Raw genomic sequence first — 279820 nt, forward strand, 5'->3', positions numbered from 1 at the left:
CTTTCCCCTCATCTCTGAAGTCCGGACAGAACACTGACTGAGATGCTGACCCGCTTGGTGCTATTCTCGGTGTTGTGGGAACTACTGCTCTTCCCATCTTAGCACAAATCCCCATGGGGAGAGTGGGGGACCCAGCCTGGGACTCTGGGGGCAGGGGGAGCGGCCTCAGGCTGGGGCTCGGCCTCCACTAGCTCACATCCTTGCAGCTCCTGGACTTGCACAGGTGGGGAGGGCTGGGGGGTCCTGGGTGGAGACTGAGGCCAGGGGGCTATTGCAGGTGATTAAGAAGATGATCGCGGAGACCTCCAGCGGCGGGGTGACAGCCAACGACGTCGTTGTCCACATCAGCGTGCACTCGCTGCCCTACGGGGGTGTGGGTGAGTCTGGGGGCTGAGCTTGCTGCCTGCTGCCCCACCCCTGGGTGTCCCCCATCCCTGGGCTGAGTCTCAGACTCCCCCAACCCCTCCTTTGCCAGCACACCCAAAAGCCACATTGAACCTCGAGACTCTCACCTGGGCCCTGAGAGAGGCCACAGAGCCTCTCTTAGTGGCCGGTTGGGGTGAGACTCTTCAGGCCCAGGGCTGTAGGCACCGCGGCAGACACCCCAGGTCAGGGATTGGCCCAGGCAGAACCGGGGATTGGCCAGGGTGGGCGAATGGGAGAAGGGGCACAGGAGGAGCATCAGAGTCTCGGGCTACACTGAGCCGGTGCCCCCACAGGGGACAGCGGCATGGGGTCCTACCATGGCAGGAAGAGCTTCGAGACCTTCTCGCACCGCCGCTCCTGCCTGGTGAGGCCTCTGCTGAACGAAGAGACCCTCAAAGCCAGATACCCGCCGAGCCCGGCCAAGGTGAGAAGTGGGAGGTGGGGACGGGGGTGGGGTTGGGGAGCCGCCGGCCAGACAAGGGCCTCACTGCCCTTCGTGTCCCCCACAGATGCCTCGTCACTGAAGCGGTGCCCTGGCCTCACCGTACTGCACCCTTGGAGGGCTCCCCTGGTGCCCCGCTGCTCAAGTGCATCCTTCCCACCCAGCCCCGCCCCCACGCTACACTAAACATAGAGCAATAAAGCTTCGGACCAGCCCCGGACTCCGAGTCTCTGCACCCCGCCCCAACCCTCTCCAGTCCCACCCCGCCCCCGCCCTCTCCAGTCCCATCCCACCTCAACCCCCAGCCCCCACCCCTACAACCCCCACCCTCTCCAGTCCCACCCCACCTCCACCCCCCTTCCCCCACCCCCATCCCCTCATCCCCCCCACCCTCTCCAGTCCCACCCCACCTCCACCCCCCCTTCCCCATCCCCCATCCCCCGCCCCCCCGCCCTCTCCAGTCCCACCCCACCTCCACCCCCCTTCCCCTACCCCCCATCCCTCCCCCCGCCCTCTCCAGTCCCACCCCACCTCCACCCCCCTTCCCCTACCCCCCCATCCCCCATCCCCCCCCTACACCCTCTCCAGTCCCACCTCACTGTCAGCTGAGGAGAAGCAAAGTTCTCCTCAGAGCTTCCCTTTAGCCTCAGGGCCCTGGAACTTGGGGATGTCAGCTCCATTTCAGGGAGTCTAGCAGAGTGGGGACGAAGGAGGCGGGGGCAGGGGTCCCTGGGTGAGACCCGTGGTGGATGGTCCACGTGACCCCCTGGGTGACTCCAGCATGCTGCCTCTGGGGTGGGAGGACGGGGAGCTGGGGCAGCACTGGGACCCCACTGTGCAGTAGCTTCTGGGCCGGGGTCTGGCCTGAGGGGCCTGAGGACCCGGTTCAGGGTCCAGTGAGGACCATGGGAAGCAGGGCATCAGTCAGGCCGGCGGGTGAGGGGACCGCGGGGGAGACAAGCCAATCCTGGCCACTGGCTGTTACCTCATCCACTCCAGGAGGGCAGGGGAGAGGACGGGGTCACTGGATGTTCTGTGTGTGCCTGTTACTTATTTTGCAAATATCCAAATAACTGACTGAAAACAAAAGCAAAGTCTTCCCCAGATCACTTCCCTGAGTCACTGCCCCGTCCCCACTCTCCTCCCCTCCACCCCCCACCCGGCTGAACCATCATCGGCTGAACCATCATCGGCTGAACCATTGCCTGCTCTCTGCCCAAAAACACTTCGTCCCCATGGCAGCCCCCTGCCAGGACATCCCTCCTTCCAGCACTCTCCCTCTCACTCTGGTTTCCCAGGACCCCACACTTCAGTGCCCCCACCTCCCCCAGCTTCTCCTCCCAAATTAAAGTCTCCGGCCCCCTGGCCCTGAGCTCCAGACTCCCGCATCCAGTAAGGTTTAAGCCGAATTAACAGACAGCATCCTGCTCAAAAGCGACGTGTCCCTTGACCTCCCAGAACAGAGCCACCCCCAGGCCAGAGGAGGAGGAAGAAGGAAGGCTTGGCTGGATCCACTCCTCCCCACCCAGCCCCCACCACCAGCAGCTCTGTACGCCCTCCACAGAGGAGGAAGCCCAGACTCAGAAGGGGTGCAGCCTGGTCTCGCGGCACCATTCACAGGGTCTGCATCTCCCTGTCTCCTCCCTGACACCATGGAAGTGTCACCTGCAGGGATGTGTCCTCAAAACCCTTGGCTGAGACAGTGTCGAGAGAGCTGGAAACGCGCAGCTTGGAGAGGAGATGGTTCAGGGTCTCCAAACACCTGATCTGCATCGTTCTCTGTGCTCTGGGAAAAGTCACCGTCGCCCTCTTCTCCCTCCTCCTCCTCTTCCCACTCACCACCTCTGTTACAAGACTAACAGTCTAAGCTGTTGTATTGTGATGTCCTAAACCTGACCAACAGGACTAACCTGGACTGACCCTATTTCCTAATTAGATTTAAACTCAAATCTCACTATCGTGATCCCCTCTACTGTTTTTTTTTTCCTGGATTAAGGAATGTGCTGAAAAAATATTTGCACAATTGATTCAGCCTTTCTAAACAATTGCCATCGTCTAAAATGTAAATGACCAAGAACCATTCCAACTCACAGGTCACCGGTGAGAGGGGGTGACATTCTGGGTGGCTCCTCACAACCCCCATCACACTGGACAGAGGGCACGGAGGGCACCTTGACATCCCGGTTCTTAGCTGGGCAGCTGAAACCTTGGCAAAGCACCCTTTGGTTCCACTCTTTGGTGCTCCTAGTATTTAGACTCTCAGACAGAAAACAAGCAAGCAGTCTGCTGTGGTCACAGTCTCTTCTTTTGCTGTTGTTATAAAACAGAGGGGAGATTTCCTCCACTCATTTGTTGCTTCAGCAAAATTTTTTAAAATTATTTTTTACTTTTTTGGCCATGCCTCACTGCCTGTGGGATCTTAATTCTTGGACCGGGGATCAAACCCATGCCCCCTGCATTGGAAGTGCAGAGTCTTAACCACAAGAGAGAGAGAAAAAAAAAAAAAAAAAAACCAGCAATTTTTTGAGTGGACAGTCCTGGGTACTGGGGACATTGTGGAAAAAACACAGGGTCTGTGCTTCTCAGGAGGTTTGTTTGACTGGGGTGACTTAGGAAGGGGTTGATAGCTGCAGGAACAGGCTGACCTCAGAGTGGCCGTGGTGAATGCCACGGGAGGCTGGCAGGGCTCTGTTCCTGGAACTTCCCCCCGCCCCTGCTAACGGTGGTCTCCTGTTCAGAGCAGGCCTTGGGGGTTCACTGAGGCGGGGGTACAGATGCAGAGGCTCACACACGGGTCACCTCCACTCACATCCCGTCTCGCAGCACCCCTCTCCCAGCGGAAGGAGGAGCATCGCTGTTGTTGTTCAGTCATGTCTAACCCTTTGTGACCCCAAGGACTGTAGCTCGCCAGGCTCCTCTGTCCATGGGGTTTCCCAGGCCAGAATACTGGAGTCAGTTACCATTACCATCTTCAGGGGGTCTTCTCCACCCAGGGATTTAACCAAAGTCTCCTGCATTGGGAGGCAGATTCTTTACCACTGAGCCACGAAGGAAGCCCAGGAGCATCGATATTGGGCAGCAAGTGTTTGCTACTTGTATGGACCAGACAATAAGCACAGGAATAAACAGACACCTGTAAAAGCACCTGGAAGACGGGTGGTGCCTTGCAGATGATGGAGAATTGCCGGGGTCCAGCCCCAGCTGATCCAGGGTATTCGAAGTGGGGACGGCGTCGGCGAGGGTCAGGATACAATAGCTTCAATTAGATATTAATTAAAGATATAAAGAGTAATAGAATAAGGATAGCTCAGTAGGAAAATTCAGTGGAGAAAAGAGGCTGAGTGGCTTGGTTTACGCGGGAGACCAATAAAACTTCAAGACAAGAAGTTTGCACCACTTACATAGGCCACAGGCGTCCTTCCGTTCTCCCGAAGGAGAGGAGACACTGAGGCCTCCCCGGTCGGATCTTAGAAGCCCAGGCATAATTAGTAAGCATGGTGGGTTCCGCGCTCCACATGGAGACTCAGCCAGAGTGAGAGAGAGAGCGACATGGGGAGACCAGTATTTCGAGAAACTGATCCCAATTCTTTATTTTCCAGAGTCTGTTTTTATACACTGAGATGTTATACAAAAGTCACGTGGGGGACAGCAGTCCTGACTTTTATTAAAGTCAGGTGCTTCATACAAATGTATACAGAGGTCTTAGGGGTGTTACATCATCTTCTGGCCAGGGGGCCTGCTAACAAATTATGACCCTCTCCTTGTGACAGCGGTCAGTCAACCAGGACACTTATTTCTCCAGGGGTGATTATTCTTAAAACAGATGCCACCCAAATAAAGTTACATTCCTATAGGGTGAGGGTGTAGTGGGTTTCAGTTAAGGAAAGAATTTACTTAGCCTAAGGTCTAACATGATTAATATCAAAGGTTAATACTTATTTCTTCTATATATTCATTAATGTGTGTAAGGGCAGGGGATATGGAGACTTAGCAACAAACATTGCTCAACAAATGAAAAACCCTTCACCAATACAATTTCTAATCAGCCCATTATACTTATACTAATAGTTTTCTAACTTTTCTAAGGAACCTGTTTTTAGAAGGTTTAAAGCATCTCGTGCCTCTCACGGTTGGGAGGCTGTGAGCGATCACATGTGGCCGGACAAGCCTGTCAGGCAGGCTAGAGAACCTTCAGAGGAGTTTGTAGGTTAAAACACTCTTGTCACGCCCAGAAGTTTTTATTAACTGGAGCTCTAAGTTAACTCCTTCTCTGAAAGAGGTGGTGGGGGACAGCCCCCCGTAAAGTCAGAGGTGTAGGTGAGCACAAAGTAGTAAAGTAGGCAGGCTCTGGTTACGGGGGTAGATGCTCGAGGATTTCCAGGGGGAGTCCTGAGGCTCGATCCCGCCTTTGCGTATGCCGAGCCTCCTTCCTCATGACCTTTGCCATGGGCGGAGTACCTCACTCTGGCCCCCAACAGAGAATCTGCCCGCAGGCAGGGAGAACCATTTAGGAGCTGAGGAAAGGTAGGCCACCTTCCCTGGTCAGGGCCCCGAGAGCTCCCCTGCTCCCAGTGCCTCCTTGCCCACCCCCCAGCCACCCATCTCCCTGCACACATCGTTGTCAAGGATCCAGAGCCTTTAATTCTGTGTTCTGGAGAGGAAACTGCGCGTTAATACATTACATGTATGTATGTATTCATATATATATGTATATAGAAAGAACTTACAAAGTTATATTTATATATATACACACAAAATTTTAAAGTATATATATATTTTAAAGTTCTCTAGAAGAGTCTAATATTCTGCCAGGGTTGAGCGCCCCTGGCAGAAGCCAGTACTGAAGTGTATTTTTCCAGCCAGTGACTAGGTGAGGATGGGCATGCCACCCAGTGTGGGCAGTGGGATGTGAAGGGAAGTCGACTGGAGTTAGATTCTAGGACAGCTTCCTCCCTGATGAAAACAGAAGCACTAGAAGGGATGAGGGTCTGAGAAGGTGATGTGTCTGGATGGGTCACCTGGAACAGTGCAGCCATCTTGTGACCATGAGGACAGCTCCCTGAGTTCAGTAGACCCACTAAGAATGGGGCAGTTGGAGGATGAAAGCAACCTGGCTCGTGGAAGATGTTACTGAACTGCTGGCCCTGTTCTGTCTTTGGAATCTTTGTTATCCATGATGATAAAATGTCTTAAAAAAATTTTTTTTTGAAGTGTGTTTTCAGCTATTTATATTTGAAAGCATCTTATTGGATGGGCAGACTCGCCCTGCCCCCCATCCCATCCCCACCCATCCTCTGGCTGATGTCCTTCTCTCCTCCTCTTCCTCTTGGTCTCTCGGTATCCCAGCATCTTCCCAGCAGGACTGCTTGTTCTCTCTGGCAAGTCCTTCCTCCCTGGCTCCCTCCCTAATCCTGAAGCAGCTGCCGGCTGGCCTCCAGGTTCTAAAGTCCCATGCACACCAGCTCTTCCTTCCAGCCACTGCTGCCCACACACCCTGAGCTCCAAGCCAACGGGAGAGGCCAAGGGGGCATCTGGAGGAGGACTGCTTGGTGTCTACTCCAGGACCATATCAAGCATGTCAGAACAGAAAACGGAATCCTCTGCAGGTATTTTCAATAGTTGTTGTTCAGTTGGTAAGTCATGTCTGACTCTTTGCAACCCCATGGACTGCAGCACACCAGGCTCCTCTGTCCTTCACTATCTCCCAGAGTTTGCTCAAACTCACGTTCATTTTAGTCGATGATGCCTTTGAACCACCTCATTCTCTGTCATCCCCTTCTCCTTTTGTCTTAAATCTTAACCAGCATAAGAATATTTTCCAATAAATCAGCTCTTTGAATCAGGTGGCCAAAGTATTAGAGCTTCAGCTTCAGTCCTTCCAATGAATATTCAGGGATGATTTCTTTTAATTTTGACTGGTTTGATCTCACAAGCCTTGAGACACAGCCAAAAAGTAAATAAAAATATATAAATACATACTTACCTAAAGGGAATTAGGTCTCTACAAAAACACAGGAAAGTCTGGAGGAGCAGACACTGGGCAAGGCCTCCAGGAACAGCTCCCAGGACACATGAGAAGGGCTCACCAAGAGAGTTACCCTCTGCCTGGGGAATCAGAGCCACCTCTGAATTCACTGCTGTGGGCACCATGGCCTTGCTCATCAAACCCAGGAGCCAATCTGTGTGTAAGGACAGAACTCAGTGCTCAACCCGAGCCCAGGCTGCAAGGGAGTCTGGGAAAGGTGGGTTTTAGCAACACTAAAAGCTGCCAGCAGGAAGGGTAGTCGATGCTGAGGGCCAGTTGAGCTATTGCAAACCCCCAGACCTGCTTCTTGATCTCCGTGAATACATGCTTTCTAAAATGAACATGCGTTTGAGCCAACTCTGGGAGATAGTCATTGTGTCTGACTCTGCAACCCCATGGACTGTACCCTGCCAGGCTCCTCTGTCCATGGGATTCTCCAGACAAGAATACTGGAGTGGGTTGCCATGCCCTCCTCCAGGGGATCTTCCCAACACAGGGATTGAACCTGTGTCTCTTACATCTCCTGCACTGGCAGGCAGATTCTTTACCAGTAGCGCTACCTAGGAAGCCCTTCTTGATCTATAATGGGTACTAATTTCAGTGTTTACATCTGGCATTAGTTTGAGGATGAAATGGGAGAACTCGGGGGAAGCTCTTGGTTTGGAGCTGCACCAGGGCCTGGTTGGTGCTCGTTGCCACCGCTGAGACCTCCGCCCGTAGCAAACCTCACTCTGAAATGGGCTTGGAGTTCACTCTTTTGTGGAGAGTTCGCTTTAGAAAGTTTAGAACAAAGGGTTTTGATAGGGTGGCCCAACAACGGGCTCCTTCATCACCAGCCACCCCAGACATGTTGCCTTTGGGGCTCTGGTCAGCTGCTCAGCCAAGCCAGCCGTTGTTGACTTTCCAGCCAGGAGTGTTATATAAGCTGTATATTTATTTTGTTTATCAGAAATTCTGAAAATACCAACTGGGTGTGGGCTAAGCTGCTTAATTCCTAAAGGCAACAGAGATGGTTCCTGCAAGTGAGGCGGCCACGTGCAAAGCCAGCACCAGGCTCAGAGCCAGGCCCAGCGGACAGGGTGCTGGGCAGAGCTGCTGCTTCCAGGAAGATCCAGGAGGGGGCACCAGGGGAAGCCACGTGCTTTCGGGTGCAGGTCTGACCGTTCTCATAGCAGGGCCAAGCCCGCGGCCTCGGGGTCCCTGCCTGGCACTCAAGTTCTCTACCAAGAGGACAGCCTCCACCGGCCAGATCCTCACTCCAGGCTGCTTTCAGCTACACTTCAGGCTTTTAGCAAAGAGGATGGGGGCTGGTGGGAAGATGTTCTCAGCTCTCTGGTTTGACCTAAGTTTTTGAGTCAAGAGTGGGAGGGAGAGAGAGACAAACAGGTGGGGAGAAACCACACACCCTTTGTTCCCTAGTGCAACCACGAGGCCCTGGGGGTGTTCTGCTTCCCTAATGACTGCCGTGGCACCCAGGGAACGCTGCCTAGGCCTGGTTCCAGAGCACCAGACTCACAGAACAACTTTCCTTTGAACCAGGGCCAGACACGAGCTCATGAGTCCTTGTGTGACCTTCTGGGAAATCAGTGTTCAGACTGGCAGCTGTTTTGCTGGAGAAAGATGACAGTGCTCTGTTCCCCGAAGCCCATGTGCCTGGTAGGAATTTACAAGGTCGGGGGCTGGTAGAAATTTGAGTGACCCATCCTCTTTCCCGGGAAGACAGAGGCCAGGAGCCCAAGACAGAGGGGCCCAAGCCCAGCCAGACACCCTGGCAGGAGGAGCGTCTCCATCCCGAGGTCTTTTTCAGAGAATAGGCCAGCAGTTGCTAGGCAGACAGATAAACGTTTTCTTCCTCTTTTCCCCCCAAAACTGTGCTCACTGTGACACAGGTGGGAGAGGCAGCTGCAGAGCACAGGTGCGGTGTCTCCTCTACCCACGCCATGGCAGACATCCAGGGTTGACGCCAGCACAGGTCTGCTGAGCACCCTGCAAGATGACATCCACGTAGAGCTGGAGGGCTGGAGAAGAGCTTGCCACCCAGATGGATACAGACCAGCCCCATATTCTGGCCCCACCGCTTCATTTGGGCAGTCTATTTCCCTGAGCTTCGGTTCTCTCATTTGTAAAGGGAGATAAGCAAACACCTGAAAAGGTTGGGACTAGATGAAATATGACGTCGTGGCTAAAGCTGCCGGTCCAGTCAATACCTCTACACACGCTTCTATGCTCAACACACATCCCGCAGGAAATCTGCACGAAGGAAAATGCCGTGAGGCAAGCTCATTTTCTCTTGAATCCTTTTCTCCTCCTTTTCGTTCTCCTCCATCTTCAAACAGATCTGTTATGCAACAAAACTGTTATGCAGACTATCTCACCTACTTAAGGAAAGAAACCCAAGGACTTTTGCAGTGTTCATTAGCCTCTTATAAGTTAGTCTCATCTGGTTCATTCTTTTAGACCATCAGGAATCAAGGACCAGAGTTAAGGAAGAAAAAGAAAACAGACTCTAACACCCATTAAATGCCTATGTTGTTCCAGGCACTTCCATATATGTTATCTCATTTACTTGCATCAGTATTTTCTGTGTGGTTAAAAAAATTTTTTTTTTCACTTTTAATTGTGGTAAAATATACATAACCTAAAATTAAACATCTTAAACATTTTAAAGTGCATATATGGGAATTCCCGGGTGGTCCACTGGTTAGGACTCCGTGCTTCCACTGCACGGGGCACAGGTTCAATCCCTGATTACAGAACTAAGGTCCTGCAAGATGCACAGCATGGCCAAGAAAAACCCCCATTAAAAAAACTGTAAAGTGTATCAGCTCAGTGCTGTTAAGCACGTTCACATTGTCCTGCAACCAGTCCCCAGAAGTCTTTTCATTTTGCAAGACTAAAGCTCTACACTCACCAAACAGCTTCCCCTCTCCCTTCCCTGAGCCCTTGGCAACCAACATTTTGCTGTCTATGAATTTGATGACTCCAGGGACCTCGTGTAAGCACCTCCTAGAGTACTGCATCAGTGTTTGTCTTTTGGTGACTGGCTTATTTCACCTAAAATGAGGCCCTCTGTGTTGGTATTGTTTGATGTGTGGCATCCGTCAGGACTTCCTTACTTTTTCAGGATGAATAATAATAGTCCATTGACTGAATAGATAACAGTCTGTTTTTCTATTTCCTCAATGGACACTTGGGTTGCCTCCACCTTTTGGTTACTTGTTTTTGACTGGTTGTCCTTAGGTTTTTGTTTTTATGAGTTATTTCTTATTTAGCTTTTGACCACACTGGCTCTTCATTCCTATGGGAGGGCTTTCTCTAGCTGGGGGCTCAGGCTTCTCTTTGCAGTGGTATCTCCTGTTGCAGAGCCCAGGTTCTAGGGCGCACAGGGTTCAGTAGTTGTGGCTCATGAGTTTAGTTGCTCCACAGCACGTGTGATCTTCTCAGGCCAGGGATCCAACCACTACCCCTCGCACTGGCAGGCGGATTCTTATGCCATTGGATCACCAGGGCGTTCCCTGTGCTTAGGTTTTGACCTCCTCACCTAGAAGCATTTATAGACTTAGGTGTCGGTTTGCTTGCAGACCTCCTTCTTTAATTAATTTGATGCTCCCCTTGAGCAAACAGTTGGGTTTAGCAAACAGCCTCATGTGCAGGTGTGACAGAAAGTGTCGGGAGGGGATGTCCTCTTTGCTCCCTGGCTGGCTATGATCTGATGGATCTGGGAGCATCCCTGGCCCTTCACACCAGCACGTCTGCCTCCCTAGCAAGACCCACGTGAAGGACGAGAAGGACAGGGTTTGCTCAGTGGGGGTCACTACAAAGACATGATGCTGGGGTTGGGGAGAGAGCTGCAGGTTCAGGGGTCATGGGGTTGCAAGGGACTGACCTCCATTCATCATCTCAAGTAGAACGTGAGGATGGAAGGCAGGGGCATCGTCTGGTAGCGGGAAGGAACGGCCAGGCCATAAAATGATCAGACCTGGAAAAGACACTGAAAATGCCAAACCAGTGAAAAGAAGTGAATGATACTCTGGCCCTCTCCCTCACAGCGCACAGGGTCTCCCATCTCTGCCCCTCTGCCCACCGCTGCCCGTCTCCTCCCTTCCCACGTGGCTGCCTCTGCTGCCAGGCCCCCAGCCCTGGGTTTAGCTGGACTCCCTTCAGTCTTGCCCGGGCCTGGCCTAGTTCGCACAGAGCTGAGCCTCCAGCTCCGCCTTCTCCCGGTCGGGCTCCACGCCCACACCACCGAAGTCCGGGGAGAGAATCTGATTGGCCCAGCCCGGCCAAGGCGGCCAATAAACCTCAGCGGAGAGGCAGTCACGTGGCACAAGGACAGGCATGGTGGGCGGGGTCCCAGGGCCGGTTGCGTGGTGTACCGTGTGCTGCCCCCACGTGCTGCCAGTGTTCGCTTCCTGAGGGGCCCGGGGCACCCAGGCCTTAGTAATCCCTGCCCGCTGTGCACCACGCTGTTCTGAGTTGAGTCTCCTTCTCAGTCGAGGCCATTATCCCCCACTGGGCCTTCTGCAGCCTGGGCTCAGCTTCCTGCTTGCTCTCCCACGTAGGTCCCTGGCAGGCCCTGGAGATGGTGACGGTCTTGGCTGCCTTGACCTCGGTAAAGCCCGGTGTCTGGGGCCAGCCACTCCAAACCTGCCGACCACAGTGGCTCGAGCTCGAGGTTCGCACTCAGAGGGCTGCCTTCAGCTGGGCGCCCTGTCCCTCAGCCCAGCCCCCTGGATGGTACCCCGACTGTTGAGGCGGAGGAGTTTCCGTGGCCCGCTATGAGAAAGCAGCTGCCTCCTAACCATGCAGCCCCAGGATAAGGCCTCCTGAGCCGGGCTGCCCCCGCCCAGCAGGTGCATCCTAAAGCCTCCAGTTCAGGAGGGGAAATGGCATCCAGGGTGGGGAGGCAGTAGCAGGTTCCTGAGCCCTGACAGCCGTGGCAGTTTCTGGAAGGACCATCTCAGAGACAGCCAGGGTTAGTGGTGAACACCAGCAGTAGGCCCAGCTCAGGAGGCCCCTGCCACAGGGGACAGCCCTGGGAGAGGGGGCGCCGTGGGGACTTGTGTCTGTTAATTTAAGAAGTAACCGTTGAGCTTGGTGCCTCTGAAGCTCTTCATCTTTGTCAAGGGAAATAGTTGGGGGTAGGCTAGGGCCGTAGTGTGCTGCGCAAGGTGGTGGAGGTGTCCAGGCCAGTGTTCTGGACCCCAGCTGCTCTGGAGAAATCACCTGGGCGGATCTCAAAGAACGCCTGGCCAAGGAATCCCCTGGTGCTAAAACCAAGAGCATGGTTCTCCTCCATGGGGCACAGTGACTGAACACCATCCCCGGGCTCAGAGGAGGAGAGTAAAACTGTTTCCTCAGCAGACTGCTGGTTACTCAGGTGCATTTAATTTAAAAAGATTCATAGAGCCTTAGGCTTATGTGTGCTCTTCTGTATAAATGTTATACTTCAGTAAGAAGTTAAAGAAAAAGGGAAAAGAAGTTGCTGCCTGGGCCTTAATTAGGTCCGAACATCTGTGGTGGGACCTGGGTAGTGGTGTTTTGGGGAAAAGCTTCCCAGGTGATTCTAAAATGCAGTCACGGGTTAGAACTGCTAGTTTAACCCTGAATTTGGTGTCTCCATTCAGTACATTCTGGTAAACTTCTCCCCAGGCAGAAATTTAACTCGGAAGTTCCCCTAGGAGGGTCTCCGGTCACTGTTAAGGCTTGGCCAGCCGGCTGTGTCCCCCCCACCCTTGCCAACCTTGGGGTCCATCAGGACCCGAGCCCAGACATTCCAGTGAAGTCTGGCTGGAGCAGGGAAGGGCAGGGGTGTGGAGGGAAGAGATGTCAGGAGGGGCAGAGAGGGAAGAGGCCACCCAAATCTAGGAGGTGGGGTTGGAGGGCAGTCGGGGTGGCCTCAGGCATTCAGGAGATGTCAGTCTTGCTCAGCCATCCGTCCTTTGCCCTGAAGATGTGTGAAGCTGAGGGACCAGGCCAGAGTCTCTCACTCCCCAGAGGAGGGCTGAGGGTTTGGCGGTCACATGGCAGGGAGGAGGGGATCAGAGAGAGGGACTCTGGCCCCTGACTTGGGGGTGCACGGCGCAGGGCAGCCCCAGGGCAAATAAAATGGCTTCAGGCCTGGTGAGGTGTAACCAATTGAGGAGAGGCTTGCAGGGGCTGGCCCTGGCTGTGCCTGGCAGGTCACTGGGTCATCAGTTCCCGGAGGCGGGGGCTCATAGGCCAGGCCCACCCCCAGGGGGACTGTCTTCCTGCTGCTGCAGGATTTGCAGCCAGAGTTGGGGGTCCCCTTGTGATGGCTCTGTGCTGGTGCTGGCTACAGCTGGTCTGTGGTGAGAGGGACTCTTGAGCCCGCCCCTCCCCCCCCCGCCCCCGCCGAGATGGCTAGGCCAATTCGTCCAGGTCACTGGCTTCTGGCTTGCTTCCATATGTGCTTCCTCACTGAGCCTTTCTGGGCACATTCCAGCACCTCGTGGCACAATGAGGCTGCAGGGCACCGAAACTGACTCCAGCGGAGGCATCCTCTCCTTGGTTGGGCACCTTCCCAATCCCAGGGTGTGTTGGGGGCTTGCAGTGACTCTCCACCCTTTCCCTTCACCACCCCCACAAGTCCTGGGACCTGAGAGCTTTGGGTCTTTTTTCTCTGTGAGGGTCCTGGGCAGGTCTGAGCCCCTCCCTGCTCTGCCCTTGCTCAGAGTGGGGCGTGGGTGTTGGGCCGGAGGGGAGAGGATGGAGATGGGACCATGGAGGAGATGGGTCCCCAGGGTGCAGGGTCTCCAGCTCCTCCCATTAGGAGGTGGATGCTGCTTCCTTTCTCGAGCTTGGCCCAGGTGACCTTGGAACTTCCCACTGCCATCCTGGAATGTTCCCTTGTCAGGCCAGCTCTGAGCCATGAGATGCCAGGCTGCCCAGAGAGGCCCCGTGACGGAAGATGGAGCCCCAGGGAAGCACCTGCTGACCGCAGGCACCCATGGCAGACAATCCCACCTGGGTGAGCCTCGGGGCGAATACAGATAGTTATTCAGTTGCTCAGTCGTGTCTGACTCTTTGAGACCCCATGGGCTGTAGCACCCCCCAGCTCCTCTGTCCTCGGGGTTCTCTAGGCAAGAATACTGGAGTGGGTTGCCCCTTCCTTCTCCAGGGGACACAGAGACACAGGTGCAATAAAAACACCAGCCCAATGCTCCCAGCAGCCCACGTGAGTTTAGGGTACACAGGTGACACCATTGTCATCTGTTCAGCGTCTCATCCTTTGGAGGAACCAACCTGCCCCTCGGATGGTCCCCAGCACCCCCTATCCCACCCTCCCCTCCCTGTTGCCATCCCAGGTTGACTCTGCCCCAGTCTTCCAGAGATCTGGCTCTGAAGGTGAAGGTGTTCAGAGCTTAATCATCTCGTGGACTTGCCCTTAAAAACCCAGATTTTCTCATTCTAGTCACTCAGCTTCTTTCCAGATCACCTGCCAACGCTGACCCCCCACCCCCGCTCCACACTCTCTCTCCCCCTCCTGTTAATTAGTTTCTCCTGTTTCCACCAAAGAACCATGATTGACAAACGTTGCCAGCAGGGAGGAAGTGGTGGGGCATGCTCTCAGAGCCAGGGGATTGTGGGGCAAGTTCTCACCTGAGAAGGGAGAGAGTCCCAAAGTCCTGGGGTCTGTGGCCCTGTCCCTGAAAATTGAATTGCTGCTCCTCTCTTTTGTGGCGGGGTCTGAGACCAAGGACACAGGGCAGAGGCTGCACGGCCGCCCCTGATAGCGGGGGCTGTGGAGAGGGGCATCTTCACCTGGCCAGGGGATCCCGCGTGGGACTGGGTGACCACTCTGCTCCAAGCCTCTGTGCCAGTTCACATGGGCTGAAATCCTGGAAAACCAAACCTGGGCCCGAGCCTGCAGGCACTGAACGTGGTGCTGGCTGCATTTGCAGTCACCCCAACAATAGTGGGGTCTTCGTAGAAAAAGGCTGGAAGTGGAGTTTTGAAAGCACCTGGGCGGCCCCCACCCTGAGGGGAGCAGTCCCCACACAGGTGGAAGGGCAGGGATTCCTACACCCCCCACCACCTCACCTCACTTCCTTGCTCCTGTGAGCAGCAGGGGGCAGAGAGCATGGAGGGGGACGTGGAGGCAGTTGTGAGTTTTCATCATACAAATTCTGGGGGGTGTTTGCAGATCCTCAGCCAAGGACCCGTTCCCTGGACGGTGGGCTGACCCTGACCTGCTTAGCACCCTGGGGAGCACCAAGGAAACCCGGAAGCCTGTGGGCTAGACCACTGAGTACCCTCCATCTGTGGGGCGGACAGCCCTTCGTCAGAACTGACCCCGGACCCCTGCCCCCCAACCCCCCTCGGGACCCTGGCTTTGCCACCTGAGTGTGTCTCTCTTTTCACCTGGACAGAGAGTCTTTGGCCCCCTCAGCCCTGCCCCACACCTGCACTTCCTGGGCCTTTGCTGCCAACCCCCTGGAAGGGGGTCAGCCTGGTGACTCCGGGTCCCCAGACCTCTGTCCAGAGCTAGTGGGTCAGGCCACAGGGCTGGTGCGCACAGGGGGCAGGGCTGGTCCCATGGGTGGCAGTGGCCCCTCCTCCACCCCTTACTCATTAGCCAGGCTGTACACCCCTTACTCATTAGCCAGGCTGTACGGTTACCCTGGCCGGCTGGGTGAGGCTGGCCAAGAAGGTGCTCAGCCGTGCAGTGTGGCTGGGTGGCCTGGGCTTTGGAATGGACAGCCCCCAGGACACGGTCCCCCAAGGCCGAAGGAGCCGCTGCCCTGCCCTCCGCAGGCTAGTCCCTGTTGGCTTTGGAGCTGAGGCACGGACACTCTTCGTCCTTTCTGGACCCCTGGTAAGGAGGCGGGGGGCAGGGGCTGCTCCAGGCCTTCCCCAGGAATCACCCACAGTGACGGTGTCCAGGTGGCACCAGGGGCCACCACCCAGAACCTGGCGGGGTCTGACCTCTCTCAGCGGCGGGCAGCCCCCTCCCCCCACCATCAGAGGGACCAGGGGTGTCCTCCTTCAGGAACCCACAGGGAGGCTGGCCGAAAGGCCCGAGAGGCCAAGGGGAGCCCAGGCGTGCCTGCACGGGCATTTGCACTGGAAGAGGGGCCTTTGCCCATTTATTTTCAAAGGGAAAATGGCTCCAGGTACATTTTTTTTCTGACCATAAAGACTACTAAATATGTGCTCCTTGTAAGAGTTTGGATACCAGTAAAAGAAGACACTCCTTTCCAATCCCACCATGTGGACAGAGGCTTCTTAGGGTTTTGGTGTCTTTAACTCCACTCCTCTGTGTTTGCATGTGGCCTGACGAGATGGTTACAGTAACATCACCAGCTGTATCCACTCCAGCGCCCCCAGTGGGGAACCAGAGCTCAGGGGTTGATGCTGTTGCCCCATGGGATGGGGGCAGGACCCGGGCCTTCTGCCACCCAGCCTCAGCCACACTCTCGCTCCTCCATTGTGGGTGACTCGCCCTGTGGCCCAGAGGGGCTTCTTGAGGGTCAGGGCCTAGAGAGCCTCTTGCTGGGAGCTGGGCTGTGAGCAGGGCCCTTGACCTTGGCCCCGGCCTTCAGTTCCTCTTCCAGATGCTGAACTTCATGGTCTACGTCGTGAGCACGGTGTTCTGCGGACACCTGGGCACGGTGGAGCTGGCAGCAGTGACCCTCTCAGTGGCCGTGAGTACAGCCAGGACCTTCTCCCCTGGGCTTCTGGGAGAAGACACGGCCTGAGGGCACAGCTGGGCCTCCGGCCTCACCCGAGCACACCCCACTCACAGGCCTGGCCAGGAGGGGTTTCCTGCTGCTGGGCAGCCCCCTGGGTGCAGGGTCCCCCCTTGGTCTCCTCCTGAAAGCCTGCATTCTCTTCTGTGTGTGGCTCCAGTTTGTCAACGTCTGTGGAGTTTCCATCGGGTTTGGCTTGTCCTCCGCCTGTGACACCTTGATGTCCCAGGTAGGTGGGCCCCCGGGAGCCAGCAGGGCCGGAGCCAGTCCCACGGCTGCTGCAGAAAGCGTAGGGTTGGGCACCCACCCGAGGCCCCCCAGTGGCCCCTGCATCTGGGAACCTGTCAGGCAGGCCTTTGGGGGGCAGCTGTCCTTGTACACCCACCCCCAGGGACCACATGATCTAGGGACCAGACCCTCCCCTTGCTAGGGTGGCCGGGCGAGAGAGCACTGGAGTGAAAGACAGCCCTCTGACCTTCAGTCCTCTGACTTTGACCTTGAATCCTCTGGCCCTGTGTGCTGAGCGCACACTGAGGGGGCCTGCTGTCCTCAGAGGGCCCACCACCCGGAGGGGCTCAGCTCTGGGGTCCTGGGGCTCATGGTGGGCCTGGCTGCTGTGCACTCCCCAGGGAGACTCACATGTGCTGGTGCTTCAGGGATGGTGGGGGGTGGGCAGTGCCTCCTCTATCAGGAGTGGTCGGAGTACTGGGCACCGTGGGTGGACAGGGGCTGGAGTTCTGCAAACAGCTGCTGCCGTCACTCTGAGCTGCTGAGCCCCTCAGAGGAAGCCCCGGGTGGGATTGGGGAGTGGTGGAGGGCTGCCCAGCACACCCGCCACCCCCCTCAGCCGGCCAGCGGAGGGCAGGCGCGGGGCGGGCGTTACCCCTGTGTTCCAGAGCTTCGGAAGCCCCAACAAGAAGCACGTGGGCATCATCCTGCAGCGGGGCGTGCTGGTGCTGCTGCTCTGCTGTCTGCCCTGCTGGGCGCTCTTCCTCAACACCCAGCTCATCCTGCTGTTATGCAGGCAGGACCCGGCTGTGTCCAGGTGCGCCGGGGCGGGCAGGGCCAAGTCACCTTGGGAGGCCCACTCCAGCCCGTGCTGCCCTCTCTGGGTCTCCAGCCGTTCCATGGGGGCTTGGTCTGGGGACTCTCCCCCACAGCATGCTGCTCCAGCTGTGGTCAGCAGGGGGCAGACCGCAGCCCATTTTAATTGAGAAAAGGCATTTGTATGGGATTTGTTTTCGTCTGGTCCCAGCGTGGGCCCAAGCCCCGCAGAGGCTTCGGAAGCAGTGACATGTGCACACCCCACATCACAAACAGTGGGAACAGGACCGAACCCCATTTCTGAGGAATTACACACTGTGTTGTTAATGTAGGATATGTTTCCTTACCTCACTTGTTTCCTGTTAATGTGCACTTCATGTAGTTAATTCTTAACGTGATGGAACCTTGTTTTCCCCCTTACAAACCTCACATCTCCCCGAATTTAAGTTCCCCAGCCCTGAGACCCTGTGTTTGGGTCCTTGGGTTCTTGGGCCCCGTCTCCTGGCACCCCACCCCCACCGAGGTTCCAGATGTCTCTGGGGGTCTTGTTTTCGAGGTAAAGTCTGCCAAACCTTTCCCCACAACCAGGGCATAGGCTGCTCGGCTCAGAGCTTGGTTCTTTCTCCTGCAGGCTGGCCCAGGAGTATGTGCAGGTCTACATCCCAGGCCTGCCGGTGAGTTGTCTTATGGAGCTTGGATCCTGACCCCCTACTGGCCAGGCGCCCCTCAGCCCTCATGCTGGTGGCCAGAGGGGCCGGAGAAAACGTCACATTGCAGTCGGTGGTTGGTGCAGATTGAACTTTTAAAAAGTAGCACGACACCTTTTTCTGGTTATAAAACCATTTACAGGAGAGATTCTGGAAAGCCTGGGGAAGAAACATTTCAAATCTTCCATAATCCCAGAGAAAAGACAGGTTAATCTCTCTCTCCAGGGCTATTTCTCTTCATGAGTGTGTGTGTTACCAAACATAGAGACTCACCTGTAGTGTGAAGTGGGGCCAGTGTGTGTATGTTGTTTTGTAACCCACTTTTTCCCTTTCAAATATATCATTAGTCAGTCTCTGCTGCTGCTGCTAAGTCGCTTCAGTCGTGTCTGACTCTGTGCGACCCCATAGATGGCAGCCTACCAGGCTCCTCTGTCCATGGGATTTTCCAGGCAAGAGTACTGGAGTGGGGTGCCATTGCCTTCTCTAGATATGCTCAAATCACTGTCCATAATACCCATTTCAAAGGCCCCACAGTATCCGCCCCCTTTGCCATAACTTATTAACTAGTCCCCATGTGTTGGGTACTTAGGTTGTTTGCAGTGGTCACTCTTATAAATTAGGTTGTGATCAACATTCTTGTAGAAAAATCTTTGTGAATGTCTGTAATGATGCCTTATTGGAATTGGAGTTGCTCTGTTAGTGGCTTTCTTTACTGGTTTGTATCAATTCTACCCTCAAGAACAATATTCTCATCAGCACAGAGTATTATGAAAATGTTTTCTCCAATTAGACATAGGTTATTGTAACATGCACATTATTGCAAATGAATTTGAATGTTTTTTTCATATCTTTGATCATTTGTTTTCCTTCTGTGAATTGCCCACATCCTTTGCTTATTTTAGTGGATTAATCTCTTTCTAATTATTTTAACTCTTGTTAAATAATATCTCACTCCTTTGACATATGTGTCACAAACGTTTTTCAGTTGCCTTCTAATTTTTTGATACTTTTTTCTTAAAGAATTTTTAATGTGTGCATAACAGATCCATAAATCCCATCCTTTATGATGTCTGTCTTTGATGAGCTTAAGAACAGTCACCCCATTGCAGGATTATAGAAGCATTTGCCTTTATTTTATTTGAACTTTTTAATGGCTTCTACTTTTGTGTTTAGGACTGTAATCTTTAACAAATGTTGTCTAAGAGTTGTTATTGAATGTTCTTTTTCTATTAATTTATTGAATACTAAGTAAGCAGTCCATCCACACAGATAAGTTTCTGAGATTTGAGCCCCACCCAGTGGTCCATGTGGAGAAAGCGATGGCACCCCACTCCAGTACTCTTGCCTGGAAAATCCCATGGATGGAGGAGCCTGGTAGGCTGCAGTCTATGGGTGTCGCTAAGAGTTGGACACGACTGAGCGACTTCACTTTCACTTTTCACTTTCATGCATTGGAGAAGGAAATGGCAACCCACTCCAGTGTTCTTGCCTGGAGAATCCCAGGGACGGGGGAGCCTGGTGGGCTGCCGTCTATGGGGTTGCACAGAGTCGGACACAACTGAGGTGACTTAGCAGCAGCAGTGGTCCACGTGTCCACTCGGGACTCATGGCTGCACGGTGTGATTTGCTGTGGTTCAGTGGACGTGTCACCACGTGGCAGGCTGTCTCAGGGGAGTCCACCTTTCTGTCTCTGCCCCCCTCTATCCCCCCTCACACTGCCCCACTCTGTCTTCCCTCTCTGCCCCGCTGTCTTCCCTCACTGCCTCCCTCTGCTTTCCCTCACTCTGCCCACCCCCCATCCTCCTTGCTCTGCCCTCCTCTATCCTCCCAGCACCAGTGACAGAGCTCTTGAGGATGGGCCTGGGAAGGGAGAGGGTTGGGGTGAGCCCATAGGGGACACCAGGGCTGTCAGAGAGCCCCAGCCACACCCTCCCATCTGGAAGCCTAGTGCCATGACTTCTTTGGGGCTCCAGATTTCTCCTGTATCATGGAAACCACCTGAAAAGTCTGGTTTTTCTTCTCTAAACCTTTGGCTCTTTAGACCAAGTGAAGGTGTCTTGTCCAACAGGGCCCCTGGGGCTGGGTCAGGGGAAACTTCCAAGTTATCATTATGGTAGCCACTTTATCAAATCAACAAAACCCCTCCCTCCCAGACAAAGATGCTGCAGAACATAACTCCCTGTGGGGTGAGAAGCATCACGTGTCTTAGTCATGATGCTAACTCAACTCTTGGGACTCTTAAATGTGCCAAATGCTGTTTTGTAAGCACTTTTGCAATATCAGCATTGTGTATAAATGTATGTATAAATAGCAAGGATTCACACGCACAGTATTATCCCCTTTTTAGGTGAGGAAACCGAGGCACAGAGAGGTTAAGTAAGTGGCCTAAGGCCACACCGCTCACAGGAGGCACAGAGCCAGTACCTGAATCCAGTGGCACACTCTTGCTGACTGCAGTCCTGAAGAGAGGTGGAGGGCTGCAGGGAGGGTGGGCAGGGGCCATAGGCCTGGGCCAGGCTTTGACAGGGCAGGAAGCGCAGAGAAATGCCCCCAAGACACACACACACATGCAGGCCCCCTCTGTCCTCCGTGGACTCCTCTGAGGTCTTCACCCTGCTCTGCAGAGGCTGCTGGTGGCCTCCACCCTCCCTACCCCCACTCCCTCTGCCCAAGGCCCCTCCACCCAGAGTCTTGTCTCTGGCAGCCAGAGACAGGTCCTAGGGTAGCCCCGACCTGTGGGTTCTGGTGGCCCTTCTGTGAACAGGCCCAGTTGGCGGCCAGGGGCCCAGTCCCTCTTGTTCTTGCCGGAGCACTGGAGCCCCTCTCAGGTCCACCCTCCCGGCCCGCTGGCCCCATCCCGGCACCACCCCTCAGGCAGGGCGGGGGCACAGGCCAGCACGGCGCATATCTGTGGGTCGGTCGTGCTCTGGTGAAGCAGTGGCCCCACGCTCATCTCAGCAGTGTCTGTCCTTCTCCATGTGGAGGTGTTGCTTACTTGTGTCTGTGTGTGTTTATTTACACAGGCAAACTTTCTCTACAGCCTGCAGGCCAAGTACTTACAGAATCAGGTACAGGGCCCTAGCTGGAGCTGCCCCCTACCCTGTCCCGCGCTGCCCAGCAGGGGAGGAGTGCCTGGGGTCCCTGTTCTGACCTCCACACGGGTCTGTGGGGAGCTGCATGCCCCCAGCCTGTGCCCCCCCGGTGTCCCCCCACTCAGTGAGACCAGTTATCCCCTATTTCAGGGCATCGTTTGGCCCCAAGTCTTCAGCGGCATCGTGGGCAACTGTGTCAACGGCCTGGCCAACTATATCCTGGTTTCTGTGCTGGGCCAGGGGGTCAGGTGAGCAGGGGGCTGCAGGGCCTGGTTGCAGGGGTCAAGTGTTGGGGGGTTCAGGTGGGTAAGGCGTTCAGGGGCTGGTTGGGGGATCAGGTGGGCAGGGGCTGTGGTGGCCTGGTCCGGAGCCCTGGCTACCCCTGAGGGGGCAACCAGTCCCGTCATAACAAGGATTGTGGAGGCTGTCCACACTGTTCAGCCACAGAGGGGTCGTGGGGAACTGGGGATGAAGCAGGCCTGTCCCCGCCTTGCCCCCAGGGCTGGAGTTGGCCTTTGCTCCAGCCCAGCCTTCCCTCCTCTGTCAGGGGCTCCGCATTCGCCAACACAGTCTCCCAGTTCTCGCAGGCTGTCTTCCTCCTGTTCTACATCGTGCTGAAGAAGCTGCATCTGGAGACATGGGCAGGTGTGGAGGGGGCCCCCACCCAGGGAGGGGGTTGCTGAGGAGGTGCCGCCAGCACCAGCCCAGGGCCTTCATTTCATGGGCAGGGTGCCAGCTGGAGCCTTTGGAGGAGCCCTGCCCCAGGCCTGCCCCCACATCCCTCAGGGCCCACCCCCTCCCCACCCCCTATTTCTGCACCCTCTCTCCATCTCTGTACCTGCCTCTTGGCCTCTGCACCCCACCCCTAGAGGCCCGGTTTCCCAGTCCAGTGTGTCACGGGGCACAGCCCTGCTGGGGATGGGCCAGGAGCTTCCTGGCTCCTATTGGAGATTGAATGACAACTTGGACAGAATGCTGGGTGCCAGCAGCAGGGTGCACCCACATTGCTCGGATAAGCTTCACGACTCCTCATTAACTCCATTTTTATTTACATGGAGGAAGCTGGTGCCAAGAGAGTTTGTCATTCACCACAAATCACAGAAGTGGGCTTGAGCCTGCTCCTAGGCCTAGGTGCTGAGCTTTTAGCCCCTGAAAGCTGGCTGTGTGGACTGTGGGTCCCTCTCTGGCCCCCATGGCTGTACAACCCTGTCTGCCTTGTGAAACCTCCCGGCACCTTGGTGTCGTGCCACCCTCCCAGCAGCCCTTCAGGGAGATGGGGCAGAGATAAGAGCTAAAATTTCATCCTAGGAGGCAGGGCCTAGGAAGGGCCAGGCTGTCTGCCAGCCCAGGCTCCCACCCAGGGGTGCTGCCCAAGGTGTTAGCCGGTACCCTCCTCCCGTCCCCACCCTGCCTGGTGCCAAGTGCCTGGGCTTGCTGCTGCTGCTGCTAAGTCGCTTCAGTTGTGTCCTACTCTGTGCGACCCCATAGACAGCAGCCCACCAGGCTCCTCCATCCCTGGGATTCTCTAGGCAAGAACACTGGAGTGGGTTGCCATTTCCTCCTCCAATGCGTGAAAGTGAAAAGTGAAAGTGAAGTCGCTCAGTCATGTCCGACTCTTAGCGACCCCATGGACTGCAGCCTACCAGGCTCCTCCGTCCATGGGATTTTCCAGGCAAGAGGGCTTGCTGTGTGGAGCCAAAAGCTGTGGGCCCCGGTGGTGGGTGGGCTGGCTGGGCTGCAAGGCGGACGAGGGCTCAGCCAGCTGGCTTCTGCTCCTAGGCTGGTCCTGGGAGTGCCTGCAGGACTGGGGCCCCTTCTTCCGCTTGGCTATCCCCAGCATGCTGATGCTGTGCATCGAATGGTGGGCCTACGAGATCGGGAGCTTCCTCGTGGGTATGTGGGACGGCGGGATGTGGGGAGCCCCCTCCCCCGGATAGGTGGTTCACCTGCCCGGCCTGGCTCCCTGCCAGACTGTGAGCGTCCAGCAGGCAGGCCTAGGCCCAGCACTGCCCAGTCTAGGTCTGGCATGGAGTGGACACCCGGGCATGGTTTTCAGTCAGAGATGGAGTGAGATGGAACTGGTGCAACCGGCACATCTTGTGCTCATCAACCAACTCGGATCAGAGTCCAAACCACCAGGGCTGAAATGGCCCCAAGAGACCTTCCAGACTACCCCGGACCCCATTTATAGATGAGAAAATTGAGTCCTAAGAGTAAAAGAGGCTGTCCAGAGTCACCGCAACAGGGCCAAGAGCTGAACTCAGGCTTCTTGACCTTGGTCCAGTTTTCTTCCCTCCCTCATCACACCATGTACACAGGAGAGGGACCCTGACCCTGGCACACCCAGGCAGGGGTCTCCTGGAAGGCTGAATGCCAAGTAGAAATGTGGTTTTTGCTGTATCTGACCTTGGAAGCCACTGGCCCCTTGGCCCCAAGAGCAAGGGGCACTCTGTCAGCCCAGGGCTGTTGGTCAGCTGGCTGGGCACTCACTGTGTTCCCGCCGCGCCTCTGCAGGCCTGCTCAGCGTGCTCGACCTCTCTGCCCAAGCGGTCATCTACGAGGTGGCCACCGTCATCTACATGGTGAGGCTCATGGGGGGCACCTTTTGTTCTGCCCCCAGCCCAACCCCCTGACAGCCTGGGGGTGTCAGAGGGGGAGGGGCAGCTGTCCCCCCAGAGGCCATTTCTGTCTCCTGAGGGACCCTCCAGACCTCCTGTGTCCCCCAGACCCAGGCCCTAACAGGCACACGTGGCCCACAGCCATTCTGCCAAGGGTGATACAGAACTCTCCATGTTGGAATTGTTTTGAATTGATTGGAATCGTTTAAAATTGGGAGATTTCACGTCACTATCTGGATTTTTGCACTTTTTTGAAAAACAGGACATTCCCTTTGGCAGTGGGTCCATGTTCTTGCACACCCCTAGTGGTGGGCTCTGGGGAACAGAGCCCTCTGGGGGCCCTTCCGTGCCTCTGCCGGGGAAAGGACTCTCCACAGTTCCTTCCTCTTCAAGGACACGTGGGGTATCCCGTGTCGCTTGTGCAGCCTCTGCCAGCCTCCTGGGGTGCATACTCTGTGACCACAGCTTTAATCAAGGGAGTCGCAAAAACCTACCTGTACAAAACTGATTTATAAGGTGATTCTTATGTTGCAAGTGGTGTCGATGTTTTTCTCGCAGGGACCTTTTCTGACAGACTTATGACTACACTCGCCTCTTTATATCGTGTTTACTCATGAGGTTTTGGCTGTGTGTTGATTTTGGCTGCCTGTGGTGTCTGATGGCTCAGCCAGGGTGGGGCTTTGGCTGGCTTGCTTGGGGTACCCCCACCCCACCTGCCAGCTGCCAATCTCATGGCTGGTTACCAGCAGCCAGGAACACCCTGCTTCCCTCCCTCTTGGCCTGGGGTAGGAGGGGGGCTGACCGTACCTTCTTGTCTCTGAGCCCAGATCCCCATGGGGCTCAGCATCGCGGTCTGTGTCCGAGTGGGGACAGCCCTGGGAGCCGCAGACACCGTGCAAGCCAAGCGATCAGCCATCTCAGGCACCCTCTGCACAGGTGGGTGGGATCAGGCCTAGGCCAGGGGAGACTCTGAGAGCCACAGCTACCTTTCAAGCCTGTGTACCTGTTACGTGGCCCAGAGCAGCAAGCCTGCTGTGCCCCTTCCAGCCGCTTCCCCACCACTGGGGGTCTGGGCCGGCAGTTTCCATCACATAGTGCGACGCTGGGAAAGCCCTTCCTCACCAGGCTCCCAGCCCTCTAGGTCTTACTGTGAGCTCGGCCTCCTTGAGTGCCCAGGAGCTTGGGGCTTGCTCGTAGCGACCCTCAGAAGGACCCCTCTGCATCCATCCTGTCTCTGCTTTCTGCAGCTGCCAGGCTCAGATCAGCTCTTCATGGAGAGCGGTGGTTCTCAGGCTTTAGACCTAGGTTGGGGGTGGGGTAGGGGAGCAGGGTGTCAAAACCCGAACCTCCCCCCGCCCCCAGCAGTTTCTGACTCAGTCGGTCGGAGATGGGGGTCTGAGAATCTGCTTCCCTAGGCAGCTGCTTGTCCAGGGACCCCATTTTGAGAACCACGGGAGGAAGGGCATTTTGCATGTTGTCATCACGGGACCACAGATGAGGGTCTTCATCCAAGTGGACATGTGGCTGGGCTGGCTCAGGCTGAGGGGAGCCAGGCTCCTCCCTTGGCTGGGTCGGCCTCACCGCCTTCATCTCTTGCAGTCGGAACCTCGCTGGTTGTGGGCATCCTGTTGAGCCTCCTGAGAAACAAGCTGGGCCACATCTTCACCAATGATGAGTAGGTCTCGCCTTGCATTGGGGGCCTCAGCTGCTGCCCGTGCACAGACCAGGCGCCGACCGAAGGGCAGGGCAGAGCTGCCGGGGCTCCTTGGGGGGTTCGGATGTGTACCCCACTCACAGGGAGACTCAGGGACAGGAGCGGCCTAGCCTGGCCTGGAGCCACCACCTAGGCTCGCAGAAGGTGGGGGCAGGGCGGAATAGACAAGGCCAAGGTTGTGTCTCACAGTCCCCTGTCCCTGCAGGGAAGTCGTTGCCCTGGTCAACAAGGTCCTGCCGCTGTACATCTTCTTCCAGCTGTTTGATGCCCTCTGTGTGAGTTCCGCTCCGACCCCCATGTTCCCAACCCCTGCCCCGACCCCAGCAGCTCAGGGCTGTGAGCTTGAGCTGCCTGATTAGGGCTGACTACAAAGTGGCAGCTCTTGTTGGATCTATTATTATTCAAAATAACGCCTCCCCCTCTTTCTCTCCTGCAGTTCCGATTTACTGAGATGCACATAGATTAGCAAAATACTGACCACTCTTCAGTGCAGAATCATAAACCCTCTTCTTCCTTGTTCCCCAGGATCGGGTGGGGGATGGGGAGCAGGGCACAGCTCTGACCCAGGCCCCACCCGGCCAGGAGCGGCCACACTGGTTTCCAGAATAGAGGCACCCAGAGTACGGAGGGGTCCAACTTTCCGCTTGGATCACTGAAGAGCAGGTCCCATTGAGTGCAAGTCTGAATTCTGTGAATGTTTTAACAGCCTGGCATAGAGACAGCGAACACCAAAGTCTCATTTATTGAGCAGAATTTGAAGCCCTGGGTCGTCGTCTTCACGCCTTGGGCAATCTTGCAGGAAGCTCCAAGTCTCTGCCTGGAGCGTGTGCTTAGAGAGCAGCAAGGGGCAGGACGCAAGAACCCACATAGAGTCGTCATCAGCTCTCATAGGAAGCAAAGAAAGAACCGTTGGGAGAAAGTATATTCATGGAGAGTTTTCCCCAGAGCCCTGTCACTCTGGCCGGTTCCCCATACATTCCAGGGCTGGCCTTCGAATCTAGCTGGGCACAGGCTTGTAGCACATTTCTGACCTCATCAGGACTGCTTGCTTTGGGCTGGGTTTTGTCATCAAATTCACAGCTTTAATTGCAAAACATTAAAAGAAACCCTCTTCTGGGCTCTGTTATGGCTTCTGCAGGGACACTATAATTACTTCTTCTCTAGCTCCAAGGTGAGGCCACAGCTGAGAAACTCCTCCTGCAGGGTCAGGCCACAGAGGGCTCTGCATTCCTAAATGCTCCTAAGGCAGCACTGCCCACCAGGGAACCCGCAGCAGATTCACAGCTCACAACTGCTGGGGTCTTGCAGTGTGCATCGCTGTATCTACTATCTTTACTCCCGGTTATATCTATCTATCTATTTGTCTATATTTTTTTTCATTAAAAAATTTTATTTTTTGGCTGCACCACGCGGGATGCGGGATCTTCATTCTCTGACCAGAGATGGAGCTGGTGCTGCCTGCAGTACAAGCTCCACTGGATTGCCAGAGAACTGCATTGGCAAACCCCTGGATTGCCAGAGAACTGCATTGGCAAACCCCTGGATTGCCAGAGAACTCCTTGCCGCCGCCGCTGCTGCTGCTAAGTCGCTTCAGTCATGTCCGACTCTGTGCAACCCCATAGACAGCAGCCCACCAGGCTCCCCCGTCCCTGGGATTCTCCAGGGAAGAACACTGGAGTGGGTTGCCATTTCCTTCTCCGGTTCATGAAAGTGAAAAGCGAAAGTGAAGTCGCTCAGTCATGTCCGACTCTTAGCGACCTCATGGACTGCAGCCTACCAGGCTCCTCCGTCCATGGGATTTTCCAGGCAAGAGTACTGGAGTGGGGTGCCATTGCCTTCTCTGAGAGAACTCCTTAGATCTGTGTTGTTCTTTTTTTTTTTTTTTTTTTTAATAATTTTATTTATTTTTGGCTGTGCTGGGTCTTCGTTACTTGCTCAGGTTTTTCTCTAGTTGTAGGAATGGGGGCTACTCTCTAGTGGCGGTGCTCAGGCTTCTCTTGCTGTGGAGCTCTTCGGTGCAGGGGCTCAGTCATTGCGGTTCTAGGGCACTAGGACCCAATAGTGTGGTGCACGGGTTTAGTTGCTCTAAAGCATGTGGGACCATCCCAGACAGGATCAAACCCGTGACTCCATTGACAAGTGGATTCTTTACCACTGAGCCACCAGAGAAGCCCTATATTATTCTTAATTTAAGTTTTCCATGGACCTAGTTTTTATTTTATATTTTTTATGCCTTTCTTGAGTTATAATTTACATACCAAAAATTCATGCGTTTTACATGCATAAGTCAAACCTTTAAGTAAGTGTCTACTTGTGGAACCAGCGCTGTAATCCAGTGTGGACTGTTTTCGTCACCCCCACAGAATTCCTGGGGCCTGCTTTGAAGTCACTGCCGGCTCCCACGGGCAGCCCCTGGCAATGCACTGACCCACTTTCTGTCTGTGCGTACTTGCCTTTTCTGATTATTTTATAGACATGCAATTACAGAGTATGTGGTCTTTCGTGCCTGGTTTCGTTCACTTCTTGAAATGTTTCTGAGGTTCGTCCATGGCGTAGCGTTTTTCAGGACTTCATTCCTTGTTGTGACTGAATAATAGTCCACTCTGTGGCTGTAACATGTTTGTTTACCCATTCATCAGGTGATGGACATTTGGGTTGTTTTGAGTGTGGCCTGCTGTGACTAAGGCTGCTGGGAACATTCAAGTATGAGTCATTGTGTGGACGTATGTTTTCCTGCCCCTTAGTAGAGTCTTAAGGAGTTGAAATGTTAGGTTGAAGCGTAAGTTTACCTTTAAGTTTGTAAGAAACCATTAAGCTGTTTTCCAAAACAACTGTATCGTTTTACATTCCCACCAGCAATGTACCAGGATTCCAGTTCCTCCCCTGTGTTGCTAATTCTTGGTATTATTGTTTGTCTTGAAATTGGAAAAAGTAGATTAAGAGCAGTTTTAGGTTTACAAAAAAATTGAGCAAATACAGAGTTCCCATAAGCCCCTCCCCTGGTTCCCCCTTTTATTTACATCATGTGTAAGTACAGGACATTTGTTTACTTGATGAAGAATATTGATACATTAAGTCCACAGTTCATGGTTGGTATGCGTTCTATGGGTTTTGACAAATGTTTAAGGACATGTACCCAACATTGTGGAATCATACAGGATTCACACTGCTATCTGAAACAGGTGAACAACAAGGTCCTGCTGTATAGCACAGGGAACTATATTCAGTATCCTGTAATAAACCATAATAGAAAAGAATATGAAAAAGACTATATATGTATGTAGAACTGATCACTTTACAGCAGAAACTAACTTTTTTATATTATTGCTCATTTTTATTAGAGCCATCCTCATGAGTCTATACAGGTATCTCAATGTAGTTTTAATGTACATTTATTTATTTATTTATTTGGCCATGCCACACGGCACGTGGGATCTTAGTTCCCCAACCGGGGATCAAACCGAGGCTCCCTGCAGTGCGGGCACAGAGCCCTAACCACTGGACCACCCGGGAGTCCCTGATGTGCGTTTCCTGAATGACTAACGCCGAGCCCCTTCCATCTGCATGTCTCCTCGGGTGAAGTGTCCGCTTGTGTCTTTGTCCACTGTAGACATCGGGTTCTTGTTGTCTGAGCCTGCCAGGGCTGCCCTGACAAAGCACGCAAAGCCAAGTGACCTAACATACTAGAAATGGATTGTCTCGAAGTTCTGGAGACCAGAGGTCCTAGATCCAAGGCACCAGGGGAGGATCTACTCCAGGCTCTGCTGAGCTTCTGGAACCCTCAGGAGCCCCTAAGCATGTAGGAGGCATTGTTTCCCCATGTCTATTTACACTGTCTTCCCCCTCTGCACGTCTGTGTTCCAGTTTCTCCTTTTCACAAGGACACCCGTCTTCTCGGGGTAGGGTCCACCCTGATGACCTCATCTCAACTTGGTCTTCTGCAGAGATGCCATTTCCAATTAAGGTCATATTTGGAGGTCCTGGGGTCGGGACTTCAGCATCTTTGGCGGGGGTGGGGGGGGCACAAGCCAACCCATAGTAATTATCTTTTTATTCAGTGCAGTCGCTCAGTCATGTCTGACTCTTTGCAACCCCATGAATTGCAGCATGCCAGGCCTCCCTGTCCATCACCAACTCCCGGAGTTCACTCAAACTCATGTGCATCAAGTCAGTGATGCCATCCAGCCATCTCATCCTCTGTTGTCCCCTTCTCCTCCTGCCCCCAATCCCTTCCAGCATCAGAGTCTTTTCCAATGAGTCAACTCTTCACATGAGGTGGCCAAAGTACTAATGTTCTTTTTTTCATTGTAGAATAGTTGATTTATAATGTGTTAATTTCTACTGTATAGCAAAGTGATTCAGTTATACATATATGTATTGTTGTTCAGTTGCTAATTCGTGTCTGACTCTTTTCTACCACATGGAGAGCAGCCAGGCCTCCCTGCCCCTCACTATCTCCCGGAGTTTGCCCAAGTTCATGTCCGTTGAGTTGGTGTACATTTTAAAAAATATTCTTTCCATAGTGGTTTATCATAGCATATTGAACGCAGTTCCCTGTGCTCTATATTCGGACCTTGTTTATCCATCATGTATGTAATAGTCTGCATCCGCTCACCCCAAACTCCCAGTCCACCCCTCCCACTGTATCTGAAACGCAGCAGCCTTGTGTGACCCTGGGCAGGTCCCTCCATGAAGGAAGGGGGACGAGGGCCCCTCCTAGCCCATGTTGTGGACTTAAACAAGGCTGAGGCCTGTAGATTCCTGAGGAAGCCCCACTGCTAAGACCCACCGTCGCCTCAGCATCACCAACCCCCAGCCCTTCTGCCTTCTTCAGTGTCTCTACGCTGGGGTCCTGCGTGGGACCGGCAGGCAGGCCTTCGGGGCCGTGGTGAATGCCGTCATGTACTACGCCATCGGCCTCCCGCTGGGTGTCGTGCTGACCTTCCTGGTCGGGATGGGGATCATGGGTACGTGGTGTGGGGGGAGGGGGGAAGGCCTAGTGATCGTCGATGTCCTCACTCGCCCCCGTATCCTGCAGGCCTCTGGCTGGGCATGCTGGTCTGTGTCATGCTGGCCACCGCTGCCTTCGTCACTTACACGGCCCGGATGGACTGGAAGCGGGCTGCAGAGGAGGTGAGTGCCCTTCCCGTTACCAGAGAAACCATGCCAGACACCATCCTCAGCGCCCCCCACCCCCACCCCGTTCAAACTCAAGCAGAGGGCTCCCGATGACCCCGAGGGTGAGCTGTGACCTTGGAAAAGGTACCTACAGCACCCTGTCTGCTGTCCTCTTGGGAGCACTTCTGAAACAGGCAGCCTGGCGTTTGCTTCTATGGCTCAGACCCTGAAACCCAGAGGGTGTGGGTTCGCCTTTGTATGAGGATCCAGTCCTCCTGGCATCTGAGACAATGGATCAACTCATATCTAAAAGAGCGCCACTTAGTTTCCCAGACCATGGCCATGGCAGGTCTGGCCTCACCGCACTTTGGGCATTGTGGTTTCTGCAGGCTGAAGATCTGGTGCTACCCTACGTTGAGCAAGGCAGTCAGTCGGCAGGCACCACCTTCACAACAGCATTTGTTTGCTTTGTGTCTCTGGGTCACACTTTGCTCATAATTCTCATCATATTTCAAATCTTCTCATTTATGGTGAGGGGTGATCACTGAATTCTGATGTCACCATCGCAAAAATATGACCTGCTTAAGGCTCAGGTGATGGTATTTTCCAGCCAGGAAGTATCATTTAAACTGCGGTATGGACAAGGTGTCTTGCACACTTAGCAGACTTCAGTGTTGTGCAAACATTACTTTTATGTGCACCAGGAACCCAGAAAAGCCCTCTGCCTGCATTATTCGCCTTATTGCAGTGGTCTGGAGGCCCCGAGGTGTGGCTGTGTGTGACCGTGTGTATCCTGCTCAGCCTGCAGGGCTCAGCTGAGGCCGGGTGGATGGGCAGCTGGCAGGCTGACCTGGCGACTCTCTCTCCTTCAGGCACAGAAACATGCAGGACTGCCGCCATTGGGGAGCACTGACAGCATGGCCCTCGGACCCAGGCCCGGGCCTGAGAAAGCGGTTGTGTCTTCAGGTAACACTGCCCTGTGTGCTTGGGTGGCCAGGAACCACAAGCACCCAGGCTGCTTCTCTTCCTCAATGTGACAGTGACATCTGTTCTGACACCAGGAGGGGACACTGATGTCCCGGGAAGCAGGCCCTGTCTGTCCTGGCCTGGGAGGCTATGACCCTTGGTCCTGTCATCAGACAAGGGTGTGGGTTGGGTGCTTGGATCTCCTCCCTGTTGTCCTGCAGCTAGCTGCTAAATTAGGGGACGAGGTCTGAGCACCATCTGATCTCAGGGCGCATTGTCACCACCCAGCTCCAATGTGGGCAGGAGGCCTGCAGCCAAGGGTTGGGCAGGTCAGCCTGGCTTGATAACCAGTGTGGGGGGCCCTTCCCGCCCACCCCTCCACACCCTGTCAGACTGGAGCTCTGCTGCCCCGCCTCTGGCCTGAGCCCAGGGCTGTGTGTCCACAGACCATAGCCTGGTTATCTCTACAGCCTCACCTTGTTCATCCTGGGCTGTGCCTTGATTGGGGTGGGCATGGGGAGCAGGCACAGGCTTTGGGGACTTCAGTGTTGCCAGAGAGTGGGGGAGGCAGCGTGACAGAGCATGTCACATGCTGAGGTCTCTGGTGAAGGATACGCACCTCCACGTCGTCTGACCCCATCTGATCTCAGCCTTGTCTGCACATCAGGTCTACAGGATGCTGTCCCACGTGTTTCCAGCTGTGAGGCAGGGGGTCAATCCTGTGGCTCCACAGCCCCCCACCCAGGGCTGAGCCGGCTTCTGTTTGCCTTGCAGTGGCCACAGGCAGCTCCCCTGGCGTGATCCTGACGACCTACTTGAGGCCCGGGGGCCAGCCGGACCTCCACAGGACTCCAGAAGCAGTCCACGTCCTACCCACCCCTGCCGGCCGGCTGTCAGCCAAGCAGCTGGCTCTCCGCCGGGGGGCTGCTCTGGGGGTGGCAGTGGGCTCGTTGATAGTGGGGCTCATCCTGAGGGTCCTCACCGCCAGGCCCTAGCAAGACAGCTTGAGATGAAAAGGAAGCTGAGAGCAGCTGCCTACCCCAAATTCAGTGCAGGGGGACGCCCCTGACCGCTCCTCAAGAACATTCACAGGACTTCCCTGGTGATCCAGTGGTTGAGATCCTGTCCACCGAGTGGGTTTCCCCCTCCTCCCCCTGCAACCCCACCCCCACCAACCCCCACCAGTTGGGGAGTTGGGATCCCACTTGCTGCGCAGTGTGGCCAGAAAATAAACATATTTTCAGCTGGTGCTGCATGTCACACGGCGGGTCTGAGTGGAGGTTAAATTGCCTCCTCTCAGCTGGACTGCTCTTGATAAGTGCTCAGCCGACCAGAAGATGAGATTCCTGGGGTTGGTCCCGTTATTCAATAAATGGCTTCAGGTTGGAGATTTCAAATCAAGACCAAATAGAAAATGCCACTGTCACATTAAAAAGTAGGCAGAGTCTGCCACCTAGGTCTGTTCACAAAGCCTTTGTGAAACTCTGGAAGGGGTGGTCAGTGGGCCCCGCGCACACGGTCCACCTTGCTGAGACCCGTCTGCTTCCTGCTCTGGAGCCTCCTGCAGGTAGAGGAAGCTGGTCACCTTTCCCTCAGTCCTCTCAGGGCATCAGCATTTTCACTTGAGAAATGCCTTTCTCATAGTAGCGACAGGATATAACTAAGGGCAGTAAGTAAAGAGTCTGCTTACAATGCAGGGGGCCTGGGTTCGATCCCTGAGTTGGAAAGATCCCCCGGAGAAGGAAATGGCAACCCACTCCAGTATTCTTGTCTGGAGTATTCCATGGACAGGGGAGACTGGTGGGTTACAGTCCCTGGGGTAGCAAAGAGTCGGACACGACTAACACTTCGACAGACAGTAAAGCCTAGATCACTGGGCCAGGGAGGCTCGGGACAGAACTGGAGGCTAACCCAGTCCCAGGGTGCTTTGAGGCCTGGGACTGGGGACATGTTTGGGCTCCAGGCTGCACATGGGGCCCTGGGGGCTCAGCCTGGCCTTCAACATCCGCCCCTTTAATGTGGGTAGCTACATCCACAGACACAGTGGATGCACTAATCAAGGTCACTAGGGAAAAAGGATGCAGAGTGCAAACACTCGACTCCACAGAAAGGGAGGAGCCAGTGTCATCTGTGACCTGAAGACTCGGTGAGCTTCCGCACCCAGACAGAACGAACAGGTATGGAACAGAAAGGCTGTGCTGTGTGTCCTAGGATTTCGTAAGTGAAAGGAAGGTGTTAAGTTGCTAAGTGTCTGACTCTTTGCGACCCCATGGACCAGAGCCCTCCAGGCTTCTCTGTCCATGGGATTTTCCAGGCAAGAATCCTGGAGTGGGTTGCCATACCCTCCTCCAGGGGCTCTTCCCAACCCAGGGATCAAACTGGGGTCTCCTGCATTGCAGACAGATTTCTTTACCACCTGAGCCATCAGACTGCAAGGCACTGAGGAAAGAGGACTGCAAGCCAAATCTGGGAAACAGCACACCTGCACAAGCCCCTGCTAGACAGAACGGACGCAGAGCCAGTTTCTGTGCAGAGGCTTAGGGGACTGGGATCTCCTGAATGTGCTTACAGAAATGTTATACTTGTTTTAGGTCAGCAATGGGTAAAGATATAGTTAGAAAGAAACCTGTTTATATAGATGGTTTTTAAAAACAATGCACAAGTGGCAAAGTAAAACTTGAGAAAATCCAAAAATTGAGAAATTAAAATGAGAAAGTGGATCAACACTACCTTTGATAAAGGCAAAAAATGGATTTCTAGTTGGAGAAAACTTATGTTTGAAGAATTGTCTTCATCAGGGCATATCTGAAAACTGTTATTAAAATTCATGCCAATTTCATCAAATATAATGTATCTACTTTGAAGCAGAATATACCAGTAGACAAGCAAATAATTTTAATTAGAAAGTAAAATGCACAATATACCAAATGAAAATTCCATTGTCTGATATTTTATGGCTGATTATTCTGATAAAGCCCCAGCGTAAGCAGGTATGTCCTAAGCCAGCCTAGTGATTGGTTGTTGACCCCCGTGTTCTGTGTTGAAGGCGTAACGCTCTGCAGTCAGCCACAAGGAGCAGGTTCATTCAATGCTGAATCACATATGCTGTGAAGTGAGGTACATTCTCTCACTGAGTGTGGGGGCATGGAGGACCCCCAGGGCTCTTCCTGAGACCTTCTGTTTGGCTGAAGGGCTGGGTCTGGTCCTGACTGTGCTTGGGAGGTCCCCTTCAGTGTGCTGTCCTGGTCACGGAGAGCCCTCTTCCAGATGCCCCTCACCAGCCCCTGGGGCTTGCAGGCTGCAAGTCGTGAACACCCAAGGCCTCTTGTCCAGGACAGAAACTGGTCCCCACCTTAAGTTCTGGACAGAATCTGTTCAGCAATGCCCCTCGAAGGTTTCCAAAAGTGAAAGTGAAAGTTGCTCAGTTGTGTCCAACTGTTTGCGACCCCATGGACTATACAGTCCATGGAATTCTCCAGGCCAGAATACTGGAGTGGGTAGCCATTCCCTTCTCCAGGGGATCTTCCCAACCCAGGTCTCCCATATTGCAGGCAGATTCTTTACCAGCTAGCTGAGCCACAAGGGAGGCCAAGGGGATGCTTACTGGCCTCGTGGTACAGAAGCAGGAAACTTGAAGATTCGTCCCTCAAGAGCCACTGACTTGCCATGTGCAGCCTCTGATCAAGGGTGGGTATTGTCTGAGTACCATGACAACAGCAGTGAAACAGGCCAGTGGCTTTGTAAGACGCACACAGTCTACGAATGACAGATGATTCTTGCACCAAACTGGCAGCTGCCTTCCAGGAGCCCGAGGATTTACCACGTGTGGACATCACAAATGACCATCACAAGCCGAGCTCAGGACAGGACAGAGAGTGGTGAGAAAGGAGGGCTGCCTCCTGGAGCTGTCTTCTGGTCCCAGGATTGGGGACAGGGACCCCCCCCACACCCCCAGTTCTAGTGCCCTGAACCCTGAGGACTCTGGGAGATCTCGCCTCACCTTTCTAGACTGAGACCTGGAAACATGTGCAGGACAGTCTCTGGAAGGCTTCAGGGGGTGCTGCTTGAAGATGGGGGTGGGGGTGGCAAGCCCCATGTCCCTGGTAAAGAGTCACTGAGCAGGTCTGGGAACGTGGGCTCACCCAGTGCGCTCCCTGTCCCTGCCCAGAGCTCTAGGGATGCAGGTTCTCCGACTGAGCATGCTCAGTCCTAGGGGGCCGGGGGCGGAGGAGGTAAGTGGGGGACTTTGGCTGAAGCGGTGAGTTTTATTAATGGTTAATGGCGAGGATGGTGCGTTTGCATATCTTCTTAAAAAGTTCTGGTACGATTTAAAAATGATTGGTTGGTTAGCCACTGAGTAGAATAATTCAGCAGAGACGATGAGGAGGTGGCTGGGGTCCATCAGTAGTATCCAGCCTGTGGCGGGGAGAAGGGATCCAGGTTACCGCCAGTTTGACCCCTCAGCCCTGCAACATGGGCCCAGGGTCAGAACCCCAACCAGCACCTCCCATCCTGAAGCCTCTCCTCCAGTGACAGCAGGGCCCACAGGTGTCTAAGGACAAGAGGTCATGCTCTCCCCGACAAACGATGACAGGATGGTGGTGTTGGTGGCGGTACTCTGTCCAACATGGAGGAGACACGACAACGAGCAAAGACATAAGTCGTAAGAAGGAAGCAGACTGTCCATGTGAACTCTGAAAACTGGTGAGCGATTCTGCTTCTCAAATTCCAGAGAGTAATTAATTCCATCAACACCCACTGAGGCTTAAAGCACAGCCACAGAGTTCAAACGATGCATTTAATCCTCAAGATCCTGATGACATCAATCGATTTTAACCTTTTATTTTCTTCAGCTTTTAAAAACCCCTGCAATGCTTTCCATAGCTTAGGCTAGCCTTTACTGGAACCCTGTGTAAAAAGGATGTGGAAAATGCCCCCACCCTGAGATTCTAATGTGCTCCCCTTAGACTAATAACTGTGGCTTTCAGTTTCCCATTTTAAAATGCTCCAAATGCATTCTAATCCTAGTAAACTGAATTATTAGAATCAATCAGAGCTACGAAGTGCAAAAAAGCAATTTCAGAAAAATGTTTGCAGTGACCACCAACAAAGATTCCTCAAGAAAATGGCCAATTTAGGCACAGAATCCTTTGCTGAAAGTAAAAGGTGATTTTATAAAAAGAGGGTATAAGCATAGAGAAGCAGCAAAGGGAGAAGAGCCCCCAAATCTTTACCCAGTCTCACACTGGATCCAAAACAATTGGAACACCTCAGTTCCCAGTGAGGACAGCAAGAGGCGGGGCTGCCCGCACCCTGTGGGCTCAGAAGAGGCCTCTCCCAAAGCCATAATTAAATCAATCTCCAGGCCAAGCTAAGTAGACGTTTTTACAACACTGATGCATCTCTAGAACCTACCAGACAAAGGCTTGCCTGCCAGACCCTTTTGGGAACTTTGCGCGGCATTGCCAGCCCATCTGGCAGGGGGCACTGCCCCCTAAGAGGGGGCACGCCTGTGGGGATCAGTTTGCCTGCACCTCCAGATTCTCCACCAGGCTGAGCAACTCCACTGCAAGCAAGGAAGTACTGGTCAGGCTGGGGACCCACGACCTGGGAGAGGGCAGGCAGACAGGGACTGGAGACCAAACAGTGCCACCGGCCTCAGCAAGACGCAGAACAGCACTGAGCCCACAGCAAGCTCTGATCCACCAGGTCTGCTGCCTAAGTGCTGAAGTTAAGCTTTAAGGAAAGAAAAACCATTCAAAAATGAAACAAAAAGTGACTTTGAGCTTTTTGAGATGCTGCTCAGACTCTGAAGCTAGGTCTGAGTGGCTCCACGGGTACATCCTTGGGGCAGCTGAGTGCACATGGCTGTGGTTTTCTGGGAGCGATGGTTGCTTCGTCCGAACCCTCTAGAGTCCAGCCCTGGACTGCACTGTGGCTGTCAGGTTTAACACTCTGCTGCTCCAGGCTAAAGTCCAAAGTGCCTGGAGACAAATAAATTGCACATTCTTTTTCTGGTAACACATGAACCTCTGAGTGTAGAAAAACACATGACCGGAAGAGCACACACCCCATGCTGGCCCGAGTTACAGAAAGGAAGAAACGGCCCTACCTCCTCTCAACACAGAGTGGGTTCTGAGACTGGCTCACGGGATGGCACGTCTGTGAACTGCCAGAAAAATCAACAGGGCCTTTGTCCTCAGCACAGCCTGGTACCTCTGAGGAAACCCAAATGAATTCAGATGCGGCTGGTGTCTCCAGCTCTATCAACACCCTCTCAACACTTAAACCAAACACAGACACGAACACAGCTGTTCACGTTAAATTTGGCTTTGCCTCGGGAAGCTGCCTGGCATTGGCTCTCCTAGCACGTCCACGTCTGCGATGACTAATCACCAGAGACACACGCTTCAGTCAGCCTCACGGCCAAGCCACCTCCACCAGCAGCCTGTCACCAGAGGCCTGTCCTCCACCTCCACGCGCCAGGTCCATGCACGTCCAGGAACCAGTTGGCCCCAAGGCACCAAGAGCGAGAGGATCAAGGGTTAGGCAGCTCAGCTTCTGCAAGCGAGCTCTCCAGAGCTTTAACCTCAGACCAGAGGCAGCTCATGGCTCCTGTGAGGACAGGCCTGTGGATTGGACAGTCTCTGCCGCTGGAGCCCAGAAGCAGCCAGAGATGCTCAGAGAATCAGGGGCTGCCCACAGGCCACAGCTCCCTAGCCCTTAGTTTTAGGCTGAATGTTAATAGGATGAGACAGCACTGATTTAATAAGATCGGAGGCGCTCCCAAGACAGAGCCACCCCAGGCAGCCATTGGGGACCCACCTTGATGAGCACGGCGGCCAGGACGCCCAGGAGAGTGAGCAGCAGGAGGCAGAGTCTCTCTTTGTTGAACCGCTTCAGCATGAAAAATTTCGCCCAGTCCACCTTCGACTGGCTGTTGGGAGGGTACCGGAGTTGGTTCATGCCTTCCCGCTTGAGAGTTTTTAATAAACAGGGACGTTGATGGGAGAAAGTATCGAAACTGTGTTTTCCGTGATATGCTCCCATCCCGCTGGACCCTGAAGTCAAGGGCAGATGAGACAGGCCAATGTAGGTAACGGTGCTCCTCCTGCGCACAGGCAGGCCCCCTGCCCATCAGCCTGGAGGGCTGTGTTCCAGGAGGTCCTAGGCCCCCTGCCATTGGCATGGGGGGAGCACCTTGTTTCAGGTCCTCCCAGTGGCCCCCACACAGTGGACCCGGCCCAGGACATGTTGCGGGTGCTCCTGGGACAGGCTCACACTACCACAACCCCACTTCCGAGAGGGAACACGGCAGGTAGAGCCTTAGTGTGGCCCTGAGGGTCTGACTCTGGGAGCCCAGGGCTGAGCTGTGCTTCCTCCAGGCTCTCGGGAGGTCATGTGGTGGTGCTAACAAGCTGGTGGACACCTCTGCCCTTTCAGAGCTGTGCTCATTTGTCTGCTCGGTCACGTAAGCCAGGCAGACACACGTGTGGCTAGGGTAACCAGGGCCCAGGGCATGATTTGGGTGAAGCTAAAGCTGCAGGGTGGAGAAGGCTATGGCACCCCACTCCAGTACTCTTGCCTAGAAAATCCCATGGACGGAGGACCCTGGTGGGCTGCAGTCCATGGGGTCACTAAGAGTTGAACACAACTGAGTGACTTCACTTTCACTTTTCACTTTTATGCACTGGGGAAGGAAATGGCAACCCACTCCAGTGTTCTTGCCTGGAGAATCCCAGGGACGGGGGAGCCTGGTGGGCTGCCGTCTGTGGGGTCGCACAGAGTCGGACACGACTGAAGCGACTTAGCAGCAGCAGCAGAAGCTGCAGGGGGATTCTATAAGATGTATCAAAAGGTGTGCCTTTTAAAGAAAAAGTATAAATTACAAAATATTAAGTGTTTATGTCTCGGAGGTCATTAAATTTTCCCTCACAACTTTCCATCGTATTCTATTTTTGTGCCTTTTCCCTAAAAATGCAAATTGACATCCAGGTCCTCGGCTGCTGTCTGCCCTGCCCATGGCCCCATCCCCCGCCTGTCCATGGGCCCATCCCTCACTTGCCCATGGCCTGTCCCTCACCACCTCATTCATAAAGGACATAGGGCAAGCCTCAGTTCATCTGAGACCTGATTCTTGGCCCAAGACATGCCCTGCATCTGATGAAGAACTGCAGACCAGGGAAGCAGCAAACTGTAAACCATTACAGACTGGGAAGCGCCCCTGAGGGTGGAGGGTGGGGACGGGGCCAGAAGGAGACTCTGGGCAGCGGCTGGGAGGGGCCTCACCCACGCCTCCGAAGGGCAGAGAGCTGAGCGTGAAGTGCATGATGACGTCATTGCCTGTGACACCACCACTGGACGTCCCGTCGATCATCCGCTTGATGAGCTGAGGGGAACAGCAGAGGCCCCAGGTCAGCTGCGGCCAGCCCAGGACACGTCCTCCTCGAGGTCAGACCCCACGAGCAAGCACGGTACAGGTCAGCTCTCAGCTGCACATCGAGTCCTCCAGGGAAGCAACGCAGAGGTGGCTGAACACCCGTCAAACCATTGTTCGACCCCTGAGCCCGCAGCCAGGGCCTCTCTTATCAGGGACTGTTCAGGCTCTATTCCAGGTCTTAAGAATCGTTAATGTTTCTTCTTTATGATCTGCCGGGAGCCAGCGAGAGGCACTCCACTCATGGCAAAGGTCATGAGAAAGGAGGCTCGGCATATGCAAAGGCGGGATCGAGCCTCAGGAGTCCCCCTGGATATTCTCGAGCATCTACCCCCAAAAAACCAGAGTCTGCCTACTTTATTGCTTTGTGCTCTCACCTCTGACTTTACTGGGGGCTGTTCCCCACCACCATCTCGCTCTCTCTGACAAAGAGTTAACTTACAGCTCCAATTAATAAAGTTCCTGGGCATTAGGAGTGTTTAAATCCAAACCCCTCAGATAGCTCTCTAACTCGCCTGACAAGTTTACCTGGACTCCTACAGCTATGCATACGATTGTTTACAGTCTCCCAGCCTGAGAGGCACGGGAAGCTTAAGATATTCAAATAGCTTAGAGCCTCTCAGAGAGTTAGAAACCGTCAGAATAAAACTAGTAAAAGATTTCATTGATGAGCCAATGCTTGCTGCCAAGTTTCCACATCCCCTGTATTGTATCCTTGAATGTGTATTAATTAATATAGTTGGTATGTAGAAAAAATAAGTAGTGGCCTTGGTGTTAGCAACTTTAGACCCTTAAGGTAATAAATTCTTTCCTTTGTTGTAAACCTACTACACATCTGCCCTATAGGAATGCAACTTTATCTAACACCTTCGGAGGATGGCACCAAACCTTAAAATAATTACTCTTAGATAAAATAAGTCTTACAGTTGACAAACCTTTGTCAAGAGTCATAAAATGTTAATAGGCCTTCTGGCCAGAAGATGACGTAAATCACCTAAACCATCTGTATATGATAAATTTGCAGGAAAGAAACCCTGGTTTTTGATAAGGATCAAAGACTGCTGACTTTGCATGATTTTACATCCCCTATTATCATCTATGTGTAACTTAGGGTATAAAAGCCCCTGTTGAAAATAAAGCTACGGGCCTTGCTCACCAAAGCTTGGTCTCCCCATGTCATTCTTTCTTTTCACATTCTGGCTGAGTCTCCATCTGGAGTGTGGAGGTCCTCTGCGACCATTTATTTGCCTGGGCTTCTAAGACCACTCGAGAAGGTGTCTAAGGTGGGGCACCTTCCGCTATTCGAGAGGGCGCCTGCGGCCTCCGTGGTCAGAGCTAACCTGGTGTCACAGGTTATATTGATTTTTTGCATAAACCAAGCTATTCAGCCTCTTTTCTCCACTGAATTTTCCTACTGAGCTATCCTCATTCTATTATTCTTTATATCTCTAATTAATATTTAAATAAATCGCTGACGCCGCCTCTCCTTCAAATACCCTGGATCAGCCAGGGCTGGACCTCGGCAATGATCTACTTTACAGCCTGTGATTTACAGATATTTCATTTCTATGACATGCAAAAACCATTCAAATGTCCTACTTTTGAAGGAGATCGCTGGTTGGCTCACCCGGGACCCAAATGAGCAGTGACGCTTGACTGGTAAACGTTGCCTCCCTGCTGCCGACCAGCCCAGTCCTCTGTACCGAAGGTCATCACTGACCACAGGACAGACCCTGACCTGCCACCCTCCACCCAGGCCACAGACCTCAGCTTCCGCTCTGTGCTCCACTGCCTGTGATCATTTCGGCTGTAGACCGTTGTGTGCCGCTAACCTGAGCCTCACTGAGCCCTGCACGCTCGGTCTCCCTGGATGGTGGACAGAGATCAGCCCCTCGACAGCTTGGCCAGCTCTGGAAGCGGCCCCATGACCACCTGTACAGCCGGGCAGAGGCTCCACAGGGGGCTCCTGCTCTGGGAACTCCTCAGCCTGGCCTGGCTGCACATTCTCCTCTGACTTTTCCCTTTTCCTCAGAGGCTCCTGGCCTACTGGCCCACCTTGAGGTTACTGTTCCTCGGCAGCCAGTCACCTTTGCGGCGTAGATGGACAGGCTCGAGAGTGGTGGCAGGGCTGCCAGGCCTGGGGTGACAAGGCGTGGGTAGCCAGCCTGACTAGGACTGTGAAACCGCTCCAACCACAAGGTTGCATCACTGGAAAAACCCAAGTCCATGGTTTCCCAGCAACTCCCTAAGCAGTGCCAGAGACCTGCCCTAGTCTGCTCCACAGCCCCCACCTGCATGGCCTTGGGGTCCTCGGGCACCCAGGGTTAACAGCGGGAGAGCTGCCAACACTGGTACCTGAAGTCTCCCAATTAGATGGGAGGTGTTTGTGAGTCAACAGACAGTCACTCCGAAGATGGAGCTCTGACCCCAGGGAGTGAGGGGAAGGTTACAGTGATAACCCCAGGGCCTCACTACCCAAGAGACAGCCAGCTGTGAGCAAAGCCTCACTGGGGACTCAGGCATAATAATCCCTGTCTGCTTTAGAGCAGGGAAGGTTCAGGAGCACAGATCATGACAGCACGCCGTGTGCTGTGAAGATTACCTTACTGTTGTGAGAAAACACGTAGAAAGCCAGGGGCTTTTCACGTTCATTTATGAACTGTATGGCTTCATCTGCATTCTTCACAGGCACTATTGGAAGAATTGGCCCAAAAATTTCTTCCTGCATCACCTTGGTGCCAGGATCCACATCAGTGAGTATTGTTGGGGCTGAGAAAGAAAATCAAAGGTGAAAAGGCTGCAGCTGAGCCAGAAACATCCAACTCTCACTGCACGCTGTGCTCAGGGCTCCCTCACCCCGCCAAGTGTCACCTCATGAAACGAGCCCCAAGTGCATGCGTGAACCGTGCAAATACTCAATGTCTCCAGGCATGTGCATCAGGGATCCTTGTGCCACCAAGGGGGCAGACAGGCTGGAGTAAATCCTGTGTTTACCTAACCGTGTTCAGCACGGCACACCTGTGTCCTTCCCTGGACAGGCCTTCCTGGGAGCACAGATGGTCTGGTCCCTCCAAGGACCAGACCAGCACCACTTCTTAACTCAAGTGCATTCCTGCCCTGATCTCTCTGACCTTGACTACAACTGAGTGAGGTTAGAGAATGTCATAAAGTGGTAGCATCCCCCAGGCCTTGGCTCAGGCTCTGCCTGCCCTGGACACATGGGAGGACACAGGAAGAGACGCCGTGGACTCTGAGGCACAAACCAGGTGGGTCCCCTTACCTATGTAGCGCGTGGCCTCATCCATCTCCCCACCAAAAGCTATCTTCTGTCCTTCCAGCAGACTCTGTATCCTCTTAAAATGACGAAGATTGACGATCCTCTCATAGTCGGGAGATTCTTTTACATTTTCTCCATAAAATCCCTGTGTCAGACAACAGTATCTAGTCATCACCAAAGACCCACGTTTTAATTTAATAATTATAAAGTTCACTTGTGTCCCCAGATCTGGCTTTACACCCTCACAGAATCCCATGCCCCCCCTCCCCCTCAGCCCCTGAGGACTTTGACAGCAGTGAGGTTAAGCTCTCTGTCAGGCTGAGGGCAGCAGGAGTTTACACACACACATGTCTCCCATTTCCCAGTTTCTGGGGTTAGCATGGGTCCTTCCTGGGGTGGATGCAGAGTGGGTACTGCAAGTCACGCCCCGTATCAGGGCCCATGTGCATCCCTGTTGACTCTGGCTGCTCCGCTCCCGTGAGGAGCTTAGTAGTGGCCTGCAGAGTCTGGAGCACGGCCTGTGCAGCCCTTCACAGAAAGAGTCTGCCGAGCTTCGTGCTGCTTCCTCCTGGCCTGGAACCTCCACCAGCCACAGACAGTTGGGAAACCACTCGGAAGCTCAAAGCACAGTCCGGGTAAACCAATCTCAATGGCTCACAGTCAGCCCCATAGGCGTGCTCCATCTCCCCTGACCACTGTCCAGTCCCCGCATCAACCTTGAGCTGGCTGGTAAGAACATCCCGGGCAGCCTGTGGAAACACAGGGTCTCAGGTCCCCACACTGGGGCCACAGGAGTGGCTGTCAGTGCCGGCTGCACCTCAGTGTCACCTGGAGACCCCAGACCTCCTGTGGATGGGAGGACAGGAAACTTCTCCTAAATCACGCCTAGCAGGGCAGTGAGAGGAGAAACGCCTCCAGGAAGACAGGGACTGTCACTCCCAGGAAACCTGGCTCGTCACCACGCACCCCCAGCACAACTTCTCCAGCCGCAGTGTCTCCCTGGAGTCTGGCCAAGGCCCCTCTCATGCTGTCTTTGTCCGGCCCCACCACAGTCTCACCACTACATCCACATCAAGACCCTCGGCCCCTCGCTGCTCACACTGTCTCTCCTGATTGTCCATGAGCCACCTCTCAGGGCTCGGTCAGCACCCAGGGAGTGAACCGTGGTTGTTCCAGCAACTTCTTCACCCAGGAGGCCCATGACTCAGTGCCATCACTGAGCTGTCAAAGCTCCATCCCATCCTTCCTCCAGTCTAAGTCCCTCGTTTCTCCTGGCTCATCTGGGGCCTTCCTTGATCCCCGCCCTAGACTGCCACTTGAAACACCCTCAAAAATTGAGGACTGCGTTAAGAGTAGTTAATTCACTCACTCCACGAAATAGCTGGCTTTGCTAAACCGCCTACAAACTGAAGATCAGATGACCTTGACAGGCAGTGGCCACACGTCAGGGGCCCTCGACTGTGCTGCAGAAGCCTGACAGTCTTCTCCCCAGACCATAGAATCACAGCTGAACTGTTTTTTCTAAAGCCTGTGCTGCACCTAGGAGTTAACATCAACAAATCAGCTGGATGGTTTTTGGTGTGCATACCACCAGCCTCACCATGCTCTCAGCAAATGTTCTCCGAAAATGTTTTCTCATTAGCCAGGAAGTTCAGTCACAGCTGCTACTTGCACCCTGACGCAGCCAGTGCAACCAGAGGCGGTAAACACGCACCTTCACGGCCTCCTGCACCTTCTGCACGATCAGGTCCTGGAGGGACGGCTCACAGAGCACGTAGTCGGGGGCGATGCAGGTCTGACCGCAGTTCATGAACTTGCCCCAGGCGATGCGTCTGGGAAAAGCACCAGCAGCCGCATTCAGTCCCTGCACCTGCCACCCACACTGTGCTCTTTACCAACAATGCTCACAAACGTTCTCATGAATGTTGACTGAACAATGTTTTAATGACTCATCTCTGTAGCACTTTCAGTTGATGCAGAATATTCTAGGGAGCAGGGAAAGCGTTGTGCCTGCTCATCAAAAACAGTGCTTTAAATGCAGAGACACCCCTGCCTGCAGCAGGAAAGGACAGAGTACGGTTTCCTGACACTCCCTCCCTCTCCCAACTCCGGCTAGGAGGACGTCTGGGAGGACGGGGTCACCTGGCTCTGGGAAGCTGTGCCTGAGCTCTGACAGAAATCCACGCACTGGGGTCTCCTGTTCGGGCACACACCTACCTACAGAGCCCACCCAACCCTGCCCAATGCCCCCACCCACGCCTCTCTGAGGGGAGGGGAGCCATGCCGCTCTAGCACTGTCGACTGTGGGTCTGAGCACTTGCTGTGAGCCAAACTGATTCAGCCCAGACACCTCCAAACCCTTCACTTTCTAATTCTCAGATGCAAGATGCTCTTCTCAGTTAAAAGATGAGCGGTATCGGTTATCAACAAAGGAACTTAGGAGATCAGCGTAGGGAGTCTAAAGACTTTGCATTATCTACTGTACTTTCTGGATCAGCTACCAGTGGAACAGAAAGATTTCCTGCCTGATCTATTATCTTGAGAACAGAAAGAACTTGTTTTTCATTCCTAAGGATGGCCGTGTGATGTCAAGGCTTCGTATTCACCACTTCTGGCTGTGGCACTAAGAGGGAGTGTGTGAAAGTTCTACGCTACCCTGTGGCCCCAACCCAGGACATCAACCCCCAAGACTCAGCAAGGTCTCTTGGAGCCAGGAGGCACAGGGGACATGCCAGCAGGCTCTCGGCCGAGCTGGGAAAATCCAGGAAACCAGAGAGCCAGACTCACCGGCAGGCGACGTCCAAGTCGCAGTCTCGGTCCACATAGCACGGGCTCTTCCCTCCCAGTTCAAGGGTCACAGGGGTCAGATGCTTGGCAGCAGCCTGCATGACGATTTTTCCAACAGTGGTGTTTCCCGTGTAGAGAATGTGGTCAAATCGCTGCTTCAGAAGCTCCGTGGTCTCCTCGACACCACCAGTGACAACAGCGTATAGGTCCTGAAGGAAAGAGACAGACGCGAGTATCATCGACCTCATCCTGTCGTCCGATGTAAACACCTAACTGTCCATAAAACCAGGAACAGGTGGAAACCGGCCCTGGTAAGGATGGGTGGGGGAGTCCGATGGCACCTGAGAATCTCGACCTGTGGCAGAACTGGCCAGAGAGACTAGCATTTCCATCTCAGCCTCACAAGGCCACAAAGGAGAGGAAGGATCCCCCCTGGGACACGCAGAGCCGGGGGAAGGGCGAACGGAGGGTGGTAGGGACGCAGCTGCTGTGGGTGAGCACAGGACAGGCCCTGGGCACGTCTACCTGGACATCCTTCCTGAACTCAGCTCAGTGCAGGGGGAGACCGAGGGACGTCTGAGTCTGAACATGTGTGAAACCCAGTGAGGGCCAACAAGGTCGGGCCAGCTGCTCCCTACCGCATTGCCACCAGCTCCTATGCCCGCTGGCTGGGGGCCTCATAGTTGCCTCCCTGACAGTCCCTGAAGACCCCCTCCCCACAGAGCTAAATGGCATCACAACATTCTCTGCCCTGCACCAGACCCCTGATGGTTTTCTCTACACAGCTTCTGACACTCTTCACTGCCAGGACTTTAACCCAGAGTGAAGGGCCAGGTCTGGGTCAGCAGGCCGTTTCTTTCTGTGGTTTTCAGCCCACAAACTTGTCCATTTAAGCCTGGACATGCTCTCATACATGCTCGCTAGGAGCACCTGGCTCAGCTCCAGCCCCTCGTCAAACAACCCACTAAGCGGATACACCTAAGATCGCAGCAGATCCAGTATCAGGTTAACTCAGAACACCACACAGCAGGGGACGCTCTCTGAGAAGTAGAGGTGCTGATAAGGCCAAGGGCCTGAACAGTCTGTAACCACAGCAGCTGAATGATTCCAGTTTGTCTTGGACTTCACTTCTCTTGTCAGGCCAGTTGCGGGAGGCTTAGGGAAATGGGGCATGGAGACCTGACCACCAAACAATGGCAGTGGGAAGAGCGGGTACCTGTTCCCCACAACCAACAGACAGACATGCGTGCCAAGGAGGGGCACTCTCACCTGGTCCAAGTACTGAGGGAGGAGCTTAGCCAAGAGCTTGGCTGTATTCTCACTTACTTCGGAAGGCTTGATAATCACAGCATTTCCTAAACAGAGCAGAAAGCAAGACAGCATTGTCGAATACCTGAGTGACTAACAGCCCCCCAGATGGCGCTCATGTGCGGAGCACAGGCTAAGCGTCACTCCTCCATCTGTGCTCGGCCTTGTTCACCGCAGACCCCAGAGTCACCCCACTGCCTCCTTCCCAGAGGCTGACGCCTCCATTCTCACCCTTCAGGTCCCATCAGCCTCCCTACACGGCCTCCAGTGTTCCCACATTCCTCTCACTTCCACTCTTGGGTTTTCCTGTCTGGCCTGGGATTACTGCACAAATATGAGCCTTGTCAACATGAAGCTGTTGATGTGGATCCTGAAGAACTGAGAAATTAATCCCTTGGCACTTGCTGCGGGCCACGGAGCATGACTCCCACAGCCCTTATCTGAATGTAGAAACTGGTCAGACAGACTGATTCATCCAAAGCCAGAGGTGGTGACTGAAACCACCTGGGAACATGGATGTCAAGTGCGCCTCTCCACCCTCAGAGGTTCCCTCTCCAGGGCTCCAGAAAGCAGTGGCCACACAAACCTCTGGAGCCCACTAAACAAGTAAGAATAACGCTGCTGGCTTACACTAAGGCAAGCCACTATAGCAAATGCATGTAACTAGGCACCCTCCTTAACGTGCAACAATGGAACGGGGACACAAGCTGACCCCAGACCTGCAGCGATGGCTCCTATCAGGGGCTGGATGGTGAGGGCAAAGGGGTAGTTCCAAGCTCCGATAATCAGTACGACCCCCAGGGGCTCTGGCTGGATGTAGGCCTCATCCAGCATGGTGAGCAGGTTCCTCTGAGCTGGTTTAGCAGCAGCCCATTCCGGAAGCTTCTCCAGCATGAGATCAATTTCTCCAAGCACAGTAATGACTTCTTGACTGTATGCGTTGAATTCGCTCTGTCACAAGAGGATACAGTTAACCTTCATGGGTATGACATACTCAGGCAAGGGAATCCCCTGGTGGTCGAGTGGTTAGGACTCTGCTCTTCCACTGGGGCATGGGTTCGATCCCTGGCCCAGGAACTAAGATCCCACAAACCATACAGCGATGTACAAAGAAACCAAAGTGTTGGGCTAGGCACACCTGTCAGATGGGCTGGTTTGCTGTGTAGATTTCTCTGCACCCTTCAAGCCCACAGTGCATGCCTGCTAAGTCATTTCAGTTGTCTCCGACTCTGCAGTCGTCCAGGTTCCTCTGTCCATGGGATTCTCCAGGCAAAAATACTGGAGTGGGTTGCCATGCCCTGCTCCAGGGGAATCTTCCTGACCCAGGGATCGAACTTGCCTCTCTTAAGTCAACTGCACCGGCAGGCAGGTTCTTTACCACTAGCGCCACCTAAAGCCCATAGTATGCATTCATTAACTCCCTAGTATATTCAGTCTCTCTAAATCTTTCTTTACTGATCCAAGACATCTAAACTCAGGCTTAAATGGTCCTTAGTTAATAATGGTGTGCCCTAATCTCACTTTACAAGCCACAGTAATTATGCTTTCACCCATATCTTAATATTTCACCCTGAACACACTGCCTTACAACTGTAGTTTAACTTTGGGCATGTTTTGTTTCTGGACCAAATTTAACTCCCTCAAGGGCAAGGAATTTACTGTACTTCTTTCACTTTTTTTTTTTTAAGTCATGTCTGACTCTTTGCAACCCCATGGACTGTATGGTCCAAGGAATTCTCTAGGCCAGAATACTGGAGTGGCTAGCCTTTCCCTTCTCCAGGGGATCTTCCCAACCCAGGAATCGAACCCAGGTCTCCCACATTGCAGGTGGATTCTCTACCAGCTGAGCCACAAAGGAAGCCCTGTACTTTCATAATCCTTAAGACACACACTCAGAAATGCTGGTAGAGGGAACGATTCAGACATCTTGCTTCAGGCTACTTAAATCCGCCTTCTGTGACACAGTGCTTCTCCATCATAAGTAAATATTATAGCTATGTTGTTACTACTGGTGGTGGTGGTGGTGTTCAGTCACTAAGTCGTTTCCGACTCTTGTGACCCCACGGTCCATGGGATTTCCCAGGTAAGAATCCTGGAGTGGGTTGCCATTTCTTTCTCCAGGGGACCTTCCCAACTCAGGGATCGGATCTTGATCTGCACTGCAGGTGGATTCCTTACCACTGAGCCACCAGGGAAGCCTACACTTCTGTTTCTACTCCTCAAAAAAATCTTTAGGGGGAAGTGAGGGATGGAGCCTCACAAAGCCAGAGCAAGGCCTTGCTCTGGCTTTGCTACCCCTAGAATAAAGAGCGGGGGGTGGGGGGTGGGGGGACCAAAACAGAATAGTAACAACAGTATTACAGAATACAGGGGACTGTATTTAAACCCTGAACACTCTCCCAAAACCTTGCTACTGAAAGTATGGTTCCAGAATAAGGCAGCGGGGTTATCATACGGGGGCTTGTTACAAACTCGTGCTCTCAGAGTCCCCCCAAACCCCACCCGACCCACGGAAGCATCGTCCGGGACCTCCCGGGTAACTCGCGGGTGCACAGATCTGAAACCTAAAGTCGTGGTGGAAAATCCGAGCGAGACCATCAGCCACAAAATTGAAAGACAGTAATCCGGCCCGCAAGTTGCTAGAACGACCCAATCCCGGTAGAGTGGGTAGGGGTGGGGTCAGGTCCGGGCGCACCTTGCTCAGGTCCGCACCGATGGCCGCCAGGATGTCCTTCTCGCGCTCCTGCACCATCACGCGCAGGGCCTCGAGCTGCCGCCGCCGGAACGTCAAGGGCCGAGAGCGGCCGGAGCCAAAAGCCGCGCGAACCCGCTGGACCTCGCGCTCCATGGCCGGTCCTGCGGGGACAGGGGAGATCCGGCGCCATAGGCGGCGGGCGGGCAGGACGCGGGGCCGCGGGGCAGTCCCGCCCCATCCCCGCCCTCCACCCGGTCCCGGGCCCACGGCTCCCGGCCCACGCCGAACCTCGATCCCCGACGCGCCGACTCAGCGGACGCCAACTGCCCGGCCGACGCCCAGCCTGCAGGGCTCAGCCCTGAGTCGCGCGCCGATTGGCCGGCGCGGCCCACGTGACCCCCGCAGGCCGGACACTGTGCGGGCCCCGCCCCAGCCTTCGGCGGGCGCGCGGGGGAGGGCGACGCGTGGGAGCTAGGGGTGGAGGGGACCTCGGCTGCGCCTGCGCCTGCGCCTGGGCCGCGCGGTTCAGACCTTGCAGACCTGGTCCCGCGCCAAGCGGCCCCGGAGGCGGCGCTTGACCGCCCGCACCGCTCCTTCCGGGCACCGAGTCTCTCGGACTGCTCACGCAAGTTAGTGCCCTGCGGCATCTCTTCTTCCTTTACCTGCCGCTCTCCGCCGCTTCCACCCTCCGGTCGCTGGCCCCTCCCTTCCCCCACCCCAGGTCCCTGTCCCTCTCCCCCACCCCGAGTCCCTCTCCCCCTTCACCCCGAGTCCCTGTCCCCCTTCCCTCCACCTCCCCGAGTCCCTGTCCCCCTTCCCCTCCCCGAGTCCCTGTCTCCCTCCCCCACACCCATCCTGAGTCTCTGTCCCCCTGCGCCTCCCCAAGTCTCTGACCCCTTGCCCCCAGAGGGCCCGGGCTCCGGCTCCCCCTGCACCCACCGTGACAGAGCCCCCTGCTGGTGGGTTCTCACCTCACTCTCCTCACCTGTGCTGGTTGGAGGAACCTTCTGGCTAGTTCCTGACTTCACTGGGACTTTATATGCCTGTCACGTGATTGCTTATCATTTCCCTGTGCTTTGACTCCTCAGGGAGAGAACCTGTTAATCCGGAGGTGAAGGACTCTGCCTCAGGATGGGGAAGTCTGCCCCTTTCCCGGGATGCGCCGCTGATGCTTCCCCAGAGGTGAGCTTCCCTCCCGGCCGCGGGGTCTCCCGTGAAACCTTCAAGGGCCCTGTCGCGTCTTGTGTTTTCTGACAATATACAAAACTGTTCGGAAAACCGAGCTTCTGCACAGCGCTTTCCTCCATGTGGGGATTGCCCACCTGGGCTACAGCCCTCCGGTTTGGCGCGGAAAAAAACAACTCTCTTGTAGTTTTATGAGCAAACTCCTTGGAAAAGACCCCAGTGTTGGGAAAGATTGAGGGCAGGAGGAGAAGGGGACAACAGACAATGAAATGGTTGGATGGCATCACCGACTCAATGGACATGAGTCTGAGCAAACTCCTGGAGATAGTGAAGGACAGGGAAGCTTGGTGTGCTGCAATCCATGGGGTCGCAAAGAGTCAGACATGACTTAGCAACTGAGTGACAACAACACAATCTTGTGAGAGAGGTTGTTGACTGATCACTTGCCTCCACACGAAGCTGCAGCTGATCATTGCCATCTCCTGGAGGCCGGCTTTGCTCATTTGCCTGTTTGTGTTCAGCTTTGCTTGTTTGTGTTCTTCTGGTTTTCCTTTCTTTCCCTCACAGAGTCCTTTGGGTCTTTCTTTGCCGGATCTCTTCTTCCAGGCCTCCTGAAGTTCTGGTGCCTGAGGACTCAGTCCTTGGGCCTCTTCTCTTTCCTCAGTCACGACCTCATCTAATCTGGTGGACAGTGTTGGAGAAGGTTTTCAATTCCATCTGGTCCCACCCTTTTCTTTGAACTCCAATAGGCATGTTCAACTCCATCCCTTTCATACTGGCATTCATAATAGGTGGGTTAAAGGTGACCATGGATACAATTGCTGGTTTATTTTAATCCACCAAATACACTACAGAGCTCCTCCAGTGTCCCCAGTCTCAGTAAAGGGTACCATCCTTTATCCTTCTTATTCAGGCCAAACTCCTTAGATTATCCTGATTCTTTGGCCTAGCTTGTTGATCCAAGCACTTCTGCCCTAGTTTAAGCCATGATAATTCTTACCTGCACCTTATGGAACCTCCCACTGGGTTCCCTGCTTCTGCTGCTGACTCTGGGAAATTGTCATTTCTTGTCCTCCACTTGCCCTTTTGTAACCTGCCCCACAGACTCCCAACATGTCTGAACTGTACTTTGCCAGGTTCCCACAGCTGCTGGCTTCCAGTGGGCTCTGCCTCTGGAGGCACGAGCAAGAGTGAGCAGGGTGAGGAGGAAGGCAACCTTATGCTTCTGGGTTCTTCAGTGTGGTGGTTGCTGGCCATTCCTGTAGTGGAAGTGGAGCAAGGATGGTTCCTCCCTTGGCCAAGGGGGCTGTGTCTAGTAGACGCAGGGTGACAGTGACAGCCTCTCCGGGTGGCACAGGTGCTGGTGCAGCCCCCCGGGTCCCTTCCAGGGGTATTCTCAGCAGCTTCACATCTGTCCTATAGTCTCTTACTGTGTAGATTCCCTCCGCCTGCCGTAGGCTGAGTGCTTTCTCTTTTCACATCTGGATTCTGACTTTGCTGCAGCCTTTCTCTACCCAGCTGTCAGTCATCAAGACCCTTGATCCTGTTAGTTCCCTGCTCAAAGCTTTCCATCTGCTTCCTGTAATATTTAGAGTAAAATCCAAAACCCACACCGTGTGTCCTGCCTGCAGCCTCCTCTCCAGCCTTGTTCCAGGTGATCTTCCCACTGAGTGGAGTGCTTGCCTCGTTGCTCACAGAACGGGAAGCACATCCCCACTCAGGGGCTTTACTCCCGGCTTTATCCTCGGCCTGGAGTGCTCAGCTCACTTAACTTCATCTCTGGTTAAATGTAACATCCTTAAAGAAAACTTCTCTTAAAAAAGAAAAGAAAAAAAAAAAAAAAGCTGTAGTCTCCAGTACATACCAATGTCTTAAGCCAACTCCATCCCTGAGGGTTGCCTGTGCCTAGCAGGATTACAGTCTCAGGTCAGTGAAGAATCCTCCCGCTTTCCCAGGGCAGGGCATTCCCGGGAGACCATCCCAAAGGAGACGGAGGAAAGCCGAGAAGCATTTAAAATGCTGAATCTGTTTTCTTAATTTTATTTTTGGCATATAATCGCTTTAGAATGTTGTGTTAGTTTCTGCTGTACAACAAAGTGAGCCAGCCATGTGTATACACAGTGAAAATCCTCTTTGGATTTTTTTCCGTCAGCAAAGACAGTCAGTTCAGTTCAGTCACCCAGTCGTGTCCTACTCTTTGTGACCCCATGGACTGCAGCACGCCAGGCTTCCCTGTCCTTCAGCATTTCCTGGAGCTTACTCAGATTCATGTCCTTCGGGTCATTGATGCCACCCAACCATCTCATCCTCTGTTGTCCTCTTCTCCTCCTGCCTTCAATCTTTCCCAGCATCAGGGTCTTTTCCAAAGAATCAGTTCTTTGTATCATGTGGCCAAAGGATAGGAGCTTCAGCATCAGTCCTTCCAATGGATATTCAGGACTGATTTCCTTTAGGATTGACTGGTTGGATCTCCTTGCAGTCTAAGGGACTCTCAAGAGTCTTCTTCAACACCACAGTTCACAAGCATCAATCCTTTGGTGCTCAGCTTTCTTTATAGTCTTAACTCTCACATCCATATGTGACTACTGTAAAAAAAAAAAAAAAAAAAAAAAACCCATAGCTTTGACTAGACAGACCTTTGTTGGCAAAGTAATGTTTCTGCTTTTTAATATGCTGTCTAGGTTGGTCAAAGCTTTTCTTCCAAGCAGCAAGCATCTTAATTTCATGGCTACAGTCACCATCTGCAGTGATTTTGGAGCCCAAGAAAATAAAGTCTGTCCCTGTTTCCATTGTTTTCCCATCTATTTGCCATGAAGTGATGGGACCAGATGCCATGATCTTCATTATTTTTTGAATGTTGAGTTTTAAGCCAGGTTTTTCACTCTTCTCTTTCACTTTCATCAAGAGGCTCTTTAGTTCCTCTTCACTTTTTGCCATAAGGGTGGTGGTGTCATCTGCATGTCTAAGGTTGTTGATATTTCTCCTGGCAGTCTTGATCCAGCTTGTCCTTCATCCAGCCTGGCATTTCACATGATGTACTCTGCATACAAATTAAATAAACTTGACAATATACAGCCTTGACAGGAGAAGGCAATGGCACCCCACTCCAGTACTCTTGCCTGGAAAATCCCCTGGATGGAGGAGCCTGGTAGGCTGTAGTCCATGGGGTCGCTAAGAGTCTGACACGACTGAGCGACTTCATTTTCACTTTTCATTTCCATGCATTGGAGAAGGAAATGGCAACCCACTCCAGTGTTCTTGCCTGGAGAATCCCAGGGATGAGGGAGCCTGGTGGGCTGCCATCTGTGGGGTCGCACAGAGCTGGACACGACTGAGGCGACTTAGCAGCAGCAGCAGCCTTGACATACTCCTTTTGCAGTTGGGAACCAGTCTGTGTTTCCATGTCCAGTTCTAACTGTTGCTTCTTGACCTGCATACAGATTTCTTAGGAGGCAGGTAAGGTGGCCTAGTATTCCCATCTCTTGAAGAATTTTCCACAGTTTGTTGTGATCCACGCAGTTAAAGGATTTGGCGTAGTCAGTAAGGCAAAAGTAGATGTTTTCCTGGAACTCTTGCCTTTTCTGTTATCCAACGGATGTTGGAATTTGATCTCTGGTCCTTCTGCCTTTTCTAAATCCAGCTTGAACATCTGCAGGTTCTCGGTTCACGTATTGCTGAAACCTCACTTGGAAAATTTTGAGCATTACTTTGCTAGCGTTTGAGATGAGTGGAATTGTGCGGTAGTTTGATTGTTCTTTGGTGTTGCCAGCAAAGACAAGTGCCCACATGGGCCTTTAGTGACAGTACAGTGATGTCAGACAAACTTTCAAAGTGTGGGCAAAACCTGCTTCTAGAACTGTTGCAATGTCACATTGGCTCAGAGTTCACCACAGATCACCCTGTTTGATCTGACACGGGTAGACATTTTAAACTTTGAGCCAATATAAATGTTACATAAGGAACTCGGTAAACTGGCCTATGAGTCTCACCACAGTTTTTTAAACATAAACAATGAGCAGAATACCAACATGAAAACAGAACAGGAACCAGTGTCATCTAAGGTAGGTTAACCCCTGAGCAGCCAAGGGCTGCTTCTCTTGCCTGAAGGGTTAGACCTTAGGATCTTGAGAAGAATCTATTGTGATTCTAATATTAGGCAACATCACTGAGGTTTGACTCCTCGCCCACTCTTGAACATTTTTTTTTTTTATTAGTCGGAGAAATCAGTTGATGGCATTTTGTTAGGCATATTTTAAAACTGTTCAAATTCTTCTTTGTGTGGTTTTCTAAAATTGAAGTATAGTAGATTTACAATATGTTGTTAATTTCTGTTGCACAGCAAGGTGATTCAGTTTTGTGTATATATACATTATATATATAATGTATATTATATATATATATATTTTTTTTTTTTTTTTTTTTTTTGCTGTGTGTCTTGTGGGATTTTAGTTCCCTGACCAGGGATTAAACCCAGGCCCTTGGCAGTGAAAGCACAGATGCCTAACCACTGGACCACCAGGGAATTCCCTGCATATATTCTTTTTTTTTTTTTTTTTAATATTCTTTTCCATTATGATTTCTTACAGGATATTGAGTATAATTCCTTGTGCTATACAGTAGGACATTGTCCATCCATTCTATGAGTAATACTTTGTAGCTCTTAATTCCTACCTCCCACTGCATCCCTCCCATCTTCAACTCCCATCTTCTCAGTTCTATAAGCCAATCAATTTTTAAATGTCAGGGACCCAGCGTTTGAATTGAATTTTTTGCCACTGGCTACTAAGAGACCTGAACGTGATAGAGAGACTTGCCACATTTCAGTTAATTCTGTTATCCAGGTCCTTAGGTCAAATCCATTGTGGGGAGAAAGGAGTTAAGAGATGTTAACAGTTTTAAAAACTCGTCCGTGGTCAGTACGCTCCTTGCAGTGGGGTGTAAGTCGTTTGCTTTCCACCAAGCCAGACTAGGGCCTGAAGGTGGAGGACTGGGAACACTACACAGGGGGCAGTCTGTGCCCCCTGAGGCTGAGAGAACTCAGGGGTCTATTGCCCCCGTCCCTTTAGGAGTCCAGCCCTCCCTGCCAGCCCCTGAGGAGGTCTTGCGTATTGCCTTATGTATTTCCTTGTAATAAGGATTACGTTTTTATTGGAGATGACATAGATACAAGAGTTGATGAATGATAAACATATGCAGTGAACTATGACAAATGTAACCCACCTATTTAACTGCCACCTGGAATGTTACCAGCACCCCTGTATGTCCATATCCGGTCACTGGTACAGAATTCCCAGGTGAAAGCAAATATGTGTGTAACTGTAGTAGTCAGCTTTGCAGTGTGCTCTTGCCTGTCCGTAGTCCGCGCGCGTGTGTGTCTGACAGTCTGCTAGCTCCACAGCCTCGTCGGCACTTGACAGTGTCACCTAAGGGAAGTTAACTATTCTGGTGGCTGTTTCTCGGTGTGACTTATTTTTAATTTGATCGGCTGTGCCAGGTCTCAGTTGCAGCACACAGCATCTTCAGTCTTCACGGTGGCACGTGGACTCTTTCGTTATGGCATGTGGGATCTAGTTCCCTGACCAGGGATGGAACCTGGGCCCCCTGCATTGGGAGCGCAGTCTTAGCCACTGCCAGACTACAAGTGGGGGCAGCTTATAAAGGCAAAAAGCAGAAAGTTGCTTAAGCTGTTTGTCACGAGTTAGGTTTGGTGCTGGCGAAAAATAAGGGGGCTGGTTAAGCAGGGGTTGGTTGGGGTTCAATGGTTGCCTAGTTACAAGGGGGGACCTTGAGACCTTAAAGGCTGCAGCTGGCAGAGATTGTTTTGAGAACAGCTGTTGGTGTCCTTGAGCTTGATACAGTGCAGAAAATTCACCTTATCAGTAATGCAGGATTATGTCTGAAACCACATCCACCAAGGCTACCAGCTCCACACCTGAACCATGGGTGCTCCTTCTTGACTTCTAAATGATCTTAAACATGCCATCAAAACATACATCAGTGTACTCATAAAGAAGCATCTTCTTAAAAATCATGCTCAGAAAGTATCCGTGGAGTCTGCTTTATTGAATGTTCCAATGAGAATGGTTGAGGATTTTGCCAGATGACTCTACTGTGCCCGTGGAGATGGTCCTATGACTGACTGTTCTCGTTAGATCTGCTCTGATGATAAATGGCATTACTTGGTCTCCTCATATAGAACAGTCTTGACTGTTAGGTGCTACTTTCCTTGGGAGCTGCCAGACTCTGCTAATATTTTATGTGAGAATTTTTCAGTGACAGTTATAAGGAAGATTGGTCTGTAGCTGTATTTTGTGTGTAATCTTTCTGCCGGGGACCAGCCCCAGCTGATCCAGGGTATTCGAAGGAGAGACGGCCTAGGCGACTATTTATATGCTAATGAGAGATATAAAGAATAATAGAATGAGGATAGCTCAGTAGGAAAATTCAGTGGAGAAAAGAGGCTGAGTAGCTTGGTTTACACGGGAGACCAATAAAACTTCAAGACAAGAAGTTGGCACCACTTACGTAGGCCGCAGGCGCCCTCTCAAATAGCGGAAGGTGCCTCACCCTAGACACCTTCTCGAGTGGGTCTTAGAAGCCCAGGCATAATTAGTAAGCGTGGTGGGTTCTGCGCTCCAGATGGAGACTCAGCTGGAAGTTAAAGGGAAGAATGACATGGGGAGACCAAGCGTTGGTGGGCAAGGCCCATAGCTTTATTTTCAACAGGGGCTTATATACCCTAAGTTACACATAGAGGATAATAGGGGATGCAAAGTCAGCAGTCTTTGATTCTTATCAAAAACCAGGGTTTCTTTCCTGCAAATTTATTGTATACAAATGGTTTAGGTGATTTACATCATCTTCTGGCCAGAAGGCCTATTAACATTTTATGACTCTTGACAAGGACTTATCAACAAAGACTTATTTTCTCTAAGAGTAATTATTTTAAGGTTTGGCGCCATCTTCCAAAGATAAAATTGCATTCCTATAGGGCGGATGTGTAATGGATTTACAACAAAGAAAAGAATTTATTACTTTAAGGGTCTAAAGTTGCTAACACCAAGGCCACTACTTATTTTTTCTATATACCAACTATTAATTAATACATATTCAAGGATACAATTTAGGGGATGTGAAAACTTGGCAACAAACATTGACTCATCAATGAAATCCTTTACTAGTTTATTCTGACAGTTTCTAACTCTCTGAGAGGCTCTAAGCTATTTGAATATCTTAAGCTTCCCATGCCTCTCGAGGCTGGGAGACTGTAAACAATCGTATGCATAGCTGCAGGAGTCCAGGTAAACTTGTCAGGCGAGTTAGAGAGCCATCTGAGTGAGGGGTTTGGATTTAAACACTCCTAATTGCCCAGGAACTTTATTAATTGGAGCTGTAAGTTAACTCTTTGACAGAGAGAGCGAGATGGTGGTAGGGGACAGCCCCCAGTAAAGTCAGAGGTGAGAGCACAAAGCAATCAAGTAGGCAGACTCTGGTTTTTTTGGGGGGTAGATGCTCGAGAATATCCAGGGGGACTCCTGAGGCTCGATCCTGCCTTTGCGTATGCCAAGCCTCCTTCCTCATGACCTTTGTCACGAGTGGAATGCCTCACTGGCTCCCGGCATCTTTCTAAACATTGACATTAATAGCATTAATGTTACACTGATAACATTAAGAGAATTGAAATTATTTCCTTTTTGAATGCCCTGAAACAGTTTACAAGGTGTAGGTATGATCTGTGTTATAAAGGTTTGGTGGAATTCTGTGAAATGTCATGCCTGGTGCTTTGGAAGAGTGTATTGTTACAACTTTCACAATTTCTTTCTGAAACCAGTGTGTGTAGACTTTCTTTTTTTGGGTCAGTTTGACAAATTATATTTTCAGAAATTTATTATATCAAGATTCTAAATGTATAGAATGGTGCAAAACAGTGTCATGTGCTTTGGGGTAAGTTGTTCTGTGTGTGTTCTGCCTGTGCGCCCACCCCTGCAGTCTCTCTGGATTTCCTCAGTAACAGTGAGCTGTACTTTCTGCAGAAATAGTCTGATTTGAGAACTGGCCACATGCTGTAGTATGTGTTCGGGCAGCCCCTCTAGTTCTGTGTCAACCAGTCTGTTTTTACCATGCAAACAATGTTGAACCTGTCCCCAAGGCTCTGTGAAAGTTTAATCCTGCAGCTCTTGTAGAACCTTCTGTGTCCACACAAACAGAAGGGCTTAGCTTCTTACCATGACTTTTTGGAAATGTCATTTGATGGTTAATAAGTAACTGTCCTCAGCTTTGTGTCTGTTTTGATGAGTGGTTGATGCTGGGGCCTGTGGGCTGCTTGATCAGCGGCAAGCAGGACTTTGTCATTCTCTGTTTGGGACGCAAAAGTGCCAGATACTTACTTTGGTCTCGTCTCCACCAAGCACTGTCCTTGACACCCTGGGAAATACCGTCTCACCAACCCCCAGAGCCTCTGCCTGTACTCAGCTTTACTTTAAAAAAGCAAAAAACATAAAATCTCTCCTCTGTTAGACTCCGAGCTCCTTTAGAGTAAGAACATGTCAGATTTTCCTCTTTGCATCATGAAGTGCTTCTTGCTCTTGTCCTTATTTAGCAGGTACTCAGATTGGCTAAATATGTTACAACTGTTAAAGCTGTAATTAACAATGTGGATATTTTGTGAAAATACATAAAAATATAACAATGAAAATTAAAATTATCTATAGATCACTCCTTAAATATAAATCCTGAGGCATTTCAATATATTTTATCCCAGCATTTAAAGATTATTTTTGTCCCAGTATTTTTTCTCTATTCACAAATGTGTTGTTGTTCAGTCACTCAGTTGAAGTACTGATTATGTAATTTCCCCGACCACGTGTTAAACTCATGGTTTTTAGTAATTCTCTATTATTTCTTTGTATCATTTATTTCAGTTCAGTTCAGTCACTCAGTCGTATCTGACTCTTTGCGACCCCATGGATCGTTTATTTAATGCTTCCCTAATAATGGACATTTAAATTGCTCTTTTTTGAAATTTTTAAAGTAAACTATACTTGATTTAGTGTTATGTTAATTTTCCTGTACAGTTATGCATATATATATTGAGTTGGCCAGAAAGTTCATTCAGGTTTTTCCACACCATCTTATAGGAAAACCCGAACTAACTTTTGAGCCAATCCAATACATTCTTTTTAGTGTTCTTTTCCATGATGGTTTCTCCCCGGATATGGGATACGGATCCCCACGCTGTGCAGTAGAGCCTTGTTGTTTATCCGTCCTATACGTAACAGTTTACCTCTGCCAGTCCCAAGCTCCCAGCCTGTCCCTCCCCCACCTGCCTCGTCAACCACTGATGTGTTCTCTACGTCTGTGCTGCTTATGCACAGATAAGTTCGTGTCATATTTTAGATTCCACATACAAGTGATATCATTTGCTCTTTGCCTTTCTCCCTCTGGCTTGCTTCACTCAGTATGTTAATCTTTAGCTGCATCCATGCTGCTGCAAATGGCATTATTGCGTTCTTCTTAGAGGCTGAGTCGTATTCCATTGTATATGTGTACCACACCTTCTTTATCCATTCCTCTGTTGATGGACCTTTAGGTTGTTTCAGTAGCTTGGCTGTTGTGAATAGTGCTGCTTTGGACATAGGGTTGCATGTGTCTTTGTGAATTAGAATTTTGCCCAGGAATGGGATTGCTGGATCATATGGCAACTCTAGTTTTTTGAAGAATCTCCTTAGACTCTTCTGCAGTGACTGCACTAATTTAGATGCCCACCAGCAGTGCTGGAGGGTTCCCTTCTCTCCACACCCTCTCCAGCATTTGTTATTTGTAGACTTTTTAATGATGGCCATCCTGATCGGTGTGAGGTGGTACCTCAGTGTCCTTTTGATTTGCTTTTCTCTAATAATTAGTGACGTTGTAAGTTTCCCCTCTCTTAAATAGCGTTGTGATGAGCATCCAAGGTATATGAATTACTAATGACATTTCTGAATCTCTCCTTAGGATGTACTCCTAGGAATAGACTTAGTCCATCAAAGGATATAAACTGTCTGTCCATCTGCTTCTGTCCATGCCCTGACCGCCTCGAGGCTCCAGGGCCTCAGGACTGCTCATAGGGACAGGTCACGTGTTCCCTCCTTTCATTGTGGTCCATAGAGACAGGATGTTAAGTTGGACCATAACCACCCCTCCGGTGATTGTACCATTTATCTTCAGACTTTAATCCTTTTATCTGGATTTAGGAACAGTAAAGGGCAGTGCAAAAAATACGTTAAGTTTGCAAATATGACAGGTAATTTTCCATTATGGAATCGCTTAAGCTGTTGATGTACTTTTAACATAAATTTTAATAAGAGTTTTCAAAGACTGTAACTAAAATAGAAGACTCGTGATCAGGCTACAAACTGGAAATGATAATCTTATACCGTTTTATGAAGCATGTTAACTAACCTTGTTATGGTTTTCTGTCAACTGCGGGTGGATAAATATTAGTAATGTTTTCTAAGTTATTTGAAAGGTCTATAGTATCCTATTGGTGATCAAGAAAGGAGCTACAGTTTTAAGTAAAAATTTCTCCAGGATGATACTTCATCATGGGTTGTAAATGTATAAATCTGATCATGGGTGTTCTTACCTTCTTATATTGAATATTTCTTCTTCTATGGCAGTAGGTCATTTTCCTATGAGATATTAATTGCTGATCTAGTTTTGTTTGTATTGACTATTTCTCTGTCAGTGGATTTAATCTTACCGTTATGTATTTAAAGGGCCTTTTCAAGCTCTATAACTGGTAATGTCATACCAGCTTTTCTGTTACTCAGTTTCTATGGTGGTAAAATACACACAACATGAAAATAACCCTCATCACCATTTTTCATGTGCAGTTCAATGGATTAAATATGTTGATAATGTGCCACACCCCACCGTCCACCCCCACCACACAGTCAGCATGTACATCTGGAGCTCTGTCCCCATCACACATTCTCTCAGTCCCCCTCCTTCCAGCCCCTGAAGTCTGCTTTCCCTGCTTCTGGTTCTTACTGCTCTAAGTACCTCATACAAGTGCAATCATACAGTATTTGTGTTTTTGTGACCAGATGATTTTACTTAGTGTAATATCCTCAAGGTTCATCCAGGTAGCATGTGTCAAGATGTCCTTCCTTTTTTAAGGCTGAATAGTATTCCAGTGTGAATACTTGCCGCATCTTGCTTTTCTGTTCATCTGTGGGCAGAGACTTAGGTGGCTCTCACATTTTAGCTGTTTTGAATAATGTTTCTGTGAACATGAGTTCTACAGATAGAGTTCATGCTTTTCATTCCTTTCAGTACGTGCCCAGAATTGGAACTGGTAGGCCATCTGGTAATCTGTTTGTAATTTTTTGAGGAACCACTATACTGTTTCCCATAGTGGGTGTACCATTTTACATTCTAACCAGCCTTGCACAGGAGACCATTTTTTCCACAATTTTTCTGAGTTTTGTTTTGTGTAATTGTAGCCTACCTAATTAATGGGTGTGAGGTAATTTCTCAATATAGTTTTGATTTGCATTTTCTTAATGGTCACTTGTGTTTAGTATCTCTTCTGTACTTCTTGACCATTTGTGTGTATTCCTTGGAGATGTACCTGTTCAAGTCCTGTTTTCATTTTTTTTTTAAACAATGGTCTTTGGTTTTGTTTTTAGTATTTATTTATTTGTCTGCACTGGGTCATAGTTGCATGTGGACTCTAGTTGCCTAAGCAGGGATTGAACCCTGGCCCCTGCACTGGGAGCTTTCATCTTAGCCACGGGGCCACCAGGGAAGTCCCCCTTGTACATTTTTTAGTCAGGTTGTTGTTGTTAAGTTTTTGGAGTTCTTTATATAGTCTGGGCAGTAGTCCCTTATCAGAAAAATAATTTAGAAATATTTTCTTCCATTCTGTGGGTTGCCTTTTTACTCTTGGATATTATCTTTTAATAAACAAAAGTTTTGAATTTTCTTGAAGTCTAATTTATCTATTTTTTTCTTTTATTGGTTGTACCTTTGGTGTCACATCCAAAAAGTCATTCCCAAATCCAGTGCCATAGAGGTTTTGCCTTATGTTTTCTTCTAAGAGGTTTATAGTTTTACGTCTTACGTTTAGGCTTAATCTACTTGGAGTTAATTTTTGTATGTGGTGTTAGGTAAGGGTCTAGCTTCATTGTTTGGCATGCAAATATCCAGTTTTTTCCAGAAACATTTGTTAAAAAGATGGTTCTTTCCCCACTGAATAATCTTGGATCCTTATCAAAAATCATTTGACCACATATGCAAGGGTATTTTTTATTCAGGGGCCTTCTGTTATATTCCATTTTTCTATATATCTGTCTTTACACCAGTACCAAACTGTTATGGTTAGCTTTGCAGTAAGTTTTAAAATCATAAAGTATGATTCTCTAGCTTTGTTTTTCTTTTCCACAGTTGTTTTGGCTATACCAGGCCCGTTGAGATTCCATGTGAATTGTAAGGTGGATTTTTCTGTTTCTGCAAATAATGTCATTGAGATTTTTATAAGGATTGGCATTGAGTCTGTGGGTTGTTTTAAGTAGTGTTGCCATCTTAACAGTAAAAGGGCATCCAGTCCTTGAACATGAGATGTAATTCCATTTATTTATGTCTTTAATTTTTCTCTGCAGTATTTTGAAGTTTCCATTGTACTAGTTTTTTACCTCCTTGGCTAAATAAGTTAATTTCTAAATATTTATTCCTTTTGATGCTATTGTAAATGGGATTGTTTCATAATTTCCTTTTCAGATCGTTCGTTGTTACTGTATAGAATAGAAGTACAGCTTTTTGGTGTGTAGACATTCTATCCTGCCACAGTACTAAATTCCTTTATTAGCTCTAACAGTTTCTTTGTGGAATTATTAGGGTCTACTATATATAAGATATATTGTCTTTGAACAGAGATAATTCTTCATGTCCAATTTTATACCTTTTATTTTTCTTTTTCTTCCCTAACTGCTCTGGCTAGAACTCCCAGGACTTTGTTAAATAGAAGTGGTTAATCTGAGCATCCTTGCCTTGCTCCTGAACTTAGAGGAAAAGCTTCCGGTCCTTCACCATTGAGTATTATGTTAGCTGTAGGTTTCTCATAGATGGGCTCTTATCACATGATGTACTATCCTTCTGTTTTTATTTTGTTAAGTGTTTTTGCCATGAAAGGGTGTTGTGTTTTGTCAGACGCTTTTTTTGCATCGGTTGAGATGATCATGGGGTTTTTTCCCCTTTATTTGTAACGTTGTCAATGTCAATTACATTGACCTGTTTTCCTATGTTGAACCATCCTTGCACTTCTATAAATCCCACTCGGTCATAGTGTATAAACTTTTTGTATGCTGCTGAGTATTTTTTTTTTTTAAGATTGATTTATTTAGTTTTTGGCTGCACTGGGTCTTTGTTGCTGTGCCTGGGCTTTTTCTAGCTGCAGCGAGCAGGGCCTACTCCTGATCGCAGTGCGCAGGCTCCAGGGTGCATGGTCTTCAGTCGTTGCAGCACGTGGGCTCAGTAGTTGTGGTGGATGAGCTCAGTTGTCCCGCAGAACATGGAATCTTCCCAGGCTGGGCATCAAACCTGTGGTGCCTGCGTGGACGTCTAAGCACTGGACCACCAGGGATGTCCTGTGCTGGTGAGTTTGATTTGCTAGCATTTTGGTGAAGATTTTATCATCAGTGTTCACAGGGGATATCAGTCTGTAGTTTTGTTTTCTCCCAGTGTCTTTGTCTAGCTCTGGTGTCAGGTTCATGCTGGTTCCATAGAATGAATTAGAAAGTCCTCCTTCCTCAATTTTTGGGACAAGTATGTAAAGATTTGTTCCTCTTTATGTATGTGCTATATTGAGTTGCTGCACAAAAAGTTTTTTATTTTGATGAAACCCACCTTATCTATTTTTGTTACTGCTGGGCTTTTGATGTTATCTGAGAACCCATTCCCAAACTGTGAAAAAAAAATAAGTGGTGTTCGAATATAAAAATGCTATGGAAGGACTAATAATAATAAACTAAATAGAAGACTTGAGTTTTCAATCTGAAAACTGTAAGTAGCCCAGGAGTTATCATACCTGTAGGGGGAGGCAGAATTTTCCCTTCCCCTCTTAGGGTTTTTCAGCTGGACCTAATACAGGTTCACAGGTGAAAACATACGAACTTAATGTAAGGTCTGTGCGACATCAGAGCCCTCATAAGGAAATGAAGATGCAAAAATGTGGCAAAATCTACATGCTTTTCTACTAGTTTGAACAAAGAGGCAGTTGTAGAAAAGTAACTAAGCTCTGTAGAGAGGCTGAAGGAAGATGAGAGTTATTTTAACCAGGTCTGTGTAGAATCATTCACTTAGCTTTGACTCCTTTCCTGGAACAGGGATGGCATCTTTCACATGTGAATTTTTATGTCCTCTTTTCAAAAAGAGGAGCAGAGATTAAACTGCTCTTCAGTGCCTTTCTGACAAAAACATCTGCTGTTTTTTTCAGGTACCTTTAGTTCTGAATGATTCTTACGCCAAAGTCGCATATGCAGGGGTGGCATGTTCCGCCACCCTTCATTCCCCTTCAACTCACTTGGAAACTCCCCCAGCAGGTTTCACAGTCCTGAACTGAGTTGGTGGATTGCTTCACAGCTCACTAAACTAGTCTCCTAGTTTTGAGAACTAAGTCAGTGCAGTTAAACTCTTGTGTCTGTTTCAGGAGGCAGTGGTGCAGGTGGGAGTCCCTGTCCTAAGTTAGGTCTGTGTGTGGTGTGAGCAATCAGGCATTTATGAAAGGAGTGTCTGTGGAAACAAAAGAAAAAGATTCAGAGTTGGAAACCTAGTTTCTGAGTTCAGAGGGATCCAGTCAAGATTTCTCAATTTGAGCTTGAAGCAGCTTCAGATGGTGGAGTGAGGATGGCAGTTGTCATTAGGCTAATTTCCTGGTTTGCAGTTTGAATGGCTCTGTTTGTGAAATTGAGTATCCTGTGAATTTCCTTAGCAGCCTGGAGAAGAGCAGGTGAGAAGGTTGTCCACACATGACCTGTTGTGGCAATTCCTCTGAAGCTGACACCATGTCATGCAGCTTTAGCTTATGGTACTTCAGGGAGAGGATAGTTCTCATTCTCAGTGATTCCAAGTTAGAATGGTGGGACAGAAATTGCTGTTGTTAGTTTGAGTAGTTGTAGCTAGATATTGGAGGAGACTAAAATAATCAGGATCCAGTCCAGTTTACAGGTAGGTAATCTTGTTCATTTTCTTTGAAGTTTTGTTTTCTTATAATAACCAGGGGGGGTGTGTGGTCATTTTCCACTGAAACCTAATTTTCTCTCTGTATTTACTCTGTTTTTCTCAAATATCATTATAGTAAGACTTGTTTATAAAATAAGTTTAGTCTTATCCTGACCTGATTGTTTATATAAATGCAGCAAGAATGGTGATTTTTCATTGGAATTATGACTGATTTATATAGAGTGAAAGTCACTCAGTCGTGTCTGACTCTTTGCGACCCCATGGACTATACAGTCCATAGAATTCTCCAGGCCAGAATACTGGAGTGGGTAGCCTTTCCCTTCTCCTGAGGATCTTCCCAATCCAGGGATCAAACCCAGGTCTCTCACATTGCAGGTGGATTCTTTACCAACTGAGCCACGAGGGAAGCCCAAGGACATTGCCAAATTGATCATTGAACTTCATTAAAAATTAAAAACTTCTGCTCTGCAATAAAAAACACTGTTAATAGAATGAAAAGATAAAATAGGGACTAGGGGGACTGCCCTGGCCGTCCAGTGGTTAATGCTTGCAATGCAGGGAGTATGGGTTTGATCCCTGGTCAGGGAACTAAGGTCCCACATGCTTCACGCAGTGTGGCCAAAAAAAAATAGGGACTAGGAAAAAAATCTTTGTAAAAACATATCTGAAAGAGGACTGGTCTCCAAAGTGTACAGTAGAAAGAACAGTTTAAATTCAATAATAGGAAAATAACCCAGTTTAAAAACTGGGCAAAAGATCTAAGTAGACCTTGTCAAAGTATATACAGATGGCAAAGAAGCATATGAAGAGATGCTCAACACCATGAGTCATCTGGAGATTGCAGATTAAAACAACAATGAGCTCCCTTTACACACCTGTTAGAATGGCTAAAATCTGGAATGCTAACAACATCCAGTGTTAGCAAAGATGTGGAACAACAGGAATGTTCATACATTGTTGTTAGGAACCCGAAGTAGTAGAGCCACTTGGGGGAGTTTGACAGTTTCTTACAAAGCTAAGCGTAGGCTTGCTTCCTTGGTAGTTCAGATGGTAAAGAATCTGCCTGCAGTGAAGGCGACTTGGGTTCGATCCTTGGATTGGGAAGATCCCCTGGAGGAGGGCATGGCAACCCGCTCCAGTATTCTTGCCTGGAGAATCCCATGGACAGAGGAGCCTGGTGGGCCACAGTCCATGGGGTCGCAAAGAGTCGGACATGACTGAGTGACTAAGCACACACCCCCGAGTATAGGCTTACCATATTGTCCAGTGTTTGTGGTGCAGTTATTTACCCAAATGATTTGAAAACTTACACCTACACAGAAAACTGGAACACACATGTTAATGGCAGCTTTATTCTTTTTACTTGAGTTATTAACTTTGGCTGCATCGGGTCTTTGTTGCTGTGCAGGCTTTTCTGTAGTTGTGGAGTACAGACTGTACATTGTGGGCCCAGTGCTCATGGCACATGGGCTTCCCACAGCATGTGGGATCTTCCCAGATCAGGGATCGAACCGGTGTCCCCTGCATTGGGAAACAGATTCTTAACCACTAGACCAGCAGGGAAGTCCAGCAGCTTTAATTGCCTAAACTTGGAAGTAGCCAAGAAAGTAGCCACTGATTGTTTATCAGTCAGTGACTAGATAAACAATCCCTTCTACATCCATACAGTGGAATTTTACTAGGTGGTGAAAAGAAGACATGGAGGAGCCTTAGTGCATATGGCTAAGAGAGAGCAGCCTGTCTGAAAAGACTGCATAGTGTATGATTCCAGCTTTATGACATGCTGGAGTTGGCAAAACTGTGGAAGGTTTATACAGATCAGTGGCTGCCAGGATCTTGGGTGTGGGGAGAGGTTAGTTCCTGAAGCAGAAGGCGTTTTTTTGGCAGTGAAGCCAACTCTGTGATACTGTCATGATAGGTTCATGAAATACATCTGTCAGAGGAACCCATGGCTAACTGGGTGATAGCAAGAGTCAACCCCAGTGTGAACTATGGACTTTGGTTAATAATAATGTAGCAGTGGAAAATCACATGGACAGAGGAGCCTGGTAGGCTGCAGTCCACGGGGTCGCTAAGAGTCAGGCACAACTGAGCGACTTCACTTCCACTTTTCACTTTCATGCATTGGAGAAGGAAATGGCAACCCACTCCAGTGTTCTTGCCTGGAGAATCCCAGGGACGGGGGAGCCTGGTGGGCTGCCGTCTATGGGGTCGCACAGAGTCGGACACGACTGAGGCAACTTAGCAGCAGCAGCAGCAGTGTTTATTCATCAGTTGCAACAAATTCATTAGTGCACAGTGTTAATAACAGGAGAAATTGTGTGGATGTGTAAGGAGCAGCATTTATGAGAACTCTGTACTTTCTGTGAAATTTTTCTCTAAACCCAAAACTGCTCTAAAAATTAAGTCAATTGTTTTAAATGGACAAAGGGTCTATTATACAGTTAAAAATAACATAAAAATGGACAATAAGCACTTAAAGCTGCTCATATATTACTCTGTAGACTCATACAAATGAAAACACAGGCAGTACTGTGGGGAGCGAGCTCTGCCCGTGGCAAAGGTCATGAGGAAGGAGGCTTGGCATACAGTACCACATGCACTTGGTGGCAGTAATAAAAAGCAGATGACAAGTGTTGGCACAGGTTTGGAGAGATGTGCAGCCATCGTGGAAAACAATGTCACAGTTTCTCAGAGTGAGACCGAGTCATCACATGACTCAGCAGTTGTACTTTGAGAATGTACCCGAGAGAATTGAAAACGCATGTCCACACAGAAACGTCTACATGAATACTCCTAGAAGCACTATTCAGAGTAGCCGAAAACTGCTTATTTTTGTCAGATCACTAGGTGACCACTCAATGTCCATACACAATAAAGAATACTGTTTTAACAACAATAAAAAAAAAAGTTTTAAAAAGTAAACAAACAACAGCAAAAACCCGGCAGTGGGAGTAGAACATATCTGACTCCAGAATTGCTGGACTGTAATAGTCAAAATTCCCAATTTTCAATACAAAGTTACTAGGCATGCAAGAATCAAAAATGTATGGCCCCCTCACAGGAGGAAAAGATAGTGAGCTTCCCTGAGAAACACTTTATTACATTTTAGAATGTCTGTGTATATATTTATTTGATTGTACCAGGTCTTAGTGTGGCAGGATCTTCCAACTTCAGTGAACGTGGGGTTCTAGTTCCCTAATCAAGCCTTGAACCCAGGGGCCCCAGTGTTGGGGGCATGGAGTCTTAGCCACTGGACCACCAAGGAAGTCCGCTCTGAGAAGTACTTTACATTAACAGACTCAGATATGCTGCTGCTGCTAAGGCGCCTCAGTCGTGTCCGACTCTGTGCGACCCCATAGACGGCAGCCCACCAGGCTCCCCCGTCCCTGGGATTCTCCAGGCAAGAACACTGGAGTGGGTTGCCATTTCCTTCTCCAATGCATGAAAGTGAAAAGTGAAAGGGAAGTCGCTCAGTCGTGTCTGAATCTTAGCGACCCCATGGACTGCAGCCTACCTGGCTCCTCCGTCCATGGGATTTTCCAGGCAAGAGTACTGGAGTGGGGTGCCATTGCCTTCTCCGACTCAAATATGCACAGAGAGCTAAAGGAAACCAAGAGCCTGATATCTCAACAAGTAGAGAATTCTAGCAAACAAATGGGAAGTATAGGAACCAAGTAGAATTCCTAGGGGATCTGACACCAGCTGGGTGTCCACAACTCAGTTCTGCAGTTCTAATACCAGCTAACTGGAGTCAGCATCAGATGCCACCTGCTGGAGGGCAGTGTCCTCCACAGACTGTACTTCCTTCAGATGCCAGCCCACATGGGGGTTCCCAGGATACCCACACTTCCTGCCCAGGAGACTAGAAATTCATTTCCTGCAGTCCCCTCCCTTCTGTACTTGGCTGGAATGCATCACAGAACACACTGAAAATGCTACATTTATGACTGTGAATTTATGAAAGACACAACCCAGGAACTGCCAGATAAAGGACATACTTAAGACAGGGTCTGGGGGCCAGAGAGGATGCAGAGCTTCCGGGCCATCTCCTCTCGGAATCTGGGCCCATTGCCCTCCCAGCATATCAAGTGCTTACCAACCAGGAAGCTCCCTTGGGTTTTATAGTCCAGAGTTTTACATGGAGTTTTATTACATAGATATTATGATTGATTACACCATGAGCCACACGATCGACCGTGGTCTCTAGCCTCTCTCAGGGGGATCAGAGAGGTGAGGTTGAAATTTCCAGCCCTTTCTGTATGTGGTTGGTTTTTATAGTGACGGGCTCTTGTGCTGTAGCTGTCTACAGGCCCCTCCACGTGTCACCTCAGGGTACAAACACGCTTATCACTCAGGAAAGTCCAAGGGTTTTTAAAGTTCTGTGCCAGAAACTGGGGCCAAAGCCCAGGTTTACTGTCTTTATTCTGTCAGAGCAGATCAGTTGAGATTATCCAGCATGAGGAGCAGAAAGGAAAAAAGGATTGAGGATAAATAAGCAGAGACTAGAAGACCTGTAAGACAGCATCAAGCAGAGCAACATATCCATAGTGGGAGATATGGAGAGAGTAACATGGAAACATACTACCATATGTAAAATAGATAGCCAATGGGAATTTGCTGTATGACTCAGGGAACTCAAATTGGGGGTGTGGTAACAACCTAGAGGGGTGAGATGAGGAGAGAGGTAGAAGGGATGTTCAAGTGGGAAGGGACATAGGTAAACCTATGGCCGATTTGTGTTGGTATTTGGCAGAAACCAACACAATACTGTAAAGCAATTATCCATCAATTAAAAATAAATTTTAAAAAATCAATTAAAAAGAACTTGGAAAGCTTAGGAAATGCCTGGAAACCCAACCTTTCCAAGGTTGTCGTTTTGAGATTAAGAACCACTAAGTAAAGGGAGAGAGTCTCTGGGGGGAAAAAAAAAAAATATATATATATATATATATATATATATATATAAATTGTATAACAAATACACAAATACACCCCACACATTAGTAGAATGAAGGGGTAAAAAGCCACACGAGCATCTCCACTGATGCAGAAAAGAAATTTGACAAAGTTCAATATCTTTTAATGATGAAAACATTAAACAGGGGCTTCCTTGGTGGCTCAGTGGTAAAGAATCCGCTGGGTTTGATCCCTGGTACAGAAGATCCCACATGCTGTGGGGCGACTAAGGTCGTGTGCCATGACTGCTAAGCCTGTGCTCTAGAGCCCATGGGCTGCAACTGAAGCTCACATGCCCTAGAGCCTGTGCTCCTCAACGAGAGAAGCCACCCCAATGAGAAACCAGCACACCGCAACTAGAGTAGCCCCCACTTGCCACTATTGGAGGAGACCGTGCACAACCATAAATGAGCAAATAAATCTTAACAAACAAGGAGCAGAAGGAAACGTCTTGATATGTTTCCCACCCTCAGGAATTCCCCCTACTTTGTTGTTGTTCAGTCTTTGCAACCCCATGGACTGCAGCCCGCCAGGCTCCTCTGTCCTTGGGATTTCCCAGGCAAGTGGGTTGCTATTTCCTTCTCCATGAGAGCTTCCCCACCCAGGGATCGAACCCCCATCTCCTGCATTGGCAGGTGAATTCTTTACTGCTGAGCCACCAGGGAATGCATTTTGGGTATTCAGTCTTTGAAATCTTATAGCACATGTCCTGAGTTAACCAAATTTGCTGACATATTGAAGGCAGCACTTTAACAGCTTTATCTTTTAGGATTTTAAATAGCTCAGCTGGAATTCCATCACCTCCACTAGTTTTGTTTGTAGTGATGCTTCCTAAGGCCCACTTGACTTCCCACTCCAGGGTGTCTGGCTCTTTGCTCTCCTATAGAACTAGTGATCACAGACAGCTGCCCAAGCTCTGGGGGTGTGGGTGTGCATTTTGCCCTTTCTGCCCCAGGGACACCAGACTTCAAACATTTGTCCATTAAAAAAAAAACAAAACATTTTTAATAATGACCAAAATAATCATTGCTAACATTGATTTCTGCTTTGTGGTAAATAAGCCTTTTGCTAAAGAGCTTTCTATGACCGTCTCATGTAATAGAGGCAGGGAATATGTTGTCCATATGTCACAGTTGGGCAGACTGAGGGCAGTGACTACCTTGTTTAAAGACGCAGAGTTAGATGGATGCTGGGGACCAGCCCCAGCTGATCCAGGGTACTCGAAGGGGAGACAGCGTCGGCGACCTATTCAAATGGTAATTAGAGATATAAAGAGTAATAGAATGAGGATAGCTCAGTAGGAAAATTCAGTGGAGAAAAGAGGCTGAGTAGCTTGGTTTACGGGGAAAATCAATATAACCCGTGACACCAGGTTAGCTCTGACCACGGAGGCCGCAGGCGCCCTCTCGAATAGCGGAAGGTGCCCCACCTTAGACACCTTCTCGAGTGGGTCTTAGAAGCCCAGGCAAATAAGTGGTCGCAGAGGATATCCACGCTCCAGATGGAGACTTCAGCCGGAAGTTAAAGGAAAGAATGACATGGGGAGAGACCAAGCATTGGTGAGCAAGGCCCATAGCTTTATTTTTAACAGGGGCTTTTATACCCTAAGTTACACATAGGGGATAATAGGGGATGCAAAGTCAGCAGTCTTTGATTCTTATCAAAAACCAGGGTTTCTTTCCTGCAAATTTATTGTATACAAATGGTTTAGGTGATTTACATCATCTTCTGGCCAGAAGGCCTATTAACATTTTATGACTCTTGACAAGGACTTATCAACAAAGACTTATTTTCTCTAAGAGTAATTATTTTAAGGTTTGGCGCCATCTTCCGAAGATAAAATTGCATTCCTATAGGGCGGATGTGTAATGGGTTTACAGCAAAGAAAAGAATTTATTACCTTAAGGGTCTAAAGTTACTAACACCAAGGCCACTACTTATTTTTTCTACATACCAACTATTAATACATATTCAAGGATACAATTCAGGGGATGTGAAAACTTGGCAACAAGCATTGACTCATCAATGAAATCCTTTACTAGTTTATTCTGACAGTTTCTAACTCTCTGAGAGGCTCTAAGCTATTTGAATATCTTAAGCTTCCCATGCCTCTCGAGGCTGGGAGACTGTAAACAATCGTATGCATAGCTGCAGGAGTCCGGGTACACTTGTCAGGCGAGTTAGAGAGCCATCTGAGTGAGGGGTTTGGATTTAAACACTCCTAATTGCCCAGGAACTTTATTAATTGGAGCTGTAAGTTAACTCTTTGACAGAGAGAGCGAGATGGTGGTAGGGGACAGCCCCCAGTAAAGTCAGAGGTGAGAGCACAAAGCAATAAAGTAGGCAGACTCTGGTTTTTTGGGGGAAGATACTCGAGAATATCCGGGGAGACTCCTGAGGCTTGATCCCACCTTTGTGTATGCCGAGCCTCCTTCCTCATGACCTTTGTCACGAGCGGAATGTCTCTCGCCGGCTCCCGGCAGATGGAGTCAGTATTCTGAATCTTTGTGCAAGTTCCTAGTTCAGGATAAATCTTACTGTTTACTAAGTGACTATACTAGCTGAGATAAAATAGAAAGGTGGGTGAGAGGAAGCTAACTCTTCAGGTAATTCTGCGCAGGCTATGAAATTAGAATATCAATACTTCTAATTCTGGAACAGCCGCTAAGACTAATCGAAACAAACATTTTCAGTAATTTTTCAAAAATCTATTTCTGGCTCTGTCGGGATCAGCTGTTTTCCTAAGAGCTTGCTTCAGCCCCAGTGGTGGGATTCGGTGTCTTCTGTGATGCTTGCATCAGTCAGGGTTCAGGCAGAGCAAAGCAGCAGTAGCTCATTTACCCTGGGGGGCTGGCTGGCACAGCTTGGCCACACAGCCCACGAGGTGTGACTGCACCTGCCGGGGAGCCCCAAGTGTGCAGGGCAGCTGTCAGAGAAGGAGACAGAAGGCAGGTTGGGGAGGAACGAGAACACATTTGACCCTGGGACAGAGAGCTGAGCACACACGCCTGGCTGTGGAGTCAGGGCCCCGGAGGCGGAGCCAAGGAAACGTGGGCAGCCGCCCCCTCCCGGGAGAGGAGGGCACAGCATCCACAAACGTGTCTTCTCGCGGATTTTACCTGCCAGGCCTTATTGGAGTTTGATTTTCTGTGGGTGTGTTTGTCTTCGCTGTTTTGAATGTGATCTTTAACCAGTTTCTACTTGGTAATTGATGACATATAGGAAAGCTGATGGTTTTTGAAAGCTGACCTCGTCTCTTAGGAGTTTTCTGAAACCTCTGATCTGCTCTAGTAATTTCTCAGCTTTTCTGTATTTTCTGGGTTGGTGATCTTGCCACCTGTAAACCATGGGGCTCTTGTTTCTTTCTTTCAACACGTGCACCTCACATTTCTTGCTTGTCTGACTGCACCGGAGAGGCTGGCAACTTTGGCTCCTGCTCCATTCATGCTATTACTCATTTAAATACTTTTTTCTTCCATTTGTTTCTTTTCCGAAGAACAACAGTATGTATATATTAGCATTAATTTTTCTGCCTTTCATATTTTCAATGTACTACAATATATATAGCATAAAATGTCATTTTAGTAATTTTTAGTAGATTTCATTGGCATTAGATATGTTCAAAATGTTGTCTGGTTATCACCACTACCCATCTCCACATCTTTTTCATCCCAAACAGAAACCCTGTGCCCATTAAATAACAACTTGTATTTCCCCCTCCCCCAGCCCTGGTAGCTTTTATTCTACATCCTGTCTATGAATTTTCCTATTCCAGGAACCTCTTGAAAGTATAATTCTACAAATTTTGTCCTCTTGTATCTGGGTTGTTTCACTCAGCATAATGTTCTGAAGATCCATCCATGTTGTAGCAGGTGTCAGAATTTCATTCCTTTTTATAGCTAAATAATATTCCTTTGTATGAATATAAATCCGTTTTTCTCTGATGGACACTTGTGTTATTTCAGTCACCAATGGTGAGTGATGCTGTGACGAACACAGATGTACAGGCGTTTGTTTTTTAAGTTTCTGCTTTTAATTCTTCGGGGTATAATCTAGTGGAATTGCTGAATAATGTGGTATTTCTGCATTTCAGTTTTTGAGGAACTGCCAAACTTTTCCACTGTAGCTGCACCACTTTACCTTCTTAGCAGCAGTGTGCAGGAGTTCCAGGTATCTCCGCGTCCTCACCAACACTTACTCTGAAAACATTTATCTCTGATTACAGCCACGGTGACAGGTGTGAGGTAGTATCTCATCGCGGTGTTCGTGTGCATTTCCTAAATGTCTGCTCACGCTGGGCATCTGAAGGGTCTTCTTCTAGACGAGGTTCTCACCTGTGGGGTAGGATGTTGACTCCCGTCAGCGTCAGACAGCTGCACTGAGCTGTGAATGCCCAGGTGGCTGCAGGTCCACTGGCTTCCTCCTGCTGCTCCCCTCTGCTGCCATGACGCTTCCATTTCCGGTAGCGTGCTGTTCGGCGCCAGGCTTCCTTCTTGCTTCCTGTACTTTGTTTCTGTGTTGACATTTTCTCTTTGTTGAGACGTCATGCCCTTTGGTCCCTTTACTTCTCTGGCCCTTGTCTGGGCACATTCGGGGATAATTTCTGTTATCTTTTCTTCCTGGTATACGGCCATACATTCTCAAGCCTTTGCATGAATAATTTTGTATTGAAAACTGGGGCATTTTGAATATTATAGTTTGCTCCTACAGTTTTTGGCTATTCTGAACATTCACGTAGAAGCTTCTGGGTGGACATGTGTGTTCGGTTCTCTGGGCCCACACCCAGGAGTGCAGTTGCTGAGTCACGTGGTAACTGTCTCACCTTCGGTGGTGGCTGCCCTGTTGAGGTTCCTCCCGCTAATGTCAGAGGGTCCAGTTTCTCCCTGTCTGCAGCAGTGCTTGTGTGTTTATTACAGCCGCCAAGCACACGCATACTCGTATCTCCTCGGGGTTTTCTTCTCCATTTGTGTAATGGTTGAAACAAGTGGAGAAGTAGACTGTACTTTGTAGAGCAGTTTGGGTTCAGGGTTTATGCTAATAAAGTGACTCTTGAGGGTAGCTACCCTAGGTAGCTTTAGGAGGGTGGGTGGTCATCAGAAAGACCACCAGAGCACCATCACCTCTGTACCTGCCCTATGCACTGCTTCCATGGAGCATATATTCCTAAGCCCTGTAAGCTGTTCCAGCCAACTGAAGGCAGGGGTCGCTGGAGGGGTGGTCACAGAAACCCCCTATTTATAGATGGTCTGTCAGGAGTATAGGTGGCCTGGACCTGCAGTGGCTTCTAAGTGGGGGCAGTCTTATGGGCCTGAGCCCTTGACCTGTGGGCCTGACACAAACCCCACGTAGTGTCGGAGTCGAGTGGCTGGACGCCCCACTGGTGTGGGAAGGTCTAGGGCATCATTTGCGGTGTGTGTGAGCCCCGCACGTTTGGCGCCAGAAGAGACATGAATCCCGCTGCTCTTGTTTGAGGACAAGGTGATGCCTGCCAAGCTCCTTAAATGTCACACTAGAAACACAGAGTCTCTTACTCTTAAATTTCTTCTATTATATTCTATATTCCAACAGCACTTAAATCTTTTTCTGACAGCATGGCAATGGATTTTTAGATATGACAGCAAAAAGTGGAAGCAAGAAAAAATTAGGCTTCATCAAAATTAAAAACTTTTGTGCAAAGAGTAGACACTGTCAAGAAAGTGCATAGAAAGCTGGCAGAATTGGGAGATGGGGAGAATACTGCAAACCATACATCTGATAGGGGCCCAGTACCCAGAGGGTATGTCCCACAGCAGAAAGACAAGCCCATAGATGAATGGGCACATGTCTCCAAACCATCAGAGCCGGGCAGTAACCCTGCGAGAAGCTGAGGGATGTCATTAGTGACGTGCAGTGAAACTGTAATAAAGTAGCAGTGAGATACTGCACACTGTACTGGGTGGCATAATAATAAAGACCACAGACGCACTGGCTAATGTCGCTGAATTATACACGTGAAGGTTACTTTCCTGTTATGTGAATTTGACCTCAGAACTTTGTCTGTCCTGCTGCGTCATAGTCTGCAGCCTGCAGGTGACGTATCGGGGTTCTCCTGCCTCTCTCCTCCGGTGGGGTGAGGGGGGCAGGTGCGTGGCCCCGGGGAGGACTGCTCTCTAGGTCAGCAGTGGGCTTCATGCTGGGGAAGTGCCAGTGTCAGTCATTTTTAGGACTTTCTGTTTGGTTGGTCAGATTCCCTATTAAAGGCTCTAAAAACCTCCAGCAGGCGCCGGGGCCATACCTGCCAGCACCTGGGAGCTCAGCAGCAGGACAGAACACAAGAGTCATCTTTTAATTAATACAAAAGTTTAACAAATTTCTTAAAAGGCAGTAAGCTACAAGTTAGCACTTAGAAATAGTCTGAGCACATATTTTAAAATGTTTATTTTATAAAAGCTTGCATGGCACTGCCCAAGACAGGACTTCATGCACACTCACACACGAGGCTGGATGCACAAGAGGGCCACAAACACACCGTGGCCAGCAGTTACTGTTGGAGGACCTGCTCTCCTGGAAGACAGAAGGTATTAAATGTAAGGTGGGATAAGGAACACAGCCAGCCAGGACACCAAATGTGCAGACTTAAAAACCACGGTAAGAGTTAACGTTTGGGAGAAAAGTGCACATAAAATTGTAACGCTTTTCTTGATGTCCAGAACGATAGTGTGAATCCTCAAAGTAAGAACATGAAGCTGGCATCCTCTCCCTGCTTGTCTGGGGCCGAAGCCACGGTCCAGGCAAAGAGCTCGCCTCCCATGCTGCACGTGTGGCATAGCGTTCTCACTGGTAGTTTGGGGCTGGGATGATTCCATTTCAGCCACGGTCAGTGAAGAGTCTTATTAAAATTCCCACTGCGAGGATAGCAACGGCCAAAACTGCAGCAGCCCTGCCCTACACAATCAGCTGGGTCCCCGTCAGGACGTCATGGCAGGGGCCGCTCTGATCAGCTGCGCAGTCTGGCTCTTGGGTGGGATGAGGTCCAGCAGGATGGCCCCAGCCGGTGCTTCTTTCTCCAGGATGGACAGATCTGTTTGTGGAGAACAGGGAGATGATATTTACTTAGGTGGGAGTCTGAGTGAAGGCGTTCCTGGGTGTGACATGAGCCCGTGTGGTGGTTGGTCACTGGCTGTTAACACATGGGCCACAGTAGCCACACCCCATCGCGGGCCTGGAGCCCATCTCCTGGTCAGAGGGCAGGACGAGCCACATGGGCAGGCAGCAGGGGCTCCTGCACCAGCGACTCTGAGCTCCAGGTAGGAAAGACAAGTGAGAATACTGGAGGACACCCCCTCACCTATGGCACTGGATATGGCCTCTGTCCCCTCACATCCTGGCTCAAACCTGTGTCAGAGGTAAACGAAATACAGCCATGCTGGCCGGTTCCGTGGTCAGACTGTGGTTATGCTTCTGCGGGAGCTACGCCAGAAGTTTCTGCTCCGAGCACAGTCTTGCTCAGTCCTGACAGTGAACATGACACTAGAGACCACTGTCATCCTCCCCAACATCAGCTCACAAAAATAACAACGCCCTCTACACTCACTGCCTCCGTGGACCACACCGAAGGGAGGGAGCACATGGCCTGTCCCCATGAGCAGTCACGAGGGCCCTGGCGGTGGTCAGGGCGTGGACAGTGGTGGTCTGCGCCCCTCGGCTCCTCCTCATGTCCCCGTATCCGTGACATCTCTCCCCTCAGCCGACCTCCCACCATCTCACCCTGAACCTGACACAGTCGGCAGGGCTCACCCTTCAACCCAGAGACACCCCGAGTGTCAGGATCCCAGTCCTCCACCTGCAGGACAGGCTCTGCCCCCACAGACCTCCCTGACCACAGACACTTAGCATCTGCTTCTCAGGAAACCATGGACCAAAGATCCTTGAGACACTAGAACTAGACAGCAGATCAGGAAAAACGGGAAGCACTACTGTTCTCCCAAGAGGACCTTACACACTAGTTTCTAAGCTAACTCTCTGGCTGTGCCTGCTTAGCAGAGAAGTTAGCTCCGTATTAAGAGGACACAGGTTTCCTTTGGCCCTCACTCTCACGTCCGATGCCTCTTCACGAGTCACAATGCGTCCTGCTGCCCATGGGCTTCTTACCATCCTCACCCTGGAAGAGTCCTCGCCTGCCCTGGAATCACAGCACGCACACACATGCACACTCCCCTCCTCCAGTGGCCCCTGCGCTGGTACCTGCGCTGCCACACGGTTCCAGTCGATGCTCCAGATGTACACCAGGTAGAGGAGGGTTTAGAAGACCATCAGCCCAGACCAGAGACCTGCGGGTGGGAATGAGCAGCCCATTTAGCTGTTCTGCACTTCTCCCTGCCACCATCAACATCCTTCTGTATCCACGATGGAAACTGCAGTTAATATAACTTCCCAAAAGTGAAAGTCACTCAGTTATGTCCAACTCTGTGACCCCGTGGACTATACAGTCCATGGAATTCTCCAGGCCAGAATACTGGAGTAGGTAGCCTATCCCTTCTCCAGCAGATCTTCCCGACCCAGGAATCAAACCGGAGTCTCTTGCATTGCTGGTGGAATTCTTTACCAACTGAGCTACCAGGGAAGCCCTTATAACGTCCCTAAAGTTTTAGATAATTACAGAACAGGATCAGACTCAGGCTTCCCACTGACCTGTCAATGGCATTCAGTCCATCAATAAACACCCCCAGAACTGTTGGCTACTTTACATGGGGATTTAACCAATATTTCCTGGCTTTGTTTGCCTCAGGTAGTGTATGAAGTGCTAGAAACAAAGAACTGAATTGACCACTGTTTGACATAAAGTGTAGCAATTTTTTTGGTCCAGCTCCTAAAACAAATAAAAGCAAAAAATAAACAAATGGGGTCTAATGAAACTTAAGAGCTTTCACACAGCCAAGGAAATTATCAACAAAATGTAAAGGAAAACCTACTGAATGGGAGACAATATTTACAAATGATGTGACTGATACAGGGTTAACATCCAACATATATAAATAGTTCATACAATTCAACATCAAAAAATGGGCAGAAATGAACAGAAATTTTTCCAGAGACGATCTGCAGATGGCCAACAGGCACAGAAAATAGGCTCAACATCTTTAACCATCAGGGAAACGCAAATCAAAACCACAATGAGATATCACCCATACCTATTAGGATGGCCATCATCAAAAAGAATTTAAGTGTTGGCGAGGATATGGAGAAAGGGAGCCCTCCTGCACTGTTGGGAATGTGAGTGAGTGCAGCTACTGTGGAAAGCAGTACAGAGGTTCCTCAGAAAAACTGAAAATAAGATTGCCCAGTGATCCTGCAATTCCACTGCTGGATATGTATTTGAACAAAACAAAAACATTAATTCAGTAGGATCCATGCACGCCAGTGTTCACAGCAGCAGCATTTACAACTGCCAAGATAAGGAAGCACCTAAGTATTGATCAAAAGATGAATAAAGGTTTGTGTATATATATATAATAGAATATTCCTCAGTGATAAAAAAATGAAGAAATTCTGCCATTTGCAGCAAAGTGGACGGACTTAGAGGGCATTACACTAAGTGAAGTAGAGCATTCAGAGAAAGACATACTATGTGATATTACTTATATGTTGAATCTAAAAAATATAGGCAGTGAATATAACAAAAAAGAAACTGGCTTACAGATAGAACAAACTAGTAGTTAACCCGTGGGGAGAGAAGTGGGGGGGGGGGGGCAAGATAGGAGTAGGGGATTAAGAGGTACAAATTATTACATATAAAATAAGCTACAAGGATATATTGTACAACACAGAGAATATAGTAAATACTTAGTGTTCCATTTACAGCTATTATAATCTTTAAAAGTTGTGAACTACTATATTATACACCTGTAACACAATATTATACATCATCTACATACATTATATATCACCTAACAAGTAAAAAATTTTAAGAAATAAAAAAGGACTATTAGAGGAAAATATAGAAAAAAATGTTAAAATCCTATTGTAGACATTCTTGCCAGAGAAATGAGGCATAAAAATTAGGAAAGAGTAAAACCATTTCTATTTACATGACATGTAATACATTTGACAAAATGCTCAACCATTTTTGTTGGAAACTTTCAATAAAGCAGACTCCATGGATATTTCCTGAGCATCATTAAGAAGACATGCATACATGGATTTATTAATACGTGTTTACACTGTATGTGTGTTGTTGTTTAGTTGCTAAGTCATGTCCAACTCTTTGCAACCTATGGACTATAGCCCGCCAGGCTCCTCTGTCCATGGGATTTCCCAGGCAAGAATACTGGAGTGGGTTGCCATTTCTCCTCCAGGGGTTCTTCCCGTGTATATGTGTGTGTCAGGCCAAAATCCAGCATGCTACTTAGAACTAGGGCTTCTGATATTTCTCTACTAAAGTCCTGAACAAGACAAGCATTTCTACTAACACCACAACAATTTATTCTACTACAGGCATTAGGCAAGAAAAGAAATGCGTGGTATAACCTTTGATAAGGGGAATATAAAAGTATTATATGATTGTTTGCCTCAGTGGGGCTTCCCTGGCAGCTCAGTGGTAAGAATCCGCCTGTCAATGCAGGAGACACAGGTTCAATCCTTGGGTCTTTGATCCCTGGAAAAGGAAATGGCAACCCACTCCAGTGGGAAATCCCATGGACAGAGGAGCCTAGCCAGGCTGTAATCCATGGAGTCGCAAAGAGTCAGACAGGATTTAGCAACTAAACAACAATGCCTGTAATACCCAGGAGTCAACTGAAAACTACTTGAGTTCAGGATTTTAACAAGCTACATTCACATACAGTAGTTAACAGGCCTCATACATACAAACAACCGCCACTTAGATTATGTAATGGAAGGGAAGGCCTCCGTCTGCAATGACAACAAAAGGATTATATGTCTGGGCGTAAACAAGAAAAAGGAAGATGATGAAAAGTACACTGAGCAGAGCCTAACATTTCCATAATGCTCGTCAAATATTTTAAGAGCTGAGGTTGTCAGAGGGGCGGGGCGCCCATTTTATAAGAACACAGGTGTCTTCCAGGCCAAGGATCGCCGGGCAGCTGGACTTAGAGATCTCCTGGTGCTATCCTGAGATGAAACCCAGGAGGGGAGAATTTCCCTAAGGAAGAAATGAAGTGTCCGGAAAACAGAATCTGCCTCAAGCACCTCCCCTCTGCAGTCCCCCAACAGGAAACTGGGTACTGAGCAAGACCCCCTTAATGAGTGTAATGCATAGCACCTGAGTGGGTGCTGTGGTTACTGCAGATGACAAACGCTAAGGTAAATGCCACAGCCCTTACAAACTCTCACCTCCTTGCCTCTGAAAGTGCGATGAGATCTCACAGTCAGAGCTGGCTAAGACTTGGCAGCCTGACCTGGGCAGAGTTCCCCCCTGGGGGCCTGAACTAAGACGTCAGTGAGACCACCTGCGGACATCTGGGCAGCCAGGAGCTTAGGTACCAGTTCTCACCTGGGGGTCTGAACTAAGACACCAGTGAGACCGCCTGCGAACATCTGGGCAGCCAGGAGCTTAGGTACCAAGTCGGGTCCAGAGCTGAGAGCCCCGGGCACCAGGCTGAACCCCACACCTTCCGAGGAGGAGAGTAGGGACAGGACAACAAGAGGATCATCTCAGCCCTCAGGGAATGCCTGCACCCTAAGAGCACAAGGTGGGGAAAGTGCCGAAGAACAGAGGAGTAAACACCAAGAGCCTGGGGTGAGCTCAGAGCAGACGGGGATCCTGCCTGCTTATCTTTGTGTTCCCTGGGTTCCAGCACTGCCCAGGCCGCCATGCACAGGTGTCAGTGAGTCTGCGGGGTGAATGAGGGACTCAAACCTCAGGGAGACCACGCACACCATGGTAACTAGAGCGGCTCTAGGGGCAACTGTCTGGGCTCAAATCTTGTCTCCTCACCTGCTGTCTGTGAGAAACTGCTTCACCTGTTCAGGCGCCAGCTTTTCCAGGTGTCAGATGGCACAAACGGGAGATGGTATCTGATATCTTCATAAATTTCATAAACAACATAATGTACATAAACAGCGTATTTCTGCAAAGGCCCTTCAGGAAAAATTATCTCACATCCTGTAAATTATAGCTGTACTTTTTTTTTTTTTTTTTTTTTACTGCACCACATGGCATGTGGGAATCTTAGTTCCCTGACTGGGGATCAAACTGGCACCCCCTGCATTGGAAAAGCAGTGTCTTACACTGGACCACCAGGGAAGTCCCATTTTTTAATTAAAAATTAAAGTACTGCTGTGTAATGACCTATTGCAAAAAAAGAATATGTATGTGTGTAACTGATTCACTTTGCTGTACAGCAGAAGTCAACACAACATTGTAAATCAACTGCACTCCAATAAAAACTTTTTAAAAATAAGTAAATGAAACTGAAAATTAAAAATGTTAAAATCCTATTTTAGAACAATAAGGCTAGAAAAAATAAAGGGCATTGAAATTGGTAAAGAAGGAGTAAAACTATTTGTATGTGACATGACTGTATACATAGAAAATCCTGAAGAATTAATACACACAAAAATACTAGGACTAATTAATGAATTCAGCAAACTTACAAGATCAACAACAAAAATCACCTGTGTTTTAATACACCAGCAAAGAACAATTTGAAAATGAAATTAAGAAAATTTTAGGAGCATCCAAAAGAATAAAATATCTAGGAATAAATTTAACCAGGGAAGTCAAAGACATGTACATTGAAAACTACAAAACATTGATGTAAGAAAGGCCTAAATAAATGGAAAGACAGTCTCTGTTCATGGGTTGGAAGACTTAACATGGCAGTATTCTCTCCAAAGCAAACCAACAGATTCAATGCAATCCTAATAAAAACTTCAAAATTCTCCACAAAGCCATCTGAAGATTCAGTGCAACCCTGATAAAAATTCTAGAATTACCTGGAGGTCCAATGGGTAAGAAGGACTTGGCACTTTGACTGCTAAGGGTCCAGGTTCGATCCCTGGTTGGGGAACTAAGATCCCACAAGCTGTACGGCACAACCGAAAAAACAAACCAAAACCTTCCAGTGGTCTTTCAGGGAAAATGGAAAAGCTGATCTCGTATGGAACTGCAAGGGGCCCCGAATGGCCACAACAAAAAACTGAGAACAGATTGGGAAGATTGGAAGACTTCACTTTCTGATTTCAAAACTTACTGCCTAGGAATCTTAAATATGACAAAAGTGAAAGTGAAGTTGCTCAGTCATGTCCGACTCTGTGACCCCATGGAATGTAGCCAATCAGGCTCCTCTGTCCATGGGATTTTCCAGGCAAGAGTACTGGCATGGGTTGCCTTTTCCTTCTCCAGGGGATCTTCCCAACCCAGGGATCGAACCCTGGTCTCCTGCACTGTAAGCAGACGCTTTACCGTCTGAGCCACCAGGGAAGCTCCATGACACAAAAGAACTTTCCTACAAAACAGGAACAGAGACATAAAGAAGAGAGTTGGGGTTCCTAGGGGTGGGGGCCTCGGGAGTTTGGGATTAGCAGATGCGAACTATCACATACAGGATGGATGAACAACAAGGACCTATTGTATAGCACAGGCGACTATATCCAATATCCTGGGATAAATCATCATGGAAAAGAAAATGAAAAAGAATGTATATGTTTGTATAACTGAGTCACTCTGCTGTAGAGCAGAAATCACAGCATTGTAAATTAACTCTACTTCAATAAAAATTTTCATAGAAGCAACTTGCACAGCTACAGTAATCGAGTGTTGTACTGGCATGAGCCAGACAGAGACAAATAGAGCACAACAGAGGCCAGAAATAAACCCTCACATCTCTGGCCCACTGATTTTTGACAAGGGTGCCAAGACCATTCAACAGAGAATCTTTTCCAACAAATGGGGCTCACCTTGTCTAGTGATTCTAGACATGTCCTAGATCTGAGCTACTGAGTCATGACTGAGGGAGTTGTTCCCAGCCAGCTCCCTCCAGCCCATCACAGGTGCTCACAGTGTTCACATCACTTAACCCAAATGGAGTAAGTGTGTGATTACTTACTAGATCCTGGTCTCGTCCTGAGGGCAGGGTCATGTTTATTTTCCTCAAGTGGACATTTCTAGTGTTTTTGTGTGCTTAATACACAAACTGTTCTTGTATACCAAATATACAAAGTGTAAATGCTATATGCAAAATATTTAGGGAGGAAATAATTTTTCCTATTCCACACGGGTCACTTTGCAGATGACTGCTTTGTATCTCAGTTTACCTTAACGTGACAAGCAGGATCCGAGGCAAGTCACCTTGGACTCTGACGCATACCTGTCATCCCACGATTAGCAGCAGACATCAGAGATGTTCCAGGGAGAGAACCACACACATAGTAACCAGTGGCACTCAGGAAAGCACCCTGCTCCTCTCAGGACTCCACCAGAGGTGCCCCAAAGGGAAGGAAAACAGCTGATGTTGCAATCATTCATGTGTCACCAGGTCAAGTCAGAACACCACCTGGCACTTCACGCTCTGAGTACAGTCACACATCCTATCTCAAAACAGGGCCCCGCCTTAGAGACAAAGGAGAACATGTGCTTCTAAAGTTACATTATCAACAACTACAGCAGCTTTCATCAGAAGTCCGCCAGATAACAGCATTTAAATCTCTATAAATATAGTTCCTAAAGGGAACTCCCTGACAGTCTAGTGGTTAGGACTCTGCACTTTCACGACCAACAGCCAAGGTTCAATTCCTGGTCAGAGAACTAAGATCCCGTGAACCTCATGGTTTGGTCAAAGAATAACCTATCAATTGACCAATTTAAAAAAACATAAGAATAGTTCATAAGTGTTTAAAAAATGTAGAGGTTTCATGGATGGAACTCTCAGCAAAAACTAGTCTGATATCATAGCTGGAAAATATTAATGCAGTTGGGCTTCTAGAACGCCCACAGCCAGTGGGATGATGACTATCTCACTCTGTCACATTCTTGCCGTAGCCAGTGTCCAGTCACGGGCACCAGGTCTCCAGAGTGACTGAGACACAGCAGAAAGATGGCAAGTGGACCCAGAAATCATGTCATGAGGACCCATTGGTAAACCAGGAATAAGCTTCACAGGATGACTCTAGGGTTCAGCAGAAGGGTCTTCAAATACCCCTAAGCCTACAGAAGATCAGGCGGGAGAAGGATCTTCTCATTGTCAGGACTGACTCCAAGGTAGCACGGCCTGCCTTGGAGGTGTCACCACATGGCCAGAGTTACAGAGTGTCCAGGCCCAGACACAGTAGGGGAGGCCGGCTAGCCCGGGACTCTCCTACCCCAGATGCCACACATCACATCACCCACCTGTCCCTCCAGTGGCTCCAACCATGTGAAGCTAGAGCTCCCTCTTTTTGAAAATTAAATCATAGGCATTTAATTAAAAACCAGAAACACAAAGTGTGCTAGTGTGGCAGACAGTAAAACCACCAGTACTCAGAGCAAGTGCATCAAATAGATGAAAAGCAGCAAAGATCAGCATTACCTGGCTCACTAGGGAAATAATGTCCCTGTTGGAGGAAAAGAAAGTAGTTGTGACCGGAAACCCATGGCTCTGTGCAGTCGTGGTTACCTGGCAGAGTGGCCAGTCCACCCAGGCCAAACACTTCTTTCCTATTTGAGAAAATGAGGGCATCATAAAACCTCACTGGGCTTCCCTCCCAGTCAAGTGGTTAAGAATCCGCCTTGCGATGCAGGGGACACGGGTTCAATCCCTGGTCCAGGGTGATGGCACATGCCTTGGGACAACTAAGGCCATGTGCTGCTACTGCTGAAGCCTGAGGGCCCCAGGGGCTGCTCTCCAAGACAAGCACCGCAGTGAGAAGCCGGCCCACACACCACAACTAGAGCAAGCCCCTGGCGCGCATCAACAAAGACAGCACAGCCAAAACAAACAGACACGGTAATAGTTCAGCCAAAGTCCATCAGGTAGGACGAGGCACAGTGGACACAGTCCTGCTCTAAGTGGAGCTGCGAGCACTGCCTCCAGGTCTGTATGAACTCAAGATGGTGGAGGCCCAAAATCACACAGCTTCCCCAACTCCCAGCTCCATTTCCTCAGCCCAAGCACATTCCCCCGTCTGCACTTTGTCCTGGAAACCGCTCCCCTGTGGTAAGCCAGGCAGCCACGGGCTCCCCTCCCTGCTGCGCCTTAGATCCACGTGTGCCGCCTGTGGTCCAGAGTCTGAGAGCCATTTTTTACAAAATAGATTTTGTCTAGATTTTTAGCTGCTTAGGAGGGTAAATCTAGTTTCTGCTCCTCCAGCTGACCACCTCCTTAGTCCTGAGATTCTACGTTTTAAGCTCTGGTCTAAAATCAGTGACACGAGATGAGCACACTTTACAGCAGTAAAGCCAGATTTCTTCAAAAGCATAATCTGGGGCAACTGTGAAAATTACTGAGGTGTTTTCATCAAGATTTGGTTTATTCAGGACACTTATTAGTAACTATCTAAATAACTATGCAAACACATCATCACAGAAAATGTCGTGAAATTCAACCTAAGATTGAGTCAGTGGTCTGCGCAAACACCACCCAGGTGATTCAGGAGGGCTTGCTGTCACAGCGTGCCCTGGACAGGAAACTGCCTGTCTGGGGGTGAGGTTTTTCCACACTCTGAGCACAAGAGAAACCCCACTTTGGTTTGATAAATGATTGATTGGAGGGATGGAGGGGGTTTCCTCAGGCTTCCTTCATTCAAACCTGTTCCAAGTTTAGCTCTGGTTCTCAGTCCTGGCTGCACTACAGATTTTCCTGTAGAGTGAAATGCCACTCACCTCTCAGAGTGAGAAAAGTACAGTGAAGAAAGCAGGCATAAAATCTACACTGTAGAAGATGTATGTACATCCAGAAGATGTACATACCTGTCCTTGTAAATGCAGAGGCAACCACATCCTTTAAAGCAGCAAGTAAGATCCCATTACAAGGGCACAGACACCTGGAAGATACTGAAGAACCAACAGGAAGTAAAAGTAATCCTAGTACTGACTTCTCACGGGACACCTCTGTCAATGACTTAAGAAATCTAAGTGTTTCTTCTGACTGTCCAGGAAAAGGCAGCTAAAGTAACCTTTAAATCACCTAAAATCACTGAAGTGATTCTAACTCCTTTTTCTCATAGAAAAGATGCTCAGTAAGATGACATCTTCTCTAATTGCTCAGACTCCAGAACATTCAGACTGCCCAGGGGTCGAAGTGCAGGGACCTGGAGGGCTGGGCACACATGCTCGTCAGAAAGGAGCCTGCACATGGTCACAACTGCCTTTGCAGTGATTCCCTTTAGGGCCCAGGAGAACAGTATTTAGTTGGCACCTGATAACAGAAAATCATAATCAGGAGTTTTATTTAACTGAGTAAACTGGAGACAACATGAATAAAATTTCAGTTGAGTTTACATATGTAAGCCAATTCCTGGAGAACTCGTGATACACAAATTTAACTCAGATAAAACTCAGAAGGCAGCCTCGAGCCGCATCACACTTACCATGCACGGGAGGGTGGTGACGCAGGAGTGTCGCTCCTGCACTTTGTTTCCCACCCCCAGGGCATTGCCCACCTGGACACTGGCCGCCACACTGAGGCCAGGGGGCACCTGGGAACGAACAACCACAAGTCACGAGAAGTCAGGTCTGAAAGTCAGAATACCAGCGCACTAGGGTCCACCTGCATGGAAACCTGAGGTGGAGTCAGAGGTCTGGGATCCAGACCTGGTCCAGTGTGTCCTTGCTGTGTGATGTAAACAAGCGGTTTGGCCTCACTGGCTGTTACAGGCAGGTAACAGGCAGTGCCCAGACCACTCCCCCGTCAAAGGCAGCCACGTAGGGGCTTCCCTGGTGATCCAGTGGTGGAATCCACCTTGCAGTGCAAGGGACACTGGTTTGATCTCTGGTCCAGGAAGATCCCACCTGCTGTGGAGCAACTAAGCCCCTGCACCACAGCAATTGAGCCCCTGTGCTGCAACTACGAAGCCCGTGCACCTACAGCCTGTGCTCTGCAACAAGAGAAGCCATAGCAGTGAGAAGCCCGAGCATTCAACAAAGGGTAGCCCTTGCTCGCTGCAACTAGAGAATGCCCTCATACAGCAAGACCTACTACAGCCAAAAAATAATTAAAAAAAAAAAAAAAAACGGGCAGCAGAATAGGAACGTCTTAAAGATGCTGGGTATGAGGGCAAAGCACCTCCCTTATTAGCTAAACACAGACTCTGAAAAGTCCATTCAACCTTGCTACATTCTACAAGATTTAGTGAACTGTAAATATAGAAATAATATGTAAAAATTAAATGAACCAGGAGTTCCCTCAAGTCCAGTGGTTAAGAATCTGCCTGCCAATGCAGGGAACACAGGTTTTATCCCTGGTCTGGCAAGATTCCACATGCTGTGGGGCAACTAAGTGCTACAGATGCTAAGCCCACACGCTGTAGAGGCTGTGCTCTGCAGGAAAAGAGCCGCTACAAGGAGAAGCCCAGGGACCACAGCTAGAGAACAGGCCCTGCTCACTGTAGGTGGAAAAAGTCTGTGTGCAGCAACAAAGACCTAGCACAGCCAAAAATAATTTTTTTAAAAAGAGGTTCAGTCCAGTTACTCAGTCATGTCTGACTCTCTGCAACCCCATGGACTGCAGCACGCCAGGCTTCCCTGTCCATCAGCAACTCCTGGAGCTTACTCAAACTCAAGTCCATCAAGTCAGTAATGCCATCCAACCATCTCATCCTTTGTTGTCCCCTTCTCCTGCCTTCAGTCTTCCCCAGGATCAGGGTCTTTGCCAGTGAGTCAGTTCTTCATATCACGTGGCCACAGTATTGGAGCTTCAGAAAAAGAAGTAAAGCCTTTTAAAAAATTAAATGACCCATGTGAAACAAGCACTCAGAACAAACCTGGCACTCTAGGAACATCACAAAAGCTGATGAAATCTGACCCCATCACACATTATGTGTCCAGCATTCCTTGTGTCTAACTACCCACTAAACTGAAGTATGGCCCTTCAGATGCCAAAATTTTTAATTGGTTATAGAAATCTGAAGCTCTAAGCTTGCCTGCTTTTTAAATAGACCATTACTCAACCTGCAGGATTATCTCTGTTGTCATTCCTGTGATATGGTTGCTGCCCTCAGGGGCTGTTAGTGAAACATGGATGGTAGAATAAACTGGCTTTAATCTCATGTCAGAGTTTTGCCAAGAGAACACACTGGTCATAACAAACACCTTCTTCCAACAACACAAGACTCTACACATGGACGTCACCAGATGGTCAATACCAAAATCATACTCATTATATTCTTTGCAGCCAAAGATGGAGAAGCTCTATACAGTCAGCAAAAACAAGATCAGGAGCTGAATGTGGCTCAGATCATGAACTCCTTATTGTCAAATTCAGACTGAAATTGAAGAAAGCAGGGGAAACCACTGGACCATTCCGGTATGACCTAAATCAAACCCCTTATGACTATACAGTGGAAGTCACAAATATATTCAAGGGGTTAGATCTGATAGACAGAGTGCCTGAAGAACTATGGATGGAGGTTTGTGACATTGTACAGGAGGCAGTGATCAAGACATTCCCCAAGAAAAACAAATGCAAAAAGGCAAAATGGTCATCTGAGGAGGCCTTACAAACAGCTGTGAAAAGAAGAGAAGTGAAAGGCAAAAGAGAGAAGGAAAGATACACCCATTTGAATGCAGAGTTCCAAAGAATAACGAGAGAAAAGAAAGCCTTCCTCAGTGATCAATGCAAAGAAATAAGAGGAAAACAATAGAATGAGAGACTAGAGATCTCTTCAAGAAAATTAGAGATACCAAGGGAACTTTTCATGCAAAGATGGGCACGATAAAGAACAAAAATGGTATGGACCTAACAGAAGCAGAAAATATTAAGAGATGGCAAGAATACACAGAAAAACTCTACAAAAAAGATCTTCACAACCCAGATAATCACGAGGATGTGATCACTCACTTAGAGCCAGACATCCTGGAATGCGAAGTCAAGTGGGTCTTAGGAAGCATCACTGCAAACAAAGCTAGTGGAGGTGATGGAATTCCAGTTGAGCCATTTCAAATCCAAAAAGATGATGCTGTGAAAGTGCTGCACTCAATATGCCAGCAAATTTGGAAAACTCAGCAGTGGCCACAGGACTGGAAAAGGTCAGTTTTCATTCCAACCCCAAAGAAAGGCAATGCCAAAGAATGTTCAAACTACCACACAACTGCACTCATCTCACATGCTAGCAAAGTAACGCTCAAAATTCTCCAGGCCAGGCTTCAACAGTATGTGAACCATGAACTTCCAGATATTCAAGCTGGATTTAGAAAAGGCAGAGGAGCCAGAGATCAAATTGCCAATATCTGTTGGATTGTTGAAAAAGCAAGAGAGTTCCAGAAAAACATCTGCTTTACTGACTATGCCAAAGCCTTTGACTGGATCACAACAAACTGGGAAATTCTTCAAGAGATGGGAATACCAGACTACTTTACCTGCCTCCTCAGAAACCTGTATGAAGGTCAAGAAGCAACAGTTAGAACTGGACATGAAACAACAGACTGGTTCCAAATTGGAAAGGAGTACATCAAGGCTGTATATTGTCACCCTGCTTATTTAACTTATATGCAGAGTACATCATGAGAAATGCTGGACTGGATGAAGCATAGGCTGGATCTAGATTGCTGGGAGAAATATCAATAACCTCAGATATGCAGATGGCACCACCCTTATGGCAGAAAAGTGAAGAAGAACTAAAGAGCCTTTTGTTGAAAGTTAAAGAGGAGAGTGAAAAGTTGGCTTAAAACTCAACATTCAGAAAACTAAGATCATGGCATCTGGTCCCATCACTTCATGGCAAATAGATGGGGAAACAGTGGAAACAGAGACTTTATTTTCTTGGGCTCCAAAATCCCTGCAGATGGTGACTGCAGCCATGAAATTAAAAGACGCTTACTCCTTGGAAGAAAAGCTATGACCAACCTAGACAGCTTATTTAAAAGCAGAGACACTACTTTGCCATCTAGTCAAAGCTATGGTTTTTCCAGTAGCCATGTATGGATTTGAGGGTTGGAAAGAAAGCTGAGCGCCAAAGAATTGATGCTTGTGAACTGTGATGTTGGAGAAGACTTTTGAGAGTCCCTTGGACTGCAAGGAGATCCAACCAGTCCACCCTAAAGGAAATCAGTTCTGAATATTCATTGGAAGGACTGATGCTGAAGCTGAAACTCTAATACTTTGGCCATCTGATGCAAAGAACTGACTCACTGGAAAAGACCCTGATGCTGGAAAAGATTGAAGGCAGGAGGAGAAGGGGACGACAGAGGATGAGATGGTGGGATGGCATCACTGACTCAATGGACATGAGTCTGAATAAACTCCGGGAGTTGGTGATGGACAGGGAGGCCTGGCGTGCTGCAGTCCATGGGGTTGCAAAGAGTCGGACACGACTGAGTGACTGAACTGAACTGAATCTCATGTCTGCTTGTAATTATTTACATGTCAGCTTTAACTTCTTGTTCCTACTAGAAGCAGCATCCTCCAAAGAACCGTCTAATTTGTTGCTATTGGAGAGCCAACTCAAGTGAAGTTGATAAAAACATATGTATTAAAAATCATTAAGAATCTGAGAAACAATGGACCTCATTATATAGAAATTTACAAGACTTGTGGGTCCAAAGTATATGTATTGGCTTCAGCTCATGATGAACGGCCAGCTCACATGCTTATCCCCCTTCCTTCCCAAAATGCCACAAAAATGTCAGTAAAGGTACTTAACAGAAACGAAATCCATTAACAACACTGAACATAAGTGAGCAGCCAAGCTTTAGCAAGAGGGAAGGACCACAGAAAAGAAGGCTAGGTCCCACCAGTCCTTCCCAGGGGAGCCCCAGGAGGCAGTGGTAGGTGGTGCTGGGGACTCACTTCTGGGTCACAGGCAGTTCAGCCAGACCTCACTGCTGACCACCCCTCCCTTGAGGTCACTGCACAGAGACTGGGCAAACAAAAGCAAAGTGCCAGAGCTCTCTGGTTCTGTGAGCACCTCAGAGCTAAGCCCTTCTCTTCTCAGGGGATAGGAGGTGGGGTGAGCTGGAGGGGGAGGGCAGGGCTGCTGCTCTCTGCCACCCTGCCCCCCACCTAAACCCTAAAGTAAAGATGTCATGGGACCAAGCCCATCTCTGTACTGAGCTGCCCACTGAGCCTTCCTATGTAGTGGAGAGGTCCGCTGGAGAAAAATCCACAAATAGGACAGGAAAGCCATGTCAGCCATTCAGTTTCTAAATCAACACATTTTCCTTTTCTTGCCTAATTGCACAGGTTAGAATCGCTAATACAGTGTTATTATTGCTGAATATAATATCATTACTATCACTTCAGTCTTCTTCTGGTCTCATCAGTGCCTGAATTCTGCATCCCCACCAGTAGAACCTCTCCCTGTGGAATTCCTAGTATATGTAAAACAGGTCTCCATCTTTCACATATTCCAGTTCTACTACTTCTCATTTGTATTTATTGTGGCAAAATACATGTAATGTGAAACTCACCATGTTAGCCATTTCTCCGCTTCTTACTCCAGTCGTGACTATGTGGTGTATTGTTTTAACATCATAACCATTTTAAAGTTCACACTTCAAGACTTCCCTGGTAGCCCAGTGGCTAAGACGCCACACTCCCAATGCGGTGGGTGGGAGGTTCACAGTGTCAGGGCAAAAGCTCCGAGACACCTCTGCCTTCCAGGAAGAGAGAAAGATGAAGCATGTCAATCTCTCAGAGAGTTTTATATTGAATAAAAAGTCACACGTGAACCTTTTTTGGAAGTATTTTTTGTGTGTGTGTGAATGTTTAGTGGTTTATTTGTAATTATCCAAAACAACCAATGTCCCTCAGCTGTAAACAAGCTTATAGTTATTAAAAAGGAACAGGTTACTGATACATGCAAAACAGATCATCTCAAAGGCATCATGCTAAGTAAAGAAACCAGATTCAAAGGCTACATATGGTTATCAATTCAGGTATGTGACACTGCTAAAAATCGAAACGGGGAAAGAATATAGGTCAGTAGTTACCAAGAATAAGAGGTAGAGAAGAGTGATTGACCATACAGGGACGTGGGGAATTTGGGAAGGGGAAAAGTGACGGAAATATTCTATACCATGATTGTGGTAAATAAACTGTTTTTTGGTAAACTTTATCAAAACTTGCAAAATGCTTTTTACAGGGGAAATTTTAATGATAAGTTGTAAGAACTTTAAAATATTCCGCTAACTTTTCTATTATTGCTTACTTGAAATATTAACATGCTCTTTGTTGTCACTGAGCACTCAAGGCTTGGTGATCCATGGACCTGCTGAAGGTTGTCCAAGGTATATGACAAACTCACTAATCTCACTCATTTCTATTAACAGCAGGACTATGTAGCATAACCTGTTTAGAAAAGAAACCCATATGATCCTTTCCAAGTTTTCCATTGGATCAGAGGTCAATGACCTCTCAGAAGCCATGTGGCAGTTTCCAAAGTTTTTTCTAAATCACTATCACCTGAGCAAGCAATGCAACTTCAATTGTGATTTTAACTAGTCTAGGAAGTTCCCAGAGGCCTGCAAACAGAGGACTCTGATGCCACCTGGGTGAGAGAACCTCTAAGTTTGGAAGAAAAAAGGACAGAAGTCATGAAAACCAAAACCAGATCAGGAAAAGTTTCAGGAACGTTGCAAATAAAGGAAGATACATTTCATTCCACCTTCTCATATGGAAGAGCTTGCTCTTCTCATCACAAGATTGAGAACTCATGCTGCTCATTCCTTTTAAGATACAAGGGAATAACTAATATACCTTTAATAATTCCCAAGTGACTATACATCATCTTGCGCATTTCACAAGGACATCTAACACCTATCAACAGAAAACATAAAGGGACATCTTGACACACAAGTTTTCATCCCTTTTCTAGAGCTGCCCATTTCAATAATTGTATATAGAGCCAGAAACAGCCTGTTTTTGGCAGGAGCTCAGTGCTCAACCTAACAAAAGGTAACCAAGGTAAATACATTTTAATAAAAATATCTATAGTCCTGTCCTGGTATTTATATACCCCATTCTGCAAATTACTAATAATCAAGCTCTTTAGTATATGCAATCTGCTTTTGGGCAGACCAGAACCCAACCACATGAATTGCTCATGCTCTTGAAAAAACCCCTGAAGCATAGTTAATCTGGCCAAAACTCAACTATACTGCCTATTCTGGGAATAGGATTAAGAATCATTTTTTCAGAAATCATACTGCCTCTCATATTCTGAAACCACACAAGAATTCCTGGGGCCAAGTTTCAACAAGATTCCATTTCAACAGCTAGGCAATTTTAAAAATGGGGTTTAAGGTCAAGCACCAGTTTGTTTTATAAATCTTTTCAGTCAGTTCATATTCAGAAAGCAACTGTATAAAAAACTGAGCAAAACATTCATCCTGAATCTAGAAATTCATGTTTTAAACTAGTCTGTAGTGACCACCAGTAGGTGGCGCTCACAGCAATTCTGTACAGACAAATCTATGGCTCCAAGCATGCCAACTGTCCTGCTCTCCTTAAACTTCCACTTAAAAGCTATTTTCTGCAATGAAACCTTCCTTGTGAAGACAAGTCTTCACCAGCTATTTACTAGCTAGCAATCTTTATTCATATCTCCTTTAATCAGTTAACACCATATCTGTCAAAACATTAAGGAACAAGCTAGGGACCAAATCCTTTGTCATTTTAGAGTCCCTACCAATGGCCATATAAATTATTTTTATCCTGGAAGTATTTTTATAAACCAGCTCAAATGCTTTGTGGAACAAGGTGGGTATATAGAAATGTTCTCTTAAAACCAAATACTCTTGTGAATCCTGTCATAATATATTCAGAATTTTCTCACAAGGTAAAAAAATAAAAAATGTTAACTGTGTCTGGCTTTCATAAATAGTTTTCTCAAAATGAGCCTACTTTCTCCCTAGCAATTCGCTATCTTGCCACTCATACAGAAACCCCTTATCTGAGACTGTGTCCACAGAAACGCCTGCCTTTGCAACATACCTGCTTCCCACATGCTCTTCTCAGGCCTATCTGTATAATTTTAGGTTTGTATTTATTGCATTACTGAGATGTAGTGTAGACTCTCTGGCAAGGGATGTAAGAGGACAGAGGCTAGAGAGGAGTGGACAAGAGACAAGTTTTTACAGAAAATGAGACCTGGATACCTTTATCATAATTCAGCAGGACTAGTTAAAGGGAAGGGGCTGGAGGAGAGAGGACAGTTCTGTGCCCAGGTGGCAGGCTGGTCTCAAAGAGGAGAGCGATGGTCCAGGTGGCAGTTCTTAAGGAAGAGGAAGGAGGGGTGGTCAGGCAATGACTGGCCCTGGGTTCTGGGAGGGGACCAAGCAGGGGGCTGCAGAGGAAAGAAGGGTGAAGGGATCAGGGCACAGAAGACCCCACGAGGGCAGAGGCCAGGAGACACAGGTATGAGGACTAGACAGGGCTCCAGGGATAAAAGGAGGTGAGTGGAGATGTAAAGTTCAAAGCTTCTACTGTGGGTGCAAGTGGAAGGCTGGGAATGTGCAGGGTGGGGGACCCAAACTGGATTCGGGGGTTCTGGAAGCCGGTGAAATGGAGAGAGGTGAACCAACACAGCCAAGGAGACAGGCACTCGGGTCCTGAGGGTGTCAGTGAACATAGAAGAGGCCACCCAGAGATCATCAATGAGGAAAAGTATAGGATGGTGCACTGGATGGACTGTCCAAAAATGGACACTGGGAAAGGGGAGTCCACGTGCAAAAGAATGAAACTGGACCCCTATGTCACACCACACACACAATCAACTTAAAATGGGTGAAAGAGCTGAAGCCATAAAACTGGAAGAAAACTTGGGCAGTAAGTTTTTTGGGATCTGACATCAAAATCAAAGGCACCAAGTAAAAGTAACCGAGACTCCATAAAACTAAAAGCTTCTGCACACCAAAGGAAACCATCAAAAAATGAAAAGGCAGCCCACCAAATGGGTTCACAATAACAGACGTGAAAAGAAGACGTCTGAGTCCATGTGCCAAGGTCGTCATGATTTAGGGCTGTACATCCATCTAGGTGGGGACAGAAGGGACATTTTCTGAGACTGGGAAAGACCACCTGCCATCACCAGCAGGAGTTTCTCACCTTTGAAGGCCTTGATGAAATGCAGGAGACAGGCAGCTGTCCACGACTTCACCAATAAAAAAGCAGGGATGTCATGGTGGTTTCTTGGTTTTGGCCATGCCACTTAGCTTGTGAGATTTTAGTTCCCCAACCAGGGATTGAACCCATGCTTCTGTAGTGAAAGGGCAGAGTCCTAATCACTGGACCATTAGGGAATTCTCCAAAATGCAGGTCTTCAAAGAAGGTATAATTTCAATCCATGGTGGATGGGAGACACTTTACTATGAGGCTGAAATAGGGACAACAGAGGATGAGATGGTTGGATGGCTTCACCGACTCAATGCACATGAGTTTGGGTAAACTCTGGGAGTTGGTGATGGACAGGGAGGCCTGGCATGCTGTGGTTCATGGGGTCTCAAAGAGTCCCACACGACTGAGTGACTGAACTGAGTAAACTAATTCTAACTAATGGCAGCCAGTCTAGATGTAGATAAGTTACCTAGTTTAACTTCATAATAAAGGGGGAAATGTAGTTCTTCATGTTCTACCTGCAGAGTTGTCTCATGGCTACAAATTTCTTGCGTAATTAGAGGTGGGGCCTCTTGGCAACCCACTCCAGGACTCTTGCCTGGAAAATTCCATGGACTGAGGAGCCTGGTGGGCTACAGTCCCTGGGGTCACAAAGAGTGGGACACGACTGAGCGACTTCACTTTCACCTTCCCCTGGGGCTGGTTTGAGAGTAAGGAAAACACCTTTCCTATGTAGGTAGGAACCCTATAGGATAAGGGAACCCTTGGGGCAAGCTCTGACCCCATAAAGGTGCAAGTGCCAGACAAGACCATTTAAATTCCAGGTTTTTCCTTCTTCTCAGTCCTAATGAAAGGAATGTAAAAACCTACCGAGACAGCTCGACCTTGCCCAGGTATCCGCAGAACACTGCACTCGCTGTGCGGCTCGGGGAACTGGTGGGCGAGGGCGGAGGCAGCGCGTTACACCGACCCCCGGGCCCAGACGGAGCCGGACACTGTCCACGGGCCGGACAACGGGGGCGGGAGGACATGGGGGTGCCGCGGGGGACAAGGGGTGTCCGCGGGGAGGGGCCATGGGACGAAGGACCACGTGTGACCGCGGAATAAGGGACAGCGGGGGACACAGGGTGAGCGCGAAGAGGGGAACCGCGGGGGTGGGGGCGGGCTGCACACTCACCACCGGCCCGGAGCGCCGCCAGCCCCGCCGTCTGGACCCCAAGTCGGGCGGCAGAGGTCCTTGCAGAGCCTGTAGGTGTTCGCGCCAGCGGGGGGCCGCAGGGGTCTGGGTGGCAGAGGGGGCAGGGGTGACCATGCTGGCGCCAGAGGAGCCTGAGCTCAGGCGCCTTCGTTAGCCCAGGGAGCACGTGGGAGGCGGGGCGGGGCAGGGGGTCGGGTGAGGAGGGGGCTCCACTTCCCGCCGCCCCCCCCCCCCGCCCCGCCGCTGCCGACTGGGGCGGGGGGACCCCTCGCAGTTCCGTGACCCCCTGGGCTTGGTGGAGGGGTGGCCTTCGTGGGGGCGCGTGGGAAAAGTACTGGAAGAGGGGAGGCCTGGAGTCAGCATTCCCCCGCCCCGCACCGAGTCAAAGCATTTTCTCCTGGGCTTGCCCTCCCCAGGTGCCAGCAGTTTGCAGATCGTTGGACTTGGCGCCCGTGAGAAACCTCAGCGGCTAGGGTGCGGGGTGGGGAGGGCACGACAAACCGGGACGGGGACATCGCTGGGGCCCCATCGCGAGGGCCCCCTTGGGTGCAGCCTTCGTCTGGAAGATGGCCTTCCACTTACTGACCCAAGAGGAATGAGGGCCTTAATAAGAGAACTCCTCCACCCCACACCAACACACACCGAAAACCTGCCCCGCGGTGTCTTCACTCAAGAGGCGCTCACTTTTCTCCTTTCCTGGTTACCTGGTCTTTCCCAGCAAAGGCCAGGTCTGGTTGTTGGTCCCCACCCCGCAGGCAGCGAACTTAGTAGGTCCTGATGCTCGCTTGGCTGACAGCACACCTTCCCCCACCCCAACCCCAGGCTGCATCCAAGCTTCACCCCTTAATCCAAGGCCTCTGTCTGTCCTCCTGCCCACTAAGAGTTAGGAGTAATGGGGTTTTCATGACTCCAAGACTTTCCCAACGATCCCCAAAGTTAAGGAGAAGGGCATGTTCATTAGAATCTCATCTTTTTGAGATGGGTCCACCCGGAATCTTCTGGATATATGCAAGTAAGTGTTAGTTGCCCAGTCTTCCCTGACTCTTTGCTACCCCATGGACTGCAGCCCACCAGACTCTTCTGTCCATGAGATTTTCCAGGCAAGAGTACTGGAGTGGGTTGCCATTTCCTTCTCCAGACAATCTTCCCGACCCAGGGATCGAACCCAGGTTTCCTGCACTGCAGGCAGATTCTTTACCGACTGAGCTACAAGGGAAGCCAGCCAATAAAAGCCTGTGCCTTTTCTAAGATGAGAACCACCCAAACAAGATGAATAGGGCCTGTCCAAGATGTAGTGTAGTCACGTAGTCCTGTCAAACTCTTTGAGACCCCATGGGCTGTAGCCTGCCACGCTCCTCCGTCCATGGAATTCTTTAGGCAAGAATACTGGAGTGGGATTGCCATTTCCTTCTCCAAGGAATCAAACCCAGGTCTCCTGCATTTCGGACAGAGTCTTTACTGTCTGAGCCACAAAGGAAGCCCTCCTGGGATGTAACCTTCCCCTCTCCTGAACACTCTTCATTTTTGCTGCTTTTCAGCTTTTTCAGCCCTTCTTTCTGTCAACATAGGAAAAGGCCTGATTTCTCCCTCCAGTTTGCCTGAATTAGCTCTTTGAACCCTGTATTTCTGTCGATTGTCCACCATTTTAGAAAAACCAAGTGCTGGGACTACCCTGGTGGTCCAGTGGTTAAGAACCTACCTGCCAATGCAGGGGACACGGGTTCAATCCCTGGTCTGAGAGGACCCCACATGCCTTGGGGCAACTAACCCCAAGTACCTCAACTACTGAAGTCTGTGTGCCCTAGAGCCAGTGCTCCACAACAAGAGAAACTGGCGCAATGAGAGTAGCCCCGCAACTAGAGTAGCCCCCGTTCACTGCAGCTAAGCCTGAGCAGCAACGAAGACCCAGCACAGCTAATAAATAAATTAAAAAACACAGTACAGGTCCTTCATTTCCCTCCCTGCTGCCTTCCCCCACCCCCACCACAACATATTGGTCTAAACCAATGATCAGACAGGCCCTGAATACGAGGCAAGCTAACTGATGCCACCTGACTCCTTTCTTCTTGGTAATCTGTCTTCTCCCCTAGAAGTTTCTTAAGCACATCCACCACCCTCGGTACCTGAGATCTGGAATCCAAAGGAATGTTAACAAATATCGTTTTCTGCTGAATAATAATCTAAGGCATGAGGAAGACATATTGTAAAATATATTTTAAGTAATTCAAATAGTAAGAATCTTTAAGTGCTCAGTATATGGGTTTGTGGCTTAAAAAACAGTAAGCAGAAGAAACATCAAAGCCCTACATGATGCAGCCAGTACACAGTGGTCCTTGGTGGAAAGGATGGTGGATGTAATCTCCCAAATGTTGTCTTGGACTTGCACATACTTTTTACCTTCGTTCGTTTTCTTCATCAGAAATGTATTTTGGAACTCAGTTCTTGACATCCATGAGCACAGCTTAGTAACATTTGGGCCAATGAATTTCTGTTCGTTTAAGCTCAGAAGCATCCCTTGGCCTGACTTTCTCTCTCTCTTGCCATATCACGGAACTCTGACATAGACTTTCACTAAAATCCCCACCAGTAAGATGACAAGGACCGCCAGGAGCAGGAGCCCCCGCCGCAGCACCAGCTGTCTCCCGGACAACCTCCATGCGGCCCTGGGATGGACTTCGAGACACTCTTCTTGGCGCATCTGCTGATCCGACTGAGTCTCCTCTTTCTGTCCAACATCTCTTATCAACATTCCTCCACGGTTTTCAGGGCCCACTGGAGGGGAAAGTGAACTCAGCACTTTAAAAGGATATTTTTCATCTGTATAAAAGGAAAAGCACGTATGCAGTACCTGCTGGGAGAATGATAATTCAGGAAGCAGTTGCTTCCTGACCACGAATAAAGAAAATCCTGACTCAGGTGTTGTCCATGAATCCACAGACACTGACTAGATCCTGGTGGGGTCAGCATGGGCTCTGCCCCATTGTGTACAAAGCCAAGTAAGGTAGCTCTTTAGGTTAACAGTTTTGTTGTTTAGCTGCTAAGTCGTGTCTGGCTCTTTGCAACCCCATGGACTATAGCCTGCCAGGCTCCTCTGTCCATGGGATTTTCCAGGCAAGAATACTGGAGTGGGTTGCCATTTCCACCTCCAGGGTATCTTCCCAACCCAGGGATCAAACCTGCGTCTCCTGCACCAGCAGGTGGATTCTTTACCACTGAGCCACCAGGGAAGCCCTAGTTTAACAGGCTTAGGGGAAATGTTCAAGGGGGCCAGCACCACCAATTAGCATCTCAGAAAGAAAATAAGGTCAGTGGAGGAAAGGATGACCTAAGAGGTGATTCAAGAGCGTTCACAGCACGTTGGCAGGGGAGATGCAAGCCTTCCCGTTAGAGGACCCTCTAAAAACCGGGCAGGATAGTGACCCAGACCTAGGTTTAGTCTCATGGTACTTCAGAAGAGGAACAGTAAGGAAAACACCCTAAATGCTTGCACCTGTACTGAATTGATCACCTGCAACTCTTAATCATCTATGGCAGCATGTCTGAGTCAGCAATTAAAGCAAACAAACTTCAGCTGTTGACCTGAAGCTGGATGCTCCCTATCGTTTGTTTCGGAGGCATTATTTCCCTATTTAAATGGGAGCTCAGCACAGCAAATCTAGTTGTGAACACCTAGAGGGGCCTTTCCAAGAGCAGGGGCAGATGTATCATACCTGGGCAAAATGGGTCCTGAGGGAGCGTGGCCATCCCATTGCCGGCCATTCTTCGCTTCAGATTGGCGTGTTCCTGAGCCTAGGAGAGGGGATGCATCAGTCCATAGGCTCCATCACAGTGCAGCCACACACCTGGCCGTACCCTTGCTGAGGAAAAACCCAGCCATTTTCTCTCACTGACAGGTAACACAGGAGCCTCTCCAGTTAACAAGCATGGAATCCTCTTTTCTAATGATTGACGTGAGGCCAGTGCATGGGAAAGGTTGGCTGTAAAAAAGACGAGGAAAGTTGGGGACCAACCGTAGGATTCTCCCTTCCTCTTCCTTCATTCATTTTCTCTGTCACCTACTTAACACACTGCCCTGACCCTAGAAAGTTCATAAAGAAAGATGCCCACAGGTATCTTAATGAAACTTTGTTGTTCGGTGGGTAAGTCATGTCTGACTTTGCAACCCCGTGAACTGCAGCCAGGCAAACAGGATATAGTTGCTGGCATCCCACCTTTCTCTCCACTTCTAAATCTTGTCCTGAAATGGGCTGTTCAGGAGCAAGGCAGACGTCTAACATAGGACCCAGGGGGGAAAAGACCTTCTGTTCTACTGAATGAATAAACAAAGGGGAACAGATGTCCTTCACACCTGAGTTAATAAGCCCAGTTAAAACAGCAATGATATATACTCAATATTTTGTATTAGGGAAAAGAATCTGAAAAAGAAAAGGGTCTTCCTTGGCGGTCATGGTTAGGATGTTGCACTTCCACTGCACAGGGTATGGGTTCAATCCCTGGTCAGGGAACTAAGATCCCACATGCCACGTGGTGCGGCCAAAAAATAAAAATATTTTTAAGATTTAAAGAGTATATATATATATATATATATCTGTGTGTGTATAAATGAGTCACTGTGCTGTACACCTGAAACTCACATGACATTGTAAATCAATTACACATCAATAAAATAAAACAATGATAAAAAAGGTAGCATTTATAATAATAATAATAATAAACCTTCCAAAATAAGGCAAAGAAAGGCAAAGCTGGTTCTGTGTGTTTTCCAGGGCAGGACGGCAGTGTCCATAGTTACCTGCTGGCAGGCTTTTTTCCAGTTTAGCCGGGCAATGAAGCCGAGGAAACACGCAGCCTGAGAGATGGTACAGATGGTGATTCCTGACCACAGACCTGGAGGTGGGGATAATTAACAGAAGTTAACTCGGTGGAAAGCCAGCTGCCCTGGGGAGTGTGTTTCTCCTAAATCACTTCTGAGAATCTGTTCTTATAGCAAAGGAGGGGCCCACAGTGAGCCAGAAACCTCCACCCTGCTCACTCTTGGTTTCCAGGAGGTTCCAGGGAGCCCAGAACCCTGAGGCCACTCTTGGGTTTGTGGATCTCAGAACAAATATCTGCAGGCTGTTTTTGGCCTTTGCAACCATAATGCTTGGCTATTAGGAAAAGTGAATATTCCAGGACAAACTGCTTTCTAGCAGCACCTGCAGACTCCCAATACCTTGTATCATCTTCCTCAACCAAGCAGACTCTACAAACTCTGCCACTCTACAAACGCAGACGTCGAGAATTCCCTGGCAGTTCAGGTGCTAAGACTCCACACTTTGACCTAAAAACCCTGCCCCAGACACTCACACAGGACCCAGAGGGGGACCTGAGTGACGAGGGTTCTGCCCAAGAGTGAACCCACAGCAGAGTCAGAAACTCCAAACTGAGAGACTGAATATCCAAGCTGACAGTAGTCTCAGTTGTCAGGTCTTACACAAAAATAGACCTCTGACCCACAATCTAAAGCAACCTGTCTAGGAAGCCAATCCCTTACCTGTAACTGACAGGCGAGAAGCCAGTCTGCTTCACATCAGACTCCTGAGAGGCCAGATCATTCTTTAGGGATAAGCTAAACAATTTCTGCAATAACTGATGCAAAATGTCCAAGCTTTGACTTGTAACTGACAGCCTCCCTAATTTCTGTCCTGGTTTCCCACTTAAGACCACCCAGAGAAAAGCAAACGTGCCCCCTGACCAGGCACACAGGATGCCCCACTTCTGGGCCTCCCCTTTGTCCCACCGTGGCTCCCTCCCCTGCCCCTGCCATGTAGCCGGCTAGATCTGGGTAAGGTGACAGGGGCTGGATGGGACTCATGCTTTAAGGCTTGGGTGGCCAGATCTCATGCACATTTTTCAACTCTGCTCCTTGGTACCCATCAGCCCATATTGTACTTTACAGGTGTGATCAGCCTGATCTTTAGAACAGTCAACCTGTCACTCCTACAGTGGACCCAGTGAAAGCAAAGCCTTCCTCTTCTGAAAATTCCCATTACACAGAAACCACAAGCTCCTCCACCCATCTTAAACATCAGATAACCACCTACGTGTGTGTGTGCATGCTAAGTCGCTTCTGACTGTGTGACTCCATGGACTGTAGCCCACCAGGCTCCTCTGTCCATGGGATTCTTCAGGCAAGAATACTGGAGTGGGTTGTCATGCCCTCCTCGAGGGGATCTTCCTGACCCAGGGACTGAACTCGTTTCTCTTGCATCTCCTGCTTTGGCAGGTGGGTTCTTTACCACCAACATTACCTGGGAAGCCCATAACCAGCTACCTCCAGCTGTATTTTGAAAGCTAGGAGTTAAATTTCCAAGGATTTCACTATACTATTGAAAAGATACCTGTTTGACTCAAGGAGGAATGCTGAAACGGGATGGTTATCAGGATTCCCTGGACAGGACCCAAAAAATCAATGTTGGGAAAGCCTCAGGGATTTAGGATGGCCATTGTGATTTTCTGGCCTTGCCCGTGAGAACCTGTAGCTCCTGACACTTCTCAGGGCTCCTGGTGTAGGTGGACAGCACGTCCTGCCAGAAGGGATACGAGTTTCAACACCAGTTGGTACAGGGAGTGTCCACTGTCTTCTCACAGAGCCCTCACTTCCTCAGAGTCCCCAGCTTTTTTTAAAAAAATTATTAATTTTTATTTGGCTACACTGGGTCTTAATTGCAGCATGTGGGATCTAGTTCCCCAACCAGAAATCAAACCCAGGCCCCCTGCATTGGGAGCAAGGAGTCCTATCCACTGGACCCCCAGGGAAGTTCCCCCCAACATCTTTTATATATGAATCAATATATAACATTATATTATTTCCAGTGTATAACACCATGATTCAATATCTGTGAAATGACCACCTCCATAAATTCAGTTAACACCCATCACCTCACATAGCTACACAATTTTTTTTGCTTATGATGAGAACTTTTAAGATCTACTCTCAGCAATTTTCAAATATACAATATGGTATTATTAACTACAGGCTTCCCAGGTGGCACAGTGGTGAAGAATCCACCAGCAAAGCAGGAGACGCAGGTTCAATCCCTGGGTTGGGAAGATCCCCTGGAGGAGGAAATAGCAACCCACCCAGTATTCTTGCCTGGGAAATCCCATGGACAGAGGAGCCTGGTGGGCTGCAGTCCATGGGGTTGCAGAGAGTTGGACAAGAGAGTGATGGAGCGGCTGTCACCATGCTGTAGATCACACCCCCACACCCCCAGGACTTATTTTCCAACTGCAAGTTTGCACCCTAACATTTTTTTAAGGTGATCCTTACCTCTGCCTATGCTGTACACTCTGTAGGTGAGCTTTTGTTAAACAGCAGAGCGGGCCTAGTACAGCTCTTGGGACATAGATCTATACTTCAAAGTGAATTTCTATAATATTAATATTTTCCTTAGCTATGTCACTGGCAAACCCCAAAATATGAATAATGCCAGGAATTCTCTGGAGGTCCAGTGATTAGCACTTGGCACTTTGACTGCCAAGAACCCAGGTTCAATCCCTGGTCAGGAAACTAAGATCTCACAAACTGCCAGAAAATAAGATTTAAAATGACTTTCAAAAATATGAATAAGGCCAGAAACTCAGAATAAATAATTTTCCACACCAATGAAGTTTGCCTTGGCAACTCCATTCTTTGGACATCTCCCATATTTTTCATTAAAATATTATTGAACGAGAAAAATGTGCAACATACAAGACACATTGATCTGAAAGCTGAGTCTCCTTATCAGATGATGCCTCTGCCTCTGAGCTAGCCAAGAGCTGAGGGATACAGATGAGCACTGTCTCCACTGAACCCAGCTAGTGTGCTCAGGTTTTAATGTAATCACGTATTAACGCTGATGTACACCCAAGTATTATTTTAGAAATCAAAGCTGGGCAGTCACCCGTTTCTCTGTTCTTTTAAAGCGGCGTCTCAAAATCTGTCTCCGAGCTCTGACAGCCACCTCCCAGGCCGTGATCCCGGCTCTTCCTGCTCTGGGGGAGGCTTACCCAGCAGTCCAAGCCCAGCAGCAAACATGAGGGAGATCCCGATGGGAAGACCGAGCACGTAGTACCCGACAGCGTTGATGATGGCGCCCGCCTTCTGGTTCCCGGTGCCTCGCAGGATGCCTCCACAGGTGCACTGCAGGCAGACGCCAGTCCTGTGAACACGGCTCATGCTGCCCCACGACGCCCACCCCGGCACCCCCCACCTCAGGGGACTCTGCCTCAAGTCCAGGGCCTCGTGAAGTGGACGTGAGAGGAATATCCCACCTCCCCGCCGCTCTTCTCTGTTAAAATCTACCATCGTCAGCAGAAACTCGTGGATCGTAAAGGCGGCTGAGGTGGTACCACCGCTCAGTACTCACAGCCAGCCCTTCGAAGAGATGCGAAACCGCGTAAATCGGGACCACCTGGGCCACCAGGGAGACGATCTCTCTGTCAGGAGAACAAAGCAGAGCATGACTGGGAGGCGGACGTGGGCAGAGAGCAGGGCAGTGTGGCTCCTGGTGACCGTATTCTGACCGCCAGGCAGGGCTCCGCGTCTGTGTGGAGCCAACAGGCTCAGGTGTCCCGCCAACAACCTTTTCAGGGACAGTCCTACCTTGTTTTGGTCTGCAGTGGAAACTACTGTATCTCAAGACTTTTAGAAAACATATAGTCCCTGTGGTCAACATAAACAGTTCAGCCATATGATTTCACTAAAAAAGAATGCATATAATGTATACATGTAGCTGATTCACTTAGCTGTACACCTGAAATTTAACACAACACTACAAATCAACTAGACTCCCAATAAAGTTAAAATGAAAGTCAATCAAATGATTCTGTACTCCTCTCCTGCACCCCCCAAAATAAAATGGGGGTTATAGAGCCATCCTCCTTTTCACACAATTCCATGCACGTCCCCTCCAAGTGTCTGAGTGACGCACAACAGGATCAGGGTCAGGCTCCCTCCAGGGAACCAGGCTGGCAAGTTCTAAAGGCCACAGATAGAGTTTACAGAGCTGGCCTTGACCCTCACCTCTACAGCTAGAGACAGAAAGACACTGCCAGGGGCCGAAACGGCCGAGTATTCCCAATTCCTTCAAGTGGTTAACGAAGAAATGGCTGTCTGGCAGTAAATGTTGGTTGAATGAATAAATAATTAAGACATCCAGCACAGAACAGGATGGTCCCCCCTCCCTGCCAAACAAGGACAGAAGTACAGTTCTTTTATTCAAATGTTATTTTGCTTTTAATAGGTAACATATGCCAATGGTTAAAAGAAATTAAACAACATGAAAAGCATATGGAGGAAAATCTTATTTCCATTCCTTCCCCACTCCTCCCGTGACCTGCCCCCAAACCAAGGAACAGTTCTGGGCACTGTCTTTGTCCAGTGTTCATGAAAATAAAAGCAAGCACAAATATATATTCTTCTTTCCCCTTCTGGACCTGGTGTATGATTTCATGTTCTGACATTCTCTTCATGATGTTCTGTACCTTGACTTTTCTGCCTCGTGTATTACATTCACTTTTTAAAAATCTTATATATTTATTTTTGGCTGTGCTGTGTCTTCGTTGCTGTGTGGTATTTTCTCTAGTTGTGGTGAGCAGGGGCTACCCTTCCTTACAATGGGGGAGCTTCTCATTGCAGTGGCTTCTGTTGCAGAGCACGGGCTCTAGGTCTCGTGGGCTGGTAGTCGTGGCTCCCGGGCTCCAGAGCACAGGCTCAGTAATCGTGGTGCATGGGCTTACTTGCTCCATGGCAAGTGGGATCTTCCCGGACCAGGGTTCAAACTTGTGTCTCCTGATGTGGCAGATGGACTTTCCACCACTGAGCCACTAGGGAAGCCCCTATATTCACATTCCATCAGGATATATTATTATGCTGCTGAATCCTATCTACTCATATTTTATTTTGGATTTTAAAATTGACATTAATTAGGAAGATTGGCCTGTGGATTGCTTTCTTTTTTTATGTGAATACTTTGTCAGCTTCGGTACCGACATACTTGCTTCCTAAACAGAATGAGGAAATTTTCTTTTTTCTGGAACAGTTAAGGCAGCATTGGGATTATCTACGTCTTAAAGATTTCATAGAATTCTCCTTTGAAACGCTCCGGAGCTGGTGCTTTTATTTTCATTTTTGGCGGTACTGCGAGGCATGTGGGATCTAGTTCCCCAACCAGGGACTGAACCCGGGACCCTTTCAGTGGAAGCACAGTCGTAACCACTGGACCACCAGGGAAGCCGCTGGAGTTGGTGTTTTTTAATACATATGTATATATATTTTTTATTTGGCTGCACTGGGTCTTAGTTGTGGCATTCGGGATCTCTTAGTCACAGCATGTGAGATCTAGTTCCCTGACCAGGGATAGCACTCAGGCCCCCTGCATTGGGAGCTTGGAGTCTTAGCCACCGGACTACCAGGGAAGTCCCCTGGTACTTTAAAAATAACTATTTCTTATTTCATCTAAACAAATTGATCTATTTAGACCTATGTTTTCTAGAATAATTTTTTAATTAAAAATTTTTTGTAATTTGTATTGAAGCAAAGTTGATTTACAATGTGTTAGTTTTAGGTGTTAGCACAGGGATTCAGTTATACAGATACATGTGCATATACTTTTTCAGTATATACTGAAAAAGTCTTTGTTGGTAGCATAAGTTTTGAGAAGTTATTTCCCCACGTTTTAAATGTACTTGCAAAAGTTGTGCAAACTAGTCTCTTCCACTTTAAGAAAACTACGGTTTTTCAGTCATTTCCCCGTTTCTGACTGCATAGAGGTGCACACTGCCTTTCTGCCCTTTGTTTGGGTCAGGCATCTGTGTCATCCTCAGAATGTGTCATTAGTTCTGCCAGTTTCAGCTGAGCTTGGCCGTATCACAAATAATTTGATTTTGTGAGTTTTCTATGTCTCCTAATTCCATAAAAAATCCCATTGGTGGGACTCTTGTTTTTCACTCTATTCCCTGCTCTATTTGATTTTCCAAAAGTGCACAGATTGAGAATCAAACTTCCTACCAGGTTCTGCTGAAGCCATCCTGCAAGACAGACTTCTGATCAAGTGAAGAAGCTGAGCATGATCTCTGGCTACATCTGACTCACTCTGATGTGAGGGATATTCAAACATTTCACAGCAAAACGGCAAAGGCTGAAAGGTGACAACCCACCACCAGAAGTCAAAAGACAGATTCCCGAGGCATAGTCTGAGGGTCAGTTCCATCCACACCACCTGCTTTGTGAATCTAGGAGGGACAAGTCAATTCTGCATTTTGTAACTGCTGACGAATCCCAGTTACGGACTTCCCCGGTGGTCCAGTGGTTAAGACTCTGCACTCCCAATGCAGGGGGCGTGGGTTCGATCCCAGGTTGGGGAACTAAGATCCCACATGTCACATGGTTCAGCAAAAATAAATAAATAAATAAAAAGAAGCCCAAGGAAGGGGTAACAGCACAATATAGCTACCGAGTCAGCATACACTGTGGCCTCGTGGATGAAAGCTATCAAACCAACCTAACGGGATCTGCAGAGCACGGGGGACTTTGCTGGTGCAAGAATTCTTCAGTGATTGATCGATAATGTGATGTGTGGAGACAGCTCAGGGGTGAGAGTTCCACTTCAGTTCAGATGGACAAACACATTACAAGACTACTGCCAGCCAGGCACTTGGGCAGCTTCTGGGCCACCAAGATGACTCATGTTGTTGGGAAGGAAGTACTTTAGTGAAGATGGAGGCAGTGGTACCCAAAAGGAGTTACCATCTTTAAAAGATGTGAGTACTCCACTAGCAGAAACATACACCCACCACCCATGCCCACTGAGTCGGCTTCTAGATTATAAATTAGTTCCTACATCCTATCCGTTCTTGCCAGGTAACAACTGCATCTCTGATCTTGGAGGTGACTCAGGCTCCCCACCAAGATGCAACCATCCAGGAGGCCCAGTGTGAAAGCAGCTCCCACCGACCAGATTTACATCCCAGGAAAACCTCCACACTCACTGGTCCTTGGTGAAAACGTAGCCCACGACATCCTTGCAGCCTAACAACAGGACACAAAAGATGACAGCAAAGAGCCCTGGAGATCAGATGGCAGGAGAAGCACACGGTGAGAGAGGGGGTCTGCAGGGAAGGGCGTGGGGGCTGTGGGCGCATCCCCGAGTCTAGGCACCTGTGACCAGCAGGGCGACGGCGGAGGACGTCTTGGCCTGCTCGATGTCCCTGGCCCCCAGTGCATTCCCCACCCGGACGCTGGCGGCCACGCTGAAGCCTGTGGGGACCTGAAATGAGGACGGTGATGCTGAGACTCAGTCCTCCAGTTAGTCCTACATGCACATGCACACCTGTGCGTACCCTGGTCCTTCCCACACCACAGGCCCTTCTGTTCCCACGTCCCAGGTGCATTTCTAAGGCGACACTTGGGGAGGACAAAGCCCTTCAGAATATCCAGCTGATGCTTTCAGTAAAAGAGAGTCAAAGGGAAGCCTTTGATGACCAGGGTTCTCCTCCAGAGCTTCAGCACCCTCTTCCTTCCTCTAGCTGAACAACATCCTGCCCACGCATGGGGTCCACTCAGCCATCCTCGGGCACGTGCCTGGGCACGTGGGACACTGCCATCTCTTGGCAGTCGTGAGCAGCGCTGCTAGGAACTTCAGTACAAACATCTGTTTTCATGCCTTGGGGGTCTAACCTACAAATGTCACCGAGTATCCACAGGCAACAGAGACAGGCGGGAGTGGAGCTCAGCCCTGCCTGCAGCACCGTCAGCTTTATCCCCCACCTGTCCCCACCGCATCTGTGTCATGAAACAGGAAAAGAGTTGGCATGTTTGACAAGCGTGTCATCAAACCGAGTCCTTCGGATTGGGGCCGCGTTAGGAGTCAGAGGACCGGGAGCAACCCAGTCCTCTGGACCGTCTCCCCAAAGCCCTCCAGCTCACAGGGAACACCGCCTGCCATACCAAAAGGACCCTCCCAGGATCCAGGGTGAAATGTGCCCTTCAGGAATCATTTTACAACCTGTACGCGCTGACCGCCTGTGCTCAGCAGTCTTTGGAGGGAAGCACACAGCCCCGCCCCAGGATGGGCTCATACACTCACCATGTACACGATGACGGCCAGCTCATACGCAATGGACTGGGCTCCCAGCTCAACCATGCCAAGGACACCTGTGGGAGAGGGGTGGGTGACTGCGTGCTTCCCACGGGCCCTGGCTGTCCCCCAGCCGCCACCAGCCGGCCCCATGCTGACCGCTCAGGAAGCTCCCGATCTCGTAGGCCCACCACTCGATGCACAGCATCAGCATGCTGGGGACGGCCAGGCGGAAGAAGGGGCCCCAGTCCTGCAGGCACTCCCAGGACCAGCCTGCAGGCGGGACACAGATGCGGTCGGTTGCGACATGAATGGCCACCGGGCAGGGGCTCGAGCCGAGACAGGAGTCGTGTCCAGGCAGGAGAAAGGCGGCCTTTACCTCCCCAGGTGTCCTGGTGCAGCCTCTTGGCGAGGATGTACAGGAAGAGGAGGAGAGCCAGGGTGAACTGGGAGACCGTGTTCGCCAGCGCCGAGCCCCTGGGCAGAAGAGAACATGCTGACGGGTACCCCACCTCTCCTGCTGGTGACACAGCAGCCCCGGTCACCTCCTCCAGAGCAGCATCCCCCCGCAGGGTCCAGAGCGGCCCAAGGAGGAGGGTCAGCGTGGACACCCCACCCCGCCCTGGAAATCCACAGGAGGCCACCCTGCTCCCTGACCCAGGACTCCCTGGGACTCACATAACCCCAAGATGCATCTGATAGAGGAACAGGTAGTTGGCGAGGGCGTTGACCAGGTTGGCAGCCACACCGGTCACCATCTGGGGCAGAATGATTCCCTGAAACGAGAGGCCGTGCTGGAGACCCATAGGGACCGCGACTGCCACCCAAACAGGCGCCCTCATGGCCAGCAGGGTGGCTGCCGCTCCCGTCCACTGGGCATTCCCTCCTCTGGGTCGGCCGGAAGGGCATCTTTCTGGCCACGGACACGCGGCAGGAGAGAGGGAAGCGGCAGAGAGGGAGGACGAGAGGTGGCTCGTGCACAGGAGCAGCGTGAGCACATCACCTTCCCCGGACACCTGGACCAATGCTGAAGGTCGGGAACTAAGGGGACGCTATGACCCTGGGATGGGCGACAGACCCGAGCAGGTCCAGGCCTCCCACATTTCTGACCGACTGAAGGCATGAGAGTGAAGCGACATGGGACCAGGGCTGACGTCTCTCCTTGCAGCATCAGGACAGAAAATGGACGCAGAGAAAGCCGGCTGTGATGAAGGCAGAAGCACTGCTTCCCCCGACTGGAAGGGGCTGCCCACCGCAAGGGGGTCACCTCACTGTACAACGTCACCTTTCAGATGAGCAGAGAGAGAAGATGTGGTGTGTATATACAATGGACGATGACTCGGCCATGGAAAAGAATGACATTTTGCCATTTGCAGTGCACGTGGAAGGCATTATGCTCAGTGAATTAAGTCAGAGAAAGACAAATACTATATGCTTTCACTTATGTATGGAATTTTAAAAATAAAACAGACTCACAAGCCCAGAGACCAAACCAGTGGTTACCAGTGGGAAGAGGGAAGGGGGAGGGGCAATATAGGAGGAGGGAATTAGGAGGTAGAACCCGCTATTAATATGTGAGTTAAATAATCTACAAGGACATACTGCACAACACAGGGAATGTAGCCAGTATGTTATAACAACGATACATGGGAATTAAAAATTATGAATCACTATATTGTATATCTGTAACTTATAGAATATTGTACATCAACTATACCCCAATTTTTAAAAAGTGCTACCTCCTTGTAAAGCATCATGCCCAAAATCATAGGCTGTTTGAAATTCTGCTCTTTGAAACCACAGTATAAATCAAACATCTTAGGACTCCCCTGGTGGTCCAGTGGTTAAGTATCCGCCTGTCAATGCAGGGCACACAAGTTCAATCCCTGGTCTCGGAAGATCCCACATGCTGCAGGTTAACTGAGCCCGGCCACCACAGCTGCTGAGCCTGGGTGCTAGGGCCCCCTCCCCACAACTAGAGGAAGCCCTCGAGCAGCAATGAAGACCCAGTGCAGCCTTCATTCATTAATTAATTTTAAAAAGCAGTCTGGATTTCCCACAGGAGCCACAGTGTCTCTGGACACAGCAATTGGGGAGGGAGGGCTTGGTCACTCTGCAGGGCAGGCGGACACTGGCCGCTTGCTTACGGCTCCTCTGCTCCGCCCTCCCTTCACACCGTCCTTCAGATCTCCCACCCCACCTCCACCCCCGCTCTGTGCCTGAGACCCATGCTCCCCTGGCTGCTCTGCATCCTGCGGGCTCATGGCTGCAGGCTCAGAGGCCAGACCAGGACCTTGCCAAGCACTCTGTTTACCGGGAGCCCTGGTCTGTTTCAGCAGGAGAGGCAGGTGACCCGATGGTTAGGTAGAGGCTGTGGGACCACCTGGCAGAGGGGGCCTGGGTGGGATCCCACTGAGGGAAAAGAGGAGAAACAGCGGAGGCACTGAGGAGGGACTGAGGCTAAGGCCCGTTGCACAGCTCCCTCTGCATCCCCACAAGCCTGCCCCTCACCTTTCTGCATCCTCCGCCCTTTAGTGACCCCAGTAACCTGTCCTCCACGTGTCACATAGGCAGCGGCTCCATCCTTTCCTTTTCTCCTGCATCTAGTCAGCCTGGGCAACCCCCTTCCATGTCCAGGCTCCCACTGCACCCCCCCAGTCTGGGTTGCACCCCCCTCTCCTTCCCACCTTGGGAAACTCACGTGTTCTCCACCACTCGAGTCCCCTTCCTGACCCCATGGCTCAGGACTCCTTCTTCTAGGTCGTCTCCCCTGCCTCAGGGCCTTCAGGGAGGGGTCCTCATACCCACTCCTCACTCAAGCACTAAGGAGCCCCACGTTTGTTGGGGGGCTGACAGGGCAAAGGCCCTCAAACAGGGTAACAAACTATGAGGGGACAGCCCAGAGTCCAGGGCACACGCTGGTTTCTGCCTCTTTACAGGCATTTCAAGTATACAATTCTGATACTAATAAAAACGTGGAACTTGTGGAAATCTTGTTCTGTTACGAGGATAGCACCTTAACTTTAAGGATGTTAAATAGGTAAAAAGCTTCCTTCTCCATCATCCTGCCCCTGTCACACAAGCCCGGGAGAGCCTGCCCTCATGGGCTGGTACCCTACCACCACCTGGCACCCTATTTATCTGGTCCTTCTGGAAGGAAGTCGACGGTCCCACACATGACTCCACACCTACAGAGCCAGGCTCTGGCCACTGCTGTTAGTCACCCACCAAGAGTCCTGATGACAGGAGGCACTTTCATGGGGAAGCGGGTGCTTTCACATCCCCAGATGGCGGGAGCTGAAAGGTCGCCCCCAACCCCTCTGGAGCCAGGTGATGGTGCAGGGCCAAGAATCCTCCCTGCTGGCCCACCAATAACAATATTTCCAAATGGGAACCGGATCCAACTTTTCCAGTGCCAATAACAACCTATCCTTTCCTTGACTCCTCAGCCCTGCGAGCACCCCTCGGGGAAACACCCCACAGGGGCTCCGGATAGGCGAGCCTCTCCACCCGGTCTCCCTGACCCCTGAAAGGAGAGATGTGCTCACCCCCACAGGACAGGAGAGTCGAGTTACCTGGTTGAGCAGGTACTTCACTTGTAACGTGTAGAGGAAGGTCGCCTGCAAGACAACATGGGACAGAGGTCAGCACCCTGGCCAGCCTCACAGTGGAGAGCTGGGACCTCGGCCGGCCTGCCCTCTGCTCTCACAGGAGGCCCAGGCTGGGGCCCTCTTGGGAGGCTCGGGGGCAGGACAGGAACCCCAAGTCCGGACATCTCTCTTATGGGTGAACATGATCTAAGCACCCCTGGGGGAGCTGGGAGAGTGGTTTCCTTGGGTGCTTGGTTGGGACTCTCCTGGGGGCACTGGGCTTTGCAGGAGGCCCATGCAAACTCTGGATGGGTGCCCCCTTCTATAGATTAGGCTGCAGTCCTATTTGGTGGAATAAACTCAAGAATATTCAGTTCAGGGACTTCCCTGGTAGTTCAGTGGTTAAGACTTCACCTTCCAATGTATGGGGTGCCAGCTTGGTCCCTGGTCAGAGTGCTACAATCCCACATGTCTCAGGGTACCCCCCTCCAAAAAAAAAAAAAAACCCAAAACATAAAACAGAAGCAATACTGTAACAAATTCAATAAAGATGTTAAGTAAAAATCTTAGAATATTCAGTTTAAAAGGAAAAAATAAAGACCACGATCTCAATTATGAGGGCAAATGAGTGCTTCTGAGGTCTGAATTACATCCCCTCCCAGTTCATATGCTGAAGCCCTCATGCCCAATGTGACCATATTTGATAAAGTCTTTAAAAGTGAAAATGTTAGTCGTTTCTGACTCTTTGCAACCCCATGGACTGTAGCCTGCCAGGCTCCTCTATCCATGGAATTCTTCAGGCAAGAATATTGGAGTGGCTTGCCATTTCCTTCTCCAGGAGATCGTCCCAACCCAGGGATTGAACCTAGGTTTGGTCCTCCAATCTACATTGGAGGCAGATTCTTTACCATCTGAGCCACCAGGGAAGCCCAAAGTCAATTAAGTTTAAATGAGGCCACTGGGGGGGCCCTGATCCAGCAGGACTGGTGCCCTTTCTGGGCAGACAAGCAACACTGGGGGTGGGCCTCCATGCCAAGGAGAGAGGCCTTGGAGGAAACCAGCCCCGACACCTTGACCTTGGACCTGCCAGCCCCCGAGACTGAGAAATCGGTTTCTGTTGTCTAAGCCTGTGATATTTTGTTACAGCAGCTCAGCAAACTAATCCAGCCACGTGTTTAACTGAATGAAATAGCTGTGCTTATTCACCAAGCAGGTAGGCCCCCCCCGCCCCGAACACTAACACACGTGGGTTCCATGCCTCAGGCTTAGCAAGCAAGAGCCTCAAAGTTCCGGGCGGGGCCCCTGGGGGTCCGTGGTGGCAAGGATTCACCGTCTACAGGAGAAGTCTGAGCTCCTCCCCGCGGGTGAGCAGAGGCCCCTTCTGCTACAGGAGCGGGGACCCCGGCCTCTGCAGCCCTCTTGACCCTGGTGTTTCTTGAGGGATAAAGGTTTGTGTCTTTCCTGAGTGTGATGAAAACTACGCTTCCTTGAAGGAGCCAACTCCTCATGTGGGCATCATCGCAGGGCTGAACCAGATCCCTGAGCTCAAGGCATCTCCGCTGCCTTTTTACCCATGAACCTCAAGGAGGGACCCCCTTACCCCGTGGACACTTACAGGAAGAGCTGGAATGAAGATCATGACGTAGGTCTGGGTAAGCCTGTACAAGGAAGAGGGAAAAGTGACAGAGTGCTCCGTTTCCAGGGGAAGGTAGGCAGGACACAGCAACACTACCTTCACGTGCTTGGCTCTTCCTAAACGTACAGGCTGAAGCTGCTGGAGCACTGTCAGAATCTACACAGAACATGTCATCCTATGACCCGAGTGGCCATTCTTGGTTCTCCCAAGTCTCTCCAGGTCCAGGACACGGGGTTCAAACTGGGCACCCTGGCTGGGTAATTCTTGCCGTGGAGGCAGTCCTGTGTATCCCAAGATGGAGCATCTCTGGTTTCTACCAGCAGCGACACCCCCATACCAGTTCTGACGTCCAGAAACGTCTTGTAACATTCCAAGTGTCCCCTGGGTTCAGAGCCACTGGTTGAGCAGAAAGTCATAAAAGGTCTTTATCAACTAAACCAGCGGCTCTCAAACCTTGCGTCACATTTTAGAATCATCTAGGAGAGCTTTGAAAGACATGGACACCCAGGCTGCACCTCAGGCCAATTAAACCAGAATGCTAGGGACTTCCTGGTGATCCAGTAGCTAAGACTCTGTGTTCCCAATGCAGGGGGCCCAGGTTCGATCCCTGGTCAGGGAACTAGATGCTGCAACTAAAGATCCCGCAACTAAAGATCCCACAGGTGGCAACCAAGATCAAAGATCTCGTATGCAGCCAAATAACTAAATATTTTAACAAACAAATGAAAAGAACAACATGCTGGGGGAGGGCACCAGAGGAGGGGAGGGCGTTGTTTTTTTGTTTTTCTGCCACACCATGCTGCTGCTCCTGTTAAGTCACGTCAGTCGTGTCCGACTCTGTGTGACCCCACAGACGACAGCCCACCAAGCTCCCCCATCCCTGGGATTCTCCAGGCAAGAATACTGGAGTGGGTTGCCATTTCCTTCTCCAATGCCACACCATGCGGCTTTCAGGATCTCAGTTCCCCAACCAGGAATCGAACCTGGGCCCTTGGCAGTGAAAGCACAGAGTCCTAACTGCTGCACCACCAGGGAATTCCCCAGCGGTGGGCTTTAAAAGCATTCAGGTGATTTTAATATTGACCAGGGCCAAGAATCACAGAACCGGGAATCAACACCATGAACCACCATTTCATGTGGAGGGTGTTTGCAGATCATATTTCACCCAGAACTATTTACCTGAAAGTTACCCAAATGAGGACCAGGTATGTTATCCCATGGGCCAGGTATGGAGAGTCAGCTGAGGACAGCTTAACCTGCTCCTCATGCATGGCCTGTCCCTGGCCTTGGGAACCCCCAGAGTCTGAACCTGGCTGGCACCATCTTTCTGCCGGGATGGACCCATCCTGCCAGGGGGTGGCCCATCTCACCTGGACACGGCCGGGTCCTGCCTGAAGAGCAGCAAGATGAGCTGGGTGTTGAGGAAGAGCGCCCAGCAGGGCAGACAGCAGAGCAGCAGCACCAGCACGCCTCGCTGCAGGATGACGCCCACGTGCTTCTTGTTCTGGCTCCCAAACGTCTGCGTGCACAGTCAAACCAACACATTAACACAGAAACGGCACCCTCACTGTCCCCCAGAGGCCTCCAATCACGCCCCACAGAGAGACAGATGGCCCCAGAAACTGCTACATTTTAGGTATCAGTGGTTCTCAAACGTCGCTGCTCATCAGAATCACCTAAGGAACATTTCTTATATCTCTGATATTTCATTGTTAGGGTATAGAAACACAACAGGTTTCTGCATATTAATTTTGTGTCCTAGAACTTTACCAAATTCATTGATGAGCTCCAGGTGCTTTCTGGTGGCGTCTTTAGGATTTTCTATAGCATCATGTCATCTGTAAACAGTGACAGTTTTACTTCTTCCTTTCCAATTGGGATTTCTTGTATTTCTTTTTCTTCTCTGATTTCTATGGCTGAGACTTCCAATACTATGTTGAATAAAAGTGGAGCAAGAGGGCATCCTTGTCTGATTCCTGATCTTAGAGGAAAAGGTTTCAGCTTTTCACCATTGAGTATGTTAGCTGTGACCTAATCATTGTTTGGTCACTCGGTCATGTCTGACTCTCTGCAACCCCATGGACTGCAGCACACCAGGCTTTCCTGTCCTTCACCATCTCCTGGAGTTTGTGCAAACTCATGCCATTGAGTCAGTGATGTTATCTAACCATCTCATCCTCTGCTGCCCCCTTCTCTTGACTTTAATCTTTCCCAGCACCAGGGTCTTTTTCTGTATGGTCTTTATTATATTGAGGTACGTTCTTTCTGTGCCTATTTTCTGAAGAGTTTTTATCATAAATGGATGTTTAATTTGGGGAACATTTTTAAATCATTGATGACAGGGGCTTGATAAAGATAAGTCTGGACTTAACTGGTCCACAGTAGGTCCCAGACACCAATAATTTGTAAAATCTCCCCATGTTCATGTAATCCTAATGTGCAGTCAGGGTGGCCTCACCTGGAAACTGATTAGAAATATGATGTCCTGGGCCTCCCCCTCCCCAGACCTACTGATGCAGAAACTTGGGGATGGGGGGGGCACTGGAGCCAGCCCCTATTGCTTACAAAACCCACCATGCACAGCCCTCCCCAGCCAGCTCAGTGACATCTTGGGCAGCTTGAAATTAGCCACTGGGACCGGCATACACAACCAGTCAGGACATTCCCCACCCCAAACCCAAGACCTGGTTCTTCAGGCTTATGGTTGGTGGGGGGCCCCCAAGTGACTCTGACACACATGCCCGTTTGAGGACCCCTGGACATACCAAGCTCCACAATGTTGGAAGTGATAAAAGGGACTTTTACAAAACATCCCCTATCTGTCAAGACGTAGCAGTAGGGCAGTCATGCAGAAAAACGCCACTTCCCAGAACAGAGAGACCTGTGGCCACACTTTGGAGCCAGCAGGAGAGCTGAGAAATGTGGCAAGGGTTTGCCCTGGGGGACTCCACCCTCCAACTGGTGCGGGGCGGGGGAGTGACCTGACCTGGGGCTGCCACTCACCTGGGAGATGAGAGTGTCACAAGCAGAAGACAAGCCGAACCCCACTGAGACACCAGTAACGTTGACCACCTGGGAACAAACCAGGGAGGAGGCTGGGGGCAGGTTCCCCCTCTGCCCGTCAGAGCCCCGGAGCCCTCAGCACTCCGCCCAGAGCCTGTGCACAGACCTCCCCGTGCCCTGAATTAAAGGACAGACACAGTGTTGGGAGGAAAGGACATTCAAGGCCGTGGTGACAACACTGCATTAGTCTTTCTTAGACATTTGTTCCCCAGGTCTTGGGCACCTTTTTCCGAGGTTCCGAGGACCATGAACCCTTCTTAAGGGGCCTGCGGCATGGCACAGAGCAGTCCTGGGTGAGCCCACTTGCTAGTGACCAAGGATGACCCACACAACGCCCTGAAGGACTCTGCGAGAGCAGGAACAAGTCTCAGAGCCAAGACTCATGCCTTCCAGCATCCACAGCATCCCCAAACCAGGGAAGTCTGAGGCCCTGCCTGCCTCCACCCGCTGCCCCCTGAGTCTGCAGGAAGCACCAGGGACAGCAGTCCCCGCCAGGCCCAGCCCGGAAGCACCAGCTTTCCTGCACTTCCGTGGCCAAGAAGGATCTGTGGGAAGCTTGCTGAGTTCCCCAAATATCCAAACATCAGAGACCAAAAAGGATAATTAAACCAGGGTTGTCCACGCTGCTCCCTGAAAGCAAAGCAATCCACGAGCCCCTGGGGATGGTTCAGAGCACCTTGCAGGCTCAGAGGTGGCAAGTTCAAATGCCCGATGGACCAGGTGTGGGAGGCCGATGCGGGCATTTCAGAGGACACACCTGAGGCAAGAACTTGAGCGAAACATCTGCTGGCCCAAGTGAACAGGCTGGCAGGGCCCCCAAGCCAGCAACCACGGCTGAGGGCAATGACACCTCTCTGTGGCTGTGGGGCTCACGTCTGGGGTACAGAGAGGACTGGTGCCTCCTGATTTTTTTAATTTTTATTATTTAAATTTTTTAAAGTTTTATTATTATTTGGGGTTGGGGGGGGGCGCGGTAGGCTGAGCTGGGTCTTTGTTGTGGAACAACAAGGGATCCCCACCAGGGATCCAGCCCATGTCCCCTGCCCTGAAAGGCAGATTCTTAACCACTGGACTACCAGGGAAGTCCCTCCTCCCAGTTTCAGGTTTGGACCCGGGCACCCAGGGTTTCATATTCTGGCATCTCGGGATAAGAGACAAATCCAGAGCTGGGGGAGGGGGGAGGGTTTCTACTGGTGAACAATTCCCTACTTCCAGATGTGGGGTCAGGGTGGGAGCCAGAGCTCCAGGGATGGCAGACTAGCTGGCGTGGCAGACAGAATTCTGGCCCTCCAAAGACGCCCCCTCCGGAGCCTGGCACCTGAGGAGACACATACCTGGGGCGGCTCCCTGGGGAAGGAGAGGTAGGCTGAGGACGGAAACACGGTCCCAGCCCTGCCCACACCTGGAGGTTAGTCCAGTGAAACCCCTTTCAGACCAGTGGCCTCCAACAGTGAGAGATTCAGGCACGTATGTGTCTTCCCTGAAGCCCCAAAACTCTGATCATCTGTAAGAGCCACAGGAGCAAATGAACACACAGACGGCTTCCTATCTCTCAGCTGGCCAGCCCTGTACGTACAGCAATTGCCAGTGTGACAGCGTCCAGCTCCAGCTTCCCCAGGTGCCCGCAGAACACAGAGCTCACAAAACCGATGAGGAACACCATCAACTGGGCCAGGAACTGGGAAGAGACAGAAAACACGAAGCTGCAGGTGAGGGCCGCCATGGCAGTGGAAGGAAGGCGGCGGGGGGTGGGGGCTCCCAGGTGACCCCGCCCTCCCCGGTGGGCTTGGACCAGAGGTAAGGAGGTCTGGCTTGCACGGAGCCTCCGCCAGCTCTCACAGGCAAACGAGCAGCCTCGGGTGGACTTCTTGAAAAATATGCAAGTTCATTTGCTGCCTCCAGTATCATGTTTCTGAGAACTTCCAACTTTTAAAATTTATTTTTCACTGTAGATTCTCATACCGTAGACTGCATGCCTATTTTCCCTGAAATTTCTAGAGGCTGCCTCCTGGGATGACCCCGTTGTTATTTCAGATTCCTCCTGAGGGCTGAAGAGAACAGCTTTCAACGGCCAGCAGAACAGTCCACGGAGAGGAACTCCTGAGGCGGACCTGAGGCTACCTCAATGGAAGGCCAGTGGGGTCTGGAACGATGGAGTGAATCATCACCAGTCTGCCAAGCATCTCAGATTCCACAAAGCCTCCAATATGAGGGCAAATGCAGCTTGAGGAACACGGACTCATTCTCCCTCACCATTCCAGAACTTCCAGCCTCACCTCTGGACACTGACTTATCTCCTCAGGTTAATTTAAAACCACCTTCTGTGACCTGCCAGACCCGGGAGGTGCAGGACTTCCCGGGAAGCCCATCGGCCCCACACGCCCCTCTCAAAGTGCACACCCGGGGCTCAGGGAGCTTGTGCAGGTCCAGCCAGCACTGCTGCCGTTCAGTCCTTCGAGGGCGAAAGCTCCTCCGGTGATCTCAGGCGAGGCTCCCAGTGACCCTCGTCCTCACCTCTGTCGACCCACACTGCCATCGGCTAGCGCCGCAACCACCCAAGATTGCCATGTGGGCATCAGACCTGGCCCTGCTGGTGACGGTACAGGTGACCGCCTGCTTTCCCTCCCTGCACCTGGAGACAGACAGGTACATCTCCACAGGTGGACCCAGATCGACAGACCTTGAGAGGCCTGCTCTCAGCCGTGTGTGCACGTGTGCATGCGTGTGCGGCGGCGAGGGTGCATACATCTCCACATCGAATTCCAAACCTCGACCCAGTTCCTGCTTCCCCCACTGCAGAGACCAAAGTTTCACACTGCAACTAGAGAGAAGCCCCCACCCAGAATGCTAGAGAAAAGCCCACACAGCAATGAAGACCCAGCACAGCCAAAAATAAATAGAAATTTTGAAAAAGGTTGATATGAAAACCCCAATTCTGTAGACCCTAAAGTCAGAACCAGGGGCCCCCGTAGGCCTGTTCCCAGGAAGTGGCCATGACTAAATGCTGTCCCCACCCCACAGATATTCTGTGGTTTCATTCACAGAGTTGGTGTCTCTTTGATTGTGAATTTATATTAACTTTAAAGGGCACAGGGCCCTTATTTGGGTATATTCAGCATCACTATCAATCTTTTCAGTTTTTTTTAAGCCTTTTTGTGCATAAACTACATCTACTTCTGCTTTATTGACTATGCCAAAGCCTTTGACTGTGTGGATCACCACAAACTGTGGAAAATTCTTCGAGAGATGGGAATACTAGACCACCTTACCTGCCTCCTGAGAAATCTATATGCAGGTCAAGAAGCAACAGTTAGAACTGGACATGGAAAAATGGACTGGTTGCAAATCGCGAAAGGAGTATGTCAAGGCTGTATACAGTCACTTGCTTATTTAACTTCTATGCAGAGTACATCATGAGAAATGCTGGACTGGATGAAGCACAAGCTGGAATCAAGATTGCCAGGAGAAATATCAATAACCTCAAATATTCAGATGACACCACCCTTATGGCAGAAAGTGAAGAGGAACTAAAAAGCCTCTTGATTAAAGTGAAAGAGGAGAGTGAAAAAGTTGGCTTAAAGCTCAACATTCAGAAAACTAAGATCATAGCATCTGGTCCCATCACTTCATGGCAAATAGATGGGGAAACAATAGAAATAGTGAGAAACTTTATTTTGGGGGGCTCCAAAATCACTACAGATGGTGACTGCAGCCATGAAATTAAAGGACACTTGCTCCTTGAAAGAAAAGCTATGACCAACCTAAACAGCATATTAAAAAGCAGAGACATTACTTTGCCAACAAAGGTCCATCTAGTCAAAGCTATGGTTTTTCCAGTAGTCATGCATGGATGTGAGAGTTGGACCATAAAGAAAGCTGAGCGCTGAAGAACTGATGCTTTTGAACCGTGGTTGGAGAAGACTCTTGAGAGTCCCTTGGACAGCAAGGAGATCAAACCAGTCCATCCTAAAGGAAATCAGTCCTGAATATTCATTGGAAGGACTGATGCTGAAGCTGACACTCCAATCCTTTGGCCACCTGATGTGAAGAACTGACTCATTGGAAAATACCCTGATGCTGGGAAAGATTGAAGGAGGGAGGAAGGGGACAACAGAGGATGAGATGGTGGGATGGCATCACTGACTCAACAATGGACAGGAGTTTGAGCAAGCTCTGGGAGTTGGTGATGGACAGGGAAGCCTGGCGTGCTGGGGTCACAAAGAGTTCATGGGGTCGCAAAGAGTCGGACACGACTGAGTGACTGAACTGAACTGAACTGTCATAAACTGTTGCAAATGATAGTCATAGATCTGTTTTCCCCTTTTTCATCAGACTTCAATATTTCCGTAACACAATGTCCGGTCACTCCGCAGGCCACATGTAAGCTGTTTCTGTGGCTTCACAGGAAAATGCACTTGCCTCCTCCATGGTCAGGTCTCTGGGCTGCTTCCCAGGTTTTGCTGATACAAATCACACTGCACAGAATGTCTTTCTTACTTGGGTGGGGCCAGACATTTTCTTAGGGTGAATGCCTAGTGCACGGGTGGGATCTCTCAGAGCAGAGGCTGGGAAATCTAGCTGAGATAATCCATGAGTGCATGTGTGTGTGTCTGTGCGTGTATGTGTGTGTGTGTGTGCTCAGTAGTGTCTGACTCTTTGTGATCCTATAGACTGTAGCCTGCCAGGCTCCTCTGTCCATGGGATTTCCCAGGCAAGAATACTGGAATGCGTTGCCATTTCCTCCTCTAGGGGATCTTCCTGACCCAGGAATCAAACCCACGTCTTGTGCAGAGCTAATCCACTCAACCGTTGGGTTGAAGGTGGGTCATCCCAGTGGTGCAGTCCTTGGATGGCCAGACTTGCCACACCCCAGCCTCAGGGGCGGAGGGGGTCCTGGCTCCAGAGTTCACGTTTGCTAACCACACACCTGAGATCACCCAAGGGTCTTGGTCAGAAGACTCATGCCCAGTCCCACTTCAAGCGACAGAGTCCAGATGTCCATGGGCTGAGGGATCTGTTTTTCAGCATACTCCCCCCCGCACCCCACTATACTTGTCCAATCAAGTGGGGGCCGTCAAGGACCAGACCTACAGAACCTACAGGGCTTGCTTTTGGGCCCACAGGTTGTTCCCCCAGCACCTCAAGGACTCCTGCCTGGGGTTCAGACAGGGGTAAGTGGACAACAGAGATGGCCGGGCTGTCTGTGCATGTCTCTGCCTCCTGTCATGGAGACCCTCGTTTTCTGGCCAGGAGGCTTTGGGAGAGTGCCCTCTGGGGCTGGATGCCAGAAGGACAGAGGGTGTGAGCCTGCCTGGTGTGCTGTACCAGCCCAGTCCCCAAGGGTCCATCCTCGCCCCATCCAGAGATGCCAGGAAGGTCAGCATCAGCAGCAAAGGTCAGCCTGGCAGGATGCCAGGTCACTGGGTGCACATACCTGAGGTAAGTGCAGGCAGGGGGGCAAGCTGGACACCCAGCCCTCAGTCACGCAGCCAGGTCAGAAGCGCAGTCAGGACCCAATCACCTGACTCTCAGAAGGTCGATTCTCCAGTATAGTGAAAATGAGTATACTACCCAAAGCAATCTATAGATTTAATGCACTCCCTATCAAGCTACCAATGGTATTTTTCACAGAGCTAGAACAAATACTTTCACAATTTGTATGGAAATACAAAAAAAAAAATCTTGAATAACCAAAGCAATCTTGAGAAAGAAGAATGGAACTGGAGGAATCATCCTGCCTGACTTCAGGCTCTACTACAAAGCCACAGTCATCAAGACAGTATGGTACTGGCACAAAGACAGAAATATAGATCAACGGAACAAAATAGAAAGCCCAGAGATAAATCCATGCACCTATGGACACCTTATCTTTGACAAAAGAGGCAAGAATATACAATGGAGAAAAGACAATCTCTTTAACAAGTGGTGCTGGGAAAACTGGTCAACCACTTGTAAAAGAATGAAACTAGAACACTTTCTAACACCATACACAAAAATAAACTCAAAATGGATTAAAGATCTAAACATAAGACTAGAAACTATAAAACTCCTAGAGGAGAACATAGGCAAAACACTCTCCAACATAAACCACAGCAGGATCCTCTATGACCCACCTCCCAGAATACTGGAAATAAAAGCAAAATTAAACAAACAAATTAAAATTAAAAGCTTCTGCACAACAAAGGAAACTATTAGCAAGGTGAAAAGACAGCCTTCAAAATGGGAGAAAATAATAGCAAACAAAGCAACTGACAAAGAATTAATCTCAAAAATATACAAGCAACTCCTACAGCTCAATTCCAGAAAAATAAACTACCCAATCAAAAAATGGGCTAAAGAACTAAACAAAGAAGACATACAGATGGCTAACAAACACATGAAAAGATGTTCAACATCACTCATTATCAGAGAAATGCAAATCAAAACTACAATGAGGTACCATCTCATGCCAGTCAGAATGGCTGCTATCCAAAAGTCTACAAGCAATAAATGCTGGAGAGGGCGTGGAGAAAAGGGAACCCTCTTACACTGTTGGTGGGAATGCAAACTAGTACAGCCACTATGGAGAACAGTGTGGAGATTCCTTAAAAAACTGGAAATAGAACTGCCATACGACCCAGAAATCCCACTGCTGGGCATACACACTGAGGAAACCAGAATTGAAAGAGACACGTGTACCCCCATGTTCATCGCAGCACTGTTTATAGTAGCCAGGACATGGAAGCAACCTAGATGTCCATCAGCAGACAAATGGGTAAGAAAGCTGTGGTACATATACACAAGAGAGTATTATTCAGCCATTAAGAAGAATACATTTGAATCAGTTCTAATGAGGTGGATGAAACTGGAGCCTACTATACAGAGTGAAGCCAGAAAGAAAAATACCAATACAGTATAATACATATATATGGAATTTAGAAAGATGGTAACGATAACCCTGTATGCGAGACAGCAAAAGAGACACAGATGTATAGAACAGTCTTTTGGACTCTGTGGGAGAGGGAGAGGGTGGGATGATTTGGGAGAATGGCATTGAAACATGTATATTATCATATGTGAAACGAATCGCCAGTCCAGATTCGATGCATGATACAGGGTGCTCGGGGCTGGTGCACTGCGATGACCCAGAGGGATGGGATGGGGAGGGAGGTGGGAGGGGGGTTCAGGATGGGGAACACATGTACACCCGTGGTGGATTCATGTTGATGTATGGCAAAACCAATACAATATTGTAAAGCAATTAGCCTCCAATTAAAATTAATAAATTTATATTAAATAAATTTGAAATTGAAAAAAAAAAGAAGGTCAATTCTTGTCCACTCCTTCGGAGCACAGAGTACAGGCCAAGCACGGGAGCATGGATCTGAGTAAGGGGAACACCATGGCTCCAGCCCCACCCCAGGGAACCCAGGGCATCACAGGGAAAGATGTTCAACACGGAGCAACACAGAGGATCACACAAGACGGGCACTGCAGACAACACAGGAACCCAGGAGTCACAGAAGTTTCTGCCGCAACCTGGCTGGTGAGCGGGCAAGTGAAGGGGGCCTGTCTGGGAGAACGTTCCAGGCAGGATGGGGTGGGGTGTGAGGGATGGCTGGGGCTGGGAAAAGGTGAGGGCAGGAGGCAGTTGGATTTGTGGGATCTTAGTTCCCTGACCAGGGACTGAAACTGGGCCCTTGGCAGTGAAAGCTCAGAGTCCTAACCACTGGACTGCCCAGGAGCTACCACCTTCGGCCAAGGTTATTTTCTGCCTCCAGCAAGTCTGGTCCTGCGACATCTTACATAAGGTCACTGAACACCCCTGGCTCCTCATTCCCCACCTACAGGGTAACAGTCAGAGATCAGCCTGCAGGTTCGTGGGCAGGAAGCCAGTCTCTCAGATGCCCTTCTGCTTGGGGGGCGTTGTCACTAGTCTTTGTCCTTCAGCCTTAGACCCTCTCAACTCTCTCCTGGGTGAGCCTGTTTCCATGGAGATGGAAACCAGTGCCCTCTGTCTGGACCTGGCTACCGCAGATCTTTTCTATCCTCACCAATGCACTGCACAGCCTGTGTCCCTGAGGAGCACGCAATCCCTCTTTGAGATTATTCTTCAGGACTGACAGTTCAGTCTGGTGAAGAGAAGCTAATGACGAGGAGAAAGTTCAGCTGAAATGCCTAAGGCCAGGTAACTTCAACAACTGCCTTCCTGCCCCAACAAACGCACAGTTTACCTAAATCTTTAAAGGAAAATGTGGCCCAGCCTCTGTTCAGATGTGCACAGCTCATCTCACATGCTTGCCTTTGTGTTCTGCATTATTCTCTCTTTACAGCCCTCATTTAAAGCTCACTGCAGGTGTGGTAAATCCTAATCCCTCAACCTGATTCCTACATTGGATCCTCATGGGTCAGTGTTGATATGAGAGGCCTGGAAGGGATAGGGTGAACGGGAGATAGAAAAGCAGAGAGAGGAACCTCAGACCAAGGTCCTACCTAATGGATGGTGGACCCTCAGAAAGCGAAGAGGGGGACCCTGAGCAGGCAATGAGGGGCACCTCTCCCCTCCCTCATGCCCCCAGGAAACAGAAAACCCAGAGGAGAGGGGAACAGAGACAGAGAGGGACCAAGAGGGGCCCATATACAACCCATGACCAATTAAACAGGTGTCAGAACTCTATGACCCGACTGCATAAAGTAGTCAAACAGAAACTCCCACAAACGGCTGCAAGGAACATTTCCCAACTCTCCGGTTATCTCAGATCATTTCAGAGATTTTTCCTTTCATTTGTCTCGGTTTTATTTTTTCTACAAGGAACATAGATTACGCTTATAATTAACATCATCACAGGCACACACACACAGGTGTACAGAGAGAAAGGGCGGGCGGCTGCATGTCAGCCATGTGCTAACCATCCCTGCAGACCGACAGGTCCATCAAGGGGACTGGGTGATTCTGGGGGCCAGCAGAGACAGGGGCCTGCCCTGGGAGGGCTGCATCTCAGAGGCTACCTTGTTTAGTTATTCATTTTGGGGGGGCTTCCCAGGTGGTGTTAGTGATAAAGAACTCACCTGCCAATGTAGGAGACATAAGAGATAAGGTTTCGATCCCTGGTCAGGAAGATCCTCTGGGGAAGGAAATGGCAACCCACTCCAGTGTTCTTGCCTGGGAAATCCCGGGGACAGAGGAGCCTGGCAGCCTATGGTCCATGGGGTGGCAAGCTGGACACAACTGAAGTGACTTAGCAGAGCAATAGCAGCTTTGCATGTTTAGTTGCTCAAGTCATGTCCTATTCTGTGACCTCATGGACCCAGGCTCCTCTGTCCATGGGATTTCCCAGGCAAGAATACTGGAGTGGCTTGCCATTTCCTCCTCTAGGGAATCTTCCCAACCCAGGGATTGAACCCACGTCTCCTGCATTGGCAGGCAGATTCTTTACTGCTGAGCCACTTGGGAAGCCTTACAGAGACCTTTCTCACAGTAACCTGTGAGATAATGTTGGGCCAAGCATGGTATTATTATCCGCATTTTATGGATGGATTAACAGAAGCTAGAAGAGGTTACCAGACGACTCAGGTTCACATAGCCGTTTCCTAACCTCCCTTCTGAGGCCAAAGCAGAGAACTGGACCCACAAGAAAGATTCCTAACCAGGTGTTCTTTTCCCTCTGGCTGCCAACAGCTCCCCGCTACATGGATTTTCAAGCCATGGCTTTCTCCCGGTCTCATCCATGCCACCCGGTACAACACAATGGGCATCTCAGGATCCCACAAACAGCAGGGTCACCATCAGGTCACTCCTGTCTGCCTCAGCCTCTGCAGGTGCAGAATGTCTCATCACCCCAGAGCCCAACAGCTTGTGTGTTAGTTGCTCAGTTGTGTCTGACTCTCTGTGACCCTGTGGACTGTAGCCCACCAGGCTCCTCTGTCCATGGGAATCTCCAGGCAATAATACTGGAGTGGGGAACCATTCCCTTCTCCAGTCCAAAAGCTTATTCTCCCCTTAGAACCATCCCAGGTTCTTCTTGTCTGAAGAAAGGGCTCCCCTACCCTGTTGATTTGAAAATCACCCAAACTGGCAGAACAATGATGAGATTCTGTTTTGTGGGTGTTGTGGTTTCAAAATTCTAATTACCTTTAAATAGAAAACACAGAAAGAGTCCTAAACTGACAATGATAATGGAGAAAAAAAAAACCTCAGCCCCAAAGAGAACCACATCAAAAACGTTTTAAGCACAAGAATTGGGGGAGGGCGTGTGGGGCAGGATGCCGCTAGTTTCCTTGGGCAGAGGCTGATTTATGCAACGAAGAAATGGTCCTGAAGATGTGGGTCTAAAAGACACCGCTCCCCACCTGGAGTTACTCCAGAGACGCACGTTCACGGCCAGAATCGACGGCTAGTTTTCGGTGTTCTCCGCAGTGTTTTGCGGTTCTGGTGGCTTCTGCCTGTTCCTCGGGAGCCCTCATCCAGAGAAGGCTCCGGAGCGGGAGATTGGACGCGGCCGGTTCCGTTCCCTAGCTGTCCAGCCGCGCAGGGCGGCCAGCGCGGCCCGGGCGCACGCGGAGGCGCCGGGACCTGCCCGCCTCCAGGCTCCCAGGACCGTGGCCCCGCGCGCGCCCGCCCGCCGCCTCCCGCTAGCTCTGCCCCCGGGGACCCCCGCCCCCGGGACCAGCCCCCGGTGAGGCCCCCTACTCACCGCGGGGCCCGCCAGGAACAGGAGCGCCCGTAGCTCCCGCCGGAGGTCGGCCAGCCGCAGACAGCGCGGCGCGCGGCGCTCCGGGCTGAGCGCCCGGGCTCCCGGCCCGGGTGTAAGCTCTTCGGACGCCTCCATGTACCGGGCGCCGGCCACGGGGAGCGCGCAGGAAGCCGAGGGGAGGCCCGGCCGGGCCAGCCGCGCTCCAGTCCCCGCCCCGGGCCGCCCGCCGCCCACCTTGGACGCGCCCCCGCCGCCCGGCCCAGGTCGCCCGCTTAGCTGGCCAAGGCCTGCCAACTCCGGGACTCCGAATACACAGTTGAAGGAAGCTCCGGAAAGAAGCAGAAAGTGGAAAGCGCGGCGGGGGCTGGGTCCTCCGGCCCTCGCCGGCTCCACACCTCCCAGGGCTGGGGGTCTGAAAGCCGCGTGGAAGCGCTGGCGGGCTGGCCACTGAGAGCCCGCGCCCGCAGCCAGAAACCTCCGGCTCCCGGAGCGCCTGCTCTGCACGCAGGCTGGGAGACCGCACAGGACTTGACTGTGCGGACGCTCTTCTTCCCGCCCCACCCAGCCCGCGTGCGCCCGTTCTTTAATTTAGACTCTGCCAGGATAGCGCACGAGGCCACATTTTCAAGCGTCAGGACTCAGGTTCTCTGGTCTTGGATGTTTATCCAACAGCTGGATAAGGGTATTGATTTTTAAAATGCTCCGTGAGAGAGTTGTGAGTTAAGTTTTAGTGTGGGCAAAATGAGGACTATAGCCTGGAAGGTGACATTTCAGAGAGCTCTGAGGAACTGCTCCGAAAATGGGAGTGGGGGTAGAGGGGGGTCAGTATTATGCACTATTTTAGTGAAGGGGGCAGTGTGCAGTCAAGCACACTCTTTAGCAAAGGTTTCCTGCTGGTCAGGAGCAGATGTCCCCCTTCATGATTTTAGTGTTTTTCTAGACATGAGGAGATGCAAGAATTAGGCTCATAAAATCTTCTCCTGAGAATATCTTCTGCAGGCTTGTTCTGCCAGGATTTTCCCAGAGCAGACAGCCTCATTCCTGATCTCCACTCTGAAATCCTTTCAGGGTGTGATGAAGGTTGGGGCTGCAGTGGCCAGTGACTGCATCCTGGTAGAGGCAGATGGCCAGTGCCAAGTGTTTGTTGGCAAAGGGACCAAGAGGCTGTGTGTCAGCAAACCTGGGCTCAGGAGACACCACCAGGGTCTATGGGGAGAGCGCCAGCAACTTGCTGGTCCCTCAGAGCCTCAGTTTTCCCATCTGTGAACTCGAAACCATATCTACAGCTGCCCTTTGTGGTGAGGATTAAATGAGATGGTGTGGTCCAGTGGTTGGAACTCTGCACTTTCGCTGCCAGTGACAAGGGTTCAGTCCTCCCCTGGGGAACTAACGTCCCTCAAGTCAGGTGGCCAAAAGAAAGAACGTTGAGATGGACTAAGAGCTCTCAGCCTGGTTGGTATAGGGTAATTGCCTAAGAAAAGTTAGCCACCAAGACGAGAGTGATTTCAGTAACAGTCAAAGTTCCCTTTGTTTTAAGAGGCCCAATTCTAGAAAAAGGAAAACATAAATCCTGAGAGGGTCACACAGCTAGAAGTCTGGCTTCAGGGATTTACAACAAGGTCATGAGTGTTCTGCCTCCCCATCTGTCTTCCCCACCCTCTTCTCTCAACCATTTAAAAAATTAATTAATTAAATTTAATTTTATTGGGTGTATGGAGTCTTGCCTTCATTGAGGCATGTGGGATCTTAGTTCCACGAGTCTTTCATCATGGTGTGGAGGCTTCTCTCTAGTTACAGAGCTCGGCTTAGTTGCCCGGCAGTGGCATGCGGTATCTTAGTTCCCCCACCAGGGATCGAACCTGAGTCCCTTGCACTGGAAGGCAGATTCTTAACCTGGACCACTACGGAAGTCCCCTCCCCACTATTTGCTCTTCACTCCTCAGCCTCGTCTTTCTCTGTAGGCAGCCCCTCTTTGCTTATTCGGGAGGCTAGCCTCCCCTAATCCTCATTCCCATCTTTCCTACCTTGTGATCCAGATAATAAGACCCTCCCCACTTCTCTTCAGGACCAAACAAACCAAAAACGGAGAAAATTGGTTGGCCCTGTTTACGTTTCCTGCCTGCCTTTGCCACCCTGGCCGGGGAAATAGGGTCTTGTTTGGCTGGACCCAAAACCTTTGGCTCAACTCTATACCAGAAAGGTTGGGTGCTGTCTGTCACTGGCAAGAGTCCCACCAGAGTTACACAGAGGGAGGGTCCCGCCAGACAAAAATGCTAGGATCTATGCTACATCTCCAAGCCCAGCTCTTTAATGGTCTTCTGGTATCCTGGCCAACGTTAGAAGTCATGAAACAGACATGTGATGTATGACTACTGAGAAGATACCAAAACATTGTTCATGGTTATAATTCCAAATGGCCCAAAGAAATTACATGGGGATAAAGCTAATAGGATTAATTAAAGGAATTTAAAAGTTGCTACACTTAAGTCCTTCAACATATATGATCAGTCCTTTATCTTGGTAACAACATATATGAGAATACTGGAAGGAGAAAAGCCTCTTTCACGATTGTTGTTGTTTAGTTGCTTAGTTGTATCCGACTCTTTGTGACCCCATGGACTGCAGCATGCCAGGCTTCCCTGACCTTCACCATCTCCTGGAGTTTGCTCAAACTCATGTCCATTGAGTCGGTGATGCCATCCAACCATCTCATCCTCTGTCATCCCCTTCTCCTCCCGCCTTCAATCTTTCCCAGCATCAGGGTCTTTTCCAATGACTCAGTTCTTCACATCAGGTGCCCAAAGTATTGGAACTTCAGCTTCAGCATCAGTCCTTCCAATGAATATTCAGAGTTGATTTCCTTTAGGATGGACTGGTTTGATCTCCTTGCTGTCCAAAGGACTCTCACGAGCCTTCAAATAAACCCTCCTGTGACATGGAGCATTCCCAACTCTTTAAAGGACTGTGGGGACTTCCCTGGTGGTCCACTGGTTAAGAATCCTCCTGCCAACCCAGGAGACACAGGTTCAATCCCTGGTCTGGGACATTTCCACATGTAGCAGAGCAACCGAGCCCACTCACCACAGCTACCGAGCTCTCACTCTAGAGCCCGGGAGCCACAGCAACAAAGATCCAGGGCAGGCAAAAATTAATTAGTCAGTTAATTTTTAAAAATAAAGTGCAACGGGACTGTGTCCAGGGACTTCCTTCCAAAGAGCACACCATGGAAGGGTGTGTGTGTGGAGGGGGAGACAGTGACTTAAGAGCAGAGAAACCTGGCAAAGATGACCTCAGCCCCATGACCAAGGTTAACATCAACAGTGATAAATCAGGCTCATAGTATGTGCTTAAGTATGTATCTAGGGGTGCTGTAGCTGGTGGCTTAACCCAACAGCAGTGTATTCTCTCATAGTGCTGAAGGCCAGAAGTCTAAAATGCAGGAGCTGACAGGGCTGGTTCCTTCTCTGGGGCTCGGGGAGCATCTGCTCCAGGGCTCTCTCCTGGCTTCTGGAGTTGTTGGCATCTCTCGGCCTCTGGCAGCATAATTCCAACCTCTGCCTCTGTGTCTGTTTTCTCTCCTTAAAGGACACCAGTCACTGGATCAGAGCCCACCCTAACCCATGTGACCTCATATTAACCTCATCACATCTGCAAAGACCCCAGTTCCAAATCAGGTCACATCCTGAGGTTCTGGGGGACAGGGATTTGGGGGGAGGAGGGCATCTTGATAGGATGTAATGAAAATGGCACTTTATCTCTATGGTCTTCCTCCCCAAAACCCATAACCCTCCAGTCTAATCATCTGAAAAACATCAGGCAAATCCCAATGGAGAAATATTCTATGAAAACACCTGATAAGCACTCTTCAAATCTGTCAATGTCAACCCAAACAAGAACATTCAGAGAAACTGTCACAGCCAAGGGGAGCCTAAGATAAACGAGGACAGAATGCGCCCTGGTGATTGAGTGGGACCCTGGAACAGAAAAGGGACCTTAAGCAAGAACTAAGGAATCTGAGTTAAGTATGGACTTTGGTTAGTAATAATATATCCATAGCAATTCAGCTCCCGGAAGCTATTGTTTACACAGACCCATAGCAACCCCCCACTGCTAGAGCCAATACCTAGAAAACACCCTCCAAAGACTCACCTCTGACAGCAGGTAAAACCACTGTGTAGTTGTGGGGGATTTGGGGAACACTTTGAAGTTGTCTACTTGCAAAGCCACCCTTGTAGCTTTCACCTGTCTTCTGTGGGTTACATTTCATAGGGAATAACATGCCTACAAAACTGTTTACCTGTCTCTGTCTTGGTGTCTTCCATTTTTCATCCACTGGGATTAAAAGAATCAAAGTGAAAGGCTCTCTGGCCAGAGCACAGGCATTTCCGTGCTGTGTGTGCATGCGTGCTAAGTCACTTCAGTTGTGCTGTGGCAGAGCTTCAGAAACAATGTCTGAAGGCTTCCCTGCCGGTTCAGAGGTTAAGAATCTACCAGCCAATGCATGGGACACGGGTTCAGTCCCCGGTCCGGGAAGGTTCTGTGTGCCCAAGAAGCAACTGAACCCCTGTGCCACAGAGCCCTCGAGCCACACCCACTGAAACGTGTGCTCTACAGGAGAAGCCACTGCGATGAGAATCCCATGCACGGCAACTAGAGAGTAGCCCCTGCTCACTGAAATTAGAGAAAGACCACATGCAGCAACAAAGATCCAGTGCACCTAAAAATAAATAAATACATATCTGTTTTAATTCATAACAAGAATCTTATCATGAAATATGCCGTGCCGAGTCGCTTCAGTTGTATCCGACTTTTTGTGACCCCGTGGACTGTAGCCCGCCAGACTCCTCTGTCCATGGGATTCTCAAGGCAAGAATACTGGAGTGGGTTGCCATTTCCTTCTCCAGGGGATATTCCCAATGCAGGAATTGAACCTGAGTCTCCCGCATTGTGGGCAGATTCTTTACCATCTGAACCACCAGAGAAGCTCTAGGAGAGGAGGTAATTTGGAGGTAATTAACGTGCCATGAGGTCACGAGGGTGGAACCTGACGAGAGTGGTGGCTCTAACAGGGGAAGAGAGATCTCCGGGCCCACGCGCGACCGAGAAAGGCCCTGCAAGGACTCAGCAAAATGGCGGCTATCCACACACCAGGAAGAGAGTCCTCACCGGGAACTGGGTCAGCTGGCACCTTCTCTGCAAATTTCAGCCTCCAGAACCACGACAATGGTAATTTCTGTTAAGACACTTCGTCTTTGATGTGTTTTGTAATGGCAGCCCAAGCTGACTAATACAACAGCCATAAGCACGTCACACCACTGCCTGTGGTTTTATGTAACAACGTTCTCTTTCCATCACATCGCCAACCCCCACCTTAATCCAGGACTCTGGCAAGTGCATTCCTCTGGGAGTTCATAATCCTCGAAACAACCCTGGATGGATCACTAACCTATTTCTTCGGGGTAGTTTACAGAGTCTGTCAGCTGAGCGACTTGCCCAGGGCTAAGTGGCTAATGTGGCAGAGAGGAGTCTGCAAATTACTTCTGCCTGGTTCCAGAGAAGGTGGAATAAAAGCTCATAATTTTACATCAGGTGATGAGGAGATAGGACTATCCAACTCTGCTCATCTGCTCACCTGTCACCCAGAAAATGGGTTGTGAGTATCTGTTGTTTCTAGGAACAAAACATTGAACTTGAAGAAATTCCATGGAGTCAGATGAGAGAAATGGCTCAGAAATGAAGACGTCGTTTCTCTACTGCCAGGGGGCATCCTAGCCCCCCGAGTCTATAAAATGTATGTATTTATATTCATGTGGGTTGTTTCATTCTTCCCTCTGAGGAGCCTCAAGTTTATGTAGGAGAGCATCTGCAGATCACCAGGAGATGTTTTTAAAAAGCATCTCACATGTACAGATGTGAGAGTTGGATCACAAAGAAGGCTGAGTGCTGAAGAATCAGTGCTTTCGAACTGTGGTGCTGAAGAAGGCTCCTGAGAATCCCTTGGACAGCAAGGAGATCAAACCAGTCAATCCTAAAGGAAATCAGTCCTGAATATTCATTGGAAGGACTGACGCTGAAGCTGAAGCTCTACTACTTTGGCTACCTGATGCAAAGAGCTGACATATTGGAAAAGACCCTGATGCTGGGAAAGATTGAGGGCAGGAGGAGAAGTGGGTGACAGAATGAGATGACTGGATAGCATCATCGAATCAATGGACATGAGTCTAAGCAACAAACTCCACGAGATAGTGAAGGACAGGGAAGCCCGACGTGTTGCAGTCCCTGGGGTCACAGAGAGTCAAACACAACTGAATGATGAACAAGGGGTCAGTGGCACTGGGGTGGGGTCTGGGTCTGCATTTCTCCTCCCAGGCAGTCTCTGCTGCAGGTTTTAGGACAACACTCAGAGTAACAAGGCTGAAGAGAAGACTAGAGTGTTAATGCTGGATGGGCCTTAAAGAGTATCCATTGTGTCCTATTTATTTATTTGGTTGTGCCGGGTCTTAGTTGTGGCATGTGCGATCTAGTTCCCTGACAAGGAATGGAATCCAGGCCCCCTGCATTGGGAACCCAAAGTCCTAGCTACTGGACCCCCAGGAAGTCCCTGATATTGAAACAGGAGGGAAGGAGCAGGGCACAACCTAGACCACTCAGAGGCCTAGACCTTGATCCTCAGTATACGCTCACTGTAACACATCAGCAAGCTAAATGACACACCCAGAGGCACCATGAGAGTTCTAAAGTCAACCAGCAAAGATCAAAAAGTCTGTGTATGAAGCAGGGGACCCAAAGCCGGTGCTCTGGGACAACCTAGAGGGACAGAGTAGAAAGGAAGGTGGGAGGGGGGTTCAGGATTGGGGGGGCACATATATACCTATGGCCGGTTTGTGTTGATGCATGGCAGAAAACAATCACAATATTGCCGAGTATCCTCCAATTAAAATAAATAAATAAATTTAATTATTTTTAAAAAAACAGAATAGTGAAGAACTTAGGGAAAAAAACAAAAACAAAAAGTGAGCAGTAGGCCAATCCCTGGAAATCTCTGCCCCTTCCTCAGAACAATTGGAATAATCTTCCCCTAATTAGCCTGTGGTTTAGCCTGTGAAACCACGCAGCCCTTGAAAGCTCACCACACGACATCTCAAGGCCATACTCACCCTCTGACACAGTCCATACTCTGTGGAGTGTGTTTCTGTCTGAAGAAATCCACTTCTTATCTATCATTTTGTCTCTCACTGAATGCTTTCTGCGATGAGACATCAAGGACCTGAGCTCCATTAGATCCTGAAACCAGGTCTGTGATCTTAGTTGGAAGACCGTGGGTTTTGGCCGAGTTCAAGTCCCTATCTGAGGTAAATGGTTTCAACATTAAACTGTACTTGATTTTCTCGTGTTACTCTGTCTCTCTTAGACCAGCCAGAAGAACTTAGAAGGGCAGAGGAAAACATTTTTCTCCCTGACAGAGTCTTTTGTCAAGAAAAAGCCACTTCTCACCCAGCCATCTCCTCCCTAGAGATGCCATCCCAGCGTGTAAACACTTCTGAAGTGCCAAAGAGACAATTCGTTAACACAACTTTGTTAATCAGCTATACTCTGGTATAAAATTTAAGATTTGTTTAAAGAGGCAATTTGATCATTTCTAATTTTACTATCAAAACTCATATTTGTACAGTTTGTATCAGTACTATGCTAACATTATTATACTGTTAATTCAATTCCAAAGAAAAATGAACACTTCAGATCTCTAAGGTCTCAGGAAATAAGATATTTTTTTAAGTTTTTCAGCCTTGCTGTGCGGCCCATGGGATCTTAATTCCCTAACCACGGATTAAACCCACAGTCCCTCAATTGGAAGTGCAGAGTCTTAACCAGTGAACCACCAGGGAAGCCCAACACATTTTAATTTTATGAAATTATGTTTTATAATTTATATTTGCATCTTGGTAGAGAGAAGTATACTTTTTAAAGTATATCATGTTATTATAAATTTATGGCAGGAGGGGACTGAAAATACAAAGAGAAAGAGGAAACATGCAAACTGTCTAATAAAGAAGAGCTTGTTCTTATATTTTTTAATTCATCCTAGTATCAAATCCTGACGGTATTAATATTTCCTGGGTTATAGTTAAACTAATGATGTAGCCCTTTCATTTTAACACGTTACTATTTACAATATGCCAACCCCTGCAACGATCACATAACGGCGAAAGTGTTAGATGACTACTTGAAAAGAGGCGAGGCTCACGTCGCTTTCCAGAAATTCTCCCAGAGGCGCTCTAACAGGAAGGCTCCGCGTTCGCTTCGCTGGAGGGAAAAAGATGCTCTCGGTTAACGGCCCGCTTCGGCGGGGTTCGCCTCTGGCGCCCTCTGTTGGCCGATGCAGTCCTGCTTCCTCCTTGATTGGTTCCCACCTGTGGTCGGAATCCCCACCTGGGGGCCAGTTGGGAGGCCCAGGTGGGGGACCTCCGGCAGGGTTTTGCAGGGCCCTGTCCCAGCACATAGCGCACAGAGTGTCTGGGTCAGAGGGGAGGCAGGACACACTGTGGTTCCGCTGATGCAATCCTCTTACTGAGAAGAGGGTTTGGCCTTGGAAATAGCAATAACCTTAGAAAAGTCATTCTGATCACAGCAGGAGGGTCTGTAGTGTCTGAAGCTCCCTGCGTAAATCCACCCCCTCAGTTCTCTCGTTCGTCCTCCGAGCCAGGAGCCCTGGTGGCTCCCACTTTACAGACAAGGACATCAGGCACTGAGTGTCTGTGTTAGTTGCTTAGTCGTGTCTGACTCTTTGTGACCCCATGGCCTGTGGCCTGCCAGGCTCCTCTGTCCATGGAATTCTCTAGGCAAGAATACTGGATTGGGTAGCCATTTCCTTCTCCAAGGGATCTTCCCAACCCAGGGATTGAACCCGAGTCTTGTGTCTTCTGCATTGCAGGCAGATTCTTTACTGCCTGCACCAGGCACTGAGAGGTGGCAGTAATTGTCCAGGTCATACTGAGGCAGGGCCAGGCTCCAGACTGGCATAGTGAATTCCAGATTCTTTACTGTTGATGAAAAGTGAGAAAATGCAGGCAAATATCTCACCACCCTAGAGAAGCAGTGCTGACAATCCAGTGTGTTCTTCTCCAGCCTTGTGGAGCAGGGTGTGTTTTGTACAAATGAGATCTCCTTCTGCTGTCTGCTCAGGGCACTTGAAGGTATGTCCAGGTTTCCCTTGGCCGCTTTCATCTCCCTTCTCCGCCACGGTCAGTTCAGTGTGTCCCCTGGAGCACAGAGTCGGCAGACCTCACGCTGTTTCTTTCAGCTTTCTAGAGTCGTCTTCACAAAGGGCAGCTCTAGTGAGCCGGGTCTCAGGTACCCCTCTGTCCTGGTCGTGTCTCCCAGGGCTGAGGTCACCCCTTGAGCCAGGCTGCCCCCCACAAGGTGGGGAGTGGCACTGACACCTGAAGATTGGGGTAACGAGTTTCAAGTTCAAGTGGGCATGGGGAGGAAAGAGGAAGCAGGTCAAAGACCTTGGTTTGTGCTGCTAAGACCTTGCAGGGCCTTCCTGGAACAGACCCCCTCCCCCTCTGCTGTGAAGTTCCCAGATCACAGCATCTCAGGAATACTTCTTGAGTTTGCAGATGTTAAAACCACCACCAAATGGGAGAAACTCACACATGATTGATTGCCCCAGATCTACAGGGCCTAAGGACTGATACTGTGAACCCCTGTGACCCCACCTTGTGACCTCACCATCAACCAATCAGAGAATTGCAAACGAGCTGACCACAGACCACAGACCCTGGGAATGCCCTCCCTCCCTGGGCCTTTCAAAATGCTTTGCTGGGACTTCCCTGATGGTCCAGTGGCTAAGACTCCATGCTCCCAACGCAGGGGGCCTTGGTTCATTTCCTGGTCAGGGAACTAGATCCCCCATGCTGCAACTGCAACTTAAGATCACGCATACCGCAGTGAAGATTCCGCAGGTCCTGCATGCCACCACTAAGACATGGTACTGCTAAATAAATGAATTTTTTTTAAGATGTTTGCTGAAACCCTTCAGGGAGTTCAGTGTTTGAGGCCGACACAAGCCACACATCCCCGTGGCTCAATCCTGCAATAAACCTTTCTCTGCCCCAAATGCCTACATTTTAGTTTGTTTGGCCTCGGGCACACAGACTCACACGACTTATGCTCAGCCTACTTACTGGGGGGCAGGTTCTGATGCCCAAAACCATTGCATCTCCTGCAGCCAAGGATGCCAGGGAGCATCCCGAGTCCTCTGGAGAGTGCCAGTCTCCTGAGTCCAGCAGCAGCGGCCCCCAGGGACTCATCCTTCCCAGGAGCCCCAGACCTGGAGTCCTGAACAGCACAGTCGCCTGAGGCTGGGAGAAGTGGGGTGCCTTGTCCACCCTGGGTGTGCAGATCTGAGGGAAAGCGTGGGTCCCAGCACTTGGGGACAGAGAGGGCCTGTGGCAGGATCATTCCACAGGAACCATGGACATTTGTCCAGGCCGAGGTTTCCAGGGACCCTGCAGGGAGACAGCTGGGGAATAAACACCCTCTGAGAGACTGAATATACACACAGATAATAGCCAAACCAGTATAAAAACAGAGCCCTACTCACAGTGGGCAAGCAGCACGCCCAGGAAACCAACCTCTTATCGACAGTGACCAGCCCAGGAAGGCAACCTGTCGTCTCCTATAAAAACCTGGAAGCTAAACAACCCCAGTAACTGGGTCTCAAACACCCCACCTTTGATCAGTAACTGGCAGCTTTTCCAACTTTTGTCCCTGTTGCCAACTCAGGACAAGCCAGTGGTTACCGCTCTCCCAGAGCTGGTGTGTCTCCCACCCACAGTCCTACATGTTAACATACAGAGTATGTGTTTACATATTTTGTGTGTTTAAAGTTTTTGTGCAACTTGCTTTATTTTTCCAGAAAGAAAAAATTTTTTCTTTGACTTAGTAATTCATTTTCTGATGTTTTTCATTTATGAAAATTTTTAAACAAAATAAATACAATATTGCTGCATATATTTGATATTCTATTAAAATTTAGGTCATGTTAATTCTATTAAAGTTAATTAAAATCTATTAATTCTGTTTCATGTACATCTCCTTTACTCAAACTGTACAGTAAAAACATACATAAATTTCACCGACAATATGCAAGAAGAGTTATTCAAAGTGGTATAAAAAGCCATTTTTGAGAATCACCTTCACCGTGTGTTCTGGTAATGTCCACAGATTATTAGCTCCTGCGACCAGGTCATTCTGTCTGTCTTTCCATGTTCCTTTCTCTTCTGGTCATGAGGGTAAGGGAAACTGAACAGCTGTAGGTGAAGTGTGGGTCCTGTGGGTTTTATTCTTTTGTCAGGAACCCAGAGGAGTCTTTTTACACTGTCATTCGTGAAAATAAGGGCTACTCCCTTTGGATCTAATCTCTCAATTCTTCCAACCAGGTGCACAAGCTGCCCTGAACCCAGGCACGGGGAAATCTCCCCTGTACTCCCTTGGTCCCTCATCATCTCCTGTGAAGAACCCCTTGACATGTTTTTCCTTTCCACGTGTGATGTGCAGATGTACAGATGTGCTCCTGGTGGCCTGCAAGACTACCAGCCTTGTGCTTGCCTAGTTTCAAGGCAGAAGAGAGAGCCAGAGTCAGCAACAGAGACATGGATGATTGAACATGGAGGAACTTTCGCCTCTGAAGAAAGTCCTGGAGCTACAGCCCACCGTGTGCAGTGGACAGAGAGGTGGACAGGACGGCTGCCTTCTCCCTGGGAAGGGGAGACTGCAGTTATAGGGGAAACTGACCTCACGTGGGCTCATTAGTTACCAGGGAGACCAGCAGAGGGCAGCCCTTCACTGCCCCTGTGATAAGCTGGGTCCTGGGGCCACTAGGTAGGAAGGTCAGTCCTGAGCGTAGAGTGTAGGGGAAGCGGGCCCTGGTCCAGCAGCGGATGGACAGAGAGTAAGAGAACAGCCACCCTGAGCTGCCTGAGCCTACAGCTCCTCAGGCCCTGCAGCTCTGCACCCGTCTGCAGGCACAGATCTAATCCTGGGGATATTTTCGTCATTTGAGATTTGAAACGCTGGCTCTTTATGGCTGGTTTTCCGCCCACTCCAGGGCAGGGCCAGTCCTGGTCTCCCTCAGGATCGCGCTCGCCACCCGCTAGCGGGTCCCAGCACCTCCGTGGAAGCCGGGCTCCACCTGCCCGGGCATCTCCGGGCATCCGAGCTGCGCAGAGTTCGGCCGTCAGTCCCCAGGTCCGGGGCGGGGGGGTTGGGAGGCGGGTGCGTAGAGGGGAGCACGAGCAGCCCCCGCCGCGGGTTCCAAGGCCACCAGACCTGCGGACTGGACCTTCCAGCCGAGCCCGCTGAGGGATCAGACACCTGCGGAGTCCGGGGGGACACCTCCCGCCGGGAGACCCTCCGGGTAGCCGGGTTGGGGAGGGGAGACGTGAGTCGGGCGGGAGGGGCTGACTTCGGGAAGGGGTGACTCAAGAGGCCCGGCGCGCAGCCCACGGCGGGTCCCGGGAGGGACCGTGAGCATCAGCTCTGTCTTCGCGACGAGAGGAAAAACGGTCGACGAGCCGTCAGGCGGGTATGGTAATACACCTGCGCGAGGTCAAATCTCTTAAGATGGAACTCGACTCCACTCCTTCTGCCGCCCCTGTACTTTGGGAGGAAAAAAAGCCAACCTGACCCCGACGTGACTTGAACACGCAACCTTCTGATCTGGAGTCAGACGCGCTACCATTGCGCCACGAGGTCACAGAAAACGGGAGCTGCCCGGGAGTTAAAGGCCTCGCTGAGGCTGCGCCTCCGCACGGCAGAACATTGGCGCTTCGTTCATCCCGCCCCCACTCAGGGGGCGGAGCCGAGTCCGTGCGCATGCGCGTTCCGGGGACGCGGTGCCGCGAGCGAGTCCCGGGCGGAGCGAATTTCTGGAGGGCGGGGCTCCTTTCAGAGACACCCCCGCCACCCCCCGCCCCCTCCGACTCCAAACAAGGAAAGAAAGCGGGTGGGTAGCCTGAGAGTCAGAACTTGATAAACGAGCTTGAAAAGCGCAACAACTTTACTATTATTTTTTACTTTGCAAGTTAGTTCATTGAATTTGCCAATTTTTAATTGAAGTACAATTGGTTTTAGAGTTTTGCTGGTGGCTGGCTTAGCGGTCAAGAACCCGCTTCCCAACGCAGGAGACCGAGGTTCGATTCCTGGGTGGGGAAAATCCCCTGGAGGAGGACCGGGCAACCTGCTCCGGTATTCTTGCCTGGGAAATCTCATGGCCAGAGGAGCCTGGAGGGATACAAGTCCATGGGGTCACAAAAGAGTTGGACACGACTTAACAGTTAAACAACAACATAGTTGATATATAATTATTGTTTCTAAACCATAGAAGTAAACTTTGAGGAAAATCAGAACAGTGCCTGGAAGAAAATTGGAGTCTCTGACCATCCACCACCCAGAGGTATTGATTGGGGTTTTTTTGCAGATTTTTATCAGCTACCTCTACTTCCCAAATCCGTTATTGAACTTTCCAGTAATGAGTCGTATACACCCAGAAGGGCTTCCCTGATGGCTGAGTGGGTAAAGAATCCGCCTGCAATGCAAGAGACACAGGTTCAATCCCTGGGTCAGGGAAGATCCCCTGGAGAAGGAAATGGCAACCCACTCCAGTATTCTCGCCTGAAAAATCCCTTGGACAGAGGAGCCTGATAGGCTTATACAGTCCAAAGGGTCGCAAAGAGTTCAACAAGACTGAGCAACTAACACACACCCGGAAAAGCAACTGTGAATTTTCACAAAGCCAGCAGCAGCAGCAAACATGCTTCTAAGTTAAAAAGGTAGAAGTAAGAAAGAACGCTCTCCTGGCCTGATGAAGAACAAGCTGCTGCTGCTGCTAAGTCACTTCAGTCGTGTCCGACTCTGTGTGACCCCATAGCCCACTAGGCTCCTCTGTCCCTGGGATTCTCCAGACAAGAACACTGGAGTGGGTTGCCATTTCCTTCTCCAATGCATGAAAGTGAAAAGTGAAAGTAAAGTCCCTCAGTCGTGCCCTTAGCGACCCCATGGACTGCAGCCTACCAGGCTCCTCGGTCCATGAGATTTTCCAGGCAAGAGTACTGGAGTGGGTTGCCATTGCCTTCTCCGGATTAAGAACAAGAGGCATCAGTTAATTCAATAACTAGGACATCCGAAGGTCCTGGCATTCTTTAGAGAAGGAGAGGGGAAGCCTTTGTGGGAGGAAGGAAAACTGTGTCTGGTGCTCCCGGGTGAAGCTGGGGGTGGGGGGTGGGGGGCAGTGTGAGTTGGAGGGAGCAGCTGAGACCACCAGAGCTTCTACTTGTCAATGGAAAGGGATTGCAGCAGTCTCTGTGTTTGTGGCCACGTATGACATTGGAAGCATTTGGGGTGGACCCAAGGCCATCAGGGCATCAGAGACTGGAGGCTCTGTTCCCGATCTTCCAGGAAAAAGGCCTGCTAGCCCGCAGCACCGTTGCTGGTTCCGTGTCCAGATGCCAGGGAGCCAGAGCCCCGAGTCACCTCCTTATCGATTTTGATGGCCCAGGGGTGAAGTGTACCCTGCTTGGGGTCGTGGGGGGATGGGGGGCCGAGAGAAGGGAGGGAGTGAAGGAGATCTGGTCGCAGCTTCGGGCTGGTCACTCCCTCGCGGCCCTCCTCCCCGCAAGCCTCCAACCCTGGCTGCACAGCAAGGTCACTGTGAGGAGGAGCCAGTGCCTTTCCCACGGATGTCGAGGGCCCAGAATCTCCTGGAAAGAATGCCTCAACACAAGGAAAGGTCAGAGACATTCTTGAAACCCGGCTCAGAGTTCTGGATACTCAGGCCCCTCCTCCTGGGATGTGGACGCAAACCTGAAGTGTGATTGTGCTGTGCGTGCGCCCCTACAGGCCAGTGCGGTGATGCACTCGCATGGAGGGATGGCCGAGGTTTGTACGGATGGCATCCGGGGGCCCTTTTAAAAGTGAGCGCCGTCTCCGCCAGGGCAGACCAGAGCGAAGGAGTGAGGCAGGCGTGCAGTTGTGCAGCATCGGTCAGGTCCTCTTTTACCCCTGGTCCCGCCTGGGGGTTATCGGACCCACGCCCGCTGCAATGGGAGCACGGAGCCTTAACCACTGGCGGGCTAGGGAAATCCTCCAGGGTCAACTCCTCTTAAAACTTTGCTTGTTTGTTCATCATGGGTTTTTTGCATCTATTGGTATTTTTTGACCACGCCTGAGGCATGGGGGATCTTAATTCCCCCACTAGGGATTGAACTCGCAGCCCATGCTGTGGAGGCTGAGGGGCTTAGCCCCTGGACCCCCAGGGAAGTCCAACAATTTTTATTTTTCAAAAGACTGCATTTTTAAAATTTATCTTATTTAAAAACATTTTTTAAACTTAAAAAATTTAACTGTGGAGATAAGCCCTCACCCCTCGGAGAATGCCTCACTTGCCTCACCCTAGTTCCAGCCCTGCTGTTCACCAAAATTCTGCTGATGCCCAGAAATCAAAAAGAACTGCTTCCTTATTTTAGAACTAAACTCTATTATGCTGAAAAAAAAAAAAAAAAAGAGAGAGAGAGAGAACAACAACAACAACAAAAAAAAACTCCTGCAAAATATAGAAATTTTCAAAATGACAAAACAGTCAATGTCCAATAAAATTCAAAAAAAAGGGATAACTGCCATCAGTGACAAAGGTGTGTGGGGAAATAGATATTCTCACTCAGGACTGGAAAAGAACATGAACCAGCTGTTTGGATTGTAACGTGGCACATGTTTTAAAAATGCTTCTGTCCAAACATCTGCTCTTCTAGAGAATCGGTACTAAAGAACCAGTTAAGGATGGATGCAAAGATGTACCGTCCAGATTGTTCTCATCAGAGCTGTGTTGGTGACAGTGAAACTCAAGATCCACAGCTCAGTCTAATTTCCAAGGGAGTGAGCACAATGGCTGGCCTTGGCAAATGCTTGTGTTTATGAGCTCCCTGAATAAAGAGACATTGTATTGAGACTCCAGGGGTAACTGTTATGGAGGAAGAATGCAGGGATGGGACATTTGATTGTTCATTACAAGGACTTCCCTGGCAACCCAGTGGTTAAACTTTGCCTTCTAATGCAGCGTGTTGTTCTGCCAAAAGTTTTAACTTTCATCTCAGGTTCAAGGGGTTTGTTAACAAAATTAATCACTTGTTGCAAACAAATGAACAATACCCGTATTTGTTAGAGAATTATCTAGCTTACCCTCAATATATTAACATTAAAAGAGAAATAGAAACAGCAGAGGATACATCATCAGACTGGGTTTTAACCAACATCCAGACTTAAACAGCACTGGGAAATCCCATGTCACAGCAAGTCCAGAGTCTGAACTGGGAAAATGTCCCAGGCAGTGAGCCCACTTTGTGGATGAGGCTTCAAAACTTCAGTTCTGAGATTCCCACTTAAAATCTCAGGCCACAAATTGATATAGCCATCAATCTGTGAGCAAACTTCAGCTCTGGTTTCATGTTAATGCTGTCTGTTTTATCTTATGAGCACTGATACACTCCAGGCCTGGGAGACTGGTTGGATCTCCAGGGCTCAGGAGAATTCCAAGACTGACTCCCTATCTTATCTATGATGCTGCCCAGCTAGCTGGTAAAAGTCAGTGCAAGTGCAGGCAGGCATGTAGCCAGGGTGGCATCCAGGCAGATTAGGGACAAGTCAGAAGCCTGCTCTGCTTTCTTTGTCTCTGAAGCCTTAACAAGACTTCAATCTTAATTCCCCTAACAGTGGTGCAGGTTCGATCCCTGGTCCAGGAGCTAAGATCCCAGGTGCCTTGCAGCCAAAAAAACCAAAACATAAAACAACAGAAGCAATGTTGTAACAAATTCAAGAAAGGCTTTTACAATGGTCAAAAAAAAAAAAACCTTAAAAAAATTTTCATTAGAAATATTAGAAACCAATGTTGGGTAATCTGGAGGCCCAGGCCAAGGACAGGACTTCTCCAAGCTATGGCCTCCTGATTAATTGAGAAGAAAAGCCATTACATCCCATGATGGGAGAGGGATGCCTCTGGCCATGGCACAGAGGTAAAAAAAAAAAAAAAATTAAAGTTTTAAAAATGCAGATTTGGGGAGGAAGAAGTTTTCACATACTGAGGTATGAGAAAGTCATTCTGGTTTATACAGGAGTTAACTTGAATTTGATGCTAACCAGAACAGCCTGTTTATGGCCTATCAAATGTACATTGTACATCTGCTTTGATCATTAATGGGTTCACAGACCAGAAGCAAAGAATGCCCATGTTAAAAATATATAAATATTAAAAGACTCCCCGCCTGGGACGTGTGTTGGTTTCTCCTTCTGTGGTAAGACTCCCTTCCCAGGCACCGAGGCCGTTCTGACTCGCTGTATATTGGCTCATCTGTTTTTTGAAACCTTGAAGGAATGTACCCCAGACTTGTTTGATGTCCTTTGTTCTGACAAGATATAAAACTGAGCTGAAAACCATGCTTCTCCGAAGCAGCTCCTCCGAGGCTGTCTCCCAGGCTACAGTCCTGTTTGACTCAAATAAAACTCTTGTCATTCCTGTTATACTCTGGTTATTATTTGTGTTGACAGGGAGTCTTGAATTTCAGGCATTTCTATTTTCATGATGACTTTGTATTATGCCAGGTTTTCCTTCTTTGCTCTGTGCCTCGAAAACCTTGGTTAGGAAAAAAAAGCCCTCCCTCAGCACAGGAAAATTCAAGAGGATTATAGGTGAAACCAGTCTGCACCTCCCTGCCTGTCCTTTCCGTTTAAAGTTTCTGTGACCCTCTTAGGTTTTGGTTTTGCTGAGGATGTGGTTCTGTATAAACCCAAGTAAGTCTGGCTGATCTGTCAGGGCTCAAACGTCTTCACGGATCTAATGAGAAGGTTGCCATGCTTGTTTGTGGTCAGGGGAGACTGGGGCAGTGTGGATGTCCTTTACCTTGGAGACGGAGAGCTGAAAGCACAAAGTTCTGTCTATGGGTCATCAGTCGTGGGTACAGCTAGTGAGGACCACGGTCCTGTCCAGTTACTCCATGTGACAGTAAGTGTGACTTTCTCAACTTTGCCCCATGTGACAGTGCTGACTGTACTTGTTTCTGGAGATGTTCTTCAGTCTGGAGATCTTTTTTTTTTTTTTTAATTTATTTGGTTTTAGTTGTGGCGTTTGGGATCATCAATCTTCTACTACTACTTAAAAATTTTTTTAAGTAATTTATTTATTTTGTCTGTGCTGGGTCTTCATTGCTGCCTGGACTTTTCTCTAGTTGAAGCAAGTGGGGGCTGCTCTCTAGCTGTGATGCATGGGCTTCTCATTGTGGGGATTTCTCTTGTCGTGGAGCACAGGCTCTAGGGTACATGGGCTCAGTAGTTATGGATCCCAGACCGGGGATTGAACCTGTGTTGGCAGGTGGATTCTTTGCCACTGAGCCACCAGGGAAGCCCTTCTTTTCCTTTAAAAAAAATATATTTATTTGTTTATTTGGCTGCATCGGTCTTAGTTGTGGAATGTGGGATCTAGTTCCCCAAGCAGGAATCAAACACAGGGCCCCCTGCATTGGGAGGGCAAAGTCTTAGCCACTGGATTACCAGGGAAGTCCCCAGCCTAGAGAGAGCCTTGGCATTTTACTAAATCAAAGATCCTCCTGGCTGTCACTCAGCAGATGCAGCTGATGGCAACTGGGTGCTGCACACACAGAGAGGCCTTGATGACAGACAGGGCCCTGAAATTCCATCAGCAGTCAAATGGAGACAGTGCCATCCTCTGGGAACTAAAACACCTGTCTTCCAACATGGAAGAACGATAAAAGGAAGAGCCTGTCCCTATTCATCAGGATTTAAATCTGGGTTTAAACTTAGACAAAGAACATCACTGTGGAAGGTTCCCTCTACCAAGGGGATGGCAAGTGTACCAGTCCTGTCTTTGCCACCTACTATCTGTGTGACACCAGACAAGTCACCCAACTTTTCTTTGCCATGGAGTCCTCAATTCTAAGAGCTTCCCAGATGGCTTAGTGGTAAAGAACCTGCCTACCAATGCAAGAAACACAGGAGATGCAGGTTCCATCCCTGGGTCTGGAAGATTCCCTGGAGGAGGAAACGGCAACCCACTCCCAGTATTCTTGCCTGGGAAATCCCATGGACAGAGGAGCCTGGCGGGCTACATACAGTCCATGTGTTGCAACATGCCTCAATCTAAACTGTGATATAACCGGAGTAAAAGGATTGTAAGCCAAGTAATGCTTTGAAAATGAGCTCCAAAGAGCACAATGTTTCTAAAAAAATTTTTTTTAGTTGCAGCAGGGGGATATCTAGTTTCCTGACCAGAGATCGAATCTGTTCATCCCACCCCCTGTATTGGGAGCTCAGAGTCAACCTACAGGACCACCGGGACATCCCTGTTTCCTGCTTCTTGGCGTGTCTACTAGGCTTCCACGGACTTGTCAGAGCTCATGACTGTGGGGCTGTCAGGACTGCCCAGGGCTGTGGGGCAAGATGTGATTTAACCTAATGCTGGGCTCTCTCCAAGCACAAGCAGTAAGCAAGCCTGCTGTCAGTACTTACTCAGAGTCATGTAAGCTGGAAGATGGCTACCGCACAGCCCCTATTCCACCTTACATTCTTGTGTTATTTCTCTCCCTCTCAAAAATGTATTGTTCTTCTCTGATTAGGCATTAATGGAGTCCAACCAAATCACCCTATTTGGGTCCCCAGGATAGCCAGTGACCTTGTATCATCTGACGGATATGTAAATCAGGGAATCATCATCACAAAATGATTCATAAACCTACTCTGAGTCATCTGGAAACTCAGATCTTTGCAATTTTATCACTTTTATGAGGACCTACCACGTCCCTGGCACCATGGTACACATTTTACTCTTTGGCTGCATTGGGTCTTTATTGTGGCTGGTAGGCTTCTCTCGTTGTGGAGCATGGGCTTAGCTGCCCTGTGGCAATGTGGGATCTTAGTTCTGGGACCAGAGATTCAACCCTCTCCCCTGCGTTTCAAGGGCGAAATGTTAACCCCTGGAGCACCAGGGAGGTCCCAGTAGGTATTTTATATGTTACCTCATTTTGTCTTCACAACCAATACGCTCCTGAATTCTTCATGGAACTCTGCCTTTTCCTATGGTTGTATGGTCTGTCGGTCCCCATAAATGGCTGCTCTCTTGCTCTTGGTACATCCCATGCCCCACTGGCCCTGCCTCACCCTTATGCTATGCAAAAGATTGCTTCCCGTCTATTTTTTTAATATTTATTTATTTAGCTGCAGCATACAGGCTCTTCATTTCACACAGGGACTCTATCTGTGGCTCATGGGCTTAGTTGCTTCGTGGCATGTGGGCTCTTAGGTCCCTGACCATAGATCGCACCCGAGTCCCCTGCATTCTTAACAACTGGACTACCAGGGAAGTCCCTGCATCCCCGTCTTAATCTGCAAGTTTAATCAGGAATCGCCAGCATGATCAGCCTGTGTGTGTGTAAGTCTCTCAGTCGTGTCCGACTCTGCAACCCCATGGACTGTAGCTTGCCAGGTTCTGCTGTCCATGGGATTCTCCAGGCAAGAATACTGGAGTGGGTTGCCACCGCCTTCTCCAGTGATCAGCCTGACCCCCAGCTAAAATTTGTTCCAGCCCAAGGACCAGAATGGCTCCATTATGTTTGGTCATCATCAGGAGACATCAGCCTTCATTACTGTTGCTAACCCAGAGCTGTGTGGGAGCCCCCCTGTTGACCAAGGGGGCTTCTAACATCACGCCCCCTACAACTGAGAGCAGCCCCCTCCAATGAAGATTGCTGCCATGTCCTGCTTGCCCTCCCCTGTACTCAGTGGGGTGTTGCTCCAGGACCTTTGCCTCTGACCTGTTAAGGTGCCCATCCAAAAAACACTGATGCCTCTGTCACTGTCTACAGGCTCTTTCTTCCATCTCACTGCTGGGCAGTTACAAGTACTGCAGGACTGAAGGATACAGGTTAGCAATAGTCTTTCTGCATTTTCCTCCATTCATTTTCATGTGAAATAACTCCCCTGGAAGAGCCTTGTGCTACTTTTTAACTTTCCCAGAAAGATTTTTCTGCTTTGGGCTTCCATTTATATTGTCACAGTATAAGGACTCTGCCATTTTTACAGAGATATTTTTGAATGTTTAATCTGTTGTTCAGTCTATTTATACCTTCTCTATCTGAAGGGAAGTGTTCCTAAGAATAAAACAGGAGTAACTGTAGGCTCCCAAAATGCTTCCAAAAATTCCAGCCCAGGACTGAGGGCCTCAACCTACTCCAGAAAAAAACACCAGTAACCCAATCCCAGGGTTCCTCGCGAAAGAACTGCACTCTCCACACTTTTGGGAGCTGAGAGTTCTAACTCTACATTTTAAAATATTTATTTTTGGCGGCATCCAGTCTCAGTAGTGGCACTCCGGCTTCTCCCCACTATGGGGCACATGCCCAGGAGTTGCAGCCCACAGGGTTAGCTGCCCCACAGTACGGTGTATCTAGATCCCCGGGGTAGGGGTAGGGGTTAGGGTTAGGGATGGAACACGCACCCCCTGCACTGGAAAGTGGATTTTTAACCACTGGACCACCCAGTTCCTACACTCTTAACACAATCTCTTTATGGGTGTTTCCAGAGGCTCAGTGCGCTCCAGGCTCAATTTGTCCCCAGGCTGTAGAGCCGTCCCGCGGGCCATCAGTGTCCTCTTTGTGCCTACGCCGCCCGGCCCAGCCGAGCCGAGGGCAACTCTCCTCTGGACCGCGCCCCCGTCCCGCTCCCTGGGAGGGAGGCGGCAGAAGGTGCGGAGGCGCAGGTGGGCGCGCAGGACTCACATGCCACGCCCAGGCCTGGCGGGCGGTGGGAGGCAGGCGAGGCCGGGCCTCAACCCCGGGGCGCGAGACCCTCGACCGCAAGGAGGGCGCACGCAGGCGATGAGCTCGGCCTCTAGCGCCCGCCGCACCTGCCGGCAGCCAATCCCGCCGCGGCTCCGCGAACGCCTGGATGGGGCGCGGTGACGTCATGCACACTCGTGCCCACCCCATAAGTCCGCCAACCTTTCCTGCCCCCTCCCGGCTCCATCCCCAGGAGTCAGCGTGTGTCCTGTACGGCGACGTCCCCAGTTTATTGTTCACTTCATCGTAGACCGTATCAAGGCCAGTTGCCCGACGACGCAGATGAGCTGGCTTAGGAGGAAAGCTGGGAGGGGAATCTGAGGGCGCAGAAAATGAGGCGCTGTGCGTCCAGATCAGGTCTAATTGGCTGCGAGTGTGAATTCTGTGAGTCTGCTCCTCGCAGCTCCCAGAGGAGAGTGAACACCGTACCCGCCGAGTAATTAAGACTGGGTGAGAATTGCAAATGTTGTCCCTGAGAACCCTAACCTTCTCTGTGTTCCCAACGGGAAGTCCACGAAGGGGCTCTGAGTAGTGAGCTGGGAGAGAGATGCAAGGTTTCCTGACGCCCCGGGACTGACCTGCTGCTCCTTCCCTCCACAGTCCATCTGAAGTCACTGTGCTGGAGGACGGGCTACTGCCCACATTCTGAGAGTGTAATCGAATGGCTTTGAAGCTGGGCTGCCTGGGTGGAGTCCCCACCGGTCACTGGCCCTCGCGTGGGTCTAAGGTGTGTCTTAAACTCCCTCACTCTCACTTCTAGGTATAAAGAGGACCGACAGCGGGAGCCTCACTCAGGGCTACTGTGAGGTTAGCATAGGAACCAATAACGTACTCTGAACATACCTGTGCTGTCAGTTTTTTCATAATTTACTCAAATTCTTTTTTTATTATTTATTTGTTGGTCACACTGTGAGGCAGGTGGGATCTTACTTCCCTGACCAGGAATTGAACCCGTGACCCCTGCAGTGGAAGCAGTCTTAAGGAACCACCAGAAAAGTCTCAATTCAGAGATTTTTGAATCAGGCAGCATTTATTTCATCCAGCACATGAGAAGGAGATTAGAGGAGCTGTACAGAATGAAGGCTTTTACAGGCAAAAGGGGACTAGGAAAAAAAGGCAGTTACTAACAGAGTGGATTGCTTTAGGCAGGGTCACCTTCCTTTGGCGGGGAGAGGGGGGTTCTATCATGCAGATACCTCACTAATTCCTGTTGACTGGTTAAAGGGTCACATTCTTGGGAGACACTGCGGTTAGATAGTGTTAGATAGTAAGTATTCGTTTGCAGGTGACTCCATTTTGGGACCTGTAGTTCTTTTTTTTTTAAACAGACCTGACTCCCTTCTCAAGATCTGTGGTGGGATCGGGAATAGAAGTTACAACTCTTTGATTGGGAAGTTAGATCCTATATTAGATCCCTAGGGCTGCTGGAATGAAGAACCGCAAACTGGGAGCTTAAAACTCCAGAAGTTTATTCTCTCCCAGTCTGGAGGCCAGTGGTCTGAAGCCAAGGTGGCAGCAGGGTTAGTTCTCTAGGAGGCTCTGGGGGAGCATATGTTTCATGCCTCTTTCCTGGCTGCTGGGGTTGCTGGTAGAACTTGGCTTGTAGCTACCTCTCATGAAGATGTCTTCATGAGACATCTTCAGTTCTGTGTCCCTGTCTCTGCTTTCCCCCTCCTTCCTCTTAGGAGGACTTCAGTCAATGGAACTGTGACCTACTTTAAATCCAGGACGATCTTGAGACCCTTAACTGGATTATATCTGCAAAGACTCTATAATAATTTCCAAATAAGGTCACAACTGAAGTTTATGGTGGGCATGCCTTTTTGGGTGACACTATTCAACCCACTGCAGACCCATCTCTTGCTTGCAGCTGGCCTTGGACTTTGAGCATTTCTGATCTTTAGTTTCCTTACTAATTAAAGGAGATGGGGTCTTTGTCTGGTCTGTGTCACTCATTCAGCCTCTCATTCAAAGTCTGTGTTAAGCACCTTTTAGACAACTGGGCTCTATACATCCTGGGCTTCCCTGGTGGCTCAGATGGTAAAAAGTCTGCCTTCAATACAAGAGATGCGGGTTCAATCCCTGGGTCAGGAAGATCCCCTGGAGAAGGGAATGGTTACCCACTCCAGTATTCTTGCCTGGAGAATTCCACAGACAGAGGAGCTTGGTGGACTACTGTCCATGGGGTTGCAAAAAGCCAGCCACAACTAAGTGACTGACATGCTCTATATGTCTTGACACCTCATGTGATCTCATGGTGATGAACAGAAGACTCAGGGTGGTGCCAGCAAGATGGCAGAATAGGAAGGCTCAGCCCTCATCCCCAACAGAGACACCAAATTAACCCTAGAAACACCAAAATACCTTTAGGAGAACTTCAGAAACCAGCTAACAAGTTGCAGTGCTGTGCTTAGTTGCTGTGTCTGACTCTTTATGACTCTTTGGACTGTAGCCCACTAAGCTTCTTCATCCACGGGACTCTCCAGGCTAGAACACTGGAGTGGGGGGGCCATTTCCAAGAAGTTGTAGTCCCCCAGGCAAATGCAGAGTCAACAACAGCTCCATGGAGAAGTGTAAGAAGACCCTTTCATTTCTTCTGTGACTGCCCACCCCCTGGCTGGCACGGCTCGTCCCAGGGGGGTGGGGAAGAGAACATAAGACGTGGGCCAATACTACAGGCTTTCAGAGGGCTACTCGAGGGACTGGTGTCTGTCTCTCCTGACTCCAGGGCTAACAGAACCAACGCAGTTTGGAGGTCTGGAGGTTGCCTAAAGCTAGAAGGAGTGAGGGCAGTGTTCAGCAGCATCAGCACCAGGGGGCCCATGGTGCGGCACACGGAGGCCAGGGCAGCTTGGTGCAATCAGGAGAAGACACCTGACTCAATAGCACCAGGAGAGAGAGAGAAGAGCATAGCATGAATCTAGCCAGCATTCTGAGGACTGGTATCTATCTCCCAGGCTCTGGGGAGCTAACGGACAGCTGGCATACTTCAGATGCCTAGGGGTTGCAGAGAACAGAGAGCCAGGGAACATGCAGTCCCACAGACACACGCTGGAGGGAGCAAAGGCTTACGTGCTCCGGGAGAAGAACCCGGCAAACCTAACTGGGAAGTCCTGTGGGAGAAGCTGCAGGCAGGCCCACAAAAGGTTTCATAGACACCAGAGTCTCTAGCTGGGCTAATTGGTGAGTGCATTCCCTTGTTGAAAGCCTGGGAGAGGTGACTTTTCTCAAAGCATAAAATTCAGCAAATAGGTCGGGAGTGGGGGTCCAAACCCACTGTCCCCTGTGAGATGTAGGGGAGGCGGGTGGCGGTGCTCAGTGGAGGTGGCCACGGCGCCAGTGGCCCAGGGTGTGGTGGGGGTGACCCCTGATTCCCAGACCGCAGGCTGTTTGAACCCCACTGGGCCTGCTAGGGAGGAAGGGTGAACTGGGGGAAAACATAAGGAAGTGAAATCGCAGGTGGCTGTTGAGCTGTCCTTAGCTTCAGGTGCCATGTGGGTCTGGTCGGGAGAGCAAGCCTGGTGGATCCTTTTCTGAAGGAAGAAGAAGAATGTTTATTCCTTAAAGTATGGAGGGTGCTTGCACTTGGGGTCCAAAATTGAGGTGCACAGGAGTATAAGAATTTAAGCCTTCTCTCAGAAGTGTATTGGTAGAGTTAAAGAAGAAGACAACCAACCAAACGTCATCTGAAATTGTGACTGGCTGATAATCCCTGGACAAAATCAGAGATCACTGCTCAAGCATAAGGCCTCCACGAAGACGTTTGACTTAAAGGGTTGGGCTGAGTATGCTGTGGAATGGGCTGCAAAGGACCCATAGGGCTTCCTTAGTTATTTTGGCTCTGACTCCATCTTTTCTGAGCAAGTGCTGTGCTGTCTTGGAAATTGGCCAAGATGATTGAGACCAGGGAAAAGGAGCAAAAGAAGAATCAAAAACATCAAGAAAATATCGCAAAAGCTAAATGACTAAAAAATGATTGAAAGAATGAACAGGCTGTGCATCCAGAGAAAAACTGTTTGGAAAATTATGCATCCTTGAAAGGACCCATTAACGTTTCCTTTCAGATCTTATGACAGTATTACTAATCGAAGTCTGAGTCTATGGAAGAATCATGTAGTTCTCACTTGTACTGTAGCAACTTTTCGGGTTTGGAATAGAAGTCTGTTGACAGTTACTGTAAATTGGCATTTATTATGCTACAAATTCTTAGAACTTTCATTTGCCTTTTTGCAGCTTATGTATGAATACTAAAATGAAAACATCCTATGAAGAAAGTGGCTTTAGTTTATGAACTCTATTCAAATAATGGCTTAAAATGGGGTCCTGTTCTGGACAAAGGAGATTAAGAATGTAGAAATCAAAGTTGTTCTGAGCAGAAACACGTGCTTTGGCTTAAAAGATATATGGTGTATTAATTACATCTCTTATCATTATTACTTATTTCTTGGAATAGAATAGTTTCTGGTTTCCTCAAAGCAAAATAATATTATTCAATGAGTACTTCTCTATTTTCTGTAATTTTCTCATTTTAGCTTTTGAGATACTGGTAATTACCAAATATTCTGCATTTTTAAAAATCTAATTTTATAAAGAATTTTCCTGTTATCTTGACTATGTAGAATACCACCTACTGGATATAATAATTTTTGTACTTATGAACACTGCCATTTCTTAGAGATGACTTGAGTAGAGTAACACTATGATTTAAAGCTTAAGAGTGGAAATGCCAAACCTCGTAGTATACATTCAGTTCAGTTCGGTTCATTCGCTCAGTAGTGTCCGACTCTTTGCAACCCCATGAATCGCAGCACGCCAGGCCTCCCTGTCCATCACCAACTCCCGGAGTTCACTCAAACTCACATCCATCGAGTCGGTGATGCCATCCAGCTATCTCATCCTCTGTCGTCCCCTTCTCCTCCTGCCCCCAATCCTTCCCAGCATCAGAGTCTTTTCCAATGAGTCAACTCTTTGCATGAGGTGGCCAAAGTACTTGAGTTTCAGCTTTAGTATCATTCCTTCCAAAGAACACCCAGGACTGATCTCCTTCAGAATGGACTGGTTGGATCTCCTTGCAGTCCAAGGGACTCTCAAGAGTCTTCTCCAACACCACAGTTCAAAAGCATCATTCTTCAGTGCTCAGCTTTCTTCACAGTCCAACTCTCGCATCCATACATGACCACTGGAAAAACCATAGCCTTGACTAGATGGACCTTTGTTGGCAAAGTAATGTCTCTGCTTTTCAATATGCTATCTAGATTGGTCATAACTTTTCTTCCAAGGAGTAAGCATCTTTTAATTTCATGGCTGCAGTCACCATCTGCAGTGATTTTGGAGCCCAAAAAGATAAAGTCTGACACTGTTTCCACTGTTTCCCCATCTATTTCTTATGAAGTGATGGGACCAGATGCCATGATCTTCGTTTTCTGAATGTTGAGCTTTAAGCTAACTTTTTCACTCTCCTCTTTCACTTTCATCAAGAGGCTTTTTAGTTCCTCTTCACTTTCTGCCTTAAGGGTGGTGTCATCTGTATATCTGAGGTTATTGATATTTCACCTGGCAATCTTGATTCCTACTTGTGCTTCTTCCAGCCCAGCGTTTCTCATGATGTACTCTGCATATAAGTTAAATAAGCAGGGTGACAGTATACAGCCTTGACGTACTCCTTTTCCTATTTGGAACCAGTCTGTTGTTCCATGTCCAGTTCTAACTGTTGCCTCCTGACCTGCATATAGGTTTCTAAAGAGGCAGGTCAAGTGGTCTGGTATTCCCATCTCTTTCATAATTTTCCACAGTTTATTGTGATCCACACAAAGGCTTTGGCATAGTCAATAAAGCAGAAATAGATGTTTTTCTGGAACTCTCTTGCTTTTTCGATGATCCAGCGGATGTTGGCAATTTGATCTCTGATAGTATACCTTAGAACCAGTTTATTCTCACTTGTGCCAAGTAGAAATGTGAAGTAGTTAAAATGTCTTATCAGATAATTTGCTGATTATATAGATACCACTTTTGTTTTTAATTCCATTCTTTGTTTTAATTCATGTGGTAGTGATGTCTTTAATTTTTGATCAGACAGGTTCACGGTGAAAATTAAAATTTCAACTTTCTTTTAAGGAACTTTTAGAGAGTTACAATTATGTCATATGTTGTAAATGGTAAAGAAAGTCTTAACATTTGGAAAAATTTTGTTTGCGTTGTATTCATTGGGTGAAAAAGGGGTAAATTATGTCAAAATGAGAATGTTATAACTAGAAATAAAGAGGTAAAGGATATTTCCTTTGAATTGTATAGTTGAATAGTATAATTGGAACTTTTTACTCTTTAACATGGCTTTTTAAAATACATGGTTGATAATTTTATTTGTTGTCAATAACTAATAGCTTATTAATGTTTTCCTCACCTCTATTAATGACTTTTAAATTGCAAAAATTGTCCAATAGCTTTAATTAAAAAATGAAACTAGATATTGAAATAAATTTGATACTTAAAAAAAAATTCAGCAAACCATCACAAGGCACATGAACAAACCAGGAAAGATGCCCTAATCAAAGGAACAAAATCGATGTCCAGAAACCAAACCAAAAAAAGGGAGATCTCTGAATTACTTGTCAAATAAGTCAAAATAATTGTGTTAAAGAAGTTTAATGATCTACAGGAGAACACAGATAGACAACTAAACAAAGTCAGGAAAGTGATGAACAAAACGAGTATCAAAAAAGAAATTATTACAAAAAGAGAACTGAGCAAATTCTGAATTGCAAATACAATAACTGAATTTAAAAATTCACTAGAGGGCTTCACTGGCCAACTGGGTCAAGCAAAAGAAAGAATCGGGAAACTCAAAGACAGATCATCCGAAACCACTGCGCTGGAGGAACGAAAAGAAGAATGAGGAAGAGTGAAGAAGGCCACAGGAACTTATAGAACACTTTGAAGTTGACAGTAGAGACATTATGAGAGTTCCAGAATGAGGAGACACAGAGAGAAAGGGACAGAAAACCGTGGAAGATATAATGGCCAAATTCTGAGGAACAGAAGGAGCATCCAAATTTAAGAAGCTCAAAGGACTCCAACTAGGATAAGGGCCTACACTGAGACACATTTTAATCAAACTGTCAAAAGAAAAAGAGAGAATCCTGTAAGCAGCAAGAGAAAAGCAGCCTGTCCTATTCAAGGGAGCTCCCATTAGATGATTAGCAGAAACATTACAAACCAGAAGGGACCAGACTGTAAAATTGCTATGGACCTATCCTCAAGTTCACAAATTCTTTCTTCTGCCAGTTCAAATACACTGCCAAGCTCCCCTAGTTAATTTTTTCTTTTATTTCAGCTATTGTCCTTTCAATTACAGAATATCCATTTGATTCGTTTTTGAAAACAATTTCAGTCTCTTTGTTTTTATCCTCTGTTGAATGTGGCACCATCATCGTGTCTTCCTTGACTTACTGAAAGTATTTATAATGGCTACTCTGAAGGCTTTGTCTGTGAAAACCAACATCTGGTCTCACTCACTGTCAGTTTCTATGCCTGCTTCCCCCTGCCCCCAACTTCTGTCCTGGTGAATGGGTCATACTTCCCAGCTTCTTTGCATGTTTCATAATTCTTCTTGGACCCTGAACGTTCTGGATAATACATGACAGCAACTCCGGTACTGGTCCTCTCCCTGGGGTTTGTTATCACTTCTTTTTTATTTGTTTAGTGACTGGTTGGATCATTTCAGTAGAGTCTGTTCGCATCCTTGCAGTGTTGAGCATGGAAGGTCCTTGAGGGCACAGCCTTGGATGTGCGGTGCTCACCTTGGAATGACACTGGTTTTGGCAGGGCTCTCTCTGTCTCTTTCCCTGAGTACATTCAGCTGTTAAACCTCACTTATAACATGCTGTTTCCTCCATTGTCTGCAGCAGTCCCCTGGGGGTGTAACTTGCCCCACAACCCGAACCCATCAAGTTCCCACTCATTTGAAGAGATATCTGTAGAGGTCAGGGTTTGAGATGTGTTCTCACCCCAAGTGGTCTCCTCCCAGCTCTCTCCCTTCCTGGTTTTGGGGCAAACCAACCAGGCTGCAGTTAGCTTGTGTGTCCAGTGATCCCACCAACCTCCCTCCAACCGCCTTTCACCACATCCTCCACCCCCGAGAACACCCTCGGGCTTGAACGTCTCCAATGCGTGCTGAGTTGCGTCAGTGTTTTCCAACTCTTTGCAACCCCATTCAGAGGCTTTAACAATTGTGCTTTTATAATTTTCACCAGATTCGCCGGCAAGCAGATCCACATTGTCCCTCACATTGCATATCTATCACCTGGCTCTTCTTGTACATGTCCTCCTTTCTTTTTTGGCGGGGGGAGTGTCTTATACTGCATACCCCTTGCTTTCATAACCCTACACAAGTAGCCCCCACTCCCCGGGTGTCTGTGTCAGTTGCCCACAGGTTGGCAGTAGGGACAATCTGAGCCCTGTAATCCTGGAAAACAGTGATCTGTACAAATTTTAGGGTCAGATTTTCCATTTTTGCACAAAAATGCTGATGGAGTTTTGAGAGAGTTGGTCTTGAATCAGTAAGTCCCCAGGGAATAACACATCTTACCAATATTAAGCATTCCAATCCATGGACACAGGATGTCTTTTCATTTATTTAGGTCTTTCAGTTCAGTTCAGTTCAGTTTAGTCGCTCAGTAGTGTCCGACTCTTTGAGACCCCATGAATCGCAGCACGCCAGGCCTCCCTGTCCATCACCAACCCCCGGAGTTCACTCAGACACATGTCCGTTGAGTCAGTGATGCCATCCAGCCATCTCATCCTCTGTCGTCCCCTTCTCCTCCTGCCCCCAATCCCTTCCAGCATCAGAGTCTTTTCCAATGAGTCAACTCTTTGCATGAGGTGGCCAAAGTACTGGAGTTTCAGCTTTAGCATCATTCCTTCCAAAGAAATCCCAGGGCTGATCTCCTTCAGAATGGACTGGCTGGACCTCCTTGCAGTCCAAAATTTAGGTCTTTAAATTCCCAGTTGTGGATGTGACTGGTGATGGAAGTAAAGTCTGATGCTATAAAGAACAATATTGCATAGGAACCTGGAATGTTAGGTCCATGAATCAAGGCAAATTGGAAGTGGTCAAACAGGAGATGGCAAGAGTGAACATTGACATTTTAGGAATCGGTGAACTAAAATGGACTGGAATGGGTGAATTTAACTCAGGTGACCTTTATATCCACTAGTGTGGGCAAGAATCCCTTAGAAGAAATGGAGTAGCCCTCATAGTCAACAAAAGAGTCCAAAATGCAATACTTGGATACAGTCTCAAAAACAATAGAATGATCTCTGCTCATTTCCAAGGCAAACCATTCAATATCACAGTAATCCAAGTCTATGCCCCAACCAGTAACGCTGAAGAAGCTGAAGTTGAACGGTTGTATGAAGACCTTGTAGAAGGTATGTATGAAGGTCTTGTAGAGACGTTCTAGAACTAACACCCAAAAAAGATGTCCTTTTCATTATAGGGGCCTGGAATGCAAAAGTTGGAAGTCAAGAGATACCTGGAGTAACAGGTAAATTTGGCCTGAGTACAAAATGGAGCAGGGCAAAGGCTAATAGAGTTTTGCCAAGAGAGCACACTGATCATACCAAACACCCCCTTCCAACAACACAAGAGAAGACTCTACACATGGATATCACCAGATGGTCAATACTGAAATCAGATTTTTTATATTCTTTGCAGCCAAAGATGGAGAAGCTCTATACAGTCAGCAAAAACAAGACCAGGAACTGACTATGGCTCAGATTATGAACTCCTTATTGCAAATTCAGACTGAAATTGAAGGAAGCAGGGAAAACCACTAGACCATTCAGGTATGATCTAAATCAAATCCCTTATGATCATACAGTGGAAGTGGGAAAAAGATTCAAGGGATTAGATCTGATAGACAGAGTGCCTGAAGAACTACGGGTGGAGATTCGTGACATTGTGCAGGAGGCAAGATCAAGACCATCCTGAAGAAAAAAAAATGCAAAAAGGCAAAATGGCTGTCAGAGGAGGCCTTACAAATAGCTGAGAAAAGAAGAAAAGCTAAAGGCAAAGGAGAAAAGGAAAGATACACCCATTTGAATGCAGAGCTCTGAAGAATAGCAAGGAGAGATAAGAAAGTCTTCCTCAGTGATCAGTGCAAATAAATATAGGAAAACAATAGAATGGGAAAGACTAGAGATCTCTTCAAGAAAATTAGAGATACCAAGGGGACATTTCAGCAAAGATGGGCATAATAAAGGACAGAAATGGTATGGACCTAACAGAAGCAGAAGATATTAAGAAGAGGTGGCAAGAATACACAGAAGAACTGTACAAAAAAGATCTTAAAGACCCAGATAACCACGATGGTGTGATCACTCACCTAGAGTCAGATATCCTGGAATGCAAAATCAAGTGGGCCTTAGGAAGCATCACTATGAACAAAGCTAGTGGAGGTGATGGAATTCCAGTTGAGCTATTTCAATCCTAAAAGATGATGCTGTGAAAGTGCTGTACTCAATATGCCAGCAAATTTGGAAAACTCAGCAGTGGCCACAGGACTGGAAAAGGTCAGTTTTCATTCCAATCCCAAAGAAAGGCAATGCCAAAGAATGTTCAAACTACCTCACAATTGCACTCATCTCACATGCTAGCAAAGTAATGCTTAAAATTCTCCAAGCCAGGCTTCAACAGTATGTGAACCATGAACTTCCAGATGTTCAAGCTGGATTTAGAAAAGGTGGAGAAACCAGAGATCAAATTGCCAACATCTGTTGGATCATCAAAAAAGCAAGAATTCCCCCAAAAACATCTACTTCTGCTTTATTGACTACACCAAAGACTCTGACTGTGTGGATCACAACAGACTGGAAAATTCTTAGAGATGAGAATACCAGACTACCTTACTGGCCTCTGAGAAACCTGTATGCAGGTCAAGAAGCAACAGTTAGAACTGAACATAGAACAACAAACTGGTTTCAAATTGGGAAAGGAATACGTCAAGGCTGTATATTGTCACCCTGCTTATTTAACTTATATGCAAAGTACATCATGTGAAACGCTGGGCTGGAAGAAGCACAAGCTGGAATCAAGATTGCCAGGAGAAATATCAATAACCTTAGATATGCAGATGACACCACCCTTATGGCAGAAAGCAAAGAGAAACTAAAGAGCCTCTTGATGAAAGTGAAAGAGGAGAGTGGAAAAAGTAGGCTTAAAACTCAACATTCAGAAAACTAAGAACATGGCATCTGGTCTCATCACTTCATGGCAAATAAATGGGGGACCAATGGAAACAGTGACAGACTTTATTTGGGGGGGCTCCAAAATCCCTGCAGATGGTGACTGCAGCCATGAAATTAAAAGATGCTTGCTCCTTGGAAGAGAAGTATGACCAAACTAGATAGCATATTAAAAAGCAGACATTACTTTGCTGACAAAGGTCCATCTAGTCAAGGCTATGGTTTTTCCAGTAGTCATGTATGGATATGAGAGTTGGACTATAAAGAAAGCTGAGTACCTGAGGTACCATTTCACACCAGTCAGAATGGCTGCGATCCAAAAGTCTACAAATAATAAATGCTGGAGAGGGTGTGGAGAAAAGGGAACCCTCTTACACTGTTGGTGGGAATGCAAACTAGTACAGCCACTATGGAGAACAGTGTGGAGATTCCTTAAAAAACTGGAAATAGAACTGCCTTATGATCCAGCAATCCCACTGCTGGGCATACACACTGAGGAAATCAGAAGGGAAAGAGACACGTGTACCCCAATGTTCATCGCAGCACTGTTTATAATAGCCAGGACGTGGAAGCAACCTAGATGTCCATCAGCAGATGAATGGATAAGAAAGCTGTGGTACATATACACAATGGAGTATTACTCAGCCATTAAAAAGAATACATTTGAATCAGTTCTAATGAGGTGGATGAAACTGGAGCCTATTATTCAGGGTGAAGTAAGCCAGAAGGAAAAACATAAATACAGTATACTAACGCATATATATGGAATTTAGAAAGATGGTAACGATAACCCTGTATACGAGACAGCAGAAGAGACACTGATGTATAGAACAGTCTTATGGACTCTGTGGGAGAGGGAGAGGGTGGGAAGATTTGGGAGAATGGCATTGAAACATGTGAAATGTCATGTATGAAACGAGATGCCAGTCCAGGTTCAGTGCACGATGCTGGATGCTTGGGGCTGGTGCGCTGGGACGGCCCAGGGGGATGGTATGGGGAGGGGGGAGGGAGGAGGGTTCAGGATGGGGAGCACGTGTATACCTGAAATTTAAAAAAAAAAAAAATTAAAAAATTAAAAAAATTAAATAAAATAAAATAAAACAACTGTCATAAAAAAAAAAAAAAAAAAGAAAGCTGAGTACCGAAGAATTGATGCTTTTGAACTGTGGTGTTGGAGAAGACTCTTGAGAGTCTCTTGGACTGCAAGGAGACCAAATCAGCCAATCCTAAAGAAAATCAGTCATGAATATTTATTGGAAGGACTGATGATGAAGCTGAAACTTCAATCCTTTGGCCACCTGATGCAAAGAACTGACTCATTTGAAAAGACCCTGATGCTGGGAAAGATTGAAGGAGGGAGGAAGGGGACGACAGAGGATGAGATGGATAGATGGCATCACCAACTCAATGGACATGAGTCTGAGCAAGCTCTGGTAGTTGGTTAAGGACAGGGAAGCCTGGCGTGCTGCAGTCCATGGGGTTACAAAGAATCGGACGGTACTGAACAACTGAACTTAAATTCTTTCAACAATGTTTATACTTTTTACAATATGAGTATTACACTTTTTAGATTGACCCCATCTCTTTCATGTGGATGCTATTTTATGTGCAATTGTTCTCTTAATTTCCTTTTTGGGTTGCTCATTGTTATCATCTAGAAATATAACTAGGGACTTCCCTGGTGGTCCAGTGGTTAGGAATTCACCTGCCAACGCAGGGGACACGGGTTAGATTCTTGGTCTGGGAAGATCCCACATGCCACAGGGCAACTAAGCCCATGGGCCACAACTACTGAGCCTGTGCTCTAGAGCTGGGTAGCCCCAACGAGAGCAGCCGCCACAATGAGAAGCCTGCGTACTGCAATGAAGAGGAACCCCTGCTGACTGCAACTAGAGAACGAGCGCAGCAAGAAGACCCAGCACAGCGAAAAATAGATAAATTAATTAATTTAAACAAAAAAAGAAGTTGAAGCTTGTGTTTGCCAGTGGCACAAACATGAGTGACTCTATACAGAGGTATGTCTGAGAATCCTGTGTCTGTCGGGTGTGTGCCCTGCTGCTCCTGGGATGGGCTCAGCACAGGGAGGTCTCTGTGACACGTGGTGTTTAACCCTTTCTGGTCAGGGACTCCTCTGTAGGTGACATCGCTGAGGCTCTGTGGAGCAGACCTTGGGGCAGGACTTGGGTGCTCGGAGGCAGTTTGGAGCAGCATCTGAGGAAGCTGGGTCTGCTCTGGAATGGAATGCTCCCAGGAGCAGAGACCACGCTGAGACGGGGAACTTTGTGGGTGACCTTTGTGTCTGTTCTTAGACAAAGCTGTTAAGCGGGCTTATCCTGTTTCATTTTATCCTGGTCTCTGAGTAACCTCAGTAACCCCTGAGGCTGCTCGTCTGCGAGGATTTTATGTCCGACAGAACAAAACGGCCTGGCGGTGAGCCTCAGACAGCTCGTGACCATGCTAAGATCTAGCTGCAAGTGTCAGATCAGCTCCAGATGTCAGGAACTGCTTTCTTCTCTCTCAGTTCCGCTTTTGGTCAAAGACAGATGACATCAGGCCACAGTACATTAATTCATGATGCCCAGATTTTTACCCTTGTCAACACTCTGTTGATTAAGATCAGAAGCATGTGTGTTACACACACTCTCTAGGGGACTCAGGGTTAACTTTTTTTTCTGTGCTGTAGGCTGCATGGTTGAACCATCTGATGTGACAGTGGCTATGTGGTAGCATTTAAACCTTGGACAAGACATGTATGCACAGCAAAGGAAACCATCGACAAAACAAAAAGACAACCTGCTGAATGGGAGAAAATATGTGTGAATGATGCTATCGACAGGGGCTTAATCTCCAAAATATACAGACAACTCATACATCTCAGTATCGGAAAAAACAACCCAACAGGCAGAAGACTTAAACAGACATTTCTCCAGAGAAGACACACAGATGACCAATAGGCACATGAAAGATGCTCAGCATCACTAAATATTAGAGAAATGCAGATCAAAACTACAATGAGGTACCACTTCACAACAGAACAGCCATCATTAAAAAGTCTACAAATAATAAATGGTGGAGAGAAAGGAGCCCTCCTACACTGCTGGTAGGAATGTAAACTGGTGCAGCCACTATGGAGAACAGTGTGGAGGTGCCTGAAAATCTAAAATTAGAGCTACCATACGACCCAGCAATCCCGTCCCTGAATACACCTGTGGAGGAGATGAAAACTATTTTGAAAAGATCCATGCACCCCAATGTTCCTAGCAGCATTGTTTACAATAGCTAAGACATGGAAACAACCCAAGTACCCATTAGCAGATGGTATGAGTCATAAAAAAGATGAAATATTTCCATTTGCAGCAACATGGATGGACCCAGAGAATATTATACTTAGTGAAGTCAAACAATATCATATGATATCACTTATATGGGGAATATAAAGAATAATACAAATGAGTCTATATGCCAAACAGAAAATGACTCAGACAAGCAGAACAAACTTCTGATTACCAAAGGTGGGGGGAGGGATAAATTAGGAGTATGAGATTAACAGATACAAACTACTATACATACAATCGATAAGCAGCAAGGATTTACTATATAGCACAGGGAACTCTATTCAATCACTTGTAATAACCTATAATTGAAAATAATCTGAAAAAAATATATGTATATATAATGGAATCACTTTGCTGTAAACCTGAAACTAACACAATACTGTAAATCAACTATATTTCAGGGGATTATTATGTATACATATGGCTGATTCACTTTGTTGTACAGCAGACACGAACACAACATCGTAAAACAATTATACTCCAATAAAAAAATTCATCTCTTGAAAATAAAATAAGCAAACAAAATCTCTGGAAAGACATACAAACCAACAACAAAACAGACAGTTAACACAAAGAAAATGACTCTTAATGCTTCCTGCAGGTCTCAAAGCCCACAGGGCCCAGAATTTCATAGGGTCTGCTTTAGACAGACAGACCCATTCCCTTCCAGCCTCGTCACTCACTGTTCTGTCTGCCCTGCTGTACTTATATAGGCCTCACAAGAAGAACTGATTTTTGTACAGCAGGCTACCGGCAAGTCAAAGGCTGTCCCATCGTCTGTGCCTGTTTTAGTGTAAGCCTTTAGATCAGTTTATTAGGCATTCAGAACATGTGACATCATTTATGACTTCTGTAAAGGTTAGAGACACGCCTGAACCACTTTTTCTAGTTGTTTTATTCCCTTTGTGGGAATTGTATTCTGTGGAGTATGCGTGGAAAGGGGATCAGATTCCTTCTGGAAGTTTCTTTTTAAATAGCTGGTGTTAATTTTGTCTTAGAAGCTGCTGGATGTTCTTTTTAGGATGTATGAGTGACTGGAGGGGTGGTTAAATATTTGGAAACCTCTAACAATTACTCAGAATACACAGGATAAGTTAGAATACCCACATAACATCCCAGTGAAGCCTGGATTATACTGGGAGTATAATCCGCATTTATTACAATAGGAATGAGCCCACTGGACTTGTGTTTTTAGATTTCACTGATACCAATATGGTATTTCAAACTGATCGTTTGCTTAGCGCCTCTGAGGTTTTTCACCCAGAAATCCGATATGGAACTTGCAGACTAAACAACTGGCACTCTCTCAGGATGGGGAAAATTCCAGCATGGAAAAACCTTGTAATACACAAGGCCAAGTACTGTCTTCCTTGAAAGACCATTGCGTTTTGTTCCAGAACACAGTGACGCTACCAGGGATCAGTTTGATCCTTTCAAGTTATTTGTTCCCAGAAAACGTCAGACTCTTTAAAGGAATTAAATGACATCTGGGACCCAAAGACATAAAAGCCACAACGTCAAGCATCCAACTAAAAGTCAATAGGCATGACTGAAAAAGGAAGGGAATTCTGAAACGTGCTACAACACAGATGAACCTTGAAGACATTACACCCCATGACATAAGCCAGTCACAGAAGGACAAATACTGTGCAATTTCACCCACGGAAGGTTCCTAGAATCATCAGATTTCTAGAGACAAAGTAGAAAGGTGGTTTCCAGGGGCTGGGAAGAGCGGGGATGGGGAGTCAGTGTTTAATGGGTATAGAGTTTCAATTGCGCAAGATGAAAATAGTCTGGAGATGGATGGTGGTGATGGCTGATGAATATAACTTAAGGCCACCAAATGGTGCACTTTAAGATGATAAAAACGGTAAACTTATGTTATACATATATATTTTTTAAAGCTTGCAAGTTGGATTTTTCTTTTTTTCTTTTTTTGGCCACACCTTATGGCATGTGAAACCTCCTTGACTAGGGATCAAACCCTCATCCCCTGCAGTGGAAGGCAAAGTCTTAGCCACTGGACCCCAAGGAAGCTCCTATATGTTTTTTAAATATTTAATTTTTTTTAATCAAAAAGCATGAAAAAAAGCAGGAAGATATTACCCATTGTTGCTATTTAGTCTTATTTGACTCTTTGCGACCCCATGGACTGTGGCCCACCAAGCTCCTGTCCATGAAATTCTTCAGGCAAGAATATTGGAGTGAGTTGCCATTTCCTTCTTCAGGGGATCTTCCTGACCCAGAGATCTAATCCATGTCTCCTACACTAGCAGGTGGATTCTTTACCACTGAGCCACCAGGGATTATCAGCAATATTACCCATAGCCAGGAGAAAATTGCAGATATGTGACAGAGACGATGGACTTCTTAGACAAAGACGTACAAACAGCATCATAAAGATGCCCTGTGTGCTGGAGAATGCAGAGGACCAGGAGACAAATGGGAGAATTTTTTTTAAAAAAGAAAGACTAGCTGGGACTACCAGCAGAGTAGGCATTACAGAGAAAAGATCAGAGAAGAAAAGACAGGCAAAGTGTGAAGAGAGAGGAAAAAAAGAACATCAGGACAACATCAACTAATGCAGCATATGTGTCATTGGAATCCTAGAATGAGAGGGAGCAGGACAAACTATATGAACAGCAATATCCTAAATTTCAAATTTGATTGAAACCAACAGATCCAAGAAGCTCACGGAACTCTAAGCACAGGAACCATGAAGACGACCACATGAAGGTATATCCCATCAACAACTACTTTAAAAGTAAATGGCCTAAATGCTACAAACAAAAAACAGATACTATCAGAATGGGTAAAAAAAATAAAAAAGAAGAAGAAGCAAAACTCAAAACATGTTGCCCATAAGAAACCCACTCTCAATATAAAGACACAGTTTAAAGTAAAAGAATTAAAAAAGCTATTCTGAGCAACCACTGAATAACACACACCTGGAGTAGCTTTAATGTCAAAGTGGCTTCTCAGGGACGATTCCCCAGCTGCAGAGAAAAACGTCCCAGTGTGCGTCTAGAAGAACGACTCGACAATCCTGACCAGTCTGCAGCTAATCCACAGAACTTCACAGAACAGGAAGCGGAGTTTAACAGACTCCAGGCCCACAGCCCACTTCCCGGTGCTGCTGGGTCTAGCCTCATCCTGTGGTGGCAGCAGACACGTGGGCCAAAAGGGCCCGAGTCCACTTTGGGTCACTGGACTTTGCACATCACACATGCCCTGACAGCCCCCTTTCAGGAGCATGACACCCAGCGCTGCAGGCGCCCATCCATGAGCTGTGGAGGAGCATCGCCAGCCAGCCCTGAGCTCCCTCACCGGACCCTGGGCCACAGCCAAGCAGGCAACATGATGGCCGCTGAGGAAGTCAGCAGGCCCGGCCTGACTCACCCAATGTCGCTGTCCTGACCATCCTCTGCTGGACCAGGTGTGGGATGAAAGTGGCTGAAATCAGCTTCCAAGCAATGCTGGGTGCCAGGGAGCCTCAGGAGGCCAGGCTCTGCCTGGAAGGAAAGCGGCCAGAGCTGAGATAACCCTCAGCAGCCCCTGGACCATCACTCCCAGCTCAGGACTCACAGCAAATCTACAGGCAGTAAGTATCTGTGGTATTTGTGAACATCTGTTTAGGGCTTGTTATGCAACAGGGCAAATTTGGAAAGATAGGGCATTCATGCCTATGGTGGGAACTACAATGTCTCACAGGAAATCAGGCTCTGTGTTGTTTGGGGCTTCACGGCTCGAGCACCCTCAGGCAGGCAGGGTCCACGGGGCTGAGGACGGGTTCCAGGTAGGTGGGGGGCCGTTTTGCTGCTCAAGCCCCTGCCAAACGGTGGACATTCTCCCTTGCAATTTGACAGACAACTGCTGTTCATTTGAAAAAATAATGATTCACAAAAGGAAACAGACAAATGGGTCGAGAAAGGATGAAATGAACTCGACCAAACTCTGGTCACCAGCCAACAAAACAACCGCTGTGCCTCAGCACACCCGCTCGCTTTGCTGTCTCATCGTAGAACCACGTGAGTCTACCACCCAAGAGGGAGTCGCAGGCACCACGCTCTCCCCAGAGGACACCATGTCCACCACATACCGGAGATGAGTTGTCTGTCTGGCTGCTGCCAGGAAAGCCCAGGACGCTTCCGGGACCAGTTGCGCCCGTAGACTGAGGCCTTGGAAGGGGTGAGGTCTCCTGTCGTGGTCAGTGGGATGTCCAGCTGGCCTTACGTCCATGGTCATTGGTGAATCATGCTGCGTTTGCCCCAGCCTCTTGGCCCACCAGACAGTGGAGTGGATGAGCCCGACTCTAGAAGCTTTGTCCCACCGTCCCAGCAGCACAGCTGCACCCTCTGAACATAACACACTGGTATCAAGTGGGCCTGTGACCTTGGATCTGAGGCCATGTCCCGTGGGCACAGGACTCCCGGGCTGGTCCACTCATACCCAAAAGGCCTGCTTTCCCTGGACGCCCTGAGGCCTCGAGTTGCAGGAGCTGGAGGGACCAGCCACACGGGCACTGTCATCCGGGAGGACCCCTCACGTGCGCTGATGTGACTTCCACGTGAGAGAAGAACCCAGGCAGATCCATGCTTCCAAGGTGCGGGACATTCCCAGAGGACTGGACACAAGTTTTCTAGAATCACTGATGTTGTTTGGAACTCCAGGGAGAAAATTTTCCTAGTAGAGTTGTCTGTCATCACAGGCAGCCCCCGTGTCCTGTTCACAGCTGTGACACCTCAGCAGCTCGAAGACTCACAATTCATTGGCCACAAAGATGCCATCACACTGCTGTGTCCCCCCAGGCATGTCTCCTCGGGGTTCCCAAACAGACACGGTCTGGGCACAGGTGTCCAGCAACTCACATAGCCACAAAGTAAAGCTGGACCCTCTTCACTAGTAATCTGCAACGATGTTGAAGTGACAGTAACTAAAATGCATCTTGATGTTGTTGTTTAGCCATTAGGTCGTGTCTAACTCTTGCAACCCCGTGGACTGTAGCCCACCAGGTTCCTCTGTTCATGGGATTCTCCAGGCAAGAATACTGGAGTAGATTGTCGTGCCCTCCTCCAGGGGATCGTCCCGACCGACGATCGAACCCATGTCCCCTGTGTTTGCAGGTGGATTCTCATCTACTGTGCCACCAGGTAAGTCCTAGCTGATGTTTTTTGATGTTAATACTTTGATTAGTAAACTTAGTACTTTGAGACAATTACCAAAACAAACACAATTGGAATGGAAATGGGGGAAATTCAGAATACTGCTGGGACAAAAACTCCCCACAAGGACTCAGAGGTCACTCAGCGATAACACAGCTTGTGGCCTCACTGTGGCTCTGAGACCATCACCAGCTCAGACCATCACCAGCACAGACAGCTCAGACTGGCTGTAATCACACAGCAACTGGTGTGGGAAATGGCCCCCAGGGGGTCAGTCCTGAGACTCAGAGCCGTGGAGGCTGAGCCTGAACCTCCCAAGAGCACCTCAGGAGACGCTTCAGTACTGGGTGACAGCCATGGCTGTCTTTTCCTTTGTGTCTGGGAAACATTATTTAGGATAACAGAACACTTACTGAAGACCAAAGTTATCACGGAAGTATGAGGCTTCTTGTGTGATCAGGGGATCTTGGGACAAACGTGTTGGTTCTTACAAGAGAAAATGTTGGCATGTTCCAACTATCAGGCCCTGGAGTTACACTGTTCCTCAGGTTAGGACTGAGTGGTCCAGGAGTTAAGACTCTGCCCTTCCACTGCAGGGGACTTGGATTCCTGGTCTGGGAAATTCCACAGGCCATGTGGTTCGAGCAAAAAAAGATTGGGTGGGACTGTGAGCAACAGAATGATACTCAAATAGTTGATCGTGTGAAAGTGCGAGCAACAGTGAATATGGTTTGTAAAACTAACGTGCAGCAGAAGGGGGATTTTGCACGCTGCTTATCAGCGGGATTCAGGATACGCTGCCCCAGAATTTGGCACCTTGGCACACTGAATATTTTAAGATGAAGGGATTTGAGAAATGGCAGGTTCAGGAAGCAGTTTCTGACCCTCATAACGCTGTCGTGTGAGAGGGGACCCCTCCCACAGCTGGAGGAAAGGAGCCCCTTGTTTCCTAGAAGAGTGAGGAGGGGAGGAAAGGGTACGGACAGGTATTGTGGAGCCCCCTCCCCCTCCCACCGCCGCTAATCCACGGAGCTTGTCATACCCTTTCTGGTTCTACCATGTTTCTCTAAAAACACACAGGTGTAACCACCTCTTCAGGCTTCTGTTTCCTTACTGAGGCTCCCGCATCCCAGACAACTTACATTAAATAAATCTGTGTGCTTTTCTCTTGTTCATCTGGCTTTTGTTGCATGGCTCCCAGCTGAGAATGCAGACAAGTATGTTAAACAAAATTCAACTGCATACATTTTAAAGATCGTACTGGCTTTGTTCAATGACTTATGAATTAGATGGCATTGCCTCTGGCAGGAGCTCTGAGGAACTGTACAGAGGACAAGACTTTCACAGGCAGAAGGGGCAGGAACAGGAAGTCACGCTGGGCTGAAAAGTGAGGTGGTTGTTGAGAGGTAATTTCCCTGTTGGGGAAGCAGGGGTCCATCAGGCCAGTGTGACCTCACTGGTATCGACCAGGCAATTCCTGATTCCCTGGTTTAAGATCCTATTTCGGGGAGAGTCTGAAGCAGTAATTAAGTGAAGTTTGGTGATGTGGAGCTCAGCATCAGTGACTCCATTTTGAGAATGTCATCTTGTTTTTCACAAATATACAGCAAAAGAAAAGATGCTTTTTCCTCCCTCACATATTCAAGAATTTAAGTGTTTAACACTGGTATGCATTAAAGATTTCTCCTCAAATCATGTATTGTACTGACATCTCTAATTCATCCCATTGGGATTCTGATAATTACTTGGCTTTGTATTTACAGAATGGCTTAAAATTTCAATGGCTGCAAAAAACAAGAAAGGTAGAAATAGCAACGGAGATCATTAGAAATTGTAGTGTTGCTGTTACTGAACCAGGTGTTTGAACTCTTTATTTTTAATTTTTTAAATAGATTCTGCTCCTTTAAAAAATATATTTATGTACTTATTTATTTTGGCTGTGCTGGGCCCTTGTTGCTGGTGAGCTGTCTCCAGTTTTGTGCGTAGGGGCTGCTCTTCACCGTGGTGCACAGGCTTCTCGTTGCGGCGGCTTCTCTTGTGCGGCGCAGGCGCTCGGCCTCTGCAGTCGCGGCACACGGGCTCAGTTGTTGGTGCAGGCTTAGTTGCCCCATGGTATGTGGGTCTTCCCGGACCAGGGATTGAACCGGCATCCCCTGCATTGGCAGGCGAATTCTTGATCACTGGACCACCAGGGAAGCCCCTTGGACTCTATTTTAATCAACAGGTTAATTCTCTGAAGTCCGACTAAGTCACCCAAGGTGGGAGTCTCAGGCCACATGCGCTGTGCTCGCATTTCAAGCCTCACGTGCTGGATTTGAGCCCAGCAGAGACGCATACAAGAGGCTGGACAGACAAAACCACATGAAACACAGACCCCTTTAAACTCACTGATCAAGCCTTAACATGTAGCAGCAACAGACACTATTACAGACAGGAACAGAAAGATGAGGTCACCGTGCGTTGTCCCTGGAGGACTCTATGCAGCCCTGCTCCTCTCTTACATGCCCCTCCTACCAGCAGGAGCTGGGGACAGAAAAGCACTGGGGGGTCATGAAAATGTGACCCCACAGGGAGTGTCCAGAGTGAGAGGGACAGCAGTGTGGGTGTGAGAACCAAGGGAGGGGAGGAGGGACAGAAAAGACAGAGAGAGGTTGCCATTTCGACCCAGGCCGTGGGTGTCTATTCAAGCTCCAGTCCCTTCCCTTCCAGAAAGGGCTGAAACCCTGTCCATTGCCCCCTGGGATGATGGAGCCTGGACACCAGCCAGTTACATGTCTCCTGCCTGTCTGTCCCTCGTCAGGTGACCGCTGCTGGCCAGAGGGAGCAGCTGTCACGCCTGAGAGAAGCTGTAGCTGCCTGTCCTCCACCCCCTTGGAAGAAGAGGACAGGAGAAGGAGATGAGAGAGGTCAGGAGAGGGCTGGGACAAAGGGGAGAGAAGCTGTGCCTGAGCACAGGTGCTGAGGCCCTGGGGTGAGGAAGCAGATTTACCGAACGGGAGAAGCTGAAGCAAGGGGTCCCGGCCGCTCAGGGAAGCTTGTTCGATGGTCCCGGAGGTGCCTGCATCCTCTCCCAGGGAAGAGGCAAAGGCCCCACGGACAGCCCACGAGGGTGGTCGCCAAGTATAGCACTGACCCGAGTCCTTGGACTCTTTGATCAACAGAAATCGATGAGGCCAGATGAGAAATTCAGGTGAGGATTATTGGAGCTCCTGCCACTTGCGCAGTGGGAACAAGCACCAGGTGGCTTTGCGGCTCTTAGGGGCGGGCTGGGCCCTTAACCAGGTCGGGTGGGGCCGGGGTCAGCTTGGGCGGTCTGCCCGCCCCCTGGGTGGGGCAGTGCGCAGAGATCTGCCTCAGCGCTTCGCTTTACCTTCCGAGCCTCAGCCCTGGTGGTTGGTTTGTGGCCTTCCGCAGCTCATTGTTCATGATTGCCCCCACGTGTGCCCTCGTGTATGTCCAGGTGCAAGCGCTCTGGTAAACAGTCCCGGGTCCCAGCCTGTCTCATTACTATAAAATAACAACAAAAGGGGAAAATCTGGAGGATGAATAAACCTAAGACTGAATTTTCCCTGGTTATCAAAGGGAAGAGCTCTTTTCGCCCCCTCCCTTAAGACTTTTCCTGGAGAAAATTCATATTTGTAAATTCTTCCTCTGTCCTGTTAATAGGTATGCAAATGTTTTTAAAGGCTAAATAAGCTTTTTGCCTGCATGCTCAGTTGCTTCAGTCGTGTCTGACTCTTTGTGACCCCACGGACTGTAGCCCACCAGGCTCCTCTGTCCATGGGATTCTCCAGGCAAGAAGACTGGAGTGGGTAGCCATTTCCTCCTCCGGGGATCTTCCCCACCCAAGGACTGACCCTGTGCCTCTTGTGTCTCCTTCGTTGGCAGGTGGATTCTTTACCACTCAGCCACCTGGGAAGCCCAAAATAAGCTTTTTACCAGAATTAAAACTCAAGAGATTTTTCTTCCCAGAAAGGCCACCTCTTTTCAATGTCTACATAAAGGGACTGCTGTAATAAAATCCACAGAAGGGACAGCGTTTATTCCTCATGCTTGAGAAGTTGAAAGTCCAAGATCCTGGGGCCAGCGGACACGCTGTTGCAGCTGGGGAGGGCCCACTTCCTGGAGCATAGTCGGCTGGGCCCTCACACGTGGAAGGGGCTGGGGGCTGTGCCAGGTCTGTTCATATCTGACAAGGACACTAACCCCATACACGAGGGCTGCACCCTCAAGACCTAATCCCTCCCAAAAGCCTCACCTGCTGATACCACACACTGGGCACAAGAGTTTCAGAGTATGACCTGGGGGCTCGGGGGTGGGAGGAGGGGGCCCAAGGACACAGCTTCCCTCCCTCTGTGGCCAGCTTCAGCACCAGGAGGCTCCAGAAGCAGGCACCACAGGCTAAGTCCCCAGCCAGATCTCTACCCTGACGCTTGTCACCCGAGGAATGTGGAAATCAGTTACCTTCACCAGAGAGAAAGGTTAGAACCAACCAGGCTGCGAGGTCTCGACACAGTCCCTGGGCTCTTGTGAACTACAGAACTAGTGTTGGAAGCACTGGGCTTGGAGCCCAGAGGCCTGATCGCAGGATCTGGGTTGGGATAGGGAGTGATGTGGGCTTACCTGAGCAACGAATTTGGCATCAGAGATCGTGTGTTCGAGGCCCAGCTCATCTCTGACTAGTTTTCTCAATGGAGACGCGTCATTTCTCTGAACTTCTGATAAAATCGGGCCCTCGATGTCCTCAATGCCCCAGGTGGGTCCCAGGCTCTGGGGAGATGCTTTAAGAGCTGTAAGACACAAGGCAAATGTGGCTCAATGTGATCCATCTGGCCTCTGCAGAGTGCTCACCTGGCCCACCGGGCAGTCTCCCTTCTGTCCAGAGAGCAGGGGGGCAGTGCACTGCAGTTCCTTGCAGCCCCAGGGGAGGGGGCTTCCAGCTAGACTGCTCCCTCCCTTCCTGACTCCTTGGAGACTCCCCCACATCCTGAGCCTGCCAGCCCCAAAGCCTGCGAGGCTCTGTAAGCCTGTGTGTCCACTGGATGACAAGGGAACAACCCAGGGAGATGCTTCCAGAAACTGTCCTCGACAAACACACACGGTCTGAGCCCTGCCTTCACCTCTGGCCCCAACCCCAGAAGTTCCAGAGTCACCCCAGCCCTCCATCTCCATCCATCCCAGGCCGGGCATTGGGATTTCTCTGACTTCTGCTGTGGAGCTGGGTCCCAGACCACGCCCTTCTGTCTGTCTCCAGACACTGCTTCCGAGAGCTGGTCCCGACACCTCAATTTCAGCACAGCTGACCCTAAAGGAATCTCCCAGTTCGGCAGGGGGACACCAGCTAGGGGTCAGGAGTTTGGAGGCTCTCCTGCCATCAGCCACCAGGGCAGCGTCAGCTGAGATGTCCCCTCTCTGGGTTTGCTGCAAAGGACAGGGTTCCAACGCAGACTCAGTTGCTGTCCTGCTGAGTGCAGGCTGGGCAGAGCCAGGGCAGCAGATGCTCGCCAGGTGCTGGCCTGCAGAGAGGTCCTGGCTCCTCCTGCCTCCGGCTCCAGCAGTCACTCCCCGTCCACCTCCACCCTTGGATGGAAACCAAGTGACTACCTTCCCCAGGGCCAGCGAGGTGGGAGAGACGATCGGAGCGGGATCCAGTCCTAGTGGGCGGACAAGCCCTTGGCCCCCAGGTCTCTGGATTTTGGCCCCTCTTCCTGTCTGCAGGTCCCCATCATGGAGCGCCTGGGCTCACTGCCCAGTCCCCAAAGCCCCGTGGAGGCTGAGCTCTGGAGCTGCTTCAATGATTTACCGGGACGCTGACACTCAAGCACACACGTTTTATTTTTTGTAGGATGCACCCATTAATCCTTCGCAGTTTAATACCCTAGAAGCCTCCTCGTGGGGCTCTCCTGTCCTCGGGCTTGTCGTGGGGCTGCATTCAGGTCTCCTGCCACCGGGCCCGAGGGGTCTGCCCCAGGGTCAGGGGGCGGTGTGGTCCATGGACCTGTCCCCCCAGGACTTTTCTAGAATCTGCGATGAGGGCTGTTGGTGTAATTCAGCAACTACTGGAGTTTTTCTTTGGCTCTGACGCGTTGCTGGGACGGCATTCCATAGAGAACGTGGGCACTGACCGGGCTGGACAAAGGACATGACCACAAGGGACACGTAAGGGGCCCTGCTCTCAGGGAGCGTACAGGCTCCCTGGGGCTGCCAGAGGAGGGGCAGCCCCCGTCCTGCTGGGGTAACTTTGGGAGGAGTGTCCGCTCTGGGGTTAGGCCACTGTGTGCCGCCTGGGGTGGGGGCACCCATCCCATTCTCAGCCCCTCTTCGGGGCTCCTGATCCTGATCACCAGGAGCCCTCATCCTGGGGCTGCTTCCGTCTCTGAAGGGGAGGCTTCAGAATGGCGCCCGCCCAGCCCTGCTGCAGTCCCAGGAAAGAAGCCAGTGTGGAGAGGGTGGGTCACGCTCTTGGTGGGAGACCCTGGGCCTGTTCATCTAGGAAGAGAGGCAGGTCTGGGACTGTCTGGGACAGAAACAGCCCAAGGCTTTGTTCAGGCCCCTCCTGGCCCTGGGCCCTCTCGCTTTCTTGGTGACTGCGATTCTGTCACCACCCAGATGGGCCGTTCACCCAGGATAGTGTGGTACACGGGGGCCCTCGGATCAGCACCCCCAGCCCTCTCCCACATCCGCCCCTCCCCCCAGCATCCAGCCCTGGAGCATCCAGGCGGGGGTCACTCCTCCTGCAGCAGGGGTTCCCGGTCCCCCTCCTGCACCCTCTCGTCTTCCTCCTTCTCCATGCAGCCCACCGTGGCCGCCAGCCCGGCACCCACACCTCCCCCGACCACGGCCGCCCCCGTGGCCCCCACCGCGGCTCCCGCAGCCACCATCCCGGCCTCTGCGGCCAGCGCCGCTGCTGCCATGCCTGCGCCCACCACGCCCCCTGCCAGGCCCATGAGCCCCGCGCCCACTGCGCCGCCGACGGCAGCCAGGTGGCCACAGAAGCGCACGGTGTAGGAGTCCATGAAGGCCTTGGCCTCGGCCTGCAGCTCGGCCTCCAGGGCCTCTAAAGTCTGCTCCCTCCCGGTGCACAGCAAGGTTGCCCCGTGCCGGGCCAGCAGCGTGTCCTTCTGGGCTGACAGGAGGTTCCGCATGGTGTCCGGCAGTACCCGGAGCGCAGAGAATATGCGCTTGGTGGCTGCGTCCTGTGATAGAGGAGGAAGAAGGGGCCTGACCCGGAGCCAAGTGTCTCCCACCAGACCCTCGCCTGGGCTCCTCCTACACAATGCCTGGCTCCTCTCCTACAGGACGCCCAGGCTCCCAGCAGGCCAGGCTCACCTGCTGCCGCACGTACTCCTCAAACTCCTTCTTGGCAGCTTCCACCGTCCGTAGGTCGTGCAGCTGGGCGGCCATCTGTCCAGGGGGAAAACCCGGCTGCCTCCCTCCTTTGCCCCTGTCCCCTGCTGGTTGCCCGGCTTCACCCAGAGGAGTCCGGCCCACCTCCCCCACTCCCACGTCCTCCCCTTGGCCCCGTACCTCATCCGGGGAGGCGCAGCTGGGCCCTGTCCTGCCCATCCAGCCCGAGAGGTTCTGTAGAGACAGCGGTGGGGAGTCAGGGGGTGCAGGGGCACCAGGTGTCCGGGGCTCCAGGGGGCTTTCACACCTTGACCTCCTGAGCCAGCTGCTGCCCCGTGAGCAGGCGTCGGTCCCCCCGGGCTGCGGGGCGCCCCTCGCTCCAGTAGCCTGGGCAGCGGCTCTTGGCATGCTGGGGGGCTGCACTCAGCACATCAGCCACGTAGGCGCGCAGGCGGCCGGCATCGTCATCTGTGTCTGAGGAAGAGATCCCTCATGCAGAGGAGCCCGGAGCAGGACCGGCTTTAGGAGGAGAGAGGGTATCAGGCTGGGCACCCAGAAGAAGGCAGGCCAGGGAGTCCCTGCTCCAGGGACACTCACCGCCTGAGCTTCCATGGCCTCGGCTCGCCCACCGCCGTCCAGGAGCCGGCAGGAGGTAGCAGCGGGCTCTCCTCCCTTGGAGCAGCCCCTGGACCTTGGGGTACTTGCCGGACGATTTCTAAAGGAGGGGGAAAAAATAAATAAAGGAGGGGGAGCACTCTGAGCTAGCTCCCCATACCTGCCCCATTTTCCCGGCCCTCCGTCCCCTCCCTCACCTGGATGACATCGCCCACGTGACCCTGCCAAGCCTTGCTGGGGTGGGAGGAGTCACGAACTAAGAGGTCCAGGTGCTGGAAGAGAAGGGGTGCTGACAGCAGCAGCTGGGGCGTCGGGGTCTGGGCTCCAAGTCCAGAGACGGGCTCTCACCTGGATTGGCACCATGCCATAGTGTCTGCCCATCACCTCGGCCACGTGGACAAACGTCTGGGGACGGGGCACAGAGGTCACAACTGGACCACTCCAAAGATGTGCCTCCCAGCCCCTGGAGGACACCCTCCCAACTCCCAGCCCAGGACCCTCCGGCCTCTCCTCAGCCCCCAGCCCACAGCCCTGCTCCAGGTCACGAAACCCTGGGGCAGAGCCCGGCAGCACTCGATTCCAGCTGCCCAGTCCCCTGCCTCACAGTCAACACAGGGACAGAGAGCAGCCCCAGGCCAGCCATCCCCTCACCTCCAGGTGCTCCAGGTCTGTGTCCTTCAGCTCCTGAGAGGCCGTGAGGATCTGCAACCAAGGAGAACAAGGTGCAGGAGGGGCTGTGATGACAAGGAGATGCTGGGAGGACTCCGGCAAGGAAGGATCCTCAGGTGGACTGTGGGGCTCAGGATGTGGGAGGGATCAGCCGGGGAGGAGAACCCCTTGCACCCTGCAGTGGGGCAGGACTGGCCTGACCTTGGTGGGGTGGAGGGCAGGCCCAAGAATGGTCCACAGACCTTCAGCTGCCCCAGGAACCTTCAACCGAACTTTAGGACAAACCATATTCCCACCTTCCCTAAGGTCATCCCCTCGCAGGGGTGCCTCCAGAACCTGCTCTGGGGCCAAGGTGACCTTCCTTGGTGGGACCAGCCTGGGCTAAGATGGTCCTGGGAAGGTGGAGAGGGCCTTGAGGAGCTAGCAGGGCCTCACCTGGTAGGAGCTCAGCATGGAGGTGAGGGCGCACAGCCGGGTCCTTGTTTCCCTGCTCAGCTCCGGGCTCATGACGTCCCCCGTGTCCACCAGGAACACGGCCACCTGCGTGGAGTGCCAGCTGTGGGTCAGCCTGCCAGGCGCCTCCCCAACCCTGCCCCTTCCCACCCCGCATTCTCATCCTGGCCCCCAAAGCTTTCCTGCCCATCACCTTCTCTGCTCCCCAGCCCCCGCACTGCCCGAATCGGCCTGGACCCCTCCGTCCCTTCACCCCTCACCTTCCTCCCCTCCTTCCCCAGCAGGAAAGGGTGGCTCCACATCCAGATGCCCCTAGAGAGGCCGTTGGCTCCCCACCTAAATCCCTGCCCGGAGCCCGCGCTCCTCGGCCAGCTGCCCTCGCCGGACGCCTAAGGAACAGAGAAGCAGAGCAGCTTTGGACCATCCGGCCCTGCTCCCTTCGCCAAGCCCGGCTGGGACCCTGGTCCTGTCCCCCAGTCCTCGCCCGGCCCCGCGCTCACCAGGCCGGGCAGGCCCTGGAGCAGGTGGTTGAGGAGGAAGGTCTTCCCTGAGTGTGGCCCCCCCAGGACGGCGAGGAGGCAGACCGGGGTGTCCCTGGCCAGCGGGTGCTTCAGGCAGCGGTTGATGGCGCCCATTCGCAGGATGAGGCCCCCCGAGGCGTTGATCCGCACCAGCAGCAGCGGCTCAGCCCGCACAGCGCAGGTCTCCTGGGCCCAGAGACGAGGTTCCCTGAGCACCAGGCTGGAGCGTGTCTACCCCGAACTCCGCTCCCTCCGTCGCCCCGCCCCATAGCCACGCCCTCCGTCGCCCCGCCCCCTCCGTCGCCCCGGCCCAGGCCGGCATGCTCACCTCCATGGCCCCGCCCCCTCCTCCGCCCCGCCCCCTCCTTCCAGGTCCATGCCGGCACCTGCAGCGCGGCGGCGGGCAGCGGCCTCTGCGGCAGGAGCCTCATCCTCTCCCCCAGGCCCCGCAGGCCCTTCCTCCGCTTGCAGGTCTTGCGGCACTCGGGGCAGCAGGGCGGCCCGCAGCCAGGCACGCGGTGGGTGCTGAAGCACCGCGGGCAGAAGTCGTGGCCACAGTCCAGCGAGATGGGCTCACGCGGCCTCTCCAGGCAGATGGAGCAGGCGGGCGGCTCGCGGGGCGCCGTGGGCCGGGACCCCAGCCCCAGCTCCAGCTTGGGGAACGGCGTATGGGACCTGGGGGCGGCGGTGGGGGGAGGGGTGCGGGGACCCCAGACAGTGGTGAGAGGGGCCCCCGAAACGAGGAACCCTGGATGGAGCCGTCGCGGGTAAGTTCCCGCCCGGGTCTGGCCTGTTTCTAATCCTCCAGGAAGGGAGGCAGGGGCGGGCAGACAAGATGGTGCCGGCGTCTGGCACAGATGCCAAGGAAATACACCCCCACGGCCTCCTGCTTCGAGGGGAGGGGTCCCTCCAGGGGTCACCTACCCCTACCCCCTCCCTGCAGTGGCTTCAACACGCTGGGCCTGTGGACATAAGGGGGCTCCCGCAGCGGGGCAGATGGCTCTCAGAAGATTCCAGCACTGAGCTGGCACCGACTTCCTGAGGCACCCACCTGATTTCCCGTCCTTCCCTCCACAGCCCACCAGGGCCAGCCTCGTGTTGCCCGCCCTGGGACAGGCCTCCGTGCTCCCAGCCAGCCCACCCACATGGCCCCCACCCGCCGCCAGGCCTTCCACTTACCAACTGTTGCTGCTGTTCCCCATGAAGCTCCGTTTTCTCTCCTTGGAGAAAATTGGGGACAGAAAACCCAAAAAATGTTATTTAGAAGAGAATCCAGAGTTCTATCTTCATCCTGGGTTTTAGGTGCCCCCATCCCCTCTCTGGAGACCCATCCCCACAAGGGGGCCCCTTCCCAGCAACCCCCCACACACTTCCTCCCCAGATCTCAGGACCAAGACCTTGCCTGTTTGCCAAGCCGGTGACAAAAGGAAATGACTGACAAGGCGGACCTCGGCATGGGAGGCTGGCGGGGGCAAGAGTCCCAGAGCAGAGAACAGGCCCGAGAGACCTTGCCGGCGCTGAGGATGGCTCTTCTCCTGGAAGCGCTGGTGGGGCTGTGGCAGGTGGAGGCTGGTGAGGGGGAGGGTGGTCTCCCCGGAGGAGACGACTGGGCAGGGCTGGGAAATGGATGTGACAGTCGGGAAAGAGGAGGCTGCCTCTGGACTCACCCCAGGGGGAGGAGACAGGACTGCGGGAACCAGGGCTCCGGAGGAGGGAGGGATGAGAGAGCTGAGCCCAGAATCCCTGGCAGAGGCTGGGATGCAGGCGAGCTAGCGAGGTGGTGAGTCGCCATGGAGACGAGGGAAAGATAAGGACAGGGCGGGGGAGGGTGGAGGGAGAACGAAACCATATGGGTGCGTGGCAGACACAGAACTAGGCTGGCACTGCCCCTGCTGGCCCAGCAGGTCTCTTCCAGGGCCGCAGGCAGGGGGTACAGAATACAGAAGTGTGGGAACCGGGAAAGCACATGGCGGGCACTGACCCAGAGCCCCAGATGGTCTCCTTCCTCCCGTGGATGGTCGTGGTGCTGGGCATCTGCTGGGGCCCATGATGCTACCCACAACATGTGGCCTACAAGACCCTCCCCCACGGTAGTGCCTCCCCCAGGGTCATCCCTTCCCTAGGGTCGTCCCAGCTATGCCTTCCTCAGCCCCCTGGGCTGCTCTGACATTGGCTCTTTGTCCCGTGGTGTCTTCCTCTTCCACAGAGTTATCCCTGGACCCTCTAGCTGCCTATTGACTGGGCCCCTCCCACTCACCCTGCAGTACACAGCCAGCCCAGACCCCTGAGCACAGCTGACCCCAGGCTGCTCAAATACCTGCCACAGCTCCATTAGATTGGAATCCAAAGTTCCTGGGCTGCACCCGAGGGTCTGAACCTCCCTGAGCAGCCCTCCCTCCTCCACCTCCGACCTCCACCCAGTGTTCCCTGTGGCTATAGCGGGCCGCCAGGCTCCTCTGTGTGTTAGTCACTCAGTCGTGTCTGTTTGTGACCCTGTGGACTGTAGCCCACCAGGCTCCTCTGTCCATGGGATTCTCCAGGCAAGAATACTGGAGTGGGTTGTTGTGCCCTCCTCTAAGGGATCTTCTCAACCCAGGGATTGAATCCAGGTCTCTAGGGGCACCAAGCAAAGGCAGGGCACTCGGATCTGCATTCCTGGGGAGTCTGGGCCAGCAAAGGGGTGGGGGTGGAAGGACATTTCTCACAGGGAGTGAGAGGTGGAGGAGAGGCCAGGAGTGGGGCGTGCAGGACCCTCTGCAGCCTAGCCCTCAGTCCTGTCCCCAGGGCCCTCTCTGGCCCAGGAGGCCATTGTCTAGCCAGTGGCCTCTGGGTACTGTCCAGTGGGTGAGCCCAGACTCAGCTGCCTTCGTGGCTGGGACCCTCCCAAACCCGGAGGGACAGCAGGATGTGCTGAGTACCCACCCCCACCCCCCAGGGCCACCAGTCCCCTCCCATCAAGGCGACCCCCGCCCTGTCCTAAGACAACAGAGCAGAACAATCATCCCACACCTGCTTAGCAACTTAGGGTCACACCGTGTCACCAAGAGCTGCCTCCCCCGGTCCCCACAGCACAGAGGGCCTGGTGTCTAAACAGGGAACCCAAGGCTGGGCGAGCAGGATGGCCATGCAGTGCGGGTCCAGAGGGCGGCCTCGGCCCCCCAACCCCAGGTCTGTGCTGGCCTGTCGCCGCCTCCCCCCAACCCATGCTAGAGGGTTTACACAGACAGAGAGCCCCAGCAACCACCCCCCAGCCCAGGCCCAGGCTGGCTCAGACACCCTCAGAGAGCTTCCCCGTCTGTCCTTTCCCCTCTTTGTTCTCAAATCTTTAGGAAGTGCCTCTTCTGTACCAATCATGGAGTTTGCTGCCAGGGCTACAAGAGACAGATGGGGTCCTTACCCAGGGGAGCTCAAAGGCTGTGTTCCAACCCAGGACAGGCCTCCACCCTGAGCACAGACACCGAAACCTAGGAGACTGTGGGACTGGGGAAGCCCCGCAGCCAGACCTGCAGCTGCTGAGGCTCAGTCTTGTGGGATGGGTGGACGTTAACCCCTCTCTGTGAAAGGCGCTGGGTGGGGTGGGCGTTGCAGTCACAGGGAGCAGCCTGTGTCAAGGCCAGGCTGGGGCAGTGCTGGGGAGTGCGGTCCACAGAGCACAGACCTGGGGAGGACATGGGGCAGCTTTTAGACTTTAATGACGTGACGGTGGGAACCTAAAGGAGTTGAAGCAGGAGGCATGTGACGAGATCTGTGTCCCTGAACCCACGCAGAGAGACTACAGGAGACCTGGTGGCTAAACCAGGCCTGAGACCTGTCCCCTAGGGACTGCGTCCAGAGTGCCACCAAGTTTTGCTACAGCAGGCAGTGCTGTGCCAGGGGCTCCTGCCCTGACACCACCGCCGACCTGGTGGGGATCTTCACCTGCATAGAGGTCAACTCACACGCTGATCTTTGCCAACTTCAGCCACAATGAAGGGCGGTTCCAGGCACGTCTGACTTGCTCTGGAGTTTTGAGGTTAATGGTCTGCCATGTCACCAAAAACAAACTTTTTTTTCTAATTAAAAGGGGAGATTAAAGCATCCTAAGTGTCCAGTCATAGATAAATAAATAGTTGATGATTTAAAACTAGACGCTTCAGCCGCAGGGTGGCGTGGGCAGAGCTGTTGTTGACGCTAGGCACCCAGGGGTCTGTTTTGGGCTGAGTCCATTTCCAATTAGAATCCCATCTGTTCTTGCTTCTTTTGGACAACAGACACAGGTGGTCCCTGCTGTGTGTCAGCAGCCGGGCAGCCCACCGGAAAGGCCCTGGCGGTCAGGCTGAGCACACTGGGCTCTGTCCCCTGAAACAAAGGGCATGAGGACAAGAGTGGAGATTTTGTGGAGCACTTGGAAACTTCTGGGCAGTGGTGTGGTCAGTCAGAAGTGGGGCTCAGCAGCCAATCTGGTGGGGTGGGAGAGGGCAAGGGGCCATGGACACTGGAGCCACTTCTTAACACTCACAGCCCCACTTTGCGGACAGGGAAGCAGAGATTCAGAGTCACATGACCTCCTCACAGAGACTTGGGGCGGCCCACCTGGGGGTCAGGAAGGGGTAGAAAAGCCACAGTCCCAGCACAAGGGACAGGAAGGGGACCTTCATGGGCAGGACGCCCAGGCCAGGGCACTGACTGACTACTGTGGGGACTGGAGGTGACAGTGGTGACGCTCAAAGGCCCCCTGAGGTTTACACTGGCTAGCGGGGGGCCATCAGCAACCAAGGAACCTGCGCCATCACGCACCAATTTCCCTGAACCCGAGCCCATGCCCAGCTCCAGGCCCCTCCCCTGAAATCCCCCATTTGGACTCCTAGCCGCCCACCAGGTCTGGAGCATCCAGGCAGTCGGCCAGGATGCTGAGGATGCGGCCAGCTGGCCCTGAGGAGCAGACACCCTGCCACAGTCTCCACTCAGCTGGGCCTGACCCCCCAGACCCCTCCAAGGTGAGAGGCAGCAGCTCGCAGCTGGACAGCCAGCCAGCCAGACTGATTGGGGCCGGGCCCCCTGCAGGCTCAGCCTCTACATCTGGACCTCCACTGGCCATCTGGTGGCCAAGGCCACCCCCAGATGGACCGGACCAGCTGGAAGGCCCTGGCAGCACCCAGGCCTTGGTTCAAATGCCAACCCTGCCCAGCTTGCCAGCCTGGTCACTCCCCTCCCTGCAGCTCAGCTTCCTGACAGTAAAGCTAAAGATAATGATCTCCCCCCTGCTGGGTTATTGCGAGAGCCTGGCATGCAGCTGGTGCTCAATAAATGCCAGCTGGGCTCACCTCACCTCACTGTGCCAGCATCTCCCCACTGTTTGCCCCCTGCCTGGTCTCTCAGCCCCCTCCCCGTCCAGGGGGCCTGACCCCTCCTCTTGTCAAATAAGAATCCGAGAGGTTCCTACAGAGGCAGGACCTGAGGGCGTGAAGACCATGCCCCACAGACAGAGCCCTGTTTCAGCTAGTTTGTTACTCTGATGAGATGGTCACAGGCATTTACTCGCTCCTAAGGTAGGCTGCCATCCCATGGATGGCATCACCGATTCAATGGACATGAGTTTGAGCAAGCTCCAGGAATTAGTGATGGACAGGGAAGCCTGGCAGAGAAGGCAGTGGCACCCCACTCCTGTACTCTTGCCTGGAAAATCCCATGGATAGAGGAGCCTGGTAGGCTGCAGTCCATGGAGTCGCTGAGTCAGACACGACTGAGCGACTGAACCGAACTGAACTGAAGGTAGGCTGAGTCCTTTCAACGATAGAAACTCAGTTCTCCCAGATTTCCTCCAAAGGTGGAATCATTGCTCCACTTTACAGATGAGGAAACTGAGGCTCTACAGATGCTCACAGCCACGCCTGCCTTCTGCTAACCTCACTCCCTCACACACACATACACATACATAGACACACACATGTACACACACACTCCTTCCTCTCTCAACCCCTCCCCACCCTGTAGCCTAGACCTGGGGAGAGCAGAGCGGCCATAACAGCCAGGTGCTCAGCAATCCACCACACAGCCTGTTTGTTAATGAAATCTAGTGTGGAGTGAGGTTAGGTAACAGGAAGTGACCAGCTGACCCCAGAGGTCAGGGAGGATGGTGTCCAAACGCTGGAATCTGCTTCTGCTTTCTGATGATGAATCTGGTGGCAGGAAGAGCAGGAGCCCCACCCCGATCGGAGCAGCTGGTCCCAGAGGACATTCTGGGGCCAGAGGCGGGGAGGCGGTCAGCTGACAGGCCTGAGAAGGCTGGGGAGCCATCCCCAGGGCCCAGGCCAGCCCTGCCCATCCACAGCGGCCACCAGGAACAGACTGCAGGCTGACAGCTCCTGCCCCACCCGCTCCACCGGTATTATGCATATGTGCTAACTCACTTTAGTGTGTGTCTGACTTTTTGCAACCCCATGGACTGTAGTCCACCAGGCTCCTCTGCCCATGGGATTCTGCAGGCAAGGACACCAGAGTGGGTTGCCATTTCCCTCTCCAGGGATCTTCCTGACCAGGAATCAAATCTGCATCTCTTATGTCTCTTTCTTTGGCAGGCAGGTTCTTTACCACTAGCCCACCTGGGAAGCCCTACGCCCTGCCAGCCCGAATGTAAATCAAAACGAGTCCTTCAGGAATAAGGGATCCTGCTGGGCCACTTCCAGGTGGCCAGGGGCTCATGTCCATGGAGATGGGCCCACGGTGCTCCATGTACGTCACACTGCATCACAGTCTTGTTGAGCAACTCCCACTCACAGGGAGATGGAGCAGGTGTGCCTTGTCCCATTCCTGTGTGAAGTACGACAAAATGCCCGGACACCAGGCAGAGTGTTCAGGACAAGACTGACTCTAAAGGAGACAAGACTCTAAAGGAGAGAGAAGGGGAGGGCTGAGGCACTGGGGCCTCGGGACCTGAGGAGCCACATGGAGGCGGGTGCCCTGGATTCTCCTTCTGCCTCACTGTTCTGGACCTGATGCTGGACAAGGGGCAGCCCACAAAGGCTAACAGGCAGACCAAAAAAGTCCCAATAAACTCCTTGCACCCCCACTCTAACTGAGAAATCAGGAGAGGGACAGCCTTGCAAGATGGGAAACTTTTAGACAGTAAACACTCCAGCCAAATACCACGAAGAGATACAGCCCCAGCCTAGCCGCCCCAGCCGGCACCAGGGGGGACGAGATGCCCCCTCACCTGGCCGTGTCAGAGGAGGCCGGAGGGAGCCTGGACTTTTCTCCCAGCTGGGGACACCCGCTCTCCTGACCCCACAGCACTGTGGAAGCCACCTGGGGAGTCAGAATCCTGAGCCTGTCTGGTGGTCACAGCCCCTCCTGGGGCACTGGTTGGGGTGGCAGAGTAAGGAGCCTGGACGCCCACCTGCCTCAGCATCCTGAGGCTTTACCCCATCCCTTGCCAGAGGGGTGTCAGAGAAAGCCACGAGACAGGGGCCAACAGGATCCAGTGTCTCAAGGCATCGTGTGATGAGGTGTCCCACTGTTCAGGATTCAGCACCAAGTGGCCATCAACAGGCCAGAGGGCAGACCCTGCAGTCCTGGAAACGTCCTGCATGATGACTGCATCCATGGTATCATCCGGGTTGTGATGCTGAGGGACAAACGTACGACATGTGCCCACTGGGGAAACGGAACGACATATGCCCACTGGGGAAACAGGACAAGGTACCAGGGCTCAGAATCTCCCCTGTGGTCCAGTGGCTGAGACTCTGCACTCCCAGTGCAGGGGGCTGGGTTCCATCCCTGGTCAGGGAACCAGATCCCACATGCCACAACTAAAGATTCCATGTGCCTCAACTAAAAACAATGTCCTGCATTCTGCAACCAAGAGTTCACAGGTCACCGCGAGAAAAGATCCCAACACTGCAAGGATGAGGCAAGACTCTGCATCTGCAACTAAGACCAGGCACAGCCAAAAAAAAGGTGGGGAAGGGGAGAAAAAGATGCCTGGGCACTCTATCAATTTACACAACTGCATGGAAACCTACCATGACCTCAAGACCAAAAGTCTAGTTAAAAATAAAATAACAATCTAGAAGAAAGGTGTCCCTTCCTGCTTAAAATGGGACACCGGCTTTCTGTTGCCTGTAGGATAGCCTGACACTCCCTCCCCACGAGGCCTGCCCATCTAAAGTCCCCCCACTACAGCTCCCCAGCCCTCCCCTCCTCCAGCCCCTCACTCACTCCCCCCAAGCTCAGGGCCTCCTTGCCTGCATCTCACCCGAAGCAAGCATGGCCCAGATAGGCCCCTGGGCCCCACTGCACTCCTGCCGCCGTCCAGCCTCTGTGTTCAGTCTTGAGAAGCCGCAGTCACAGGCTCTGCAAACTCCATCCCACTCCCTGGAAAAGCAGGGCACAGAGTGCAAATAACACACTACTGTGAAAACGCTTCCCATCGTTCAGATCCCTGGAAAGGCCCCAGACACCCACAGGGGACCCCAGATGACACTCTGAGAAGCACTACATGGAACTATTTTAAAAATACTTTTGTATTGAGCAGAACACCGGATGCTTAAGAATATGTATAGAATTATTCCATTTATAGGAGGTTCAGGAACAGACAAAGCCACTGCAAGTTGAGAGCAGTGACAATGGTGTCTCCCTCGGGCTGGGGAGTGGGAGACATAGACGTGACCTTCTGGGCCGGAAACCTGTCTCTTGACCTACAGGTAGTGACACAGTGGTTCACCCAGTACAAGCTGCACCCCTGCCCGCACCATCGCTGACCTCGATAAAAGGAAAACCATTAACATCGCGCTCTTCCACCTTCGACTTGGCTTCAGCTTCATTAGAACTGCCGGGACGTGCCTCCTATCAGTTCACAAGGATCGGAGGCCACCTGTGGGGGCCCCAGCCTCCCAAGGGCACGCCTGCTCTCCATAAGAGCCAAGATCACCCTGGTGCAGCCAGGGAAGACCCCAGAGTTCATGGGACACTCACTGGCAAGGCCACTGCTGTATCAGGGAGACCCAGTCCCTGGGGCACCAGCAGGACCAGGGGACACAGCTGTTCCCCACCCCCAGCCTTGCTTGCTTCCACCAGGTCTGGGCATGTTTGACCAGGGACTTTTCTTCCCCCAGTGAGTCTGTCTTTTTGACTCAGGACCAGCTCTCTTTGCAGGAAAAAGAACAAGAACGGGCTCTTAGTTCTGCCTCGGGCAGGAAGGAGACTTGGAGTAACCACGGGGAGACAATTAGGCACGGGCCTTGGCATTCTCCACGGCCCTCCCTTCCCACTGTTTACAATTGCACAAGCCAAAGTCCGTCCTGTGTCTGCGAGGCCCTGAAGGACCCTGCCCCGCCTCCTCTGAGCCTCTCCTGTGTCCTCGCTTGTCCTTTCTGCCTGGCCAGTCGGCTGGCACCCCAGCCCTCAAATGCAAAGGTGCCTCCTACCCCAGGGCCTTTGCACATGTCACTCCATTGCTCACACCTCTCTTTACTGGAATGTCTGCACTGCTCCCTCCCTGCCCCTGCAGTCTTTATTCCAGGGGTCCGGACAATCAGCCCCTTCCCCATCACCTGTCAATAAGGCTCACTGGAGCCCAGCCATCTCGTGCATGTCCAGGGATGGCCAAGGTGGCAGAGCTGAAGATTCAAGTCTGAGACCATAGGGCTCCTGAAGCCTGAGCTATTTCACATCTGGCCATTTATAGAAAAAGCTGCTCACCCAGTCTCAGTCCCTCAGAACCTTCTCACTGCTCACTGAGGCTTCCTGCCCCAAACTTGAACTCTATGAGACTCCCTGCCTTCAATCACTGATGTGGGCAGGCCATCCACTGGGTCTGCTCCTGGGTGTATCCTGGTCACCTCAGCATGGCAGCATGCCAGGCTCCAGAGATGGATGCTGAGAACGTGGGTGTCTGTCTGCATCCCCTAAACTGCTCATATCGTGAGTGCCCTGTGGTGACTGGCGTGGCACAGGCACCCCATAAACACTGAGGGACGCAAGGATGAGGGGATGTGTGTGCCGTGGGCACATGTGCATATTTGTGCTTGTTCAGAGCTGGCGGTGGTGAGAAGAACACTCGCCGGAAGCAGAATTCTGTGCCACTCGGTCTTCCTGGTCAGGTGGAATGACCCTTGGCCACACTCTTCACTCTGGGGCTCTTACTAAATCATCTCCAGGAAGGACATGAAGTGCGGGGCGCTTTGCAGCCCACAAAGCCACACCACCCTTGTTCCAGCCTACCGGGCTCCCCGTGCTGCATGCACCCCCCCAGCACCTGCAACCTCCTCAGGGCGCTGGGCCCCCAAACCCAGGCTTCTTCTCTGCAGCAGGGGCCAGCGCCTGGGCAGACAGCTGCTCACCCCCAGCATCAGCACCTCAAGTTGGCTCCCTGGCTGTGGGGGTGGGCGGGGTGGGGAGGGTGCCACAGGACGACTAAGTGGAGCAGAGAGGACTCTCAGGGCAGGAAGACTCTTGTGTGTGTGTGTGTGTGTGTGTCGGCATGTGATGCAGGCCGCACAGTGCCAGGCATGACCCCTCATGTTAGCTGTGGGCTCCGAGTGATGCTGAGCTGAGGGCGTGGGTCTGGTGGGGCTGTTGTTGCGGAGCTGTGCTTGTGTCGGGGCGGGGGTGTGGGAAATCTCTGTACCTTCCTCTCAGTGAACCAAAAAGTGCTCTAAAAAATAAAGTCTTTTTTTAAAGGAACAATTATTGAACTGCAAACCTAGAGTTGATGGATTTTACGATGTGTAAATTATACCCCCACAGTTGAGCAGGGCCCGATGGGGTCTTCCTGGAAAAGACTGCCCCCAACCATGGCCTCCGCCTGCCTCTTGTTTATAGGATAACTTTAGCCTCCTAGGTCTTCCTTGAATTCCAAAGAATAAGTTTCATCAGAGAAGTGAGTAAATGCACAAACAATGGGAAGAAGACAAGTAAGACAAAATAATAATAGTTTAGCCATAGAACAAAGCCCAGGATCTTCAGTTCCACCTCAGGGAACTGGACTGGATCATGCAGTCTGAACCACGGCCTCTGAGTGCTGCAGAGACTGGACCCCTACCAGGTGGGAAGAGTGTACTGCACACGGCCCACCGGCACGTGGATCCCAGCCTGGTGGGACCCAGAGGTGGATGACTGACATTCTGCAAACACCAGGCTGTCCCTTCACTGCCAGCCAATCAGAGAGCGGCGCACAAGCTCATCACACACCCGGTGACCCCCTCCTGCACCCTGTGTTTAAATACCCTCCCCCAGGGTTCCCCCATCCCACCTGTCATCACGCTCTCCCCTCTGGCTCCAGGACTGCTGAGGCTGTGTGTCTGTCCTCTGCTGCCGGCACAGGGGTGATGGGCTGGCCTGTGTCCTCAAATGTCACCTGCTGAAGCCCTGACCCCACGGTGGGCCTGATGTGATCTGATGTGACACTCCACAGTGCCTGTGGGGCCCCAGGGCCCCACCCCTTCCCCATCAGCCTCCCTCCCAGTGCAGGTGCAGCCTCTGGGGAGGGGCCTGGGGTCAGCGGCTCAGCAAGACCCTCCTTCCTTACAGCAGGCAGCCCCTCACTCAGCCGGGGCTGGGGGACACACACCCAGTCTTCTCCAGCTCAAGCAAAAGGAGCAGTGGCCTCCTGCGGGAGACGAGGGACCTCATCTTCAGCTGTGGTCCCGGATGCTCTGCAGGCTGCCAGGCTTTCAGGACAAAATCAGCATCAGACCTGTATCATCCAGGATCTGGCAGGGAACAAAGGCAGACTCAGCTGCTCTGCTTTGTAGAGAATTTCACGAAGGGACTGTCACCGGGCTGTGGGCCTTAAGGAAGGCACCTGGGACCACCCTGGGCTGCAGGGATAAAGGGAGGAGGCAGGTCGTCAGGGCCAGTTGGGGTGCTGTCTTGGGGTGGAGAGGGGACACAGCCATTGCCAAACTGAGGTCCTGGCAGGGTGGGCCTGGGAGCACCTCTCCCCCCCACGCCCTGCTGGTGCCTGCTAAGGGCCACATTCTGCCAGCATCTGGGCCCACGGGGCCAGAGCAGGACAGACAGGTGGAGTACAGTGAGCAGGTGACCCATGCAAGGCCTGTGGGGTGGGGGCCGCAGCAGGCGGGGTGGGGGCCGCAGCAGATAGGCCTGTCCAGTGGGCCCACTGCCCCCATCCTGTCACCCCGAGTTCTCCCGCCTCCTGGCAATGCTGGTCAGAGATGCCCCTCACTCACAGCAAGGGGACTTCCTCAGACTCATAACCAGAATAAACCAAGCAGCAGGGGACTGAGATCCAAGCTCAGGGCTGGCAGCCCAGGCAGAGCTGTCGTGACTTAGCACCTCACCTGCAAAGTTACTGCTGCCCAGCCAGTGACCCAGGAGCAGGCCTGCTGGGGGTGACTGGCACTCCAAGAATGGATTCCCCCACCCTAGCTTAAATCAACACCTCCCACAGTGGGTCCCAGGGCAGCAGATTAGATCTGCAAAACCAACCAACCATTTCAGGCAGGGGCCCCCCCAAACCCAGGAAGACATGTCCATGCTGGGTGGCCAATAAACACGCCCACTAATGTGTCTCTTCAGGACATCCAAGGGTTTCCATCAGACACCACCTTCAGAGGAGTGCATGGGGCCAGACTTCTGTCCCTGAAGAGTGCATCTAAACCCCACCACACCCAACAAGCAGAGGGCCTGCTTTGCTGACCCACGTGAAGGTTTTAAGAAAAAATTAACAGGCAAAACACAATAGGGACCACCTCAGTCCTTAATTACTTGTCTTTCCTCTTCTGTTTTTGGTGTGCATGTTCTGGGTTTCTTCGGGGGCAGGGGGTGGGGCCTAGGCTTATTAGCTGTACTCAGCAGAAGTCTTTGATGCTAGAATTAGGACATGTTTATTAGTATTTTTTTTAATTTTACATTTTATTAGTTTTGAAGACTGATTGTCCATTATTTTCCTTGCTGTAGCCTGCCTGTGCTAAAATTAGCTGAAAGGATAGATGTCTTAGGATTAGATTCAGCTGTGTGTAACAGGAAAGAGCCCAAAGAGGCTTAAACTAGATAGAAGTTCCTTTCTCTGCGGCCTGAAAGAGGCCTGGGGAAGGGCAGTCAGGGCTGGCTCTCGACCATGCCATGAAGTCCAAGGGACCCAGCTCCTCCCTGATCACCCCCTACCACCCATGGGAGGGGCCTCCTCCTCCCCGTCCAGCCGCTGTGCCCGCGGACAGGTCAGAGAAGAGGGAAGAGCAGCTGCCTTTGCACCACATCCATGTGCATCTTCTTGGCCGGATTTCAGACATGTGGCCTCAGTAAGGGAGCTGGACCACGGGGCCAGTGAGGAACCAGGACTCAAGACTAAGGGAAGAACGGCTCTCGAGAGGAAGACCGTCTCTTCCACAGATGAGGATAAAAGTCCCATTTCAGGCAATCTGTTCACAGCAGAAAAATTATTACACAATTATTACATTTATGATGATGAAGGTGAGTATTCACTACATAGTTACCAACTGTGGGCCCTGCGCCAGGCACCTGGTATCTGTTACCCAACCACAGGCCTCTGAAGGACAGACTATTACCACCCTCGTTCTACGGAGGGGCTAACCAAGGCCCAGAAAGGCTAGGGAACCTGTCCAAAGTTACGCAGCTAACAGGTGGCACAACTTGGACTTGAGTGCAGGCAGACTGGCTCCACGTCCCCCAGGACACACACAGCTATGAAGAGAAAACCGTCATCAGCTTTCACAAACTCGAGGGGCCAGGACTCAGGAGGGAGAAGGGGCCGGGGCCGGCGCTGCTCTTACTTTGAGCCTTTGCACATCTCATCCGCTCAACCAACACTCTTCCTCAACACGCGTGACGTGTGCGATAAACTGTCTGGTGCCTGCATTTGCCACTCCGTGGGCAGCCAACACACGGCAGGTGCTCAGATGTCTGACCCACGAGTGGGCCGCGACACCAGCCCATCAACGCTCAAGGCCAAATAAGGAGCAGGCAGGTGGCCCCTCAGGGAACAGAGCAGGCTCAGCTGGGGCCTCCTCGGGACAAGCCTGGTGTGGCTGGGCTGCACTTTGGGGGTCACAAGCAACCATGGTTGAGGCCCTCCAGGTGGACCAGAGTCACACTTAACTCTCCTCTCAAGTCCAAGATGAGAAGCCCAGCCTCAGGCCTGAGGCCACAGGGAGGCCTGGAGTGGGGTGGGGGGGTGGGGAAGGTGGCAGGGTTGCCCCCAAGGAAGACTGTCCTGGAAGCCTGAGCAGAGGCCAGAGCCCTGAGGGAGGGAGCCCGAGGCAGAGACGGAGCCGGAGGCTCAGGGGGCAGGACGGGAGGAGGTGGGCTTCAGGGCTGAGGCAACCGACTGAGAGGAGCCAGGAGAGCCTGAGGTGGGACGGTCCCAGTGAAGGCATTTGGAAGACGGGGTTGGGGCAAGAGAAAGAAAAACAGAGGAGGCCTGTGTGAGAGGGGGAGGGAGGGGGCCTGCTGCAGGGGGCTGGAGAGGGGCCCTGGCTTGGGCTGGCAGACAGCACTTGGACGCCTGCGGCCTGTGCTCACAGCTCAGCAATGTCCCAGCCCTGCCAGGAGACGCCCGGCCCCAGCCCGGGCCCCGGCGCAGCCCCCACATCGGGAGCTCTGGAGCTACCCCCCACCCCACCTCTGCTCCCTGGAATGGGCCTCCCCTCCCCAGAACCTAGACATACCCCCACACCCTCACCCCAGCCTTACCCTGGACAAAGACAATGGCTAATGAAACCCAGGCCAGGGAAGGAGAGGGAGAAAATAAACAGACGTGAGCAGGGGGGCCGTCAGGAAGCAAGGCAGGGGCTGGGGGTGCTGGTGGAGGGGTCCGGGGGTGTCTGCGGGGCATGGATGTCCTCTGCGCTTTGCCCAGACAGGCCTAATGAGATCCAGGTGGTCCCTTGGCCCAGGCCCGCCCCGGGCCCCCAACAGCATGAGTGGAGCGGGGGAGGGGAAGGGGCGCTGCAGCCACGGGGCGGGGCCGGGCGGCTGGCTGGGGGCCCAGCACATAACTCTGGGCGGACAGTCTGGGACAGCAGACACCCAGCCGCTGGAGCCCAGCTCGGAGCCCAGCTCACAGCATGGAGGTACGGAGCCGGGAAGGGGGCCGGAGCCGGGAAGGGGGCCGTGTGGGCTGAGCCCACCGTGCACAGAGGGCCCTCACGGACAGACGGGGGCTGTCGTGAGCCTGTCCCAGAGGAGGTGGGGGCAGCAGGGGAGACCAGGGGTTCTTGGTGGGGCTGGCTCCTATGAGGGGCAAGTGCAGGGAGACGGGGGCTCCAGGGCTGGGCGCTGACCCTGCTCTCCTGTCGCCAGGCTCTCCTGGTCCTGCCACTGCTGCTACTGCTCTCCGCTGGCCCCTGCGCTCCCCAGCTCCTGGGGATCCGGGGAGATGGTAAGCTGCCTCGGACCTGGCCCGCAGGCTGGGTGACAGACTGGGCGAGGGGCTGTCCCGGGCCCTCACAGCTGGGAGTGGGGCTGGCTGTTAAGATGGGGCGGGTGGGCTGCCAGTAGGCACCCCTGGCCTAGGGAAGGAAGCAAGCATGGGGTGCAGAGGTGTCCGTCGCCTCAGGCCCCTTCTCCTCACCTGCCCCAGCTCTGGAGAAGTCGTGCCTCCAGCTGCCCCTGGACTGTGACGACATCTACGCCCAGGGCTACCAGGCGGACGGCGTGTACCTCATCTACCCCTCAGGCCCCAGCGTGCCTGTGCCCGTCTTCTGCGACATGACCACGGAGGGCGGGAAGTGGACGGTGAGTGGAGGGGGGACGGGAGACACATCACGTGGCTGTGAGCCTGGGACGATGCTCACAGCAGTGTGTGGAGCGCCGCCACCCCCAAACCCTAGGCATCTAAGGTAGGTTAGGGGCTGCATTGCACCATAACCCTGGGAGCAAGGTGCCCCTTACAAATGACGGTCTGGAGCCCAGAGAGGTGCAGTAACTTGCCCAAGTCACACAGCCAGTGCCAGACTCCACCCCAGGTGCCTAAACTCCAGCCCACCAGCTCCCTCCACTTGCTCTTGCCCCCGGGGCCAGCACGCACCTCCTCTTGGCCCCCATTTGGTCCTTTCATAAACCACCTCAGCCTCACAGGGTCTGTGTCTGGGTGAGGGCACTGCCCCCGGCCCCTCAGGCATCCAGGCCCACCCCCTCCGCTCCAGGTTTTCCAGAAGAGATTCAACGGCTCGGTGAGCTTCTTCCGGGGCTGGAACGACTACAAGCTGGGCTTTGGCCGGGCTGACGGGGAGTACTGGCTGGGTAAGACAGGGCCCGGTGGGCTGGGGGGCCCTGGAGCCAGGTCCCCACTGACCAGCCAATTGCACCCCCCTTCTCAGGGCTCCAGAACATGCACCTGCTGACACTGAAGCAGAAGTACGAGCTGCGGGTGGACCTGGAGGACTTTGAGAACAACACGGCCTTTGCCAAGTACGCTGACTTCTCTATCTCACCCAATGCTGTCAGCGCAGAGGAGGATGGCTACACCCTCTATGTGTCGGGCTTTGAGGATGGCGGGGCAGGTACACTCTGCCAGCTGTGTGGGGCTGGGGATGGGGAAGGGCACTGGGCCCAAGCACCGCCACCCCGGCCACCCTGCGTCTGGCTCGGGGGCCCTCCCAGGGCCTCCTGCCTCAGCTGCCCCGTGCCCCTCCCCTCCGCCAGGCGACTCGCTGACCTACCACAGCGGCCAGAAGTTCTCCACCTTTGACCGAGACCAGGACCTCTTCGTGCAGAACTGTGCAGCACTCTCCTCGGGCGCCTTCTGGTTCCGCAGCTGCCACTTCGCCAACCTCAACGGCTTCTACCTGGGCGGCTCCCACCTCTCCTACGCCAATGGCATCAACTGGGCCCAGTGGAAGGGCTTCTACTACTCGCTCAAGCGCACCGAAATGAAGATCCGCCGGGCCTGAGGGGCTGGCCCCCTCGAGGCCCACCGCCCCTGCCCCCATCCCACCCGGCCCACCGGCAGCTCTGCTGCTCTCAGCACCGCCTCGGCCAGGCCCCCATGGTTCCAGCCAGACGTCCCCATCACATCCCTGGCATCCACCTCTCGGCCAGGCCCCTGCTCCCTGCCACCCGAGGCTATGCTGCCGCAGCGTCCCAAACCTCCAAAAGGCACCACGGTCCAGCCCGGACTCGGACCCTGTCCCGAAGGACATGGGGCTGTGTCCCACTTTAGCCAGCTTCTTGACCGCGGCCTCTGCCGGCCGAGCCTGTAGACCTCTCCTGGCATCTGCCAGGCCACCTGCGTGTGGCCACTGCTGCCACACCCCAGCAGTCCCACTGGCTGGCCCTTCACTTTCCTCCCACCCCCGTGTTCCCCAGGGGTGAGCACCACAGCCCGGCCCCATTGCACTCACGCTCAGCGGCCCCCTGCCTGCCTGACCCAGGCATCTGAAGCGCAACACCCAAACTGTATTTCACCACAGCTCCAACAGGCCACCCTAAAATGCCACAGCCAAGGCGGGCACACATGTGAGGTCCCCCCACCCGCCCCGGGGGTGAGTGTGACTGTGCTAGGGTCAGAGGACTGCCTCTGTGGGGCTGGGAGCAGGTGGGAGTGGAGGTCTCAATAAACCTCAGGACCTGAACGAACCAGCCTCACTGTTGTGCACGCAGATACCTTTGCCTGCCCCCATGACGGCACACTGTCCTCGAGTCCGAAAACACACCCTGAAGACAGGTGGTAGAGGAGACCTTGTATTTCACAAGCAACCTTCCGAGGGCAAAAAAACTGTGTCATCATAATAATGTAATAATAATAATAATAATAAAATTACGATACTGAAAAGAATCGCTTGGGGGAGGGGTTCCCCCTCTTGGTGTGGCTTGTGCTGGCTCAGGTGGCTGCTTAAGGCCACAGGGTGGGTCTGAGATGAAGCTGCAGAATGATCTGAGCTGATTCCCCAACGGGGCGCAGGGCTCCGGCCCTTGGGGACGGTCCTGCAGATTTCGGAGCTGGGTCTGCCCCTGGCAGCAAGGCACGGACTGCGGGCCTCAGGGCTCTTGGAGGTCGGGCAGGTCGGCCAGCAGCATGGGGGAATCCATCTGGATCTCACGCTGCAGGGACTCGATGTCAGCAGGGTTCATGCCGTGGCCCTCGAGCCAGTCAGCGAGCAGGGAGGCTGAGAGCGAGGCTGAGTCTGCCTGGCTGTGGGTGTGGCGGAGAGAGGGGGTGAGAGGCTCCTCCTGCAGGGGAGCCCCAACTGACAGCCCTACCAGACCCAGAGACCCACCGGACCCAGAGCCCCACTGGACCCACAGCCCAACTCAAAAGGTCAGACCCAGCTCTTACCCGTCTTGTGGCCCATCAGCCACACCCATGTCAAAAGACTGGTTTAGGAATTCCTCCAGGTCAAAGCCAACACCATACCCAGCTCCACTGCCCTTGGGGGTGCCCGAGAACACGGGGGGCAAAGGGTCCTCCACCTGCAGGGGACGACGGCAGCTCTCAACACAGGCACCACCAAGAGCCGACTGAGGTTGGCAGGGTGCCCAGCCATGACACCGCCCCACCCATGCCCGGGCCTGGACAGCAGCGGTGACAGCACCAGCCTCGACAAGCCCTGAGCGTGGGCTGGGGTCTCCAACAATCTGCTCGTCAGCATTAGGCTCTTTCTGCGAGCGAGGGGCAGGTGAGGGGACCTCAGCTCTTCTGGCACCAGGACACACACGCCCTCTCCTGGCCTCAACAACCTCAGAGCCCACCTCCCCCGCGTCAGACCCAGGAATCCCCATGACCAGGCCTCTCTCTCACCTGTGACTTGGACAGCTGCTGGGTCACCAGGGTGACGTCAGGTGACTCCGATGTGGAGGGCTGTGGGGCCCCCCCGGGGTCTGGAGGGGGTGGGCCAGAGGGGAAGTAAGGGAGAACACTCAGGGCACTGGGGCCGGGCAGCCCAGGGGGCGGCACCAGCGGCTGGGGGGCCAGGAGGCCGGAGGCGGCGGTGGTCTGGGGAGCAGCAGGGCCAGCTGCAGGTGCAGGGGGTGGGCAGGCCGGCTGTGGCAGGGGCCCAGTGGGCTGGGTGGCAGGGCCAGCGGGAGGGCTGGGGGGCCGGGCTGTGGCGGGTGCGGGGGCGGGGGGCTGGGCCATGCGAGTCCAACGCTCCAGCAGGCTGCGGTCGTTGTCGCTAAGCACCAGCCCAGCCAGGGGGTCAGCGGAGGGGCCCCCCGAGACCCCCGCGCCCCGCTCCTTGCGCTCCCGCTCCTGCCGCCTCTTCTCTCGCTCCTTGGCCCGCTCCTGCCGCCGTCGGCGTTTCTCCTCCCGCTCCCGCTGGCGCTCCTGAGCAGTCACCGGCTTCCGAGGCTCAGGAGCTTCCAGGGGGGCACTGGGGCCATCTGTGGGGAGGATGGGAAGGTGAAGGTAAGAGTCTATCCAGGCAGGGGGTCCCCTCTGCCCCCCATTCCCCAGCCAGGCACCTCGGAGCCGGCTCCGCAAGGACTTGAGCAAGGCAGCCTTGAGGGCAGCCTTGGTGTTGTCTGAGATGGCCCCCTCCTTCTTTGGAGGGGCTGGTTCACTGGCTGGTGGGGGCGGCTGCAGGGTCAGATCGATGGTGTCGGGCGCAGGGCCAGGGCATGGCAGTGGGGCTGGCGGAGGGGACTCCATGGCGCAGTCCCCACTCGGAGCCCAGGGGCTGGGCATTTCCACATCGGGGCAGCCAGGCTCACTGGCCACAGGCTGCAAGGAAGGCTGGAAGCGGATCTGCTGGCGGATGCCCTCGCGCCGTGCATGGAAGTCCTCGATCTCCGCCACAATGGCCTCCTTAATGCGCTCCCGTGTGAGGGCTTCACGGTCAAAGGCAAAGTCAAAGGGCGGGGCACAGTCAGGCTCGTCGTCGGGGTCATGGTACTTGGCCAGGAAGGGGTGGCGGAGGGCAGCAGCTGCAGAGACACGGGCGCTGGGCTCAAAACGTAGCATGCGCCCCAGTAGGGAGAGCGCCTGGCGGTCGGCGCCCGGGTACACCGTCTCCCAGGGCACAGGCTGGCGTGGTGGCAGGCTCTGGATATAGGCCCGCACCCTCTCAGCTCCCACAGCCTGAATCACGGCCGGCGACGGGGTACCCAGCACCGTCATGATCAGCTGCAGCTGGTGCACATAGTTTTTGCCTGGGAAGAGTTGGCGCCGGGCCAGCATCTCCCCAAAGATGCAGCCCACGGACCACAGGTCGATGGCCTGCGTGTACTCGTGCAGCGAGAGCATGAGCTCAGGGGCGCGGTACCAGCGAGTGGCCACATACTCGGTCATGAAGTACTGGTGCTCAGCGGGCGAGGTGCACAGGCCACGGGCCATGCCAAAGTCCCCAATCTTGAGCTCGCAGTTCTCGTTCACCAGTAGGTTGGAGGGCTTGAGGTCGCGGTGGATGACCTGAGCCGAGTGCATGTACTTGAGGCCCCGCAGCAGCTGGTACAGGAAGTAGCGCACATGCTCCAGTGTCAGCGGCTGTGAGGAGTGGATGATCTGGTGCAGGTCGCTCTCCATCAGGTCCAGGACCACGTAGCTGAGAGGCAGGGGAGAGACGCAGGCTGTCTTGCCCAAACTCCAACCCCACTGTCACCACGCCCTCCCAGCTCCAGACAGGTCAAGGTCTTACTCTTGGACTCTGCAGGGGCTGCCCGCATGGTATCAAGATTCTCTACAACTTTTCCATGGACTTAAGTGAAATCACTTTTCTCTCCAGGCCTAGCTTTTCTCATCAGAGAAGAGATGAGGCTGGACTAGACCAGTCTGGCCCCCGGGGTTTAGTTTGGGGGCCCTCTTCGTTGTGTGGTAGTGGCTGCTTGAAAGGCTATGATGAAAATTTAAAGGCTTCTGCAATCTGCAGGACAGTGTTCTGTGACTGACTAGTGACGTCTGCTACTGGAATAGGAAAGAACAGACATAGGATGAATATCCTACAGTCGCCATGCTATATACTGAGATTCTGGGCTTCCCAGGTGGCACCAGCAGTAAAGAACCCACCTGCCAATGCAGGAGATGTGGGTTCGATCTCTGAGTCGGGAAAGATCTCCTGGAGGAGGGCATGGGAACCCACTTGAACATCCTTGCCTGGAGAATCCCCATGGACAGAGGAGCCTGGCAAGCTACAGTCCACAGGGTCGCAAAGAGTCAAGACATGACTGAAGTGACTTAGCGTGCACACATACTGAGATTCTATAAAACTGTCACTTCTACATTTTCTTTGAGGAAATCGTAGGTGTCCCTGGCAAACCCTTAGGGAGCACTGGTCCTGGAGTCGTGGGAATTTCCCCAGCCTACCCTACCTTAGGTTCAGCTGCCCTTCCAGAACTTCAGCAGAATGGCTCCAGCCTTCAGAAAAGGTGCCAACTCTGCCTCCCTCCCTATCCCCACTCCTTACACAGATTTGAACTCGCCATAGGGTACAGTGGGCCTCAGGATGTCCTTTATGGCAATGATGTTGTCGTGCTTGAAGTGCTTGAGGATCTTCAGCTCTCTGAGGGTCCGCTTGGCATTGGTCACCACGTCAAAAGCATTAGGGATCTTCTTAATGGCCACCTGCTGGCCTAGGGAACAGGGGAAAAGTAGATGTCACCTGGGATAGCTGGTGAGCTGCTGAGTAGCACATGGCCTCTTTCAATATGCTGTGCATGTGACAACCGCTACCACAGAGGACCTACTATGTGCCAGATCCTGTGCTGAGCACAGTAGGTACATGACCACATCTCCCCTTCACCTCTGTCCTTCACTTCTGGCAGGTACACAGCTCAAAGTCACAGACATGGAGATCTGGGCACAGTAATTTGTTGGGCACACTGCACAGCTAATTAGCGGTACCCCCCTACACTCTATGCGTCTCAGGCCTCTTCATCCCACCACCAACCCGATGCCCGCTGTCTGCTCCACAACACACTCCGGGGAACCTCCATTCTGATCTCACCCGGACTGTCACCTTTCTAAGGAGGAAGCCGACTGCTGCGCTGGAAGAGCTACCAGTTTCTAGAGACCTGAACCCAACACAGAGGCCGGCCCCCAGACAGCGCCCAACCCCTGCTTGCTGACTTGACTCAGATTTCACATCCCAGCTTCTCTGCTGGCTGCTGGGACGGCGGGTCCCACCCCTCGGGACCTGGTTCCCACACATGAGAGCGGCCGGAAGGGTCGCTCACCGGTGAGGCGGCGGCGCGCGGAGGACACCACCCCGTAGGCCCCGTTGCCAATGGTCTCGATGATCTCGTACTCGTCCCCCACGTCGAAGGTCACGTCGAAGGACCGCGCCTTCAGCAGGGCCAAGTTCTTGGCAGCCACCGAGGCGGCGGTGCCAGCGGGTTCCGCCTTCACCGGCCCGGGGGGCTCCCCGGAGCCGTCCTCACCGTCGTCCTCCTTCAGGGGCTCAGCCATGGCGTCTGCGTGGACACGCGGGCGAGGAGGGGCCCGGCCCCGGACTCAGGGGCCCCTCGGAGGCTTCAGACCGGCAGGCCGAGCAGCACGCGCAGCCCGCGTCCCGCACGCTCGGGAGCCCCCAGCTCAACCCCGCGCGGGACGCGGGGTCGGCAGTGGGGGAGGCTCCGCGAGGCGCGGTTCAGGAAGAAAGCGAGGGGCGGGGCGCCCGCTCTTCTTGGTCCTCACTAGGCGGATGGTGCCTCACCCCGACGCCGCACGGGCCCTCGACGCCGCCCAGGCGTCTAGTCCCGAGGTCGGGGTGGGGGGGGTGGGACCCGAATACCCGCTCCCTCAATGGGTCTGGCAGCCGCCACCACCTCAGCGGAACGCTCAACTCCGCAGGTCTCCCGCCCCGCCCCCTCAAGACCACGCCCCTCAGTCTCTGACCAATCCCTGAACGGCTTTTGCTGAAGTGCCCACCCCCTCCACTTGCTCCTCCAATCCGCGCCTACCTTCCGAGGAAGCCACGCCTTCACCCGCGCCCGCGCCGGGGTCCAGTCTCCAGGAGGGAACCACCCAACCCGCGCTCGGCGCTTAGCCGGGGCGCGGCCGCCTGGCTCAGTCCTCGGACGCAGGCGCGCCAGCAGCCCCCGGCGCCGCGAGACTGCGAGGCACCGCCTACTGCGTGCGTGCGCGCGCATCCGCTCCGATCTTCCAGGTTCTCTCAGGTCAGTTGCTGGTGGCTTCCAAATTTTGGAGGGCTGAGGTTACCGGTAGTTACCATCACTGAGTCCCCCTCCTTTAGGCCCCTCTTCCCTTATCAGACCCTATCAGCCCGGGGATTGCGTCCCCCATTTTCCCGATGGGCCCCAGGAGCCTGGCGCTTGGGAATGCGTGGTCCCTGGTAGACGGTGATCCGTCACATCCAACCACAGAGATCCCGGTCCTCCGGGTTCTAGAGCGTCGGCTCGTAGCCGCCCTGTATCTGGTATCTTCCGGTATCTGGTCCTCTCAGCTCAGCTTCCGGCGCCCCGGACTTCGGCCAGTGCTTCGCCAGCCTCGGCCGTGAACCTTCCGTGAGGCGGCTACGTCCAGCGACTCCCGCGCTGTGGCTGCAGGGCAGCGGGCAGGGCCACAGGGTCAGCTGCCCCTGGAGGAGGCAGAGCTCCGCCGGAGCCAGTCCCCTGCCAGTCTTCAGGGCCCGCGTTCGACCTCGCAGCGAGTGCGTGCCGAACGCTGACCCTCTGGGTCCCGAGGCGGCTCGCGGGAGGTCGGGTGTCCTCCAGTGACTGACGAGAAAGAGCCAGGAGGCGGGGAGCCCTGAGGGTCCATCCCTTAGACCGGAGAGGAATTTTGTTTACATACCCCACTGTTGTGGTGGTTTATTTTTTACTAAAACATACTTACAGGAAGTTCCACACATAGCCTAAGTGTATGAATAAGTTCACAAACTGAACATATCAGTGTATCGAAATCAGGTGGAGGAAAACAAACAAAAATCCAGAACATTACCAGCCCTTCAGAAGCCCTTTCTCTTTTCTAGTGGTTACAACTTCTTTCTGTTAACTCTTCCATACTTTGGGGGTCGGGGGTTGCCGTGAATTCTAGGAGGTTCACTGGGGCCCATACATTAAGATGGAAAAGTGGAGACTGCATTTTAAAAATACAACATCAGAGAAAATGTCTGGGAGCATAAGGTCAGCTCTAGGACAAATAAATACCTCGTATTTAGACGTGGAAAGATCACTTGGACCTCCTGAGTTAACTATACCTTTGGTTCTGGTTTTCCTGAAAGCATAGCAAAAAGCCAAATTATCTGTTACATGATTTGCCTTGACTATGAATAAACCATATTCATGGGAAGTGAACATTTTCTGTACTGAGTTCCAAAAACATTTCCATGATGGCCTTTTCTTAAGTGACACTGTAGACAACCTACCTTAACTCTGACGTATGTGTGCGTTAAGTTCTGCGGTGTCCATCAGTGAAAAGAGAGGACATAAAACTGCAGGACCCAGAAACATGTCTTCTCAGGGAACCCAATGGCCAGTTCTGTGACAATATGGTCTGCTAAAGGAATAAAGCATAAGATAGCAGAAAAGACCCATACATTTTGAATGCTTTAAATACTTTTTTAGAAATATTTGAGCTAGGATTGGTATACAAGTTATAGACGATTCAACTTTCTCTGGCGAAACCTCCCTGTTTCTCATTTACTTAAAAAAAAATATTTTACTTGTTTGGCTGCACTGAGTGGTCTTAGTTGTGGCACATGGGCTCCAGAGCATGCAAAGTCAGTAGCTGCAGCACGCAGGCTTAGTTGGTCTGGGGCATGTGGAATCCTACTTAGCTCCCCAACCAGGCATTGAACCCACTGTTCCCTGCATTGCATGACAGATTCTTAACCACTGAACCACCAGAGAAGTCCCTTCATTTACTTTTGAATCCATCATGAGCTGTTTTACTTCTCCCCCTACTAGACCCTGACTCTGTCCTGAGAAAGTTGTCAGTTATCTAACATTCTTCAGCCTTGTCTTATGAGCTTACTTCATATGACACAACTACTTCAATAAAGAGTTTTTTCATGTGGCTCAAAATTCAAATCATAATAAAAAGGTCCAAGTGAAAATCCTGGTCTCACACCAGGTGGCTGATTTTATAGTTTCCTATTGGGCTTCCCTTGTGGCTCAGTTGGTAAAGAATCCTCCTGCAATGTGGGAGACCTGGGTTTGATCCCTAGGTTGGGAAGATCCCCTGGAGAAGGGAAAGGCTACCCACTCCAGTATTCTGGCCTGGGGACACGACTAAGCCACTTTCATTGGAAGTAAAAAAGAAACAATAAAAATCCGAAACACACAAATACAACTATACATTCTTTGTCCCCTACAACTATACATTGTTTGTCCCTTGACAAAATATAGCAAATCATTTACACTTTTCCTTAAATCATTAAGTATCAAAAACCGGAGGGATCTCTCATTCTTCTTATAACAGCTTTTTTTGGAGGTATAATTCACATACTGTAGAACTTATAGTGTACAATTCAGTACATGAATTTAGTAGGTTCACAGAGTTGTGCAACCATCACACCACCCAATTTTAGAACATTTTCATCATCTCAAAAGAAAGCCATTAGTCACTCCTGATTTCCCCTCACCAGCCCCTGGCAACCACTAATCTACTTCCTGTGAGCCCATGGCAACCACTAATCTACTTCCTGTCTCCCCACTGCCTATTCTGGATGTTTCAGATCAATGCAATCATACACTCCGTGACCTTGAGACCTTTTGTATCTGACTTTTTTCACTCAGCCTAATGTTTTCCAGGTTCATCCTTGTATCGAACTTCATTTTTATTTTTAAAGCTGAATATGTTACACTGTATAGATAGACCACATTTGTTTATCCCATCATCAGCTGATGGACATTTGGGTTCCTTCCACTTTTTGGCTGGTATGAATAATTGTGCTCTGGACATTCACGAACAAGGTTTGTGTGGACGTAGGCTTTCTGAGCTCTTGGGTACAGATCTAAGGGTGTGATTGCTGGGTCATATGGTAAAGTTTTTAAACATTTTGAGGAACTGCCGAACTGTTTCCTTTAGTGGTCACACCAGTTCACTATCTCCCCAGTGTATTTGAGGGTTCCAATTTCTCCACATCCTCACCAACACTTATTATTTTCTTATTTTTCTTTTTAAAATTGTAGTCATCCTGGTGGGTATGAAGTAGTATGTCATTGTGGTTTTGATTTGCATTACACTCATGACTAATGAGGGCTTCCCTGGTGGCTCAGAGGTTAAAGTGTCTGCCTGCAATGCAGGAGACCTGGGTTTGATCCCTGGGTCGGGAAGATCCCCTGGAGAAGGAAATGGCAACCCACTCCAGTATTCTTGCCTGGAGAATCCCATGGACAGAGGAGCCTGGTGGGCTACAGTCCACAGGGTGGCAAAGAGTCAGACACGACTGAGCAATTTCACTTTCACTTTCTTTCATGACTAATGACGTTGAACATCTTTTCACAGGCTGACGAGCATTCTTCTCTGGGGAAATATCTGTTCAGTGTCTATTCAGTTCCTTTCTGTTTTGTTTGTTTGCTTTTGGCTGTGTTGGGTATTTGTTGCCTCGAGACCTTTTTCTCTAGTTGCAGCAAGCTGAGGCTACTCTCTGGTGTGGTTTGCTGGCTTCTCATTGCAGTGGCTTCTCTTGTTGCAGAGCATGGGCTCTAGGGCATGTGGGCTCAGAAGTTGCAGTTCCTAGGCTCCAGAGCACAGGCTTAATAGTTGTGGTGTAGGGGCTTAGTTGCTCCATAGTATGTGGAATCTTCCCACTAGCAGGCAGATCCTTTACCACTGAGCCACCACAGAAGCCCTCATTGGCATTGAACCCACTTTTATTTTTATTTAAAACTTTATATAGACTTTATTTTAAAAACCTTTATATAAAAACTTTTATTTTTATTTATATATTTGTTTAAAATTTATTTAAAATTTTAACTTTTATCATTATTTTTTGTGGCACCACCATGCAGTTTGCAGGATCTTAGTGCCCTGACCAGGGATTGAGCCTGTGCCCTCAGCAGTGAAAGCTTGGAGTTCTAACCACTGGACCAGCAGGAAGTCTCACTCCACTCTTTTTTACAGCTGCATAGTACCTCTTTTCAAATATAACCTATTTAACCAAGACCCTATAGGTGTACACTACTACTTTAAGATTTTTGCTCTTGCAAATGATGTTGCACTAAATTATCTTGAACACATCATTTTGTGCATTGCAAGTTTAAAATACCCAGAAGTAGATGTGTGCCAAGTTAAAGAGTATTGCACTTGTGATTTTAATAGGTAATGTCAAATTTCTGTCCTTATTTGTTGTTTAGTTGCTAAGTCATGTCAGACTCTTTGCAACTGCATGGACTATTGCTCGCAAGGCTCCTCTGTCCATGGGATTCCCCAGGCAAGAATACTGGAGTTCAAAATTAGGAAAGGAGTACATCAAGGCTGTATATTGTCACCCTGATTATTTAACTTATATGCAGAGTACATCATGCAAAATGCCAGGCTGAATGAATGACAAGCTGGAATCAAGATTGCCAGGAGAAATATCAACAACCTCAGATATGCAGATGATAACACTCTAATGGCAGAAAGCAAAGAGGAACTAAAGAGTCTCTTGATGAGGGTGAAAGAGGAGAGTGATAAAGCTGACTTAAAACTCATCATTCAAAAAACTAAGATCATGGCATCCAGTCCCATCACTTCATGGCAAATAGATGGGGGGAAATTGGAAACAGTGACGAATTTTATTTTCCTGGGCTCCAAAATCACTGTGGATGGTGACTGCAGCCACAAAATTAAAAGATGCTTGCTCCTTGGAAGAAAAGCTATGACAAACCTAGACAGCATATTGAAAAGGAGAGTCATCACTTTGCCAACAAAGGTCCGTATGTATAGTCAAAGCTATGGTTTTTCCAGTAGTCGTGTATGGATGTGAGAGTTGGACCATAAAGAAGGCTGAGCGCTGAAGAACTGATGCTTTGGAACTGTGGTGCTGGAGAAGACTCTTGAGGGTCCCCTGGACATCAAGGAGATTAAACCAGTGAATCCTTAAGGAAATCAACCCCATTTATTCATCGGAAGGACTGATGCTGAAGCTGAACTCCAATGCTTTGGCCACCTGATGCAAAGAGCCAGCTTATTGGAAAAGACCCTGATACTGGAAAAGTGAAAGTGAAGTTGCTCAGTCGTGTCTGACTCTTTGCGACCCCATGGACTGTAGCCCACCAGGCTCCTCTGTCCATGGGATTCTCCAGGCAAGAATACTGGAGTGGGTTGCCATTTTCTTCTCCAGGGGATCTTCCTGACCCAGGGATCGAACCCAGGTCTCCACATTGCGGGCAGACGCTTTAACCTCAGAGCCACCAGGGAAGCTCTTGATACTGGAAAAGACTGAGGGCAAAAGGAGAAGGGGCCAGTCCTGGAGTCTGTTCTCTATGGAAGGGCTATAGTCTCTGTGTCAGGCCTTAGGGTGACCTCCAAAAGGGCTGACACCACATGCCACACCTCCCAGGACTGCTGCTGCTCCTGTCCCCACAGCAGGCCACTGCTGACCCCTGCTTCTGCAGGAGACCTACACACACTCACAGGAAGGTCTGGCTCAGTATCTTGTGGGGGTCACTGCTCCTTTGCCTGGGTCCTGGCACGCATATGGTTTTGTTTGTGCCCTCCACTATGTCTACCTTCGCCTTCGTCACTGTCCCTGTTCACGGCTGAGAAGGGGGCTCAGTAGGGGAGGGATGTGATAACCTAAGAGCACACAGTGTGGGTGGGTGGGGGTGCCGCCTCTGCCTCTGGGACTCCCTGTGCCTGGCTCCACTCTCCCCACTGACTAAGGCCAACAGCCCTGAGTCACCCAGTGAGCAGCCGGCCGGCGCAGCCCACACCCGGATCTGCAGAGGCTATGGAACCTGCTCTGGGGCCCACTTGTCAGCCTGAAGCCCCTCCCCCTTTCCCTTCCCCCAGCAGACATGCATTTATCTTGTTAGACAGAACTTTGTCACATGGCCAGCCCCCTGCAGGGGTCTGAGAAATCAAATGCTTAGTTAGGCACATGGCTGCCCATACAATCAGGATTTGTTAGAAATGCAGAACAGACAGTGAACAGGTAGAAGGGCCAGAGCCACATCTTCTGGTCTAGAGGACAGGTGTGTGATGACCTAGTCCCCAAAACCAAGACAGGACCTTCTCAGAGACCCTGGAGACTGGAGGGCTGAGTTCCCTCAGTCAAGGTCCACAGCCTCCCCATGACAGACCAGCCTTCTCTCTCTTAGCCCTGGAAGGTCACCACTCCTTCCCAAAGGTGGCAGGGACCAAGAGTCCCCTTGGCCCAGAGCCCATACCACAGGTGACAAGCAGTGCAGCAGGGGTGGGTGTGAGGGAGGTGCTGGCCAGCAGCTTGGACTGCCCCTTGACTTCCTTCAGGACTGCCAAGCCCTCCAGTCCACACAGTCACACTGTGACACACACACTAGTACAGTCACAGCACGGCGCTCACATGCCCTTGTAGTCCATTTAGGTTCCCAGAACACGGACACATGCCCACCCAGGATGCACAGAATTCAGGGGCACCACTGTGCACACAAGTTGACTGTTAACCCTACTGCAGTCCGTCTCTTCTCCCCTCCCCTGAGCTTCTGTCCAGCGCCCAGTGCTCTGTAGATGTCTCCAGGGGATGCCCCACAAGGCTCCCGGGCCTGTGACCACTGCCACATTCACCAGTGCCCTGGCCGGGCCCCCATCTCACCCACATGCTGACTGACCACTTCCACACCTGCCCCAAAGCCAGAGTCTCAGTCACTCACTACATCGCCAAGCACATGCTCCGTGAAGGGCAGTCTCCCGGGGTGGGGGATGGTGGGCAGGGGAAGGGGTTGACCATGAACACGACATGTACAAATCTCTGCACTTGAAGAACTCAGATTTAGCCTGGAAGAGGACAACAAAGTCACTGAACTACAGTGTCTCGGGTGACAGGCCCCAGGCATGGACCCAAGAAGGGCTGATGGGGGAGGAGGTGGTGATTTTCCATGGAGTGATCAAGAAAAGCCAGCCAAGATGGTGACCTTGGAGCAAGGACTTGAAGGGGTGAGCGGGAAGGAGCCCCATGTGGACGGAGCAGCAGGAACAGCATTCTGGGCAGATGGAACAACAGACAGAGCTCAGAGGCAGGGTGTGCCTGGCCTGTGTGAGAATCAGCCAGGGGGTGGTGATCGGGACGACTGCTTGCTGCCTGGTCCCAGCTGCTGTCACTTCTCACCAGGACCCTTACTGTCATCACTGAGTCACTGTCCTCTTAGCCTCCTCTCCCTGCTGTGACTTCCTCCCTGCCCAGCAGCCAGAGTGACCTTTCAGCAAACACAGATGAGGCTTCAACAAACACAGTATGGGTGTCCCCATCTTGTGGGATCAAGTCCGCCCCAGGCCCGTGAGGCCCTGCTGGTGGAGAATGGAGGACAGATGGAGGAAGTGGCCTTTGTGATGGGACTGGCTGCCTGGAGGCCAAGTGCAGGGTGTGGTGGCAGCCCCAGCTGTGGTTCCTGTGAAGTCATCCCCTTTATGCATCTGCCTGATTTCCTCTCTCAGATCTGCTGGAAAAGCCCCGAGGAAACCACTAATGGGTATGTGCAGCCCGGGGTGGTTGGGGTGTGGGTTTTTGGGGAGCGGGTGGTGGGAATGCTCCCAGGAGGAAGGGACTGGCCTGGGTGAGCTGCTCAGCAGCAGTGTGGCCCTGCCCCTCCTCTGGCACCTGTGGGTGGGGCTGCAGACAAACACAGGAGGCCCCACTGTGCTTGAATTTGGAGGTCCCACCTGCGTCCTGTGTTTTCCTTTGCTGAACCTGGCAGCCCTGCAGGGACCACATGCGCCTCCACATGGCCTCCCGGCTACCCTGGCCCCAGGTCTCGGCCCCATGTGGGGACCAGAGACGCCTGGTGAAAACCCAGTGGCTTCACATCTCTCCTGGGCTCCCCCCAGTACTTGGAGGCCTTGATGACCTGCGTCGTGTGCACTGTCAACCCACCTCCAACCCCCATGGCATGCTGGGGAAGTACTCTCTGAAAAAATAAAGTCAATAAAATGTAAAGAATGGAAAGTCCTAATTTTAGCACTTGCCAGTTTCTGTGGCTGATCTCAAGCCAGCAGCACATCGCTGGAGGCTGAGCTGCACACGGTTACCTGTGAGTCAGCGCAGGCTGTGCAAGCCGGTGCCCGTCAGCTTCTCTGATCCTCGAGCACATTCCTCCCCAGGGCCTTCACACCGACTGTGCTCTCGCTGTGGCGTGGGAGCTCCTGCCCCACACCTGCACAGGACTTGCCTCTTCCCTGCTTTCAGGACGTTGTGCATCATCCACAGTAACCCTCCCCTCACTCTCAAGCCCTCTTCTCTGCTTTTTTCCCTCAGAGCAGCTTCCACAGTGCTGGATTATCAAGTAAGTTTACATGTTTGCCTCCCTACTAGAAAGTCACTCCATGAGGGCAAGGGCCATGCCTGTCTTGTTTTCCACTTAACTCCAAGCACCTAGCCCAGTGCCTGGCACACAGTAGGAGCTCAATAAACACCTGTTGAGTGAGCGATAACTCTCAGCTCAGTAAGCTTGGCTCCCATGACCTTGATGTTTATTTTGTGCATTGGTTGGAGCCACTCAATACACCCCACCCCCACAGGAGCCAGTTGGACACACAAACTTCAGCCCCACTCCACTCCCACTCTGCCTGTGCAGCCTTGGTGAGGCTCTCTCCATCTCTGAGGCTCCTGGATTTGTCTCCTGTGAGGGAGGATTAACTAATAACTTCCACCTCCTGACCTACTGTGGGCACCACATGGCTGAATGGATGGGAAAGCACTTTGCAACTTATAGCCGCTAAAATTTAGGAGCTCCCATCCCCCCACTATTTCTCAGAAGGAAAGACATTTTGTAGTTATTAGAAACATCCTGATGCTGCTGCTGCTAAGTCACTTCAGTCATGTCCGACTCTGTGCGACCCCATAGACTGCAGCCCACCAGGCTCCCCCATCCCTGGGATTCTCTAGGCAAGAACACTGGAGTGGGTTGCCATTTCCTTCTCCAATGCATGAAAGTGAAAAGTGAAAGGGAAGTTGCTCAGTCGTGTCCAACTCTTAGCGACCCCATGGACTGCAGCCTACCAGGCTCCTCTGTCCATGGGATTTTTCCAGGCAAGAATACTGGAGTGGGTCGCCAGTGCCTCCTCCATAGAAACATTCTAGAACTGTCGAAAGTGCTCACAATCAGCTACACATGATGTAAAAGCATAAATCATTCAGTAACAGCTTTTTAAAAAAAAATCTAGTAGAAAACTTGACTTTTCATTATTTTCATCAAGTAGAAAACTGAGGAAGTGACCTTAACGAAGCAATCTCCACTTACAGCAAGTCTTCTTGACCACCATGTGGAGATGCTTACCTGGCTCTGTCTTGTCTGGCAAACTTCTTAAAAAAAAAAAAAAAAAATCTTTCTGTTGTCCCTTCCCCATTCTTGAGGACTTCAATACATTTCAAAATGATGCCAGGACCTCCCTGGTGGTCCAGTGGCTAAGACACCAAGCTCCCAATGCAGGGGGCTTGGGTTCCATCCCTGGTCGGGGAACTAGATCCCACATGCCACAACTAAAGAGCCTGCATGCCACCACGAAGATCGAAGACCCCAGGTGCCCACAACTAAGACCCCATGCAGCTAAATAAATATATATTTTTTAATGTCATTCTAAATTCTCCCAGCTCTCAGCTGTCTCTTCCTAGGGAGCCTCTCCCACTGTCCCCTGGGCCCCATCCCTCTCCACTCAACCTCCTGTCTCTCTTCTGGGTACCTGGAAGGAGTGATGTCCCAAAGGAAGGAACCATCTGTCCAGGACCATGCAGAGTGGCTGGCACATGACACCCCCTCCCATGAGCCAGTCAGGCCACACCTCTGCCACCTCAAGACCCAGATGAGGGATTAGATAACAATGCCAAATGAGCTTTCTCTGCCCTACCTAACATCATCTAAAAATTCACCCAATGTGACAAAATTAGGAGAGTTCAAGGAAACAGAGATTTCCCAGCTGTGAACCCCAATGTCTACTACCAGGGCTGGTTTCTGCTGGTAGGCGTGGCTTCCGGCCATTGGCAGGCACCCGTGAGGACAGGCTTGGTGTGTTTTGATCAACTAGACCTCTGATCAGGTTGGTTGGGGTCTGTGTCATGTGAGTTATTCAACATTTTAAACACCACACCTTCTTCAACAACCACTTGGGACCGAGCATGCCTCATTATCCCCTGGATTATTTCCACACCTGAACTCATGTTTCTGGCAGCTGCATCTTTCAGCACAGCAGGAAAACAAAAGCTAGACACGGAGACATGCTTGTTGAGACAGACAGCAGCAGCATGTGGTTCTCCGAGGAGAGGAGAATGCGTGACTCAACACTCATTCTAACTATGACTTCCCTCCTATCTCACCTGAGTTCAAGCTCCCAGGTTCTCTTGCAGCTAGAAGAGGCCCTGAACCCCAGTTCTAGCTACTGGGCTGTGCAGGATGCCCTGTCCTATGCCAAGCCCTGCTGGGGATGCCCAGCCTCTCCCCCTGCTCTGCGTAGAACATGGCCCTGTACCTGGAGCTGAACTGGCAGTCTTGTCATGAGGACAAAAGCCACATGTTAAGCAGGTCAGGAGAACCAGGTCCCTGGTGGCATGGCTGAGCTGGTGTCAGCTCTAGGCTGTCTTAATTTTGACACAAGTGAGCCTTATGTATTTAAACCCTACTTGGGTTTTCCACACATGCAGCCTAACCGCCATGCCATGCACCCAACATGTGAACTCCTGGCAAGCTTCACTTCTCTGCCTGGCTTTGGCTGATGTTGAGTTTATGTCCCATGGATTGAAAATGAATGGTTTTTAAAGACCTGCAGTGTTTTCCAGAGTTTAGCCAGCAATTCAACTTGCTGTCTCCAAGCAAGGTGGATACCAACTGCATCACCGCCTTCACTATGGGGACCATTGATTCCCTGTGCTGAGCCCCGCGAGGTCAGGATCTTACCATCCCCGATTTCCGAGAAACTGAGACTCATGAGAAGTTGAGGCATAAACCCAAGGTCATACAGCCAGGGAGCGGCAGAGCTCAGATTGGAACCCAGCTCCCCCTGCTGGTTAAGCCCTGGAAGCAGCGGCCCTGGCATTTCCCCCTTGAACTTGAGGATGAAGGAAGCATGCCCCTCCTGGGGCTGATCTGGAGAGGCCAAGGACCCCCCGGTTCTTCAAGTGACTCGGCAGGAAAAGGACAGTCCAGGCCAGGCCCTCATTTTCCTAGTGAGACACTGAGGCCTGGAGAGGGGCAATGACCTGCTGGGACCAGACTGCAAGCTGGGGACAGGCTGGAGACGAGACATCTAACTTGGGCTGTGCCCTGACACAGACCTACTGATTCAGCTGTGCTGCTGGAGGCTGGGGTCCCTGAGTCCCCTGACTCTGAACCGCCCTCTGGATAGAACCTAAGGGTTCGGCCCTGGTCTTCAGCGTTCTAAGGTCCCTCCTGGGGGTCCCTATTCTCTGCCCACTTGTTGACTTACTCATGAGTTCACTCAACAAGTGGGTGCTTGGGCAGTTGAGTGTGGTCCAGGAGCCCGATCAGGCCATAGCCTCTCCTTGGTGGAGAAGGCCCCTGCCCAATCAAGGCTTGTCTGGAGGACAGGACAGTTGTCTAGAGCTTGACGCTCAAAAGGAAGGTCAGATGGAAAGGGTGGAAGGAACAGCATGTACAGAGACCTGCAATGCACTGAATTGGTGGTATATGTGTGCAGGCACCCAGTACTGCGAGGTTGAGAGGAGGGGGAGATGGGCAGCAGCAGGGGGTGCTGAGGGACCCAACAGGCCAGGGGACCTGGGCTTTGTCCCTGGTGACACACAGCTGCAGGCCTGGCCTGTGGCCCATCCCACAGGGAGCTGACACACACGCTCTGCCAGAAAGCTGAGAGTTGGGCTGGGAAGGAAGGTCTATGAGGGTTGTCACAGGAATGACCTTGGGGACCGGGGGCCCAGAGACCCTGATTCAAATTGCTGCAAGGCTCCCCGAGATCCTGGGAAGGCCCCTCCATGTAAAAAAGGAGCAGCAGTGTTCTCATGGAGTCAAGTGTCGTGGGTGCTGCAGAGTTTGTGGGGCCTAGGGAGGGGAGAGGAGGAGGTCTGTGGGTGCTGATGTCACTGCTGGCCTCTGCCTCTCACCTGAGATGGCAGGTCTAGGGGTCCCCAGCCCCCCGCCCCAGCAGGGGCCAAGGTCTGTGAGTAGGATGCTTGCCTGAGGCCGTGCACGCTGGGGCAGGCCCTGCCTGGCGCTTCCTTTTCCCCAGACCAGTTCCCCTTTGTCCAGGACGTGGGCCTTAGGATGGTGGTAGGGAGGGGATGCTGGAGAGGTTAAATGTCCTGGGCTGATGGGGGTGGTGTGGGGGTGAGGGAAGGCCAGACCCAGCAGAAACAGTCTGATTTACAGATGAGGCGGCTGCTGCTGCTGTTTGGTGAGGAGCTGCAGGCAGGAAGGGGGCTCCTGCCGGGAGGACCCAACCCCTCAAGGGCCAAGAGTCCAGGTTCTCCTGACTCGTAGCCCAGACATGGGTTCAAATAACAGGAAAGCTGTACAAGATAGAGACGTGCCAGGCACTGGGCAGGGTGCCTGCCCGAGGGTGAACCAAGCTAACAGGCCCAGGCGGCCAGGAGCCCAGCACGTTAGTTAGGAGTGTGCTCCTTGTCTGGAAAGAAATGCAAGCAGAGCTGTACACACAAGTATAATGAGCTTCTGGGCAGGAGAGATGCAGGGAATCTGCCAGGGCAGACTATGATCAAGGGATCAGGGGACGCAGAGAGGAGATCAACATCAACTAGAGACAGAGAGCAGATGCTGAGGCCCCGGGACCCAGAACTCAGCTGAGATGTCTCGTCCTTGAGGCAGGGCCCAGACCGGCAGATGCCCACAACAGGAAGGGCCTAGCCAAGTGGCCTTGGCAGGCCAGCATCTTTCTGGTACCACAGAGAGGGGGCCCTCATCTCCTGAGAGTGGGTGCTCACAGGTGCCGAATGCTTTGGCAGGCGGTTGCCGGAGCCAGGGAGGGTGGTGGAGAGGGGCTCGGGGATGGGGGGCCTGAAGTGGGTTCCCAGATGCTTCACTTCCACTCTCCACAGCTGGCCTCAGTCCCCCTTCAGCGTGACCCTGAGCCGAGACGGACTGGCACTGGAAAGTTGTGAGAGCCAGTCCAGTGTGGAGGAACTGCTCCTGTCCCCAGGAGGGTCCAGGACCTTTGGGTCTGGTGGCCTGGCCCTGGCCTGGCTGGCAAACCCACCATTTCTCAGTGCTACGCAGCCTGTCCCTCCAGCCACCGGGCCCAAACCTTTGTTCACGTTGTGGCTGTGTTGGGCCCAGGGGTTTGAGCCTGACTTCAGGAGGGACAGGAGCAGAAGTCCAGCGTGGAAGCATCGGGGGAGATGCTGGGCTGGGCTGGGCAATCGGCCAGGGTGGAGCTGGGGTGCCACAGAGCAGAAGTCCCCAGTCTCTGACCCTGAGAACAGCCCACCTCTGACTGCTGCTGGCTGGCACGCAGATACGGGCATCAGGCATTGGTGCCCGCTACGCCGGGGCCAGCTTCCAGCCCCACCCAGCCCTCAGGGTGACACTGGGCACTCTCCCAGCCCCCTCCCTTCGGCCACAGTGTGTCCCCAGTCTCAGTGGGCCTGGCCCTGAGGGGACTATGAGAGTACAACGGAGGAAGAAGCTACACTGAGAGGGGCTAGGGGTCCAGAGAGAGGACAGGGAGGACTGGAAGTCCAGGAGGAGTGGAAAGTTTTGAGGCCAGGTTGGTGCCAACCTGCTGAGGGTTGGCTCCCCTCCCTGTGCAGACCCCTACATCCTGCCCCGAAAACTGCACAGCATCCTGCCTAGGCTACTGCACACCAGCACCTGCAAAGACCCCCTCCTCCTCCCTCTGACTGTCCTGATCTGAAGACCCGCCTGCCCAAGGGCTCCTGATGCACCAGACCCCATAACAGCCCACCCCACCTCACAGTGAGGACTCCAGTCGGGCCCCACCAGCCCCGCAGTTCCTCCTAAAGCCACTAGGCCTGGTCATCTCCTACCTTCCAGGGGACTACTGATCTGCACCCCTAATGGACACCCCAGAGATTCCTCCCCGCCCCCAGGAGCCTCCCTGTCCAGGTTCTGTGCAAATGTGGGGCAGCCTTGGACACAGCCAGGTTTGCAACTCTAGGGAGCCCATGATTATTTGATAACAGCAAGCATTTTGTTGAAAACTGATTTGTGTAACACCAAGCCTCAAAAGCCACTGGAAAGTGTTAGACGAGAGTGGTATCATCTGTGGAGAAGCATCTTAACTGGAAAGGGATGGGGGGGTGTGTGTGGGGGACATGGCCAAGGCCTCAGGGAGGCAGACTCTCACCCGAGCCCCTGGCCCACCCATCAGGCTCCCCAGCCTCAGCCTCTCTTATCAGATGTGTGAACACGGGCTGTCCCGTCCCCTGTCAAGTATCTTTGCTTACCTGGCGGGGGGTGGGGGTGGGGGGACGGTCAGTGGGCCTGGGCTGGCTGTGACCTCTCCTTCCCTTTCCCGCACAGATGTCTCCTGGGACAACCCCTGGTCTGCTACCGAGCCAGCAGCTGGCTGCTGCAGGGTGTGATGACCTGGGCACCCTACTGAGGGCACGGCCTCCCTGATGTCTACACACCTGTCCATCCCTTCATTCTCTGGATCCCAGATAAGGTTTCTAACGCCACCTTTGATACCTTGGTCAAGAAACGCCCTTGGCGCTGGCCCAAGCCCAGGAAGGGAAGCAGCAGCAAGGGTCCCAAGCTGATGGAGTCCTCACTCAGCTCTGTATCTACAGCTCTTACTGAGTCCCAGTCATCTTGCATCTGAATCTGCTTCCTCTTTTGCACAACGCCTGTTGTTCAGTCGTTCAGTCGTGTCCAGCTCTTTGTGACCCCATGGACTGCAGCAGGCCAGGCCTCCCTGTGCATCACCACCATTTCCTGTCCACCAAACTCATGTCCATTGAGTCAGTGATGCCATCTAACCATCTCATCCTGTGTCGTCCCCTTCTTCCCCCGCCTTCAGTCTTTCTCAGCATCAGGGTCTTTTCCAATGAGTCAGTTCTTCACATCAGGTGGTCAAAGTATCAGAGTTTCAGCTTCAGCATCATTCCTTCCAATGAATATTCAGGACTAATTTCCTTTAGGATGGACTAGTTGGATCTCTTTGTTGTCCAAGGGACTCTCAAGAGTCTTCTCCAACACTACAGTTTGAAAGCATCAATTCTTTAGCACTCAGCCTTCTTTATGGTCCAACTCTCACATCCTCCATACATGACTACTGGAAAAACCATAGCTTTGATATTGCGCAACGGAGATGTATTCACACTCCAGTACTCTTGCCTGGAAAATTCAATGGACGGAGGAGCCTGGTAGGCAGCAGTCCATGGGGTCGCTAAGAGTCGGATACGACTGAGCGACTTCACTTTCACTTTTCACTTTCATGCGTTGGAGAAGGAAATGGCAACCCACTCCAGTGTTCTTGCCTGGAGAATCCCAGGGACGGGGGAGCCTAGTGGGCTGCAGTCTATGGGGTCGCACAGAGTCGGACACGACTGAAGCGACTTAGCAGCAGCAGACGTATTCAATTATCCATCCACTCCACAAGCTGCCACCAGTGCTCAGGCAACCGGGACACGGGGCTGGCACAGCCCTGGTGTTCGTGGTGTAGGGCTTGGGGGAGAGGCGGCACTGGCTGGAGCTGTCACAGTAATCAATGTGCAAAAGCGAACAGTGGTGAGCGCTGAGAGCAGGCGGGCAGCCGAGCCCGGTGGGCTCGCCCCTCCCCACCGGCAAGGTGCTGGGGCGGCCCCTCAGAGGTCCGTTTTCCCGCGTCACGCAGAGACCTGCTGTCTTGGGCTTAAGGACCTTCCAGGTCCCTTCTCGGTTTGTCTAATAAACTTTTGGGAGGCGAGGGTCTCAAAGGCACGAGGGAGAATCTGTCGACCCGAGGCAGGGAGCTGCTGGCCCCACGGGGACTCTCGGAAGCGCGGCCGGACCCCGCCCCTCAGCAGCCTCGGGCTCCAGTCACACACTCCAGCCGGCAGCGCGGTGGTCAGAACGGACACACATTCCCGGGCGATGGCCTGGGTCCTACACCACCAGCTACACTCGCGTGGGGTTCCTCGCGCCGACCGCCCAGCAGACTGACCGGACGGCTGAGCCCCGCCTCCCACCGCAACGGGCCGCTCCGACTGCGCCTGCGCGCCGCCGCCTTGTGCGCGCTTTTCCGAAGCTCCCGCTTCCCTGAAACTTGTCCCTTGCGCCACGCCGTCGTCTCCAGGGCAACCCGGCGCCTCCTAGAAACCGCGCGGCCCGGCTATGGCGGCCGCGGCCCCCAGCGTGTTCCTGCTCATGGTCAACGGGCAGGTGGAGAGCGCCCAGGTGAGCGGCCGTGAGTTCTCCAGGGTCGAACCTCGGGGGAGGGAGCCAGCGTGACAGGCTTGGCGAGAGGTCGCGCGGACCCTCCGCCACGAAGTGCGGTGGGGAAACAGGCCTGGAGGGTTGAGCAGGCCGAGGCCACAGTTGGCCGAGCCCGCGTGAAGATTCGGGCAGGGGCCTCCATCCACCCAGCGACCCTCAGCTCCTCCGGCGCGGGTTGGTCTGACACAGCGATGGTGGCAGCTCTCCTGACCTGGAGGGTGTGTCTGTCCGACGGAAGGGGACAGTGCTTTCCAGTCCCCTGCATGTCCTAAGAACCGTTTGTTACTACTGTAAGACATGATATATGCCAGTCTTCATGCCCAGCCCCGCTCAGCCAGTCTTCACAACCACCCTTTGAAGTAGGTATTACTTGCACCCCCATTTTACAGATGGGAAGTTGCCCAAAGGAAGTGGCAAAACGAATTTCAAACTTGGACTGATGTCAAAGCTTTGCTGGACTTGCCTTTCCAGGCTGTTTTTAAAATATTATGATTATATTGTGAGTACTAACCAAGGTGGTCTAGGTAAAGCCCCGTGGGGTCTCTTAGTGGGCATCTCCCGCCTTCCTGTTTCATCAGGGTCGCTGCCCCACGCTCCCACCCTGTCCACCTCCTCCTTGGCCTGGTGCCTAAGGCCAGCTTCCCCTCTTCTGCTTTATCCCAGCAGGGGCCTCAGCTGGGCTGGGTCACATGTGCCTGTGTTCTCAGCAGCCCCTCATCCCCACTCTTCCCCTTCTCTGCTTGGGCCGCTCTGCAGGCCCTCAGCTCCCACCAAGCCCTGTATCCTGGGAGCACCTGTCTTCTAGACCTTTCACTTCGGCATCATTCCTTAGACCCTCCTGTGCCCACCCTGTGCCAGGTGCTAGGGACACAGAAGGCCCACATACCTGTCCCTTGTTCACAGTCTAATGGAGTTGAGAAAAATAAACATGGTCAGTGCTGTGATGGAGCACCAGGGGCTGTGGAAGCTGGGATGTGGCTCCAACAACCTGGAAGTCATGGCAGGCTCCCCGAAGTGTCAGTTTTGAAGGGTGACCAGCACTCCTCCAGGTGAAGGAATGAGAAGGGCATGTCATACAGATGTCAGAGCCTGAGCAAAAGCCTGGGGGCAGCAGTGGCCCTGGACTATCCCACATCTTGAGACCAGACCCTCCAATGAACTCCATATCCACGCACCCTGCTCTCTCAGCCCCTGCCCGCCAGGTGCCTCATGTTCAGAGTTGCTGGTGGCTGTACCTGCCTGGCTAACAGGTGGTCACAGCATGAGTCCCTGTGAGCAGAAGCTGTGTGTGCTTATTTCCAGTTTCCTGAGTACGACGACCTCTACTGCAAGTACTGTTTCGTGTATGGCCAGGACTGGGCCCCCACAGCGGTAAGCTGGACCCTACAGCCTCCCAGACTCACAGCTTTTGTGACTGGAGGGGTTTCTGAAGGCGCCATTGCACCCTTTCCCCTCCCAGTTCAGAACCAGTTAAGAGTTCACGGGTGGCACACACGTGAGTTTGTTCCCAGTGAGGCCGGGGCAGAGAATGCAGAGATCCCTGATCCACCCTTAAGGCTATGGTCGCTCCTGGGCCCTGCCCTGCAGCAAACAAAGCCAGACCAGCTCAGCTTTGCTGGGGCCACTTGCCTGAGAGGGAGACAGACTCGGGGCAGTAAACGCTCCAGGCTGTTGGCTAGTAGCGGTGCTGAGGGGAAAGTGAAGGCAGGAAGGGGAGGGATGAGAGGCCAGAAAAGGCCTCCTTAAGACAGTAACTGAGCGTAGAGCTGAAGGAAGCAGGGGGATGGGCCAAGTAGAAGGCTGTAGAATAAACTAGCTAGGCAGAACGACAAGGGAGAGGGCAACAGCCTGCTGGACCGTCCCCTCCTCTGAAGGAGGTGCAGGTGGAGCTTGGGCACCAGGAGAGGGGAGGGGCCTCAAGGTTTCAGGCCCTAATGGATAGAAACCCTCAAAGACCTGGGAGCCGCTCTGTCATGTCTTAGGTCCCTCTGTTCGGCAGAAGATGGTGATGAAAACAGCTCTCAGCTGTCACCTCTGGGGTGGGGTGGGAGGACATGGCAGCCTGGAGCTGGGACGCTGGCCGTCACTGTCATTGTCCTCGCAGGGGCTGGAGGAAGGCATCTCACAGATCACCTCCAAGAGCCAAGATGCGAGGCGGGCGCTGGTATGGAACTTCCCCATCGACGTCACCTTTAAGAGCACCAACCCCTACGGCTGTGAGTCTGCAGGCTTCGTCCTGCTCATCCCTGGGGCCCTCTACCAGCCTTGTCAGGTGCTCTCAGACACCTGGCTGTTTTCCCTTCCTTCCCACTTATTTGTGTGCACTTGACCTTTCCGAGGTTCTGACGAAGTCGGTGAAGCCCAGCCTGAAACCTTGAGCAGCGACTGCCTGCGAAGGGCAGAGCCTGGTGACTGGGGCTCAGCAGTCTGGCCTCTCAACGGCTCTCCCCCATCCGTCACCGCTGTGCTTCCGCCAGTCCCGAGCCCCCTGCTCCTCCTCCAAGACCCTGCCCTGAGCCAGGGGTAGGCCCTTCTCTCTGCCATGGGCACCCAGCCCTCGTCCTACCTCTGGCCTCCCAAAGTTCTCCTTGCTAGTGTCTGCAGGGTTTGTTGTCCACTGTATCTGGTCGTCTGTGATCACTCTCACTTAATGAGTGCTGCTGCTGCTGCTGTTGCTAAGTCGCTTCAGTCGTGTCCGACTCTGTGCGACCCCATAGACGGCGGCAGCCCACCAGGCTCCCCCGTCCCTGGGATTCTCCAGGCAAGAACACTGGAGTGGGTTGCCATTTGCTTCTCTAATGCATGAAAGTGAAAAGTGAAAGTGAAGTCACTCGTGAGTGCTAGCTGTGTGCAAAGCCTGGCTCGCTCCACAGAGCTGTGCGTGCTCTCCAAACGTGGACTTGGCTGAGCTGTGAGATACTATCTTAAAGGTAGGCTTCTCTCCACCTCTTCTCCTGTTTAGGAAACCAAGACTCAAAACAGTGGCATCATTTGCCTTCAGCTTCACCTTGAGTAGCTGAGCACGGATCTGATTTCACAGTCCAGGCCTTCACACTGCGTGCAGCCGGCGCCCAGGCTTAGAGGGTCTGGGGTTGCAGGTCTAGAGCAGAGGCTGCCCAGTGACCCTCCTGGGCAGGACGGCCATCCTGCTGTCCATGAATAAGAAACTCTCATTGGCTCCCTGGAAGACAGCACTAGGTAACATACCAGACTCCTGCTGCCGAGGACAGGTGAATAGAGTACTTAAAAGCAAAACCAGAAAACAACTACATGAAGGCATCAGACAGGCAGCAGAGCATGGAACTTTATTTAGCTGCTGAGCTCCAGGAGCAAAGCAGGGCTCCAGAGAGGCCCCGCCCCCGCTCCCCCCAGGAGCATTTGCCGATTCTGGCAGAGATGATGGAGATGCCCGTTGAGACTTTTGCCAGCCAGATACTAAGCTGTAATTATACAGCACAGTGAGGAGGGCACCGGGACAGACAGATCCATACGGAGCCCCAGGCAGAACTGAATCTATGCAGACAGCCGGTTCATGACAAGGGGCAGCGCAGGAGTGGAAAGGGGACTTGAGAGTGGTCTGAGTGACCAATAAACAGGACAAGGCCTCAGGTTTATTTTAGGAAGAACAGTTACAATTAAGGAAAATGCAAATTAAAGCTAAAGTGAGGGGCTTCCCTGGTGGCTCAGTAGTAGAGACTCCACCTGCCAGTGCAGGAGACACAGGTTCGATCCCTAGTCCAGGAAGATCCCACGTGCTGCACCACAACTACTGAGCCCAAAACCACAACTTCTAAAGCCCTAGAGCCTGTGCTCCGCAATAAGAGAAGCCACCACAGTGAAGACCCGCACATCACAACAAAGAATAGCCCTTGCTCACCGCAACTACAGAAAAGCTAACACGGTGATGAAGACTCAGCACAGTCAAAATTAAATACAATCATATAAGAAAAAAGTGAGTGGCCACAATGCAGGCACCAGAACAGCCCAATCAGGAAGCTTGAGGATGGCAAGTTGTCATGAAGGGTGCCAAGCGCTGGCTCAGGGAACAAGGCTGGAGTGGGTGCTGCGCCCCCGGGAAGCAGCTGGGGGGACATGTGCTGAGCCCCTGCTTGACTGTGCACCCCACAGACATGCTAGATGGGACCAAGTTGAGCAGACCCTGTAGGTGACATGGTTTGGTTGCATCCCGTGAACACTGAGTCTAAGAAGCTGAAAGAAATCTATGCACTGTTCCATTCCCATGGTACAAAGTTCAGAACACAGGCAGAACCAAAGGACCAGGCTGGGAACACTTGCTTTGGTGGTGAAACCTTAGGAAAAGCAGTGACAATCTCTGAACGGCCCTCCCCGCCCCAGGAACACTTCATGTGGGTTGGCCACGAGCCAGCTCCTGCCTCCACCGGAGGGGCCCAGAGTGGAAGGACTTCTCTTCTGGGCCTCCAGGGGGCAGGACTGCCCACCGGGAACACTGGGAACTGTTAGGATTCCAGTTAGGATTCCAGAGGAAGGGCGTACAGGCCTCTGCTTCCCCTCTGTCCTCCTGGACCGGACCGGACACCACCCCTCCCAGGACCCACCCCGCTGGCCTGAGTCTGACACCCCTTCAAAAAAGGTCCCAGGACCGGACCCCACCCGATCACACCTGGATGCCTGCCGACTTCCTGGGTCTGTGGACAGTGGAATCACAGCATCCCAGGCAGGGCATCGGCCGGTACTGGACAGCTGCCAGGCTCTGCCCCCCTCTTCCCGCCTCCTGAATCCTGGGTGGCAGAAGCCCCTGGTGTGGGGTGGGAGGTCCCCACATTCACCCCGTACTCTGTCAGCCCCATACCTGGGGGCTTCAAGGACCACGGCCCTGCTCTCTGCCCTGCTCTTCCCAGGATTCCCCACGGGCTGACCCCTGCCTTGTCGTTCGAAGGGCCGCAGATTGTGCTCAGCGTGTACGGGCCGGACGTGTTCGGAAATGACGTGGTCCGAGGATACGGGGCGGTGCACGTGCCCCTCTCACCTGGCCGGTAGGTCCTCCTCCATGCTCCCTGGGCTGCTGGCCACGCAGCTTTGGGAGGTGGGCACCCTCTGCCAGGCTCCTATCCAGAGGAACCCCCCTGGAGGTGGGGAGTAGATGGGGCCTTGCAGGGGTGGGGGCGCAGCCCCATCTGGGAGGAGGCAGGGGTGGGCAGTGTCCTGGGCTTCGAGAGGCCCCAGGGGTTGGAGTTGAGACATTCATTCCTTCTTTCCTTCCCGAGAGCCCGCATGGCTGCTGCCTTTGTGCGCGGTTCTGCTGGCCTGAGGACGACGTGTCAGACACATGTGAGCTCAGGGCCCTGCCCTCGGCAGCCCCCATTAGTGGGCAGGGTGGAGAGTTGAGGCTCTGTCTCATCAAGCCCCATGACAGATGTAGACACAGTGCAGACAGGACGTCTGGGCACAGGGGGACCAGGCGGGCCCTAAGGAGTAGGACTAGGTCAGAGGGGGCGGAGGGAGGCGGCACAGCAGGCAGCCGAGAGGTGTTGGGACAGGACCTGCTCGCTGATCACAGCGGGTGGGACCCTGGGGGCTGCCATGGGCTTCCTGGAGGAAAGGTATCCGGGCAGCACAGGGGGACATTAGGGGAAAGGCAAGACCCTGTGAGGGTGCAGCTGAGCCGGGGTTGGTGTCTGTAACCCTCACATCCTCTGGCCCTTGAAAACAGGCAGGGCTCTCGGGAACTTGGCCCTGGAGGCGGCCTCGGCTTTAACCTCTGGGCACTCCAGCTTGTCCCTCACTGGAGGCTCAGAAAGTTCCAGCACTTTCCCTTGATTCAGCACAGCTGTGAAAACATTTGTTTCAGGCACAAAAAGACCATCCCCATGTTTGTCCCAGAATCTACATCTAAACTGCAAAAGTTTACCAGGTGAGTAGACGCCTATCCCCCGTCCCCAGGGCGCCCATCCTGGCCTCAGTGGTGGGAAGGAAGGCTGTCACATTCCCCCACCCCTCCTTGTCATGCTGAACACCTCTGCATGAGGGGCCTCTGCCAGGAGGTGACATCTGAGCAGGGCTTAGAGCCAAGGGTGGGGCCATTGTGGCAGAGCCCAGAGAAGATTGCAGGCACAGGGAGTAGGTAATGGACTTGGCAGCACAGCCAGCGGGGGCTGGACACAGGGCCTGGGTGAGACCAGCCGAGGCCTCTGGCCCCTTCCCTCATCTGAACAGGAGCTGGAGGGTGGCTGGGCCTGGCTGGCTGTTGGGGGTAGGGATGGAGAACAGTCAGCTCAGCTGCTGGGTGGGCGGGCAGGATGAGGGGAACGTGGCTGGAGCCCTGCTGGCTGGAGGAAGCTTCCTGAGCTCTGAGGCCTGGGGAGCATGGCTGGGTGCTTGCTGCCCCTGGGAGCTCCTCCGGAAGCCACTGTGATTGGGCCAGTGTCGGCTGGAGGTGACATCACCACCCACGGGGCAGCTGTGGGGTGTCAAGGGCCTTGTGGGTCCACACATCCTGGCCACGTCCACACTGCTCGGGGGAGAACTGTGGGCCCCCGTGTGCTGTCTCCCTGAGGAAGGGGCTTCTGGCTAGGGAAGACCTCACTGCTGACCAGGTGGTAGCAGGGGTGTCTCCTGCTCTTCTTGCTGGGGGGGTCGGGGGGTGGGCAGGGGGCGCTCTTGCCCCAGCTGGACTGTGTGAGCTTGGATGATGGAACCCAGGGCAGCAGCTGAATCGACAAGACCACCGCAGTCCAGGGCCCTTGGAGGCCACTGAGAAGCTGGCCAAGCAGCCCCTCCAAACACCCCCTCTCTGGGTGCTCTGCTCCCAAGCACCCTTCCTCAGCCTGCTGCCTACCCACTCCCCTGCGACTGCTTCCTGTGACCACTGTGACCAGTTACCACAGATGTGGTGGCTTAAAACCAAAGACGTTAAGTTCTCTCAACAGGACCTGGTATCTCTGGGGCCATCACTCCGCCCCTCCAATCTGATGCTCAAGGGTTTCCCCAAGATGCCACCACATGGGCGACTCAGGCATGTCTCTGCCCCAAGGAGCCGCTGGTGCTCCTACAGCAGCATCTGTCCTTGGCACATGCCAGCCCTGGGGGCTGCTTCCCCAGCTTGGTCCTCAGCGCAGCCTGGCAGGCAGGTACAGGTGGAGCCCTGCTCCTCTGACGGGGAAACTGAGGCGCAGTCAGTGAGGCTCCTCCCGACCTGCCATGGCCACATCGCTTGGTGCCTGTGTGGGTGTAAAGGACCCAGGCCAGTGCCACCTCCCTGCCGTTGGGAGCGAGGTGGCAGGACACTGCCCAGGCGGGGGGCACAGACATCTTGGCCAGAGCCCCGTCAGGTTGGGCCTGTGATCACATCCCCGGGACACTGGAGAACACTAGGGCCCAGAGTCGGGAAGTGACTAGTCTACGGTCCCGCTCTACTAGGACAACAGAGAGCCCTGATCTTGTCCCTCTGCCCACCCCCAAGGATGGCTGCTGGACTCCGGGTGGGGCCCCCTGGGTTCAGGCCGTGCACCCTCCCAGCCCTAGCCCTCCCTCTGCTTTTGCCCACAATGACCGTACCCATGGACGGTGTCCAGCTGAGGAGGAGGGTGGTGTGGGGAGGCTCTTCCCCGGGAAAGGGCTGAAGGGAGAGCCCATGCCGTGTCTGCAGGACCCCCAAGCTCCTTGCTCACCCGCTCCCCTGTCTTCCCAGCTGGTTCATGGGACGGCGACCCGAGTACACAGACCCCAAAGTGGTGGCTCAGGGGGAAGGCCGGGAAGGTAAAGGTTCACCCCTCACCCTGGGCAGGGTGGGCATGGAAGGGACCAGGTGGGCCCCCAGGAGTCAGATGGGTGGAGCAGGGTCCAGCTCAGAAGGGTTGCCACTTCCATCGCCCTGTCCCCAGGGCAGCCCCTTCTCCCAGGGAGGAATGTGGGCTGGGCAGTGTTGCCCCCACTTTCCAGGAGGGAACACGGAAGCTGTTGATTCCCAAAGCAGCCTGGATCTGTCTCTGACCCAGCTTGGCTGACTCTGTCCTTCTGTCCCCAGTGACCCGTGTCCGCTCCCAGGGCTTCGTCACTCTCCTCTTCAACGTGGTGACCAAGGACATGAGGAAGCTGGGCTATGACACCGGGCCTCCGGACACACAGGGCGTCTCGGGGCCCAGCCCACCCCAGGGCCTCCCCCGGTGAAGGCAACAGCCCTCTGCCCAGCAATCGTATAATAAAGTGTAACCTTTTCACAGAGCCTGGGCTAGGGCTGCACCGACTTTTGCAGCACATCCCCTGGGAGCAGGGCCCTCACCTCAGAGGGCACCGCCCATGGCCGCTGCACAGAACAGCCACCAGCACGCGCGCTTGGACTCAACACTGATCTCAACGGCTCACAGCTGTGTGCCCCTCACACCTCGACACATTCGGCCCTAAAACCTGCCTGCTTGGTGCCTGGCACATGTCAAACTGACCATGCTCCATGGCTCCAGTTCCATGGATGCCTGCCACCCTTGGACAGGGGACGGGCTGAGAGCCTCCCCAGGTGGGTGGTATTGCAGGGGGAGAACCCACTTGCCCTCGGCCAACGCCAGGCCACCTGACCACCCGCTGGCAGCTTCAGGGGAGCCCTCTGAGCAGGTCACAGGGCTCGCCCAGTGTTCTCTCCTTGGCAGGATTTGAAGGGAGCCCCCGGCTCGTGTTCCCCCAGTTCCTCTGGAAACCAGAAGTTTATGCTACTCAGGGCCACTCCCCCTGCCCCAACTCATTGTGCTCCCTGGAATAGGCAGCAGGACGCTGGCCTTTTCTGCATGAGGAGTCCTCTCCTGCTCTGGCCTCTGCTCCGCAGGCGCATCCCCCGTGGCCCCATCCCAGCTTCCAGAACACCCCTGGTCATCAGACCAGCCTACGGCCACCGGACTCCAGCCACCCTTGACGCATCCCCATCCACCTGGATGGTTCCTCCCTGACATGGCCTCTCTCTCAGCTCCTCCCTTGTCATGACCTTGACTGTACAGGAGCTCCCCAGTCCACTCCTTCCCTGATGCTCAGGCTCACACAGGCACCGGGACCAGCTCAGTGGCCAAGCTGGGTCCAGGTGGGAACTGGCTCCTGAGCCGGCCCCTCACAGTGTTTCAGGATTGATGAGGGTGGAGGCAGGGGAAGGACACAACCAGAAACCGCATCATGATACAAATGATAAATTATATTTATACAGTAAATAAGTATCAATACTCAATACGAGTTCAAAACCAGCCACCTGCCCCTGGACTGAGAATGGCTGGGTTACACCCCCACCATGGCACCTGGGCAGGAGGGCGCTTGATGGCACACATCCCACACTCTGGCAGTGCCAGTGGCTTCATGATCAGTGCAACGGGCAATGGGAAGAGGTGCCTGGGGATGGGTCTGATCGAGGGCGGGAGCTGAGGCTGCCTGGGCCTCGGAGGCCTGTGTCACGTCAGGAAGGGCTCCTAACTGATGAGGAGCGGCCCCAGCACCCAGTAGTGTGGTCCTACCACCTGTGCAGGCGTCAGCCCATCCCTCCCTGGGGGAACATCTTGCCCCAAGCCCGCTCTCCCCTGGGCCGCTGGGAGAGGAGAGCCGGTCCGGCCTTCCTGATGACTCAGGAGTCCACAGTCCAGCCCAAGTCTCTGGGCTGGAGGTGGCCTCCGAAAGGAGGAGCAGAGTGAGCTCTCCAGGCTGCTCTGTCAGCCTCCCGTGCCCAGCACTGCAAGCAGAGGGACCTGGTGTTAACTGCCCTTGGTGCCGGAGGCAAGACGTCCACTGTGGAAATGGAGACTGACTTGCCCACTAGGCTAGCTGTCCAGACATGGGACTCGGGGCCAATGTCCCTGCTCTGGGGAGGAGTGAGTCTCTTCTGATCTTTGTGACTTAATACTTCTTTAAATTGTGGTGGGTGGGACAAAGGAAGCAGGGGAGAGGGAGGTAAGATTAGTGCATGTTTGTTAATATCTTTTCTGTATAAGAGTGATTTTTGATCCTCTCCAAAGAAAGAGATGGTTATTTCTACATCACAACATGTGTCTGGAGGGCAGGTGAGTGTGTGGGAGCCAGGCTTGGGCCGCAGCCCGTCAGCCTAGGGCTGTCCCAGGAGCCACAGCAGAGCCCCACTGCCCCCCGACAAGCCGCCAGCACTGTCCCCACCTCTGCCCTGAGGGTGGAGCTAAGGGGGAGGTCACAGAGACAGGGTTCCATCCCATGTTTCCACTGTAAACGCGAGTCCTGTTAACTGTGCATGCCTTCAGTCACAGAAGTTAGCTGATAAAACCTGGTGAGTAACATTCATATGTTAGATTTTGTCTTTAACTTTCATGTTGGTACATCAGTAAGAAAAATAGCCTCTCTCTTAGATCTAGCCAAAAAGGCTGAAAGTCAGTTTGGTAATTTACCAAAAAAGGGAGTTAAAGGAAAAGGCAACTAGAGGCTACAATTTTTTGTTACTATTGTAGGTTTTTCTTTTTTTTTTTTAATATCTTTTATGTGTAATCAAATTCCCATATTTTTCCTATAAAGAATTTGCTTTAGTTTTTCCATAAGGCATTTTTTTGTCTCTTCGTATTTAAATTTTCTTACAGAGTTAAAACCATAAATAAGAGAATTTAAACCACTAACATGACACTGCCAATATCTTAATTCAGCCAGACCTGGTAAATTCTATCAAAACTAGACAGTTAAATAAGAACCACGTTATAAAAATATTAGCCAAAAAAAGACTATTTGATAATTCTGCAAACTCAAATATGAAACTGTACTAAACAAAATCTGTGCAAACGCATACAAGCACGGAGCACGTGGCAGGGCTACGCTCGGGTTAGTTTAAAGCTTCTCTAGTGGATTTAATTCAAGAGTTGTTCCACGGTGGTGGCGTTCACTTTGAACTCACGCACGAGTCAAAGAAAAGTAAAACACGCACAACTGCGTCCCCAAAAGGTCAGTGTCTGAGGGTGCCGGCACTCCATCCGGTCCATGCCTGGGGCTGCCCGGGGTGTCCCTGGGGCTAGGGGTGGGGGCCAGGTCCCCGGCGAGAGTGTCCCAGAGACCCTGGGCTGAGGCTGGACTGGCACTTCACATGGCCGCCGCCTCGGCCAAGCCCCCGAGAGCTGGCAGATCCCCACAGAGGCAATGGGGTGGCCAGGCTGGGCCCGGGGACCCACATGCTGTGTGATGCCTCTTGTCTGCTGCCACCACTCACCCCTCAGACTGAGGCCCGGGATCACAGAGACACCCTCTGCTCAGGAAGCTGGACAGGACGCCCTGACACCCATCCCCCTGCTCTCCGACCCCTTCCACAAGCGACAGTCCCTGCTCGGCGTCCTCGGCATGGATGCTCTGCACGGGTCCCGGCCGGGCACTAGAGGAGGAACGGGTTGGTTGTGCCGGTGGCCTGAGCTGCCGACTGGGGTACACCCAGGCTGCCCACTATGTTCATTGCAGCAGGGCCCAGAGGTGGCAGGGAGGAGCTGCTGGCCCCCAGGCCTGGGTGGGAGGCCGCGGAGGTCATGGAGGCCACAGCCACAGGCTCCACACCTGGGCTAGGACCAAAGGACGCACTGCCCCCTAGCACTGGGCTCCCCCGCAGCTGGTTCAGCGTCAGCGGCTGCGGCTGGTTAACCTGGAAGGGGTTGACAGGGGCCGAGGCTGTGGCAGCACCTGGGGAGAGAGTGGGAGAGGCAGTGGCTGTGGGCAGAGCAGCAGCGTCCCTGGGCCCCGGGGCTGGACTACAATGCCAGGGAGGCCACCCAGGCAGCCCCGCCTCTGGGCGCGATGTCCAGAGGAGGAAACTCAGGCTGTGAGGAGCCAAGTGATGGGCCAGGCTGACAGGGGCCAGCGCCTACTCCAGGCTGGCACCCTGGGCACCGTCAGCAGCAGCCACAGGTGCAGGGAGAGAGGGGAGCCATGGGGGAGGCGGGACGAGCAGCGCAGCCTGAAAGCAGTCCCCACATGCTGTACCGGGGGACCCTGACCTCATGAAATCTCTGAGAAGTCCTGCGATCAAGGAGAGACGCAGACCCCTATCCCTTCAGGAGCTCATGGCTGGGGCTTCTGCACTTTTGCTCGAGGCTCTGAGAGCTTGGCCCTGCCAAGTCCTCAGGCCAAATGCCCTGAACGTAACCCGTTCCTGTCCTTGTAGAGCCCAAGGAAAACTCGGGGAAGGGCGGGGGCTTCCTTAAGGAAGAGGGTTGCCTGGACTGGGGCTGAAGGGTAGATCTGACCCTCCCACCCAGGGAGAAGCAGGACAGCCAGGCCGGTGGGACAGAGCATGTGGCAGGGATGGTGAGCAGCTCACGCAGCTGAGGGTGTGAGCACACTGGGACTCGGGACTGGGGCGGGACATGGGGCCCTGGCCACCGACTCAAGGGCTGGGGCCTGTCCTGCAGCCTTGTGGAGCCCCTGCGGGTGGAGAGCCCACCAGCAGGGAGGATGGGCTCGGGACAGAGGGCAGAGTTCCGGCCCCAGAAGAGGCAGAACCCAGGGCAGGGGCAAAGTGAGGGTCCCTGGAGCATGGCTCGGCAGAGGACCCAGGTACACTCACCCAAAGCGGGGGCAGCCAACCCTGGCTCCCCTGGCCCCCAGAAGTGTCCCAAACTCATGCTTGCTAGAGGGTTTCCCTGGCTGGGGGCACCAAGCCAGGGGCAGCTTCTGCTCTGTGGTCTTAACTGAGAGGAGGGGCTGTTTTCCAGCCCCTCACAAGGCCCCCTGAGAGGCACCAGTGCTGGCCCAGGATGTGGGTGCTCCAGAGCGTGCTCCCCACCTGCCTACGGCCTGTGGGAAAAGTCCATCCAGGGTTGGAGAGGAGGTCAGCGCCCACAGGCCTGCCCCAGGGCCACTCTCAAGAAGGGTGGATGGCTGGGGGAACCCAGGAAGCCACATACCTGGTGCCAGGAAGGGGTTGAGGGCCTGTGCCGGCGGGGCTGGCCTGGTCACCAGTGAGTCCAGGTTGACCAGGGCCGCGTTGGGGCCCAGGAAGGACTCTGGGGTTTTCCGGGCACCACTGGGCTTGCTCGAGGCGACGGTCAGGGGCTGAGACTCAAAGGGATCAGGGCTGGAGGTTCCATTGTTCTGGGTCGGCGGAGAGGCTGCCTTGGCTGCAAGACAAGGACACACATGGACCAGTGAGCTGGGAGGGCGGGGGCCCAGGACAGGTGCATCCCACCCTGCAGTATCCAGAACCCAGATGTCCTCAGATGCTGCCTCGCTGGGGACGTGCACGGCTGCTCCAGAGGATAGGACGTTCATGGCAGAGCTTTCCCAACAGCCCCAAACTGGAGCTGCCAGCAGCCACAGGGCAGGGCTCGCACCATCAGACCCGAATCCAGGGACAGAAGGTGTGGGGAGGGAGAGACCAACCAAGAGAAGCAGGGACCAACAGCACGGCACCGTCTCCACACACGACAACAGCACTGTGGGTTGGTGGCTACGCGTGAGTAAATTACATCTTTTGGATGTTTTCATTTTTTAAAGTTTTTACAAAGGACATGAATCTCTCAACAATAAGCAAATGATTTTTAAAAATTTAGCCAATAGAGGGTGTGCTGAGACAGGCCAGCAGGACATGGATGTTCTGCCAAGATGTGAAAAGGCAATGTGGATGTGGGTTCCTAGAAATGGTGGTGCCTTTGCTCATTGTTCCTGCAGCTCCACGTCCAGGAGCCTGGTCTCGAGAAATACCACACAGAGACACACAACCTGGAAGTCAGCCTGAAACGTCCTCCCCTAAGTGAAAAATTCAGTAACATCGCTGAGATTCTACAGAGCTATTTCTAAAGGATTTGTAATGCTGAGAGAAAATGTTTTCAATCTGTTTTTCCAAAAAGTCACGGGGGCAGGATTGGACTCTCACGCCACCGTGAGTTCCAACGACAAAGGCCGTACGTAACAGCTCAGGAAAAGTACTGGAATGAAGCTTGGTGGCCACAAGCACATGGAAGAATTGGAAACGATTCTCATTTTCTTCCGTAAGCGTTTCCAAACTTTCTATTGATACAGTGGAACTCCTCTGGAGTCGAGGTAAACACTTCACAGGCCCAGGGAAGCGTGTTCAGACTTCTCACTAGGCGCAGGGAGCAGGTATGGACAGTTAGGTTGTGCTTTGGCTGTGGAGGACACACGGAAGCTTGCTGCTTTCTTCATGTGGCAAAACAAAGAGCCCAGGAAGCAGCAGTTCTAAGGCGCTTCCGGCCCCTCAAGCCGCAAGGCCTGGGGGTGGTGCACGGTGCCAGGCTGCCCGTACCTTCAACCAGCCCAGCCCGGCTGCTGGGGGAGGCACAGGAGGCAGTGGGAAATGGGGAGGGGGAGCCGAGAGGAGAGAGCAACGAGAAAAGTTGCTCTGGCAAGAGGGGTGGCCCTGGGGATACTCTGTCCCCAGCCCTGTGCGGTGTGTAAAGAGGGCGTCCAGCCCCTTCCTCGGCCCGCCACCCTGACCACTCCCAGCCTAGGGGCACACGAGGAGGGGTCAGGCCTCCTGCACAGTGGCTGGTGGGCAGTGCAGGAGCTGCTTGTGTGTGTTTGTGTGTGCATATATCTCTGTGTGCGCATGCGCACAAGTGTGTATGTATGTGTGTGTGCATGTTTTTATGTATGTGGATATATGTCTGTGTGTGCATATATCTGTGTGTATATCTGCACACGCACTTGTGTGTGTGCACGTCTGTGTGTGCATGTCTGTGCGCACATGTACGCATGTGTATGCACGTGTATGTGTGTGTGAGCATGTGGCTCTGTGTGTGCATATACCTGTGTGTGTGTGTGTGTGTGTGTGTGTCAAAGATGCCTGCCTATACAGAGACCTGAGTGGTCTAGAAAAGGGGGCGCCTCTGGAGGGCTGGGAGGAAGGAGGCAGATGGAGGTGGGGCAGGAGCCACGTGGGGCTGGAAGCTAGGGCAGTAGCCTCTGCAGGCAGCCCCAGGGCAGGAGGCTGAGGCGGCCCAGCGAGAGGACAGAAAGCTCAAGGGCATCCACTGCTGCCCCGAGTCACTCCAGCTCTGAGTCAGACAAGAGGGAAGTGTGTGGAGTCACTGGGCTCACGACTGTCATCCCTGCAGAGACGGGATTGGTCAAGGGCATAGGACCGTGCGGAAACCACCACCACCTCATGTACCTGCTTTTTTTGAAGTTCGGAGGTTGTCAAATTCAGAGAAGTCATCTTTAATTGTACCATTCAGATTACTGAAGAGATCGAAGGACCCTGGGGGAGAGAGTGGTGGTGACTGCAGGGGGCCTCCACTCCCTGCCTTCCACTGCCCACCTGGGCCGGGGTGGGCAGGCATCTCTGCCCCTTGTGGGGAGAACCAGAGAGCCAGCTGAGGAAACGGAGGTGAAGCACAGGCTTGGGTTACCAGGTGGGCAGGGCGGGGACCAGGAGAGGGACTCCCCATGCAGAGTGGGGTGCTCAGACTGAAGCAGAGGAGCCAGGAAGGGGGTCTCACCAGAGGAAGACACAGGCTTGGCAGCCGAGGCTGCAGCCCAGGGGTCAGCAGCTTTCCCTGCGCTGGGGGCTGGCTGCTGCGGGGCAGCCCAGGGGTCCGAGCCCTTGGGAGCAGAGTGTGTGCCGGCTCCAGTGGGTGCCCCCCATGGGTCGACGGAGGCGGCTGGCTTGGCACCTGTGGAGAGGTAGGGTTGGCTCGAAGATGCCCGGTGAAATGGCTGGGCAGCTGGAGTGAGAAGGGGAGGGCCAGCCCTGGGTGGTAGGAGCACCCAGGGGGAGAGGGCCGCAGAGCCTGCTGGCAGACTCATGTGCTTCAGAGAGCACAGGGCACACACCTGGGCGCCACCACAGCCACTCGGCGGATCTGGACAGGCCCTTCCCTGAAGGACAGACAGACTTCTATACCCTGAAACTGTCCGTGGGGAGGGGGCTGACTCCAAGAGCACCCACATGCTGGCTCTCCCCCCTCGGAGCATTACAGGTGCCCACACCATGCCCCTGCGCCCCGTCCCAGTGGCCAGCACCTCCCCTAGGCGAGCGGTGCGGGGCCCCTGAATCAGGTGCCCGGCAGACACGCCACAAGGCTGTGTTCACGTGTTTTATTTGGGAGGCTCAGCTGTGCTGCTTTCCTGCTGTGTGACGTTCCGCTCTGAGACAGAGAAGGAGAGGCGGGTGTGCTTGTGTGGCCACCGCTCCCCAGGAGCCCCTCACAACTCCCCTTGCCCTCCATGAGGTGCTGACTCTGTTCGCCTCCTGAGGGGCTGCTTTTCTCCATCATGCTCATCAGTGGGGTTCTTTCCACATCTGGCTGCTGATTCTCTTCTGTGAGTTACAAACATCTTCTCACTTGTGGACTTTCCCTTCACCCTCCTTAAGGGGTCACTTGAAGAATGGAGAAGTTCTCAACGGGGATGGGGCAGGACCCCCGGGATTTTCCTCTGATTTGTGCTTTCCGGGACATGCAGGAGCTCCATCCCCACATGCGGCCTCAGTGATACTTTTTACTATAGTTTTTATTTCCATAAGGGATTTATACAACTTTTGTAAAAGTTAGTCCTAGGGACTGTTATGTTTCTAAAACTTCATTTTCTAATTACCTTTTTGTTATGCAGAGAAACAACTGAAGTTCACATAGTAATTTTCATATCCAGCAATCTTACTAAACTCAATTCTAATCACTCAAATTCATCCTATTTATTCTCACAGTAATTCTAATAATAACTCTCAATTCCAATAAACCCCTCCCTGGAAGCTACGCACTCTCTCCCATCTCTCATAAAGGATGGGGGCGGAGCTCTTCGAGTTCCTTTTCTTTCTATCTTGCTGCACTGGCCAGAACCACCCGTCCCAACACATGGCAGGGGTGCACGCTGCATCCATGTCTTGCTCTTAAACATTTACCATTAAATGGCACCATTTACCATGACAGGCTTTCTCCTTTCAGAAGCTGATCAGGTTACAGAAGCTCTGCATTATTTCAAGTTTGCTAAGACTTTTGCAATAAACAGCTGGTGAATTTTGTCAACCTGTTTCTGCCTTTACAAAGATGACTGCATGATTTTTCTCCTTGGGTTTATTAATATGGTACATTAATACATTTCCTGGGGATTCCCAGGTGGCTCAGTAGTAAGGAATCTGTCTGCCACTGCAGGAGATGCAAGTTCAATCCCTGGGTTGGGAAGATTCCCTGGAGAAAGAAATGGCAACCCATTCCAGTATTCTGGCTGGAAAATTCCATAAACAGAGAAGCCTGGCGGGCTACAGTCCATGGGGGTCGCAAAGAGTCAGACATAACTTAGCAACTACACACCAACCGTGCATTTCCTGACTTGGTCCTGGCAAACAAGGCTTTTCGTAATGCACTATACCATTTTTATGCTTTTCTCATTTTGATTTTGCAATTGCTTCTTTGCTGAGGGTTTTTGCATCCATATTCCTAAGTGAGCCTGGCCTGACATGTCTGTTCTCACACTGGGCGTCTTCTGTCTGGTTCTGGTATTAAGGTCGTGCTAGCCCACAGGAGTTTGTGTGAAGGGGAGGTGTTTCCTGTGGGGTGTCAGACCTCCCAGCAAAGCTTGTGGGGTGATCAGGGGGTGAGGGGGAGGTGCATGGCTGACTCAGGTCCTTTAGTGACTCTAGGACTATCCTGTTCACAGGTGTCCTTCCACCACTGTGGCTGAGTGTGACTTCATCCATTTTATCCAAGTCCTCAGGTTTGCCAACACAGAGTTGGTAAAGTCTTCTCACTCTCTGCTGAGTCTTGGCAGGATCTCTCTCAAGGACGCTGGCTCCACTGCTGGATGAAGCTGGCTCAAGCATAGAGCCACCTGTCTGCACTGGGGCCATATATGACTGGTGTCCTGCCCATCAGACTGCCTCCTTGACGTACTCGGGGTGCAGTCCTGCCCTGCAGCCCCCATGCCACCTCCTCACACAGCCCAGAGTAAAGTGCATAAGAACCAAGGAGCTGGCCCTGGGTCAGGCAAGGAACAGCAAGGAAAAAAGCGGCAGGCCACAAACCACATGAGGCCACAAACCACATGAGGCCAACCCAGCTGTATTCTGATGAGCTCCAAACATGCTCTTAATCTTTTAAATTCACTATCAACATTTAAAGGTTTGATTTGAAAATTTAAGGTTATGGACTTTCCTGGTGGTCCAGTGATTAAGAATCCACCTGTGAATGCAAGGTGCCTGGGTTTGATCCCTGCTCCGGGAAGATCCTGCATGCCGTGGAGCAGCTAAGCCCAGAGTACCACAACTACTGAGCCTGCGCTCCAGAGCCCACGAGCTCCAACCTGAGAGCCTGTGCACAGCAACGAAGACCCAGCACAGGCAGAGATAACCATTCTTTGTTAAAAAATTTTTTTTCTAGGTTTCAATCATCTCTTACTGCTCAATAGTTATACAAAATATGATTTAATCTACAAAATGGAGTATTATTCAGCCATAAAAAGGGGTGAGGTAGGAATGTGTGCTACCATGTGGATGAACTCTGAAAACATACCAAGTGGAAAGCACCAGGGCCACGTGCTGTGTGATCCCAGGGCAGGGCGATTCCCTGCGCCTGTCCGGTCCCCACGTGGGAGAATGGAACCTGGCATTTGGTACACTTCAGCAAACTGCTAGGGAACTGAGCTGAATACAAAAGATGGGGTTCTGGTTTGCAGAGACAAAGGCCCCAAGAGACATGGGCACAAAAGATACATCCAAAGTTGTAAGACAGGATGTCCACAGATCAGCCATGGCAGCAGGATTGAGTATACCTCGGGGGGCTCCCAGAGCGGCGGGCTGGCTGCAAAACCGTCCCAGAGCCTGTAGCCAAGCCCTGCCCAGCGATCAGGAAGTCCATGTGCCCAAGGTTACTCCCCAGATGAAACTGATGGTGCCACGCTCATGTCTGAATCACCTGTCACAAGTTCACTTTACGCTGGCATTAAACAGAACTCTAAAATGTTCATTTAGCCTATTAAACAGATTTGCTATTGCTTTAAATAGCAAGTAAGAAGAATTACTTTAATACGGTCATTTAAGCATGTCATAATTTCTAGCTAATCACAGTAACTCGACTCAGACATTTCACGCCGTATAATACAGTTTCTTAACCCGGGTGCGATCCTGAGGCTGAGGGTTGATGTGTGTCCCAGGGGAGGGACAAGCCATTTCCAGTGCACGTGGGAAGCAGAAGAGAAACGTGCCCAAGCAAAGCTCCTCACAACAGGATGAAGTGGAGCTCTGAACCACCGCCCTCAGGAGGGCGTTACAGTGGGTGTGCAGGCCTGGACACCCACCCCATCACCTGGACCCAAGCCCACCGCTGCCAGGTGAGCAGAGTGCCCGTAGCTCCTCCCTCATCCAGCAAGTGCGCAGGGGAGATGTACCAGAGGGGTCTTTACCGAACGACGGCCAGGGGTCCGCAGTGCTGGCCGGGGCTGCCGGCGCGCCCCAGGGGTTGGTCTGGCTGGCGGAGGTGGACGGGCCCCAGGGCTCCGCCTTCTGGGCAGCAGGGCCCGCGCTGGGCAGGGCGTCCATCAGGTCCAACAGCGTGGTCTGCTGCGGGTGGGAGCCGTGCTGCTGAGACGAGCAGGGTAGGGGACAAGTGAGCTCTGCTGCCTGGCAGCACATGTTCACCCATCACCTGCACCTGCCCAGGGTTCTCCCAGAGAGAAGGCCTTCGGGGGCCCAGAGGACCACAGGACTCCCACTGCCCCACATCACCACTTCCCAGTGAAGACCCGGCTCCACCCTACATGCCACGTGCCCTCTGTCAACCGGTCCTCAGGGTTTCCTGGGAAAACGCAGGCTTTGCCTCCTTCCAGGTGCTATCCGCTGACACACCTGGCCCTGCAGTGGCCAGCATCACCCAAGGCCCTCTCTCCCGGGGGCTGGCTCACCCTCCCACTCTCATGGCCATCCTGGATGCCGTCAGGGCCAGGATGTATCAGCACTGTAACAGGGTAGGGGCCCCAACGGAGCCCCTGGCCCTGGGGGGACTCTGCCGTCCGTCAGGATGGTTGTCGGGGGCAGAGTAGTCACATTTAGATCTCAGAGCACGTGATGCGCAGCTTAGGAAGCAGTGGCTAGAGCCATGTGGCTGGGGGGTGGGGGGCCGGGGAGGGGTCATGGGGGCCCACCACCCAGGCAGAAGTGTGCACTTCGCCCTCTCCTTGCTCCTGCTGTCACACCACGGGGGCGGGCTTGGAAGGGTCTCACACAGTGACCCCCCAGCCCCGTGAAGCACTCACCTCTTTCTTTTTTGGAACTTTAACCGTGTCTCGGCGGCTCTCCTCCAGGGCCATCTGCAGCCTGAGGTCATCGCCCCGCCTAAGGCGCTCTTCCTGTGGAGCACAATGGACCTCGAAGCTGGTTATGGCCACAACATCGCCACCCAGCTAGGCCCTCCCACCACAGCCGGAAACTAAAGCTGGATCGCCAGTCACTTCAGAGGAGGGTCTGAGGACAAGGTGGACAGCGAGTATCTCCCGTCCCCTCTATGCGCCCGGGGTCCCCTCCCACCTGTGTGACTTCCACCTACTTCCAGTCCCCACCAGGGAGCCCAGGGCACAGACACCACAGACAGAGAGGAGAAGAGGAATACTTCTAAAATGCTCTTTCTCAAAGTGAAAATGACTTTAAAATTCTTTCTAATTATGGAAGCAATATGTCTCTTCATAAAACACAAATAATCAGGAGGGGAAAAAAAAACAAACACAAACAATCCAGAGAGGAACTGGAAGGGGGACACGTCACAGGCCGTTCCACCCTGACCCCCGCCGTGCTTCCAGAAAACAAGTGTGTTCCTATTTTTGAATTCTAACAGAAATGGTCCATTGTATTTTATATTTATTCAAAGCACAGTCACCATATATAAGACTGGGCCACTCAAGCTTTTACAAATGGATAATATAATGATTAAATGTAAGTGAATACACTCATTGTGTCTTATTTACTCTAAGATGGGATAAGGAACCACACTGGATGGGCATGTCCATCTGCCCCGTTTTCCCTGTGAGCTCTCTGTACCTCCCTTGGGCCGCCAGAGGTGAGGTGGGACCCATAGGGAGGTCGTGTGGACTGAGGGGCCACCCTGGGGGCAGTCCGCTACTGTGGACCTTACAGGATACTCCAGTTACAGGGGGACCAGCCACTCTGGGACCGACAGCTGCCTCCATGTGACCCCCTGCCTGTCCCTCACGGCACTTCTAAGCGAGAGGGTGACGCAGCCATGCCACACTGTTTTGCCCTTTTTAACCACAGGACAGCAAGTCAGGGCTGAAAGCAGCAGCAGAGGGCCAACCCCTCTGAAGGTCCTCTGGGCCACTCCCCCTCCTTCGCCATCTTCACGTGACACGTGCTCATAACAGGGAGACCAAACACACGCCCCTCTCTGGACGTTAGCACTCTCCTCTCTCCTGGGCCCTCCCTCCAGCCTCTGTCTTGTCCTTTTCCGGGTCCAGATGCTCTCCAGCCACCTTGTGGATCGTATTCTGCACACAGGATGTGCAGAATACAGAGGGAGCATCTTGTGAAGCACCTCTGACAGGTGCGTCCCCAGGACCAATGTCCTGAAAAGCCTTTCCTCTGTGTGGCTGTGCCTGGGCCCTCCCCGCCGGGGGCGTGTCCCTGCCAGCACCCACCTGCTCGGCCACCTCTCTGCTCATGGCCAGCGCCAGCTGCAGCTGCAGCTCCTCCTCCCCACTCGTCTGCGGCCTCGCCTGCTCCAGCTCCGAGGACACCCGTGGGGAAGTGGCTGTAGGGAAGACAAAGTCACTGTGAAGGACCCGTGTTCCCCGGTCAGCCACCCGCTCCCGCCTCACACCCACGGGTCCCCCTGGGCGGGGAGAAGGGGTGTCTGCGACCATCCCAAGGTCACAGCTGAGGAACATCACAAGCACATCAGCCACCCAGCACCCACCAGGAAAAATATCCTGGGGCACAGGCATGGCCAGCTCCGACCTCTCAAGGATCAGACCTGCCCCCATGGCAGAGCTGCATGGCATCAAGAAGGGGAGCTGAGTTTTTACAAGATTGGGGGCACAGTTCTGGAAAAGCTGGGTCATCATTCAAAGAAGCCCAAAGCCTGTGTGGACTCACAGGTCCTCTCAAGACCTCCTGACCCCAAACGCTGCTTCAGCCTAAATCTCCCACTTAAGCCTGCCTCTCAGGATCTGCTTCTTTGGGAGAAATTAACTGGTGGGGAAGAGCTCGGATACTGAAGTTTCTAGATGGCTGTGCTCTGGCTGCAGTGAGTAAGGTGGGAGAGGCAAGACTGAACTGGGGTCCCTGAGCAGTGCAACGGGCAAGGTTGCGGGGCAGTTTGGGGCAGCCTGTAAAGGGGAAAGACGTAAACACAGCGAGGAGACTGCATCTGGAGCAACCAGGCCTGGAGCACAGTGTGTTCACTATGATTCACAGTCAACCAAGAGAAATGGTTTAAAAAAAAAAAAAAAGGCCAACTGCCTCATGTGTACTCTAAGCTAATGAAGAGGTCAAAGAGCAAAAAAACACTGCAGTTAGGAAAAAGCACAAAGATGCTTTTCTAAATAAAATCAAGTCCAATCCCAGTCCATCACCCCAATTTTCCAGAGCATTCCTTTAGAAATAAAGCTGGATGGTAACAAAATGTCCTCAAATCTATCTTAACAATCCTATTTCTTAACAACATCCCCAAACAAAAGCATGTCTGGTCCCCAAAGTTCACCTCTGCCCATCACAGATGGCAGATTCTGGCGTCCCTGTGCTCTAGAAGCAAAGCCACCACCCAGACTGGCGAGAACAAGGGAAGTGAGACGGCTGGGGTCAGTTGTGGGGGCAGGAGGAGGCTCTCCCAGGACCAGAGTGGCTATCTTATCCAGGTCACGGCCCCATGGGCCGCCCGCTCCCCGCCGGCTCCTGATGAATGGTCTCTGAGGCTGCCTCACGAAACTCTCAGTTTATAACAAACCCTGGATATCTACCATCCTCCACTTACTCCCAAAGGGGAAACCAGGCCCCCAGGCTCCACCCTATACCCCCAAAGGGCTCTGAACAGAGGGCCCCATGTTGGCAGGGAAAGCTGAACTTGGCTGTGCAGCCACAGAGCATGACTTGCCCGAGACAGGATGAATGGGCCGGGGCTCTGCAGGGCTGGCCAGAGAAGTGAGGCGCCCTGTCCTCGGTGCCTCTCTGCACAGCTGCGCGGCCGGCCCAGCTTCAAATGCAAATGTGCACGTCTGTGTCCCCCCAGCTGACGCTGCTGGAATAATGTGTGGCCGGCACACACGGAAATAGCTCACCACATCAATGTGGAAATCAGACAAAGGGTATTCCCCTAAATGCTGTGGTTTTTATAAGCGGATGCACGGCTCTAGGTCGCGCAGATGGCAGAATTCACAGCCACCAGCCCGGAGCGTCAGCTGAGCGCACACGGGCTTCAGCTGCGAGGGCGGCGTCCGGTGGAGATGCTCCTGCCTTAGTGACAGCATCTCGGCCCCACAAAGGGCCTCTTGTGCCAGAGAACAGGACAGTGAGCACAGAGCCTGAAAGGGCCCTCCGGCCACCAGAGCTCGGCCGGGCCCCACTCTGAGGGTCCACCATTCACGGGGCAGTAGGAGAAGCAAGTCCCCTCGGGTCTCTGCTGCTTTCTGCCCCAGCCATGCTCTCCTGGGAAGGCAGGCCCTGTGCACACAGGCTCATCACCCTGGGAGCACGAGCATGCCCCTGCCCTTCCCCTGCGGTTGAGCCTGACCCGTGGGGAGGAGCACAAAGCTGGCACCCCTGTGGCAGGCTCCCTTTTGTCCTGCCTGGTCCACCACCCTGGCTGAGGAAGCACAGGGGAAGGCTGGACAGGGAGCCTACACAGGATCACATTTTCTCAAACTCCAGGCTAGGAGGAGAACCAGAAACCCACCCCCAACCTGGTACCTCCTGCAGGGCCACCCTCCTTGACCCTGCTCGCCTGCTCCAGGCCCCGAATGCCCCCTACAAGGCACTTCAGGTGTGCACGGTTGGGGAATTGCGAAAAAAGAAAGTAAAGCACTCAAGGTAACAGAAAAACAGGAAACTGCCCCTTCTCATTGGCAACGTTCTGCAGTTTTCCTAGAGCACTCTTCAGCGGCGTCTGCAGTCACGGCCGCTGTGAAGGGTGCAGACTGCACGCCCCCTCCCGCAGGCGACTCTGCACAGGGACTTCACGGAAAGCCAGGCACACGGGCTGGCAAGAAGGCAAGGGCCTGGCCATGCGGCTCCAAGGAGACCCCACCTGGGTCTGAGCACTGCCACTACCCCATGCCTGCCAGCAGACGGGGACACCAGGCACCTGGCCTGTCCCTACCCCACTGCAGCAGGGAGCTGCACCTGGATGCCACCCCTCCAGGCTTCTGCTTCCAAGTCTGTGAGGTGAGCGATGGGAGGGGCGGGAGGGGTGGGAAGGCCCGAAACAAGCTGCCCCCACCCTGGGGGTTGGCCCTGCCCAGGTCACTGCTCTCCACTCCACCCACAGCCACAAGACACCCCCTGTCTCACGGGGCAGAAACCAGATGGACACCGTGGTGGCCCAAGGCCCATGTGGGCTGAGGACTGTGGTTCTGGAGGCCGTGGCCTCCCCCTCCCTTTTCTGTTGGCCACCGAGGGAGGGGCTGTGGAGCTGGCACTGAGCCCAGGGCCACTTTTTGCCCCTGGTGACCAGATCCCCGTTCAGCTAAGTTCCTTCCTCATCACTGAACTGCAATGAAGTGCTTACTGGGCCTTCCTCAGCTGCCGACATCTTCCTGTGCTCCACAGGCTGTTTCCTGAGTCAGCAATGACCTCAGCCACCAAGGACACTCCCACGGAGAGCAGAGGCTTCTGACCCTGTCCCCTGGGAGACCTTCCAGGCCCGCCCTCTCCCAGCTCACAGGAGACAGCAGGAAAGACTGTTTTTAGTCAAGTGAGATGAATTATGAGAAAATAAGCTCAGATTACCCCAGGTAACATTGAAAGGGAGAAAATACAAAAATATGTTGTGGAAATAACATGTCCACTGACTCAACGGACTTGAGTTTGAGCAAACTCTGGGAAATGGTGGAGGCCCGGGAAGGCTGCTGTGCTGCAGTCCATGGGGTCGCGGAGTCAGACACGACACAGCAACTGAACAACAATGTTGTGGAAAAGCCAAAAAGGTGCGAGATGTGAGGAGACGGAAGCACCACCACAGCCGGGGGACCTTCAGGACAAGGGGGGCTGGACCATGACCATGCTCTGCCCTTTGCCCACCACTTGACAGTCCTGGCAAAACCCTGTCCAGATCCCATCGCAGACTCTACATCTGATTCCAGTTCACAGAAGCACAGGAAAAGGACTGAGGCAGACAAACCCAGATCAAGGGCCGCTTTGCAGGATGGCCAGCCCAGCATCCCAGCACAGGAGGGTCATGAGCATAGTCAGACTGAAGGGACAAGATCCCGGGCAGTCTCCGTACAGACAGTTGGCTGCACGTCACAGTCAGAACAGTGGGCAGATGGGCACGCGGGCAGGGACGAGGCGGCCCAATGGCTGCTGTCCACTCCATCCACTGTCAGGCTATGGGGGAGGGGAGATGCCAGAGCCTGTGTTAAATACTTCAGCATAAGAGGAAGTGAGGGCCGCCCCACTCTTCCTGCCTCTACCCCTCTTCCCAGAGGAAACAGCTGTTGACATTTTCTCATGATTCCACCCAGAAGACATACTCGCACACCCTGCACATTGGCGTGCTTTCCTGACTCTCGCCCACCGGCCCCCTCAATTCCTGCCATGTGTGGGCTCCACCTCACCGCATCCCCACCCAGGCTGACGGTCTCAGCCTCAAAGAGGCAGCCCTGGTGGAGGGTGCGCCTGGAAGCCTGGGCCCAGACCCGGGCTTGCCGCTGCTCAACCCCTCGCTTTGGCTTCCTCACCCACAGGATGGGAAACAGGGTTCCTGCGGCTTGGGCTGCTGTGAGGACCAGACGAGTTCCTATGGGGGGCACCTGGCCCAGTGCCTGGTGTGTGACAGTGGTACCACACCTGGTGTCTTGCCCAACCCTCAGCCCAGATGGGGTCCTGCCTTCCAACCCACCCTCAAAACCGGGGCTGAGGTCCAGAGATGAGGTGGCTTGCCAGGGTCCCACAGCCACAAGGGACAAAGGCCGACCTAAGGCCCTGCTCTTCACCATCACTGCTTCCCACAGAGGAGGGAACCGGGGCCCAGGGAGGTCACAAGGCCACTCAGAGCCAGCAGAACTCAAGAGCCAATGCCATGCTGTCCCCATGCCCTGAGCTGCTCGGAGCCCTCGGTCCTAACATTTGCGCACACCATGCCTGGCGCTTCTCCAGGCCAGAGGGCAGCCCATGCTCTCCCAGGGCCTGTGTCCAGTAAGGAGGGACAAGACACACACACACAGGGGAGGGGGTGGGGACACTGGAGCATGGCCTGTGGGCAGGCAGCAAGGCTGCCAAGCAGAGAGCAGGTGGGCTTCACCAGGGTCGAAAGCCTTGCCCTGCCGAGGGGCCAAGGCAGAGCGGGCCCAAAGCTGTGAGGTCCTGACCCCCAGCGCCTCAGAACACGAGCAGATTTGGAAATGGCTGCGGCAGAGTCCTTAGTGAATGGTTAAGCTGAGGTCACACTGAAGCAGGTGGGCCCCACATCCAACGTGACCTGTGTCCTTACAGGCAGGGAAGAGATGGGGGCGAAGACACGAGGGGAGGGCGGCAGCCATGGCCCAGGGACACCAAGGAGGCCTCCAGCAGCAGAAGCAGGGGGAGCATAAGGCAGGATGCTCCCTGCGCGTGCGGGTCTCAGAGGCAAAGGCCTGCGCACGCCCTGATCCAGGGCTTCCAGCCTCCACAGGGAACAAGACCCGGGTCAGTGCTGCTGCAGCCCCAGGTCCCGGGCTCTCCCAGCACACATATCTGGGCCCCACCTCCCGCACACTCTTGCCACGGGGAGGAACTGCCCCTGGACTCTATACTGCTCACCACCCACCCCTGGCCCCTGCTCTGTCACCCCCGCACAGGCCCTAGAATCCCCCAGCTCCTTCTGGCTCTCGGGCGGGCAACAGCACCTCGGCTTCCCCTCCAGGGTCGGCTCTGGAGCCACCCCCCTAGCACGTCCTCCCCACTGGGGTGCTCCACGGGCAGGGGTTCTTCTCAACCTGGCTCAGTGCAGACACCCCTGCCCCGGGCACCTAGAGCCGGCAGACCGGAGGCCTCACCTGCGCTCCAGACCTGCCTGCAGCTGGGCCATCTCCCCAATCTGCCTCTTTCCACGCACCTGTGTGTTCATTTTCTAGTCTAGTTTCCAGTGAGCAGAAGCTGTGACTCCCAAGGGCACACCTCACACACTGGTCCCAACCACCCTGAGGTGCGTGAAAGCCGAAGCCCAGAAGAAAGGAGGCAGCGCAGACGACTGTGGGGATAGGCAGCCGGGCAGAGACAAAGGCTGCCCTAGGGCTGGCTGGCAGGACTCAGATCCCGTCCTATCTGTGCTGCTCTCCTTGGGCTGCAGAGTAAATCCTGTCCGTTATAAGGCCATCAGCTTGCAAGGTGGGAGCTAGGAGCTTGTCCAGAACAGGAAGCCATTTTTTCTCCTTGCTCTTTCCCAGGGGTTCCATGGTTCCTGGTGCTTTGGGAAGTCACACTCTGGAGGGGGTGAGGGAGCACCAGGGCTAGGGCCACACCCACAGCTCCCCAGGCAGGCGCTCGGGAGGAACCGGGGTTGGGGGGTGCTGTGGTCACCGGAACTTTAACAGAGACAGAAGGCTCTCTTTCTTAATTCAGTCGTAAACTGAGATTGCATGCCTAGAGCACTTTCTTATAGAGCAACACTTACAAACAGGAAACTCACTTTTAAAATGAATATCCTGATGGAAATTTTCATCTACTAAACTAGCAAAGTAATGCTCAAAATTCTCCAAGACAGGCTTCAACAGTATGCGAACAGTGCTTCCAGACGTTCAAGCTGGATTTAGAAAAGGCAGAGGAACCAGAGATCAAATCGCCAACATCCGTTGGATCATCGAAAAAGCAAGAGAGTTCCAGAAACACATCTACTTCTGCTTTATTGACTATGCCAAAGCCTTTGACTGTGTGGATCACAGCAACTGTGGAAAATTCTTCAAAAGATGGGAATACCACACCACCTGACCTGCCTCCTGAGAAATCCGTATGTAGGTTAAGAAGCGACAGTTGGAACTGGACATGAAACAACAGACTGGTTCCAAATCGGGAAAGGAGTACATCAAGGCTGTATACTGTCACCCTGTTTATTTAACTTTTTTTTTCCTTTTTGTTTTTTTGTTTGTTTTTTGTTTATTTAACTTTTATGCAGAGTACATCATGAGAAATGCTGGACTGGATGAAGCACAAGCTAGGATCAAGATTGCCCGGAGAAATATCAATAACCTCAGATATGCAGATGACACCACTCTTATGGCAGAAAGCGAAGCAGAACTAAAGAGCCTCTTGATGAAAGTGAAAGAGGAGAGTGAAAAAGTTGGCTTAAAACTCAACATTCAGAAAACTAAGATCATGGCATCCGGTCCCATCACTTCATGGCAAATAGATGGAGAAACAGTGGAAACAATGACAGACCTTATTTTTGGGGGCTCCAAAATCACCGCAGATGGTGACTGCAGCCATGAAATTAAAAGACGCTTGTTCCTTGGAAGAAAAGTTATGACCAACCTAGACAGCATATTCAAAAGCAGAGACATTACTTTGCCAACAAAGGTCCATATAGTCAAAGCTATGGTTTTTCCAGTAGTCATGTATGGACTGAGAGTCGGACTATAAAGAAAGCTGAGTACCAAAGAATTTATGCCTTTGAACTGTGGTGTTGGGGAAGACTCTTGAGAGTTCCTTGGACGGCAAGGAGCTCCAACCAGTCCATCCTAGAGGAAATCAGTCCTGAATATTCCTGGAAGGACTGATGCTGAAGCTGAAACTCCAATCCTTTGGCCACCTGATGCAAAGAACTGACTCTTCTGCAAAGACCCAGATGCTGGGAAAGATCGAAGGCGGGAGGAGAAGGGGAAGACAGAGGATGAGATGGTTGGATGGCATCACTGACTCAACAGACATGAGTTTGAGAAAGCTCCGGGAGTTGGTGATGGACAGGGAGGCCTGGCATGCTGCAGTCCATGGGGTCCCAAAGAGTCAGGCACGACTGAGCGACTGAACTTAACTAAAACTAGAAATTATCTTTCAGAAAAATCTCAGTACCCATTTTGGGCTGGGGGCTATCCACCAAGCATGGTCACCCCTCCTGCACCCCAGCTGGGGGCGCTGCACCTGGGCCGGGTCTGCTGGGAAAACATCTGCCAAGTTCAAGACATAGAATGATGCTAACACACTTGCCCACTAACCTCACTTCCTGGAATTCTACTTTGAAGACAAGACAATTCTACATCAAGACCCCTCGGAAAAGCAGCTTTCTGCCCAAAGGTATTCATCACATTGTTACCACACTGTGAGAACCTGGACACAATTCAGACAGGGTGGAGACTGTGATCCACGCGGTCCCTTCTCAGAGCATGTCCCTCAGGCAGGGCGCTGTGTGAGAGCCTGTGACAGCACAGGGGACAGGCAAAACCGGGAGAGAGCACCATCCCAACCTGCTGTACGGACCTCTAACCCACCCGAGCTCTAACCTTTGCAGTCAAGTGTAACTGTGCAGCAACATGGAAAATGCACAGCAAGTTATCTGAGTCAGCTGAGGGGTCCTCTGAGCCACTGCATCCGGCCCACTGCACGCAGGGTGAGAACAGCCTCTGACTCGCCTGCCCGGCCCCCTCTGGGCACTCCATGTGGCACACCGTCAAGGTGCCCACCCTCTCCCAAACTGGAGGCCCACAGAGGGCCAGGCCTCATCTGGGGACCACGAGCCCTCACTGCCCAGCGCGAGCCCTGGGCAAATGAACGCTGTAGCCTTCTGAGATGTGTGCTTTGTTACAAACAACACGCGTGTAACACTGTTGTACCATGTATACAATATAAAACATCAGATTTCTTCTGCTCCCACAAAACACTTCAGACCCAGATCCAGGTCTGTCCATACAGCTGGCTGTGGGGGATATGGGTATTGATCTGGTCCTCGCTTCCTCCTCAGAGGAAGAACTCTCTGGCTCTCCCAGACAGATGGCCATGACGAGGCCCCACCACTGCCTGTGCCCAGAGGCCTGGGAGCTGGGACGACGTCGTGATAGAAAGGGCAGGGATCCAAACAAACCTGCAGGCCTAGAAAAGCACCCGCTTAGAAAAAGCATTCAGAAGGACACACCCACACGGGAACAACAGCAGTCTAAGGAGATCATGGAGTGTGTCCGTCTTCCTTTTGCACTTTCTACATGATCAGGAGTACACAGGCATTATCTTACGATGAGAAAACCAGCAGAGTTTCTTTTGTGCCACCCATGCTGAGCTCACCACCTAGACATGGAGAAGCGGGCCACAGGGGCACTGGCCTGACGGGCTGGTCACTGAGTGGCCAGCAGGCTGTGGGAGGAGGCCCATGGGCGCATCGCCTGCTGACTCTGACTTTCTGAAAGGGCACGGCTGCCGGTCATCAGCCGGAGGGACGGGAGGAAGAACCTGAACTGGATAGGCCACAGCCTCCGAGAAAACTCAGCACCAAGACCACGATGCCCGTGCCCATCCCAAGACTCCAGCCTGTCAGACGTGTGCCTGGGCTCTGGGCAGCCAGCGGCTCAGGGAGCAGAGAAAGGGCAGCTACAAAGTTGGAAACAGCCTTCACTACCAACAAAATCTAACCTCTAAGAATCAGATGTTCTAGACTCAAAGCCTCAAGATATGGCACATTTCCACATTTCTGGAAAAGCCCACAAAATGCAGTTCCAAAGGCTAAGTGTCAAGAAAAGGAAAAGAGGGCTAGTTCCCTAGCCTGATACAACCACCGATGGAGACAGCATACCACACGAGCCGAGCTGACGGCCCGGCCTGGATCTCCGCTGTGTCTCACAAGGCCGGTCAGGGTGACCCCTCCATGCTGCATTTCCAAGCCAGCGAGTTCAAGGCAGATCCCCAGGGCCCAGGCAGATCCCCAAGGCAGATCCTCACCTCACACCGGGCATCAGGCGGGTGCTCAGAAATGATCACCCGTGACGGTGAGGGTTGAGACACAGAGAGAAAGGCACCCAGAACGGTGACACCACGTATCACTGGTTTGCCCAAACCTCATCCAGCACTTGAGAAACTCTGGGAAAACAAACTCACTCACTCATTTTACCCTTAATTTCTACCTCTAACCCCAGAGCTGAGGCAGTGTGTGCTGTGGGTCGACCAACTTGGTGGTGGTGTGTGGAGGCACCGAGTTGAGGGGGGACCTGCGGGCCTTGGCTTGGGGGCTTTGAATGCAAGCGTCCCAGGAGAGCTGGGGGCCCCGGGTACTCGACAGGCAGGCTCAGGGGCCCTGGGGACCAGCGGGAGTGTCACTCTGAAACACTATGACTGCCTCCCTGCACCAAAGCCAGTACTCCCTCGGGACAGAGAGTGAGGGGAAAATGGGCCCGGAGCTCAACACAGTGATCCCGCGAGCACTGGCAGGGGGGCCACAAGGCGCACAAAGCCCAGGTGAGGGGCCGCCAGCCGCCCCGGTAGAGCCACTTAGGCAGAGAGGAGAGGCGTTCTCTGTGGTGGGCCCAGCTGCCAAGGCAGTGGACTGAGTGCACTTCTTCGTAGGCTGCGGCGAAATCTGCTTTCAGCGTAGCCCGCACCAGCTGAAGGTCGTCCAGGAGAGCTAGCAATCACCACCAAAGCAAGCCTCACTTCCATCCCCATTGAGTCAGAGACCTCCAAACACTGCAACCTACAACTGACTAGGCAGCCAACTCTCTGCTTGCCAGGGTCCCGGGTCCTGCAGATTTCAGAAAGGATGGCGGGGAACTGAGAAGCAAGATCCACCCCATTTGGTCCTCTGCTCACCTGCCCACATCACTGCAACATGGAGGATGGCTCCCGGCTGGGTGTGCCAGTGGGACAAGGACCAAACCACAGGCCCGGCCCAGGGGCCTGGTCCTCCCCGCATTTGGGGCTGCCGCCAGCACACCTCCAATCCCGCAGGGTGTGGGACTGGGAGAGCCTGATAGCTACCCAGGCCTCATGCAAAGCAAACAGCGGATCCCCTGAGGCCTCTGGGTGAGGGGTGTGAAGAGGGGCGCAGGGTAGCCAGGGCTCCCGGGAGAGGGGAGGACCAACGCTGGGCTGCAGAGGGAGCCGCCCTGAGGCCTGGGAGGCAGGGAGAAAGCTGGCTCTACTGGGCGACCAGGAGCACATCCAGCAGGCTGCCCGCGTTTCCCACCTTGGGCTGCGGGGTCCCAAGAGAGGCAGGGCTGGGCCAGGTGACTGGCCGGGCAGGAGGGTGGCCCCGGGCGCAGCAGGAAGGGCGGGCGATGGCTCGGCGGCGGCTCCTCGCTCTGACCCCACAGGGGCCCAGTGCGGTGCTGGGGACACAGCGAGGCCTCGGGTGCTGTGGGGCAGGGACACACACACACACACACACACACACACACACACACAGAGACAGGCCGTTAGAGGGACAGGCAAGGCCGGACCCCGCAAACAGACTCTGAACATGCAGCTCAAGCTCGGGCTCTCAGAGGTGGGCCAACTCAGGGCCGCTGGGCAGGGAGGCGAAGGCTGAGGCCACAGGACCAGACACGAGGCCCCACCACCTCCTCCCAGCCCCGGAACAGTCTTCACTCGATGCATGGGACGTGGCTTCAGCTCCTACACTCAGTCCTTGGGACTCAGGGGCAATGACCTCAAAAGGCAGGCAAGAGAAAAGCAGCCCCCAGGGCCCTTACGTGACCACTTCCAAAGAAGAGGCCAGCCCGGAGCCCAGCCTACCTGCAGCGGCCTTTCTTGGCGGAGAGGAGCTCCCTGAGGGACACATACGACTTCATTTCTTAAGGTCAATCTTCCTTTTCTATCAACCTAGCGTAGGGGAGCCCCTGGAGCCCCAGATTGCATGCTCCAATTCTTTTAAGCGGCTTCACCAAGGTCCCAGCATTTGCCTGAGCAGAGTCATCCAAACTAGGTGGGGAAACGACAGGAACTACAAGTGGGACAAGGAATGCTGGCCTCTGAGCTTGACAATTGCTGAGAATCCCAGAGGCGGGAGTCCAACCCCACTGTGCAAACCTGCTCAACACAGATGCTACAAGTGGCGGGGCGACGACAAACCGAAACCTGCCAATAAGCAAGGTCAACAGGGGGTCAAACTGCAAACAACTGCCTTAAAATTTTTTTTATGCTAACAGTGTTACTTATTCCAAAAGCAAAGGGTAGGGGTACCTGGATTTCTGTTTTCACAGCCAGAAGCACAATTTCTGTGTCCCTCACCCTGCAGGCTACCAGGGCTGCCTGCTTGCCACCTCACTGAGAAGGCAGAGGGGCACCATTTCAGGGCCCACATCCATGAACAGCTAGGATGCCAACATGGCTCCCTGGCCAGCCTCCGTCAGGCCCTGAATGCCACTTCTGCTCTCTGACATTTCTCCTGAACACTAGGCAAAGACCTAGCATCTTCAACATGCAAAGCGAGAAAACAGAGCAGCCCAGAAAGCACGGACCCAGCCGTGTGACCGAATCACCAAGGACTCCCACCCAGAAGCGGGAAGGAAGCCTGGTCTCTCCCTCTGCAAGAGAGGCGAACATGCACTGCCTCACCCAGTGATGCTCAAGCAGAACAGAAGCTGAGCCAGTCAGGAGACCGGAAGCCCAGTTTCAGAAAGGGACTGAATATGAGATAAAAGAGAGTAGATTCTCCAGGACAGCCAATCCCCTGCTGCTGTGGGCAGCCAGGCCCTTCGCTTCAGCCCTGCCCTGAGGAGGAAGCAGGTAATCCAACCTCTGCGCCTGCCTTGCCCCCGAGGCCAGCCCTGCCCACATGCACAGAGTCAAACCCCAGAGCAGCAGAGGGTCTCGGGACCCCAGGCCAGAAGCCCCTCTGTAACAGTAACTCCAGGCGGACTGAGGGGCTGCTGCCAGGTGCCAGCAGCAGGAAGGTAGGGGCCATGAGCTCTGGCTGAGCCCGGTGCCCAGCATGGGGGTTACTACTCACAGCCATGGTAGGAAGCCGGCGACCCCCCGGCCTTGCCGTACTCCTGCTCCGAGTAGCTGGTGGACAGGTTGGGCTGGCTGGAGCCCCGGCCAAAGGTGATCTGGTTGCTGCCCATGCCGGTGGCCACCTGGGCCATGCGCTCCTTGGTCTTGAGGGCCTGGGCCCGCTCGGCCTTAAGCCGCTCCTCGTCCTTCAGCAGGGCCACCAGCTGCTTGGCCTTCTCACGTACGTTGACCCCCTGGTCCTTGCCGTCACGGTCAACGTACTGGAAGTCCTTCAGGGTCTGGATAGCAAAGATGTTCTCGCGGCACTGCTGGGCCACGCGCTCGGAGCCCGTCTTGATGAGGTAGTCAAGCAGCGTCAGCGCCTTGTACACGTGCCGCCAGTTCTTGCCGTGGTCGTTGAGCCGCTTCCACACCATGCTCATGATCTCCGAGAAGGCCACCACGTTGTAGGTCAGGTCTGCAATCTCCGTCATCAGGGAGCTGGACGGGCCCCATGGGTCATTGGAGGTGGCTTCCCGCACTTTTATCTCAGCTTCCGAGTAGTTGTTGACAATGTTTTTCATCTGCCTTCTGATGGATGAGGTCGTCATCTTTACGTTCTGTGACAAGTGCAGATCCTTTCAGAGAGAGAAGCTTCCCCGTCTCCGGCAGGTTCGTGCTCCACAGACGTTCAGTCTCCGTAACAGGTCTGGAGCAGGGTCCCTGACGGTCATTTCCTCTATTGGAGCCTCAGGTCTGAGAAGCTGGAAGCCATGACCTAGAGAAAGTAGTAACAAACGTTACTGTGTGTGAGTTCCCGAGACAGCAGGCTCTCTGCAAATGGCAGGCAGGGGTCGGCCAGCCGGGGTAGTGAGAGGACATCCTCCAGCCCCCGAGGACAAAAAGGATGCCATCTTCCCTTCAAAACTAAGTTAAGAACAATACTACACATTAATAACCAATACAGTTTAAACTCAAGTTTAAGCCTCTGGAAGGAAAGCGGTAACACTGTAACTCCTGGTCTATTTTCAAACCACTTCTGCTGGATCTGCTCTGCCACACCTGGCAGACGCCCGCTAGAAGAATCTCACACCATCTACACTGGCTTCAGAGACTCTCTCTGACCCTCTTCTCCTGACTTCTTACAGAGACTCCCAACCCCTTCGAGACCAGGGCTGAGGCCCCACTGGGCTTTCAGAGCCTCCAGCATCTGGCACAAGCTATGTAGCACTGATACAACCTTACATATAAACTGCTTCTGGCCCAGTTTCCTCATCTCAGAGAAAAGAGAACTGAGGACTCCACAGTAACAGGTCCACCCAGTCCTTTGCCACAAACACCTCTCTCCAGGGAAGGAACACCTGCGGAGCTGGAGTGAAGGCTACGCCTCTGGCCACAGGCCTGGTCCAGAGTGTGGAGGACTCCACCTGGTTTGGTTGCCAGTGGGCACCCAGCACTGCGATATAAATGCTGCTGCCACAAGTTAAAAGCAGCGCCCCTTCCCCCAGGAAGGCATCTGGCAGGGGACAGAGGTGAGTGCAGGGACCTGAGGATGCAAGTGGAGGGCAACTCGACTGTGGCGGTGGGCCACCGAAAGAGGCGAGGAAAGCACTCCCTTCAGAGCCCTCAGGGGGGTTCTTCAGAGGAGGTGACAGGGCGGGCGGGGACTGGAAGGGAAGCGGTGCCAGGTGACTCCTCTCCTACAGAATGAGGAGGGGGCCCAGGACCTGCAGCTCCCCACCCCCATCCCACCCCCAGCTGCCACTGGGCTTCTGGCCTGGGAAAGAGCTGGGTGGCCTTGGGCCAGGCTGTCTCACTATATGCTCACAAAAAGCCTTCCTTCCGGGTAAGGATCACCCCTCCCCTGGTGCAGATGGAGAGCCTTCCTTCTGGGTCATGAGGTCAGCTGACCAAGGCCCCCTGGTGAGGACTCTCTCCCTCCTCCCACAGGGGCTCTCACTCTGCTGCTTCTGCCAGAGGAACAAGAGGTGGGCGGCCTCTACCAGCTTCATTCCAGACTCAGAAATAAATAACCAGCAAGTGTCAGGAGTGGGGAAGCCAAAGGAAATGCCCACTCCTCACATTCAGCCAAATAGGAGAAGCTCATAACCGTCATCCTGGTGCCATTAGTCATCGGCCTGGTGAGCAAGGCCTCTCCACCCTCAGACAGGCCAAGAATTCTATCTTCATCTGCAGATGCAGGGCTTCAGCAGAATGGGACTTCAGCTGAAGGTGGGCAGAGTGAACTCCACTGCCCGGTCGGCTCTTAAAAACCTTCCACAGTGTGTCCGAGGAGCAGGGCCAGGTGCTCTGTGGGGACCTGCATGTGTGACATGACAAGGCTGGTCATCCATGGCCACCAGACAGGATGGGCCTCAGAGGGGGCCTCCTGAGCAGCTCCAGCTCCCAGAGCAAATGCTCCAGCATCACTGGTCACACTCAAGGTCCTGAAGCCCCAGGGCCGCCGAGCACTTTGTCTGTCACCCACCTGGGGCTTGGCAGACTCCCCCACCCTGCACTTCGCAGCTGCAGGAGCCATCGCGGCCGCATGTAACCTGCAGCTTGCATGTCCTGTCCCAGGCAACAGCCCACCTACACACACAAAGCCTGAAGGACGGGCCCCTAGCCACAGCTGAGCCATGGCCCAGTACCACCGAGGAGCTGCGTCCCTTGGCTCTCAACACGCAGGCAACCCAGCCAGAGTCTGGGATCAGGACTCTTGATCTCAAGAGCAGCCTATAATGGTGACCATAAAGTAACAGCTGGATCACATTTGCCAAAGACAAGCTGGGGCAGAAAAATTCTGGCATATTTGAAAATATAACCAGAATTCGCCTGACAGTGGAAACTACAAGTAGACTGAATAAAACAGCAAATAGAGCAACACTAAAAAAACAAACAAAAAATTCCAAGGCTAGAGTGATGCCCCTGGAGGCAAGAAGAATTCCATAAAAATGTGTTCAAGAGCCTTCAGAGTTGGGTGGGGAAATTCCTTCCCAATCCAGAGTCCCAGACTCGGGAGGAAGCAGCCCTCATGGCTCCAGACCCCAAGTGGGCCCTGGTCAAAGCCCACGTGAGTCCTGGCCATCCCTTCTGTGACAGGGACATAACTGGCCAGGTGTCAAGAAGATGTTGATGGTTGGGGTCTCCACCAAACCCCCATCTGGGGGGCTTTTCAGGGATCGGGGATCGTTATCAGGGACCCAGACCAGCTATGAGGGAACGGCAGCAAATCTCTCTCCTCCCCAAACCTAACAGGATCCACAGATGGCAGCTCCTGATCTGTGTCTGGCGGCCTCCTGTGACTTTCTCCAGGCAGGCGACACCCACAGGGAAGCTGAGGGCCGTCCACCTCACTCACCGAACGCAGCATCTGTGTCCCAGGACTCCTTGGTGGGCAGAGAAATCAAATCTTATATCTCTATCCCAAAAGCAGGCTTCAAGAAAACCCTGCATTCATGTATGTGAAGAATTTCAAAAACAAACATCTGAGCCTCTTAACTCCAAGATGATAAAGCAGATACAGTGGCAGCACCCACATTACAGGGAGAGCCCCAGGTGCCAGTTAACTGGCTGCAGGGGGACTGACCGTCCCCCCAACGCTGGATGACCCCTGTCCCCTTAAAAAGAAAGAGCCACCTGGGGGCTTCTCCCAAGACATGACAGCCTTGGAACAAGCACAGGAAAATTCAAATTCGATGTCAGATAGCCTCCAATGACCATGTTAGTGATTTTTCTAAAAGCAGAAATCAAGCACTGAAAACACACGTGAGGACTTCTTCTTTTCTTTAGCAGTGTGGCGGATCGTTCAGTCTCTAGGAAGAGCAGCTGGGCTGCAGGTTACACGGGTGTTGAAACGCAGTCACTCTGAAAGGCGGTGTGAAACAAGGACCAGGCTCAGGAGACGTGGTCTGGCCACCCGACAACACAGGCGCTTAGAAACGGTGGCGTGACGAGCAGCACCTCCCGGAGAGGCGCGAGCACCGAACGCTGGCGCCTGGGCCAGTGGAAGCGTGAGCAGAGGACAGAGAATTCCTCACTGCTCCCCTCCACCACTCCTCCATGTAGTTTTGCTAATGGCCAACCAGGGACAACATTCTTAAACAACCCTGCCAGAAACCAGACAGCACACAGAACCAGGGGCCTGGAAAGCAGGGCTCGGGCTGGGCCAGGCCCAGCCTCCCGCTCCTGGATGGCAGGGCAGACCGGACACCCAGCCTCCTGTCCCAAGGCCCCTTTCTGACAAGGGCTCAACTCCTGCCAGCCCAAGGGTGTCACAGGAGCCCCCACCTCAGACCAGCTCCAGGTCAGTCACCATGAGGCTAGAGTTCTGGCGACAAGCCTAGTGGTGGATGTTTCTCTTGGCCTGTGGGGCTTCCCGGGTCTGTGGAGTGAGCCCCTGGAACTCAGCCCCCCTCCAAGAAAGGAGCTTGTGACCCCTGGGCCAGAGTCTCCATTCCAACACGCTAAGTGACTCTACCACCAGAGAGAGACCCCCGATGGCCAGTGGCCACGCCACCCAGAGACTGGGGCACAGAAGGGGACATTTGATGGCTTCACACCCACCCACCTGCACACGGGGCAGGCCCGCAATGGGTTTGATCAGCAGAAGTTTCCAGCTTGAGGCATTTTGGGAAAAGAACAGAACTACATGGGAAAAGGCAGAATTCCCAGGGATTCATGCTTAATTTAGACCTGGCTGGTCACTGTGGTGGCGCTGAGTGCTGGGCTGTGGCCACGTCCTGAGGAGCCAGCAGGAGAGGGGAAGCCGGGGGAGGGGAAGCTGTGGACCACACAGGCCTGGGTTCAGGCACAGCAGCCACCCGTCGCTGCTCTCTCAGGAGCTCAAGATGCTGCCCAGAAGAAGCCCGCAGGTGAGGACAGGCACCTCCGGGCAGTGTAAATGCAGACCAGCCTGGCACAAAGGGCTCCCGTGGGCTTTGGGGAGTGTGGCTGAGGTCCTTGCAGCCCACCCCAGGCGGTGTGGGGGGCACCAGAGCCCAGAAGACGGCACACCCGGAAGGTGACCTCCTCCAGGGCCAGCACGGGTGCACCCTCGCCCCCTGGCACTCTCCCAGTCCCAGGCACGGTCTGCTCCCCTGCCCGTGGCCTCCCCCAGCACTGTCCCACTGGCTCTTTCCTGTCAGTTGAGATCTGGGGACCACGATCACTCTCTCAAGTCACCAACTCCCACTGTGGGCAGAACCTCTTCATGTGGGACACCTTCCTGCTCATCCCAGTTGCTGCTTGCCCATCTCCAACACGTGTCCTCAGCAAAGGCTCCTCTGACGCGGGCTGAGTGAGTGGGAACAGAGGGAAACTGAACAAGGCAGACAGCACCCCACCCTCTCCCCTTCAGACATGGGGCTCATCTGGGCCAGTCCCCCAGCAGTCTCCCTCAGGGCTCTGTCGCTGGAGTCAGAGCAGCCACTCTGCTCAGTGAACATATAAAACCACTCCACGTGGTTAAGAGTTCACAACGAAGAACCTGAGGGCAGGGGTGGATGAGCCATGTCAGCCAATAGTACCCAGGCAGTCCCACGGGCAGCAGAGCCCTGCCACCCCACCAGCCTGGGCTCAGGAGCAGACCAGGTGATGAGGTGGGGACAGCCGCTGCTCAGCACTGAGTGACACAGGTTCAGACACCTGCGTCCTCCCAGAGTGTGTCTCTGAGGATGTTTCTCAGCAGCACCCCGAGGGCAGCCTGGGGACACAGTCCAGGGCAGGGGACACACCTACAGAAGCAGCAGGGCCCAGGCAGAACATGCTGGGCAGAAGGCCCCTCCTGGTCAGGCAGGTGGCATCATCCCCAAGCCCCTTCCTGACCGTCACACCCGGGCCCAGTCCTCTCCTGTGTGGCTGGCATTCCCAACAAGGCCTCAGATGTGCTAACTCTCTGATGCCAGCAGTCACCCGAAAGAACAGGCTCAGAATAGAAACTGAAAATAGCACAGGCTCTCTCAACAGACGCTGGAGAATCCTAACAGCTCTGACTGCATGCCAGAGCGTCTGCTCACTGAACCTCAGTAAGAATTTGCAGGTGAGGAAGTTGGGCGCAGAGAGGGTAAGAAACTGGCCTGAGCCACATGCCAGCACGTGGTGGGACCAGGACTTGCTCCCAGACCTCTGGCTTCTGGTCCTATCCTCTTCATCTCGTCTGTTTAGCTTCAGATAAACCCCACACTACCATGAGAATAGTGAATCCTTCCTCCCTGAATCCAGAGGCTTTGAAGGGCCCTCCTGTCAGGTGCTAAACAGGCAGTGAGACAGGACAGAAATAACCACCCTCCTGCCCCTGCTCAGCCCGTCTCCAGCTCTGCAAGACAAGCAGGCAGGAGCCCAGACGCTGGAGCTAAAGGGCCAGCCCCTGACCGCGTGCGGACATGAGGCCCAGGAGCTGTGGTGCTGTCCTGGGATAGGCCCCTGGCATTTGCCCCTGGCATTCCCAGCGCCTTCCAACGTGGCCCACCAAGGAGAGGTCTTTAAGGTTCTTCCCAGAAAGCACTGCCCTGGAAAGCGTCAGGCCCCACAGACGGGAACAGGAGGAAAGCTGGCAGGTGGAAGCCTGCGCATCAGAGACTCCAAGACGACTCCAGCCCATCAGAACTCACACTTTAAGAAACAGGACCTCTTCGGTGACTGCTGCATCTTCTGCTGAAGCAGCCACATGGGCTAGAACAACCCGAGAGGTCTGATTACTCCTTTAAGAACAGCCGTCATCTGAAGTACCACCAGGAAAAAAACCAGTCTCAGAGCCGAAAGGTAAACTTCCTCTTTTGGTTCAGAATAAAAATACGACTTCCCTCCTTCCTCCTCTGCTGGATATGTTCCCAGGATTTTATTTACTCTGCACCGCTGACTGGACTCTCAAATGTCAGCGTCAGCCCAGAGAAGGTCTTCCAGCCACCACTCTGTCCTCTTACATTTTTATGATGTACGTGCTGCTGGGCACACACGAGTACACACCAGCCCCATGTGGGCACAGATGACGCGCCCCTGTCACCCAGACCCCTTCCCCACCCAACCCCGCAAACAGCTTGGGTTCTGAGCTCCGTGATCCCACGGTTTTTAAGAAAGAAGATGGTCTTACCATTGACATCATCCAACCACCACAATCTGCCGGTGTCGATACTGAGGCTCTGAGACTCGTCCGCGCTGCTGTGTGTCCCTGCCATGTGACAGCGCCTGTGTTCACCGACACCCACCCCCTCGTCTGTCCGGGGACACCTGAGCCCACTTCACCTTCTTGCCATCGTGAACAGTGCTGGTGTGTGCAAGAGTCCCCGAGACTCGTGCACCAAGGCTTCTAGACCCTGTTCCGGGAGCAGAGCTGCTGCTCTGCAAGGCACATGGCGACGTCTGCATGGCATTTTATAAATGTTCTTGCTGTTCTCTCTTGTAACATCATTTCCTTGTCACAGCGCAGACAGACAGAGGGTTTAGCCAATACTTTTCACACGTTGGACATACAAGGAATGATGCCTATGGGGAAGCCCAGGACGCAGCCCCCGCCCCTACCTAGGTGGGGACAGCCGGTGGGAAACCTGTGCCCCTGGAGCAGGGCTGCAGGAGGATGGGGGCACAAGGGAGCCATGGGCATGAGGGGAAGAGGTGGTGAGGCGGGGGGCGGGTTTGGGGGCCTCATGCACTGAGGAATCTGGATCTGCTGATTCGTTATTCCCCTTCCAGATCTCTGTCAAACCCTCCAAGTAAGAGTCATATGGTTAACACTCACAGGGTACTTCTGACATGCCAAGCGCTGTGTTAGGAATCCTCCTCTTTAATTCTTAATATAAGCTGCGTTATTGTATGCTTAATATTTTTCTTCAAATCCATCTACTTTGTTTTTGGCCACACTCAGCTTGTGGGATCTTCATTCCTAACCAGGGACTGAGTTGGCCATGGCAGTGGAAGCACAGAGTCCTAACCATTAGACCACCAGCTGCTGCTGCTGCTGCTGCTGCTGCTGCTAAGCTGCTTCAGTCGTGACCGACTCTATGCGACCCCATAGATGGCAGCCCACCAGGCGCCCCCATCCCTGGGATTCTCCAGGCAAGAAGACTGGAGTGAGTTGCCATTTCCTTCTCCAATGTGTGAAAGTGAAGTCGCTCAGTCGTATCCGACTCTTCGTGACCCCATGGACTGCAGCCTACCAGGCACCTCCATGCATGGGATTTTCCAGGCAAGAGTACTGGAGTGGGGTGCCATCGCCTTCTCTGCTAGACCACCAGGGAAGTCCCTAAATCAATTTACTTCTAAATTCAAATACCTGCATTAAGTAATCACATACATGAAATCAGGTATCATGCTATGGCATTTGGGCAGAGGAGGTCTTTCTATTTGTTTTCATTAAGACGAAATTCACCATTTTAAAGTAGGCAATTCACACTCACAGCTTAGGATCCTCACAGTGTTGCATGGGCTTCCCAGGCGGCACTAGTGGTAAAGAACCTGCCTGCCAATGCAGGACACATAAGAAACGTGGGCTCGATCCCTGAGTTGGGAAGACCCCCTGGAGGAGGGCGTGGCAACCCCCTCCAGTATTCTTGCCTGGAGAATCCCGTGGACAGAGGAGCCTGGCGGGCTACAGTCCTTGGGGTTGCAAGAGAGTCAGACACAAGTGAGTGACTTAGCATACAGGCACAGTGTTGGGTAACAGTCACTGCAGTGGACATTTGCATCCCCGGGAGACCCTGTCATCGGCCATCACTACCCACTCCTCCACTCACCAGCCCCTAGCACGCTGCCTTCTGTCTCTGTGAACTCACCTACTCTGGACACTTCACGCAAAACCACGCAGTATGTGCCTTTTATGTCCGGCTCCTTTCACTCAGAGTATTCTAAAGGTTCGCTTATACTGCGTTTATCAGTACTTCACTCCTTTTTGTGGTAATTTTCTCTCATATGGACAGACCACATTTATGTACCCACTGATCAGCCAGACACCTGGATTGTTTCCATTATTGGCCTTTATGCACAATGCTGCTGTGAACTCTGCGTATGAGTCTTTATGTGGATGTGTGTGCTCAGCTCGCCTGGACAGGTACCGAGGAAGAGGGCTGCTGGGTCACCTGGCAGCTCTCAGCTTCACTTTCAAAGGAACCACCAAAGATACCACGGCATTCTGACGATAAAAAACTCTCTAAGATGAGTAACATTCAACGGCTTCCACTTAACATTATTTTAAGAAACACTGCCGCAGCTGAAGCTACTGGAGTGGGTTTGCAAGTCTGGGGACAGAGAAGCAGCGCAGCGGAGGCGGGGCTCCTGCAGTCCTGATGGAGTCACAGCAGGCGGACTGGGGGGGGCGGGGGAGGGGGAGGGCAGGAAGCAGGCAGACGCCCATACCACAGTGCCTGGCTGCACCAGAATGGCAGGGACACAGGATGTCAAGGTGGGGAGAGTGTGCCTGCTTCAGGAGAAGGAAGGAGGCCGTACAACTATGAAGACAATGAAGCTGGAGGTGCTGGCAGGACCAGCACAGACAGCAGAGACAGCCGAGGCAGCTGTGCCAAGGGCTGGGGCGGGCGCTGGGGGAGCCCAGGAGAGTGGGCATGGAGCACAAGTCAGAAGGGGGTGAGTGGCCATCAGTGACGTCCAAGAAGGGCCAGGAGAGGGGTGGAGACACAGGAGAACCATCCTGTGGTGTAGGAGAGAGGAGCTGAGGGGATTCAGGGCATGATGCCAACCAACAGGGATGCAGAGTCCAGAGGAGGCAGCAGGAGCCAAGCCTCAGGCTGGGAGGGCTGTGACTTCTCTGCCTGGTTATGCCAACAAACAGCTCCAACACCCAGTGTGGGGCCCTCGGCCCTCCAGACCTGCTGCACGGGGCCGGCCTCTGTGGCACAGCACCAAGCCCATCACCGCCCCCCCACCTCCAGCCAGCCTTGCAGAGCACCCCCCACCTGCTGCGGCTGCCCTGCAGGCCACCTGCGCTTCCGGCCTCCCCCTTCTCTCCCCGCTTCCTCCCACGGCCTCTGGACAGAGGCCCCGACTGTCTGCACACTGGGGCTGCCTCACAGGGCCTGGCGCTGAGCCGGGCACACAGCTGCCCCAGGAAGGAGTGACTCAACCCCACCTGCTCCCACACTGCCCCAGCCTCGGCTGCTCCTCACACCCTCACCCGATGCCCAAGTCCAGGGCCCCCAACGTCTCACGGGGTGTGGAAACATGGGCTGTGATGCTGCTGGGGGTAAAAACTACCATGAGTTGGAGTGGAGAGAGACCTGCCCCCACACCACATTTTCGTCAGCTCACTAATCTGTTTCCTCCTCAGGAAAATGGCAGCAGCAGCCTTGGAAGCCTACAGATGACCCCATGAAGGATCTGAGTGGATGGAGGGGAGACCCTTCACTCCTGCGGGGCCCACGGCTGCTCACAGGCCTCTGCCACACCCTCTTCGGTCCCGCTGAGCACCTCCCCCACCCAGGAGAAAAGCAGGACTGGAGAGGCCCTCGTCTGGCAAGGCGGCACTGAGTCAATTTCACACTAAAGTTAACAAGCAGAAACAAACCACGGCTGGCATACCATGTAATTTTTTTAATTCTTAAAAGATTAGAAGTATGCTGCTGAATGTCAAAACACAAAAACCAAAAAGAAGTTAAAGTTGTTATTTTCCTTTTAGCTTTATCTCCATTAGCCAAATACTTCTCTCCAAACAACATTTACATTGCCTTTGTCCTACTTTGCTGAGGAAAATAATAACGCAGGAGTGAGTTTCCAGTGCGGATGACAGTGCACACGCAGATCTGCCCAGTAAACACTCCACTTTAGAGAAAGAAGTGTTTCCTTGCCTCACTAGCCACCAGCCTCCTGCTCCCTCGGTCAGCCCAGGGACGACCAGGGGGAGGACCGGGTCCTTCGGCACACCTGTGCTTCACAGGAAGAGAGTCAAACCTGGGGAGGCCGGCCCGCTCACTCACTGGCCGCAGGCTCGGCTGCTGCTGGCCAAACTCATCGAGGTGGCCGCTGAATTTACTGATGGCTTACTGTGTGCCCCAGCCTGCAAGGGAAGCACTTCACAGGAGAGGAGAGAGGGTGAGCGAGGCAGTGCCCGCCGAGGAGGTGCAGTGCCAGCTCCTCAGCCTCAGGACCCGAACATAACTTACACGAGGCTCCCGGGTCCTTCCTTGAAGACCACCACATGTTCTAAGCTGCTCCCTGGAGGACTCATAGTCTCTCCACCAACCAGCTTCCAAGGCGGGCCTACCAGTGGCAGGTAATTTGCACCTGGGAGCCCCACCTTGCAGTGACCCCTCCCCTGTGCCCAGAATGCCCACTCCCCCTCTGTGGTCATCATTTCTATGCACCAAGGACTTCCAGTCCACCGCCTCCTGGGCCTGTAACAGAACTGTGTTCCCCGCTCCTCAGGGATCAGCCACGGCCCTAGCCGGTAAAACTGGCAGAAGGGAGGTGTGACGTTCTGCGTCCAGCACCTCAGAGGCCCGTTCCCCGCGGCATGTGTGTGTGGGGGGGTGGTGGAGGCCTGTGTCTCCGCCAAAGAGAAAGGATGAGGTGCCCAAGCACGCACGTGGCCCTGGAGTTCACAGCAACATCGCTCCTAAAAGCCAGCCAGTGAGAAGAGCTTCCCTTCACAGATGAACAAAACGTGGTATACCCATACAGCCTTAACAAGAAGGAAAGCAGGCACAGAGAGGGCCACTTGGGGCCGCCCTGCAGGCCAGCAACAAAACTGGACCCTCCTGCCGGGCCCTCCCCTGGCCTCAGTGAGACACAGAGAGACGTGGAGCTGCGGGGAGACGGACAGGCCCTCAGAGGCCAGCTGCACTGGCCTGGGACTTTCTCTCTCAAGTGACTGGATGCTCAGAAGTCGCCAGTTCATCGGGCACTGTGCTTGGCCCCTTCCACATCACCACCTGCAAGGCGGGAGGCCTTGGGGGAAGGATTCCAGGTTACATCCTGTGAGCCTCATGGCACAGGTTTTTAAACATCTTTTATTTCTGAGAGCTTGATTCAGAAGCAGTGTGCCAATGAAGTTTCTTCCTTTTAAAGAAGACAATATTTGTTCCCCTCCTCCTAGTTTTAACCCAATTTCTTTTTCTTTCCTCCCAACGGCCTTTAGGGGTCTACCACATGGATTTCTTCACCATCCAGTGGCTAGCAGAGCAACGCCACACATCACTGATGCAGACCCCCGAACACCCCCCCAACACACACCAGGCCCACCGCCATCACAGGACGCACAGGCTCAGGGGAGGCCAGCACCTCCTTCCCGGAGGTGCCTGTAACCAGCCAGGCAGGCAGGGAAGTGGGGACCCCTCCCCAGCATGACAGAGCTGCTCACAGAGGCTCAGGCTAGGCACAAGCACATCCACACCAAGGGCCCCAGAGGGAACTCACTCAGCACTGACGTGTCGTGGGTCACCCCAAAGTGACCTGTGAAGCCCACAGCCTGGACTGGAACAGAGGGAGCTGGTTAGCCCCAAGCAAAGATGTTCCTGAAGAACGGCCTGCTTTCTCTTCTGGGGCCTGCCTTCTCTTCTATAGCCTCCAGAAAGGAGAGGCATAAACCACCCACGACCACCTCATCATAAACCAACCTGACCTCAGTGAGGGAGGAGGTTTCTTCAGAAACCCAGGATGACAGGCCGGACGCCACTCCAGCCCAGAAGGGAAGGTTTCGAAGATCCAGCACCCAGGCACCTGGCCCTGGGAGAATGCCACCCCCTGTACTACATGGTAAAGGGCAACCTGAGCCCCGAAAGTCACAGCTGACTCTGCCCGGGGGGGCGCCGCCCGCTCCACAGTCTCTGAGGCTCGCAGAGCCAGCAGTCTTCTGCTCCACTGTTCAGCCCCAAAGTCTGCCTCCCTGCAGGCCACCCTGCCTACACGCCCCGTCCCAGCACCCGCTACAGCCTCCCTGTCAGGGTCTCCTCCTCCTCCTCCACATCCAACTGCTGAATAAGCCCCTCACTCCGCAGCCTCGCCCCCAGCAGTGCTCTCAGCCACAAGACCCCGCACCCACAGCAAGGAAGCGGGGGACAAACCACAGGAGGCAGCTGAGCTCTTCCCAGCTCAGCCACTGAGGGAGAGCTCTGTGCCAGCCTGTGATGGCCACACAGGCCACAAAGACCCCTGGGCACTAAACAAACAACTTAGAGAAAATACACCAAAACATTAACCGCAGTGACAGTGACAAGGCTAGTGCCAGCTTGGCCCTTCCTACTTTCATGAACTTCCCACATTTTCTTTCATTACCATTAAGACAGGCATCATCAACATTCCCCAGAGACATAGCACGGAGAAGAACCAGCCTGAAGATGCTCGGTCAGCGTGTATGTTTTATCAGAGCTGGCTTTAGTTTTTGGAAAAACTACGGATAATCAGATAGTGAAGAGGGGAAAAAGTTACCAAGATTCTTGCTCAAAGTCAAAAGAACCTAATGAAAAAAACCTGAGAAGAGGGAGAGAGAGGGAAGAAATAATAAAGGGTTTGGTTTTGTTGTTTAAAGAAAACATTTGTTTCTCTTTCATCAAATATTAACATCTACCTAACACCTTGCAGTCCGGTTACACGGTGATTTCTTACGCTACTTACTTTACTCTCCTGCCAATAAATAATATTTTTTTTAAATCAAGAAGGAACATATTTTCAGTCATAATTTATTCCTTCTCTCAATTAGAGCAGGGAGAGTGCTCCTTTAACACACAGGCAGGGTCAGATGAGTTGCAAAGACCCGGTTATGAATGCCTTCTTATCCACTGGTCTTCTCTAGAACTGCATTCCATAGCAAATGGCAGCCTGACTGGGCCCCACACACAGGCTCGGGTCCTGGACAGCCCGGGGACGTTGTCACACAGCCGCGCTCCCATCAGGCAGGCCCAAAGCCCTCAGAGCAAACTCTACAGCCACTCATCCCCGGTCTGTCCAGGAGGTGAGGCCTCTGCAGGCTGGCCAAGGAGAGCTCCTGCTGGTTCCACCAGCAAGAAGGCCACCAGGAGCTACATGATCCACCTGCTGCTTCTCTGAGCTCAGGCCACCTTTGCATCGGCTGTCCTCCCCAACTCCATCCTTCCTATGGAGGCCTATGTTTCCTACCTTGTCGCTAAAAAGAAGGGAAATGGCCAACAGCAGTGGCTCACAACCCCCGCCTGTGAGGGGGATCTGTGCTGGGATCTCTGGCAAGCTTCAGGAACTTACTTATGCTCAAGCCCCACCCAGAAAAATTAGAACCAAAGGTGATGGGGGCACAGCATTTGAGAATCACTGGCTCAGAGGAAGTCAGGAGACACGGCGAATGGCAAGTGAATGAAGAAACCCAGGCAACAGGGAAACGGAAGGGGGAGGAAAAAAAAGCAGGGCCAGAAAGCAAGGTTAGAACCCAAGTGCAGACCACACCAGAGTTAGGACAAGAGACGGGCTCTGAGCTGAGCTTCCTGGTGGCCAAAGCAAAGATGACTCACACTGTCTACAGACAAAACAGAACAGAGTCACAGAAGAAGTTTCTCCTTGTCCTGGGGCCTGAGATGAACCCCACCCTCATGTCCTCATAAGGGGACACACAGCACGACATAGATGAAACGTGCTCCCAACACCAGGACCAGACCCCTATGAAGTGGACAAGGGCCGCTCTGCATCCCCATGGCAGCCCTTGACCTACAGTCAGCAATTGGGCTGCCACTGACTCTTCACTGGAAATAAACTCCTACCAGAAATCAACGCCCACATCTACGCCATGCTCCCGAATAATTTCATGGTCCAGCTGACAGCCGTGTATCTAACCAGCCATCCTGAACTCAGCATGCAGTCATGAAGCCACAAGGGAACTGACTCTGACCGTCTCACTGGGGAAAGCAAGGAAAGGCATCCACCCGTGTACTGATGGCTCCAAGAGAATATGAGAGATCATCCCCTCGCCACCATCCACCCCCAGACCCATGGCTGTGGCTGTTCAGGTTGGGAAGGGCAGGGCCTGTCCTTGGTCAGCAGCCTGCTGGGAGGGCCTCATGGCCCCCAGAGGCAGACAGCAGCCATGTGGGCCTGGGTGCCCTGAGGGGGATGCTCTGCACAGTGCGCTTCTGTAGTACGTGTGTCCCACTCAGCAGCGAGCATCTTTAAATGTGTGTGTAAAAACCAATGGAGCCAAGAGTAAGGCACCTTCCTGCTCCCTCACAGGTGACATTTTCTTTTTGATCCACACACCATATCACCACGTTTCAAATTAAGCATTGACAAGTTAAAGCGGCAACTACTCACAGCTGCCAAAGTGGAAACAAACCAAGTGTCCATCAACAGATGAACAAATTGTGGTCTGTCCACATGACGGAATATCATTCAGCCATAAAAGGCATGAAGCACTGACACTCGACCATGGGGGTGACTCTGGAAGACAGGATGCCAACAGGAAGAAACCAGTCACAGAAGGCCGTGGGCCACATGGTTCCATTCATGTCAACTGCCCAGCACAGGCAAATCCATGGATGCCGGGGTGGGGAGGGGAGCAGCGGCTGCTGATGGGTGCAGGTCTCCTCAGGGTGTGATGAGACCAGCTTGGGAACCAGAAAGAGGTGAGACTGTACAACACCATGAATGTGATGAATGCCGCTGAGTACTTACACTTTAAAATGGTTGCTGCTGTTGTTCAGTTCGGAGAAGGCAATGGCACCCCACTCCAGTACTCTTGCCTGGAGAATCCCAGGGACGGGGGAGCCTGGCGGGCTGCCGTCCATGGGGTCGCTGAGAGTCGGACGACTGAGCTACTTCACTTTCACTTTTCACTTTCATGCATTGAAGAAGGAAATGGCAACCCACTCCAGTGTTCTTGCCTGGAGAATCCCAGGGATGGGGGAGCCTAGTAGGCTGCTGTCTATGGGGTCACACAGAGTTGGACACGACTGAAGTGACTTAGCAGCAGCAGCAGTTGTTCAGTTGTGTCCAGCTCTTTGTGATTCCATGGACTGCAGCATGCCAGGCTTCCCTGTCCTTCACTATCTCCCAGAGTTTGCTCAAACTCAGGTCCATGGTAAATTTTATGTCATTTTATAAAAAAAAATAATAATAATTAAGATAGCTGAACTCTCATTGTTTTGCCTTAATAGAAGTGCTAATAAAATTTAACCCACATCAAGATTTTGTATAAAGATGACTGTTATGCTACCACTGAAAAAACCCAGCTTTGAACCCAGAGAGTATGAACTTCAGAATTAGGACCGCTGGTGGTCAGTCCTTATTTAAAAATAAGTTCCCAAAGAGTCCACATCTGTGAGCAATACACATTGAAGCACTTATCAACAAAGTCAAGTCTCAGATTTGGTTTGAAATAATCTGGCAGGGGAGGGAGAAGAGCCTAGATTAAAACAGTCAAGCTGAACTATTCTATTTTTATAAGCTGGAAACCCTCCATAATGATAAGTCTTACTCTGTTTTCAAGCAAGTTTCCAAAGATCTCTGACCTGCTGGATAGTATTCTGTGTAGATAAAAGAACTAGATGCCTCTAAGCTGTCAAATTCCAGGGGCTCAACCAGGTGTCCTCCACCTGAGCCCCAGAGCACAGGGTCACCTGGAGGCAGACCTGGCCACAAGCAGCCATACAAAGGGCTCCTCGAAAATAACCAGAGTCCCAGGCCAGGCCACCGGGCAGCAGCGCACAGAGGTGTCTGGCCTGGTCTCTCACGCTGCTAATGCTAACTAAGGGCCCTCCAAAATGCCTGTCCCAAATTCAGCCATCAGCTGGAGTCCCGGCAATGTCTGCAAATACGGGGATCAGTCACCCAAGTGCCTCTTCCAGAGCCCCAGCACACCAGACGGAGCTCACCTCTGGGCTAGGGTCCAGGAACAGGACGCTACCAGAGCCTCCCTCCCGAGAGGCAGGAGGAGCTGATGCTGCAACTAACTGCCAGCTCACCTGTCCCTGCTCCCTCTTCCAGAACTAGGTGTGCAGGGGAGGCAAGGCAGGTATCTCCCTCTACCCACCCCTGTCGCATTCCCAGAGTCTAGGGGAGCACGTAGCACACAGCAGGTGTTCAACAAAACACTGCTGTGTGGTCCTGACTCAATGGGCACTGCTCTAACGGTGTACTAGAAAGACTTGCTTCTCACAGACACCAATGCAAGATGTAAGATGGAAGGTACCAGGATGGAAAGAAGGGACAGGAGACAAGGAGTTATGGTAAAAAAAAAAAAAAAAAAAAAAAGCACCACCACCAAGAAGAGCACCAGAAAGGCTCTGGAGCATGGAGCCTGGGTCAGCAGGGAGGCATGGAGAGGACAGAGATCTGGAGGTGGGGGAGGGGGGTCTCATAGGGACACAGAAGACGGAGGCAGGAAGCTCCACCATCCTGAGCAGGCACCTGCCACCACAGGACTCCGTGGAAGGCTGTGAGTCCCCAGAGCAGGGCCCAGGCCACAAAGGGAGGTGAGTGGACACCACGGGAGGGGTGGGGGCTGTGAGGAGCTGGAGCACGCAACCTCACCCAGAGATGGCGCCGACCCTGGCGCTGACCCAGGGTTGCCAGGCAACGGGGCAGGCCCCGGCTGCCAAGTGTTCTGATTTGTCAATGAAGCCGCAAGTCTGGATTGCTATGTAAGATCTCCTGATTTTCATGTTGGCATCTGGGGTAGACCGAATAATGGCCTCCCAAAGATGCCCTTATCCTAATCCTGGATGGATGGCAAAGGGGAATTACAGCAGCAGATGCGATTAAGGTCTCTAATCAGATGACCTTAAAATAGGGAAGAGGACCCTGGATTATCCAGGGGGCTCCATGTAACCACAAAGGACCTTAAAGTACTAGTGGGGGCAGGCAAGCCGTATCAGAGGGCACAGTGGGAGAGGGACGGGACTATAGCTGCTGGCTCTGAAGAGGAGGGACCTCGAGGCAAGGCGCTGGAGAAGGCAGGGGACAGAGCTCCTCAGAGCCTCCAGAAGAGCCAGCCCTGCCTACACCCAAAGAGCCACATGGACTAGACTTGCAGAACCCTGTTGCTTTAAGCCATGCGTGGGTGGTAATTTGTTACAGCAGCCATAGGAAACCAATACAGCAACCAAGTTCAATCTTGAAAACGAGGCACCAACAACCCAAACGAAAAGTACCGGCGGGCTGGATGGGACCCACAGACCACTTCTGCCTGGTGCACGTGGGGGGTGCCCAGGTCCAAGTCTGGCACACGGCAGCTGCTCACACATGCCCTGAGCTAAGGGCTCGACCCCTCGCCCCGACAATGTCGTCACACAGGGCTCCATGGGTTCTAGAGAACATAGCCGCTTGGCTGTCAGGAGTCCTCTCCCCAGGGACCTGCTCACTAGGCAGGAGCACTGCCCCGCCCCGCCTGGACCCAAGGAACCAGCTTCGCAGAGAGGAGGGGCAGCCGAGAGCCCCCTCCAGCCCCACCTTCTGCGACAAAAGAAAGGAGTGTGGGCATTCCAGGTTCCCAGGGAAGCCTCCAGCACCCGCTCCCAGTCACCCCAGGGTATGCCCACACACCACAGCAGTGACATCACTTCAGTCTGTCTCAAACAGCAGAGGACCTCTTCTCACAGGAGCTCTTTCCAGCTCCCCACGCTCAGAGGGACCAGAGCTGCTCAGATCAGAGGTCAGGGGGAGCACCGGGTGCCCCCTGCCACCAAAGCCATATGAGAACCAGGGTGGACTCCAGGCTGATGGGGGCCTCCGCGCACGCCCCGGCCTGCCTCCTCCACACCCTCCCGGCTCAGGGAGCCTGACATCTCACCCACGGCTCCTCGTGGCCTGTTCCTGCTGCTTGGGGTCCTCTGCCCCTCAGAACTCCCACTTTTCCTTCAAGATTCTGCTTACGTACCATCTCCTCTCTGACACCCAAGTTCGTTCTCAGCATCTGCCCACACTTTCTAACGTCTCTCTCTCGGAGTTGACACTACCTGTCCCACGTCAGGAGCCGCGCTCTCCGCAGATCATCAGCTGCTTAAAGGCAGGAATTTACATCCTTTGTTTTTAAACTAGAATATTTACAACACTGATTCACAACACAGTGTTAATTTCAGATACACAGCACAGTGACTCAGTAGTGTGTGTGTATACTTTTGAAGATTATTCTCCCTTATAGGTTACTACAAAATACTGAGTATTGTTCCCTGTTCTATACAGTAGGTCCTTGTTGGCTATCTATTTTATGTATGTGTGTGTGTGTGTACATATATATATATATATATATTTGTGTGTGTGTGCATGATCAGTTGTGTCTAATTCTTTGCAACCCCACGGACTGTACTGTAGCCTGCCAGGTTCCTCTGTCCATAGAATTTTCCAAGCGAGAATACTGGAGCAGGTTGCCATTTCCTACTCCAGGGGATCTTCCAGACCCAAGGATTAAACCCACGTCTCTTGCATCTCCTGCATTGATGGCATATTCTTTACCACTGTGCCACCTGGGAAGCCCTATTTTATATATAGTGGTGTGTATATATTAATCACAACCTCCTAATCTTTCCCTCCTAGGAACTTACATCTTATCATGTATGTATTCCTAACCTACAGTGTATAACACGTGTGTTCAGTAAACATTAAAAACTGAATAAACTGGACTGAAAACTTTTTTCTGGAAATACCATAAATGATGATATTGTGGTATGTGTTAAATACACCAGGTAAAACCTTATTTCTGACCTTTAATCAATAAAGTGCATCTACCTAAATAAGGAGTTCTAAATTACAGCTGCTGCTGCTGCTGCTAAGTCGCTTCAGTCGTGTCCAACTTTGTGCGACCCCACAGATGGCAGCCCACTGGCTCCCCCATCCCTGGGATTCTCCAGGCTACTATAATTACTTTTCAGAAGTGTAGTTCTACATTTTACAAGCAGTGTCTGCTGTGGTCATCACAGTTAGGGATGCAGGAAGGAACCTGGCTTCCAGGCTGGCCCGGCGGTGTCAGTTGCACTGACGTGGCTGAGAGCCAGGCTGAAGGAGGTCACCAAACAGCTGGGCCAGAGTCTCTTCTGCTGCACTAGAGTCTCTTCTCCTGCTCTCACCTTGCTGACTCCGCTAACCCAGCCCGCTTTCCCCGGGGTGACTGAAAGGCAAACCTCTGCAGCCAGGTGGTCACCCAACCGTCCTCCTCTGGCACAACTCCCCTAACCTGCCCCCTCCCCTCTCTCCCTCCCAAACCATCCACAGCAGCTGACAGGAGCTCAGGGTCCCAGCACCCCACACCTCGTGACTGCAAAGGCTTCCGGCTCCCTCTGGCTCCAGCCTCGCAGCCCACACACACAATCAGAGTGCTCTAAAGCACTTCTGAAAACATGACTGGCTCCCTCACCACGGTCTGGGGTGCAGCCCCATTACAGGCATTCTGAAAAGCTTTCAGGCCACGTGACCTGCAGGTGCAGCCAACAATACGAACTGCAGGCTCCAAGGGCATTGACAGCCACCTTCCTAGGCAGCAAGAAGGCCCCAAGGAGCCCCCTCCACAGAGCAGGACTCCGGCCTCTTCATCCTGACACACACCCTGGGGCTGGCTCTGGAACTAGGACCCATCCAGTCCGGTGAAGGCAGCCTGGCCAGGCCCTCACCCACAGGAACTAAGCCACACTGCAGGCCCTGCCAGAGGGCGCCCCCAACACTGGAACCCCAAGGCCACAGCCCCACTGGAGCTAGTGGCCACCCAGTGCTCCCTGCTCTCAGGAGGCATCTGCCCGGCAGGGCTGCTTCCATAGCCTCCTCCACACACACGCCACACCCCCGCCAGGCACCTGCCCCCCTTCTGCCTTCTGGCTCCCTGTCCAGCCACGTCCAGCTGTGATCCTGTCCTCTCCCTGACTCTTCCAGACTTTTCTCCACTCTTCATTTCCTGACCAAGAATCAAAATCACAACTCAACAAACCAGCTTCTGCCTCACTAACAGTTTTCTTTAGTGGTGGCGGAGCCATGGCTTCTCACAAACACCCAGCTCTGACCTCAGAGACCCTGTGCGGCACTCCGGCAGGCTGCCCTCAGATATTGGCCCTATGGTCATGGAACCGCCCTGACTTGACACCCATATTTCTGCCTCAACCGACTGCCTCTCAGAAAGTGGCCTAAAAGCTATTTCTCTGATCATTAATTTCCCAGTATACCCCATGGCAGCTCTGGGTATCAAACAGGCACTCAGGGAGGACATACTTTCAAGTAAAAATGTGAACTTTTCAGCCCATCATCATTCCTTGATTGCCACAACCTTGGGGTAGGCAGACATAGAGAAGGGGACAGACTCTAGCTAGCAACCTTTAGCTCTCAGGATGTATTCACCCCAGAGTCTTAGAGAGTTTACAAAACAACCAACTGGAGTCCAAACCTCCAGGGCCTCCCAAGAGCACAGGGCAGGTACTGACACATAGCTGTTTATCACCCCTTGGCTTGGGAGCTTCGGGCAGTTTTCAAACCTTGGGAAAGTGATCACACCCCAGCCTCCTCACCCATGGGAAGTAGGACCAGAAAAATGACCCATGTGCTAGAAGGCATATGTGAACTGCCTACTGAGGAAGGTGAAGCATCATATTTTTATTTATATGCAACATTTTAAAACTACCAAGTTTTTCGGTATGCATTACCAGACCATTTTTTAGTCCTAAACTCCCATGTGCTATGTTTACAGAACAAATGTGCAGTTTCAGGATCACAGAGTCAAAAAAAAAAAAGCCCCTTCTCTCCAAGGGCAATTTGGGCGATTACTTTAGCACAGCTTTATGAGCACAAAACCAATTACCAGCCACACAGACTTCCTCCCACCGCTCCAGCCAGGCTCCCCCCAGGTTCCTGCTCTACACACCCAGGCAGCTCTGGGTCTCAGAATTGACTTCTGCACCTCTTGGCAGTGAGGGGAGGATTCAGGTCCTGCCAGCAGCGGGTGGGTGCCCATGAGCATGCCCAACCCCTCCAAGCCCCAGCTCTGCTCCCCTGTGAAGCGCCTGCCCCCGGGCTGCTGTGAGGCACGCTGAGGCAGTGGGCACACCTGCGACGGCTGCAGGGCAAGGCCACTGAGACACTGTGGTTTTCAATCTGACACGGTGGCAGCAGTCTTCAGCTGGGCAATGACTGGCTGTGTGGCCTGAGGTCAGCTGCTGAGCCCCTCTGAGACTTAGTTTCTGCACAGGCGAAAGGAGAAGTAGTGACGGGTCTTGGAGGATCCCTGCGCCCTGTGGAGGGACTCCTGAAGGAGTCACACGGGGCCAGGCACAAAGGAGACACTCAAAGATCGGCAGGGCTCACACACACCCACGTGTCTGGTTTTGACGGACAAGCTGATCATTACTACTGGAGACAAAAAAATTTTCCTTCCCAACTGTAAACACCAAAGACTATGAAATCACTCTGAACTGCTGGAGGGAGGAGCAACTTCCATTAACACCAGAGGCCACCCCCAACAGCCCGGTGGGAGTTTGCTCCTGTCCAATGCCACGCCCCCTGCCCTTTCTCAGCTGCATTTCTCAAGAGCCTTGACAGCGAACATCTTGCTTGACGTGTGGGAATGAAGAACCAGCTTTTCAAACAGGATTCTGGACTTAAACTGCCTCTTCGAACAGCACTGACGTTTACGTTCCCTTCGTTTACGGACAACATCCTGACTAACCCAGAGAGTCATCGTGCTGTGACCACAGGTCAAATTATAATCACGTAAGAACAAATGAAAACATCACTTTGAGAAACCAAATTCCCTTCCCAAGCGTCATGCCACCATCTCACTCAGAGCACTTGGGAGGCAGCAAGGACCTGCTGCTGGTGACTCTCCGGCACAGCCAGCCAGGGCAGACTCCTCACTGGCCTTCCCGTCTGTCCTGTGGGCCTGCATTTCCAATCTGGCCCCAGAACAAGCAGCATCAGAGAACACCTAGTAACTGGCTGAAAAAGCCCATTTTCAGGCCTCACTCCAAATCTACTGGGTCAGAAACTCTGGGGGCAGGACCCGCCCCGCCCTCTGAGCGATGCTAATATGCACCAGTGGCTGAGGAAGACCACTCTTCTATCTGCAGTGGTTATTACTGGCCTCTTCAGAGACAAGGAAAGCAAAGCTCAGTGATTAAAGTGCCCAAATCCATCCAGCCAGGAGGCCAATCTGTACCCACACCTGATTCCAAAGCTGTCGCATGGCCTCTGTAGCCAAACTGCCTGTGCCATTTGGTGTCCTCAGCTACGGAGCCCTGTTCTGTGAAGCTTACTCTTCCTTAAGAAGGGGGAGTGACAGGAAGGATGAAGCCTGCACTCAGAAGTGATGAATTATAGATGCTTTTAAACCCATATCATGCTTGAGCCTGAATGGGCAGTCACCACTCAAGCCGAGCCTGATTCTCCTGACCCCATTCACGATCCATGTGCCAGGAAGCGGACGGGGTCCGTTCCCTGACAGCCTCTGTGCACAGTTCCAACCACCACTTCAACCAGGTAAGGGACACGGCTGCCTGCTCTGTCTCCAGAGGGCTGGCACGCTCCACCCAGATCAGGGCCCACAGGAAGGCACAACGCAGCCCCAGCACCTGGGTGCGCCGGGCTGAGTCACCAGAAGGAATCCCATGCACGCAGGGGATTGTCACAGTGCTGAGGATCTGCTCAAAAGAGCCAGGCCATTCTCTAAATCCAAAGCCAAAATTCAGCCTCTATCAGTTCAAACAGTCCATTCAAACCTCAATTTCTTCACAGACACTAAAGTCAGAAAAAGACACACATCTCCTTGCTCACAATTCCCAGCCCTCTAAATAAATGTGGTGGTTTTCAGGTTACAAGTGTGTCCTATAACAGAAATGAGCACTCATCATGTGGGGTGTTCTGCAGGGGCTGGTGGAGTAGGAAGCACCCAGCTTTAGGAACCACACAGGCCTGGGTTTGACTCCTGGCTGGGTTAGCTCCTCAAAGGTTACTTAATCTCTCTGGGCCTGTTTTTCTACTCGCGATAGGGTGGCAACCCCTGTGTTGTATGTGGATGTGAAGACAGAGGGGAATTATGTTCAACAAGAGTCTGCTGGAACAACTTTGCATTTCAAGCCATCAAGAATCTAGAAGGTAGGTGCGGTCAAACAAGCCAGTGGATAGAGGCTACTCAATACACCCTCTCAGCTGCATGGACACTTACTTCACTGTGTTTGCTTTTCAAGCGTCTATTTTTAGACACCTTGAACAAACTTAATTAAGACCAAAGAAAATTCCATTAAGGAACTTATCAGAA

General features: G+C 51.9%; 9 protein-coding genes, 5 long non-coding RNA genes and 2 other non-coding genes across 39 annotated transcripts in view; 8 read left to right on the plus strand and 8 right to left on the minus strand.

Annotated features, from left to right (window-relative positions):
* Nucleotides 1–1082, plus strand: part of ALDH3A1 (aldehyde dehydrogenase 3 family member A1) — a 6027-nt gene extending 4945 nt beyond the window's left edge. The window contains exons 8-10 of the mRNA XM_027518230.1: nucleotides 278–377; nucleotides 720–850; nucleotides 936–1082. Of these exons, the coding sequence (XP_027374031.1) occupies nucleotides 278–377; nucleotides 720–850; nucleotides 936–950 (246 nt within the window). The 3' untranslated portion in view covers nucleotides 951–1082. The remainder of the gene's footprint in view (nucleotides 1–277; nucleotides 378–719; nucleotides 851–935) is intronic.
* A 14464-nt stretch (nucleotides 1083–15546) lies between these two features.
* On the plus strand, nucleotides 15547–33321 carry SLC47A2 (solute carrier family 47 member 2). Of its 3 annotated transcripts, XM_027518968.1 has the most exons (17): nucleotides 15548–15732; nucleotides 16460–16561; nucleotides 16767–16835; nucleotides 17503–17651; nucleotides 18282–18324; nucleotides 21381–21425; nucleotides 21600–21697; nucleotides 21997–22094; nucleotides 23229–23342; nucleotides 23964–24031; nucleotides 24895–25003; nucleotides 25667–25742; nucleotides 25987–26056; nucleotides 30616–30748; nucleotides 30820–30914; nucleotides 31772–31865; nucleotides 32640–33321. In XM_027518968.1, exons 1-17 carry the CDS (start codon nucleotides 15610–15612, stop codon nucleotides 32858–32860), a joined length of 1707 nt encoding a protein of 568 aa, XP_027374769.1. In that variant the 5' UTR covers nucleotides 15548–15609; the 3' UTR covers nucleotides 32861–33321. The 3 variants fall into 3 exon arrangements, with proteins under 3 accessions (XP_027374768.1, XP_027374770.1, XP_027374769.1); XM_027518967.1 differs by having other exon boundaries at nucleotides 15547–15732; nucleotides 21381–21697; XM_027518969.1 differs by lacking the exon at nucleotides 23229–23342 and having other exon boundaries at nucleotides 15547–15732.
* Nucleotides 33322–34737: 1416 nt separating this feature from the next.
* ALDH3A2 (aldehyde dehydrogenase 3 family member A2) lies at nucleotides 34738–50745 on the minus strand. 4 transcript variants are annotated; one of them, XR_003506683.1, is made up of 13 exons: nucleotides 50658–50742; nucleotides 50370–50530; nucleotides 48394–48625; nucleotides 47636–47721; nucleotides 46367–46575; nucleotides 45294–45411; nucleotides 43583–43724; nucleotides 42905–43071; nucleotides 40155–40254; nucleotides 38691–38926; nucleotides 37978–38083; nucleotides 36370–37849; nucleotides 34738–36281 (listed from the first exon to the last, which is right to left on the minus strand). XR_003506683.1 is itself a non-coding variant. In XM_027516808.1 (12 exons), exons 2-11 carry the CDS (start codon nucleotides 50520–50522, stop codon nucleotides 38012–38014), a joined length of 1515 nt encoding a protein of 504 aa, XP_027372609.1. In that variant the 5' UTR covers nucleotides 50523–50530; nucleotides 50658–50742; the 3' UTR covers nucleotides 34738–36281; nucleotides 37978–38011. The 4 variants fall into 4 exon arrangements, 3 of the variants coding, with proteins under 3 accessions (XP_027372609.1, XP_027372611.1, XP_027372610.1); XM_027516808.1 differs by lacking the exon at nucleotides 36370–37849; XM_027516810.1 differs by lacking the exons at nucleotides 36370–37849; nucleotides 48394–48625 and having other exon boundaries at nucleotides 50658–50696.
* Nucleotides 50746–50815: 70 nt separating this feature from the next.
* Nucleotides 50816–111316, plus strand: LOC113877072. 3 transcript variants are annotated; one of them, XR_003506685.1, is made up of 4 exons: nucleotides 50816–50998; nucleotides 51458–51551; nucleotides 110127–110906; nucleotides 111007–111316. It is a non-coding gene; the product is annotated as an uncharacterized LOC113877072 (long non-coding RNA). The 3 variants fall into 3 exon arrangements; XR_003506686.1 differs by having other exon boundaries at nucleotides 110158–110906; XR_003506684.1 differs by lacking the exon at nucleotides 110127–110906.
* LOC113877073 lies at nucleotides 78712–98262 on the minus strand. Its single transcript, XR_003506687.1, has 3 exons — nucleotides 97913–98262; nucleotides 79959–80044; nucleotides 78712–78795 (listed from the first exon to the last, which is right to left on the minus strand). It is a non-coding gene; the product is annotated as an uncharacterized LOC113877073 (long non-coding RNA).
* SLC47A1 (solute carrier family 47 member 1) lies at nucleotides 101308–131698 on the minus strand. Of its 2 annotated transcripts, none has more exons than XM_027516806.1 (17): nucleotides 131185–131698; nucleotides 122088–122189; nucleotides 120452–120520; nucleotides 118819–118967; nucleotides 117428–117470; nucleotides 115798–115842; nucleotides 112901–112998; nucleotides 112602–112699; nucleotides 112382–112495; nucleotides 112232–112299; nucleotides 111304–111412; nucleotides 111135–111210; nucleotides 107513–107582; nucleotides 107154–107286; nucleotides 103912–104006; nucleotides 102830–102908; nucleotides 101308–101891 (listed from the first exon to the last, which is right to left on the minus strand). In XM_027516806.1, the coding sequence occupies exons 1-17, from the start codon at nucleotides 131317–131319 to the stop codon at nucleotides 101665–101667; spliced, it is 1710 nt and encodes a 569-aa protein (XP_027372607.1). In that variant the 5' UTR covers nucleotides 131320–131698; the 3' UTR covers nucleotides 101308–101664. The 2 variants fall into 2 exon arrangements, with proteins under 2 accessions (XP_027372607.1, XP_027372606.1); XM_027516805.1 differs by having other exon boundaries at nucleotides 101308–101936.
* TRNAG-CCC lies at nucleotides 110438–110510 on the plus strand. The gene has a single exon. It is a non-coding gene; the product is annotated as a tRNA-Gly (tRNA).
* A 12173-nt stretch (nucleotides 131699–143871) lies between the features above and the next one.
* On the minus strand, nucleotides 143872–143943 carry TRNAW-CCA. The gene has a single exon. It is a non-coding gene; the product is annotated as a tRNA-Trp (tRNA).
* Nucleotides 143944–174979: 31036 nt separating this feature from the next.
* RNF112 (ring finger protein 112) lies at nucleotides 174980–184218 on the minus strand. Of its 4 annotated transcripts, XR_003506801.1 has the most exons (17): nucleotides 184091–184216; nucleotides 183826–183976; nucleotides 183603–183643; nucleotides 182810–183098; nucleotides 182403–182609; nucleotides 182163–182291; nucleotides 181885–181989; nucleotides 181432–181482; nucleotides 181129–181185; nucleotides 180978–181052; nucleotides 180763–180880; nucleotides 180473–180639; nucleotides 180346–180399; nucleotides 180148–180222; nucleotides 178696–180014; nucleotides 177442–177608; nucleotides 174980–176325 (listed from the first exon to the last, which is right to left on the minus strand). XR_003506801.1 is itself a non-coding variant. In XM_027518150.1 (15 exons), the coding sequence occupies exons 1-15, from the start codon at nucleotides 184213–184215 to the stop codon at nucleotides 179544–179546; spliced, it is 2109 nt and encodes a 702-aa protein (XP_027373951.1). In that variant the 5' UTR covers nucleotides 184216–184217; the 3' UTR covers nucleotides 178630–179543. The 4 variants fall into 4 exon arrangements, 3 of the variants coding, with proteins under 3 accessions (XP_027373951.1, XP_027373950.1, XP_027373952.1); XM_027518150.1 differs by lacking the exons at nucleotides 174980–176325; nucleotides 177442–177608 and having other exon boundaries at nucleotides 178630–180014; nucleotides 180473–180633; nucleotides 184091–184217; XM_027518149.1 differs by lacking the exons at nucleotides 174980–176325; nucleotides 177442–177608 and having other exon boundaries at nucleotides 178630–180014.
* A 13130-nt stretch (nucleotides 184219–197348) lies between these two features.
* On the plus strand, nucleotides 197349–200160 carry MFAP4 (microfibril associated protein 4). Its single transcript, XM_027516779.1, has 6 exons — nucleotides 197349–197455; nucleotides 197685–197763; nucleotides 197965–198119; nucleotides 198530–198626; nucleotides 198704–198886; nucleotides 199029–200160. Exons 1-6 carry the CDS (start codon nucleotides 197450–197452, stop codon nucleotides 199274–199276), a joined length of 768 nt encoding a protein of 255 aa, XP_027372580.1. The 5' UTR covers nucleotides 197349–197449; the 3' UTR covers nucleotides 199277–200160.
* MAPK7 (mitogen-activated protein kinase 7) lies at nucleotides 200053–205310 on the minus strand. 2 transcript variants are annotated; one of them, XM_027516778.1, is made up of 7 exons: nucleotides 205218–205310; nucleotides 204492–204728; nucleotides 203723–203888; nucleotides 201786–202864; nucleotides 201124–201704; nucleotides 200662–200795; nucleotides 200054–200517 (listed from the first exon to the last, which is right to left on the minus strand). In XM_027516778.1, the coding sequence occupies exons 2-7, from the start codon at nucleotides 204721–204723 to the stop codon at nucleotides 200364–200366; spliced, it is 2346 nt and encodes a 781-aa protein (XP_027372579.1). In that variant the 5' UTR covers nucleotides 204724–204728; nucleotides 205218–205310; the 3' UTR covers nucleotides 200054–200363. The 2 variants fall into 2 exon arrangements, with proteins under 2 accessions (XP_027372578.1, XP_027372579.1); XM_027516777.1 differs by lacking the exon at nucleotides 205218–205310 and having other exon boundaries at nucleotides 200053–200517; nucleotides 204492–205155.
* Nucleotides 203115–203364, minus strand: LOC113877057. The gene is made up of 2 exons (XR_003506678.1): nucleotides 203326–203364; nucleotides 203115–203223 (listed from the first exon to the last, which is right to left on the minus strand). It is a non-coding gene; the product is annotated as an uncharacterized LOC113877057 (long non-coding RNA).
* A 37-nt stretch (nucleotides 205311–205347) lies between the features above and the next one.
* LOC113877056 lies at nucleotides 205348–206573 on the plus strand. The gene is made up of 2 exons (XR_003506677.1): nucleotides 205348–205433; nucleotides 205721–206573. It is a non-coding gene; the product is annotated as an uncharacterized LOC113877056 (long non-coding RNA).
* A 4025-nt stretch (nucleotides 206574–210598) lies between these two features.
* Nucleotides 210599–213356, plus strand: LOC113877058. The gene is made up of 2 exons (XR_003506679.1): nucleotides 210599–212876; nucleotides 213102–213356. It is a non-coding gene; the product is annotated as an uncharacterized LOC113877058 (long non-coding RNA).
* An 8259-nt stretch (nucleotides 213357–221615) lies between these two features.
* On the plus strand, nucleotides 221616–229964 carry B9D1 (B9 domain containing 1). Its single transcript, XM_027519702.1, has 7 exons — nucleotides 221616–221723; nucleotides 223065–223133; nucleotides 223867–223978; nucleotides 226681–226777; nucleotides 227593–227655; nucleotides 229432–229499; nucleotides 229768–229964. Exons 1-7 carry the CDS (start codon nucleotides 221661–221663, stop codon nucleotides 229908–229910), a joined length of 615 nt encoding a protein of 204 aa, XP_027375503.1. The 5' UTR covers nucleotides 221616–221660; the 3' UTR covers nucleotides 229911–229964.
* A 928-nt stretch (nucleotides 229965–230892) lies between these two features.
* EPN2 (epsin 2) overlaps nucleotides 230893–279820 on the minus strand; it is a 52692-nt gene continuing 3764 nt past the window's right edge. For 2 of the 12 annotated variants that reach the window (XM_027519689.1, XM_027519691.1), the window contains exons 2-10: nucleotides 255710–256471; nucleotides 253946–254113; nucleotides 243294–243406; nucleotides 241902–241994; nucleotides 241038–241230; nucleotides 237158–237331; nucleotides 236830–236916; nucleotides 234605–234817; nucleotides 230893–233381 (exon numbers count right to left, since the gene is read on the minus strand). In XM_027519689.1, the coding sequence (XP_027375490.1) occupies nucleotides 233083–233381; nucleotides 234605–234817; nucleotides 236830–236916; nucleotides 237158–237331; nucleotides 241038–241230; nucleotides 241902–241994; nucleotides 243294–243406; nucleotides 253946–254113; nucleotides 255710–256304 (1935 nt within the window). In that variant the 5' untranslated portion in view covers nucleotides 256305–256471 and the 3' untranslated portion in view covers nucleotides 230893–233082. Of the gene's footprint in view, nucleotides 233382–234604; nucleotides 234818–236829; nucleotides 236917–237157; nucleotides 237332–241037; nucleotides 241231–241901; nucleotides 241995–243293; nucleotides 243407–253945; nucleotides 254114–255709; nucleotides 256472–257775; nucleotides 257971–279820 lie in introns of those variants that run through there. The other 10 variants (XM_027519690.1, XM_027519694.1, XM_027519692.1 and 7 more) reach the window with 10 other exon arrangements.

Source organism: Bos indicus x Bos taurus, chromosome 19, assembly GCF_003369695.1.
Source record: "Bos indicus x Bos taurus breed Angus x Brahman F1 hybrid chromosome 19, Bos_hybrid_MaternalHap_v2.0, whole genome shotgun sequence".
Taxonomy (NCBI): Eukaryota; Metazoa; Chordata; class Mammalia; order Artiodactyla; family Bovidae; genus Bos; species Bos indicus x Bos taurus.

Bases quoted from the DNA above. Each gene is read 5' to 3' on its own strand.
- SLC47A2 (XM_027518967.1), top strand. From the start codon at position 15,610: ATGGACAGCCCCCAGGACACGGTCCCCCAAGGCCGAAGGAGCCGCTGC. The intron at 21,698-21,996 runs GTGAGCAGGGGG...CTCCTCTGTCAG, and splicing joins GTGCTGGGCCAGGGGGTCAG to GGGCTCCGCATTCGCCAACA. The intron at 25,743-25,986 runs GTAGGTCTCGCC...CTGTCCCTGCAG, and splicing joins CACATCTTCACCAATGATGA to GGAAGTCGTTGCCCTGGTCA.
- ALDH3A2 (XM_027516808.1), bottom strand. From the start codon at position 50,522: ATGGAGCGCGAGGTCCAGCGGGTTCGCGCGGCTTTTGGCTCCGGCCGC. The intron at 47,722-48,393 runs GTCTGGGGTCAG...TGCTCTGTTTAG, and splicing joins GATAGGAGCCATCGCTGCAG to GAAATGCTGTGATTATCAAG. The intron at 38,084-38,690 runs GTGGGTCCCCAA...GGGTTTCCTCAG, and splicing joins TGGCCGCCGTGCTCATCAAG to AGGTACCAGGCTGTGCTGAG.
- SLC47A1 (XM_027516805.1), bottom strand. From the start codon at position 131,319: ATGGAGGCGTCCGAAGAGCTTACACCCGGGCCGGGAGCCCGGGCGCTC. The intron at 112,700-112,900 runs GTGAGTCCCAGG...TCTTCTGCCCAG, and splicing joins CAGATGCATCTTGGGGTTAT to GGGCTCGGCGCTGGCGAACA. The intron at 112,496-112,601 runs GTAAAGGCCGCC...TCCCGCCTGCAG, and splicing joins GCACCAGGACACCTGGGGAG to GCTGGTCCTGGGAGTGCCTG.
- RNF112 (XM_027518149.1), bottom strand. From the start codon at position 184,215: ATGGCGACTCACCACCTCGCTAGCTCGCCTGCATCCCAGCCTCTGCCA. The intron at 181,483-181,884 runs GTGAGGCCCTGC...CCTTGGTTGCAG, and splicing joins CCATGCTGAGCTCCTACCAG to ATCCTCACGGCCTCTCAGGA. The intron at 180,400-180,472 runs GTGTGAAAGCCC...CTGTCTCTACAG, and splicing joins AGCTGGCTCAGGAGGTCAAG to AACCTCTCGGGCTGGATGGG.
- MFAP4 (XM_027516779.1), top strand. The intron at 197,764-197,964 runs GTAAGCTGCCTC...CACCTGCCCCAG, and splicing joins CCTGGGGATCCGGGGAGATG to CTCTGGAGAAGTCGTGCCTC. The intron at 198,627-198,703 runs GTAAGACAGGGC...CCCCCTTCTCAG, and splicing joins TGACGGGGAGTACTGGCTGG to GGCTCCAGAACATGCACCTG.
- MAPK7 (XM_027516777.1), bottom strand. From the start codon at position 204,723: ATGGCTGAGCCCCTGAAGGAGGACGACGGTGAGGACGGCTCCGGGGAG. The intron at 203,889-204,491 runs GTGAGCGACCCT...CCTGTTCCCTAG, and splicing joins CGCGCGCCGCCGCCTCACCG to GCCAGCAGGTGGCCATTAAG. The intron at 202,865-203,722 runs GTAAGGAGTGGG...CCTGCCTCTCAG, and splicing joins TATGGCGAGTTCAAATCTGT to CTACGTGGTCCTGGACCTGA.
- B9D1 (XM_027519702.1), top strand. From the start codon at position 221,661: ATGGCGGCCGCGGCCCCCAGCGTGTTCCTGCTCATGGTCAACGGGCAG. The intron at 221,724-223,064 runs GTGAGCGGCCGT...GCTTATTTCCAG, and splicing joins GGCAGGTGGAGAGCGCCCAG to TTTCCTGAGTACGACGACCT. The intron at 226,778-227,592 runs GTAGGTCCTCCT...CATTTGTTTCAG, and splicing joins GTGCCCCTCTCACCTGGCCG to GCACAAAAAGACCATCCCCA.